Below are 240,699 nucleotides of genomic sequence, written 5' to 3'. Positions count from 1 at the left end.
TTTGGGCCCAGTTAGAAAGTGACAGGACCAATCAGTGACGGGGGGCAGTGCTTTCGGGCGCAGCGGAGTTGTGGCGTAAGCAAGCAGCAACAAGAGGAAGGCGGACTAAGGCGGAAGACATCAGCGTGGATGCTGCTAAAGCGCCAGTTTTATCAGAACTTGACGATATTTCTTCGTTAAAGAAGAACAAAGAACAGCAGTGAGTTGTTTTCTTTTCAAAAACTTCAGAAGTCGTGTACTGACATGTCTACAGTTGCCAAGTCGGAATTTCCGACCCGGATCTTTCCAAGTTCCAAGTACAATCAAAGAAGATTAGAAATTGGATGGATGGATAAGTGAATGGATTTATGGTTGGATGGATAGATAGTTTATTGTCGTTGTAAATGACTCTAATGAAGGTCTGTTGTATTTATCACTTCCTGTAAATTTTCTTTATATTGTCGCAGACTTTACCTTATGCTGCTTTTATTTTGAAGTACTTCCTACTTAGTACTTAGTGCGTACCTGACAGACGACAATTGACAGATGCAGAGAAAGCAGGCATGATGGTGGTTTTTCTTACATTTTCTCCTGTGTTATTCAAGCACCTGGCTGAAGTTGAGAACAAGGTCTTTTGTTTTATAAAGTTTTGTGTGTTTTTGTGTATGTGTTTGCTTAAGTGTTGTTAAGGTGATGTACTTTTAAAATGAACTCCTTTTTAAAAGGGTTTCAGTTAGCTGGTTTGTCCTGATTAGCCGTCACGTGCAGGCTAAATGTTGCATTCAGGATAGCATTTGTTAGCATTTTATGCAGCTGAATGTTTTTTTTGTTTATGTTTTTGTATATTTTTGTCTTTTATTGAAGAGCTGTGTTTTTTATCTGTCTCTCAGCTCTTACGGTGTGTCTGATGAGTCATATGGAAAGAAGTTATGTTCAAATACCATGCTAAGGCTGAACATAATTAAAAGGCTTCAGAAAACATCAGTACGCTTTATTATTGTCTGGCCAGGGTTTAGCTACAGTCATTGCATTATAAAAAACACAACAATATCAGCAGAAAATCAGTTGATAATAGCTTGCAGAGTTGCAAAATATGTTTAAGAGATGAATACAAGGGGAAAAATGTAGGTGACTTTGTCGATACCTGATCAGAAACTATACAAAAGATGTTGGCTTGTTAATTGTGAAGCCAGTCTGCTGCAGAAGCCTTTCTGAAAACACGGTCTTAAACCAACTTTTAGTCAGAATAAAAATAGATGGAAAGGAGGAGCTGAGGTCTTAAACATCTACAGCACGCTGGCTAGTCGTCATATCAGCCATGCCCCCTTATTATGCATAACTTTCATCCTTCTCCAAACCATAACAGAGTTCTGAAAAAACAAAATACCCCCTAATTGTGTAATTTTAACCAGGCTGTAAACATGTTTATTTCTACTTTTTAAGGGCATTTTACCGTGGGGTGTGTAGCTACTTCTGGTGTTCCTGCAGCGAGCCTCTAGCGGTCACCTGGGGAACTATGTTTTGTTGGCCTGCTGCTTTTTAAACACTGGAAGCTGCTGCATGGTCATGCGCTGCATCATTTACAGTCTGACTGCAGAGGGGGCAGCTAATCACCTGACTTTCAAATGTAATCATATGCAATTAAATGCTAAATTATTAACAAGTGACTGCTAGTGAGGCTTACATTAAAGCAGACACCGTTTAGGACATTAGTAGCCCTGCAGTTATGCCCACATGCTTCATGTACAGAGGCTTCTGCAGACATTGTTCCCCTCTCTTGCTCTCTGAATGGACCGCTGAAATACCTAGAGACCAACAAGGACACTTTCAATACCAAACACGTGAAAGTCAACAAATAGACCTGGTCGAATGTTAACAAAAGGCCTATTTTAAGTTTACTTATAGCCACAAAGGAGAGAGCACAGTCTCAACATTACAAAATGATTATTTGTGTCTAAAAAGAGCAGAACTGAGCCAGCTCCTGCAGTAAATCTTTCATTGGTGTTCACAATGATTTGACTGAATGCACATAAACAAACACTTTTAGAAGAATCTGACATTTTAAAATACATTATCATTCAAACATGTACAATATGCATGAAAACAACACGCACACATGATTATTTTGGGTTTTAAATGGCTAACCACCACTGCCACTACCAACGCTATGTTTAAACATCTGCATATGTTTTCCAAAAAGGTTTTACCTCCAGCCCTCCCTTCTTCTCTGCCCCCTATAGGGGGTGAGGTTTTTGAAAACATCCAAACTGGCATTTAAAATCAAACACCCAAAACTACTGAGTTATGTCGCTGTGGTCTGGTGTTAAAATACATCCTGGGTGTAATGTGTATTTGCCTTCAGATTCATTCAGAAACAGTTCAACAGACAAATTCTTCCTCACATGATCGAGTTGAAGTAAAACTACTTTGACGCCACTAAAACCGATTCAAGCCGCATGTTTGTTTATCTGGTTCCACAGGAGGATCGTTTTCCATGTTTAGGCTAGACTGAGTGGCTCAGACCCATCAGAATAAATGTTTTGAGTTGAAAGCTCTCCACATGTAACCAGAAAACCAAAAGGAAGCTCATACCAAATCGAAGCAGACATTTCAGTTCAATAGACCATCAAACACTAATCAGATCACCTCCTACTGTCCCGTCTTTACCATCATTGATCAAAGTTTACTTTTCCAAAATGCACATCTTGTCAGTCAAGTTTCCCCACAAAGCTTGTGCAGCATGATCCATGTGGTTTACTGCACATGCTCAATATTTACCACAGCGTATTTCACTTACAGAGCATAAGGAGGCATTTATTTCCAGCATGACGTTATGCAGAACTTTTAAACTACTGAGTTTGCAACAGTGCTCATTAATGCTTAAAATGCAATGGAATTGTACAACCCCATTTCCATTAAAGCTGGGCACTGTGTAAAATGTAAAATGTAAATAAAAACAGACTACAATGATTGTTAAATCTCCCAAACCCCTATTTTATTAGCAATAGGAACATAAACAACCTATCAGCTGTTGAAATTTTAACATTTCATGAAAAATATTTGCTCATTTTGAATTTTAAGCTGCAACACATGTTAAAAAAGTAGGAAAAGGGCTATGTTTAGCAATGTGTAGCATCCCCTCTTCTTTTAACAACAGCCTGTAAACACATGGGAAGTTAGAAGACCGGCTGCTGGAATTATTTAAGAGAGGAATGTTGTCCCATTCTTGTCTGACGTAGGATTGTGGCTGCTCAACAGTTGTGGTATTCTTTGGCAGTTTTCTTTTTTTTTAATAATGCCCAAAATGTTTTATATTGGTGAAAGTACTGGACTGCATGTAGGCCAGTTCAGGACCTGGACTCCTCCACTGCGAAGCCACGATGTTGTGACAGATGTGGTATGTGGTTTAGCATTGTCTTGCTGAACTAGTCAAAGCCTTTCCTGAAAGAGACGTTGTCTGATGGGAGAATAAGTTCCTCTAAAACCTCTGTTGGAGCTATTCACATGATTTCGTTTAGTCTGATCAGTTTTACTTTAATTTATTATTTGTTTGGGGAGAACTTGAGAATTAATTTTGATGCCGCTACTGTTGTCATATAGAGTATTAAGTAATGATTGGGACAGTGTTGATTTCATCGACTAAAACTATTACTAAAAATGTTCATTCATAGCCTTTTTTTCCATGGCAAAAACTAGACTAAGACTAACAAAAATAGATCTGTGATGACTAAAACTGACAAAAACTAAGTGTAGTTTTCATCAAGATGACTAAAACTGGACTAAAATGTAATGTGGTTTTTGTCGGACATTCAAAATCCGTGATATTTCTCCACTGTGGGTAAATCTGTCAAAAAGTAATGCATCTGTATCTATTTTGCCTCTAAGTTGTAGAAAGCAGGGACCCCAGGTTTGGCAGGGTGCAGAGAACACACTACCGTGATTTGGTACCAGATTTAGGCAAGAGAATAAATGCTTGGACTAAAAGTAAAGAGAAAAATGTGAGGACTTTTTTGTCGTCTAAAATTAGACTAAAACTAAAACGTATAGAAATGAATAAAATGGGACTAAAACTAAAATGCATTTCATTTGAAGACTAAAACTAAGACTACAATTGAAAATAGCTGCCAAAATTAAAACTGGATTGGGACTTTTGTTTTGATATATTTGGCAGATGGCACAAGGTGATGTCTATATTGTGGCCAGGTAGGATTGGATGGGTGGACACCAGGGAAGGTAATTATTATTTTTTTTTTAACAAAAAAAGCATGAGTTAGGAGCACACCAATTGTTTGTGAGAAACCTTTGTGAATAAAAACCTAAGAAGCTATATTTTTTGCATGGACATTGACATTTTTGATACTGCGTAAGATCCACTATCCCGAGGCCACAGTGGTCAGTGTGATTTTGAGTTTGTTTGTTAATTGACAAGAGCAAATCACCAAGCCAACTGGGCTTTCATGAATTATGCACTGAGGTGAGGCTTCCAAATTAGCCACTCTGCCATAAGCCCAGATCACCTCTCTTACTAAAGCCCTGCTCCCTTGATCGCTCAGTTTGGCCTGGCAACCAGCTCTTGGAAGAGTCCTGGTTGTGTCAAACTTCTTCCATATGAGAGTTATGGAGGCCACTGTGCTCTTGGGAACCTTCAGTGCTGCAGAAACTTTTTTGTATCCTTCCCCAGATCTGTGCTTGACAACAATCCTATCTCTGAGCTCTGCAGGCAGTTCCTCTGACCTCATGGCTTGGTTTTTGGCCTGATATGACTGCAGCTGTGAGGCCTTCTATTGAGAGGTGCAAGCCTTTTCAAATCTGTCTGATCAGTTTAATCTACCACAGGTGGACTGCTCTGAATACTTTTGTCAATAGGATATTTCAGTTTGTTTTACTTTTAGTAAATTTGAAAAAAAAAATCTAGAAGAAAACAAATGAAAATAAAAGAATAATTTGAACAACTATAGCTTCAGGCTGCAAAACTGAAAAAAATGAAGGTCTGCACACTGTACCGTGTACACCATGCTGTATAAAAGTGTTGATTCCGCTTTCGGCATCTTAAAATAGCTGCTTCTGCATTTCATCGTACTTGTGCAGTGACATTAAGTGATTTTATTTTCATTGTTGGCTATAGAACATAATAAAAACCTTGATGCAGTATTTAAACTATCAAAAATATTCTCACTGATGCTGTAAGGAGCCTGTAAAGGACAAGACGAAAAATTTCATCCAGTTAACAATGATTTTGTTTCCTACTTTACCACTGCCAGCACCAGAGCAGAGACTGTAGCATGTTGTCATGACCCAGCACTTACACTAACAAAGTCTATTACCAAAGGACATTTATGTTCTAATCCAGCCGTTATTGCCTTTAATAATCAAGATACTTCTGAGGGATGCTCTAGTCTGGTATCAGAGAAGACATCTTTTAATGAGTAGACATCAACCTGCAGGACTAACTGATCTGTTTTTATGGTCAAAGATGAGAGAAAATACCGGCATAGTGAGTGTGCTAGACCAGCAGAAGAGAAGAAAATTCAACGGTGACAACAATCAGCCAAATTTTTGTTTTAAACATCAGTATGGGCTCTAATTTTCTCAGTGCATCTTGAGTATTTATGCCAACACATGGGCTCTGAAGCCATATGTGGCTCTTTTGTGATGATTTGTGGCTCTTTCATGTCTTAATTTGAAATATTATTCCCCCAGAAAAACCATAACAAAGGAACTTTGACCTCAGAAAATAATCACATTGATCAGTTTGTTTCCCAGACTTATACTCAAGGCTTCATTGTCAAACTAAATTGTCTCATTTATCTGATTTTTGCCCCTTTTCACAATTTTTTGCCACTTTTCATCCAATTAAGCTACCTTTGCTATTAAATACCACTTTTTTCCTATATTCTTGCCACTTCTTTTTGCCACATTTATCTTATTTTTGCCCTTTTCACTATTTTTTCCACTTTTACCCCATGTTTTACCCATTTAAGCTACCTTTTGCCATTATATACCACTAGTTTCCTCTTCTTTGCACAGTTTTGCCACCTCTTTTTGCTATTGTCCCCCATTTTTTTCCACTTTTACCTCATGTTTTGCCCATTTAAGCTACCTTTTGCCATTATATATCACTAGTTTCCTCTTCTTTGCACAATTTTGCCACTTCTTTTTGCTATTTTCCCCCATTTTTTTGCCACTTTTATCCCATGCTTTGCCCATTTAAGCTACCTTTTGCCATCAAATACCACCTGTTTCCTATTTTTGTGCACTTTTTGCTACTCTTGACTGCTTTTTGCCCATTTTGGTCACTTTCCTCTGATTTTTCTGCCATGTTTTTGCCACTTTTGGACCATATTTTGCCACCTTTACCTTATTTTTCTTGCTACTTTAAGCGTTTTTTGCTACTTTTCACCTCTTAGATTGTGGCTCTTGCAAAGGTATTTTTCAACAGTTTGGCTCTTTGGTTGAGCTGGGTTGAGTAACACTGATTTATGCATATACACTACTGCTCAAAAGTTTGGGATCACTGGCAAATTTCACCAACTGTCAGTCCTCTGCATCAATCTTCTGCTAATCCAAGTTAATCATGCTGCACTGCTAACAACAGTTTACTAATAAGAGAGCAAAAAGACTGGACTCTGGTAGACCAGAAGAAGGTGTTGTGCACAGATGAGTCCAAGTTTGAGGTCTTTGGATCAAACACAGGAACATTTATGAGATGCAGAATGAATGAAAAGATACAAGAACAATGCTTGAGATCATCTATCAGCGAGGTGGAGGCAGCGTTATGGTCTGGGGGGCTTTGGAGGTGGTAGGATAGGAGATTTGTGATGATTGGAAGGGACCTTGGGGAGGGAAAGCTATCAGAAGATTTTGCACTCCCATGCCAGATCCTGTGGACAGCACTTGTTTGGGGCCAGTTTCATCCTACAACAGGATAATGACCCAAAACACACCTCCAAAATGTCTATGACATATTTAAAGAGCAGTCAGCCAGAATTCTGACTGTAATGGAGGGACCAGCAGTCTTCGGATCTGAACCCTATTGAGCTGTTGTGGGAGGAGTTGAACCTTATGGCAGTGTTACTTTTGGCAGCTATTTTTAATTTTAGTCTTAAGGTGAACTGTCTTTTAGTTTTATTCGCAATTTAGTCATTTCTACCCTTTTTAGTTTTAGTCTAGCAAAAACATTTTGGTCTAGTTTTAGTCCATAGAAAGTCCTCACATTTTTCTCTTTACTTTTAGTCCAAGCATTTATTCTCTTGCCTAAATCTGGAACCAAACCATGGTATTGTGTTCTTGACACTCTGCCAAACCTGGGGTCCCTGCTTTCTACAGCTGAGAGGCAGAATAGATACAGATGCATTGTTTTTTTGACAGATTTACCCACAGTGGAGAAATATCACGGATTTTCAATGTCTGATGAAAACTACATTACATTTTAGTCTAGTTTCAGTCATCCTGATGAAAACTACACTTAGTTTTTGTCAGTTTTAGTCATCACAGATCTATTTTTGTTAGGCTTAGTCTAGTTTTTGTCATAGAAAAAAGTCAACAAACATTTGTAGTCATAGTTTTAGTCGTCGAAATTAACACTGCGGTATGGTACAAAGGGAGACTCCATCAAGCCAGTCCATCTTGTGGGAGATTCTCCAGGAAGCATGGGGATAAATCTCATCAGATTATTTAAGAAAACTGAAAGCTAGAATGCCTAAGATCATGAATTATTATTTTTAATTCTGACAATGTCAGCATGTCCGGTTCATTTGCTGTATTACCTATTCAGACTAATGTCAGCAGTTTTTCCTGAGAAAAATTCCAAGTGATTCCAAATTTTTGAGCGGTAGTTTATAATGATTTTTATATTGCACAGGAAAAATAAAGGGAAAGGAAGTGAAAAGTTCAAACATATTCGTAAAGAAAAAGCATTTAAATCTGCTTTTTCTGTTAGAATAGGACTTGAAAATGCACATTTTCCTTTGCAGCCTTAGAGTCAGATCAAGCCAGAAGATGGTAAACGTGGCTCCGCTACCATAAAGAATAAAAGCAGAGGAAAAGGAGCAAGCAGGATTAGCTGTTGCATAACACCAGAATAAGAATAAATGTATATCAAGTATGTCAAATTTGATATTATGCCTATATCAATTCAAAAAAACAAATAAAGCTGACTTGGTGTAATGTTGAACTGAGCCAGACAAGCTGTTTCCCCTTTACAGTTGATGGGAAATGAAGCAGCTGGTTCTTACTTTTCTGGCATACTCTCTGCAAACACAAAAGGGATGAAATCTAGAGCTGGTTTGAGTTCCAATTCTTTTTGAATTTTGCAGGATTAATGCTCCATAAACACATTTGATTCCAGCTAAGCTTAAATAGAAACCCCAGTGTTGTTTTCCTGAATGTTGTGCATGACTCAAACATGAATTTCAGTGGATTTGTAGTGTTCAAACATAAATCTTTACCATACTTTATTGGAATACATGAAGATTACATTTAGAGCCACGTTCTTCTTCGTTTGTCCTTCTTTCAGCGTCCTGTGGCCCAGAGCAGAGGGGGCACGGTGAAGTCTCACATCCCCCAAGGTTAAAGGCAGGGGGGCATAATCAGGTATTTTTAGCACCTTGACTCAAGGAAGAGCAAACATAGGTGACCACCCACTTCTTCTGGCTGCTGAACAGCTAAAAATAACCCTCAGTGGCTGTCATTAACTAAAATCTTTACTGTTGCAGTGCAGCCTCGCTCCCAGACGTGTTCTTGTTTTAATTATAGAAACCTAATGAGCACAATGCCTTCTGTACTGGCCTACCTACTTCTCAAAAACCCCTCTTTCACTTGAAGTTCTCCACATCCACATTTCTCGGAGACCTCCACTTTTGTTTCCTGGTAATTAAGTCTAGACGTTGCTTTAAAAGGAGCCTGTAACCACAGGATTTAAGTTAACATTCAAATTACTAAGCTTTACATCCACCTCCTCCTAAACCTAAAAAGAACATATGAAGACAGAAAAAAGCAGCTTCTATATGTCGAGGAAAATAGCAGCACCCAGTTTAGACTCCATGCCCACCCAGTATTTCAACATCTTCTGCAACAAGCTGTTTTTCTTTCCGTCTGCCTTGTCCAGTCTTGTTTTTCTGCAGGACTTTGTCCGCCCAGGTCACATCCACCTACACTCGTGCTCCCGTCTTCCTCACGGGACCATCACAGCTGCCGGCTCAGCTTCTGCGCCTGCCTCTCCTTGGCATTGAAGGCGTACTTTGTGTCCTGTAGTTGTTCTATGATTTCCTTTGCCTCCTTCATCTCCACAGCCAGCTGGTTGTACTTCTCCACCAGCTCCTGGTTCTCCCTGCGGAGCTCCACGACCAGCTGGCTCAGCTCCTCGCTCTGCTTCCCGCAGTGCAGTTTGAGCTGCTCCATCTCAGAGAGGGTCTCCTCCATGTGCTTCACCAGGCTCTCCAGCTTGTCCTTAGACATCTTGGGTGTGTTTTGCTTCCTTTCTGTCAGGGATCTTGTCAGACTCGGTCTTCTCTTTCCTGTGTAGTTGAGGGTCTGCGCTTGCTGCCTGTCTGGAGTGATTATTGAAGCCTTACATGTCTCAAATAGAACAGATATCCCTCCCTGAATGGTAATCTCCTTAGCAGAGCTATCCTGGGAAACCTCCAACGCACACAGGTGTGACACGCCGCCACAACGTCTCCAGCTTAAGTCCCCTCGATACAGAGGATGAAATTGATGGATTACCCCTGCAGTTTCATCCACTAGTCAATGAACAAGCTTAATGGCCTGCAAAGAATTGTGTCGCCTAATTCAATTTTGCAAGGGCAGAAACAAAACAAAAACTTTCTTCATCTCCATAAGGGTTTAGTCTTTCTTAGAAAGCCACCCAAACAGCTTTAAGTGGATGGTGTAACCTAATCTGAGCAGAGCAAGTGTCTGGAATAAATGCAAGGGAAGCCTTGTGGAATTAACAGAGTGGTTGCTGAGCAGTACAGCAGCACAGTTCACATGCCTGAATGAGGCCTCACAGAGGGCTCGTTAGGTAAGTCACAGTATGAGGCTAAACATTCTGGGTGAACTGCCATACCGTGCCACTGTCCCAGCCAGCCAGGGCAAGCGGTCCCCATGGTGACGGCTAATGCGTCCAGCGGGCCAGACGACGTGCCAACTGCGCCGTCGGCCAGTTGGCAACGGCTGACGGCGAGCGCAGGATGCCAGCGCATCAGCACGCCGAGGAATTTCCACAATGTTCCCACCGTCTGCAGAAATGCTTTGCGTCAGGGATTTGTTTGAAGATAATCAGACAACAGTTTTCTGTAAAGCAGCTCCAGGGGTGTTTGACCTCTGCGTGGACAGGGGGCAAAACCAAGTTCAGGGAGGTTTTACGTCCAAAAATCTCCCATACAGATTCTTGTCTGATGATTCATGGGGTTCATCAGCCGTGGAATGTCACCCAATTAATTCTTGTACTTTGCAATTTCCTCTGCTCTTATTTTTAGTGTCCTATTTTAAAATAACTTTCACTATGACTGCACTTTGAATGTCAAATTCCCTCTTTTAATTTCACATTTTCCTTCCATTTATTAGCTATGCTGCAAATCATTTCCAATCACTGCATTTTTTAAAATATATCAAATCTGTTCAGAAATATTACCTACAAGCTTGGTGTGCAGCATTATAATGATGATTAGTGCACAATCTTATTATGTCATTTGTCACAATAGACCATCACATCCTGTTACAGAGTCTGGAACGTATCATAGGAACATTACGTGGTTTTAATCCGATTGGTAGATCTCGTTCGTTCATGCCAACAATGAAAGCTTTATGAATGCCAAACTTAGCCACAGGTTACAGGTTCTGATCCCAGAGCTGTTCTTTAAACCATTCATCCTTCCTCTTGGTGACTAAAATAAATAAATTAAAATGTCTATCATTATGCAGATGATACTCTATTGGAATTTTCAATTAAGCTAAATGAAACCAAAGAGTTAAATTTAGGACTATCCTGGATGAGGTGTCATTTTCTGTACTTAAATCAAACTAGAGTTACCAAACATTTGATACTTCATTACCTTTAGTTACTATATGTCTTAAAATTGTGCAGTCTCCTTCTACACTTATTAATGATGATCAATACTATAAACTATTAAGTCTCTCTTTTGTTAATATCATGAAAAGAAATAAAGTAAATGCCTTTATGCAGATGATATTCAACTGTACTGATGAAAGCAAATATTAAATCAAACTTTATGCATAAATGCAGTTCATTATCCTGGATGAAATGCAAGTTTCTGTTATTGAACTCAAAATAAAGTTGGATTTTTTTAATTTAAAATTTTAAAGATTATTTTGTGCCTTTTTTTTAGTGATAGGATAGTGGAGAGCCCTGAAACAGGTACGATGGGAAATGAAAGAGCCAGAGGCTGGACTTTAACTGAGGCCGCTCATGTACACGATATTTTCATATTTCAACTTGATACTACCAAACAGTGCATTCAGAATGTATTCAGACCCCTTTCTGTTTTTCAGTTGTTATGTTTCAGCCTGATGCTACAGTCAGAGAAAAACATTTTTATTCTCATTATTCTACACTCAGTACCCCATCATGACAGAGTGAAAACAGAATTTAAAAAATGCTAATTGATTGCAAAAACACTTCAAGTGTAGCTCAGGTTCTTCTCATTTCCTTTAGTCTTTGCTGAGGTGTTTTTCCACCGTAATTGGAGTCCACCTGTGCTAAATGAAACTGATGGGACATGACTGAGAAAGGCACATGCCTCTGTATAGAAGTCTTTACAGCCGACAATTATATCAGAGCAAAAACCATGCCAAGAGGTCAGAGGAACCAGTGTTAATCTTGTCGACTACTAAAAGTGTGGGTTGGCAGCCTTTTTTACATGAGGAAGAGTGGATAAGACTGACCAATAAAAGTTTTTTGATGACTAAAACTGACTAAAAACAAGTTTAGTTTTTGTTAAAATTACTAAAACTAGACATATGTATAATTCCTTTTTGCTGTACATTCAAAATCCATCAAATTTCGCAACTGTGGGTAAATGTGTCAAAATACAATGTATCTTGGGGTGCAGGTGGCCGAGTGGTTAAGGCGCGTCCAATGTATGCAGTTCAAATCCGGCCTGAGGCCCTTTACCGCATGTCTCTCCCCCGCTCTCATCCCTGTTTCCAACTCTATCCGCTATGTTCCTCTATCAAATAGAGGCACAAAAATGCCCAAAATAAACCTTAAAAAATATATCTGTTTCTCCTCTGCCTCTCAGCTGCAGTGGCAGGGGGCATAGAACACACTCCTATGATTTTGGTGCCAGATTCAGGCAAGAGAATAATGCTTGGACTAAAAGTTGAGACTAAAATATAAGGTCTTCTATCCACTAAAACTAGACCGAAAATGTTTTGGGTAGAAATTATCAAAAGGTATTTAATCTAAAGACTAAGATGGAAACTAAAATTAAAGGTAGCTGCCAAAATTAACACTGAAAAGAACAGAGCTGAGCTCAGAGACAGGATTGATGACAGGCACAGATCTGGTGAAGGCTACAGAAAATGTCTGCAGCACTGTGGCCTCCATAATTTCCTGGACTTGCACAAGATCTGGTCCTTTGGCCAAAGTGAGCGACAGGAGGAGAAAATCCTTAATAAGAGAGGTGACCAAAAACTGCATAGTCACTCTGACTGAGCTCCAGAGATCCTGTGTGGAGATGGGACAAAGTTCCACAAGGACAACTAACACTGCAGACCTCCACTGATCTGGGCAGAGTGGATAGATGAAAACCCACAAGGAGTTTGCAATAAACGCCATGTGAAAGCCAAAACAATTTAGCGATTTTAGGATAATTATTTATTAATTATTAAACTGCAAGAAATTTTGACCAACTATTGCACAGAACAAACTTGAACTGTTAAACAATGTGACAAACTGGTTCATTATCAGGCGTAACAACTTCTATAACCATATCAATCACATGAAGATAAAGCTAAATAAACCACTGAAATCAGTTTTCCATGTTAGCTCATGTGCAGACTCTATTGTTATGGTGGGATGTGTGCATATGCTTACCTTGCAGCAGACACTCCAATGCTAAGTCTGGCTCTAAACCTTTCTTGTAGCCCACCCTGTCTGAAAGGGAATAAAAGAGACTGGAGGATTTGAAAATCAAACTGAATAAAGAAAAGATGAACAGGAACAAATCTTGATTTTCATCATTTATTAAAAAACAAAATCTGAATTGAATAACCTTGCATAAACACACAAATGCATGTGAAGGACAGAAAAAAAGCCAGTCACCCAAAAAATTCCCCAAAGAAATGAAAGTGGGAAGAAAATAAAAGACTCAGAACAATTTTAACCATATTGTTCCCACTTGGTTTCTTCTCCGCAAGCATGAAACTCGAGTGCAACTACAACCACAGAGCAACCAGCGCAGCTCCTCCTCTTCCATCAGTCTTCATCTCTTATGAAGGAGGAGCTGCAGCGATTCTTACATCTCTTATCATTTCACATGAAAACACTTTTTAGTGTTCAAACTATTTTGAAACTTTTTGGTTTATTTTTAACTTGACTAAAATCAGTAAAGCAAACAACACTTGATCTGTTTTCTAAAAATGTTCACAAATTGGAGTATCAAATTGGACTAGAGCTACATTAATCAGGACTTCATTCTCACAGCAACGACAGGATTTCTGTCAGTTGTCTGGATTTCTGATCAGCGTAGAAACTCCCGTCAACTTTTACCACCGTGATTCAAAAAGTACAAAGTTGATCTCCTGCATATCATGAAAAAAGATGTGTTTTGTTGAGATATTTTTTCGGTTTGATGTAGCATAGTTCCAGACAGCACCAGGCGAGCGTCGTGAGGGCGGCTGTAGCCTAAAGGTTCAGATTTTGTGACCAGATGATCACAGGTTACAATCCCTGGAGGAGAAGGTTGTTTAAAAAAAGAAAGAACACAGTGAGGGATAAGAATGAAAAGCACATTTTTGCCACGATAACAACAACGACGGCTGAAATGCCCTTGAGCAAGGCACTGAACCTCCGACTGCTCCAGCAGAACTGCTCAGTGGCTGACAGTACACAACTGACACGGCAGGCAAGTCTCTGGTGTGAGTGAGTCAGTGTTTGTGATCTTTTCTCCCTCTGTGAATTAAGATGTGCCTTTGGGGTTAAATTAAGGGCAGTAAAACACTGTGACAGTCAGTACGTTTTCATACCGATAAACGTTGGACTATTGTGAAAGTCCGACTAAAACCGGGCATTTAAATGCATGTAAACATGTTCGTCTGACTGAAATCGTACTAACAAAGTCAGACAAAACATACCTAGATAATGATACCAAAGATCAATTTAATTTTGCATGTTTTGCATGCACTGCATTGCAGTGGACTTACTGCTTTTAGATATCACTATAAGCAAGAGGGATGGCATGCACTGCATTGGTGCCACATATAAACTGTAGAGCAGTAGTTCTCTACTGATGTAGAGTCACGTTTCTTATTTTTTTCTTAATCATAAACTGATGTTTTGAAATAGAAATGAGGCAGTTTGGACTCAGGGTGGATAAAAAGACAAGGCAGAGCAAAGAGATGAAGACGAATCCCATGGGAGTTTGCAGCGACCAGCAGCTTGTTCTTTGGGATGCCGAAACTCCTGTCCAAACAACAAATGTACCCTTTTGGGTACTAATGAATAACCTTAAATAAAACTTTTTTTTTCCTGGCACAAATTCCTTACCCACTGAAAATGGCTTTGTATATCAACTTTTGGGTTTTGACCCACCAGTGGAGAACCATGGCATGAACAAAGCGCAGCACTGAGCCCCTGGAGAACTAGGAGAGTGTAAATTACAGATATTTTGCCTTCCAGGGGTTAATTTGCTGTCCATTTTGATATGCTTCGATGATTTTTTGCATCCACCATGGGTGAGTAGCTTAGGAAGTAAAAAGGTTTATGTTTTCTACAAAGGTTTCATGGAAAAATCACCTCAAAAGTTAACTTTTCTGGAGCGCAGGTGGCCTAGAGATAAGGCGTGCTCCATGCCTGGGTTCAAATCCAGCCTACTGGCTACTTTCCCATGTCTCTCCCCAACCCTCTCATCCACTGTCACCCTTAATGAGTGGAAGCATAAATAGCCCCCAAATTTTTTTGCATCAACGGCACCGTAGTAGCTCTGGGACCAACTGACCGACCAGCGGCATAAGCTACAGGACGAGATGCAGTTGAGAAAATTATGATTATTATTAAGAGTATGTACATTGCATTGAATTTTTAAAAATCTACCAGATGGTTGCACGTTTTTCCTGCTGTTTGCATCAATCTGATCTACATGGACTTAATTGGTTTGGCTGCAGCTAGCTCCAAAAATAGACCTTGCTGATATCTCAAGCGGTACCGAGCTGAGCAGCATTTCTGGGACACGCAAGAGATGGAAGAATGCATTGTAATTGCAAAGATTGACAAGAAAGGGAGAGATATGCTCTGCAGTGTGCTTTGCAATAAAATTGGTGCAAACAGAGTATGTGGAAATTGGGGGTAAGAATCCAAAGGGACTAAAACTCAAATTCAAACTAATATATATATATTTTTAATGGTTGTAAGAAGATGTAAACGTGTCGCCCATTGCTGCAGCTCCACATAGTGGTCAATGGTAGTTTGTACTGTTATAAGCTCTTTTTTCCCTCTATGCTAGTCATGTGACTAAAAGCTATATATTATAGACAACACAGGAGGTAATCTAGTGTGTACTTCATAAGAACATACAACCCCTGTGGAAATATTGGCTGTATAATTTGCATTTTCTGGTGACTGAAAACAAGAAATTTTCAAATATGTGGTGTCTGTTTAAGCAATAAAATAACAGGCTTCAAGCCTTTACACTGGCTGCAGGTGTGCGTATGTCTGGTTGTTTGTCTCCATCTGTTAACCCTGTGATTGAAGGTGGCCAGTCAAGGGTTTCCTCCACCTCTTACAAATGGCTCCAACCCCCCATGACCCCAAATAGGATAAGCAGTATAGAAATGGAATATCGTTTGGATTAGAGGTATCTGAGTTCTGTGATGACCCCCATAAATAATCGAAAAACACATTTTGAGTCGGAAATCTGATACCTGGAACTGCAGCTCCACATAGTGGTGAACAGTAGCTGCCACTGTCCTACATTCTTTTGTCCCTCTAGGCCTCTGTACAGGTCATGTGACTGAAAGCTATGAATACCGCAATAAGGACAGGGGTCCAGTTAAATTACCTTAACGAGCTAAAACAGCAGCTCTACTTTACCATGCATGTAAACGTACTGAGTGCCATAAATAGTCTCATATTTTAAGTTTTTCCACATTTTTGCTCGTGAGAGCATTTTTTGTGGCTCCGGGTTCAGAGCTTTGGTTTTTGTGTGTCTTAAGTGGGAATAAAATCACATCTTATCTTCTTTTTACAGCAGTGAGAAAAGCACATCTGGTGACTGACAGCTCAAACACAATCAAACTACACAATTACCAATCTATAATCAATATCATCATACAGTGTCCATTAGATCGATGAAGGCTTGGTTTTTGTTTTGGGGTGCGGTGGTTGTAAAAATGAAGATCGAAGTCTTAGAAGGGAGATTTAAAGAATCCATCTCCCTTTGCTCAACAGCTACCGCCAAGGTGTCCCTGAGCAAGGCACCCGCTGTGAAGCCCCTGCTGGAGAAACCTGTGAGAAGCTTCCAGGTATGAACGAGTGGATATGAAGCAGGGCGCTGCTGAAAACAAAAGGAGCTGATGAGCTCTTGTAAAGCTTCCCTGTATAAATAAAAGAGTCCTGCTAACTTCTCGAAGAATGGAACAAGCCTGAGACCGGCCACTGATCGGCAATTTGAAGATGAGCTTCCAAGTCGAGCGGAAATGTCACTACTTGGTTTAAAAACAGAAATAAAATATATAAGAACAGCTGCTGTTGTAGGGGGAAACCCTTCCTTGGCGCCGGGAAAAAAAAGGCTGAACAAAAACAACTCGTGTCCCATCGTCATGAGTTCTTAGGAGGGGATGTGGGGGCAGGAGAGGCCCCTGCATCGCCCTTTGTTCCCCGGCTGTGAAGGGACTGCTGTAGTTGTGTTGTTGGCCGGAGGGCTATGTGGGTGAGAGTTATCAGGGCAGTGTCCTGCTAAATGTAGAATTGGTGTAGCGCCAGCTTGTCCATGAAGGGCTGTACCAAGTTGTCTGTGGCAAAGTAGAAGACCAAGCCAAAAAAGATGGAGATGGGAAGAGCTGGGAGTGCTTTCTTGAAGATGGCGAGGAGGAGTAGGGTCAGACACAGGCCCTGTGGAGGCAGACGCAGACAAAATAAGGCAGAGGAAATGGCACTTTGAATGACTGTGTAGAAAACAAAATCATCTCAGCCAGGGGTACAAAAACACCACAGGTTATATAATCAAGTGGTCGACATAAAGTGGGGTTACATATTGTGCTGAGGGACAGGGATGAGGTTGTGGTGACACAAAAATAAGCAGCTGTGGTCACTCACAATGAGGATGGCTACGAAGCAGGCGAGCGTGGTGTTCCAGTCGCCGCTGGCTGTGGCCGAGGCTTTCCCCACCAGCATGCTGTAGAAGATGAAGTCCCCGAGGCCCAGCTTGACGCCCCCTGAAAACACAGAAGGACACCGCATTCAGGGTGGAGTCAAGAGAAAGAGAACATAAGATCTGTTTCAGCACCGCACCCTCTTGCCCCCATAGAAATCTTTCCTCGACTGTAATTACTGTACAAACAAGAGCTCAGACCCCGTATTTACCCGTGCTTTAGGTTAGAAGGGAGCGCAGGCACCCAAATAGTACGGACATGAAACCTAGCAATTGCCATGAATAATCGCTTCCTAATCTGCTCTGACTAAAACCAGTCTGCAGCTGAACACGGACGGGCATCGCTCACAAAAACTCTCATTTCACAGAAAGTGGAACACATAAAAACATCCCTGAGATGTTTTATGTGTCGGTGAGGAGGAACTGAAAGATGAGGATGATCATTACACGCTGACAGAAGGAAGGCAAGACAAACGGGGAGGCTGAATTATAGAGTCATGCTTTATATCAGGATACGGTGGTGAATCTAAAATCTTTAAAGGGAGACAATGCATGATTACAGTCTGAAGTGGGCATTCAGTTACCAAATGCAGTCATACTAGTGGGATCGCCAACTGTTCCTAATAAGACTTCTATTCTTAAAACCCTCTTATGCAGTTTTTAAGAAGATTCTCACATTCACCAAAGTTTTCTTATCTGTGATTTGTTCTGGACTAAGAACAGAACCTAAGAACACTCCAGAGCACTCTTGCTAACATTTAAGTGCTGATAACACAGGATGAAATGTCCTGTTTTACTGCAAATTAATCAATTTAACACTTTCATATTTGTTATTATTATGCAAAATGCATGACTCAAATATGGTCAAGTATTAATTTTTGATCCTAAACTGCAAAATCAGAAATTCTAAATATACATTGAGCACATGTGCGGAAGTTTTATCATTAGACAAAATAAAACCTACTTCAGTGGGGAAAAAAACCTTATCTGGAACGCATCCCTTTCTCATCACAGCACTGTCTGAACCAGGGAAGTAATCCAATTAATGTGTTTGTGGTGAACATTCAGTATCCACTCATATTGGCTGTGACTTAGTAGGCACAGTTGGTTATCTCATTATTCTTGAAGCTTGTTGGTTCGATTTTTCCCCCCTGTATTGCGATTTGATATGCTATTATTATTAGGTTCCTTATCTTGTGTATTTTTTTCAACAAATTCAAGCAATAAATAATTCAATATTACAACCTACATTTAAGTCAGGAACACTCTCATAAATGTAACTGTTTTATTTCAAAACGGATCTACTACAGTTTTACTTGGTGGGGAAAGCTCTGGTCTAGAGATGCTCCCTGGGTTAGTCAAGCAGCATGCTTTGACTTACTAGGAAGTGTGCTAGAACCCCCCCTAGAGATGGATGCATTTATGACGATGTGCATTAGAAACAATAAAGTTATTCAGAAGCAATTAATCCATAGTAGCATAAATCTGAATAAGAGGGAGCAACAAGCTTTAAGCTATTAAGGAGGAGGCTGGGATGGAAGAGGTGAAGCTGTAGTTGATAAAGGAGGAGGCTGGGGTGGAGGAGGTGAAGCTTTAGTATATAAAGGAGGAGGCTGGGATGGAAGAGGTGAAGCTTCAGTCTATAAAGGAGGAGGCTGGGGTGGAGGAGGTTCAGCTTGGCTATCAGCTGGCTATCAGCCAATCGCGGCTAGAGGAATGGCTTACATGAACTAACACTAAGCTCCATCAATTTTAGATAGAAATGAAATATCTAAAGAGGTGAGTTTTGATTTTTCATGATTTTTGATGAGTTTCTGATTAATTCAGATCATAATTATTCAGAGCCTGATCCAAGAGGGGAACTAAACTTTTATTAAGGCTCCAAAGCATTTGGTAATTTTGACATTGAGGTCCTAAAAACTGTTAAAATAGAGCTTGGGTATAAAAATACTGCAGTGCATTTAAATAATTTATAAGTGGATAAAGACAAGCCCTCAATGAGTTATAACTCATGCTTATAAAGCATTTTAAATTGCTTTCATTTAACAGCTCCTGTTCCTCATGTTCTTTATGTCATTTTCCCTCAATTTTCAATAAAATAGTATCCACAGAGACACTTAAATGGCACAAAACGACAACTAAATGATTCTAAAAACACATCATTCAGAGAGAAGTATATGCCTTGTTCTGCTTCAAGCTATTAAATAAGTCATGTATCGCTTTAATCATTTATTATTCATCTTTATTGCTCTGTCAAATTACTGTTAAGAGAGACATGATGTCTTAAGAGAGCTGCTGTTATCCACAGTTATTTAACTACATTAAAGGACAAATCTATTTCCCATGAATGATTAAGTCGTAAAAGACATCTGATGGCTCTTTATCCATCATAATTCTAAATCAGAGGCATTTCAAGGCTGAAAGATTACAAAAGCCATGGAGTTACAGCCATCATCCTCACAATGCTGCAGCCACACCTTTCATTTTAACACTAAAGTGGCAGGAATGTTAAACTGTCTGAGATCACTCACTCTCCTCATCGTCATCTTCTACAGGAGGACGAGCTGACGGCATCTGCTGGATCTCCCTCCTGGTCTCCTCGGTGGACTGGATGGGCCCCAGCTGGTGCTGCTGCTGGTTGACCCAGGAGGGGGTGAAGCCTCCGTCGTCCTGGGACAGACTGGAGGGGGCCGGGGACGCGGCGGCTGCAGACGTGTGATACCAGTGAGACTAAACAATGGCTAAACACTCTAATTGAAAAGTAAACATCCAGCTACAGATCCAGATCCAATCCATCAGTCATGGAGGCACCACACTCACCTTCTGGAGCTTCTTGCTGAGGTGATGTTGCTTCTGTCGAGTTTCTCTTCGGCCTGTCTGTGTCGGCCATGTTGACAAGCCACACCATTGTAGCTGAGGACGAAATCATTCGAAACATGAGAACATGAAGATTTGCCTTGCAAACAGAATCTGTGATAGTTAGAAAAGAAGCCATTTCCTTACAAACTAAACATTGTATTGCTGAAAATTAAGAACTTTAAAAGTCTTAAAAACATTCACTATTTAAATTGTCCTTTAAGAAGTGATGTTCTAACTAAATGCAATGTAAGCAAGCGTTGACAAACTCCACATGATTACACTGACTCTTACTATAGTGCTCTGACAAGACTGCAGGTGATGCGTAGCACCTGCACAGTTTTAGATTTCATCTTCATCATTTTCTTCAGTTTTCTCACTCAACATGGCTTATACGTTTGTTTTACTAGGTGGAGACATTTGAGCATGATCAATATCTATATACAGACATGTCCATTAGTTTTAGGCATGTAGGGTGCTAAGGATTTACAATGGGGCCCGATGCACCACAACTCAGGTAGGAGGGCGGCTGGAGTCATGTGTACTGCTCAGCAGCCAAGGTCCAGTTCATCTAAACTCTTTTGTCCAGGTCTTTTCACCCCTGGTAACACCAGGAGATCGCCACACTTTTTGGGCCCTTGCAACATCCACAGCATGACCAGGGGCTCATAGCAACCCAATACCTGCCTGGACGGTACCCTGCGCAGTGCTCACCTGCCACAACCCCCCTTAACCTACCCTAAGTGTTTGGGTTTGGTTATTTTTTCCAACACATCATTTTCCCATGTCCCTGGTAATATGCAAGGACATCCAGAGCAGGACTGGGGTTGTGTCAATCCTCCTTCCCACCCGGTGATGTTGTGAGGTGGCTTACTCGCTACATTTACGCCTTACATCAGCCTCAATTTTTGCCCCAAACATGACTGAAAGTTCTGCACGGTTCTGTTTATCCATATTTGAAATGCTATGACTTGTGTCAACTCAGAGACAAAGCTATTCAGCTTACAGCTGTCGGGGCTCGTCAATACAAAGCACCATTTGTTTGCATGCAAAATAAAGCACAAGGTGCCAGACTATTTACAAGGAGGACCAGAAATTTAGAGGGCAGAGAAATACATTTTTTGCAGTTTGGTTCCTAAACACCTGCGTATGTACACATTTCGCTACAGGAGGGTGTACAATAGAGCCCACCCTGCAGGCTGCAATGGATATTTTTGTCATTTTTACAGACCCCAGCAACGACCCTCTTCCTGCTTCCACATCCACCGTGCAGCTCAGAGGATGAAATTAGTCTGTGCTTCCAGAAGAGGGTGGTTTAAGAAGAGACGGATGTTTTGAATTGACTTTACAACTCTGTTTATGACATGCAGCCTTTACTCTGAACAGTGGCATTCACATCTCTGGCATAGTGATAAGAAAAATCTCCCAGAATGCCTTGTAGAGACTTAAAAATCCTGACAACACTTTATAGTCCAAAACTTAAAGTTGTTTCAATATATCACTGCCCTTTTTCTCTTCTTAAATGCCGTCAATGAATATTGATGTCGTATCAAACTTAGAGGGTTGTCCCAGATTCATAGGGAAAGATTTCCCGACTACTATTTGTAACTGTTTCAAGTGGCAAGGTGCAAAACTTAGACATGGGACTGAGTCTTTAGGCTTAGTTTGTTTTATTTTAATTTTGATATGATGACCTTTTTTTCTCTACTCATGCTTTTCACAGAGTTAACACATTTAGACATCTTACAAGAGTAGATGAGGGCTGGAAAAATGGGCTCATTCCTCTCCTGGGCTGTCTCCACCAAGATCCTCAGAGGCCCTTTGGGACAGAGCACCGCTAACAGATCTGAGGGAGAGAGAAGAAAGAGACCTGACATTAGCCACCAAGCAGAATGAAGCATCCTGACATGTCATCTGTGCCACCCAAACACTGTGTTAAACAAAGGAAGTGAAAGCATGTTACTGATTGAATAAGGATGACTTTCGTGCTCCTTTTCTAAGGCTGTGCTGCCACCTGTAGGAGGTCCCAGTACACTACACAGCTAAGTAGACTAAGAAACTGCTAAACCACAATATCTATATTGGCCAATCTCACTCATAGATGACCAGAAGTTGAACTGTTATTAAAAAAGAGGTGATTGTGGTATCCCTGCTTTTATTGACTCTACTTTAAAGCTGGTTGTTTCATCTCAGCTACTAATTAATAATATGCTCTTCTAATTTTCCTTTTACCCCTTAAACTCAGACACATATCTGAACTTTGGTGCACAAAATAACCCCCTCAAAAGGTCAAGATTCCTCCTTAAAAGCAGACTTAAGAGTTAAAGAGAGCAGTGATTTACCGTAGACAGATATGACGGCTAATATGAGCCAGGCGGTCCACTCTGGCAGGTACTTGATGAAAACCAGGGCCATGAGGGCGCTGATCATGATGAGGTAGGCCTGCTGGAGCCGGAGCGGTCCTTTCCAGTGAATACACATCATGCCAACCACTCCGAAGTTCCAGACTATTACCGCCAGGGTGAAGTAGTCCATGGCCACATTATAGGTCTTGAAAACCTCTCTGTGGGATGGAGCAGAAACATCACAGATACACCTGGAAACTCTGTCCTAGATCATAAAAAGTAAGAATACTTGACATTTATGAGTGTGTGGGAACTTCGGAGAGAGCTGAGGCTTACTTGAGGTAGATGTAGGAGAAGAAGAACAGCAGGAGGAGGGAGGAGAGGAAGAGCCAGCCTTGAATGACCTGTGAAGGAGATTTAATGTGATGATTTAATGTTCTTGAACATGTTCAGAGAGGTTTCCTGGGTTCATGAGAAGTTCTTCAGGATCAGAGGTAAAACATCTTCAAGAGTTCCTATCAACTCCAGTCATCTTATGATTAACCTTTGACTGTAACGCAGTGTTATAATATAACTGGACTTACTGTCAGTGTTTGCTTCCACAGATCTTACACATCTTTCACCCCATTTAAACAACACGTTAACAGTGATTTATACCCATTCAAGGCATCCAGATACCAAGTGGTGATCCCTACTGGTTTGTATGGATGCATCTGAAAGTGTACTGGGAACAGTTTGATATGTGATACCTCAGATGGCATACAGAGGTGGTCAGGGATGCATTCATCCAGACTGGACTATTTGGTTATACTATGCATTTTGAAAGACCAGTTTTAGGCTACATTCACACCGCAGGCTGTAAAGCTCAATTCTTATCTTTTCTCAGATCTGATTTTTTTGTTTTCCTGTTCACACTGCAGTCAACTTCCAAAAGATCAGATACGTATCTGATTTAGAACCACATACCAAAGTGGCCTGAATCTGATTCAAAACGGTCAGATTCAATGTGACTTGTGCTGTTCACACTGTCAGAAAAAAATCAGATACGAGTCACATGTGAGCAAAAAAAAATCAGATTCAGGTCACTTTTAACTGCAGTGTGAACGAAGCCTTAGTCTCACAACAAAAATACATTTTTAACTGCATGTAAACATATTGGAACAACTTCTAGATGAGAAATGTATGTATTAGGGCTGGAAAATTTATCGCAAATTAGATTACATCACAATATTGCCTACTGAAATTTACACATTGCAAAGGCTGCAATATTTCTTTCACTTAAAATGTGTCAAAAAATGCTCAATATAGTCATTTTTTTGCAGCAGAAATTTTATGCACATGATGCAAAAATTGAAGTGTCAACACGGGTATCCATTTAAATATGGCATACTTCTCACTAATCCCTGCTTGCATCAATGCTGATGCACCACACTGCTGCTGTCAAAGCTTGACCTCCACCCCAGCCTCCTCCTTTATAGCATAAAGCTTGTTGCACCCTCATATTCAGATTCATGCTACTATCTATTGTTTGCTTCTGAAATCATTTCAGTTTGCAATACACATTGCCAAAAATGTGTCTGTCCTCAAGGGTTTCTAGTTATGGCACTTCCTGGAAAGTCAAAGAATAGTTGACCAGAAGGAGTATCTTTAGAGCAGAGCCTTCTCTGCTAAGTAAAACCGCTTGTCTATTTAGCAATAAAATGGTTAAATGTATGATGTGTTCCTGACTTGATGTGGGTTATAATATAGAATGATATATTGCTTGAATTAAACGAAAAATACATAAGATGAGGATCCTAATAATAATCATGGTTTAAATTACAGTTGCAGTATTGGAGGGAAAAAAACGCAATTACATAATTTTTACAAATCGTTCAGCCCTAGTATGTATTTTTAATTTTGCAGTATTTTGGTGATAGAAGCATCTCAGTACCGTCTTAGCTATGTGAAGGTTTCAGACGGTTGTTCTTCAGGGCAAAAATGGGGCTTTTCCATTACATGGCGCGGCTTGGCTTGACTCAGCAAGGCAGCCCATCGCAGCAGTGGGTTTGCTTTTCCACCACAACCAAGCTACCTGTTTGAGGGCGTGTCTAGGACTGATGACGCAATGTTTTGCGCCCTCATCAATCTCTCTACACTGTCTGATCTGAATGATTTTATATTGTTTTAAAGTAAAAATTAAAGTGTAGTCCAACAGCACTGCAAGCTCCCCTCTTTCTATCCGCAATCAGTAAACAAACAATAATTCATGCTTATATTGAAAAACACTCAGTTTTTCCCAAATGAAGTGTCTCTGCTTGCCTTGCAAATGAATTACTCAGTTACAGATCTATAAATTTTGCAACGTATGACTTTGAAGTCCCTTTACTTTCCATTTTCTCTCCCCACCCCTAAATACAGTTGCTTTATGCTTAGAAAAATCAAGTCTAAAATGCACAAACTTAAAGCATCAACACTTGTTTTGTTGCACCAGTCAAGGCAGAAAAAACTTTTACCACTAAAAGTAGGAGTGGAACTAACAAAATTAGTTATGGTTCTGTTATGAAATTTCCCTGGAAGCCATCAGATCGTGCCAGCTTGCAGACAGAGCAGGCGCTGGCAAATATTAATGGGCTGAGGCTGTTTTAATAGTAGGTACATCTTTTTTGTACGGCATGTTGAAACATCCCTGCAATGAACTATTAGCACACAGAGTCCACTTTAACTCCACCCTAAGAGGCAACACCATCAGACTCACGGTTCTGCAAAGAGGAGTCATTTACTGCTGGAAACTGTTAAAGAGATATATAACCTGGAAAGACTCACCCATACTTCAAGAATTCAGCTTCCACAATTTACAAAGATTTGACATAAATGAAATGTCTTCAGGGTCTTGCAGAGACACCAGTGAAGGACAAAAGCAGGAAGTAAAGGCAGATCTCTTAGTATTTACCTTGTAGCAGCGGTACTTATAGAGCAGCACCAGCACTAAGGTCATGACGATGATCACAGTGATCATGATGGTGGCGTTCAGGATGGAGTTGACGGCTCTTTGTGCAACTGTATCCGTGTCTTCAGGGAACGGTGTGTAGATCCTGAGAGAGAGAACGTTCAGACACACACATCAATCAAAAGGCAGATCTTATGGATGAAATACATATAAATCAGAGCTTTTAATCAACCACATAGGACAAAAACTCCCACTTTTCTACCCTTTTATTCATCTTAAGGTTCTCAAATAGCTTCTTCATCAGAGCTCAAGTTCTACAATTTTATGTTGTTTGAGTCACTGAGGCAGACTTAGATTTAAAGGACTCATGCAATTGCAAAGCTGTGTAGGTATACAAACTATGTAAGTGTCATATATGAAGCACCGACTCCCTCTAGTGGCAGGACGGCTGTGTTGCAATCCATTTAAAGACTGGAAACTGATGAGCTCTGGATCAGACGCAAGTCTTGGGCTGAATAACTACATACTGTATATTCATCGTTTCTTAATTTGTTGACCATAACCTTAACAATCTAATTAGTTATTAGGTACAAAACTGTAAAAAAAAAAGCTAGCAAGTGTTTAAAAAAACCCTAAAAATTTCTTGTTTTCCTCACAACCCAGAGATTTCCAATGTTAATGTAAAGAGAAGACAGAAAAACAATAATTAATAGGGGTGTGATGAGACATTTAGCCTAATCGTATATATGCAAAAATCAAGGTCTACTTGGAAAAGTTCAAACCAGTGATCCTCAATGTGTGGCTATAGAGCCACATGTGGCTCTTTTGTGATGATTTTTGGCTCTTTTATGTCTTAATTTGAAATATCATTCCCAGTAAACCTCAGAAATCATCCATTGCAAGTCACATTAATTAGTTTGTTTTTGACTTTAATTTCAACCATTTTTGTCTGTATATTTTCATTGTCCTTACTTGAAATGTTTTGCCCTTTTTTACCATTTTGTCACCACTTTTAATGAATTTTGACTGCCATTTCTTTTTGCCACTTATGACCCATTTAAGATGCCTTTTCTCATTAAATGCCTATTTCCCCCTCATTTTTGCCACTCTTTAATACTCGTTGCCCATTTTCCCACCTTTTTGCAGCTTTTTGCCTGTTTCAGTCAGTTTTTACCCTTTTTTTTGCCATTTTTTTACTGCTTTTTGACCATTTTTGCAACTGTTTTTTGCCACTTTTCACCACTTAGATTGTGGCTCTTGCAAAGGTATTTTTCAACAATTTGGCTCTTTGGTTGAGCAGGGTTTAGTAACACTAGTTTTATACTACTGATCATCTTTCCCTGAATGTACCTCCTTCCATATAATTTGTCTTGTCTAGTCAAGACTCAAATGTGTATTTAAGAGCACAACATATCAAATATTCATGCATATTAATAGCGTGTCACATCCTTCACTTCCTATAGCTACAATTCCTATGAAAATAAACATAATAGAAGCATTCTGATAAACCTGGGGTATCTTTATATTTTGAAAACATTTTAAAAAAGTGAGTAGGCCTATAATGGTCTGAAATTTAAAAAGCTGCATGGATTCAATGATACTATTTCCCATCCTCTATCAGGAATCATCAACACTAAAAACATTTGAAGAAATCTGCTTGTCAGTCACACATTTGCTGTAGTCTGCAGGATTTTTAGTTTGAGATTGTTTTGTGGTCTGTTTTTTTTCATGTAGGCTTCAAACTATAACACACGTACATCTTTTTTAATGAGTGATGTGTGTCTGACAAGAAATGGCAGCTTTTCAGTAACTATATCTCTGATTTTTGGAGGGAACAAAGTGCTTTATGGCTGAGATTGTTCTAAGTTTACATCAGGCTATGTTACTTGCATGAGGTTTCCGATTCATGTGACATGCAGCTGATAGAGGAGTGGTGAGATAAATGGAGAGCGAAAGATGAGGAAGTATTGCAGCTACAGATTTACTGCACAGTGTTATGGTTTATTTTTCTGAAGTCTGCACAGAACGTACAGCTCAGACGAATGCACACAAGGGGTTGGGGGTTGTAGGCTCTGATTCAAATAGGTCATGGAGGAGTCGCTGGGCTCTGTTTTTCTACTGGCTGCTACACAAATGATTTTGAGGTTTCAGGAGCAATAGCAGCACACTTTCCACTTCAACAGCTGCTTAACTGTGTATGTATGCAGCCTGTTAACCCTCTGAGGAAATCAAATGTCAAAGATTTTCACATATTAAACACAATAAACATTAATGGCTAAAGGTTCTTTTTGCACAAATGTAATCTACCATTTCTGTGGGACTAAAGAATTAAATCATAATTATTCTGTGAAAAAAGTCTTCAAAATATTCACATTTTTATAAAAAAGTCCATGTGCTTTAGGGAATTTGAGTCATTATTTAAAGTGCCGTGACTCTGAGGGACAAATTACAGCCTCTCGGTGTTTTTTTCTCCCCATAATAAATCATTCAGGGTCTGTTCTGCAGTTTCTAACTCTGTGCACATGTGTAGTTCAGCAAAGCATGACATGATGACGGAACAACTTGCCATTGGGTGGCACAGCCCAGTCCCAATGCATTGTGGGATACAAAAAGACAATATGGCTGTATGCTAACCAGCAAACTGCAGGAACGATCTAAAAATGGATTATAAATGGAAAAAATTATGTTTAATATCCAAGTTACTGATGTGGATTTAATCTTTAAAGACCCCGCAAGGTCTATAAATCGAGTAAAGTTGATAATACTCACAGTCTCTGCCCGTCGTTCTGCGTGTAGAAGCTGACAGACTTTATGGTCGCCACGACGACCACCATGCAGAGGGTCACGGGAACAAACAGCATGATGACATGCTTGGCCCCGTATTTAAGAGTTAACTCCTCATCCTCGTCCTCCTCCGTCTCCACCACACGAGGCCGAGCAGTGGCAGGGGGCTGTCCGTTCTGCTCCGGTCCGCTGCCGTTACCTCCTCCACCTCCTCCATCACCTCCCCCTCCTCCTCCAGCTCCGGAGCCTCCTCTGGACCGCGCCCTGACGCCCTCCTGCGGCTGCCGGGTAGGTTCAGGGGACACGCTGGTCTCCTGAGTGCCCTGTAGGTAAGGGAAATAATCACTCTTAAGCTTTTGAGTTGTTATTCATATCATGCATGCAGAGGAACAGATTCATATGTTCATATTCAAAATGTGGTAAAACCAGAATGCAATGACTGTTAAATCTCAAACTCATATTTTATTCACAATAGAACTTAAACAACATATCAGATGTTAAAACAGACATTTTAACATTTCATGAAAAATATCTGTTCATTTTGAATTTGATAACAGCAGCACATCTCTATAAAGTAGGGACGGGGCCATGTGTGTAGCATCCCCTCTTCTTTCAACATGTCTGGGAAGTGAGGAGACCAGCTGCTGGAATTCTGGACACGTGTCTACGTTTATCTTGTTTTGAGATCTTTTATTAAGACTGAGCAATAGGTTGCTTGTAGTCGCATGATCCTGATAACATGCAAATGTCAGATGAGGAGTAGGAAGTGAAAACACTAGTAAAGACTCGAGGAAGATGCTTAGTAGAGCTGGTTATCTGGCTCCTAAACAGCTCTTTATTTGGCAGTGGCTTAGGTTTTTAAAAGTGGATTAAATAATGACAAAGGATGGAGGAAAGGAAACTGGCACCCAAACAGGAGCTAGCTACAGTAGCTCATATTGAAGAGCTGTTTTGTAGCAAAGGCTCGTTGATGAACGGCACATCTCTTCTACGTCAACAAGGTTTATTTGGTTTATAGTAGGGCTGGACAATTAATCAAAAACTAGATTAAATCACAAAATGGCCTGCTGCATTTTCAAATCACAAAAGGTGCAATATTTCTTTGACCTGAAATTTGTGTCAAAATACCAGTTTGAAACTTCTTTTTGCAACAGAGATTTTATGCATGACATATCATCAATCTTTCAGGTGCCATGTTTTTAGAATAGTCTACAAGAAATTCTACTTTCTCCATTTTGTACTTTTTCTTATTGAATATAAGAATGACAAAAACCCTTCAATGCAATAACTTGCTTTACTCTAATTTGCAATACGAGTAAAAATCAACAGAATTAGACACCTTTTTTTCAAGATTTATTTTTGGGCCTGTTCATGCCTTTATTGGATAAAGGAGGGACAGTGGATAGACTTGGAAACAGGGAAGAGAGTGGGGAGAGACATGCGGTAAAGGGCCACAGGCCGGATTTGAACCTGGGCCGCCCGCATACATGGGTAGCGCCTTAAACCACTCGATCATCTGTGTGCCCAGAATTAGACACTTTTAAAGAACTGTTCAACCCTTGTTTATTAATAAAAAAAGTTAAGGAATAATCACACATTTAAGAGCAATTGCAATGTTGGGGAAAAAAAATCACAACTAGATTTTTTTCCAGAATTGTTCAACCCTTGATGATAGCACATCACCGTTTCAACTCAAAGCATGTTTGTGACAAAAAAGGCTCAGCTAGCCTCTTCGCTCAGTACAAGAATCCTCAAGACTCCAGCCTCCTTTCATCTGACTAGACAACGCTAGGAGGTCTGCAGGACTGAGAAATTTGTTATTTTACTCACCTCCACGCTAGGTTAATCAGTTAAACTGTGGGAAAAAAAACACATTTTTTTTTGTAAAGCATAGGGCTCATATTTAATGCATGTAGACATTTTCTGATAACTCCATTTTAGATGTCCATTTAGAGCAGGGGTGTCAAACTCAAGGTGGGGGCCAAATCCGGCCCATGGAACGATTAAATCCGGCCCACAAGATCACATCATATTTGTATTATAAGTAGCCCACTATGGGGTCTGCAGATTTCCTCCTGTATAATAACGTGAACTTCAACTTGACTATTTAAAATATCCTTGTTAAGCCATAAAAATCTGAAAAAGTAAAGAGCAGAGATTTCATACAAAGTCAAGAATGTGGGAAAGAAATTAATTTGTGTTTTTATTTAATATTTTCAATTTTGCATCTCAAGATTACGACTCAAACTTATGATTCTGACTTTTCATTTCATGCTTTGACCTTTCCAACCCATAATATGGACTTTATGTCACATTTTTATATTTTAGATTCCCAATTTTAAGTTTTAAGTCATATTTTAACCTTTTTGGCTTCTTACTTTGGCTTTCTAGTCAAATATTTTTACTTTTAAACTCATGATTTCAAATTTTTTTCCCATATTTTGACATTTTAAATAAATACTTTTTACTTTTTATATCATATTTTGACCTGTCAGATTCCCAATTTTGAATTTTTAAGTCAACATTTTGAATTCTAGCTCATACTTTGATATTTTAAACTCCTAAATTTGGGTTTTTGATTCCATATTTTGACCTATCGGACCTACAAATTCAATTTTTAAGTCATATATTCACTTTCAAACTCATGATTTTAAAATTGATCTCATATTTTGACCTTTCAAACTCATGATTTCAACTTTCTCTTCGCTATTTGCACTTTAAAAACATTATCTTTCTATGTTTAATATTGTATTCTGAGCTTTTGAACTAATAAATTGGAATGTTTATCTCAGATTTGAGCCTTTAAATTGATCATTTTTATGGTTTTTGAATTTCTAAATGATTTATCATCAGTGCTGTTTTTTAAATATATTTTATTACTGGAGAAAAGGAGGTTGATGGTTATGGTTAAATGTGGACCCTGCTAGGCCCTCAGATTAGACCTAAATGCTGTGATTGAGTTTTAAACACCCCTGATTTAGAGCTTTAAAGTACTAACTTCAACTCACCAGAATCACATCACTGCAAAGACTCTATTCTCTGTGTCATAACTTTTTCACACAACCTATGAAGAACAACTTTCTCGTATGAGAGTCATCATATGATTTGTTTGTATTGATTCCCTGTAAATGTAGAGCTTATAATCTGTTTTTCCTCTTCCTCAGAAATGTATGGCTCCCTTTCAGCCATTGTTGTTTAGAGGCCTTGTCCGTCTGCATGTCATACAGTCAGCCTAAAAACAGAGCCCTGTTGTGATTACCATTTTGGCAGAAATCATGAAGCCCTACCCAATATTCTCAAATTTGCAAGCCACAAAAAGGGATTTTCCACAAATCGTTTCAATCTTCAGAACAAAAAAAGACTTTCCTAATACTCAGGCATGAGCATGCAATGAGCTCGCAGAGGCTGTTTAGCAAGCAGTTTGTGTAAAGAGAGGGTGTCACAATGTGCAAACTACACATAAAGGGAACTAGATTTGTGAAACTGACAGCCTCAAAATTTGAGCATTGTTTAAAGTTTGTCCCCTTTTTAATTTTGTCTTTAACTTCTACTTTTAGAGGCCAAAGGAGAAACCAGAGAGGCTGTTATAAATCCACATATGCAGCCCAAATCCTATCTATTAAGTCAACAAGAAAAACTTTTCTATTTCGATTATTTTATTTGCATTAAACGTATAACAGCCAACAATTAGACAAACACTGACCAAACTTGTCAGACCATTTGTGTCTAAAATGACACAGTTCTACCTGTTAGACCGACTTTTTCAGGGATAACAATGTTGTTTTTCTTCCCACTCCACCTCAGGATCTATCACATCAGAACAAAATAAGCCTGGAAATCAACAAGACTGTGAGAAGTAAAACTGTCAGGCGAGTCAAGACAAGTGGCAGCCCTGAGATGAAGCAATCTCACCATCAGGTACGCAGATATGAAAACAGGAGAACTCTCTGGAGAGAGACTGTTCTGAACAGTGAAAGCTGCTCCAGCTTTTCAACAGGCTGCTGTACAGAATGACCTCCCTGTGTGGTACAACACATTGTTACTGAGGCTGGGAATAAGGTCAGGTCGGTCCCACGGCCACCAGAGATACAGAACACTTTACTGAGCTCGTTTTAAGTTGAACAGCTGCTTACGGATGCCCTGATCACATTTTTGGAGCTGATCTATGAAGGCGTATTAGGGCCACTTAAAACATACAAAGACTCAAAGCATCTGTATTTTAAAAAAAGCAAAAAAACTCAAAATATTTTCAGTTTATGAAGTAACGAGTCAAGAAACCAAACTCAGAATTTTGAAATTTGCAAGTTCATATAAATTTATGGGGAAAGACATCTAAAGCTTTTGGTTATAAAGCCGTAAATTTTGACTTTATAAAATAGAAAACTAAAAGCTTTTGCAACATTATAAAGTCCGTAATTCATGAGAAGCACAACTCAAAACACTGGTTGGCCCAGAGCTGTCTTCTGGATGCTGTCTGTGTTGTTTTCTTCTTAATAGCCCCGGTTTACAGCAATGTAAAGGTCAGGAGCTGATGATAATGTGATGATTCTGATTCTTGAAATCACAAGTAGTTCCTTATTGCTCAGTCCAAATAAGAGGTATGATTTGATAATGCTCTAAACTGCAGGACATCTGCATGACAAATGGTTCTATCTGGAATAATTAGCTTTTATCATCTCTGCCAAGGAGGTTATGTGTTTGTTAGTTAGTTGGTTTGTTAGAAACATAACTCAAAAAGTTGTGGACAAATTTTGATGAAATTTTCAGGAAATGTCGGGAATGGCATAACGAAGATCTGATTATATTTTGGGAGTGATCCGGATCACTGTTTGAACCAGGAAATTTTTAAAAGATTCATTACTATTGGGAGATAGGGCTAAGGCGGAGGTGTGCGCTCTCAGATTGTTTTTCTAGTTATAATAGGCTATTTTGAACTTAACAATATCAAAAGGATAATATCAAAGGATCCTGTTTACGCGTTTTGTTTTTTAGAGTGGTCCTTATATATGATAGTACCGTTCCCCTCTGGGTGAGCTCTGCCAATTCCAATCATCTCATCATATTTGTGTTTTGATACCCTCCTGCCTCTTTCTAATCCCAGCGCAGCTTCGGCAGATGGCTGACGACATGAGGTTCCTGCTTGTTAAAGGGAAGGTTTGCCTCGCCACTGTGGCGGTGCTAAATACTGCTAGTACTGAGCTCATGATGATTAATGCTGGTGAGAGACTCTTTGAGGAGTGTCTCCAGATAAAATCAGGTAAGAGTTACAATACAATACAATACAAGAACTAGCACGTTAGCAAGTTAGCATGATACAAAGTTTGATTTTGATAGAGCAGCTAGTTTAGAGGCTGGTTGACAAAATTGTTTAACATTAAAAAGAATAAAAATTCCACCTCCAAACAACGGTATCCAGTTAAGTTTCTCAGCAAACCTAAATTTAATTTTCTTGAAGTTACACTGGAACACATCATGAGGACTTCCACTTTGCCTTTTGATCCTTTAACAGACTGGACTCTAAACACATCACAGTTTACATCATGCCAGCTAAAGAGCTGAGATCTAGGGCTGCAAAATTATTGTAGTCACAATCATGATGTCAGGCAGGTCAAGTCAGTACTCAAAATGTTAACAGAAACGCCCACAGGAAGGCCTTTAAGTCTCCAATAGTACCACTATTACACTTTGTAAAAAAAAAAAAAAAACTTGATTTCTTTGGACTATATTAATTTATTTTGAAAGCATTACTGTAAAAACTATCACTATTCTCTGCATCTTCCTTGATAACCAAGCAAGTAGACTCATGATACCATTACGTATTCAAAATTGCAACCACATATAGAAATATTGTCTGGAACAATCGCAATTGCCGATATTACTAAATCATGCAGCACTTCCAACAGCAAACCTATGTTAGCTAACAGGGTTAATGCTCTATCCCAGATCTCAGTTTCACCCCTACCCCTTGTTATTGAATGCCCCTCTGCCTCTTAATACAAAGTTAGAAGTAGTGAAATCTTCCACTTTGAAATGGGGTGACCCTTCTCATTTTAAATGTTTGTTTAGAATCAAAATGACTATAACGCATTAAAACAACATTATATTACAGTTTGAAACTGTTGCAATGAATTTCAAATCTTGCAGATGATCTCGGATTGGACTGTGACTTTGTAAAATCCCAGTTTGAAGGGCTCTACCACTTCTTCCCATCCCCCCAATCCAACAAGAATCAGGAAACCCTTCCCCTAAATGTGAACATGCACAACATAGAAGCAAAGCTAATTAGGGCTGGGAAATTAATCTAAAATTAGATTAAATAGCAATATGGCCTGCTGCAAATTTAATATCACAGAAGTTGCAACGTTTACATGAAATTTGTGTCAAAATACCAGTTTAGTAAACTTTACAAAAGCTTCACATTGAACAGTAGGAATAAAACAGACTTTATTAGGCAGTGCTGGGAAAAAATAAGCTAAGGTAGTCATTTCAGAAGAAATGTGGCTTCAAATTTGGGAAATTCAGTCCTCCACCGCACACTTGTCATTCTGGCATGATTTCTGCTGGAAAAACCTAATGCGATTCTTTATTACCCCAAAACAGAAATCAAAGTTAAGTGGGTCACAGATCTCTTGCTGGAGGGGATGTGGGATGGTTTCTGCAGACTATTTTCATATTTTTTTGGTCCTGCCCGTGTCTTAGTACCTTTTGGAATGATGTGAAGCAGTTAACTGTAAAAACCTTGGACATAATATTTGATTTTTCCTTCACCTCTCTGTTCCTTGGAAAAATACCTGATTGTCTTCGTAGAAGTGATGCATATCTTTTTAAGATATTCATGGTTGCAAGTAAGGAAGCAATTGCCAAGTGCTGGCTTTAAAAGAATCCACCAACTGTGAAACTTCTTGTAAACATTATAGACTCTATTTGCATAATGGAGAAAATGACTTTTACATTGCGTCTTCAAAAGGAAAAAGGAGAGAAATATTGGGAAAAATGGGACTGCCATAAATGAAAAAATCTCAGTTTTCATTTAAGATTGTCAGACTGCTCTTTTATGCTGTGCCTATATTTTTTATGTCTACTTTTATAATTTTGAGAATTGTACCAACCCTTGTCCTCAACTGTTCTATGTTTACTTATTTTGGAAAAATTTAAAAATTAAAGTATGAAAAAAAGTACCAGTTTGGAACCTTTTTGCTGCTGAGATGTTATGCATTACATGTCACGCAATCATTCAAGTGCCACTTTTTTTTAGAACAGTATACAAAAAAACTATTTTTTGTACATTTTTCTGATTGAATATGAGGATAACATAAAAATGATTACTCCCTTCAATACAATAATTCAGATCCAGTTTGCAATACAAGTCAAAATAATCACAATTAGCAATATTAACAAGTTGAAACATGGTTTTATGTTGATGTGTTCAAGGTAAGCTTGGTAAAATGATTATTAGACAAATGCAAATAAAATGTCAAGATGCGTTCCAATGTCACATTGTACAATATAAGATAGATATAATTGTTCGTTTCAGTGTTTTAACTTAAACTGTTCTCAGTGTGTACCACTTCTGTTAAAACTGCTAATAAAGCTATGTAAAATTAATAATAGTGGTACTGAGAAGGACTCTGACTGATAAGGAGTATTGATAATGGTAATAATAATGGCATTATTATCAATATAAATGAACAATCCCAATCCCTATTTATCTTCCTCCACTAATTAAAATGTTTAAAAATTCTCTGAAAACCTGTACTGGTCTAACTCAGCTGTCTGTCCTCACTGACTTCATGCTGACGTGCCAGGCCACAAAAGGCTTTCAAACACAGACATTAAAGTTTGTGGTTCTGTTATGATGTCAACAAACTCTCCTGGAGGCTTAAGGTTGTTATTAGGACTCTGACAGCAGAGAGGAACTTTGACTCTGAGACACACCCTTATTTACAGTACAACAAACAGCTCACAGACATTTATATCCTAATGTTTCCAGCTAAGTGATTCACAATCATTCCTTCAGCTCAGCACAGTCTATAAATGTCTTTTAGAATAAGAAACCAAAATGACCAAACTGACAAAGACAGATGACTCACTACTACCTTAACACTGAAACACTGGAATGCACACGTCCTAAAACTGCCAGGTAATAATTACCTAATGCATTCACACAGACACAGACCAGTGTTAGAGAAGCTGTGAAATCATACTGACCACGTTGTTTTCGATATCCTCTGCATTATTTGCCATGGTTGGCCCTGATGACGCTTGTCCTCACATGCAAACAAAATTCTTCTGTCCTGTAGAAAAAGAATGAGAAGTCAGACTTATGGCACAATTTTGGTGTGATTTATACAAACGCACGCCAGAAACATGCTTCATAAAAACAAAGATGAAAGTTTAAATTCCCTTGGCAATGTTGCTTCAGATAAAATAGAGTAAAACCCATACAATTAAATTATTCAAAGGTCTGGAGATACAGGGTGTTAATTGTTTTAGCAATGTCAACATGTTTGAGGTAAATTTGTTGTATAAATTGTCTCTACAGTGTCTTCAAAAGCCAAGAAACATTTTTTTGAGATTCAACGACAATTGTCAGTACAACACTTTGATTGTGTCAACCAGGTCTGCACCAGACCTGTACCCCATCTCTCCAGGTAGCTTCCCAGCTGATCCCTCCACCCCTTAAGCAGCCTTGACCCAAGGCCTGGTCCATCCCACTGGGTACTGGACACTCAATATGCCATAAGCTAGATCAGGCCCCGAAAAACATACCAGGTAGGTACCTGTAGAGGCACAACAGCCACTCCTGTATCCAGCAGCTGACCATTCCCATCCCCATTGTCCTACGCACAACAGCATTAGACACAGTCTCATCAACGATACCCAGAAATATGCAGAAGAGAAGTCATCATAAAGGAGTCCAATCTCTGGCCATAAGTCAGCATCCAGGCCTCACAAGAATACAGCAAAGCTGGGAGGACCAAGGACAGACTCTTGACTTTTGACTGCATGCTCAGATACCAGTAGCACCACACTGCCATACCCAGTCAACCCTAACCCTAACCCTAAAGCTCCATGTGTGAGGCCAAGTCTGCGGTTGATCTCAGCCTCATCTGTCATTTAAATCAGGGGCTCTCAACCTTTTCAGCCCACGACCCCTAAAATAAAGGTGTCAGTGACCAGGGTCCCCCAGGGCCCAGCCAAACTGGGGGTCAGCAAAATCATGGTCCATTGTAAAGTTAAGCTGTGGAATTTTATATTTAACCTGAATAATAACCACTCTTATCAAAGAAAAAATTTTAATTCATTTGTGTAGTAAGTAGCCCTCTTAAAAATGTAAATCTTTTTGTTAAAAACAGAATTAAAACACATTAAAAATAGCTAAAATGGGTTAATAATGGCAAAAAATGGTGAGATTGGTGGTGAAATTCGTTTTTAGAAGTAGCAGAAATGGGTTTGAAATGCCAAAAAATAGATTAAAGTGGCAAAAATGAGCATAATAAGTGGTTAAAGGGGATTCAAAAGTGGCTGAAATGGTGTTTAAGTGGCAAAAATAGGTGGAAATTTGGTGAAATGGGATGAAAATTGATATAAACTGGCAAAAAGGGTTAGCTGAGGGAAAAATAGTCAGAAACTGGCAAAATGGGCATAGTAAATTGTGAAATTTGGCTTAAAAAGAAGTAAAAGGGGTTAATAGCTACAATAATGACACACAGAGCCGACAGCAGGCAGAAAGTTGCAAGATTTGGTTTAGAAGTGGCAAAAACAGGCAGAAAAAAAGTGGTGGAAAGGGTTTAATTTTACAAAAAATGATTGGGGAGAAAAGTGATTAAAAATGGGTTAGAATTGGTATAAAATGGCAACAGTGTAATTCAAAAATGTTCTTAATGTTTTTAAGGCATATGGAGACCCCCTCTCAGTGTCTCACGACCCCCAATGGGGTCCCGACCCCAACGCTGAGAACCCCTGCTTTAAATAAAAATTTAGCCAATGGCTGATACCAGTGTTTTAAATTATTGCTTCTTTTGATGTCATACTCCCACAACTCCAAACTTTTCTCTCATGTCTAACCACAAAAACAGATCAGTTTGTCACACCTTCCGCCCAACAATAAACTCTTCTCTGAATCAGCCACTACATGTGTCAGCATGAAATTAATACAAAACAGCAGATTAACATTTGAGCACAAGTTCCTACCCAAAATATTTGCTGATGGCCTACATTTGTCAAAAAGGGCCAATAAGGATGTTAAACCGATGCATCCGCTCATCCCTACATCTTATTTTATAGGTCATCTTCTTAAAAGCTGTGTTGTCATTTCAATAAATCATACAGACAGAACACAAATAAAAAGTGTCATCCATTGGCAGTCAGCAGCCACCTGTAAGGATGAATTAACAGTTATTCCATGAGTGGTCTGAGTTGCTACTAAAAGTATCTATTAAATAAGCCAGTGTGCACTCAAAAACAATACAACCCCCCATCACTGTTGAGGACTACTATCAGCGTTGGCTGGACTATTTTTGGACAAAACAAAGACTGTGGACAACTAAGCTCTCGCATCTCACTGGAATGAGATCACTGCATGCCCAACGTGGGCAGGAGGAACGATTACAGTGGCCTTTAACTATTTCACTGCACATTAGGGCAGTGGTCACTACCTAAAGATCCACTATGTGGTTAAAAACTTTACTTTACAACTGATATTTCATTTTATCTGCAGCACATTTAAGTTGGTGGAAACAGTCTAACAAAGAGAGAACGGGTGAAGAATGAAACAGGGGTTCATGAAATTGGACTTTGCTGATACAAGTGCAGCTCAAAAAAACAGAATATCAAGTAAGTTAATTTTTTATCATGATTTACTTCAGAAAATCAAACTTCCACACAATCAAAGATCCACTTATATATGTTAGGGATGCACGATATTATTGGCCAGATATCGGTATCGGCATGTATCAAAATTTTTGCCGATACTTACATCCGATATTTTGGCCGTGCATATCAGCATATATCAACTGTAAAATTTGGCCGTATTTACTAATAAATTAGTGGAGTTTTAGGCTGAACTAGCAGACCTATGTAAGTTGAGATCTTTTCATTTATCCATTCTCATTCTTTAAACTTTAACCCCTTAAAGCAGGGGTGTCAAACTCATATTGAGTCCGGGGCCAGATTTGCTCTGATGAGAAGTCCTGAGGGCCGGACTATTTAGGCCAGGATTATGAAAGTCAATCGCGGATTCTGCAACATTTAAACATAAACTGTCAACCTCATTTTCACAATTGGTAAAATATGAAAAAATATAAATAACACTGATAATAAATCATTCTGAGATTAAAAAGTAAAAATGCTAAGTTTAAAGGCTCAAAGTCTGAGATAAAAAGTCAAACTTATTAGTTCAAAAAGTCAAAACATGAAATTTTAAGGAAAAATAATGTTTTAAAAAGGCAAATAAACTAGATAGTAAGTCAAAATCACAAGTTTAAAAGGTAAAAATATGACTTAGTCAAAACTGGGAGATGAAAAATTAAATGCAACATTAATTTATTTTCCCTCCTTCCTGACTTTTTATCTAACTTCCTTTACTCTTTACTTTTTCAGATTTTTATCATTTTACAAGGATATTTTAAATCATCAAGGATACGTTTACATGTTTATACTGGAGGAAATCTGCAGCCCTTGTACTGGTGGGCCAGTTATAATAGAAAGATCGTATGATCTTGCGGGCCAGATACAACTCTACAAAGGGCCGGATTCGGCCCCCGGGCCTTGAGTTTGACACCTGGGCCTTAAAGCCTGTTGTATCATATTTGATACATACTTTTTTGACACCTCTAGCTCATCAATATGATCATAAATCACTAAAAAAAAAAAACCTTCTGAATACAATCTGATAAATGATTTAAAAAATGCCCTCAATTGGATTATCAGTTACCAAAAACACCTAATTTATCAAATGAGATACAAAATATATATGTTAAATTTTATGGAAATTTGGATTTCAGTATAAAGTGAAATAAACATTTTAGTTAAAAAAAAAAAAAAGATTTTTCTGGCTGTAATTTGTGTTCTCAGGGTTTAAGGGGTTAAAGTTTGTTTTAAGAACAAAAGTTTGTTTCCTTTTTTCATCCTCAAACCTAAAATTGTGTAAAAAGGACGGAATTTTCAGTTATGTAAAACATTTACATATCGGTATGGTTTTGCTAAAATAAATCTATAAATATCGGCAAAAATCCAATATCGTGCATCCCTAATATAAAAACATGTATCAACATATATTTCCTTGTTCATCATGGGTAGTGTTAAAAGTGTCAGTGCTTAAATATGGGTAAGGATAGCAGGACAGTAACTGAGGGTGTCACTGTTTACTACACTTACAATCTGAAATGTTGCTGAATTATCAGTGTATTTTCATAATTACATGTTGTTTTACGATTTTTATGATAGAAAACGAGAATTACCTCAATACTGCTTACGTGAGGCTTGTTTTTTTTTTCTTGGTGATAACAAAAACCGTTCACACATCGTTTAGTATCACCTGGTATCATATCAAGGTTTAAAATTCAGGTATAAAGGTAACCCTGAATATAACGTTGATGAATCTGGTAATATGATACAGGAAAATAATTATTTAAAATGATGAAGATCAAATAACATCTCCAACCGTTGTCACCCAGTATTTCTCCATATTTCAGAGTTCGTCTTGTTGATAGTCTCCCTGTCCGCATCACTAGTGGAGGTTTTTTTAATCATTAGCGAGGAGCTAAAAATGCTAAATGTTAGCCAATAATGTAATAACGGCAGAGCAGACAGCGGCTCCTCGGAGCGGCTAACGCCAAACAACAGACACAGCTCAGACCAAAAACAGCTCCTAGGTATCAACATTAAAAGAGGAACAGTTTACTTACTGTGAACGACTCGTAGTTTTCTGGGCTTGGCGTTCAGGTGTGTTTAAAACCCGGGCACTTTCCCCTCTTTGTTGTTCCTGTCTGCTCACACAGTTTCCGGTCGCTGGTCTAAACTACTTCCTGCTCGCGCGCGCACTCAGTGTGCGTTCAAGATCAAACCGTTGTTAAACATCTTAGAAAAAACGGTAATAAAGTGAAAGTAGAGCCGATACAAATAGGTTAAATTAGAGAAATAGAGTTATAACCTCACCGATTGAAGGAGTCATATCACGGGAATAATAAAAAATAGTCCTGATATTACGGGTTTATGGTTCATGATTTTTGTTGTAAAATATAGGAATACATTTTTCACATTTGGGGGATATAATAATATTACAAGAATTGAGTCTAACTTGTACAGGAACAATATACTACGATTAAAGTGTTTGAAACAACTGATGTAAAATGATGATGTTAGATAATGGGATAATTCTGATGAATTCCAGGAGGAGCGTCGTAATATACCAAGAAATAAAGCTATAATATAGAAAATAACGTCTCTCTATTTGTGCCTTTAAAAAGAGTCAGAACTCTATATTCAGACATTAGCAAACTCCTGTTACGAAAAACTGCTAAAACTGTAACCCTGTGCTCCAAATTTAAAATATTTGTTTGAATTCATGTAAAGATACTGTTTATTTATTTGTCTCCCTTATGTTGTAATGATTATTTTTATTATTGTATTTTCTTTATTTACTTAGTTTAATTGTCCTCCTGCTTACTTTGCTTTCCTCAAACCCCTGGCGCTCTGTATATCTGTTCCAATAATTGTTTCCTAATTGTTGTAAATGCTGAAATGTTAATAAAGCATTGTTTAAAAAAAACACAAATATTTCAGGAAATTTTCGTAACATATCAATAACATTAAGTGTGACTGTGATCATGATATTACTGTGAAAAACTTTATAATAATGACACTTAATTCTAAAAGGATCATGTTCATTTTTAGAAACAAACAAAAAAAACATTTAACAGAAAATAGCAGTAATATTACAATCATGAAATTGTTACTATGGGAATAAGGTAATGATATTACAATAATAAAGTTATGAACTGAAGAAAATAAAGTCAAAGATCCCAAAAAACATCACAATATCACTGAAATAAACTGACGTAGGAAGAATGAAGCCTCAATACCATCCTCAGAACAAACTTTACAATGAAAGGAATGAGGATGAATACAAAAAAAAAGTCTTCAGCTGATTTAGGTCTGATGGTCCAGCCTAAAACTCCACAAATTTATCAGGATATATAGTCAATATTTACAGCAGATATAGGCTGATGTTTACAGTTGAAATATTGGTTACTGGTATCAGCAGAAATGTTCACATCAGCCGATACTGATAATGAACTTTAAAGCTAATATCTGCCGATATCGATATCATGTCAATATTTTGCATTTTTCCTTTACAAAGTTGAGCTTGAGCTGCAGCAATCAGAGATTATTTGAGCAGGTTTAACTGAGGAACAGAACCTCTGATGGGTTTTTAGTTCTTTTTCAAATCTTAAACTTTCTGTTTATCTTGTTTTTAAATCATCAAAGGAAAAAATGCAGGTATTTAAATATGTAGAAGTTTGATATTTTTGGCAAGAAATTTTTATTGTTTTGTATAACACATGTAAAAACAAAAAAAGCAGTTCAGTCTGCTATTAACTGGTTTTGTAATCCAAACTTTACAGTAAAACATAAAACTAACAAATTCCTACAGCTAAGAAAGTAAACAGTCCTATTTTTAATCAAATATTGCAGTTTGTTTTTGTTTTAACAGAAACAAAATATTTTTTTCCTTAAATATGTGGACTAGTCTCAGTCCTACAGTGAGGGTTTGACAGCACAGGCAGCAGCCTCACTGTGGCATCTGCTGGTGTTGGGTGGGGTGACGGTAGCAGGGGTTACAGTGAGCAGGGCAAAGCGTTGGTCCAGTTGCGGTGTGCTGACCTTCATGCTTTCCTGCTGCTGATGTAAAAGGAGTTTGATCTGTCTGTTTTCTTTTCTAAGGTCCTTTACGTTCTTCCTCATCGCGTCTCGCTGCATTTTGGCCCAGTTTGTGTGGCATTGCAGATTATACAGCACAGGAAGCTCCTGCTGATGCACAGACAGGTCAGAGAGGTGGACAGTTCACAGGATGATTGGGTAATTTATCTGAAAAGTTTGTCTTAAACACTTCTGTCCATCAACCTGAAGTATGACAGTAAACAGTATTAATAAAGCTATTTTCACAGACACCAAGAACTTTACACAGACATGATATAGACAAGAGAATATAAAGTGATGATAATGAAATCACCCCACAACCACAGCAGTCATAATAACAACACAACAGAAACAAATAGAAGCAGATACCATTAAAAGCAGAATTTAAACAGTTTATAGTACATGAAAAAGAATGATTATTAACAGTCTGTCCCAACAGGTGAGTCTAACTGACTTTTAGAGTTAGTGAATTCAGTAGTAGTTCCTCAGTCACATGTCTAAAAAAACAAAACAAACAAACAAACAAACAAAAAAATCCCAAACTTCGCATCAGGTCTTGGAGTTAAAACGTTACATTGAATCTAAATAGGTTAAGTCAAAATGAGCTTATATCATTGCTGAAACAGACAGCCTAGACTAAAAGGACTAAAAGAAGACCTGTGACCTGCTGTACCTCATTGGTTTCAGCTTCCTGTACATCCTCCTCTGGTGTCAAGAACGGCAGAACTTGGCTCTCCAGTTTGTGGGCCATTTCGCCAGCTCGTACGACCTTCTTCCCCTGCAGCAGAGCAGAGAGACCAGAATGAGAAGAAGCGAGGAGACGGCCTGAAGGTGAAACAGAAAGTGAGATGTAACACCTGAGCGATGGCTGCCTTCAATTTCTTGGAGGCCTTGTCTGCTTTGACCACGAGGTTGGTGATTTTATTTTTGTGGGTCTGCTGGGACTGGTTGAACTGGTCCCTAAGCTTTTGGGTACTGCTTTTTAAGTGTTTTTTTGGGAGAACATCCTCCAAAGACATTTGCTGTGCCTTAACTTTCTTCAGCTTCTTTTGCAGATTGGCCACAGAGTCCTGACAGATGGAGAAAGAAAACAAGATCAGGGATATGTTAGGGCTGGGAAATGTACTGCCTTTTATAAAGATAATTCATACTTAAATGAGGTATAGGGAAGGACAACGTTTCTATGGATAAAGTTTATGTTGTTTCAATGAAAACAGATGAATAAACAACATCTGTTTGATTGCATCACTTCATAATAAAGTATCCTGACTTCTGTGAGCGATGCAGCATGATACTGTCTGACATTTTTCCCTTTTTGCCCATTTCTCTCTATGTCGCTCGTGTTGAGATGAAAGGAAAGAGGTAAATGACAGGGAATAGGAGTGTTGGACAGGAAGGTTTTCCTTGATTTTCTTCCATTTTTCTCACTCAGCAGAACTTTGCGGCCTATTTTACAAAGTGAAGATAGTGGTGCATTAAAATTATCTATATCTGTGTTTGAAATATGCCCTCACTTGTGCAAGCATGCAGGTGAACCTATTTGTCTCACAGCTGTCAAAGGCTTGACAACAGAAAGACTTCTGCTTGTCATTATTCAAAATAAAAGGACTACATATAATATTTCTACAAGGGAAAAACTGACATTTACAGGGAAGAACTCAATATTTAATGGATGGATGTGGAGCTTGTGTGCAATGCTGCATGATTCAATACGATGCAACACAATGCAGCTCAATACAACACATCTGACATTTGATGCAATGGTGGGTAGAGCCACTTACAATAACAGTCTACAGAAGTAAGCACACACTGTAAACCCTGATAACTTTTAGGTACGCTGCTCCTGCAGCCTAAAATCTTCTGCAGGAAAATGTATGTCTTGGGGAGCTGGTCTCTTAAATTGTTTTAAAAGTAGATTGAATGTATTGGAGGAAGATGCATCAGGTTGTAGATGTTGTGACTGATGATATTTTGATCTGTGACTCTGGATTGGTTGATATGTGATACCGTCCTCTCTTCCACCCTGACCCTCAGCACGGGCTCCCCTCAGGGCTGCGTGTTGAGCCCTCTCCTGTATGCCTTGTACACCTATGACTGCTCTCCCATCCATCCCTCCAATGCTATCATTAAATTCGCAGATGACACCACAGTCATTGGCCTCATCAGTGGAAGAGATGAGACAGCGTATAGGGAGGAGGTCAATCAGCTGGCAGGATGGTGTACAAAACACAACCTTCTTCTCAACACCAGTAAAACAAAGGAGATGGTGATAGACTTCAGGAAGCACAGGGGGGAAATGAGCTCCTCTCTACATCAACGGAGACTGTGTAGAGCGGGTGTATTCTTTTAAGTTTCTGGGGACACACATAACTGAGGACCTCTCCTGGTCTACCAACACATCTGCAATAGTTAAAAAGGCTCAACAAAGACTCCACTTCTTAAGGGTGCTGAGAGGAAACCACATGGAGGAGAGGCTGCTAGTGGCCTTCTACCGCAGCACCATTGAGAGCATCCTCACCTACTGCATCATGGCCTGGTACGCCAATTGCTCAGAGAAAGACAAAAAAAACCTGCAGAGGGTTGTTAAAACGGGCCAAAAGGTCACCGGCTGTCCCTTGCCCTCCCTTGATGACATTGCTAGCGAACGGTGTCTGAGGAGAGCGAGGCTGATATCTGAAGACCCCACACACCCAGCACAGCACCTGTTCGACCTCCTGCCCTCAGGTAGGAGGTACAGGTGTCCTAAAAGCAGGACTAGCCATCTGAAAAACAGCTTCTTCCCCTGGGCTATCAAAACCATGAACGGATCCTAGGGGCGTTACCTTGTCACATTGCACTTTTTTATGGACTTAGTTGATTGTTTTTAAATGAATCTTTTATCCATAACTATTTAAAGTATTTATTTTTGCTACTTGTTAATTTCTGAATGTCTTTTAACAAATTTTTATCCTTGAATATTTATTGTTCCTACTAGTCACCTGATGCTGCACTGGCCAGAGAACTACTGTAATTTCGTTGTACACCCGTTGTGCAATGACAATAAAGGTTTCTTGATCTTGATCTTAATCTCCACAAGGCTTTCCTGGTTAAATAAATCTGAACAAAACAAATAAATCTAAATAAAAACTACTTATTACTCAGTTTTATCACATAATATAAAATCAACATAAAGGTCACATTTAATGTCTACAATCCCCTCAAGAATCAGAACCGCCCCACCCTCCACCTTTAAGAAAATGTGTGCTAAAACAAGCCGTTCTCAGATTTTCCCCTCATGATGTCATGTGAAGATTTTTCTGCAAATCATTTATGATACCCAGACAGCCTTTATTCTCCCGCTGACTTTTAGCACACTTTTTTGTCTCAAAAGTATCAATTCAGGCACCGTTTAGGTACCAACAAAACATAAAAAGTATTGATTTAGCACTAGTATCAGAAAAACCCAAATGATACCCAACTGTACTCATGGCTTGGCAATGAAGTCTGACATTACTTTGCCAGTGGTTTAGTTCAGTGTGTCCATCCACACTGTAAACGTCAAAAAAGGTAATCCTGTTTAAAAAAAGGGGTTTACATTTTGAAAATGGCTTGATTGTGTTATATACTGCATATATATATATAAACTGATTATTTATTTCTTTGATGAGAGTGGTTAGTATTTAGGTTAAAATAAAACGTGGTTATCAAAGCTTTCCTTTATAATAGACCATGATTTTCCTGACCTCCATGGCCCCCATTTTGGCTGGACCCAGAGAGCTCTCCCATTTAACCGCCTTATAGATGGCCTTGTAGAGCACAAATAAGCCTTTTGAAATGTAATGTTGAAATGTTTCCCTCTAAAAATAAATGACTCTTTAAAGGTCACATATTATGCAAATTACGCATTTTCTGGCTTTTCTAACAAAAATATGTGTCCCTTGCCTGTCCACAATCCGCCCAAGAATCAGAGAATACATTCCCACCTCCCTTCCACCTTTCAGAAAAAGTGTGCTGAAACAAGCCGTTCTCAGATTTACCCCTCATGATGTCACGTGGGGAGTTAGCCCCGCCCCCATGTTTGGTTGGCCCTCCTCTCCTGATCCTCCTCTCAGCTAGCAGCTAAGAGGAGGATCAGGAGTCAGTCAACTCAGTCAGACAACTCAGAAAACATTTAAAGCCACAGACACAGAAACGCCTCGTTCTGAGCATGGCTGAAACAGAAGGGTTTCTCGACATGAAAAAATTCAATACTTGAGTGTGGGTTTTTTTCCAGTGACAAACTTTACAGGCATGTTTTGGGGACCTCTGAGACCAGTATAAAATTGTCTTTAAAGGGTAAAATATGTGACCTTTAAAGTAAACAAGTAACATCTAAGGGCTGGGCTGCCAATATGTTGATTCACACCACTGTCCAGTAGGGGGCAGTAACCAGGTTAAAGCAACTCTCCAACAAGCAGAAAAAGAAGAACTGTAACAATCTGAGCCATCTGAGTATGTGCTTCAGTTTTCCCGCAATGTAAACAGAAGAAGAGAACAAACAGAACATAACCAGATGGCTTGATTCGAGCTGTAACAGTCTGGTTAAGACAGCTCCAACCATTACCAGAGATGTTCTTAAACTGTCACGCCATGTCTGTTGTTAATCTTTGAGCTAAACTGATCTTAACACTGACATTTCAAGCTTTCTACTCTTTCAATGTACAAAATGTGCACTGCAAAGATTATCAGACAACCCAGATAATGTGTGTAGTGTGCATTTTGTACACTTATCTTCCAGTAAGTAGAAAAAAAACACAAACTAATCATATGACCAAGTTTGATCACAACTTCCATTGTCTCGGGGAAAGTAATCTTCACAAAATAAACTTATCTTCCACATACCATCAGCTTTGCCTCCTTCTTAATCTGCGACATGGCACAGTCTTTGTTTCCGAGCGTCAGCTCCTCCATCTTTTCTGCCTTTTTTTTGCTTTGCTTCTCAGACTCCTGTTGCTCCTCCATCTCCTCCCTTGGTACCTCCATGTGCTCCATGCTTTTTAAAATATCATTTCCTTTCTGTGGACAGAGGGAGGACAGAGATATCAGAGACTCAGAATGGGACATCTGCATGTGACACTGACAGAGGACAGTGCAGAGTGGAATACCTCCTCCTTTGTGATTAACTTCTGAAAGGAGTCCTTGCTGTTGCTGCATTGTCTCTGGAGCTCATTCATGACATCTTCGGAGTGCTTCTCTAGAGTGGCTGAGAGCTCCTCCAGCTCAGCTCGCTGCTTTTCATTGTCTTCCAAAATCTGGCCTCTGAAAAAGGACAAACCCATGTAAAATTAGAGACAGGATGAAGGAGAGGATGAGGCTAGAGTTTTTAACACCACCGATGTTAAGATGTAAAAGTGAGCAACTGAAAACACAATGTGGGAACATCCTGCCCTCACTCTTTGACCTTCATTTGGACTGCCTGTGACTAAAGACCTCATCCAACCAACAATCTGCAATACAAGACCAGTTTAGCATCACAAACGTCCAAAACAGGAGCTATTTTAACCATTTCAAGGAGGAGAAAATACAGACTACAACGCCAGATATTTTGAGGTGTGCTAAAAATGTCATATGTCTGGATTTGAATGATGAATTTCAGGGAAATGATTTTAAGGCGAATCTCTCAACATTGTTAAAATCAAGATAATCAAAATTAAAGTAGAAATCTTACCTGTAATTTTTGCTTAGGCATCATAAAACTGTGAATGTTGACACTAGAGTTAAAATTCCTCGGCTATGGAACGACCCGCCTGAGGATCTCAGACAAGCTACATCAGTGTCTTCTTTTAAATCCCTTTCAAAAACATATCTTTATAGGAAAGCCTTCTTGTGAACTGTGTTTTATGTATGATCCCATGTTTATGTCATTGTTTTTCCATGGGTCAAGGTTTTTAATATTACGTCCAATTTTTCTTTTCTTCTTATTCTTCTACCTAGTCTGTCAAACTTGTTGCTACTACTTGGTGTATTCTTTTATTTCTAATCAATGATTATTTTTCTCTTTATTGTGTTTTTCACTGATAAACTTTGATGTTTTTGTAAAGCACTTTGTAACTTGGTTTTGATAAGTGCTATATAAATAAACATTATTATTATTATTATTATTATTATAATTATTATTATGCCAGACATCTGTCCTTAAAATCAAAGAATTGGTTTTCCTTCAGAAAAAGAAACTATTTCATGACAAATCAGTGTATAAATCACACCTGGACAAGATGATAAAGGGATAGATCTTAACATTTTCTATTGGAGGACCCCCCTAGACCCCACTCTCAGAGAGGTAATGGGGGCATGGAGGGATTTGTGATTTGTGTCCCTCATGGTGAAAAGTTGTCAATCTGTGGGCTAAATCATCAATGTGTGTTCAGACACAGCTGTAATGATGACTGTAGCCTCAAGGTGGCACTATATCTCATCACCTGTAAGAATTGACCAAGGACCTGATCCTGTGCATGTCAGTCCTCCACTTCCGCAGTAGGGAAAGCATTTGATTTTTATGCAGGGTCCAAAGACGCTCCATCACCTGGCGGTGAACACGAGCGTTCTGAGCTGACAGGAACTGTGACTCCACATTCTCACGTTCCAGTCTCTGCAAACAGGAGTGACACAGTAAGAGTGAATGTGGGAATAACTTTGTCTGATGAGGCTCCCTCATTGAAATTGGAGGTTTAAATACAGCAGCTGGCTTTAGGACAATTCCCCCTCACTGCAACAGAAACCTGAACCATTGCAGCACATTTTTCATCAATGAAACAATGCTTTGTCCACATAAACATCATAGGGTAGATTCATTAAAATCACTTTATAACATAAGAGAAAAACGACAAACTTGGAGACATTTTTTTTGCATTTGAATCTTATGTTTATAAGGTGACCACATAACAAAACTTTTCTGTGGTCGGAGGAATCAAAATCAAAATTGAAATTCTTTTCAGTTGCTGTGTCCTGCAGACTAAAGAGAGGGACCATCCAGCTTGTTGTCAGTGCACAGTTCTAAAGCCTGCATCTCTGATGGTATGGGGTTGCATTAGTGCTTATGGTGTGGGCAGCTTACACATCTAGAAAGACACCATCAAAGCTGAAAAGCAGATAGAGGTTTTAGAGCAAAATCATGTACCACCCTTACCTTGCTCTATAATAGAAAACTTGGCCCTGTCTGTACATTTTTGAGGTGTGTTGCTGCCATAAAATTCAAAATGAGCTAATATTTTGAATGAAATGGTAAAATGTGTCAGTTTCAACACATTTTTAATGTTCTATTGTGAAAAAAATGGGTTTATAAGATCTGACAATCATTGGATTCATTTTTATTTACATTTTACACAGAGGCCCAACTTTTTGGAATCTATTTTTTATTTGTGTGTATGTTAATATGTCAAAACATGTCAAATCACTTTGTTTTCACTCATGTTCTTAAAATTGCTACACAGATAAAGTTATTATTATATGTAAATCAAAAATTTGCACCATCATTTATTTTAGTCAGGTCAAAAGTTGATGAGAAGTTCAAATAAAATCAGAAATAAAAAGTTCACCTCTATGATTTGGTCGAGCTCCTCCATCTCGCTCTCAAAAGCGTTCTGTACAGCAAGGATGTAATCATGCATCTCAGAGGACTGAGTCTGTCTGAGCATCTGCCTCCAGGTGGCGTTCACCTGATGGATGTGAACCCTCATGTTCTTCTTATACTCCTCCAGGTGGCCCTGAGTCACGGGCAGACACATTAAACATGTTAAGAGCTGCTGGCTCATAAAACACAAAAACACCCCTGATTTAAATTTTTCCTTAACATTCATTAAATAATCTAACCAGTTTTATCCTAAAAGTTACTGACCTTGAGAATTTGAGTTTGTTTCTCCTCTTTCTTCCTGGCCTTCTCCTCCTCAGCCTGAGCTCTTTTCTGCATGAGCATCATGCTGTCCTCCTCCGTCCTCCCCTCACCTTTACCTGCTCCATTTTTATCCTTTTTGTTCATTATGACTCTTTTGATTCTCTCTGCTAGAACATATTACACTGAGATGAATAATACATCAGATTATTCTGTGAGGTTCAGCTATGCCTGATACAAGGTCAACCAACAAGCCACATATGATTGTCACAATATCTGTACTCAGATACAGTTCATGTCAAAATCAAATGGCATAGATATCAGTAATGACAACAACAGGAGACCTTGGAAGGCACCCAGGTTAAATTTTTTTAACGATCATATAATGGAGGTAAACTCCTTCACACTGTTGCTTAACAAAAGTATGCTATTAGTGCAACAAATGCAATCTATCAAGGCTTTATCTGCTAAAAGGTGGACCGAAGAGGGCAATTTCTCATTTTTTGCTGACTTACATGTCATCTTAGAGGGCAACTATTCAAATGTTGTTAATTTAGAGGGCAGCCAGTCAAATTTTGTACACATGAAGGGCAATAAAGTGGGTATTTTGTCAGATTTTGTCCATTGAGAGGGCTTGTTTATCTGCTATAGAAAAATTCACAGGTTTCTTTAAACTTGAGGCACTAGGGGTTATATTGATATTGGTGTATGAAAAATAAATAGTACATATCTATATAAGACTGCTGGGCTGTAAATGTCAGTCTGCGCTATGGTCTGTATTATCATAGTAATAGGTCAATAAGTGGTTTTATTTTTGATACAGTTGGCCCCTTTTTCCTCATATAAATTTACTGCATTTAGCAATACATGCTCTTTTAATTTATTGTGTTGTCATTTATGCTTTCTCATTTAGTCACTAGTCATAATAGTCACTATAATAATGACGATATCACGTTTTGTTGTTAATGTTTATTTGAGGTGTAGGGGAGGTTAAACCTGGGGCCTCCAAATTTGGTTTGTTTTAAACTATAGCTTTAATTTTCATCGGAATTAATTTCCATTCATCAGCTGTTTGCTACTCTCTTAAATTCAATAGCATTTTGGGAGTGCAGGCGGTCGAGTAGTTTGGGGGCGCTGCCCATGTTCGCGGGCGGCCGGGTTCGGGTCCAGCCTGTGGCCCTTTGCCGCATGTCTCTCAACTGTTTCCGGGTCTGTCCACTGTCCTTCCTCTGTCAAGTGGGGGCAAGAAAAGGCCCAAAAACATAGATATCTATAGAACACTCTTCTATAGATATCTATGCCCAAAAATGAATCTATAATAAAATAAAAAAATAAAAAATTCTATAGCATTTAACCTAATTAGCTTAGCCGCTGGCAACCAGTATGGGTTATTTTCGGTCTTTATAGTTACCTGTCTGTCGAAAGAAGAAGTCATATTTTATTTTAACCCCTTTTTAGTGTTTAAAATATTTTTACAATTTCAATTTTGGGCTGGAATACAGGGGAAATATCAGCATTAAGTGAATTAGCAAGCCTAAGGGCTGTAGAGAATTGTCTAACTGAATTCCGTTAGCATCTCTACCATTAGAAACCGTTTAAACGTACTTCAATGTCTATGCAATATTCCCATTATTATTTTAACCCTAACACGAACAGTTTATCAAAATTAAAAGAGGACTCTTTGCTTTGTAGCTCACTCGTGTTGTAGCAGTATTTTCGCAAGCTGAAGAATAGCCTAATCTTTTTAAAAAACGAATTCTAACGTCTAAATCTCCTCTAGCTAACTGAGAAGTTTAAGTTCACATCAGTCAAGCGAACTTTAAATTTCAGGTTGTGAAATAGAAAAATCAATGGTTAAAAAAAGGCATTGGCATAGTTTTTACACTGATAATAAAATATATAATATTGATAAACTTACTTTATCAGGTGTGTACCAATGGATTACACCAAAGCTGCCGGTGACGGTTGGTTTTTATAATGAGGTTCAGCAACAGCCATGAAGGCTTTCCGTTATTTTGAACCAAACGTCAGAATTGATCACATTTGTCATCAGTGATTAAAGATAATATAACTTATTCTGATTAGTGATACTGAACAATATAATGAACATAATCTGCCTGTAATGATGTGTAAAAACACAAAATCTTATAAATAAAAAGCATAAAATCTCATAAATGAAATTTAATTAATTAAAAAGAAAATAATTAAAAAGAACATTGAATTTTAACCATAATTTAAAGTTAAACCAGACTTTTGACACCAATTATTAGGCTATTCTTTTTTTTTCTGATATTATCACCCCTATTGTGTACTCGTTTTGTTTTGGACATTTAACTTGTGTTTTCCATACCAATAAAGCATATTGATTCGAATTGTATAAAATCTCAAATTTCACAAAGTCTGAGATTAACTGGATTAAAAAAAAAATCTTTTAACAGCTCTACTTTTTCTTCATTTCATTTTCAACCCATAAAAATTCAATTATTCTTACATATCGTTATCTTTGATATATCATAAAAGCATGTCTGCATTCAAACAGGAAGTAAATTCCTTCAATAATTACAATTTTTTGACAGTATAATCCAACATGAGGCAACAATAATTAAATGCAAAATAGAATTTTAAAATGTAACAAAGAATTGCACTTAATTATGATAACAAATATTCTAAGGTGAACTAGTTATTTTCTTAATTAGGTTAATTTAAATTACTGGTGACTAAACTGCAATGATAGTTTAATTTGCTTTGCTTTTTGGTACAAGCTGGAATTTCTCAACCAATAATAATGGATTTACTTGAGCCTTCTCTGAGATAAAAGCTGGTGTTCATACAGAGCATAAGAAGTCAAAAATGTATAAAATGAAACACACAAAGAAAGCATGGCACTTGTATTTATTCAAATCAAATTCATGAATCATTTTGATCATTTCTAGTCCGACATCACAGAACATATGAATCATAACCGACTGATAGTCACATAATGATTAATAAAGTGATCATGTTGTATTTTCTGCACTCGGCTGCTGGAGTGTTCGTGTGATAACTTCACAAACACACAATAAAGGTAAATGGACATTTTCAATCCTACTGATGCTTAACAGCCTGCACAGAGAAATACGTTTTTAATTCATTTGATTTTCTTTAGCATCTTTTTAGAGCGGATTCAGAATAAAAGTTAAATGTTGAGCAGTGCATAAATCAACAAAAAGGAGGACTGATCATGTAATATGAACAGTTTTAGCTGGTTGAATTCAGCTAACTGGTCCAATTCACACTAACGCGCTTTGCATCATTAGCCATGGCTTTATGAGGACTTAATCAGGAGGAAATCTCAGCTGAATTGGCAGCTAAATCTTAGTAGTATTCATTCTTAATGTTCTAGGATTACCTTTCAAAACAGGTGCTCAGGAAGACACACATGCTAGCAAAAGTGAGAGCAGCATATTTGTGTAAAATCATCCTTTTAACCTACAATAACAAGTTGAAAATGAATAAGTAGCTCTATAAATATTATATTATACACATACAGGCTCCAACAGGGTCCAGGTGGTTCCTGGTATTGTAAGGTGGGCTTTCCTCGCTTCAACTGAACTCCAACAGCTGAAACAGGTCATTACAATCTATTGGCAGTAGCTAGGTTAACCCATATGAAAGAAAAAAAAAAAATCACAAACATGGCCATAGGTTCCTGCTCACTGCTTGGATATCAACTTACAAAATGAGGGAACCAAAGTTGTGGCACTTCAGTGAGAGAACACAAAAATGTATGGATCACATCCGGCTTTGTGTCGAGGGGTACGCTCTGGTCCGACTCGCTCTGCTACAAGTCAAAGAGAGGAGTCCTATGATGGTGCTAGCACTAGAAACACTATCTGCTTCAAAGTGAACCGTACATTACTGAAATGTTGCATATTTAAACAGACACAGCATGTGCTAAATATCCATGGGACAGCAGGAGTAAACTTAGAATAAACTTACTGCAATGGCAAAAAGCGTCATCGTACCGCTCTAGAAAATCATTTCATGAGAAAGTAGAACAGCAGTGATTCTTACTGTGACCCTCTAAAACTTTACTAATAAATAATGTTCCATTACTGGGAAAATAATACATAGTGACATTGCATAAAACAACCCAAGGCACGCAACTTTTCCCTTTGTTTACGGAGCCTTGCAAAGGCAGAAACTCAGATTTTACAACATTATCTACCAAATGCTTGGTCTGACAGTGTGTTCTCGTAGTGTGGGCCACAGCAGCTTGAAGGAGCTGGATGAGTTTGTGTCCAGACATCAACTGACATGTTGGAGGAAAAACTGTAAAAAAAAAAAAAAAAAAAAAAAAAAAAGCAATCTAGTGCAGGAACCGGATGCTCATTTTCTGTTCCACATCCACCTTCTCTAAGACCTGAGGAAAGAGTCGAAACAGAACAAGTTTAGAAGTAAAGAATAGCTATTCTATTAAAAAGTCCTGTGAAGTTTAGAGCTGAGGTGAGACTACAGCCTAATCTGACAGGTGGAGGCTTTTGGGATCTCCATTTAGCAATGATTAGGCAGAACAAAAGGGCCAGAGGTTAAAAATACAAATCTTTTTCATAAGACAGGTGTTTAGGAGAGGAATGAATCCATCAAAAACTGCAAGCCAACTCCTACACACTGTTTAAATGTTACAGAATAGTGTTCAAAAATTGATCAAGCTACAATTAAAATAACTCTTCTTTTCTCTATTTTACTGGTATTTATCAGGATTAGTCCCACTGAGATCAGAGATCTATTTTTGGCCTGACTGAGAATGGCAGTTTCACACGCTTTCAGGAACAAAACAAACACTAACCCTATTAAATAAACAAAAAATAATAAGATTAAAGATAAATCATCTGCTAAAACAGTTTGAACTTTGATTCAAGGCATTTCACTAATGCCCTATTTGCATGGGATTCATATTACCTGGGGATCTCTGGTCATTTTTAACGTGTGTTTTTCTAATCCCATGCAAATCGACCATGTCTGTGATTTTTGGACAAAATATTTCAGAGCACATTACCAAACATGCTTCAGTCCACAGGTAATAGTATACCAGTGTGATTCGGCTTCTCTGTAATTTAGAGTGGTAGTTGTGAGGGGTTTTTTAGGGTCTGTGAGACTTTTTCTGATTAAATAAATAGAAGCTACATAAGACACTGTTAACAATGTTTTGACACATATAGGTGAGAAATAGCACCTTTCTGTCGTGTTCTAAAATAGGTTTATTTTACTTCACTTATTTATTTAAACTCTCCTGTCCTGATATATGTTTGTGCACTGCTGCTCTCTAAATACACACAGCGCTTCTGCTCTGTCTCCCACAGTTTCTCTCCATGCCTGATCTTACATCAGTATTACTCCACCATACATTTATGCATTACACTGTAAACATTTGTAAATGTGTGACCTAAAATTGATCGAGTGCAGAATAACATCAACAGCATCAACTGCATATTTAAGATGTGCTATGATGTCCCCATTTTTAAATTTCGTGTTTTTAAGTGTATGGACAAACTTTTGCAAACATTGCTGTATATCATTGTTTATGTTTAAAAAGACAATAAAACTTTAAAAAAACAGCATCAACTGGATAAAAACAGTCTAATAAACGACAGGAGGTGCATAATTAACATGAGATGTTTGTCATACATCAGCAGGAGGGTTGTTCTCTTCTTCTCTGTCAGATCAGCTGTTGATAAACACAGCTGACAGACACAAATGTGATGTGTAATGGGAGAGGGTGTTATCTGTTGTAAAGTCTGGTTCCAGTATATGGAGGCTACATCAAGAGGCTATATGAAGGAAATGCTGCCAGCAAAACGCAATGTAAACAGCATTGCTTTTTTGTGTGGAATTTAGAAATAGAAATTCACTGTGCGTTTCATTGCTGCTGTCGTGCGGCATTGTTATCCTTCAGAATTGTCAGGAATTTCAAGTATATTACAAATTATGCTTATCTGGGTGAATGCATCACACCAAACACTGACATCAGGGAGTAATTCATATTATCACAGGTCCAAAGGCAAAACTTAACCCGTGAAATAGTGCTTCAGAGAGTGAAAGCATTCAAGGAAACCAAGATTGCAGTTTTAAAATCAATCTGTCGATGATTATGATTACAATTTTGGCTTCCTACAACCATCAAAATAAGACAGCTGAGCTGAAATGAATACTAAAAACATACCTAGTTAATTTGTTTTATTCATGTATTGATCTGATACTCAGTCCAATCATGCGTGCCATTTATTTTGATCAACTGCTTGTTGTTCAACTATGTTGAAGTGTGAAGAGTGTTTGAGATCAATAAATGCATGTGGTGCAGATGTTGTAAAGTCAATGAGTGATCATGCTCCATTCTGTTTATCTCAATATTCATTAAAATTATTGGGAATATGATTTTTTTTTTCAAGCTTGATCAGCTCTTTTACACATATCTATACATTTGAGACAGTGCATAAGAGTTTCCCAGCAATTTTTGATAATAACCAGAAATTCCCCCAACTCTGGTGTCCAAGACTTCGATTTTCATGGCCATCGTATTAAAACAGGTATCTTTATCATTCAGTTTTTACCAATGTGGCCTGTAAGCAAAAAAAAAAAAAAAAAAAAATAAAAAAATTTGTTCAATACCACCAAAAACATGGAGAAAACTATTTTTGTTGAAGTTTTCCTTTCAAGCTTTAAGATGTTTGAACTTTAAATTAAAGACACTGCATGCTTTTAAAGATTAAAGCAAAGACAGAGAAAAGACTCATAGTAGTCCTCTTTTGGTGCTGGAACTCAAGCTCTATTTAACAGAATTCCTCTTCTGTGTATCCTCAAATATTTATTTTCTACCTCGATGGCCTCTCCTGCAACCTCGTCTGTCTCACATCTCCAAGATAAAAATGTGCAGAACATTCTGACAGAGACTGTAAACTCCTACAGATTACCCTTCACTGGGTTTGTACAGAACTTTATCAAAAGTCTTTTTTCATGTTTATATGCGCATAGAAACATTTATCTACTAAAAAAGGCCAAAAAAATAAACACCAGGAGTAGTTAATGTAAGGTGTAAGACGCCCTGTGAGCAGAAAACTCACCTTGATGAACTCATTAAAGGAGATGGAGTTGTCTCCATTCGTGTCGGCCTCCTGTATGGTCCTGTCAGCGATACTGCCGAGCTGTTCGTCTGAAATGTTTACACCGACCATCATCCGCAACACCTGTGAGGAACGAGCAGAGAATTCCTTCATGAACAGGCACCAACACTTCCAGGAAAACATTTAATAATAGTCATGACGTTTGGCCAGAAAAACAAAGGAAAAACTATGCAGATGATAATGAGCAGTTATCATGGGTCAGTGGTAGCCAATCAGGAGATAGCCTCGACTGTAGGATGATGACAAAGACAGTAAAGAAATGACTAAGACAATGAGGAAATATCTCTGAGCTGCTGATTCACAGAGAGAGAGAGGCTCATGTGTCTCATGAGGCGGTGAAATGTTTTGCGCAAAACAAGAGATCTGTCTTGAGTCATTTAACCCCGAGCTTAGAGCAATTACAGGTCACACAAAGTCACCAAAACTCAGACGGGTTGAACAAATAACACAGAGGGCGACAAAGTACAGGATATTACAGCGTCTTGGGAAACATCACCCTATTCTTAAGGTGAGCTATCGCATCATCATTATCAGCACAAGGACAAAGTCTATGCATTGACATGGAGATCACTCTCTCTCTCTCTCTCTCTGACATAGATATTACATAACAGACTCTGTTGCTTTGTTAAAGGGGGGGATCTTGTATTGTCAAACTCTGTTCTTTGCTTTTGTCTTTCTTTCTTTCACATATTTAAGGTCTAAAGAGCTGATGCAATAACTTAAAAAAAATTCTGGATTGCTTCACTTGATTGCTTTAGCCAAAAGTTGTAAGAAGGGATGTAATGGCTGCAACATAATCTTCCAAGTGACTGTAACAGATCAAAGTACACAGACAAGATACTGAAGAGTGTTTTTACCACAAATTATTCTCAGAGACTTAAAACATATTAAAGATCCAGAGATGGACTTTTTAGTTGAAGGCTGAGCTGCTTTTTCAAACTCCAAAAATAGATATTACAGACTTAACATACACAGAAAAACTTGAGCCTTTCTCAAAGAGCAAGGTAGTCTAGCAATGCCTCTGTGGTTAATTTTGGTCTTCTTGTGTATTCTAGGTATTGTGCTGGATCTCAGCTTTGTCCCACTTGACAACCCTGGGGAAGTGTTAGCTTCTTGCTGCCCATCACGGTTGACTTGTGGGGGCAAATAGCAAGGATTTACCTGGGTTGAGGGATTTCTTTACCGAGTGTTTATTCCTTCTGTAGAGCACAAGTACCTTGTGTTTACTTCAAATTTAACTACTTTAAAATCCAAAATAAAAGCAGCACCAGTCAACAAAATACAATCTTTTCAGTCAAACCAGATACAGTGCAGTGAAAAAGTATGTTTCCCCTTTCTCATTCCTGATTTTTTTGCATATTTATCACAATTCACTTCATCTCAATTGGATTTAGGCTTGGACTTTGACTTGGCCTCTCCAAAACCTTAATTTTGTGTTTCTTGAACCATTCAGAGCTGGATTAGCTGGTATGTTTTGGGTTGTTGTCCTGCTGCATAGCTCAAGAGTGCTTGAGCCTGAGGTCATGAACTGATGGTCGGACCAGGATTTTCTGGTAGACAGCAGAATTCATTGTTCCATCAATCACAGCAAGTGGTCCAGGTCCTGAAGCAGCAAAGCAGCCCCAGACCATCACACTGCCACCACCATGTCTGACTGTTGGCATGATGTTCTTTTTATCAAATGCTGTTATTTTTACTCCAGATGTAACGGGCCACACACCTTCCAGAAAGTTCAACTTTTGTCTCGTCAGTCCACAGAAGATTTCTCCAAAAGTCTTGGGGATCATCAAGATGTTTCTTGACAAATATGAGATGAGCCTTTGTGTTCTTTTTTGTCAGCAGTGGTTTTGGCTTTGGAACTCTCCCATGATGCCATTTTTGCCCAGTGCCTTTCTGATGGTTTAGTCATGAACTCTGACCTTAACTGAGGCCAGTGAGGCCTGCAGGTCTCTGGATGTGGTTCTGGGTTCTTTTGTGACCTCCTGGATGAGTCATCATTGCACTCTTGGAGTCATTTTGGTTGGCCGACCACTCCTGGGAAGGGTCACCACTGTTCCCAGTTTTCTCCATTTGTGAATAATGGCTCTGACAGTGGTCTGCTGGAGTCCCGAAGCCTTGGAAATGGCTTTGTAACCTTTTCCAGACTGGTAGATTTCAATCACTTTGTTTCTCATTTGTTCTTGAATTTCTTTGGATCGTGGCATGATGCGTTTCTTTCTGAGATCTTGTAGCCTACTTCACTTTGACAGCTTCTATTTAAGGGATTTCGTGATTCAACAAATCTGGCAGTAATCCGGTCTGGGTGTGGCCAGTGAAAATGAACTCCCCTTTTCAAAAACTGTGGTTAATCACAGTTAACTCATGATTTTAAAAGGGGGGTAATTACTTTTTCACATAAGGCTAGATAGGTTTGGATTTTTTTCCCACTTGTGAATAAAAATCATCATTTAGAAACTGCATTTTGTATTTACTTGGGTTGTCTTTGTGGTATATTAAAATTTGTTTGATGATCCAAAACATTTTATTGCAAGAAATATGCAAAAAAAAAATCAGTAATCAGAAAGGGGGCAAATATTTTTTAACGGAACTGTAATAGGACCCTAACCTCCAATTTCCACATACAGTGAACGGGCCGTGAACCGGAGTACGTGAATTGTACTGCTGAGTACATCGCTCTCTCTCTAGTCTATCAGAGCATTTCCACAGCCGGCGCTCCACACCGGCAGCAGCACGTGCCTGGACCTACACTTCGCTCTGCTTCGTTCGAGTTTTCGTTCGACTTTTGGGGATATTTAGCCAAAGAATTTTACATAAAACCACAGATACTTTAAGCAAACATTAACCTTTTAACTTCCTAATGTACTCATCCAATGGCGGAAGCAATAATATCATGGACTTAGACTAGAAAGGATGATAAATTAAGCCCCAAAGATAAAACAGTCCGCTGCTGAAATACTTTTCCTGCATGAACTTGCAGTTCTCCTGTGATCTCTTCCTGCTGATCAGGGCTGTGCGCCGCAGCGCTGCGCTCTAGACTCACTTCCTGTGGGCGAGGTCGATCGCCTTCTGGGTAAAAAAATACCAGAATTCCACTTTAAATCCAGTCTCTCTATCAGTTACAGGTGGGTCTTCATAAAAGATTAAAGTTAAAGAGGAAAAATATCTCATTATGACACAAAATAGCCATTTCCTAACACTGCACAGTGACCCCAATATTTCAAGCCAGAAGGAGGAGGTGCTCATGTTACAGCAGCTAATAAAACCTGAGCCCCGCTGACACATATCCATTCCAAATATAGGTTATCAATCTCATGACCTACTAATGATTGGTCTCTACTCAGCCCTGAAAACTCACCATCAGTCAATCCCTACTCTTGCAGATCAAATTCCATAGTAGCCGCTAAAATTCAGTGATGTAAAAGCAGTTTAATGCAAAGAAAAACACCTTTCTCTCACCAAAAAAGGCCTGTGACTGATGACAGTCTTGCTGTGATGTTATTAGACTCTAGATTTACAATCTGAAGCTGCCAGTGCCAAAATCCATCATTTTTATGCCGTACTTGCACAACAATCTACTAGAGCAACTCAAAAATGCTTGAGGCCTACCACACGGATGTTAAATGGGTTATTTCCAACATTACGACACAGACCAAATATGACCAGATAGAGTGACTCAGCATCTTATTCACATCATGAGTAACCTACTCACCTGCAGCAGCTCATCCCGAGAGATTTTGTCATCTCTGTCCAGGTCATACAGACGGAAAGCAACTGCAGAAAATAACAGGGAAGTTGAAGATATGAAGAACACAGTGAATTAATTCTTTAATACCTATTATGATGCAATATCCGCATATCAAGCTGGACACTCACAGAGCAGCTTGTTCGTCCTGCTGTTGAGAGGCTCGCTGGTTGCGGCATTCTTGTTCTTCTCGTTGTCCTCAATTGGTCTGAAGTGAGCCAAGGTCCGCATGAAGCCTCGGAAGTTTACCTGATCCTCTCTGATAAAACAACCACCCAGCACACAAAAGGAGGATTTATTACAACATTCCTGATGGCAGACACAAAGAAAACTACTGCCGAGTCTCTGTGCTGGCTCAGGTTACCTTTAGTCTGAAGAAAACAATGAAAACTCAAACTAGTCGTAACCTAAAACCTTTTTACAAAGGCGAAGGCTCTCTAAAGATGTTTTGAAGCAAGCAAGCGAAACCAAAGCGCCATCAAAAAAAGCATTAAAGCTATGGCGAACATTACAACGCCTACACATCTGACTCTTTTGGATTTTAATGATACAGTTGAAAACATCTGGTTTTGTATTTTTGACCGATAAAACAGCCAAAACAAATTCCAAATATATAGAAACAACATGTGGTGCCCCAGTTGAGTTTTCATATCACAGAATTGGCAGAAGAATCGCAGCCTCTCAAGCCTGCAGTCCAGCAGCCACAACTAAAGCCCTGGTGGCTTCGCTCAGCTCCGCGGTGGATGTGACTCAAACCTATAATGCACACTTCAGCCAAATAAATCTCAGCAGACAGCAGACCAACAACAGGGAAAACTCACCCCTCAGGGAAGAAGGCATTGATTATTCTGTCTCCCAGAGGATTGATGGCCAGCTCCGGGATCCTCTGGAAATCTTCTCGACTGCAGACATGAAGAGATATGGACGAAATTCAACATAATCTTAACAAATTAAATCAGACGTGTGGCTCTGATGAGGAGTAACTAAAGCTCGGACTTTCAGCTGTAAGACAGAGCTGGGAGGAGGGAAGGAGATGACATTCCTACTCCCTCCTACATACTGTCCCCATCAGCCACAGCATCATACAAATTTGTACAACGGTACATAATCAATTAAAAAATACATCAATGAAAGTTACTGTTACAAAAGTTAAAGAAGAAGAGATTTTATTTGGATTTGAATGTGGTGTGCCTTGAGATTTATGCTTACATGTGCTTAGGGCAAAAGAGTTGGTAAAGGTGGTCTGAGGGTTTAGTTACTCTAAAACATTCATAATAGAATTATTCATGTATTTTTAACATAAATCCTGTTTTTGCATTCTTTAGCTCTAAAGAAACAGGTCCAAAAGTGAAAGCTGACTGCTCAGGTTGCTGCTGTGGAACAAGTTGTGAGGAATCTAGGGAGAGAAACTTCTTTACATGGAGAAATGTCCATGATGTTGTCAAACAAAACCACCAGAGTTCAATGAAAGGAAAACTTTACCTCCCAGGATGCAGGGATTACTGGTCTACTACTGCCTGAGTTTTTCAGTTTTAGTGTGCCATATAAACACCAAAGTCACATTGGTGAGGCTTTAATGTAAAATCTATCTGTTGTGACAACGAATGAAAGATAAGAAAGTCACCTTGGGGAGGGAAATGTATGTTCAGGGCCGAGTGCTGTGACTGGAAGCACTGAAGCAGGAAAGAACAAGTGGAACCAAGACCTTGTTATGTGTAAACATGATGCCTTCCCTTCAGAGGTTTCTTTCTTATTCTACCCTTGAGTTAGAGATCTGTAAGTAGACCCTCACCGCCTAATCCAGTATCAAATTAATGTTTTAGCAGCTGTAATGATTACCTAACTGTTTCTTCATCCACAGCTGAGAGTTAACCACAAACCAGAGAAATGTCACAATAAGCTCTGAACTTGAAACTCACATCTCATTATGATTGGATGTTCAAATCTTTGAGATTTTTCCTCTTTAATTTAGAGAAAAATAGGAGTTAAAATCAAGGATTTCTTGTTCATTGCTCATCTTAGCTCTCGTCTTTCACATCTTGATTTATCAGCTTATATATTTTATAATCATGTGGTAACATTGTTCAGGAAAATGCCACATTATTCATACAATAAATCCTTTTTTGTTCTCAGAACAGCTATGTTTATTCTATAGTTGTTGTTGTTGTCAGCAGGGTAGAATGAACTAACCTGACACGCCAGATGGATTTGTTTCACACATCCATCTGGAAAAGCTTCAATAGGAAACATTTGAGAAAAGGCAGAGGCTTAAAAAAAAAACTTGGAGGGTGATTGGGTGAACATTCTGTCTGTCACATCTCTACGGGCCAATCAGAGCAACAAAACACATGACGTAGCCCCTATCGAGCTGCGCGTGCGCAGATACTGAGGATCAACGCGCAACATGGCGACTATAGACATATCAGTACATGACTTTTGTGGTTTTTGAAAAGAAAACAACTCATTGCTGTTCTTTGTTCTTCTTTTAACGAAGAAATGCCGTTAAATTCTGATAAAACTGGTGCTTTAGCAGCATCCACACTAATCTCTTCCTCCATATTTGCAACAGCTCTTGTTGCTGCTTGTTTACGTCAAGACTCCAGCGCACCTGAAAGTACTGCCCCTCGTCGCTGATTGGTCCTGTCTCTTTCTTACCAGATCCAAATGGTTCAGATGGGAGCTTTGCAAGATGGATTCGCCAGTGAGAAACACGGAAACGGGCGCATCCATCTGCTTTGCAAGGTTAAGAATGAACCATTTTAGAATTATAAAAATTGTATTTTAAAACTTAGATTATTGATTTCCACATTTGTCTGTGCTCTTTCAAAGGGATAGCACACTTCTCTACCCGTTAATGTTTGCTAAAGCACAACTCTGCAGGTATCTACTTTAACCAGCATATGTCACGCTTTTAGAGGGACAGGTAATTTTTAACACCTTTGTGTTAGCTCAACACTGCACTTTTAAATCAGTGGTTTTCAACTGGTCGAGACTCAGGACCCACAGATTATTCCCTTAAGAGGAATTGCAACCAAAATTTCTGATTTTTTTCAACCAATCAAATTTAGTGCTCAGACATTACCAACCATGTGATAAAAGTGGCAAAGAAAGACAAGCAGGTATCACAAATGAACCCACCTGTTGAGGACCACTGTTTTCGATAACACAAAGCCATCATTTTCCTAAAACTCTGTGGTCAATGTATTGGCCTTTCTGTCCAAGGATACAATGTCCTCCCACAGTAATTCCCCAGAATTGCTGTGTTTATATCAACAACAGGTATGATGTAAACTCTTACCTTAGGGTTCCATTTTCACCTTTATCCAGGCTGGTGAAGCGACTGTACAGACGGGTGATCTGACTGTGGGAGACTGAAGTAGGAACACAAAAAAAACACACAGGTTTAACTGCCAAGCAAGCTGAAGAAATCAAGCATGAGAGCTGGCACAAGACTAGAATTCTGAACGCTGACATTATACTGGTGAAAATGGTAATATATGCAATTACAAAACAAAACAAATTCAGAGGTGGAAAAGGTACCAGACTATTGTACCCAAGTAAAAGCACAGTTACTCTGGTAACAATTTACACAAGTAAAAGTACCGGTCTATAAATCCACTCAAGTAATAAGTATTTAAGTTTATTAGAGGTACTGAGTAGCTACTGATGAGCTGTACAGTAAAATATAATAGCGTTACTTAAACTTGCATAAAGGAAGATTGAACATTTTATTAAATGTTTAGCTGCAGTAACTCAACTGCATGGCTGATGAACAGTATGCTTCCTTAAGTATCACAGGTAGCAACTTTAACTCAGTGGATAACTTCACTCATGGTGCAAATGTTTGTCATAATAAAATTAACAATAAACAGTTATAAACATGACCAAAAGACCTCAGCATGGATCAATGTACCGCAGACAAGATCCAAACACAACTTAGCACATAAACTCTTCAATGTTTAACCCTGAGGTATCAACAGGTTTTGCTGTTAATGGATTTGGTGTGAACTCATTCTCCCTCTGTGTGCTACTGTGTCTTCAACAGGGCTGGAACAAGTGCAAGAGTACCGTACCCAAGTAAAAGTGATATTACTCTAGCTAAAACTTACTAAGAAGTAAAAATACTTGTTTCAAAGTGTACTCAGAGTAGTACAAGTATCCCAAAAAGACAGCAAAATGGAGAAATCTGTCCACCCCTGCAGCCTAGTAAAATCAAACAGTATCACTGCACCACCAGATATAGAAGTCATAGGCTTCAAATAGTCTAAATATTATTGTTATCAACGATAATAAACGGCAGGAAAACTCCTAGTCACTGTCTAAATACAAAAATACACTGGCAAACTTCAGATAATGACAGGTTGACAGTATATTTTAACAATTAAGACACCATAGAAAAGCTAACTCGCATTTTTAAATGGGTTAATTTCGGACTTAAGTATAATTATGAAACAGATAAAGCTTTTATCTAAACGTAGGTACTTTACTGTAGAGTCTCTTTAGAAATAGGGGAATTGGGTCGTTTTAATACCCGGTATTGAGAATACTCGAAGCATCGAACATTTTGCCAACCGTGTTGTAGATTATTAACAGTTAGTGAAACCAACAAAGCTCAACAACACAGAATATTATAGAAAGAAAGACAGTTAGCACTGGACCCTCTGTACTTTCCTATTAACAACATGAAGGTGTTAATACAAGGAGGAAGCTAATGTCACAGTCTGTACCATCTTCAGCATCGTCAAGAGTTCAACTTACATCCAGTCTCCTTCTTTATTTCCTCGATCTCCTCCTCTCGGAGTAACGTAGACGCTCTGGACCCCATGGCGAAAAAGTTAAATTTGCTATAAACCAGAAAGCTTGTTAGCTGTCTTGCTCAGTCTCAACCAGCTGCTAAAATCTCAACCCAATGTTAAAGTTAGCAAACAAGCTAACGTAGCGAGCTAGCTTGTTGTAGCCGTTTAACGGTCACGGGTTAAATCCAAACGAGTTCTTGAGCCCTTTTTTTTTTATCGACGTGGCTGTCTGTTTGCTAATAAATCCGATCTGTGTTGAGCCCAGTTTTCACGTTAGCATGTCGGGTTTCGGTCAGGATATCTTCCTGTTTTATGGGGAGGGCAGGTACCGAACGAGGCCGCCTCCCTACGAGAAAGGTCCTCACAGAACTGGGTGGCTAATTATTTTGCCTGGCCAAAAATGGAAATGTTAGTCCCGCTGGTTATTCATAATACGACATTCGATGTATTTAGTGAATCAAAACAAACACTAAATAAAAAAAGAAAACAACAAACGCCCCTACTGTTCCTGTGTTTTTTGTGGATATGCTAGAAATTCTGTGAAGTTTGGGGATCGTTCTGTCAGGGGGACCACTTCACTCATGACAGCATCTCAGCGTTGGGCTAATTTTAGGTTAAAATACGAAAATAGAGATGATAAACTTCTTAAGTACAACTATATTAAAACTAAAAAAGGCTAAAATAAATATATAAATTAAATGACAGTTGAATATGTCCTTTAGACGTGTATTTGAATTTTTAAAATGTAATTTGGAGCTCTGCTTTCTTCTCAACAACTGATTGATTCAGAACAAGACTTTTTAATGTAAATATAATCTTTAAGACAATTTTTGATTTATCTAAGCAGAGTTAGTGAAGCTACACCACGTACCTCACCTAGTGAAAGTTACCCCAGCTCTTTTGCTTTTTTTGTTGGAGGATGTAATACACACAATCACCACTAGATGTCACAATTCGCTACATTTTGTGGGTTTTATTGTTCAAATATTGTCAGTTAGGGTTTATAATTGTATTATAGCCAAACAAAAATATTTCCAGTTCTTTAAACTCATTATTAAACGTGAGATTTCTCTGTCTCTCTCTCGGTTCAATTCAAATTATTTCAATGAGCTTTACTGGCATGGAAAATGTGTTTGCGTTGCCAAAGCAGTGAACAAACATACTTATGAATGTTACATTTTATACAATAACAGAAGAATGGATCGTATAATATAATTGATATGTATATAAAAAATAAAGGTCTGACTTTACAAATTACCGATTGAAAATAAAAACTTTCTCTTCAAGTATTTTTTGATTTGCAGGTAAAATTATAAAAATGTGGGAATTGTATGTGTAGACAGTCCAGGTCATGGTGGCGATTTGGTATTTTCAGCTCTTTTTTGGTCACAACAGCTCATGTAGGGCGCTGCTGCATTCACAAACTGTTGCATTTACCCTGGCATTTATTAATGTTTTTGTTTGATGTTCATACTGATGAACTCTTTCTTTGCTGGTGAAAATGGGATAGAACTTGTCCCTGATGTCCTTGTACAATGGGCAGGTGCTTAGAAAGCACATCTCTGTTTAAACTTCTTGTTGGCTGCAGTGGGTGCACAACCTGTCTTATTAAGGGAACCAGCTTTGTCTGGTAATATATGTTGGTTATACTGTCTTGCTCTCTCTATTGTTTTACAGATATTAATGGATGAAAATATTTTTATTAAATGTTTATGTTGCATTTACTTGTTAATTTTTTATGCATTTGTAGATGTGTACTATTCCGAAGCCTAAAAAATAATCTGGGGCCGACTGAAACCCTCCTAAAACCATAACAAGAACTTCAAATTTACCTTTGTTCTTTTATTTCATAGAAACAGAATTTCATAGTGAACATTTGATTTTCAGCTACATTGTTTCTAAACATTTATGGAGACACAGAGCCGCCACTGTCTGTTTTGATCAGGCATGTGCACAGTCAGCTATATTCTATTTACTAATATTCCTTTCTTTATTTTGTGACTGCACAAACTTGTCCATAGCCATGTTCATGTCTTCAAAGGCCCTGCTAACTTCTTTTACCAGGAAAGGAACCGTGTAGTAGAATTATTAAAGGCATGTCACCAGTTGATCCAACACCAGTTAAACTGTTACACCGGTTCTGCACATTAGACAAAGTAAATTGACACAAAGGTTGAATCCTCTGGATGTTTGTTGTCATTTTTGGTTTCCTGTTCTAAAAAAACCCAGCATGTAATCAAGTATTTTATGATTATTCAAAATGGGATTTCTATCAAAAATGTTTCTGCCTTTTATTTACTTTGATTGACCTCTTGTGGCCCCCCTGCAGTACTTTTTGGGCCCACTTGGGAGCCCCGGCCCACATGTTGAGAAGCACGGGGGTAGAGCATAACATCTGCTAAAAAAAAACATATTAAACTGTAATTTGACACATTTGAGTTAAAGAAGTATTGCACCTTCTGTGATTTGAATATTGCAGTAACACATATTGTAATTTAAACTAAATTTAGATGAATTGCCCAGTAAAAAAGGGGCTCACTTTTGAGTCCTGACCCAGCATTTGAGAACCACAAATCTAGATCAGGACTCCTTTAAACTCTTTCTACAGAATTCAACAAGTTGAGATATTTTCAGCCTTTTAACCCTATTACAGAAAATATATTAATGCTGTGTAAAGCCATGTCCTGTGTTTTGTTATTATGCACAGTTGCATGTAGTTAACTTGGCTATCATCATTGCCTCTTACTGCATAAAGATAACAGAGAGGATTTGTTATGTTGGCAGAGAAAGATCCCCAGTATGATCAGACATTAATACTGCCAAAAATCCTTCTAATAGAAAATAATCGTCCTTTCAACAAGCTCACCAGGAGGACAAAAATCCCTCCAAAGCTGACAGTGGTTTATGTTAGAGGGAACACATGAGGGTCTAACTGTCAGGCAGACAAACGTACACTTAAGAAGTTTTCTTCAAACAGCCAAATAGGCTTAGCTAGATGTATAAATCCAAGAATATAACCACGTCAACAATTATGCCACAAAAAGGCGATGGAAATAAGCATGTGTTGAATAAAGCAAAGGCAGTAGGAGTCATTTTTAGGAGTTTTGGTCAGATTTATTTCAAGATCCCTGTTTATGTGTCTTGAGGTTTTAACATTCACTGTTCAGCGGTATGTCCTTTACATGAAGCATTCATGCAGCCACACCACGAGTAAAGCTGAGAGCAAAACAAACGTACAACAACACAGTTCTATCATTGTGTCCTAAAAACAATCAGAAGCAGAAAAATATCCAAAACTCTCACAGCAAAAGTGCATCTCATCATAAAACAAGTTAAAAATTCTCAGTAAAATCACAAAAACATCACTGTTAAAAAAAAAAAAAGTGTTAGTGTGTTGATAAAATAACGTCAACTCCACGTCAGATTGATTCCTAAGCAGTGCAAAGAGGAGCTTCTCGTCTCCTCAACCCTTCCTGCATGGAAGAAGAAGTAGTTTGGTATAAGACTTCGATGAGTTTGCAGAACGTCCTTCACACTCTCTGGCACACAGCGTCCATGACCACCTGGATGCTGCATGGGGAAAACAGAAAGTACACGGTGAGTATCAAACTACAGAACTGACAGGATGAGGTTTAAAGAAAAATAATCTTTATGAGGGGGAGAGCTGAAAAAACAGGATCCATGTTAATGGTAAGGAAAAAAAGCATGTCTACCAGAGACTGATGACAAAGTGAAATCTTCAAACATGATTAAAAAAAAAACACTCGGGTAAAAGGTACCTGAGGGCTGCTGAGTTAGAATCATAAGACAACAGAGAAAAGCGAAAGAGGAGGGTTAAAGGCATAGCTTTGTTTTACTATTAAATTGGTTTACTTTTTATAAGTGCATTTTTATAATTAGTTAATCGTATACATTTTTTTAAATGTATTGTCATGACTATGCATATTGTACGTTTTTTTGTTTTGTGTGTTTTTTTAAAATTTCTTTATCATTATTTCTTTTTCAGTCAATTAATTTGATATATTTAATTCTTAAAATCATTATTACTGCCCATTTCCTTTAACATCTTATATGTTTACCTATCTATTACCTATCTTGTTTTGTTCTGTGTTGGAAACATGCAAAAAACTGTCTTTGCCAGTTGTGGATTCTATTTGTGTATTTTTCAATTGCTAATAAAACAATCTTAAAAAAGAAACAACAAAAGCAGAGCTTTGCTATGTTAGCAGTAGATCTTACCGCTCAGTGGAGTATCCTCTCTCACACAGGTTGACCAGAGCGTACAGATGTCTCAGAGCGTATTCATACTGAAAGACACAAGGACAAAAAACAGTTAAAAATGTTTTAACAGTTAGAAATGTTTTAACAGTCTGATGAACTGAAGTTACCAGTGATAACATGTATTTCTCCTGGGTTGTGTTTGTTTTACTGAAAAAGTCGAATAAAGTCAAAGAAAAGAGAACTTCTGGTTTCATATAAACTCAATCAGCTGCATGAAAGTACCAGGAGATATGGTTACCACCTGAATTAGACATGAACTAACTGGAAGGATGAAAATATATAAAACTATAAATATAACTTCCTTTATCTGTTCCTGATTTCTGTATTAATTCATAATATATTTCTTAACATGTGAAGAATACAAGTATCACCTGTTTTTACTCACATATAAGCTCTTTGATACTATTCATCTGTTAGTCTTAATCTCTGGCATGGTATGGGCCCTACAAACCTGGACTTTCTTTGGGTGAGTTAGCTCCAGATAAAAGTTTGATAAAGCTGCTAATGAACTGTCATTGTTAACTCAGGCTTTCTGCTTTAGGTGTAAATGCTGATACTAGAGGTAGAGCTTTGTCTGGAGCCTGGGTCTGCTGAAGGCGGAAATACTGTTTAGACTGTGTTGGCCATGTGGTAGAATCTGTGCAATAAGTAGCAATATTATCAGAAATATACTGGTATCAATAGAAGTGAAAATTTCTGCTGAGATCTACAGCCAGCTGAATGCACTGTTAGTATAAATTATATATTAGTCTTAAATATTGGTAAAGTATACAACTGCACCATCAGGTATAGATGGTGCTGCATATCAGGTCACATATTTTACCCTTTTAAGACAAGTTTATATTGGTCTAAGGAGTCCCCAAAACATGCCTGTGAAGTCTGTAGCTGAAAAAACCCTCCAGTATTGGATTTTTGCATGTCTAAAAAAATCCTGTTTCAGCCCTGCTCAGAACTAGCTGTTTCTGTGTCCTTGGCTTTAAATGGTACTGAGCTGTCTGACTCCTCCCCTCTCAGGAAATGTATTTGGCTTAATTGATGTGGCTCTACTGATTCAGGAGAGGAAGATGAAACTTTCTTCCAAGTAGGGTATTGCTAACCCCCCACATGACATCATGAGGAGAAAATATGAGATTGGCTTGTTTCAGCGCACATTTTCTGAAAGGTGGGGGAAGAGAGGGGGGAGGTAATGGATTTTCATGATTCTTGGGGGGATTGTGGACAGGCCAGGATCACATATTTTTGTTAGAAAAGCCTGAAAAAGTGTGTTTTCCATAATATATGACCTTTAAGGAGACCCACTGTGAGCCCTGAACATTTTTAATAAAACATCAAACAGCTATCAGGCTTCTTCCCCGTTCCTCTCTCTGGCTGCTTGACTCAGCCTCTATATGCACCGGAAAATTCTTTATTTAACCTTTATCGAACCAGATGAAAACCTGCTAATATCGAATTTCTTTCACAAAGGTGACTTTAGAATAATAAAGGAGTGTGAAAGATAAATATCAATATCAAAATCAGCCAAAATGAGATTGGAAATATCGGCATATTGGATATGAGCGGTTATCGTGCATCCCTGTGGAGAACGTCTGTGTGAGTATGATGAGTGATGAAAGCCAACATGGAGCAGAGTGGCTCTGAGGTGCTAGAGCTCACGGCCCAGAACTGGGTCAGGCAAGGATCCCCAAAAGCACAGCATGATTTGTGATAATACTGGACCAAACCGCAATTTGTGACTGCGATTAAGATGCAGGTCATAAATGGTATCATGAGGAGAATGCAAGTAATAATGACAGTTTTGAAGTGCTTATTTCTCAACTGAAAACATGCAAAAAAAAAAACTAAGTAGCATAAAAAATACTAAATATGACTACAAAGTGCAATAGTGGCACTAATGTAAACTTAAAGGCCGTTCTGCAGGCGTTTTTGTAAACCTTTCAAATACCTCTAAATACAAATAATTGCAGCCTTTATGCAGTTATGCGATTGCACAAACTGACATCAGGATTGTGATTTGATTAATTGTGCAGCAATAATTTACTCCTGCTCCTTCAAGCTCAGGCCAAGCTGAGCTCAAGGGGAGTTGAAGAATTCCTGTCACAGTGGCATTAATAATATTCTGCCTGGATTCTGGAGTTTTTATCTGTTTTTCTTGTAAATAGCTTTGGAACAGCTTTCCTTCCCTTATGCTTTCACACAATGCCTGCAATGCCACTTTTTAACAGCTTTTCTCCTCATTATGTCAAAACCATGCATTTACAAAAACTATGATATAATTTTGAGTAAATGAAGCACTTGAGTGCAGTTTTTAAGACATCTTATTTCAAGGAACATCACCAGTAGACCTGGGCAGTACATCCTTTCATTTGTTCAGTGGTCCTGCACCGAGGAGAAGATATCATTTAATGAAGAAGAAAAATTACAGAACATAAACAAAACTCAAAAATCTAGATAAAACATAGTTAAGCTGCTTTATCTAACAGGAATTCTTTGCCTCGGTTACCGGGCCTTGTTGAGGATTGCCTTAAGCAGAGAATCAAACCTTTAATGCACTTTTATGAGCATTATTTTGTACCTTTATGCCTTTTTGACAAGGCAATGGACAGAGTAGGAAGTCAGGGAAAGAGATATGAAAGACGCACTTGAAGAGAGTCAAGGGTCAGACTTAAACCCAGACCGTCCATTTGGAGGACTTAAGCCACAGGACATGGGGTGCATGAGCCTTCTGTGTTCAGAAATATGACTTCAGAAGGTTTCCCCAGTCAACAGAAATAGTAACAGCTTATTCTGCACACACACTGTCTGGATTACAGTCAGCTTAATAAAAAACCAAACACACATACTCCTACCTCTAATAAAAGCGTGTAAAACGGATCTTCCTCTTTTAATAAGCAGAACCAAAAACTGGCACCGCGTTTATGCACAGATGTTTTCTGTTTTAAAGTGACTAATGTACTGTAACGTGATTATAAACCCCTCTCTTCATGTGGATTTTTTACCTCCGTCTTGTGCCAGTTGAAGCAGGTGTATTTGTAGTGAGTCATTGCAGGGTTGTAGCAGTCATGCTGGGTGAGATCTTTGTGCTCGTTCAGAACCTCCGCGGCCTTCAGCTTGTTGCCGGTGACTGCCTCGACGATTCTGCGCATCGACTCGGCCATCATCTCTCTGACCTGAACACAAACATTAAACTCTTTAACATGAGAGCTGTCATGGTGGATGCTTGATTCGTGTAGGCAAACCTTCACTCTGAGACGGGTTTTTGCACTTTTAAAGTCTGCCTTTACCTTCAGGTGGGCGTTGATCTCAGCCAGAAGTCCCTGTGCTACTCTGATGTCATTGGATGCCATCATCTTCCTCTTGAGGATGGCCAGGGGGACGTCAGGGCTTGGGGTCAGGTCAGGGTCAGTAATGGGCTGCAGGGTCAGAGGAGCGGGCTGGCTGGTTTTCTTGGGGTTACCCTGGAAGGCTATAACCTTCATGTGGGCCATCGTCTGGAGGACAGAAAGCGTATATTCAGTTCTGAGAACTTTCTAACAAGGCTGTTACTAAACAGTGGCTTCAGATAAAACCTCACCACCTCTTGACAACTGGTTAATACTTTCAAACACCAAATTCTGCAACAAAAATGCATGGTATCATAATACTCTGGGGAAAAATGATGTGTTCATTCCGCAAACACGACTATGAGAAAGTATGTGCTGGAACCTCTTCTTATAAAGATATCAATTAGGACATTTTGGACCAACCAATACTTTGATTACCTCTTGGAATTTTACCCACTGCTTTAATAATTCAATAAATAAATGACACATTACATTAGAGTAAAAACAACAGGATCTTTGAGTACCTTGTTTCCATACTGCTGGACATGGCTGGTGTTTGTGTGGCTCTTCACGATCTTGAACTGCCTCATCAAAGTTTCTTTGGTCAGATCCTCCTATAAGCACAAAGTTCGACAAAACCCCATCACAAACAGAACAGATTCACTAAAAAAGCAAAAGAAAACAATAAATGATGAGAATGATTGTGCTTAAAAATCACTCACAACATCAGAGTCCTCCATCCAGTTAACGCTGTACCAGTCTCCCAGGTACGTGTCCCTCTTCTCGTCGTAGTAACAGGCGTAAGAAGACTCGTGGCTGTTGGCTGCTGTGGTGGCGTACACTAAAATACACAGAGATAGTCTAATATTATAGCCTGTAACACTTTGGTAACAGAATATTTATATTAGAGATGTCCTAATGTACTAGCTGAATGTCTTAATAGCAGATATCGGCCCTGTTGACGAACACTCAACCATCAGAAAATACTGCACACTGTGCTGTTGTCAGTAGCCAGGTTAAATCTGTTGTGTCGCATTGATTTAAATCTGGCATGCTATAGTAATAAGGCTAATAAAGCTGAGCAATATGGACCAAAAAAAATCCTGTCTCCACATTTTCAGTTGAAAGGAGATACATGATAAAAGCCTTTTTTTTGGATGGGGGACTTTGTAAACAATAACATCATAGAATTCGGTCTAGACCTACCCTCTTTGTCAAGTATCTCAATAAAACATTTGTTATCAATTCACACCATAGATATTCAGGCTGATTAAAAGATTATTTCAAGATGCCCAAATAACTAGGGATGAATGATATTATCAGTCTGTTATCAGTATCAGCAGATATCAAAATTTCTGCCGACATTTACATTCGATATTTTACCTGTGTATTCCAGCATCCATCCACTGTAAATTTTGTCCTTACATAATAATAAATTAGTGGAGTTTTAGGCTGAAACAACAGATCTATGTCAGTTGAGGTCTTTTTCTTTATTAATCCTCAATCTTTAAACTCTAAAGTGTTTTTAAGGACTAAAGTTTGTTTGCTTGGTTGTCCATAAACCTTAGAGTGTGTCCAAAAGGACTGAAATTTCTAGTCCAAAAAGCATATTTAAACATCGGTACCGTTTGAGTTTAAGGAAAAAGAGATTATTTTGTTTCAGGGCTTTTGGTTTGTGTGTGAGGGGGAAAATCAAAAATATTTTATTTCACTTACCCCTTATTGGAAAATGACTCCCACCTATCCTTATTTTGGGTCAAATTTTTAGTTCTTCTATCATTTTGATAGACTTAGTGGGTGGCAGTGAGGAGCAATAATACCCTGCCACCTTTTCGACACCCAAGACCCATTTTGTTTTGTTCATGCAGTTTTTGTTAGTTTCCCCGTTAGCGACCTTTCTTATAAAACTTGAGTTTTCTTGGGGGGGGGGGGAACGTAACAACTGTGACATCCCACTACCAGTGTGGAGCAAAACATGGCAGCCCCCTGGTGAGTTTATAAACTTCAATTTACTCGAAATGCAGATATCCAATGAGTTTTTTAGTTCAATATACATAGAAGAGATACAAATATTTATCCAACGAGATGAACTTGTCTGATCATGCAGAGTTCCTTTTAAGCCCTTTGTGGCACTTGCTGACGTTGTTTCCGTTTGTCTAGATCTTTGCTTATGTTGTACTTGTCCCTTTAAAAGCATCTTCTAAATGACATTGTAACATGAGATATCATGGCTCAATCAGACCCTCCAGATCTGAGCCTAACAATCTGGTCTCTGAGCTCTGCAGGCAGTTTCTTTGACCTCATGGCTTGGTTTTTGCTCTAATATACATTGTCAGCAGTGAGGCCTTCTACAAAGAGGTGTGATCCTTTACAATCATGTCCAATCAGTTTAATTGAGCACAGGTGGACTCCAATCATAGAAACATCTCAGCAAAGATCAGACACATGGGAGGAACCAGACGCTACATTTAGTGTTTTTGTAGAGTCTGAACACTCAATGTGATATTTCAGTTTTTTATTTTTAATAAATTAGTAAAAAATTCCAAAATTCTGTTTTCACTTTGCTGTGATGGGGTACTGAGTGTAGATTAATGAGATTATTTTTTTTGACTGTAGCATCAGGCTGCATCATAATACACTGTATATTGGTATGTTGTGTTCCTGAGTGAGTGACGAGGTTCCAGAAAATTAAATCTTACTTTGTATTTAGACTCTCAGCCATTCAGACCAAAGATTAAAGTGTAAAAAATCTCTAGAATTTAACTAAATTTAACCAGTCTTAATCTAGGATGCCCTCTGCTGATCATGTGATGTTTATTATGGCGTGACTCTGAGCACATGACACAGCTACTAGGTACACATAAATAGACTGGGCTGGAGGCCGACACCAGGAGGGTGAAAAACCAAAGTCCATCTTACCACAGACTTGACCTCAGACTAGTGTGAACATGAAACGGGATGTAAAAATACAGATAAAATGCAAAGTTTACACAAGTTTAAAGTCAACATCAAAAACAGGAAAGTCCAACAGTCACAAAGAAAAGGTCAAGTTCCTGTGATTTATTACATCATGTATTGATGCCTCTTAATGATCCGTGGAGCTTCTTTATCTCTGAGTTTTACTGGAAAGTGTTTCTGCTGAGGTAGAGTTCAACTCACCGTCGATGTCAGTGGGCAGGTTGGTCATCATTGAACCGGACTCGCATGCCTCAATGTAGAACACCATCTGTGTGACAGAGGACACATCATCAGCTGATCGATCCTGGGAGTTTAATCACTGACCTACATAGACCTGTAGCACTTCCACACTCACCCTCTTGTATTTCTTGTTGTCATGCATGTATTTAATGGCAGCCTGCAGGTCTTCCACATTGAGCTAAAGAGACAGAGAGGACAACAATCCTTTAAGATTAATATTCTTAAGTTTAGTTTAGTTTAATTTATTTAACAGGACAGCGTGCAGTGTCATTAATTATTTACAAAAACAAATAGATGGTTGCACCAGATTTAGTGTAATGCTAATTTCCATCTGTAGTCCTTACATTAAGAGCTGATAAAACGCACATTAAGAGCAGATTAAACGTCGTGTTTGATTTGTAGCTCTATCTAACTGTATATAGAGACAATTACATACTGAGAATACAGGAGTACACTTGGTGTGCTGCCAGATTTTTAAATTTCTTTTAAGATTTATTTTGGGACCTTTTGCCTTTATTGGTGAAATAGCACAGTTGATAGAGTCGGAAAAAGGGGATGAGAGAGTGGGGGATGCAGTAGAAGAGCCACAGGCCAGACTTGAACCTGGGCTGCACACGCGTGGGGCGTAACTACTCACCATGGTACCAGATTTTTAAAGTTTAATGCAATTCTTGCAAAAATCAAAATGATCTAAATACCTGTGTGGATACCATGGCAGAATAGAATATAAGTCTAAGCACTCGATATTAAATAATTTCCTAAAATGCAAGAAAACCCGTACATACTGTCTGAATTAAACATGTATGTTGTCAAAGTTTCAGCCTATATGTGAAATCCGACAGTGTAAAAGTGTTCACCTATCTTATGAAACATGCAGTTTTTTACTGCTTTTGTGCTTTTCAATGCCATTGATTTTTAGGACAACATATCTTAGAATGTTCTTATTTGATCTTGAAGGGAAAATTCAGTTCCCACACTTGCTGGGGCTTTCTTTTTGTTTATCTGCTAGGTTTTATTTTTCCCCCTCGTTTTCTCCTGAATAGTGTTGCCCCCTAAGACATGGGCCTGTCAGCTATTTTGCTGTGTTGTTGTGGACTGTGTGAAAAATGAATACAACATTTAGTCATAAAAAAACAAACAAATAGCTAACTTGGGCGTCATGTAATGTGTCTAAAAGGCAAAATATCATGGCCGAATTACCGAGGCGGAAATTCCAAAATCTGTGTCTACTAAATGAGAAAGCATGGCTTATTTGCATTATAATATAATTGTTTATTTTCCTTATTTATGTCAGCATAATCAGATCTTAATGATGTGTTCATTGCAATGTTTTAATCAATGCAATTTGGCAACAATGTAAGCTTTATGCAATTGCGAAAGCTGCAACATTTATCCGGCAGATGGTGGCTTCTAGTTTCATTTCCTCATTGTAATTAAAACTGTTGTATGCAATAAAGCACATGACTATAATCTTTTTTGCTGAGTCATACAGCTGCAAAAGAGTAGAAGGAGAGTGATTTTATAAAAACAGAGAGATGCAGAGAAAGACAGATGAAAGCAGAAAGGAAAGAAGGACTTTCAGAAACACTTTATCAATGCCACTAAAAGTTTAGCAGTCAGAGTCTCTTGACATATTATAATTAGACTATTAATTTAGATTAGAAAAAGTGTGCAGGCTTGTCCTCCTTTTCTTAATGCAAACAACAAAACAAGCCCACAAAACCTGTTTAGTGCCAAACAGAATGAGCTCTTCGTGCAGGGTAAAAAACCTGTCATGTAGCCAAATCAGTCATTAAATACCTGTTGAAGAGTCGGTCAGGTTTGTGGCCTTGTTTAATCAATCTTTATCAAAATATGTAGTGGTTTTATATTTTAAAAAAGAATGTAAAAACAGGTGTTTTGCTATCAGGAATTTTTACAATTTGTTACCTTGAGCGGCTAATAAGTTTAAAAAATCACCTCCAATGTTTAAGAGATGATTTGAGTCTTGATGTCTGTACATGTTACTGTCCATGCCTTTAGCTAAGTTTGATTTTAAGGTGTAGAATCGGCTGTTCTCTAATGTTGGAAGTCTGCACGTGATGAATGTCTCTTCTTTAAATGTGAAAACAAAGAAACACGCCTGATCCAACAAGCTGAGCAACATTTAAGTTAGTTCCTGGTATTTATGAAGTGATTGTGCAAAATATCAGCAAGAGCAGGAAGTGAAAAGTGCTCACATCATCATTGGGGAAGGCGAGGATACCAGGGGCTCCGTGGTCAGTGAAGTAGACAAACACGTGATCTTTGGGGCCACTGCAGAAACAATCAAGAGGAAAAGTTAGAGGAGGAATCTTGATAAACCAGACGGGTTTCTCCTATTTGATTCTGTCACCTCTTGATAACTTTTCCTGAGCCGCCTTTGACACTAGCAGAGTCACCCTTCAGCACGGCCAGGAAGTTTTCTGGAGTCACATCCTGCAGGAGAAGGACAGTCAGAAAGTCTCCTAAAATGATCAGCATTAAAGAGCTGCGATTTTCCTTATCAAATATGAGCACTCACGTCCCCGGTGTAATCTTTAGGAACGCCTTTGTACACGTCAGAGCCATTGGGTCTATTGATCAGAATGCCAGGGGTGGGGTTGCTGGATAAAATATAACATGATTCAGGTTAAAATGAGGAAGTGCAAAAGCTGACTAAACATTTTCATGCATAACAGGATGGCAGATAGATGATTCACAGATCAGGTGAGAGTCAGAGCTCGTGACTGTACTTTACGTTAGGGTTTTTCCCTTTCACAGCAAAATCACTTTCTAAAACTCAGAATAAAGTTTACAGTCTGGCTGAAAACACTCTTATAGTCAGTCATGTAGTGTGGAAACTTGTCTTTGTTTCATGTGAGTTTTGTTCCTCAATCAGCCTAGAAAGAGGAGGTTTTAAGAGTCCCTTACAAAACAGTCACTCAGGGTTTTCCACAACTGTCAGCCAAACAGCCAACTACTCACGTAGTTACAGCCAACTACTTTAGACCAGGGGTTCTTAACCTTTTGAGCCAGCGACCCCCAAAATAAAGGTGCAAGAGACCGGGGTCCCCCACTGTACCAGAAGGTGGTTGAACACAGCCATGCACATTCAAGGATAGTCATGTGGAGACAAGGTTGCCCATTAGGAGGAGAAATGGGGGAGCTTTCTGGGGCCCAGCCAAACTGGGGGCCAGCAAAATCATGGTCCATTGTAAAATTAAGCTGTGGTATTTTATATTTAACCTGAATCCTAACCACTCTTATCAAAGAAACAAATATTGTTTTAATTCATTTGTTTAGTAAGTATACCCTCTTAAAAACGTGAATCCTTTTGTTAAAAACAGAATAAAAATACGTTAAAAATAGCTAAAATGGGTTAATAATGGCAAAAAAAATGGTGGGAAAGGTGGTAAAATTGGATTTAAAAAGTAGCAGAAATGGGATAGAAGTGCCAAAACTGCAAAAAATAACCAAAAAAGGACTAAACCACTACCAGTACCCCTTAATGCTTCTTCTGTGTGAAAGGCTCTACTTTGACCTGCTTTGTGCATGAAAGGGCTCTTCCCTGCAAACTTCCCTGCAACTAGAGTGTCATGTAAATAAAGCTTTGTCTTTGTATTTAAATCAATAAAAAAGCATTTCTGGAGAAATTCCCAGTGGTCTGTTGGTGTGAATTCTTATAAAGTTGCTCTCTCTAGCCTGCTTTGATTTCATAAAAGTTAATTTTTAACCACTAATCAAACATGCGCGATAATCATGGCCTGGACAGAAGAATCATGCATGGTGCAGATAGGAAGCTGTTGTTGTTATTGTCTCACTTTCTTCATAGCTTGACCTCAATCATGCTGAAATATTTTGCTGCAAAGACACAACAGTGAATGAGAGTCAATAACAGCAGGAGAGAATTCATTCTCATCTCATCATTTATTTAAATTCTTTTATTTTTTCCTGCATTTTTTAAAACTTTTTATTAGGAATCTAACTCATTAATAGATATTTGCTGAGTCACACTGATCAGACAGCTTCCAAAGTGACCCCTCTTTTGAAGATTTTACAACATAACTATTAAATTAACTAAAAAAAACAAAACACGACATGCATAAAAACAAAAACCTGGGTTTCTATTTTTCCTTAAAGCACGGTTTAATGTACTCAAGTGTCCAACATAAATAAACCTGCCTAAACCAAGGATGTGCGTTTAATGAAGATATACGCTTTCAGTTTTTTTCTATACCTCCTGAATCTTCTCTGATTCATCCCACTACATGAATGAATGCCATAAAATAAACCGTACTAGTCTTCTTTAGATGGAGCTACTGGTCCATCCACTACAGAATACTGATCATTAACATGCTCTAGACCGATGGTTCTCAACTGCTGGGTCGGGACCCAAAGGTGGGTCATGGAGCAGTATTCAGTGGGTCGCGACTAGGTGTCTAAAAAAAAAAAAAAAAACATTGGGGCAAAAGTCCTGAAGTCCTTATTGGATATGCATTGATGCCTTTCATTTTACCTTGTTTTACTGTGAAATTGGGTACATTTAAATGTTTGAGCATTATTTTAAATAATTTATCTCCTCTTCTTGCAATAAATGGTTATGATAAGGAAGTAATTTCACAAATTCCCTGGAAAATTGACAAAAATTGACACATAATGACGGGGAAAGAGGGTATATAATGTGTCAGTTTTGTCCCATTTTTTTTCTATTTCAGGTGTTTTGGTCCAATCATGCTCCAAACTGAAACATATTCAATTAACTAAACATGTATTGCTGATAGAGCTGAACGATTTAGAAAAAAGTCTAATTGCAATCATTTTCCCCAATACTGCAATTTGATATGCGGTTATTCCTTCACCTTCTTTTATTCCTAAACAAGAGCTGAACAATTCTTTTAAGTCTCTTTCTGATGATATTGGCTGATTGGATATGAATTACTGCATGTAAGTGTTTTTGTCATTCTTATGTTTAATAGGAAAAAAGTACAAAAATTAAGAGGGTAGGATTTTTTTGTAGACTATTCTAAAAGAACACTCTTGAATAATTGCATACGTCATGCATAACATCTCTGCTGCTGCAAAAAAATGTTAAAACTAACATTTTGACACAAATTTAGGTCAACAAAATATTGCACCTTTTGTGATTTGAAAATTGCATCAGGCCAAACTGCAATTTGATCTATTTTTTGCTTAATTGCCCAGCCCTAGTTGGTGAAAATCTTTTGGAAACCTGGGCTGTGATCCGTCGTAAGACAGACTGGTGGGTCCTGAGGCCGGAGCAGTTGAGAACCACTGCTCTAGAAGAAAAAAGATAACTGAAACCACAGACTAGTTTCACTTTAAAAGTTAGAGACTTTTCAGTGATCTTTAGATCCAAAATAGCAAAGGGAAATATGGTGAAACTGGTGAAACTGAGCAGCTGAGTGGACGATCTTATGGTAAATTCAACAGCGGGGAATTTCAGAAACTCACAGCTCTGATTTCATCGGTTTTCTCTCCATGTCAGAAATAAAACCCCAGAGTCAAAGTCCTGTAGGAAGGAGCGTTTAAACTAACATTAGTTCCTTGTGACTCTTCTCAGTGAGTTTCATTATCTCAGCATGTTCATGCTGCTGCTCGAACAGGAAAACCACAGACGTCTGACATACCACAGCATGGAGAGAAATATTAACATGTGTGTGATTTATTCACCTACATACCTTCATATGCAGAGTTTCTTATATGAAACAGAAATGCTTATCTCATTTCTGTGTAGTGCGAGTTATGAATCCCTGTACCTCCATGTTTTATCTCAAAGATGTGCTGTATTTTACACATTTTTTAAATTGCCTCTAGTCATCTGTGTCTTTTTAACAATTAGACTGTTTTTTGGAGAAAGCTACAGGCTTTATAAAAGCTGATATTTCCCTTGTCAAGTTTCATCTTTGGAATAATGTAATATTTTTTATTATATTCCTCTGTGGTTTGATTGAGCCCAGATAATCTGTTGAGTTTATCTAGATTAAATAATTTGTGAACAGTGTGAAAAAATGACAGTGGCAGTTTGTGACAGATGTTGATTCTGCCACGACACATGGTTTCTGTGGTTTTAACAAATATGGCAGTGTGAGACGTCCTCTCTCTCATATTTGTTATTCAAGCCTGTTGTGTTTATATTTGTTAAGAAGAAACTACAGTGTCTAGGTTCATGAGTAGCTCATGTAAATAAGCTTTGTCTGAAAGCATGTCATCAGGATCGCTACAGTCTGAGGCATTGTTACACTTCTACGTAACAATTTAAAAGACTTCCAGACTATTAGGGATCTACATATTTAATCTAATAATGATCGACAAACATTCAGATGTCAGCATCATAATTTCAAACATAGAAGTAAATTCAAAAGCCAACCAGAGAAGTTGCACAAAATATGGACTTTTCTGCTGAATGACCACTCTTCTTCTAGAACTTAAATCATAGTAGGACTTTTACTTTGGGATATTTTGTTTGAGACGACGTTATTGCAATTCTACTGCAGTAAAGGGTTAGAGAAATCTTTGCAAACAGTAGAAGAACGTGTAATCTACATTAAAGTCAACACAAGAATCAGATTGGACTTAAGGTTCTCGCACAAAAGTGAGAATGTCCTGGATCTACCTGGTGAGCAGCAAATGTGACTGCATACAGCTAACTTTACCCTGGAATTCCCTTATCAGCACCCTAGTATTCCCCCCTCCCCTTGACCTTTATTGACTGACAAGAAAACTTCCTGCTGTGAGACACAAGTGTGAACAAGCAGGTCAGGGAATTTTCTGAGTAGGTTACACTAAAGATTTCCAAGAAATTAACAAGTTGCACACACTAAATTGGCTCTGTTAAGGTTGGGCTTTTGACAGACGTATTTGGAAAAGTAGCTATGTAGGGCAGTCCAAAGGCTTAGATTCTGCTTCACTGAGGCACGACTAAAAGTTCTCTGGTTCAGTAGCAGGTTTGAACAGGAAGGAAGTAAGCTAGACTAGGAAAGCTTTGTTGTTTTGAATGAAAAAACAAAGTTATCTCAACTTACTGATTCAATTTCAGAACTTAGAATTTACAGGCAGCCTGGAACTAACTTTTTACAGAGAAATCAACAAGATATTTTTTACAGTGAAAGCTGGCTGTAACTGAGTGACTAGTTGGCTGTTTTACTGGCAGCTGGCCAATGGCAAAATAGGTCGTCAGGATAACAGAATTATAAACTTCTATATCATGCTAGTAAAAATCAAACAATATTGGTACTTTTTTCAGTACCACCGCAACAAAAATAAGTTCTTGGGACCTTTTATTTGATACTTTCTTGTTTTCATTTATGATAAATTGCAAGTAATCCTATGTACATAGTCCAAATTTAATTCAGACACATGATTTATTACTCTCTTACGCACCCATCTAATCAAACATGCAGAGGTTTTTTTTTTTTTTAAACTTTGGCTCTTTTTAATACCATTTACTGTTAAAATAAGAGAAATAAGCATCCAAAAAGTATCCAAAACTAACTGCAATGATATCCCATAAAGGGTTTCTAATATTACTCCCCTCTGAGAGGTTTGACCTTGACTTCATGGATCAATGATGGCACCTCAAATGCACTATTTATAGTGTTAGGGAACATTTTTACAGATTATATATCAAGTTAAAAACAAGCAATGACATCTCATCATGCCAATTTTAACTGAAACAAGCAAGACATTTTGTAAAACACATTTATAGACAGGTTTTTGTGTGCTTGAAAATTAAAAATCATATTCTTGGAAACATTCTTGCTCTCAGTAACCAAAATTTGCAAGCAACTTCCTGCACACTGTCTAAAATAATACAAATAAATTAGATTAATTTCTCTCCTATGCACCTGTCTAATCAAATCTGCAGTTTTTAAAAGGTTCGGTTCTTTTAAATGCTATCAGCCATTAAGGTTACAAAGATTGCATCATTTTAAAATATGTGACATCCAAAACATCCAAAGTATAGGCAACTTTAACTGCAATGGCTTTGGGAGGCTTGTTATTATTTATTACTGTTAGACTTCTTGCTAAGGCTGAATAATTTTAAAAAATATTAGATTGCAGTCATTTTTTAATCATATTGCAATTATGACGTAATGAAGGGAATGAGCATGTTTCTGTCTTTTTATTCAGATTAGGAAAAGGACATAGACAAGCAAGCAAAGTAGGATTTTTTTTGGCAAGAATTGACACTTGCATGTTTGCATGATGTGTACAGCATAACATTGTTGCTGCACATGCAATTTGAAATTTGCAATAGCTCATTTTACAATTTAATCTACATTTTGATTAACTGCTCAGCCTTACTTCTTGATCCTACAATTGCACCTTAAAAGCACGAGTTATAGTGTTAATATATGCAGTGATATAGCAAGTATCCATAGCAAGTATGATGTCCTTCAATGCCAATCTTAACTAAAACAAGCAAGTCATCTTGGATCACACAGTTATAGACCTGTTTCTGTGTACTTGCACATTTATTTTAGTTATCATTATAATTTAACATAGTGTTGAAAACGGCTGAAGCTGACAATATACATCTCTGATTGCATTTGCATTGTTAGGATAAATTACTGAAATACAGAAAGGTGTTTTTTGGTGCAGTTAAGGGAAGAAAGATGAAGAAAAACTGTCAACTCACTCCTCATTCTCTGCCAAGTCATCGTACATCATGACCACAATCTGCTCATCTGGGATGCCATTCTTGTGGACAATCTGGTAGGCATGGCAAGCATCAGCCTGAGGAATAGAGAGAAAAACAGATAAATCAAATCATATTTACTAGAAACAAACAAATAAAACCTCTGGTGAAGCAGGCACTGGGCGGAGGAAGTGCCTTATCAGAAGCTGATCTTATCAATCAAGAAAACCACTGACTCATGCGGTGTACATCTGATAAATGTGACATTGTGACACTAGTTTTCTTGTTTTCCTCTTCTCACCTGGTGTCTGTAGTTGTACCAGCCGTTGGAGCCAGCCACGATGAGTACCCAGTTCTTCCCACTGTCTGTGTCCACGGTGGGGAAAGCCTTTAACAGCCCGAGACTGAGGCCGAGCAGCAGGAACACCAACTTAAACATGTCGGCTTCTGTGTTAGCCCTGAATGGATATCAGGCATTTACAGTTAAAAACCCTCTCTATTAAAGTCACTCTGGTGATCCAGTTGTGTGTTTGACTATGAGGAGGATTAAACACCCAGCAGGTAAACACAACAAGACACAAACATGCCACCTGACTGCTTGGATGTCACATGATATTCATTTTTCCCCCATGGCGAGTCTAGCTGGTGTTACGGCTTAAAGTGAGACCTTATAAAGTGGGGCCATCCAGCCGATGCGCCAGTGGTTGTCGTATGTACAAAACAAGTTAAATACAGGAGGGACTAGTTATGTGTTCTGCTACTAACTAGAATGTAAAACACGTGGAAAATAGGAAAACTAATCAAACACGCATCCGTAGTTTAATTTCTGTCTTCAACGCCTGCTGTTACTACGACAACCACAGAAGCACTCCGCTCCAAGTCGCCACTTTAACACGGTCACTATTTCATCCGCTACACCGGTAGCATAGCAAGCTTACGCAAACAGGACTTTATGAAAAGCAAATAAAAACACTATGTAGCTCTTTAAATCGCTCCGAATGACTTGAAGCGGCGTTAAAATGCTTTAAGAATTTCATTTACCTTCTTTAAGTTGTAGTATGTGACGCAGACGACAGTGAAGCTCCTACATGTACATCCTCAGTCACGGCCAGTGGGACGTTTATATGTGACGTCGAGAAAAACAGTTAAATGGAATTCTGGCGAAGCAGCCAATCAGAGGGCAGGGGGCGGGACTTCGCTGTAAACAGTCGTGTGCTTACAGGGCAACATGTATGAACATGTTATCTGTTTTTAAATGAGAGAAATCTGGGTTAACGTGATTACCACTGCATTATCACTACTTAGAAAACAATCCTTTGTTCAAACATAAAGATAGGCGATTTATTGATTTATTTAAACATGTATTATTTTGGCTTTACTATTGCTTTTTGCCGGAATTATAAAATTAGAAAGTTATTTACTCAGGTATTGTGTAATTACACCTTCAACATAACTGCAAATATGATTTTTCCCTACCTTTTAAGGATTTGTACTTGGAGTGTTTCCTTTTCATGTTTTCTCCTGCTACATTTCAAAAGAACAGACATATCTGCAGAATAGCTCCTTTTCCCCATTTTGTGTTTATAAACTGTATCTTACATCGCTTTTACGTTTTCTTTAATCTGATCCTTACCATAAATTAAAGAGCCAAGCTGTTTCATTGGCTTTTATTCTAGATCCTTTATTCCAACAGCAATCAGAGCTTTTAACACCATCAGGGGAAATTCCACAAAGGCAAAGGCAACATAAAAGTAATCAAAGTACACTTGTACTCTTCTTTGTAATATAGCCCTATGGTCTGGGGCTGATAGTGTGGGTGGTAAAATTTGCACTCTTTTATCTGATGATGTTGGACTTCTAAAGGCCCATGTTTAAATTAGATACATATGCAAGATGGTATCACACATCAGGATGGTTCTCCTTTGATGGACCATTTAAGAATATGACTACTTCTGCATGCACACCTGCAACACTACGGCTAACCACTTATTATCAGATCACCTGGGATGGATGTTAATGCAACGTGTAAACAGGGCCTCTGACATCTCTGTTAGTAAATATTTACAGGATCTGGTTTAACGTGAGAAAAACCAGCATCCCCTCAGGTATCACTAAAGCAGGCTCTCTTTTTTCAGAGGCACTTTATCTTTAATTTTTCACTCCTCTGCACACATTAACTTTTTAAACCCTCAGCGCCTTTTGCAGACAATTCATTTAGCTTTAACCTGTAGGATTTTTAAGGTGGCCTTCACTTACAATGGAGTATTTCTGTCTGAGTGATTTTGCAAGTAGTATTTTTGAAGAGGAACATATCACTTCTTTAAATGTTGGTCTTACATGCCTAAAATACTGTAGACTCTAAACATAGAGTCTTTCTCTTTTCTCATTTTCTCAAGGCTGCATCAGTCAGCCTATCCACTGGTGTCTTTCAGCACCAGCTGGACGCCGCTTTAGGCAATGTCACGCAGGAATAAACACAGCTTTAGCTTGTCTTTTTTAAAAGAACACATTTGGTCCACTTACTGAGAGTCTTCTGGGTCTTTGAGCAGCATTTTCAAGGCGTCATTAGAGGATGGTGGGAGGCTGAAAGTGGCTGAGGAAATCAGCTCTCAGGATTATCTGCTGTATTTCTGATTCAAGTGACAGAAGGGTGATGCTTGGTCAGAACTGGACTTGTTACACATGCATTACTATTTATTTTATACATTTATTTTAGTCTTTTGATTGTGTTACTAGGCCCACCCTCATGTAAAGAGTCTTTGGGTCCCTTAAAAGGGTTAGGGTTGTGTAAAACCATGCAGGTATAAACAATGACACTTTTTTTAAATTCAGAATTCCTGTTCTTTTGACTAATGGTGGGAATACATGAAAAGAGAAACATCTAGAGGATCCTAAATATCTAACCCAGTGTTACGCAACCTTGCTCAACCAAAAAGCCAAACTGATAAAAAATGCCGTTGCAAGAGCCATAATCTAAATGGTGGCAAAAATGGGTTAAAGTGGCAGTAAAAATTAGAGAAAGGTGGCAAAAATGGTCAAAAAGCAGCAAAAAAGTGGAAAAAACTTGGTGAAAAGGGGCAAAAATGGGTGTAAAGTCACCAAAAATTGAGTAACAGGTGGCCAAAAATTGGTAAAATTGTGGCAAAAATGAGTAAAAGTGAATAAAATGTGCAAAAAAGGTGGAAACATGGGGGAAAGTGGCATTTAATGGTGGAAGGCAGCTTAAATGGGCAAAAAGTGGCAAAAAAAGGGGGAAATTTGAAAAAAAAAAAGCATGATAAAAGTGGCTAAAACTGATGAAACAGGGTAAAAATGGGATAAAAGTGGCAAAAATAGACTAGAAGTGGCTAAAAGATATGGTACAAATGGGCTGAAAGCAGCAGAAATGGATTAAAAGGGGCCAAAAAAAAAGTAAAAAAAAGGGGCAACAAATTGCAAATTAGGTCGGTGAAAATATACAGACAAAAAATTAGGTTGACAATCAAAGCCAACTGTTTAAGTGTAGAGAAAAACTGATTGATGTGACTTGCAATGGATATTTTTTGAGGAATAATATTTAAAATTAAGACATAAAAGAGCCACAAATCATCACAGAAGAGCCACATGTGGCTCCAGAGCCACACGTTGAGTATCACTGATCTAATCATTCATGACTTGTAAGACAATTACAAAGTTACCACTAAAGCACAGTATTTTATTTACTGTGGGTAGCAAATACCCCTTAAAGCTTTTTCAAGGTGCAAAATAATAAAACTTTACAGATGAATGTGTAACATATATGGCTCTGTTTTCCATGAACTTGTCGTCTCACATGGGCGGCATATGGCACTGACTGCAGCCTTTCTCATCACACGCTTTAGCGGCTGAAGTGGGCACAATAAAAAATGTCATATGATTCATAAAGTTCACTCTGCCATAAAAATATAAAAGACAGCAGGTATCCCATAAACGCCACACCTGCTGCTCATCACAAGCTTCCTGTGAAACTTTGTGGAACATTTCACTCATGATGACTTTGTTACTATTTTAGATGTTTCAATATGTTAAAAACTGAAATCAACAAAAACCCCTGCAGATTTTCCATCATACTTGAAACTGCTGCCATGCAAAAGAGATCATAGTATCACCAATGTTTGTGTGCAATTTACCTACAGTTTCTGGTGAAAAAGAAGAAATGACCAAATATTGGCGAAGACTTCTATTTTCATTGCTTTGATACAGAAACGGGAATAGAAATCATTTAATCTTTACTAGAACTAGGGCTGTCAAACAATACCTTTTGAAATCACAATTTCTGCTGAATTTTAATAGTTATTACAATTAATCACATTTTGACTTCACCTTCCAAATTCTATTTTTCACTCTGAAATCCAGATTTATGATTTTTAGATTTATGTTCAGGCTTTTTAGGTCTTTCCCTAAAGAAGAAGAGCGTGGATGCAGTACGGAGTACAGAGAGGGGACTGATATGTGGTAGAGGGGTCCCAAACCTGACTTTAACCTGCTTGTGAACTGTTGGCCATCTGTGCCCTAAATGCAATTTTAAATTCCAAACTGACATTATGAATTGATTCCAGTTTCTTGGCTAATAGTTACCTCATTTTGGAGCTACAAATTGTGTCAAACTATTATTGGGTTCTGATGTGGAAATTATTTTTGCCACTTTATATTTCTATATCACCACCTTTCTGCCCATTATTGCAACTTAAGCACCATTTCGCTACCTTTTAAAACAATTTCCACCACTCTTTCTGCACACTTTTTTCATTTTTGAACCGTTTTTACCACTATGTTTGCATTAGTTTAAGCAGTTTTGACCATATTTTCCCCTTTTCACACAAATTTTTGCCAGTTTAAATCTCAATTCACTATTTGTTAGAACCATTTTGTGCAACTTTTAACCCATTTAATTCTGTCTGAAGAAAAGGAGTTCACATTTTGAAGAAGACTTTATACTATGGCATAAATAAATGACTTATTGATCTGATAATACTTATTGTAATTCATGTAAAAAATAAAAGATGGTGAGCACAGATTAACTTTATAACGTACCATGAGTTTGCTGACCTTCATGGGCTCCTAGTTTGGCTGAAAGCTCTTCCCTTTATCCTCGCCTTGCTACCATATACCACAGGTACATTTTGGACAGGTTTAAACCCATCAGAAAAAGAAAACTGCCTAATCCTAGTTCAGATAAAAATGTGCTTTTATTTTGAAAGAAAATAAGGAGCTTCTAGTAGAATGAAAGCAATGACATGTTTTTCCCGTGCTGAACCATGGGAAAAACAGAAGTGGCTCTGTGGCTAAAAAGTTGTGAAATGAGACACTAAGGAGCAGTGGTTGACTAATTTTACATCACTGTGAGAGCAGGAAGATGCTATGATGAGTAATAAATCCAGCTGCTCTGCTACAGTTCCTTCACTACGGTCTTAAAGGACAAAATAGCAAACAAATGATGGATTTTGAAAAATATATAATGGATTAACTTTGGACCTTAATGCCGATAGCCCTAACTAAAACTGAACTGAAGTTTAAAGTTCTGGTACTGTGACAGCCCTAGTGTGTTTATTCTTTCATTTAGACCCTAAGATAGCTGTAAAAAAAAAGTCAGAGGATGCGTGTTAAAGATGTCAGCAATAAATCAAACTTTTATTTCTCCATATAGAAAAGAATTAAGTTAAATAGTGAAACAGTCCATCAAAAAATCTGCATCTTGTTTTCAACCAATGGTCCTTGATACATTAACCTTTGTCCCAAAATGAAAGAAAAAGAAGATGTAACAAAGTGTAAATACCATGTTCACAGTAATAAATATCCAAAACAAATTCTTTTATACATTGACATTATATATATATATATTTGTGTAAATATATATATATTTTTATATACTATATATAGATATAATCATATACAGTAAAAAGTTATTTTCAAGTTTATCAAACATAAAATTGTAAATAAAAATGGCTGAAAACAAAAGACGATTGCATTTTTTCATTCCCAAGGCATTGGTAACCATGGCCGTTTGAGTCTGTAATAAATAAAACACCATTATTTCAAGAGTGTAGTGCATTGCTGTGAATCAAAAAAAAAATTATAGTGCAAGTTTTTTTTCTTTGCGCAAACTAATCTTGCAGTTGTCAAAGTAATCCAAAGGGAATGACGACAATGAAACAGAGGAGCGTGTTTAGTGCAGCAGCGTCAGTCTCTGACTCAGTTTATTCTGCACCCTTATGTCCTCTGTCGTCTTGGCAACAAAAAACAACAACAAAATAAAAAGCTTTCATGTCGTGTGTGAAACCATGGCAGATACTCAACACCAGGTTTTAATTTGGCAAATTATTGAAAGACAATCAAAAAACACAGAAATTCTCCACGCTCTCTAAAGAAGAGTCGATGAAATGCATAGAAATTAACCACCAGGAGCAAAATGAACTTAAGGGTTGCTTTTTTACTGTCATGCAGCATTTCTGAGACGCAAAGCAAGGCAGATACTGTGGCTGTGTGGATGCAGTAAAGGATCACGGATGAATGGATGCTCTGCCTCTGCTTGCTCTTTTCCCTGGCTTCCTTTTCCCCCTCAGCGATAAGGAACAGTGGAGGGGGGAGAGCTCCGCCTTCCTGTTTGTCTGCAGGCTCCTGCGGCCTGGCTTCGTCTCCACACAAGCTTACGAGTCTGTGTTTGTGTGCGTGTGTGCTTGCTTTTTCTCAGACCTCTGCGCCCAACTCAATGACCCCAGTCTCGATGATGGGCACTAGCTTATCTTCCACCTGGACCAGCAGGATGGTTTTGTCGATATGGGAGCGATTGGCTGGGTCACGGCTACAAGGCACCCACCGGTGAATCACCTGCAAGAGATGGTGTCCAATCAGATTTAATACACAGGAAATAAGTCGCTGTAGGGGTTAAGGTCAGTGCAGTTTCAGGCAGTTCCATTTCCTGGGTGAAACAAGCCTCAGAATCCAGGGTTACTCTCATTCTGTTTTTTTTCATTTTTAACAGAAAATGTGAAAAAAACTGAGCCACTTTCCCATTTTTTGAGAAAACTGAGACGCAAGCTATTATCCTGTTTGTTGTTTTTGTTTCAGTTGTAAAAATGGAAAATAGGAAATGTTATTTTGTTTTCCTGTTTTACTCAAATATGCAAGGAAAAGAAAAACCAATGGGAAATGGTAAGCATTTCAGAATAAAAGCCCTCACATCAAAATTAAAGCCTACACAGCCACTCACTGTGTTTACAGTGTAATAAAAGGCCTATTTGCTCTATATAGGGTATTAAAAATAATGTCAGCAGCAAACTCGGGTCTTGGTCATCAATTTGTCTTCCAACAGTGACTCAAAACATCCGTGGCTCCCGGTGAGGATCTGCCTCCAGAAGACTGAAGTGAACCTTACTGACTGGCCTGCACAAAGCCCTGACTGGAATCCCATTGAAAATCTGTGGGGTGAAGACTAAAACAAAGCCTGCAGGCTGTTATCCGGCAAAAAGGAGACACAACTGACTATTAGCATCAGGGGATCAGCATTTACACCCTGGTAGTTTTTGTGAAATAATTTTCTTTCTGTGTGAAAAGTAAAATAATGTTGTAAAACAAAATAAAACTAGGATGCTTGGAAAAAACATGCTTCAATTTCCTTGCTCTGTTTGACAGCACTGAGGAAATAATTTAAAAAAAAAAGTTTTTATAAGGCGGTGAATAGGTTTGTCCTTAGTTGTAATGTTAGAGCTGATAATTGTTGAGCAGCAGTTGATTCTACTGTAAAGAGAAGAGACATCAGAGGAGATGGGAAGTACGGCTGCTGAATCAGCTGAGGCAGAAGAGGGGGGAAGGTTTTTACTTGTTTGTTCATTGAAACGTGAATGAGGAAATACCTGTCCGATATTTTCAGATGCCAGTAAGTAGACTTGAATAGTTGTATGCAGCCATTCACAGTAAAATCTGGAATCTAAGTCACCCTCCTATATAAGCCACAGACTGTTTTGGAGTTCCCCACAGAGAAAAGTTTAAATTTCTTTCAGCAAAGTCCAAAATGTGCAGTTTTGTGCAGCTATGCTGCTCTTTCAGTACCATCTGTTTTAGCTGTATCGTATTTGCACATCTACTAGCTATAATACGGTAGTTCAGCTCTGAGCCTGTGGGGCAGACTCTAAACTCACATTCTGCCACTCATCCTTCCAGGGGAGTATTTTCAGTCAAACCAGCATTTCACAAGATTTATTTACTTAGTATACTCCACTTTCTTTAAATGTATAGCTATGGCCAAATGAAGGGGAAAAGCGGTTAAAAGGTGGTGCCTGTTCTCTGTTGATGAATTTTTGATTGCATTAGGTGGACAGAGGAAGCACTTTAGTTATTTATGGTGCATTTTTAAGAATTTTGTGGTGATATAATAGTTACATTGATATATAGGATGCAGCCAAATTTTTAGATGAAAAAATCATTAGTAAAAGTGCATCAGCTGTTGTGGTATGTCACTCCAAAGTACACACAGTAAGTCTCAGAGACTTGTTATCCCCTTGTGCTACCCAGCGGACCCATCAAAGGGCTTGATTTGAGCATTATTTTGATGCAAAGTCACAGTTCTGAGGAGGTGCAGGTCGGCTACATAGCAAAGGCCTCTGCACAGGATCAGGGCTGCACAAATATACGGTGCAGATTGGTTGCATAAGCATCTAATAGGCTTAAGAGGCAGAAAAACTAGACACAAGATCATCATAGAAATTCTCATTCATGCAGTTAGAGGTCAGAAAAATGTTGGTGTGTAAGAGCAAACATCTGAACAGGTCAAAACTTAAACATGTTAAAGTTGAATATTTTAAAAGAAAAATTACTGGGCTCTATTTTTAAATACTTTGGCATCTTAATGACTAACAGATGTAAAAAGTTTGGACCTGCTCCAATGGATGGTTTCAGCCAGCTGCTTAAAGATGGGATTTAACTGCTGCAACATAATCCCTGGATGCAAATGTGTTCAATCACATACATCTGCTGAAAGTTCCTGTTACTTACAGACTCATTTTATTAGCTGGATATTTAGCAGGGATCTCTACAAAGGAAGAAGACCTCCACACAAAGAGACTGATCTTTTTTTAAACTGAAATAAATCACTACATACAAATTTATTTTATTAATAGTTAGATGGCTTTGAAAAGTGATAAACACTTGTATCAGGTTAAGAAAGATGTTACTTTTTAACTTAAAGGTCTACAGCTGACGTGAATCTCCCTGCACTACGACCCAGAATCGTAAATATATAACACTTTCGATATTTAGGATTTGGGGTCTAGGAGGTTACGATGTGATTTGGAGCTGTAAAACAATCCTGTTGACACCACACATTCAGACGTTTGCAACAAGGCTCCACTCGGGATATGCCCCACGATCGCCAGGGGTGAGTGGCCAGCCTTATCCAATCAGATAGTGTTGTGGGCGGGACCTTAAGTGAGACAGTATGGAGGAGAGCTGAGCCAGAGGGGAAGACACAGACGCAGCAAAGCCAAAGTAGATGGCTTTTTAATTCATTAATAAATCACATTGGTGATCGGTAGAATAAAACACCGATACCTGTAATCGGGAGAATGGCAAACATCAGCATCGATAATCGACCAAAGTCATTCCTGCTGTTAACATGATGATTTAGGACACTGATTCTCAACTGGTGGGTTGGGACCCAAAAGTGGGTCGTGAAGTCATTTCCAGTGGGTCATGAAAGAGGTCATGGCGAAAAACTGAGACCAAAAAGCTAATATGTGCTTTTATTTTTAAGGATATGTCTCAGCCAATTTGTTTCATGCCTCTTTTGTTACATTTTTAATCCATAGTGCACTATTTTTAATTAAAAACACTTAGTTATGACTCCAAGAAGTAGGAACTTGGGCCTTGATTTGCTGTTGAGGATATGATAGTGGGTCCTGATGCTAGACCAGTTGAGAACCACTGATTTAGGACACTGACAGTTTACAAAGGAAAAATAACTCAAACTGAGGATTCTACTCTTGGCTCTGCTGGAGAGTATATGGAGTCTCAAACATGCCAGAGAGCAGCTGGTCAGGCCGTAGTTCGGTCATGGTTTGCAGTTGTGTCCCTCTGCACACAGGATGAGAAAACATCGCACGATCCAACTGAAAGTTGGTGAATCCTTGGACTCAAAATTCACGTCTGACTCTGTTGAAATTTGCACAGTGTACACACTGTTGGTCTTTCAATTATTTTCTCTAAAGATAATTTCTTTGGCTTTTGCCATAATTGGATAAGACAGCTGAAGACAGACAGGAAATGTGGGGAGAGAGGATGGGTGAAGACATGCACCAAACGGCGCAGAGATCAGGATTCGATCCTGTGACCTGATCGAACATCGAACGTCAATGACTGAGCCTCTGTATACGGACAGCTGCTCTATCAGCTGAGCTATATTGCATCTGTTTTTCATTGTTTTTGTGCTCTTTGAATTGTTTTGTATTGCATGTTTTAAAATATTTTTTCCTAGCACTCACAGATGTAAATTTGCTTTGAAGCTATCTCTGGCTCCAGCAGTTGTGTTGTGCATGGTCTCTGTCACATGAAATCATAAATCCAACTTAGATAAACCCCCAGTGTAAAAAAAAATGGACCCAGATTTGGAACCATAGAAGTTACCCTCAAACATCTGTTGATATGGACTTACATGTCCTTCCATGCCCTCTAAGGGGCTCCAGTCCCTCCAGCAGGTCCGACCTGCTCTCAGTCTCATGGTCTCGTCAGGCCACTGCAGCTCCTTCCTCTTTGACAAGTTGATGTTCTCCAGTACATGACCGACGTCCACGATCTGACAGACATCAGGAACAAAATGTACATTTACCTTTTTGGAAAACATGACTGACATGCAAGCAAACAATATTTTAAAGGTTCAAACTCAGGCTTGTATAAACGTGCACCTTTGAGACTGAACTGTTTCTATTTTGATCCAAACAGAGACTTTGCTTTACAGGGTCACTGCTGGTGATGTCTGTGAGGTCCTTCTGTAAGTATGTAAAATATCTATGACAGACCAAAGGTTTCTTGGCAGTGTTTTTCCTGTTTGTTGATAAATCAAAGTGAGACTATTGCTGCCAATTTTCCCTTGCTAATTGTTCCACTCTTCTCTTTATTTCTTTATTTTTTGCAGGTTTCTCTGCGTTTTTCCACACCTGTACTCTGTAGGAGATGTCGTCTCTGCGCACGGTGGAGACAGTGGGATTGTGCTGCTGCGGGTGGTGGTGATGATGATGATGCTGGCTGAGAGGGTCGGTAACGGTGCTGCACAGGCCGTCGTTGCCCAGGAGGCCCACCAGCGTGTGGCGTTTGCAGGGAGGGATGCTGTGGCTGGAGAGGGAGGCGGAAGGGCCAGCGGGGTCCGAGGTGGAGCCCAGCCGGAGCTGCAGGGAGGTGGGGAGCGTGCGCAGAGACAACTGGCTAGTGGAGGAGCGTCGGCAGGGCTCCAGGCCTGTGGTGGAGGTTCGCAGGGAGGAGTGACGGCTGCTGTAACGGTACGAGGACGACTGGCTGGCCACGGAGGCTCGGGCTGGAGAGTGACGGACCAAACCGGACTGCACGGACTGGGCACTTTGACTGGTGCCTACATACAGAGAAGATATGTTAAATGACCAACACATGGAATAACTGATATTAACAGCATCTACTGGGCTGTCTGTGAGTTTTTAAAGTGAAATGAGACATTTAGGAGCAGTGGCGGACTCATTTTACTCCACTGTGGCTGCAGGGAGACGCTGTCATGGCTTAACCAGAGATAGCTGAAAGGACAATAAATCATGTGAGTTATTGAAATATAAAAAAAAAAAACTTGCACTAGTTTTTTATTTTGGTTAATTGAAAGCAATACAATTAATCTTGACAGTTCTAAATTATATCAGTTTAGTTCAGTGGGGGAAAACATGCAGTTCCCCAAGTCAGATTCAAACCAATAAATTGTAAACTTTGAGAAAAAAAAATCTGCCTGGCAAATATGACAACAGGTACATTTCTCTTATACTTTTTTACTTCTGATATATAGAGATAATCTTTTATTTAGTGTTATGGTTTGATTGAAACAATTTGAATTTCTTTTGATTAAGCAAAATTTTATTCTGTTTATACTTTGTTTTTATTTTTAATATCAATTCATCCTTGATGCTACCTATTTTAATTTATTTGTTTTACAGATAGAAATAAATTAATTTTTTAACTTCATTTTTATTTATTTAATTCTATTTAACAATTATTCTTGTCTTTATCTATTATTTTAATTAATTTTGTTTTTCTGTTTCTTTGATTACGTTTTTTTTAAATTTGATAAAACAATTTGAATTTTTTTTTATAAATGGAAATTCTATTCTGTTTTTATTTTGTATTTATTTTTTATATCAATACATTTTATGCTATCTATTGTTACTTATTTGTTTTAAAAATATAAATAAATTATTTAATTCTGTATTTTATTTATTTTTTCTTTATCAATTGTTTTTTAATTAATTTTGTTTTTCTATTTCTTTGATTTATTTTTTTGAACTTAATTTAAACAAATTGAACCTTCTTTTTAATTTCTTTTGATTTATCAAATTATATTCTGTTTTTAATTTATTTGTGTTTATTTTTATTCTATTTTCAACGTTAAAAAAATAAATACAAGAAAAATATTGAGTATCTCAACTGTATTTAAAAAGCACCTTCAATTGATTAAATTCTAGGTCAGTCTTTAAATCAACTATTTCTGTTTGTACTTGAGTTCAAAAAACATTAATATTGTTACAATAATTGATCATGCAAGCAACATATCCTTCCTTTAACTGAATTATTAGTAATCACAGGGTTTAAACTGAGAATATCCAATAGGCTGTTGCAGTTTGGCTCTTTGGCATTGGAAATAAAATTAACACGGCCCTCTTGGTAACTAAAGTTTCCTATCCTGGTTTAGGTTGTTGGTGCTGATCTGGTGCAGCTGTCCTCACCCAGTGTGTGCGGCCTGTGGGATTGGGAGGGGGCGTGTCCAGAGGTCCCACCCTGAGACACTGAACTCTGCTGTGAGTCTAACCCCGTCCCATTCCCACTCCCACAGGACAGCCCTCCTGCGTCTGAGTCCTCGATGTTCCCTCCACTGTTGCAGCCAGCTCCACAGCCTTTGCGCAACCTACAAAAGAAAACATTAACAGATCACACCGTCGGAGATGAAATTATGACTACTGTATTTTTACGATCAGCTGATCACTGAACTCCAGACGACAACAAACCTGTGCCAGGTGCTGACTACAAAGTTGCGGATGTTCCCGATGCTGATTGGTCCTCCCAGGATGTGTCCGAGCTGCGGGTGGGAGTTGCAGTAGGAGGTGGTGAGCGGGGAGACGTAGATGGGGTAACCGATAGGCTGGTCACAGGAAGAATTGATCATGTTTCTCAGAGCCTGTTTGGCGTTCTGGATGCTGCCACGCTCCGGGTTTCTGTTCCTCAGAAAGACCAGCTCCTGCTGCTGCCCCGCCCACAGGCCTCGCACGCACTCTTTATTTACCTGCAGCACATAAAAGAACATTATTAAGGAAAATTATGAAGCATATCAGAACACAGAGAACACCTTAATACCAGAGATATACATGCTGTTAACTACATATGTACATATGTTTTATGGCTGCAACCTCCTACATCAATTTAACATGACGAATGTGCAAGCCCTCGAAGACTAACAGGATATGAGATTTAGTAAACACATGACAGGTAGAAGAAGGTTTGATGGTCAAAAGACACAACAACAGCTCAAAGTTTAAAGACAAACTGATAAAAAAAGTCCACAATTTTCCATTGTGATGTGTCATTGTCACTGATGGAGACAGAAATATCCTGTTTTTAAAGATGATGTCCAAGAGGCGCAGATGGCCCAAAGGTTAAGGCGGCCCCAGGCATCCTGCACGTCTCTCCTCAAAACTCTAATCCCTCTTTCTGACTCTATCTCCTCCTCATGAATAATGCCTCAAAATATGTTTTTTTTTTTTTTTTTTTTTTTAAAGATGTTCAAACCTGTAAAAATAATGAAAGTAGGACTGCTGTTAAATCAGTGGCTTTGTAAATGGTAAATTTAGGTGTTCATACATTTAACCGATGCATTCTTACTGCAATTTTTTTCCTTGTTTTATGTTGAAATTTGTTTGTGCTTATTTTGCATGTTGGTTCAGAATTGTTCATTTTTTCTTGGAATAGATTTCCTGTATTTTTATCTTAAAGCCCAATGTGCTTAAACTTGCATTTCCACAACTCCCTTTCTCCTGATGCCACACCCTGCCATAAATACTGCATACTGTCACATCAACAAGCAAATCCACTAAAGAGAAAGATAAAAAGTCATAAGGCTAACCTGACGGTGTATATTTGATAAAGTATTTACAGATCTCAGTCACAGGTCAGGCCTCTCACAAGTACAAATAAGAATGTTGAAGACAGTCTTAAAAAAACAAAACAAAACAAAAACTAAATTAAAGTCTTAAAGGATCTGTGAGAGGCTGTGATAATTTATTTGACATTATCATAAAGAATCTACAAACAAAGGAGTCTTTCTGTGTTCATCAGCTGCTGTTATATTTATAGTTGACTGAGAGTCACCAGCTAACACGGTCACTAATTAAACCAAAACACCAGGACTGTTAAGTCCTTGCATGGATAAAAATATGGTAGAAAGTACAGGCGGTGCACTCTGAGCAGTCATCTGAGCTGATCTCATTTACTATTATTCACTGATGATTTTACTAACTTAGTTCTAGGGCTGAACGATTTGGGAAAAAAATCTAATTGTGATTTTTTCACCCAACATTGCGATTACAATTTAACATGTGATTATTCTTCAGGTTCCTCATCTTATAAACCATTCTATATTATAAAACACAAAGTTACTTCCCCCAGAATTTATATTGATTCTCCCAAAATCTACAAATAAATGTTCAAGAATTCTTAGAAATTAAAAACCTGCCCCACCACCTAAAAAAACCCAAATCAAATTCCCCCAAAACTTTCAAATAAATTCATCAAATTTTCATAAAAATAATAATTAAAAAAATAATAATAATAAAAATCAAAGCACCCCTCCCCAAAAAATCAAATCAACTTCTTAAAGATTAACAAGTACATTTCTCAAATTTTCATGAAATTACCTCAAGGTTTTAAAGCTAATTACCCCAGAAATTTGAATCACATTTCCCAAAATTTCCAAATAAATGTTAAAAATTTAATATTAAAATACCTAAAATTTTCTAAACAAACAAAGAAATTCAAATCAAATCCCCCAAAATTTACAAATAAATGTATCAAATTTTCCATAACATATTTTAAATTTTCAAAGAAAATTTCCAAAAATTCCAAAAAATGTTAAAACAAATTTCTCAAATTTCCACAAAAATATATAAAATTTTCTAAAATTCCCCCAAAATTTAAATTAATCTAACAAAAATGTCTTATTGCAATTATTTTTTCCTATACTGCAAATTTGATGTGAATTGTAATGATGATTTTATGGATTTCTTATTTTGAAGCAGAAAAAAATATACAAAAACAAGGAAAGTAGTAACTTTTGTCAATTATTCTAAAAAATATTGGCACTTGAATGTTTGCATAATGTGTAGAGTAAAACACCTCTGCCTCCAAAAAATGTGTTAAACTGGTATTTTAATACACATTTCTGGTCAAAGAAATATTGCACCCTCTGTGATTCGAAAATTGCAGTAGGTCACATTGCGATTTAATCTACATTTCGATTAATTGCCCAGCACTACTTTTAGTTACTTTTAGTAGTTTTTAGTTCTGATCCCTGGATTAACACAGAGCCCTGATCATCAACTGGCGGCCCAAGAGCCATATCAGGCCCCACAAAGCTTCCACCTAGTCCCCAGAATATCATCCAATTCAGAAAAGGAAGAAAAGAAGATGTTGTGGTTTTAAATCTCTGCAGCTTTAAAATCCATCCCAAAAAAAATTTATATTGAAAGTTTCAGAATGGCTTAACATTTTATCTGTTTTAGTAAATATAAAAAAAGGGTTACAACTGGCAGAAAAGTTGTAAAAATTGCCAGATAACGTGGTGAAAAGGGGTTAGAGAGTAGCAAAAATGGCTGATAAGTGTCAAAATGGGTTGTGGAGTTGCACAATGGGACAAAAAATGACAGGAAAAATAGGTATTCTGTTGGGGGTCACGACTGAAGCCCATCCCAGCTGTCACTGAGCAAGAGATGGGGTAAACCCAGTCAATCACAGGGCTGATATATAGAGACAGACAACCAGGCAAGCTCACACCTACGGCCAATTTATAGTCACCCATTAACCTAATGAGCATGTCTTTGGTGGTGGGAGGAAGCCGGAGTATCTGGAGAGAACCCACGCGTGCACGGGGAGAACAGGCAGACTCCACACAGAAAGGCCCTGACCGGGAAGCAAACCTTCTTGCTGTGAGGCAACAGCGCTAACCCCTGCGCCGCTGTGCAGCCCCCAGAAGTTAACATGTGGCAAAAAAAAAAAAATTGGTAAAAGAGGGGCAAAAGTATCAAAAATTGGTCAAAAGTGGATAAAATGGTGCAAAAAAGTAACGAAAAGGTGTAAAAAAGTGGCAAAATAGATGAAAATTTAAAAACATGGATGAAAGTGTGGCACTGAGGGGATAAAGCATGAAGGTAAAGTGGTTCAAATAGGGGGAAAAAATGGCAAAGAAGTGGGTTAGAGAGTCAAAAGGGGCAAAAAGTATGAAAAATGAGTTAAAAGTGGCAAAAATATAGCAAGAATAGCTTGGCAAAGTAGGGAAAATGGGTTGAAGAGTGGCAGAACGGGCGAAAAGGTGCAAAAATGATCAAAATGGATTAAGAGTGGCAAAGAATGTTGCAGAAATCACCAAATACAGTAATGAAAAAGGGTTAAAGAGTGCCAGAAATAAGTTAATACTGGTGCTAAATCACCACTGGGGAGGGTCCATTCTCTGGGATTTTCAGGGACCCAGCCAACTCTGCGGGCGGGACTGTCTCCTTGTGTTATACATAATATTGATAGATCAGACTAGTAATATAATACAAATACAATAATATATTAATCAGACCAAAATATTTATCTAATTTTTGTTCATTTGAAAGTCTAGCCCCCCCAGAGTCAGGAAAAATCTGGTCCCTGTGCAAATGTACTTGATGACCCCTGACAAATAGGAAACCTGCTCTACTGTCTCCATATTTGTAGTTTATACATCAGCTGCCTGAGCTCTCTTGTGCACCCTCTAGAGGTCCACACATGTCGTGTACAGGCAAGTTTATTTACAAGAACACTCATGACACAGCTGGATGCACAGGTGAACACAAGGTGAAACAGCAAGCATCTCTCCAGCCTAAGCATGATTTATACTTCTAGGTGAGATCTGCACCATTACATGTGCTGTAGGTTTACATTTAGGGTGAGATTTATGGCTGCAGACAACAAACAAGATCTGCTCTCTGAAAATATCAGAGGTGCATTTACTCATCCATATTTCTTAGAGGTCAAACAAGATCATTAAATTATTAAATCTAGCAGCCAAATCATCCATCTCTTTCGATGTCTCATTTTGATCAGGGCAACTCTGACATAATATGTTCAGTTTTAGTTGTCATGGGTTACAGAAAACACACTGAATCACACTTCCAGCAAAGATCTGGTCAGCCCTTGTGAGTCTAAAACCAGTATATATGGAGTTATGCAAATATTCACCTGAAAATATCCCAAGCAGTATGGACAGTGAGTGATTAATGAATTTAGTTGCAAAGTTGCACAGAGCAGCTGTGCCACTTCTTTTTTTCTTTTAAAGCTCTGATCAAGAATCGAGCAAAAATGAAGTAAAGTAGTAAGTTTTAATCTCACCTTTATGACCCGGAAGCTGAGGTATCGTCGATTAAGCATGATGATTTTGTACTCGTTGGTTCCTTCGTCGAGGACATGGCGGAGTGCGAGGAGTGATGGAGCGTTGGACAGCACGGCGCTCCTCCAGGCTGGATCTCCCTCGTGAGCAATGACCAGGTTCTGCTGATGTGAGGAGATGGCTTCAAACAGGACCGCTGGCTCATCGTACTCATCAGGAGAGGTGAAGTGGTCCTGAGTGGGACAAGTGGACATTTTTGTTAGATTGAATTAGCCATACTAAAGACACGTGAGCACAACCTGAGACATCTGCCAGCCTCACCTGGTGTAGTTTGAGAGACATTCGGATTCCAGGCACCACGACTTTTCTGAGCAGCTCCATGTCGGCGAAAATCCACTCGTCTCGCACTGAAGAGATGCGGAAATCTCCTTTAAATAACGCATGCAGCCCGTACAGGAAAGACTCCAGGTTACTGTGAAGGAAAGATGAAGATGATGCACTGGTTGATAACCATGAATTAACACTTAAATGCAGTTGTTTTAAGCAAATATGGAAGGGAAACATCCATGCATAGATAAATATTGATAACCATAAAGTATGCTTTTTGATTGGATCGTATAAAAACAAAATAGATATTCAAAATACCAGAATTATTTACAAAATCCTTCTAGTGCATCAAATGCGACAAGTTTTGTCTACACAAGTGAGCATTTAACAGCCCTAAAAGCATGATAAAGGTTCCATAATTCTAAAAATATAAGTAAATAACCTGGACATGTGATGTGCTGCTGTTCCCAGAGCTCTCCTCCCGAGCACAGACAGACCGAAGCAGAGCAGCACCAGAGCAGAGTCCTTCTCGCTTTCCAGAGGCTAAAAACCGATGCAGAGACAAGGAAGATTCTTTAACCTGAAGCTGAATTTTGTGGGAAATCCTAGGTAGCATCATGAACATAACATGCAGGCTTAGAGGCTTCACTTGAGTGATTGTGGAGAAGAAAACCTGAAAATATGAAGTGTTATGATGACACATTTCTGACCTAACCTGCAGGGATCAGGATCCCCATCTTACCTTGGCCCTTCTAGAGTTGCAGTACTGGATCCAGCTCAGGTAGACGCCACAGAAACTGTCCCTGGAGATGCCCGCCAGTCGATGGTCGTAGTCCTCGTCAATGTTGGGGTTGAAGGTGGGATCCAGGTCGACGTAGTTCCTCTCCCCACACCCCCTCAGGCCGTCTTTCATGGTCTCATTAGCCAGCCACTCCTCCAGTTTGGGCGAAGCGATCACATAGTAGATGATACCCTGAACCACAGATGAGATGTTGGCTTTAGATCAGAGATCAATAACTCACCAGCATTTAAAAGCAGCACCAGTTTAATCAAATCTGACAGACCTTGACGTAGTATGTGGTGAGGATGCGTCGCAAGTCGAACACCTGCAGCATGGAGGCGGCGCTGTTGTCAGTGATGCTGTAGCCCTCCAGCACGTATTTGGTGACCAGAACCTCCCAGGCAAGCCAGCGCTGCCCAAAGGCGGCGTTAAAGGACAGGATGTGAGGGAGGTGACCGGGCTCGCAGCAGCAGCAGCCCTCGTCCTCCTCCACCCCCTCTGTGATGGCCTCCACCTCCCTCTGCTGGCAGTAAGTTCCTGTGGAGTTCAAATAGCAGTGGAGTCATAAAAACAGAAAACTATAGACGACAAAAGTTTGATCACAACTCCTGTGACTCATTTCTATAAACTGAAATAAAACTAAGAAAGAAAGTCTAATTTTCCTGCTGACCTGTCCATTTCTTGCTGAATAAACTTTACTCCAATATTGAAACATAAAACTTTAACTAAGATTTCTTCAGTCTGTATGAGTTGTTCTACAGCACCATAGGGTTGTTTATTCTTATGCCTCTTAGAGCAGTGGTTCTCAACGTTGGGGTCGGAAACCCTGTGGGGGTCGCGAGACACTAGGAGGGGGTCGCCAGATGCCTTAAAAAAAATAAGAGAATATTTTTCAAATAATATCAAACTGCATATTTTAGCCATTTTAATGAAAATATGAGCATAAAATTACTTAAATATAAAATAAAAATCAGTAGCTTTGGTGCTAGCATCCTGAATAACTGTACCCTCATCTGGGAGCTGAAAAGCATTTCAAACTGTTATGGGGTTTTTATATTGGAAAATACCCATTTGTGCCAATTTTCCACAACTTTCCCTACAAAGTTTTGCCACTATCATTGACGACTTTTCATCAATTTGTGTACAGTTTGGACCATTTTTTGCCACTTTTTACTCACTTTTGCCATTTTACACAAATTTCTCCTGATTCTAACCAGTTTTCCTCACATTTTGCCCATCAATTTGAACACAATTTACACTTGTCATTTTTTGCCTATTGTTGCTTCTGTTGACCTAATGTTAGCACTTTTATACCCTTTTAATGCTTGTTTTTGCTCATCTTAACCTCATTTCACTATATGTGATGCCCATTTTTTTGCCAAATTTTGCATATTTTTCTGCCTCAGTTAACCCATTTTTCCACTTTTAAATCCCATTTCACCAAAATTGCCTCGTTTTTGCCACTTTAACCCATTTTTGCCATCCTTTTTAAAATATTTCCTATTTTTAAACCCATTTCCACTACTTTTAAAATCCCATTTCACCACTTTTTTCCACTTCCATTTCCCATTTTAGCACTTTTCAACCCACTTTAATTCTGTTTATAAGAAAATGGGTTTACATTCTTAAGAAGAAGATACTAAGGCACAAACAAATAAATAAAAGGTACTTGGAATATTTGTTGCTTTGGTGAGAGTGGTTATTGTTCAGGTTAAATGTATGCATAGCACAGCTTAACTTAAACATGGGCTGCAGACTGAAAAGGTTGAGAACCACTGTCTTAGAGCAGGGGCTCTCAACTTTTTCAGCCTGCAACCCCCAAAATAAAGGTACAAGAGGCCGCGGACCCCCTCTGTATCTGAAGGAATAGTTGAACGCAGCAATGCACAGTCACGGAGAGTCATGTAAAGACTGAAGTTTTAAGGTTTTTTAAAGAAAACTTTGATAAATAAATAAATAAATCTCACCAAATGGCCATGTTAAATATAACATTTAACTAATGTCATGCATGTATTTTTTATTAAAAAACAGGTAAAATACACAATTAAATTTTTTTTTGAAATATTCGTTGTTGTCTGAAGGCATCTGGGGACACTCTTTTAATGTCATGCGACCCCCCAAAATTGAGAACCCCTGTCTTAAAGAACTTTTGCTTTTATGTAGATCTTGTGCACTCTGATCAATGTGCAGTGTAGTGCTTTTTCATGAATGTTTTTATTGGTTTATCAGTTTACATAAGGGTTGATTGTTTAATGTTTTTATTTATTGATTATACCAGTGGTTCTCAAATGGTGAGGTAAGGCACACTGATGTGCCTTGAGGCAAATCTTGGAGTTTGTAGATTATTACTACATCTATAGAACAACTTACGTTGCTGTAATACGTTTTAAAAAGGCTATTATGTATGAATATGGATATGATGTACTTTTAAATGTTTTTTTTTTTTTCTTGGCTTGATCTTTTCTCTCCTTGATCTGTGTAAACAAAGCCTGAATAGCAGTGGCTTATACTAAGAATACAGCTAAATGTGTGCAGTACTCAAGCCCAAGACAAATGAAAAACCAGAGAGGGCAAATAAAAACTGTCTAATCAGAGGTGGAAAAAGTACCAGACTATTGTTCTCCAGTGTTAATTTCGTCGACTAAAACTATGACTAAAATGTTCATCAACAGCCTTTTTTTCATGACTAAGACTAACAAAAATAGATCTGCAATGACTAAAACTGACAAAAACTAAGTTTAGTTTTCCTCAAGACATATATATGGCAGGATTAGAGTGGTAAAAAAGACAACATATCTTATATTTAAAATCTGAATCACGAGACCGAATGACTTAAAGGCACTGGATGATTTCTTAGCACTTTATGTAGTCTGAATGATGACTATTAACACATTTTATACTTAATAATACTTACTTAATAAGGCTGTGTAGTTATACTGTAAAACAGTATCCCAGGGTATTTTACAAACAGTCATGCAATTCCTTTAATTACTGTCATGAAAAAGCTGCTATCCTGTTTGTAATGTTTATAATAAATGTCTTTTAAATGTGTGTCCTTTTCTAGTAGCAGCACCACTTACTGTGTATGAAGATGCTGTAAAAGTGATGACAAAACTCTTATTAATGGTGTGGACCACAGGATTTTGATTTGATTTTTAATTAATACAATATCGTGTCATGTCCAGCCAAAAGAGGCTTATAAGACAACCAAAAGCAGACACTTGACAAAGATAATTCTGAAGAAAAGAACCATCCTGATGTTTCCTCCAGGCTTTGTTACATACAATCTCAGCAGCTCCCTACGAGATCACCCTACGAGAGCTGCAGACCTGGAGCTGCTCTAATGCAGTTGTCTTGTTAGCACAGCTCATCTTTGTCCCTCGTCAGAGTGGCTCACATCCCTCCCCTTTCCCATTTTTCCTGCTTCCAACAGCTAAAGGACAGAATGTCCACTTGCCGCCCGTCATATCTAACCCACTTGCATGTGCTATTGTAATGATATTATAAATTCTATTCCCCTCAACTGCCAGTTGACAAATCTGTCCCCTGTCCCACATAAACACCCTCCTCACCTCTGAACTCCAGTCCTCTCAGCTGAAAAGTGACCAGGCCGTTCCCGATCTCGATGAGATGCACCAGAGCGTTCAGGTAGTCGGAGGCCAGGATGAAGCAGTCCCCGGTGCTGAAGTTCCCCCATCGGCCCAGCAGCAGGTCTCCACACAGGCTGTGCTGCAGGGAGCGGGTCAGGTGCTCGTAGAAGATGGAGTTCAGGTTGTTGTCGTCAGAGCCTGGAGAGGGAAGAGACGTGTTACTTTTAATGTTTGCGAGTAGTATCACCAGAATGTGCTGGAAACGTCTCCAATACTAATCCATTCTATAACAGCAACACACAGAAGTCTCCCTATTAAATCAAACACATTCAACGGTATTAAGTTTTTTTCAGCTCTGTATCGCGGCCGTAATCTCAGAAACCCTCAGCAGTCATAAGTAAAAATAAGTAAAAGATCCTGAATATCTCTGGGAATGGAGGTGAACTTTTCTTTGATTCCACCTCCATAGAGGCTAATGCTAAAGGACTTCCTGGTCCTGGTCCAGATTTCCTTTTTCATGTGGCTTTTATGTCTGCAATGTGTCGGCTGTCATTTCTCTTATCCTTGAAGTTGCACCATTGACAAGTCCACATCAGACTATGTAAAATACTGTGGCTCCATCTCCTGTTAAACAGCTGTGCCACGTGCCTCTCTGAGTTTGTCTCGTTTATTTAATGCTGGGTAATTTAAGGTGAATATTCAGTTTATACAACCTCACTTTTCCTGTTTATATTACTTACAGAGTTGCATCAATTGTACTAGAGTTTTATTTATTTCTTGGATTAGTTTAGTTTGACTCATTTCTATTTTACAGTTTCTGATGGCTTGATAAGTTTTTGTTTTATACAGGTTTTTGTCGCTTAAATGCTGTTTTTTGTTGTTTGGTCATTTAATATCTGAGTTTTTAGGCTTTTTCTCTTATTTAAACTCAGCATAAAAGCACGCCTTGTACTGCTGTTTTACAAGACAAATACAAGTAAAGTTCTAAAGTTAGTCTCACAGAGTCATGTGCATAAGTTTTGTAGGGCACTAAGGATTCATCACAGCACCCGATGTGCCACAACCTGCGGCTGGAGCAGAAGGGAAGGCGGCCAGAGTCAAGCTCAGTACATGTCAACACAAGGTCAAGCTCGTGGGCATCTCTTTTGTCTAAGTCTTATCACCCCTGGTGATTTGCTCTTGGGACACCCACAGCATGACCAGGGCTGGTCTCTTGGAACCTGCTGCCTGCTCGGATGGTACTCTGGGCCAGTAGTTTTCACCCAGGCAGGTAAGGTGAAGCCAAAATCTCAAGGCACCTTATTTCATATCCATGCAAAATAGCCTCTCTAACACAAGGAAAGTGTATTTAGTTGTTGTATAGCAGAGGTGTCAAACTCAAGGCCTGGGGGCCAAACCCGGCCCACAAGATTAAATCATATTTCTGTTACAACTGGCCCATCAGCATGAGGTCTGCGCAAGTACCAAAATGTACACTTATTCTTGAAAATTTATGATATCCTTGTTAAATCACACAATCTGAAAAAGTAGGAGTAAAAATAATTAGAAAAAAGTCAGGAATATGGGAAAAGAAATTAAAATAAAATAAAATTAAATGAAATGTGCTTTAATTTCACATTTTCAATTTTGCATCTCACAATTAGGACCGAAACTTAGAATTCTGACATTTTCTTTCACACTTTGAGCATTTCAACTCATAATTCTGACTTCTTATATAATATTTTGAACTTTTAGATTCATAATTTTAATTTTTAAGTCAGATTTTGACCTTTTTAACTAATTATTTTGTATTTTATCTCATATTTTCAACTCCTAACTTTGACTTTATAATCCCATAGTTTGACATTTTAGAAACTCAATTCAAAATTTTGAATCATATTTTGATTTTAAATGTCATCATTTTGACTTTCTTTTTAATATATTTGCCTTCTAAAAACATTATTTTTTAATTTCAATTTCATGTTTTAAGCCTTTTGAAATAATAAATTTACTCTCTCAGATTTTTGGCCTTCAAACTGATCTTTTTTTATATTTTTTCTATAATTTCAAAATTCTTAATCATCAGTGCTTCAGTGTTTTTTCATGTTTTATTACTGGTGAAATGAGGTTGAGAGTTTACGGTTAAAAAGATGACCCCGTTAGGCCCTCATGTTAGACCTGAATCCAGAATCCGGCCCCTGCTGTGATTGCGTTTGACACCCCTGTTGTACAGTTTCAGTTATAAGAAAAAAAAGTCTACATGCACATCCAAACCTAGGTGGGCAGGTGCTGAGCTGAAAAAGAGACTGATACAGAACAGAAAGACATCTTGCACACTGCAGGGCTCCAAAAATAGAATTATTTATTGCACCAACGTGACATTTCGAAAAGAGTTGCTCTTCATCAGACTGAAGAGCAACTCTTCCTTATTAGTTTCAGTTATAAGGCATGGTTGCACAAATTCCAAAGACACACCAGTGTGCATTGCCACACCATTTGAGAACCACTGCCCTCGACCATGCTTACATGTCAAATCCACTCCTTACTCCACCCTAAAGTCGGTGACTTTTTTTTTCTTTTCATCAGATTATTTTCCCATGCAATATGCAAGGACATGCAGAGTATGACCAGGGTTGTGTCAATCCTCCTAAATGTCCAATTGTGCCCCCAGGCAGCTTACTAGTCATTACACGCCTTACTTCAGCCACAAGTTCTGGCTCAAACATGCCTAAAGTTCTGCACAGTACTGTATTTTCGCTAATTCCTGCAAATTCACATTGATGCTTAATGCCTTGTTGAATAATGTGCAAAGGGAAACTGATTCCCTCACCAGGATTTCTGTCCAGCTGAGAGGCCAGACGAGTGTTGGAGTGGTCCACTCTCTTGGTGCTGCAAATAGAGAAAATTCAAGTTCAGCAATCATCAAAAAAGAAAAAAAGGATTTCAATAAGGAATAGCATTTCAATATTAGAAAAAAGCAATAAAAAAAACAGGGCCGCTTGTCTGGTGTGTAGCACGTAACTAGAGCATGACGAAAAACAAACTTGAACCTCTTTTGGCATCCAGATTTCCAGAAGTTAGCGTGTTGAAGTTTGTTTTTAATCACGCTCAAGTTAAAGATCAGTTCTAGATCTGTTCAAGCTACCAAAGAGCTCTGTCGCTTAGTCAGTTTGAAGAGGCTCCCCAGTCCTGTGTTTTTTTCCATAGTATGTAGATTATTATTTTTCATACTTGTAGTCTCTTTCCCAGAACTTGACGGGTCTGACGTAGGAGGTGATGAAGATGGCGCTGCCCAGGAAAGGGTTAAGGGGAGTGGAGAAGATCGCCGATACTATGGCCTGAACAAACAGCATGGCAGAGTCTGGAGAAGCTTAAGTCAAGGATAATTTAAAGACTCTGATACATAGGGATCCTGTATCCAGCAGAAACACTGACAATAGTTAGGCACAAAGGGTTTGTAAGGGAGTTCTAGAACAGCCTCCTGGAGGCAGCATTTACAGCAGAGCCACTGTAATAAACCGTTGATTCAGTGTGCAGAATATGCAAAGCGCTGAGGCTGATGTGATTATCATGAGCCTGATAAAAGGCAGCAGTGAAAGGATACGAGGCACAGCGAAGGGCTGAGCAAAGGCGTGGAAGGCTGAGCCCCATGTGATCTGCCAGGGGGCAATGTAGGTGTACACAAAGTGCAGTTTGTAGAAGAGCTCCCACATCTGTAAAAAAACAAAAACAACACTCACTTTGATTGCATAATAAACATTCACATCATTTGTCCTGAGGAAGTGGAAAATAAGTGGGTGGTAAGAATGATCTGCATTCAATTAGAACTTTTTTAGATGAGAACAGAAGTTGTAAAAGGCATCACGTTTTCCTCTGACCTTGCTGAAAACGATGGACATGAGGAAGAGGTCGAGCAGCAGTGTCTCGGACAGATGGCGGTAGTCGAAGGTGAAGAAGAGGACGGTGAAGAGGATGGTCACATACTGATAAGTGGGGCTGCTGTACGAGGAACGCAGCAGCTTCAGGCCCGCCACCGTGATCATCAGAGCGCCGACCCTAGGAAATAAAAGCAGCGAGGTTTCAGATGTTAGCGCTAAAATCAAGCTAAAAGCATGTATTTATTCTTAACCACCCCAAAACGTCACATTATAGCTGCCTTCTCAGTCACAGGAGTTGTTTTTGGTGATGCTTTAGTAAATATTCTTGCAGAGTTTGATGAGAACATACCAATCCCATGTCTGTTTGATAAATAAAGAGCTGAAACCTGAAGCTAATTAGCTTAGCATTGAACTGTAAGCATAGGGAATAGCTAGCCTTGGTGTAGATAAACAGGAAATACCCAGAGTTTGTTTGTCATAGTGGGACTTGTTTAATTTAAGTGATTTGTTTGGATCTAATTTGGTATTTTTGTGACAGAAAAACACACAGATTAAAGCAGAAGTTCCACCAGTGAAGCTCTTTTTTTTTGGCAATGGTGTTCAGTTGCTTAAAATGAGCAATTCAATGGCAAGTCTGGCAGGTTTACGCTTATTCATACCTGCTAAAAAAAACCCAAAACTGTCATGGACTTCCCTGGCTGAGCTGTATATGTAAATGAAAACAATAATCCCTTTTTAACCCCTATTTTTCCATTATATTCTTCAGCTTGTCTCCCAGGTATTTTCCCCTCCTTTGCCTCTACATAAGAAGAAAAACTTCATGTGTCATTTGAGTGTACTATATATATTGGTATTGTCTAAAATGAATTTGGAAATATCAGAATATTGAAATTTTGCAGAAATCCAATCTTGTGCATTCCTAAAACCTTCCCAAACTTTTAGCTGTTAAAAAATCTAGTCAGGATCCTCACTCTGTGTCGAGTCTCTTAGGACTGGCCAGCTCTCTTGCGCTGCCGCTCAGCTCGTTCAGGATGACGAGAGGGTAGAGGACGTTCTTCTCCACAAACAGCAGCCAAACGTGGAGCTTTTCAAACCACATCACATGAGCAGCATCTGGAAAAAAAAAACAGGGTATAAGCATCATGAGATACAGAAGAGGAGGAAGGACTAAAATATGAGAAAGGACACAGAAAAGAAAAATACACAGTATTTTTTACCCTCTTGATAGTTTATATTTAAATCTAAGTTTAGTACATCTGTCTCTTTTTGCTTTTCAAACAGCTGTTGTAATTTTCTCCTACACTGAGTAATAGATAAAGGGACAAAGATACCTGATCACCAAGATCTTACTCATAAATGTTACTTGATTAAATGTTATTTTGATGATGGGGAGCACTCACCCCTGACTTCAAACTGGTAATACTCCTTGGTTTTGAGCAGCGGGTGGGAGAAGCAGTACCAGGGCAGCTGCTTTCGGACTTGAGGCAGCAGGTAGTGTGTGAGCAGGCCGACCGTCCCCAACAGTGCATACAGGACATAACTGAGGAAAGGCTGAGGAGCACAGAGAGAATTGGTCATACACCGATGAAACCAAAATCTACAACCACAAGAAATGTGCTTTTATGTCTTGTTTTTTCCCCTAAAGGAGCCGCTATAAAACTTGATCTTTTGTTGTTGTCATTTAAAAGTAAATTATAGAATCTTTAAGCCTTTGGACCAGCATTACAAAAAAGGAATTGAACAGAGACAGAGTTATTTTGTTGGAGCTACAGGTCTTTTCCAAAACCAGAAACAACTTGTATCTGGCTTTAAAGCCACCAGATCGCATTAACAAAAACTTGACTATAACATTGCAGAGTAAAAACTAAGGCCCTGTTTACATGACGTTTTCACCTGATAACATTGTCATGTAAACAGGGCCTAATGGTGTTGCAAGCACACACCTGTTAGTTTTAAATGTGTATTTCAGATTGCATAAAAAGTTTTAAGGCCCCAAATAGAAGAAATGGCATCTTGATCTTTCAAAAGAAGATTTATCTTGACTGCCTTGTCCTGTTCTGCTTCTGACTCATGGAACAGGCTACAGGGGCTGCTCAAAATTACTGAGCATTTACCTTTTGGGCTTTTTAGAAATGTTATTTTAAACCTCCGACCTTATGTCTGTAATTGTTTTCTGTAAGTGTGACCTTTATTGTCAATTCATCATCTCCAGTCTGATGATTTTAATGCCCTTTCTGTCAGTCTCTCCTCTGTTTCTATTGTTTTGGATTCTCTGAATTTCTCCTGTAATTGACTCGACATCACTGTAAATGAGGGTATAAATAAAGCATAAATAAAGGTTGACTGATTGATTGATTGATCTTTGGGGACTCAGTAGCTTTGTGATTATGTATGTGTGGCCCGTTTACAGAGCATGTTGACCTTGAGGTGGGCAGCAAGGGTTCTAATCCAGCCTGTGGCTTCTTTCCCATGTCATTCATTACTCTTCCTTCCCAGGCTTCAACTCTATCCACTGTCCTCTAAAGTTAAAAGCCCCAAAAAAAAAGAAAAGGGGAAAAAGACAGCTTTGCTCTGCCATTCTGTCTTTTTTTTTTTTTTTAAAGTTGCATGACACTTAAATCAGTGTCAAACAGACAAACCAAAAATGTTGAATGGACACATTTTGATTGGGTAAAGGAAAATTTTGCACCACTTCAGTGCTAATGTTGCCGACTAAAACTATGACTAAAACTATTTTTAGAAAGCCTTTTTTTCCAAGACAAAAACTCAACTAAGACCAACCAAAAATAGATCTGTGATTACTAAAACTGACAAAAGTAGGTTTAGTTTTCATCAAGATGACTAAAACTAGACTAAAATGCAATGTAGTTTTTGTTGGACATTCAAAATCTGTGATATTTCTCCACTGTGGTTAAATCCGTCAAAAAACAATGTAGCTGTAGCTACTCTGCCTCTCAGCTGTAGAAAGCAGGAACCCCAGGTTTGGCAGAGTGCAGAGAACACACTACCATGACTTGGTGCCAGATTGAGGCAAGAAAATAAATGCTTGGATTAAAAGCAAAGACTAAAATGTGTTGACTTTTTATGGACTAAAACTAGACTAAAACTTAAAAGGGTAGACATTAGTAAAATGGGACTAAAACTAAAAGACATTTCATGTAAAGACTAGGATTAAAATTAAAAATAGCTGTCAAAATTAACACTGCAGCACTTACATCCCATTTTGTACCTGATGGCTAAGCCGATCTGCTGCAGCACTCTTTGTCATTTAACCCTCTGAGCCCAAAGCAATTTGTGCAACCATTGTGTGTTGCCTGGACTTTTGACTTAAAAAGCTTGTAAAGGGGGCACAGGTGGCAGAATGGATAAGGTGCGCGACCCATATATGCAGGCTCGAACCCGGCCCGAGCCCCCCCCCCCATACCAAACAAAGGCACAAAATGCCCAAAATAAACCTTTAAAAAAAAAAGCTTGTAAAACATTAACCCCGTGGTGCACAGTCAAGTTCTAAGCATCCTTTTGTTCAGGATAACCTTGGCTTTAAGAATAGCTGAGTTGCAGCAATGTCACTTGAATTTTAGAAGAGTTATTGGACTAAAAAGACAAAAGAAATAAAAAACAAAATGGAAATTAAAAATTTCAAACACAGAAAATGTGAATGACTTGGGCTTTTTTTTTTTTTTTTGCAAAAAACTTGTTCTCCAATCTTTTTTAGGACCAAAGAATTAGAAGCAGGCTAACCAGCTAACAGCAGGAACAATCAAAAAATGGATTGTAAATGGATAAAAAGACATCCTTTATCAGAGTTACTGGTGTGGATTTAATCTTCAGAGACCCTGAAAAGTCAGCCAAGTTCCAGGCTTGCTAGAAATTGTTCTCTAAGAGCTATAAAGGCGTGGATTGCGTCATTAGAAAGTAGGGAAAGTAGGGAATGGCGTTAGATTAGGGTATCTGTTAGAAAAATCTGAATTGTACCTGCAGTGCAATGAAGACAGTGCTGACATGAATGGCGAAGTAAAGAACGGCGATGACCACGCAGACGATCAGGTCAGACTGCAGACGCTCATTCTGTGCAAAATAAAAAACATGGCAGGTGTGAAATTACAAACAAAGAAACAAAATCAGCATTTACAGATCCTTAAAAGATCTACATGCATGTCTAAAACAACAACTTTGGCTGACAATGAAGTTGAACTCACCACCGAGGCCCGGAGCTTCTCTGGCAGAGGGTCCTGTACTTCTGCGAGAGGGTCCTCTGGGTTCTTGTCTTTTAAACTGGGTAAAATCTTGGACTGTATTAGGGAGCTACAAGAATAGAAACAACAAAGACAAGGTGGTTAAAATCATATAAATATTCTACGTGTCAGTGCAACCTTTAAAGCTGTTTGGGATTTAATAATAATAATAATACATTTTATTTAAGGGCGCCTTTCATGACACTCAAGGTCACCTTACAAAAAGTACAAAAAACTGCACTTTCTAATCTTTCTGAAGAAAAAATTAAATATCAGAAACATTTACTACTTTGTTGCTCTAAGAAACCATCACATCTCAGGCCCGTCAAACACCACCAGGTTTTGCTCTTAAACTTACATGAGCACTGACGGGTCGCTGCTCTGCCGGCTCAGGTGATAGGACACCGCCACCAAGAGGCCACAAAACACGGAGAACAAGACCGGGATGTGGTGAGGCTCCCAGGTCTCCTGGAATGCAAAAGGACAAGATTTATTATACCAGATGTTTTTTCATGATTATCATTTTCATTTTGAATAATAATGTTGTCATATGTCATAGTTTGCTGGTATATTGCTTCATACTATAGTATGAATGATCCTCATCAACACGTAGCAGGTAGTAGGTCCAACTTGGACATTTCTAAAATATGGCTAAGAATCCAGAACCCAGCTGTTGGGCTCTGTTCTGGACCACATAAGGGGCCATCTTGATCCATGGACCTCCAGCCCATCCTGGGCACAGATGTTCCTGTGTACTATGCCAGCCTCTTGGCCATGGTGATCCATGTATGCCTTGCCTGTTTGCATATTACACCCTGCTGTGATGTGCTGCTCTGTCTCTGGGGCATCTTTTAACATCCTGCACCTGGGGTCCTGTCTGATGTGGTAGACTCCCGCCTCTATCAAACTTTTGCTTAGGGCCTGTTCTTCTGCGACCATGATCAGTGACTCTGTGCTATCCTTCAGTCCAGCCTTTACTAGCTGTTGGGGTGTTTTTCTGATATCAGCCATTTCCCCCTAAATCAAAGGTCTGGTCTGTTTCTCTGCAATTACTTCCATTTATTTTCTGTGACCTCTATGAACTCACAGCTGCTGTAATGTGACCTGTAATCTAATTCGATAATTGGTCTGGTCTTTTGAGGAGTAATTTGGCTAAAACGTGGAGCTGTTGTAATTCTAAAATTTACAACCACAGCTACTGTTTAATGAGACACGATATTGTATCAAGGCCGCCCATGAAAAACAGGGAAAGCTTTCTAGGCCCAGCAGAATGAGGGGCCCATGGAGACTAGTAGAACATGGTCCATCCTAAATTTCAGCAAGGCTGCCCACATTCTACTGAGCTAACTTAAATATTTGCCATGAATTAATAGAGCACGTTTTTTCTCTTTCTACCTCCATTCCTCCTCTTCATTTCCTCCTTCCTTTATTTCTTCCTCATTTATTTATCTTCCTTCACGTGTTTCATTCTCCTTTTATTTCTTTACTTCTTCTATCCTTCCTTCATCTTCTCTTCCTTCTCTTTCTTGATTCTTTGTCTGTCTTCCTTCTTTTTCTTTTGTCTGCCTTCCTTTCTTCCTACCTGTCTTCATTCTTTCTTCATTCCTTCCAGCCTTCCGTCCTTTCTCTCTTGCTTCCTACTCTCCTTATTCCTTCCTGCCTTCCTCTTTCATCTCTTTCTTGCACCTTTCTTATTTCCTTCTTTATTTCCTTCTTTCTTTCTAAAATCCTTCTTTCTCTTTTTCCTTTCTTGTTTCTTTCATCCTTCTTTTCTCTCATTTTTCTCTATCCTTCCTTACCCTCTTTCTTCCTTTCATCTTTGCTTTGTTCCTTCCCTTCTTCCTTTATTCCATTCTTATTTTCTTCTTTCCCTTTTCCTCGTCTTCCATGTATACTTCCTTTCTTGTTTTCGTCATTTTTTTCCACCCTTGCTTCCTTCCTTCCTCCTTCTCTTTCTTCTTTGCATCCTTTCATCCCTCTTCCTTCATTCCTCTCTTGTTTCTTTCCTTCCTTCCTTTTTCCTCCTCTTCCTTGCTTACTTCCTTTCTTGTTGTCTTTCTTTTTCCTTCCTTCCTTTCTTCCTTGCCTTCCTTCTGACCCCCTCATTTTATTCCTTCTTTCCTTACTTACTTTTTTCCTTTTCCTTGCTCCCCTTCTTCTTTCCTTTTATCAATCCTTCCTTCCTCTCTTTCCATCTTCATTCTTTACTTCCTTCCCTTCCCCTCTCGCTAATTTATTCCTTTCTTGATCTTTCCTTTCCTTTCCTTTTTCCTTTCTTCCTTCTTTGTTTGTTCAACAGTTGCATCATGAGTTTACCCATTTATTCCAGTAAGGCCAGATTGTTAACCATGCCAAGTTTCACAAAAGTTGGGATGCCAGAAACAAAAGGAGAAGGTCATTTAACCTCAACAATAACTTGTTTACTACACGCTCCAAAAGCAGTTGAAGAGTCTAATTTTAGTAAGGGGGCTAGCACCAACAGTCTCATTTGACACGCCTACACTAATATTGGTAAGTCATCCAGGGTGGCCCCTATATACTGGACTCTCGGGGGCCCAGCTATTTCTCTGGCCTGTTATTTTTTTGCTACCCATTAGTAGCATATCTCTGTTGATCTCACCTTCAGCGCTCCATAGCAGAAGCCATAAAGCAGAGCGACTGTGACGACGCTGCGCAGCACGCTGTAGAGCGCTGACAGCAGGCTGGTGGAGGCTGCAGACAGAGAGAGAGCAGAGAGAGTGTCAGCAACACGACCGCTCAACCTGACAGGCAACAGGCCAGGCAGAATGCAAATCAGCACTTCTGCAGCCTGCTGGATCATAATGCATCACAGGCAGGAGTGTGCAGAGCGCCTGTTGTCTCATTTTGTGGAGGTCAAAGTCACTCGCAGACAAGTTCATGCTTCTAGAAGTCGCTCACCGTTGCCCCCGAACACATGGATGTCCAGCTGCTCGAAGAGGTACATGACGAACGTGTTGACTTGTGGCAGCAGGCCGACGAAGAAAATGATGGGGAAGCACAGAGTGAAGACTGCAGAGGAGGAAGACAAAATACTTTTAAGGCATGTCAGGATTCAGATCAGGCAGATGACAAGTGTGTGTTTGTGACTCTGCATCTTTGACTGCAGGCTGCAGATATTTGTGATGCACATTAGTGAAAGCTGTGAGTCTCCGGGGCATCTAAAGCACTTTGTGTTGATTACTGTTTAATGAAAGGTGCTGTATTACTCTCTAAACTAATAACATCACTGCTGAAAAGAGATTATGGCTCGTCTACATATTACACCTCAGACCATGTGCTGAATCCTTCTTTAATCTTACAGCTGGAGTTTCATCTGTTTCTGTTGATAGAACAATTATTTCGTAAACTCAGGGATCATTTTAAGGATACAGTTATGGCCTGACATTAGTGGCTTGTTGTAAGAAAATAAATGAAGGAATAAATCAATTAAAATAAAAAAATATTTAAATTTAAGTACAAAGTTAATAACAATGAGTATTGACAGTAATAGCAATGTCACTAAAACAAAACTGAAATAAATAAACTAAAATAGATAAATTTAAAGAGTAGAATATGGGAAAGAGGATGTCTCCCTTGGTTATTTATGAAGAAATTAGTGTTCTACATTTCTGTTAATAAGCTACTAAGAGGGGAGGCTGGTAAGACTGTTAAAATAAAGCAGTAAAGTCCATAAATGGTAGAATTGTTAATTCACCAGCCAGACTGGCATGTAAACAAGAAAGATGATCGTGTCCCTCCACGCAGTCTGTCATGTCTGTCAGTGAAGTCACGGCACAGATTTATGACTCTGTGATCACCTCATCTGACATAGCTATCATTTTAATAGATAAAAACTGTGTAGTCTGTATCTAAATCCTTTATAACATCTTCTAACATCAGTCTGTCTTCTCTTTCCGCCATCTGTGGAAGCACTCTGACTTGCATGTGAACTGATCTGAAAGATGCTGTATTAATCTAGTTTGACTAATTGATTTAAATCTGAACTGGTGGATTTAAAGGGCTTTATGTCTTAGTCAACTTAAAATAGTTGAACTATTTTATTTTGAAAAGGGTTATTCACTATTTATCTTATTTTTCAATAGACAGTGTAGAAAAAACTCTACTTTCACAGGAAGCTGCAGCCAGAACAAATCGGATATCACATAACCATTAGAGCCATTTCACTGAAGCTTCACTTACAAGGCACATCATGAGCTTCTCTTCACTGTACTATAACTGCTATTACAAAGCCATGTAGATAAATGAGTTTATGAATATCAATAAAGTACAGAAATGCCACGTGGGTACACTCACCGATGACGAGGTCGCGAGCAGAGGCGAGGACGAGGGAGCTGGTGAGAGCGACTCCGTAGAGGGTGAAGCGGGATGAAGTGGTCCTCAGACTGCCATAGTGCAGCAGCCAGATGAGTCCACAGCACAGGCAGAAGTAGACAGGCCGGCTGTACGCTATGATGCGATTATGACCCTGTGAAGACACAATAATGATCATAAATGCTTCATTACAGTAGCTGGGCCTGCGCAGCTCGACGATCACATCATGTAGATTTACAGAGGAACATTCAAAGTATGTCCTCTGATAGAAGCTGAGCAGTGCTTCAGATTTTTACTGGAGTTACTGGAAAGGACTCTAATAATCACTGCACCCCACAAGGTGTATTTACTACTGATGATAGTCAGCTTTGGTTTTATGTGAGTACAGTGCATCTAAAAATATTCACCCCTTGGATGTTTGACCCTTTTGTTGATTTTATAAATCAATCATGGACAATATAATTTGTTGTTTTTGACCAAATATTTGATCAGGGGGGCAGAGAGGGACAGGATTATTCTGAAATTTGATAAAAAAAACTGTTCATAATTAGCTTAATTGACTCATAATTATCAGACAAAGGGATAGTATTTACTATACAGTGAACAACTGTTTTGGTTTCATGGATGAATTTCACATAATGAGGGATTAAAGCTGCCTACAATGGCTTTCCTGGTTTGCGAGTGATCCCAGAATGTTTTGCAAGTAGCTTGAATTGTTTATCAAGAACACTTTTAACAGCTTTTCTAGTAAATACATATCATAGAAATCAGTCTTTTCAGTCTTTTGCTGAATAGAATTCAAAATAAGAAGTACTGAAGATGGACAAAAAGTGAGCAGTACATCTGATCTAGACTTGACCTGGAATAAAACTGAGCAAAGTTTGTTGAGGAAGGCCAAGAAGGTCATCTGGGTCTCTCTCATCCATTCAAGAGTTTTAGAAGGACAGATGCAGAAAAACTTTCATGGGCTGTTTGATCTCTTGCTGTCTGGTCGGAGATATCGCTCCATTAAATCAAGGACAGCCAGAATGTGTAACAGCTTCTCTCCACAGGCCATAAGAATGTTAAACAGCTAACATCCTGCTGCTGCAGTCCACTATCCATGTTACCTTTTAAATTATCTCTGAGCAGCATTTAATATCTATTTACGCCTAAGCATAGTTCTTGCACCAATTGCTTTAATTGTTTCACTGTCCTCTTTTGGGGTCAATTTAATAATGTTGTTAGACACCTAGGCCCAAAACCCCTCCTAACCTTGATTTAAAGAACCCTCTTGTCACTCAAAACAGAGTTTCAAGGGTTAGTGGTGAAATCTTCCCCTACGCAATAGGATGTTTTTTCAAGTTCCTGATATATCATTAATAGTTGTGTACAGCATTTTTGTAGACAGGACATTTCTACAATGAGTGATTTTTAAGAGATGCTTGTTTGAAAAACACTACATGGACGAAAGTATTTGGCCACACCTTTAAATGATTTGATTCGGGTATTTCAATCAGACCTGTTGCCATCGGTGTATAAAATCATTACATAGCCATGCAGTCTCCATTTCCAAACATCTGTGATTCTAAATGGGTCATTCTGAAGAGCTCAGTGACTTCAAGTGTGGTACTGTGATGATGTCACCTTTGCAATGAGACCGTTCAGGATATTTAATCTCTACTGGATATTCCACAGTCAACTGTAAGTGTTATTATTACAAAGTGGAAGCAATTAGGAACAACAGCAACTCAGCCATGGAGCAGAAGATCACGTGATATCACAGAGCAGGGGTTAACGACTACTTAGGTGCAATGTTCATAAAAGTCACCAACACTCTGCTGATTCTAGGGCTGAAAGATTTGGGAAAATCATTTAATTGCATTTTTTTCCCTCAATATTGCAATTATGATTTGATACACGATTACTCCTTAACTTTCTTTTATTCCTAAACAAGGGCTGAACAACTCTTTAAAAATATCTAATTCTGATGATTTTGACCCGTATTGCAAATTGGGTATGAATTGTTGCACTGACTGTTTTTTGTCTTTCTCATATTTAATAAGAAAAATAAACAAAATTAAGAAGGCAGGATTTTTTTGTAGACTATTCTAAAAAAATTGTACTTCCATGATTGCATGAAATGTCATGCATAACATTGCTGCTGCAAAAAAAAAAGTTTAAAACTGGTATTTTAACACAAATTTCAGGTCAAATAAATATTGCTCCTTCTGTAATTTGAAAACTGCATCAGACCAAATTGCGATTTAATCAAATTTTGATTAATTTCCCAGCCCTAGCTGATTCCAAGAGTTCTGGACTTCCACTGGCATTAATGTAAACATAAAAACTGTGCAGCAGGAGCTCCATAAATGGGTTTCAATGTCCGAGCAGCTGCATGCAAGCCTCACTTCAGCAAGACTGATGCCAAGCGTTGGATGGAGTGGTGTAAAGCATTGGTTCCCAACCTTTATTCCTCAGGGCCCTCCCTACTCCCATCGAGGAAGGTTAGCTCCCCTCGGACCCACTCAGAAAAAAGTACACATCATTAGAAATAGTTTTCATTGACAAAATCCCAACATAACAGACCTATATAGACATGTTCATGACTAAAGATCTATGTCCAAACTATCCTTTATTATTATGTGCATTAGGACCACTCTTGGAAAAAAAGTAATACTAATTTCAAGGGAAAAAAAATCAGATTTAACAAAAATTAATTCATTTAAAAAAATACATTTTTATGACTTTAAAAGCAGTAAATATCCCTGAACCTGGATAAGAATTTTTAAGATTATGGAGCCCAAAAGTCAAAATCTGACCACTGTTTTCAGTTTGGTTTCTTGTAAATTTTTGACTTTACACTGTTGTAAAATTAGGATTTAAAATACTTTTAAACCGAAATTTTTTTGAGTTTCTATGTTCAATTTAAGATGTTTTAAATTCTGAAATTTGGATTTTTCTTGTAAATTCCTGACTTTTGAAACTCTGAAATGTTGTAAATATAAGACTTTAAAACCTAAAAAATGTGGATTTTTTTCCCAAACAAATTTTTGACCAATTGACATTATGACATGACATTACAGCCCCTGTTAGTGTTATGGTCTGACGGCCTAATGCTTAAGTCCGTTTAGTGTAAGGGAACATAATGCATTGAAACACAATTAAATTATGATATTAGACTGATGTAAATTTCCAAACACAGAAACTACTGACATTGATCAGCCATCTTGCCATCGTTGATAAGGTATTTTGGAAGATTTCCCAGGAGTTTGCCTTTTGAAATTCTCCATCTGAAAGGCTCTGCAGCCCTTCACCTCTCCCTTTATTGTAACAAGAGTCAGGATGCCCTACCCCTAGACTATATCGTGCATAAGTGTAAGGTAGGACAGGGCTACATGTTAGGGGCAACAGATGCACTGAGATTAAGCCTTAGAAAAAGAGTGCAAGCTGAAGGATCTCACAGGAGTAACTATTTATTAGGGGCTTTAAGCTATTGAGATCCCATGGTAAATGGAAAATACAAGACAAAAAGGGTGAAGGCTTAAAAATAGCTGAATTTTTATGTGTTTTTGCAAATCTAAACTGTTCAATAACATTTCCTCCAGCATTTTCCCCCATTTCGATTATAAGTGTTGTTTTTCACATTTTGCAGCAAACACTGCCTAAATTAGGGAGTCAATTCCCAGAATGCCCTGCAGTACTCAAAATGTGTGTCCTCATGATGCACTGTGGATAAAAGCGTACAACAAATAAAATCATCTGCAGGCTCAATAATGTATTCACTCCAGCAGGAATCATCCCTAAAGAAAGAATTCATTCAGAGGCATCAGTGTCACAGGAGCCTCTGGGACAGTGACACAGGTATAAACAGAAATAGCATTGGGCGCAGGGTTTCACAGGAGAAAGAGAGAGAGGGAGAGAGAGAGAGGACGCATGTCTGCAGTGAGCAGGTTTCAACCCAGGAGGCCCCGAGCTGCCCTGCTTTTACACCGACAGTTTACACATCAACAATCACATTAAATACACTAAAATACGTCTGCGTGTCATGAACGGGGGGGAGCGGAGAAGTCTGCAAGGTGAGACGAGGTGAAGAGACGACAAGTTTGAAGAAGAGGGAGAGAAGAAAGAGAGATACAGACAAAGGGAAAGAGGGAGCGATGTGGTCTAAACTCTGGACAGCTATTTAAAGCTTGTGCCTGCAGCTGAGTGGGAGCGGCATTAATAAAAGACGCCGTTTCAGAGCAGCTACTGACGCAGGGGAGGAGGGGAGATGAAACTCGGGGGGGGGGGATGCAAAAACATCACTTCAAGAGCCAAAAAGCAGAAACAGGAAAAAACAGAATAACAACTAAAAGTCAGATTAGACATGATGGAAACAGATTCTCCTATCATATACTCTTGCTCTTAAATTCAAGTGTAAAGGACATTTGTCTGTGAAATCTCTTTCTTGAATATCAGTTTTGACAGAGGGGGTTTACCATGTGAGCATCAAACTGAAGCAACTTTTTAAAAAGTAGATAACTTCTGAGGTCATGGTTATATCACACTCCATGTTTAGAGCCTGCTCTCCTCAAAGCAGGTGACAAGGGTTAGACCGTTACCACTAATAATTCTCCTTTCCGTCTATTCTCTCTACTGTCTTCCACCATAATGGCTCGAAACAAATCATGAGACAAAAATTAGACTATTTCATGAGCTCATAAGTGTCAGAGAAAACATGATTTATGAGGAATAAATACTTACATGCCGAGGGGAGGAGGAGTCTGGTTGAACACTCTGTGGATAAAGAAAAGACAATTAGTTCTGCTAGACTGCTGCTGTTGATGCTGTTCATCATCTGACTCTGTCATCATGTTTACACACTTCTGATGGGATTAAAGGGACTGCATTTAGGTGGCTTCAGTCCTGCTTAACAGACAGGACCTTCTCTGTTCACCTTGGAGATCACTCCTCTTCTGGAGCACTTTACAAGTGGTGTCCCACAGGGGTCTCTGTTGGGCCCTGTCCCATTTGTTTTGTGTATGTTTGCCTCTGGGGTCTATTCTCCCATGTATAATGTCTCTGACTGTTTTGCAGATGATGTTCAAATCTACATCTAAATAAGGGGTACACTGCAGGCCTTGTTTGATTGTCTTAGGGATGCTAAAACATAAATGACCTTCAGCCTGCTAAATCTGACCTCTGGTGTTTGCGTTTGGTCAGCCTTGTCCCTCTTGCTTGTAGTGTGTGTTCTCTAGTGAGGAGTCTTGGTGTTTATTTTGACAATGCTTTGAAGTTTGATCAGCAGATCTGTTCTATTGTAAAGTTGAGCTTCTTTCAAATGAGAGGGAGATGCATGCATTTAAGTCATCTAGACTTGGCGACTGTAACTCTCTGTATGTGGGCCTGGACCATTCTTCTGTCCCAGGCCTACGGCTAGTCCAAATGTGGCAGCCAGCCTCCAAACAGGCACAAACAACAAGGACCACACTATCCTATGTTGTTCTCTCTCCACCAGCTTCCTGCTCACTACAGGATTGAATTTCAGATTTTATTGTTAGCTTTTAAAGTTTTTCATTGTTTGGGCACCACCTTATTTATGTGAACTAATTCACCTTCACACTCCAGCGAGAGCCCAGAGGTCTGCCAACCAGCTGCTCCTGGATCTGCAAAAACAAGGCCCAAAACCAGTGGGATCCAGCTGGTGCAGTAGCTGCTCTAAGTCTGTGGATCGGCTTACCCCTTCATATAAGATCTGCTCTCACTCATGAACAATTCAAATTATTGTTGAAACTCATCTCTTCTCTTTGGCTTTTGTTTCAAAATAAAAATGTTTTATGCCAACAAATTTCATGGATTCTACCCTAAACTTTTACCAGGGATTTTACTATTTTAATATCATTCCTTAGTATATAATAATATACATCTTAATTATGGGAATGTGCACATCTACTTTAAATGTTACAGAAATTGAGAGTCACTGAGTAAATATTTTGGCATGTCACTGATGAGGAATTCACATTTAAGTTCCATGTGAACTACCTAATCTCCAAGCTGCTGCAGAAAATTGGCTTCCTGTACAGAAATAAACCAAGTTTTCTATCGTTTTGTAGACAGAGAGTAGTTGAAGCTGTGCTCCTATCAGTTATAGATTTCGGGGATATAATTTATAGGTACACAGCAGCTTAAACTCTCAGGTCCTTGGACACTCTCTATCACTCCAACCTTAGATTTATAACATGTGACAGACAGCACTCATCGTTGTGTCCTGAATGAGAAAACTGGTTGGTCTTCCCTTCCCTTGGTTTTGACATATTTTTAAGGCCCTCATTGGGAAACTGCCATGTCATCTCAAACTTGTTGCTGTCAACAGTGTCATACTCAAGATCGCACTGTCCGAGACCAAGACTTGTCCAAGACCAGAGTTCACAGAGACCAAGACAAGACCAAGACTTTTGGGGGCCGAGACTGAGTCAAGACCGAGACAAGCCAAGACCATAAAAATCAATAAAAAAAACATGACAAGGCTGAACAGTTAAAGAGCATTCTCTCTTTAATTTAAGATTTCTTTTTAATAAATCTGACAGATAAAAACAAGGGGTCCGCAACTCTTTCAAAGCACAACATACAAAAATCTGAAATCTTAGCAAATTTGTTCAACTAACTTCTTGTAAAAAATAAATCCTTGTGTATATTTTAAAGCCACTGACAAGTCCTGAATTCTTTTAAATATCTGAAAATGAGATGTTTACCTAGTTTTGTCAGGTGAATGAGGCCTAAAGTAAGTGTTCAGAGGTATTTCTCACCAGAATTAACATGGACTGATGTCTGAGTTTTTGCAGGTGTAGCTGTTTGTTGTTTTAGTAAGTGCTTCTCCTTATTATCACATTAATGAAGTCAAAGAATAGCAGATCAGCGCTGGTTTTGACTGGTCTTGGAAAATCTCAAGTCCGGCCAGTCCGAGACCGAAACAAGGCCGAGTAAAAATGTTTTCGAGACAGCGACAAGACCAAGTCATTCAAAATGAGATCTTGAGATCGGTCTCAAGACCAAGACCGTTCTCAAGTACTACAACACTAGAGTTCAAGCACTCACATGGCCTGCTCTGATTGGTTAGTGCCTCAAGTTCCTTGAACTTGTACTGAACTAAGTAAAATGGCATTTTCCTTCAATGCCCCAAGCTCATGGAACGCCCTCCAACAACCTCTAAGGACTGAAAATTTTAGGACCTTGGTTTCTAGTCGCTTTGTTTCCAGTTGCAATTGTTTTGAATGATTTCTACTGTTCTATAACTGGCTGTATTTGTTTGTTGTTTTGTCTTGCTTGTCCTAATGTGCTTGCAATCTCAACGGCACTGAAAAAGTCCTGGATGTCCTTTTGAGAATAAATTTAGGTTTGAAATAAAATAATGAGGTATTCTTGCTTCATGTTTGACTTTTTGCTCTGCAAAGATCTCTGGTTGACCCTGGTTGTTTTAAAAGTGCTATATAAATAAAGCTAAATTGAATGGCATATGTTGATGTGTTTATGTATATTGTTTTTGCTGGCCAGTAGAACCAGTAGAGTACCACTAATTGTATATGATGTGATGTATTTATTATGTAAAATCACTTCAGAGTATATAAAACCCTCTCAACAAAACTCAAGTAAAAATCTATCATGTGCATGAGCTTGTTATTAAATACAATACAGTATTTTCACAGTTTTAGACCAAGTATAGCAATGCTTTTCTGTCAAGTACTTACTTTTAATAAGGAGTACTGGCAACTCGCAATGACAAGGCAGAACTGAAAGACCCAGATGTCAGTGAAGAAGCCATGAACCAGCAGCACTGAACCCAGGAAGGCCACCAGGACGGCCAGCACCACGGCCAGCACATTCTCTAAAACCTCACGGTTCCTGAAACACAACAGGAACAGGTCAGCTCACAAGGAAGATGTTCAAAAATGTTCAGACTTTCAACTTTAAATCCTTGGTCATATTTGACCCAAAAGCAACAGAGCACTGTCTAAGCATCACAATGGCAACATTCAGGACAAAACGTTGCAGTTGTATAGGTGATACGATGCTGTGTGGGAGCTTGCCTACATTTTTGGCCATAAAAAACAACTGTCTCCTCAAAGTTTTTATAAATGCCTATAGGGGAGACTTAGGACTTAAAATAATTTCAAGGATATATAGAGGGCTTTACAATGTCAAATCAGAAAACACGTTTCACATTAAACAAAAATGGGAAAAGGAAAATACTACACAAATCTCTGAAGAAATCTGGGAAAAATACTGAGAGTTTCAATGGAAAATTACAAATTCAACTTCTTGGAGAGCATTTAGATATTTTATTACACCTGTACAGAAACATCACCATTCAGGCTTTTCCAGCTGTTGGAGGAACTGTGGTTCCCAGGAAGCTAATCATTTTCATCTGCTCTTGACCTGTCCCAAAGTCAATAGGTTCTGGCGTGATATCCATAAAGAATTGGCAAATATATTTGGGACAAACTTTACGTTTAACTGGCACCTCTTACTGTCCTCTACAAATAAGAAAACTAAGTATTTGTTTGCAGTATTGAGTATTGCTGCCCAGAAGGCAATAACAAAAAATGGCTTAAGCCAGAAGCTCCAACTGTAGAAGACTGGTACAAAAAAATTTATGAAATATACATAATGGAATGAATCAACTTTTCATTGCGGCTTCAGAAGAACACATTTCAAGAACTGTGGGAAAAATGGAAAATCTATATCCTCCCTAAACACCCTTATTTTGTGTAAACTCATATTTTTTTATGGACACCTGAATGAAAAGATTTTTTCCTGTTTTTTTCCTGTAAAGAAAAACTAAAAAGAGAGATCATGCTGGAAGTCTTTTTGCTAGTCATTGTATTATTGTCTATTATGTGTGATTCCAAATAAAATAAATAAATAAATACTGACCTAATCTTGTGTGTCTACAAGTCTCAATTTTTTTATTGTGACGGTATTTAAGTCTTTACTCATTCAAATCAAAGTTAGAAATGTGGAATCATAACCTCATATCAGTGTATTCAACTATTCTGCACAGAGGAATCAATTTCCCATGTTTATACAAATTATCTGGTTATTTTAGGTCTTGTAAGTACTCAGAAGTAGTGCTAGTAAAGGGTGTTAAAGCAGCATTTCAAATGGAGTATGTTATAGAGAAGAAAACTGTTAAAAACAACATGGAATAACTCATCGATTATGCTCAAGACTTGCTGTTTATGTTGCCTGCAAACTTGTTCAATAAAATTATCAATAATGAATATTCTTGTAAATTATGACAACAGTTCTTTAGTCATAAATAAAAAAAATTAAGAAGATATCAAACATAATCGGTGCACTTCTAAATGGTGTACAAGTTTGCCTCAAATTAACAAAGTCTGAAAGGGTCTTCATCTCTTTTGTCACTCTGGTTACCTGAGTGTAGAGGTTTGTAAAACATTAGCTCTAATAATAATGATGCTAATGGAAGTCCTGGCCACCTTACCTGTCAAAAAGTGCCAGCAGCGTGAGCCGGTCAAAGTGCAGGCCGACCCACAGGAAAGGCAGAAGCCACAGGCGGTAGTACTGCCGGGCTTTGCCAGCAGCGTTGGCAGCTGCGGGGTCGTCCTGTCCCAGCGGAGCATCCTGGAGCTCCGGGCTCAGATCTCCATCCTGCTGCTCCAGCAGCTCTGGGTCCATCGTGAGCAGACGGTTCAGACGGATCTGAGGGAGGGAGATCTGTCTCATGGTCAGGCTAACTTATTCACACAACATTTCCACTCATGATGCATGTAATAAAACAGTAAAGAGTGGACATTTCAAATACAAGATCAGCCCAGTTAAAGGCTGAGTCCCATTTGCTCCATAATGTGGCCAGAAGTTCTGCCATATAAATGCAGGGCATGATAAGACATTGGTATTTATAACACAAGTTTTCTCTAAATTTTACAGTATGATTCCAGCTGATATACAGGAAAAGGGCGCATTGATCCCACCCACTCGACGCCACTGGGATTCTTGTTAAAAACGGTTAAAAAAACATCACATCAAGTACATCTCTCTTACTCATGCAGAACATGCATCAGATAATGCATGCATTTAAAGGGTATTCTGGACCAAATGACGGCCGGTGCAGTGATTTTAAACTGCATGGAAAATTATATTTTTTTGTCCGAAGCAACAAGAAAAAAAAAGATAGAAAAAGGACATAGAGCCAAAGCAAGGCAACAAGAGAACCGTTGGAACATGACTGCCAAAAATAATATGCAGAAATATGCTAAACAGATAGGCAGAGGGGAATAGACATTGTTTGTTTTTGTCTCTGTACGTCCAGGATTTCAGCTTGCCTTTCTGTGATTCTCAGCAGGCTCAACACTCTCATGCTCTCTCCCTCGCTCTCATTTTGATAACACACAGACAGAGCTCACTGGTTGGGTACTCACCAGGTCATGAGGGTAGAAGCGAACTGAGGTAGAACTGGAGAGGTGGGAGTCAGTGTCCCTGCAGGGCATTAGACAAAAAAAGCACGCTGATGAGACAAAAGCATCCGCTGCACTTACTGTATTAAATCATGATTCATGTCATGGTGACCTCAAACTAAACAGCCAATAACCTATTTACTCTGCTTTAGATTGTACAGTTAGGCTTTGCATTTAAAAGCCAGAGTCCTGCAGCACATGTGACAGTAATGGGGCCAGAGGAATACAGATAATTTAAAGTATGCAGCAACAAACTCACAACCAGATTACCAGACATAATGGGACAAAGAAGAAAAAAACACCCCTATAACTCCCTCTGTTGATTCTTTGGCATGGATGCATTTCAAAAAAATCTGAATATCATGAAAAAGTTCATTTTCTTCCTGTGATTTAATTCATAGAGTTAAACTTCCATATTTTCTAGACTCATCTTACAAAGTAATATTTTCAAGACCCTTTTTGTTTAAATGTGCATCTCAGTATATTAGAAAATCACAAAGCATCAGTCCTAAAAAGGATTTATAATACAGAAATGTTGATCTTCTGGAAAATTCTGCTCATTTATGCGCTCAGTAATTTGTTGGAGCTTCTGTTGCACAAATTCCTGCTACAATGCAACGTAACATGGAGCCAATCAGTCCGTGGTCCTGCTGGGGTGTTATGAAGCCCAGGCTGGTCTGATAGCAGCCTTCAGCTCATCTGGTGTCTCTCATCTTCCTTTTAGCATTTCCTCTGAGATTCTCTACAGGGTTCAGGTCAGACCAGTTGGCTGGCCTATGGGCTCTATGCACGCATCACCTCCACATTTGACGCTAAACCGCTCCCAAACTTCCGGTCGGGAGATTAACTGCAGAAGAGAATGGTGTATGATGGCAGATTCACTGTGGTTTACCCACTGTTTGCAGGAGTTACCCAAGCCGACCGTCAATGACGAGCTAAATTTAGCTGAAGACGCACGCTGCAGCACACAGCAATGATGTCCAGAATTGCTACTAACCCATCTTTGAAACATCATTTTAACATGTTTGGATGCCATTATGAAAAAGAGTAAAAAAAAACAACAATCGAAGAAAAACAGACAAACCAAAGATCGTCGTATAGGATGGTTTACTTTTGGAGAACGATAACAGTAGGTTCCATTTCCCTGTCACACCCTGCCGTGCATAGAGCCAATTAAACACAGCATCACCATGGCCAGCAAACCAGTTTCTGGTAGTTTTGGCTTCACTGTGGGCAGATGGAAGCATGAAGTGCTCTAAACTCTCCTGGCAGACCACTGAGACTGTGGATTTGATAAAGCACAGTGGACCAACAGCAGCAGATGACATGGACCCCAAACCATCACTGACTGTGGAGACTGGAAACACTGGGCTTCAAGACCTGAGGGATTCTGTGCCTCTCAGATCTTCCTCCAGACACTGGGACCTGGATTTACGAATAAAATCTAAAACTTTCTTTCATCTCAAAACACGACATTGGACCACTGAGTAATGATCCAGTTCTTTTTCTCCTTAGCCCAGGTGAGATGTTGATGATGTTGGTTCAGGATTGGGTCTACACAAGGAACAAGACACTTGTGGTCCTTTTCCTGGACCCGTCTGTTTGGTGGCTCTTGATCCATTGACTCCAGTCTCAGTCTGCTCTTGTGAAGCTCCCCTGAGTTCTTCAATCTGCTTTGTTTGACAATCCTCTGAAGGCTGAGTTCCACACTTTTCCCTTCAGTCAGCTTTTCATGAATCTGCTTTGATACAGCCTCTAGGAACAGCTTGTCCTTTCATGAGTGACCTTCTGTGGCCTAGCCTCCTTGTAGAGGGAGTCAGTGATTGTGTTCTGGACAATAGTCATATCAGCAGTCCTCCCCATAATTGTGGTTGTGTGTACTGAACTAGAGTATGAGAATGAAGGCTCAGGAAACCTTTGAAACTAGACTTTTCCACAATATTCTAAAATTTAGAGAAAGTGGATTTTAGAATTTCATGAGCTGGAAGCCATAGTCATCAAGATTCACTTTGTATGAGATAAATCTGGAATATATGGAATTTTAACTTTCTGAAGTAAATAACAGGACAAAAAACGTTTACATGATTATTGATTTTTTAACATGTACCTGTATATTAGATGTTGTTTATCTTATAGATTGTTATATGTATAACATGAAGTTTAAGGAAAGTTTTAATGTCAAAAAAACATACTGATACTGCTTTCTCTTTGACAAGCCAAGAAGAAGTCTCTATCAACCAATCAATGTACAGCTTGGGCTTTAAAAGTATTCTTAAACATCTAAAACAAAATGGCGAGTGTAAGTAAAAAACATTGTTGTTCCCAGGCAAGAAAAATCTAGGAATATAAAACCTTGTTTTTCAGTTTTGGTAAGATAGAGAGGTGAAGTTAAAAAAGGACTTCCTGGTTTGACACTCACCATACGTTATTGGAGGCTCGTCTGGTTGCAGGTTCAAAGTTGACCAGGGACATGTCACACCCACCAGCCTCATACAAGGACGGTGTGAGCTTTCCTGAAAAAATAAAACCAAAGAAAGTCAGTTCAGCGAACATGAAAACAGACACGTCTCTGTCTGTGAGGATTAATTCATTAGGTTACATTACATAGAGCAGCGTTACTCAACCCAGCTCAACCAAAGACCCAAATTGTTGAAAAATACCTTTGTAAGAGCTACAATCTAAGTGGTGAAAAGTGGCAAAATGAGTTAAAGTGGCAATAAAAATAAGTTACAGATGGCAAAAATGGTCAAAAAGCAGCAAAAATGGATGAAAAGGGGAGAAAAAGTGAGAAAAAGTCGGAGAGTAGCAAAAAAAGGGAGAGAAGTTAGAAAGATGAGTTACAGGCGGCAAAAAATGGTCCAAAAGTGGCAAAAAGTGGGCAAGAAAATGAGTTAAAAGCGACTAAAATGGGCAAAAACAGTCAAGAGTGGCAAAATGGGCAAAAAAAAATGGGAAACAAGTGGTATTTAATGGCAAAGGGATGCCTAAATGGGCGAAAAATGGTGAAAAGGGCAAAAATTGGATAAAGGTGGCTAAAAGAAGTAGCAAAAATGGGCAAAAAATAGGAGACTAGAAGTATTTAATGGCAAAAGGCAACTAAAATGGGTGACAAGTCGCAAAAAATGGTGAAAAAGGGCAAAAATAGCTAAAAGAAAAGGAAAAAATGGGGGAAATATGAAATAAATGATAATCAATGGCAAACAGTAGCTTAAAAGGGGGAGAATTGGCAATAAATGGTGAAAAAGAACAAAAATTGGAAATAAAGTGGCAAAAATGGGCAAAAAAGTAGGAAAAAAGTGGTATTTAATGACAAAAGGTAGCTTAAATGGGTGAAAAGAGGTAAAAAATAGTAAAAAGGAGCAAAAAAGTTTCCCTTTTCCAAGGATTTCTGGGGGAATAACATTCAAAATTAAGACATAAAAGAGCCACAAATAAAAGAGTCACATGTGGCTCTAGAGCCACACGTTGAGTATCACTGACATAGAGGGAAACTGATGGCAATATTACAATGTCTGTCTGAGCTAGTGGGACAGAAACTCTGGTCATTTCCTCCTCCTCCCCCAACACATAGATTGTTCTCTTTGTCTCTCTTTGCCACAGCGGAACTAAATTAAAATAAATCCCGTGATGAAGTCGAGAGCAGGACATAAACGCAGTAACCACGAAGCTCAGCAACAACAGAAAGCAGAACAAACGCTGTAAATCCGGACAAACTCACACAGAGGAACAGATGGGAGCTTCTCTTCTTGACTTTTCTAACAATGTTATTCTTCCACTGCCAAACTAATGTGTTTATGGGTACTGTGAGACTTTAAAGTGATTCCTGAAATATTGCAGGATTCCTAACAGGAGCGATGTTAAACAGTTTCCATGGTAACAGTGTCCCTGCACAGGTTGATGAAACCTCACATTAAATCCAAACCTCTGTGACAGTGCTCTATTTAATATTTATGTTATCAGAAATTCAGCTGGGAAAACTGAGCCAAAGGTAAAGTTAGAAAGAGAAACAAGATGAACGCATGTTCACTTTTAATATGACCAAAAGTTTGGGCTAATGTTAATTATCATATACATATAATATCAACGGATCATCTGTTTATCATCAATAAAACAGGATCACATCTCCTCACTTCCACGCCGAGGGCTGACTGTGCAACAGAAAACTTCCAGGAATGCCTCACAGCACAGAAATGTACTTGGGGATAAAAATATTTATTTAAGGAGATCTCATAAGGACACAACCCCACTTAGAGTTGAGCAATGCATTTTTTTTAGAACAAATCATGAAGAAGGCGCAAAGGAAAATATTTTCTTAAGATGACCTTTGAGGTTTAATTCTAGTCTTATTAATCAGGAGCTCTCTCCTTACATATTTTAGGTCTAAATGACCGATGGCACTAAGGCTGAGCTCATACTGAAGGTAGAAGTGACCCTAAACTGAAATGTTTGCTGTTATGTGACTCAGATCTGATGGTTTTTTATGACAGATTGAACAGAACAATTCCCAAGAGGTCTGATCCTTTAAATCAAATGTTAGACACTTTTCAGATGTAGATTCAGATCAGATACAGCTTAAAGAGTCTCTGTAAAGTCTGAACAGCTAGGTCAGAAAAAAATCAGACTTTGAATGCTTTTAGAAAAAATGATAACATACAATAAGGTTTGATTAGATTCAGTAGGATGTGGTGTGATTCGGTTCAAATTGATTCAATACAATATGATTCCATCCATTCATTCATTCATTCCATCGATTTGATACAAAACTGATTTGATTCAGTTTGAACTAGTGTTAGTTTTGTCATTTTAAACTTGGACTAAAAGTGTTCGTCGACTATCGACTAAGATTAGCTAAAAACAGAACATCAATGACTGAAACCCTGATGAAAAGTATGGTTAGTTTTTGTCAATAAGACTAAAACAAGACCAAAATGAAATGTAGTTTGGTCAGGCATTCAAAATCGATAATATTTTTCTACTGTGGGTAAAACTGTAAAAGCACAACATATCTGTAATTATTCTGCCTCTCAGCTGTAAAAAGCAGGGAACCCAGGCTTACAGGGTGAATAGAACATACTACCATGATTCTGTACCAGAAATGGAAAGGGAATAAATGTTTGGACTTAAAGTAAAGACTAAAATGTAAGGACCCAAAACAGATTAAAATGCATTTTTAGTTTTCACCACTTATTTGGGATCAGTAGGACCTGTAATGTTTTAAAGCTCAGCCTCATTTTTGAATAGGAATGAGCTTTTACCAAAAACAATGTTTGACAATCTCCTAAAGATCCCTGTTTCTGCAGAAAATCCAGCTCTGGATCTGTTTTAAAGCCCATTATTTGGCTGTGTGTCGGCTAGGTGGTCCGTTGTTGGGGGTCGGCAGTCAGTCAGAGATGGTGTCAGTCATTGAGAGGGGTGGGGGAGTCATTTTGATGATGGACCATCAGGACCTGTTCAAGAATGAATAACAGAACTAAATTTTTGAATTTCTTGAAGATTTTAGGTGGTTTTCACACCTGATAGTCCGGGGGACTCGGTTCTGTCTGGGGCTCAAATTGCAGCATTGTTGCATTTCCTGTGGTTTGGTTGCTTTCACACTGCACTCGGTCAAACGAACCAAACCGCCATCATAAAGCGTTCATACGTTTGTGGCTGTCGTCTCAAACAAAGAGCGGTGAAGAAAAGGAGACATAGAAGAAGACAAAACCAGAAATCCAATTAGGGGACCAGCAAGGCAGCAAGCTGTCCAAAACGTCGTTCTTTAGATGGGACAAATGAGTCAGTACTAAAGAAAAAGGCTTGCCAACATGTGAGCGAGAGACTACGACGTGTTGCTATGGCTACACAGACGCCAAGCGGGGTACTAACATGTGTTTTAGTGTTTTAAATCACATATATAAATCCGTAAATCATTATGCCTTATGCCACTTCCTGCCGTTGGTCTGCTTCGCTGTCACACCTCAAATGAACCACACCAGGATTTGTGAAGTGAACCAGAGTCCGCTTGTTTAGTTCGGATGAGCTTTCACACCGGTCTAAACAAACTGGACTGTCCAGGAAAACTGACAAGGGTTTGTTTAAAGCTCTGGGGTGAATGTGCCCTTACGCTCCAAAATACACACAAATTCCCAAGATTTCTGTGAATTTTTAAACAAATTTCTAAAGTATCAAAAAAAAAGAATCCTTAAATTTCTTAAAATTTTTCCAAAATTCATCACTGAAAAGTTATGATTAAGCCTAAACATCCTAATAAACAAATACATGAATAAATCCTTGAAAATTCCTGAAAATTTTCACCCAAATTCACAGGAGTTTCAAAGCAAATTTCCAAAATATACAAACAAGTTTCACAAAATACAATGAAAATACAAGACATGTCATGTCATTCTACCTCCCCACTAAATTTCCAATCGAATTCCCAAAAATGTACAATTAGCTTCCCCAAATTTCCAATCACAAATCACCCCCCCCCCAAAAAAAAATGTAACTAAAAATACATTTCCCAAATTTCAATTTAAATGTCATGAAATTTCCTATCAGACCTCCCGAAACATCTAAACAAATTTCCCAAATTGCCATGAAAATTCCACAAATATTCAAAGCAAATTCCTACCAAAACTTTCAATGAAACTCTCCTAAATTAAAAAAATTCCCTGAAAGTACTTGAACATTTCTAAGCAAATCCCCCAAAATATCCAAACAAATCTCCATGAAAATTTTGGAAACTTCTTAGCAAACTCTCTCGACATTTCCAGTAAATTACTTGAGCTTCAGTGGACACTTCGGACAACATATGTAGATGCAGGGTCTTAGGATGTTAATACTGCATAGCTTAGACTTCTTGTTTTAGTTGCAATTAGGTATCAGTATTGTCTGATTTGACCAGTATCACAGCCTATTTTAAAATCCTGGTAATGTGACAACCCTTGTACTCATCAGGTAAATTCCTGCTTGCATACGTCATGACACTGCAGCCATTACAGCCCAGCTAAAGTGATGCATCAAAGTAATTTCCATATTTGATAAAACTATTAGTCAAATCTAGCTAAAAAAAGAAATAATCCCAGGTTTAATGATGCCAGAGCTCCCCTTTGAGTGGTAATATGAGGTCAGCTGTTCATCCATGCCTCATATATAAATTCAGACAGTGTCATATAGTGGAATAATATGCAGATAGGCAGGCATTACTAACACAGAGAGATAATGAGCACAGAGACACACATTAGACCATGGAGTGTCTCATAACTGCATTCTGCTCTGGGTCACATTATGAGTGGGAGCAGTAATTCATTTACCACTGCTTCAGAGGAAGAACACAAGACTCTTCCTTAGCCTCCATTCCTCTTTACGATCATTAACGTCTATCAGTGAAACATGCTTATGTATGCCGACATCAGCAGTGGCGGCCTACAGCGCTGCAGCGACAGAAGCATCCAAGTGAGGTCAAGTATTGGCTACAGACAAAATATCACAGACAGAGATAAATGGAGCATGAATAATCGCGCTCGGCTTGACTGATTGCGTCAGTCCAGCGACCGTGGATAATACTGCTGCGCTAAAGTCAGATCTTTGACTCGCTCTCTTCAAGCAACCAAACCATCAACACCGCTGTAGCAACTGTCCAAACAAATCAGAGGAAACCAACAACAGTACAGCCCAAAACATGACAAATCCTCCTCCTCCTCACAAACGACACAATCCATTCTCTTCTTTTGTTTACGGATGTCCCCTCATGCGCTCCCTACCAAAGTCATCCTGCAGGCTGGTAGCGCCAACAGTGGAGGCCTTGTCCTGAGAACCCTCCAGGTGTGTGCTTCCATTCCTGGCCAGCAGGGAGGCGCTTGTGCTCAGCACGGTCACCTGGGACGGGGTTCTGGAGGGCTGACTTTTCACCTGGGAAGTAGAAGGCTGGGAGGCCTGGCTGAGAGCCTCCTGAAGACTGTGGGAGGAGAAGGGGAGAAGGTGGGAGGAGGTGAGAAGAGATGGAGGCCAGAGGGATTCTGCTGATTTATAATATCAATACAGGAGGAGGAGGGGCACAGGTGATGTCACAACAGAAGGGTGTCAGGGGAAGTGATGCACATGCTGGTTGTCAAAGTGGAGCTCATCCAACAGGTGTCAAATTTGAAACTAAAATTTTTATATGCAATTTCTAACTGATATCGCTTTACCTGCCATTTTAGGCCTTTAATTAAGAGTATTTTTTTATTTTTTAGAAGTGTGTTGCATTGTCTTCATAGTAGAGAAAACTTTTTTATTTGTACTTGAAAAACAAATAAATAAAAATGCATCATATTTTAGATAAAAACTTGAGTTAAAATAATCAATTTACAAAAAAATGGCATTTTTGAGTTTCAATAATAATTAATTGTGACTTCAAAAATTCCAAATCTAAAGGGATTAATTTTCTGACTTTTTTTTTTTTTATCCAAAAAGTCTAGTCAAGTATAAAAATGAAGTAAAGATATTTTAAACTTCAGAACATGTTTTTCCCCCATAGATTTAGGACTTCTTTCGTTACACATAGGTCACTTTTTAACTCATTTTTTCCTAAAGAATTAAATACTTTTTAAAATAATAAAAGAAAATTTTCAGAAATATTATTTTAAGTCTTTTAATATTTCAAAATTTCTGCTCATAAATTAAGATTTTTTGCAATGAAAGAATACTTTTTTAAAATCTTAAATACCTTTTTAAGGTAAAAAAAAATGTTGATTTTCTTTCTCTAAAGTTAAACTCTTTTTACAGTTGAAATTTTTGAAAACTTTTGCATAAATAAAGGACTTTGAGACTCAACAAATGTGAGTTTTTCATGGTTTTAAGACATGAATTTTAGACTTTCAAACTTAAAAATTCCAATACTGGTTCCTATTAAACTAATAACTTTTTGAACTTTGAAAATTTTAAGTTATACCTCGTTAGTGTATGATAATAATAAAAAAAGAGTGGTTCCTTGAAAATTTATAATCTTATGAACTGGAAAATTTAAACTTTCATACTCAACTTTTTAAAAATATTTTTTTCCCATAAATTCCCAAACTTTATATTCAAAAAAGGCTTGAGTTTATTTCATTGTAAATTTCATAAACTTTTTAAATAAAAAACTATAATTTTTTCCCCTGTAAATTTACAACTTTTTTAACCCAACAGTATGACTTTGGCGCCTCATAAATTCATGTATTTTTTTTTTAATAAATGCAAAAATTCTGAGTTTGGCTTCTTGCAAATTTCCATCTTTAAAATCTTAAAATTTAGAATTTGGAAAAATCCTTTCAAGTTTCCTTATTTTTTGAAAATAGCCATATTATGTTGTCATACTGCTCAGTTTAAAGTTAGTTTCAACATTTTTTTAACAAGGCTGATAAACAGCATCAATAAAAGTTTAGTTACTGTACAAAAACTTCAGTTGAAATGTATATATGCAATCACACAGTAAGGGAAAGATTTATCTAAAGCATGCAACACCAAAAAGACAAAAACAGAGTCTGGAGTGAGGGACAGAGGAAGGTAGGGGGAACAGTTTGACTTTATGTACATTTATTGACCCCTGGCAGGCTGCAACCTTGTTTTTCCTGCTTTACATTTTTCTGCACTCAGCATTTAGAGATGTGACCTTGTTAGAAAGAAGCATGAAGAATCTTGGCCAGAGGTGAGTGTCTGTTGGCAGATGTACAACAAAGTTGGAGGAGTTTCAGAGCGCTCAGGTAATGAGGAGCCTGGTGTGTATCCAGAGCATCCGATCAGTGGAACAGACAGGTACAGAAATTTAAACTATTCTAAGATACAGCTAAGAGGATTCTTATGATTCGCTAATTTGTCAGAATCGGACGCACGAGCTGAGAATCTCTGTAACCTCTGAGTCACGGCACGGTCAAGAGACAACCTCAGGACTGATGCTTCATTTCATTAAAGGTCTGCAGAGAAGGGATCTTTATCTGCAGAGGGCTCAAGGTTAGAATCCACATCAGGTTATAAAGGGGACTGATAAGACCCATAGAGACACCACAGATCTGATCCTGCACTGGAACACTGAGGCTAGACGAGACACGTAGAAAGAAAAAAGGAAATCTAATGGACTAAAAAGGCAAAAAGTTATTGGGTTTGAAAAACAGGATCAGGCTCAATTTAGTCTCAATACATTTTGACAAAATCTGTCAAATGACTACATTTAATAATCACATTTTATCGCCAAATTATAGTAGTCATTTAAAAGTAATTGCATGCTTAATCATGAGTAAAAAGTTGAATTATTTTGCACTTCACTTATTGATATTCAAAGCTAAATAGCAGACAATGTTATTCTCCTCCCATGGCTACAGGTAGCTTCTATCAGGTTTCCAAATATCGACTAAAAAGTTCACTTCCTCGTTTTGGACACCAGGAAGCATCATCCAGATATTTACAGATTTGCTGAATCAGTCAACAATAAGTGGGAATGAGGGGGACACTGTTAAATATAGAACAATATAAAGGAGTGCATGTACAAAATGACTCACTTACATCTGATGATCCCTTCTAATGTAACGGCATCTACACTTTCAGGAGTTCAACCTTAAGTGGCTTTCTCTGTGTAAGTAAATCCGAATAATGTCATCAATTGAAATAAGCTATTTTGTCAATAAACTGTTTTTGTTATGCTGTTACTCTGTAATGTATGCTTTCATAAGCTAAGCGTACTGGTGGCTGTATGCATGATGACACATTTTTGAATCAGTATCTTTAATTGGATGTTTGAATTTTTTGTTTTTTTGCATACTACATACTTTATCTTCATTCTATTTTTTTCACTGTTATGAAGCTTTTTTTTTAACCAGTGCTATGATTTGTGATTAATGCAAATTTAAAGAGTTGTTTTTATGATGCTTACTGTAAGATTGATAATTTTTTTTGTCTATTTTCAATCATCTCTGCCACTAGCTTAGCATTAGCCACCAAGTTTTCTCAAAATGAATGCCACATGAGCTGTGACAAGCAATGGCAGGCTACATCGTGCTTTGCCTAACAGCGCATGTGTAGACTGGGGGAGACGGCCTGATTCAGGCATGAACAGCTCAAAATGGAGAGAAAAAGAGACAGAGAGCCCTGTGTCACTGCAGACAGGAACTACTTTGAATAATGGCTTGAAATCAGCCAATAAAGAAAGCGTAGGGAGTTTTTTTTTGTAAATATGTGAATATTTTGAAGCCTTTTTGTCACATAATAATGTTTTTTACTTTTTGGTGCCCTAGAGATGGAAAAGAAGTTTGTTCACAAAAAGACTTAGTCATTATTGTTTACTGCTGTGGCTCCTAAACCTCTTTTTGTCAGCCCCCCTTTGGAAGATGAAAATATTTTCGGGACCCCCACCTCCTACCCCTCACTGTACATATCAACATTTAAAAACATGTAAATGTACGACAAACACACCGGCATTCACAACTTTTGAAAACAACTTCCTTTCTTATTTTTTTCAGAATTGACCACAACATAAAACCAAAAAATTTTAAAATTCAGACTCTATGAAGATGAACAGTTTGCTGAAAAACGACATAATACAAACATCTCTAATACTTTCAGAAACTACTGTGGGTTTTTTGTGGAGTCTTGGATGCAGATGTGAGACTGACAGTCTCAGGGCATTTTTAATGTCCAGCTTTGGTTTGTTTTTGTCTTAGTTGCAGAAACAGCAGAAAAAACATCGGAGGTTGTAAAAGAAAAGAGTATGGCCAAAGCTTTCAATGACACTGTTAAATCTAAGCTGACATCAATGAACTGCTCTTGTTTTTGCTATGTTGAAGTCATCAGCTTGTGTTGCTTAGCCTTGCCTTGCAGTGCCCCCCCTAACATGACCTCGTGCCCCCCTGGGGGGCCCACAGCCCACTTTGGGAACCATTGGTTTACTGTATGTCACACATAAACATCTTTGAGTGCTAATTTCCATTAAACTTTTTCTTTTGTCTTTATAGTCCTTTAACTTTTTTAAAATTCCAGTGACTTTACTGCAGCACACATATTCTTAAAGCCCAGACTGTCCTGAAAAACAAAGACATTTAGAGCTCGACTGTTCACCACAGGGTTGATGTGTCACAAGCTTTTCAAGACAACAAGTCCAGGTGAGACTACATGGCTTAAGGCTCAGAGGGTTAATGGAGCTGTGTGGGAATTTTTCAAGTGAAATTAGATATTAAAAGAAGCAGTGGTGTCTTTATTTTACACTATGATGCTGACCTTCTCAGCTAAAATGACAAAACAGCATGTGCTAAATGTGTATTGGAAAGTTAATGTGTTTATAGTGGACCTCAGTCTCATCACCATAAATCTGCTCTTGCTGGAAGCCCTAGTTCTGAGATTATCACATTTTTTAGATATTTAAATGCTTTCTTAACACCACATCATTGAAAGGAAATAATCTGTTATTTTGGTCATTGATGGCAATGTAAAAGCTTTAAAAAACAGTACACCTGTTTGATAAGAAAGGTGCAAAGGAAAAGGAAAGAATCCTGCAAAACTGCAGGCAAACTCCTGCATAATGTCTAAATCAGAAGTTCCAAAAGTGGGGGTCAGGACACTGGGAGGGGATTGCAAGATACCTTCCAAAAACAAATCATTTTTGTAAAGACATATGCATAAAATCAGTTTAAAATAAAATAAAATAAAACATGGCATGTTAGTGAGATCAATGCTAAAATCAAAGTAATTCTTAAGTACAAGTCCTTACATGACTGTTCTTGAATGAGCACAGCTTTATTTAACTATTTCTCCTTCATCCTTATGTACAGTGGGGGTCCCCAGCCTGTGACACCTTTATTTTGGGGGTCATGGGCTGAAATGTTTGGGAGTCCCTGGTCTAGACTGCATGCATGTGTTGACAAGGTGAAGGTACTGAAATGTTGCCATCATATTTTTTCAAATTAGACAGGGTTCAGGTGTTTGCCAGCCATTTTTAGATGATGGATAAAAGAAACTACCTAACATTTGGAGCGTGTAATACTACTTTTTGGTGGCCATGTGATTGAATAAATATTGATTTGTTTGATTTTGCTAGCATCAAATTACAGTTAAAAATCATGGTTTCATGGAATCCTTTATAAACTTTAGTTCTCATTCAATTAAAAGTAAAAACAGAAACCTATGAGCGTCTCTGGTGGATTAAAACTTCCAAGTGTATGAAGCTGGGCTCTTAATGAGCAGCTGGGCCCTCTAACAATAAAAAATAAATAAAACAGGATATTCCGGTGATGACGCACTTTGATTTTTTTAAAGATCAATATCATCTCCATCTCTTCCTCTTCTTAGAAAGGTTGCTCAAAAGGGCAAAGCAATGTGATACAGCAGGATGTCTGTGTTATTGAGCGAATCATGCGCACTTCTGAGAGGAGCGGTGTGTCAGCCTGGCAGATTAGGCAGACCTTGTGCCTTTGAGTTTGAGAGGACTCCTTTCTTTGATCGCAGCTCAAAATGTGGAACTTAAAAGATTAGATCTAGTGATAGCAGGATGAAAAGAGGGAAGTCTTGAGAAAAAGGAGGACGAGAGACATCACATGCAGAGCGGAGACACCCATCCAGAGACAGATAAAGCTTTGTTTGACGTCATGCACTGCAGAGAGACGAAAAGTGGTGCTGATGTGGGAAAAGAGAGAAGGCCGCCTGGCAGCATGCTCATACCAGGAAGCAAAGACACGGGTCTCTGCTCCGTGCACAGCGTACCTGAGAGGAGATCCAATCAGAGAGGTGGGCGGGGTTGGGTTACTGCCAGCGTTGTGTCGCCGCCGCACCGCCTGCCGACGAAACGTGCTACGCTCACGCCGAAATATGACTGTCTCCTCGCTCCCCGGGGCTGTCATGGGGAGAAACATCATTGGCCAGTCAGAGAGGAAGTAGTCTCTTTTCTTAAAGGGGACATATGTAAAATACACTTTTTCAGGCTTTGCTAACACAAATATGTGCCCCTGACCTGACCAGAAAAATCCATTCCCTTCCTCGCTCTCTTTCACCACCTTTCAGAAAATGCGTGCAAAGCAAGCTGTTCTCAGATTTCCCCCTCATGACCTCATGTGGGGAGTTAGCCTCACCCCCAGGTTCGGTTAGCCCTCCCCACTTGGAAGAAAGTTCTGCCCTCCCCTCCTGATCCTCCTCTATGCTGCCAACTGAGAGTAGAATCAGGAGAGTCTCATCCATTTCCTGAGGGGGGCGGAGTCAGAAACAGACACAGAAACAGCTCGTTCTGAGCAGAGCTGAAACAGAGGGGGTTTTAGACATGCAAAAATCCAATACTGGAGTATTTTTTCAGAAACAGACTTCACAGGCATGTTTGGGGACCTCTGAGACCACTATAAACTTGTCTTAAAATGGTTAAAAATGTGACCTTTAAAAGAAGTTTCTGCACACAGCTGTTTGAGATTTAATTTCCATGTGTGAAACTCAACTTCTGCTACATTTAAGAAAACAAAACAGCAACAAAACCTCCATGATGACATTTTCACACCAAACTGAGAGCAAGCATTCAGGACTGGAATAACACTGATGTTGGTATATATGTCACTGAAACATGAGCCAAGACATCCTATGACAAAGATGAGGAACTCTGATCCATGCACCGCATCATCATCACAAAACCGTCACTGACTACATCTCTGACACACTCCTTGAACAATTCTGAAACACGTTTTGAAGAAAATTGTTTATCCTTTAGACATAGGGTGTATTTTGTGGATAGCAGGCTTTTGCAATATTATCAAGGTTTCATATTTTGGTATCAACATAGTTTGGTTTTTACTTCAATCATGTCAAAGTTAAAAATCAGGTCTTGTGACAGCCCTGCTCTGGAGTCAGTTGACTTTCAGAAGAAAGATGTAACTTTTGAAAGACGAGGACATGAAGTCATCAAAAGTTAAATTTAGCATCAAAACTCCCGGCCTTGCACAGTTCACTCACTCTGGAGTTTTGCTGCTTCCCTTGGTCTGATTTAACCAGCAGCTCATGACGGCTGACGGCCTCTGTTAGCAAACTTTAAATAGGCATGACTGTATGACTGCAATCAGCGAGGAGTCTGCTGACTTTCAGCTCCTTGTGCTTCACTGATGAAGCTGCTACAGCACCATAAATGGGCCAAGTCATGTCCTGATATTATCTGATTATTAAGATAGATCATTAAAGGGTTTAACTGTGACAGGTTAACAGTGATCCAGAGAGAGGAAATGACCAAGATCAGCAGGATGACTCAGCAAACTGTCGGGCTAGATTAAGATATGATGGAGAGGAAGTAAACAAAAAAGGCTGAAGAGGTAAAACTCCTGATTTGTGTTTGCTCTAGATAAAACCATTCAAGAGCAGATTTCCACTGAAAGCTTAATCAGTGCTGCTTTGATAAAATCAAGGATGAAGACAAAGACTGAGGCAACCACAGGTAGAACCAAGAAGCAAAGCAAATGTCAGCTAGTTCTACCAAAAGTCAGCCAATTAAATCTAATTTAACAAGCAATAGAGGCAGTGTATTTGAGGAAGGTTGAAAAAAATTTGATAGCACAGTACTTTCCAATTAAACATGTTTGAAAGGATTTTTATTCTAATTGTTGATATGAAAACCTGCCACAGCTTTAAAAATACTTAGGCTCTTCAGTCAGATTTCAAAAAGTGATGCACTATATTATCAGCATTGGTAGACACTAGTTTTAAAAGGTATTCAACCAGTAGTGGTAACAGCTTAGCGTAGCTTCTCTTCTCAGGCCTCTTCCTCTCCTGTTCTCTCCTTCTCCGTGTGCCAAATATTTGGTTTTTCCCCCGTACTGATAATCAGACAAGTATTAAATGTAATTTCTTGCTTTGGAGATGAACGTTTCTGGACGTGTTGCTCTGCACCACTGCTCACAGCCTTCATTTGTAGATGTAAAAGTTTAGTTAGTCAGCCCCTTGTAGCTAGTGCAGGTCAGCCTTGTGTAGCTTCTGACCCTACTCACCCAAGACCTGCTGTGAAGCAGTGGTTGTGTATCTTATTGCATTCAGACAGAAAAATACAATCAGTCTAAATGTAGGGAGTCATTAGATTATCAGCATGATTATTGGTATCACAAATATTAAATACAGATGAGGATGAAATTAGTAATCTCCCTGTGATTTTTTTTAAGTATTTCCCAAATGCTGTCAAACAGAGTAAGGATTATTTTTTGATACAGCTATTCCAAACATGCTAATTAGACTGAAGCAGACTGAAGTCTGCTAAGGACAACCTGCAGAAAGATTCTGATCCTGGAAGCATGTCCTTCAGTCAGATGTGACCAAACTAGAGCTCTTCGTTATAGAGACGCTGCTGATGTTTGGAGAAAGAAGGGAGAGGCTTAGAATACAAAGAACACAGTGTCCCCACAGTGAAAAACAGTGATTGGAGTATTATGCTGTGGAGATGCTTCAGAACATGTTGAATCATGAAGAAAGAAGGATATGTGGAGATTTAGAAAAAAAAAAAAAAAAACTAGAGTAGTCAGCAGCAAAACTGGGTCTGGGTTGTTGCTCTGTCTTCCAACATGACAAGGACCAAAAACATCCATGGCTCCTGGTGAAGAGCTACTTCTTGAAGACCAGAGTGAGAGTTTCTGACTGGCCTGGCCAAAGCCCTGACTTGAATCCCAGTGAAAATCTGTGGGTTGAACTGAAGACAAAGGTCCAAGCTAGAAAACCATCAAATTTTGAGGAGCTGGAGAGATTTTCCAAAGAAGAATGGTCCAGGATTCCTCAGAAGACGTGTCTAAATCATGTCTAAAAACTACAACAAAGCCTGCAGGCTGTTATCCAGCAATAAGGAGACACGACTGACTATTAGCCTGATGTATGCTTCTGCGTAGCGTCGACGGCGATGCCGTCATTGACCATTTGAAAATCTGCATCGAGGGAATGCGTTGCTCCGCAATTCACAGCCATGCTGCTAGGGGGGTGTGGCTGTGTGCGCGTGTGGTTTCAGAGGGGTCACATCCGAATCCTTGTTCATCTTCTGGTCACAGTAAACAATGGCGAGGTGGAGCGGGTGTGTTTGGAGTTTTTGCTCCAAATTGCAACAAATTCTTTTGTTGCAAATGTTGAAGCGAAGGCGACAGGGAAGACGTTTGTGGAGGTGGTCTGTACGACCACTAGACGAGTCAACTGCCGGAAATGACGTTTTGAGTGAACCAATCACAGCCCTTGCGGTCTGGGTTGCCACGATGTGTAGTTGGGATTTTTTGGAGGTGTGAGTCAGGCTACAGTGTAGGGGTCTGCGTTGACGCAGAGGGCTATGCGTAGCTATGCCATTGACGCAACGCAGAAGCATAAATCAGGCTTTAGCATCAGGGGGACTAATAATTTAGACCCTGGTAGTTTTTGTGAAATAATTTTGTTTCTGTGTGCAAAGTAAAAAATTTGTAAGAATCCAAAACAAAACTAGGATGCTTGGCAAAGCTGAGTTAAAAATTACCTGCTATGTTTAACAGCACTTAGAAAATACTTTAAAGAAACGTGAATTATCATAGGGGGCTGGTAATTTTGTCCTTATCTTTATATAAAAAAGCTAAAAATCAGTTTATTTCTTTTATTTTTATTTAACCTTTATTTAACCAGGAGAACAACCTCACTGAGATTAAAAATCTCTTTTTCAAGAGTGTCCTGGCCAAGACAGCAGCAGCACAGTCAAAGTTACAGACAAACGAGTAAACATCCAAGTAAAATCAGTATCAGTTAATATGAGAATTTTTGCTGATATTTGCAGCCAACATATTGGTTGTGTACCTGGCATTATAAACTACATATTGGCCTAAGATATCAGCAAAATATTAGGCCTTTAAACATTAACATTATTTGTAAACTGCAACCATGACCTGGCCCCGAATAAACAGAAAAAAATGGATGGATGGATGAGTAAGGTGTTGTGCTGTGCTGTTTCCTTGATCTGAAATATGTGTCAAAAACATGTTTTTTTTTTGTTTTGTTTTTTTTAGCAGCAGTGGAGATGTTATGCTTTGCACATCATGCAAACATTCAAGTGACAATTTTTCACATAGTAAAATTAGGGCCGTTAATATTAACGCGTTAATGCTTGTGATTAATCTCGAAACCCTTACGTTAAAAAAAATAATGACGCAATTTAATCATATGACTAAGTTTGACCACAACTTGCTCCCTCAGACCTCCAGCGCAGATTTTTAGTGCCTGGGGGTGAAGAGGTGAGAGGGTCAGACACAGCCAGCAGTGATGAGTGAGGAGACAGACCCAGGTCTGCCTAACGGCAATTTTCTCTTTAAAAATCTGGAGAATGTTAGTTAAGATAAAACCAAAATTGTAGGTACATGCTGCAGTGATGAACTGTCTTTACACTGAAGCACAACCAGTCTTAAGTTCCACCTTCAGGCAAAGCATATCTTCGCTAATGTTAGCAAAGATGCTAACAACAACACGGGATCAAGCCATGACAGCCAATGTTGCTAATGTTAGCAAAGACGCTAACAACAACACGGGATCAAGCCATGGTCATACCACTCTCTCACTGCTTCAGGACAGTTTTCTTCTTCAGCTGCTCAGAAAAATGCTGAAAAGTGCTCCAAAACTTTGAGCCAGTCCTGTTTGTTAACAATATTAGTCCAGTGTAGAAATCCACGGTGGGATCGGCAAAATTGAAGTTAATTAGCAAACTTTATGAGCTGAAGAAGGAAAATACGATGCGTTCAGGTAACCTCTGTAAATTAGATGACTGTATTCTAAATGTTATGATGTGTTCCAATGTCACATAAAAATGGGAAAATGTAATCTGATGAGAAACTTCCAATAAATACAGTGTGAATATGCGTTTATATTTGAGAGATATACAACAGATGTGACTGACTGAATCATAGCTTTTTGACTCGAGCACTACTCAGATAAGACCTCTACAAAAAAATGCTGTAATTAATCATGATTAATCACAACGTAGTCATGTGATTAACTTGATTAATTTTTTTATTGAGTAACAGCACTTCAAAACATACAACTGAACCATCAAGTAGGTGGTTGATCAGAGTAGCATATACTCAGAAAAGCCCACTTAGACTGTCTACATTCCTGCTCTTCTCTCAGCTCTGCTTGACTCAGTCTCTTTTTCACAGCAGACCCTTGTTTCTTTCTTTTTAATAGTGATAAAAAGTGTGTACATATCAATATCAGTATTGATACCCTGATATCAGCTAAAATGAGTTTAGAGACCTTTATTTTTGACAGTTCAAATAGAGCAGGGTTGAATTATTTGTTAAAAACACGACTTTCATAGATAAAGAAGCGTTGCTTTGTCCATTGGTGGGCACCAAAACCAGCACAGACCTATTTTCCTACAGGAGCTTTAAACTTGGTGCAACAAATAAAAAAATTCAGCTTAAGTGGACCCAAGGGTTTCAGGAGAGGCAGAGATATGTTCAAAATCCATTATTCAAAGGAAAACATAATGCATGGTGTGACTGTGATGTTTGCTCAGAGGCTGGTAAAACAAAATCAACAGGAATAAAACAATTCTGAAACATTTCCGTCCATTTGTTGACATGAACCTTCATATCCCGTCTGTGACTCTGTTTATTCCGACCTGTGCTCTCCAGGAAGCTCTGAAACTATCGAGTATCATGAAAACAGTCCAAAACACACAAAGGCCGAATAACAAGCAGACGGACGAGAGCAGGGTAAAATATACAGCATTAATTAGCCTGTGAGTCTGAAGAATGTGAGTCGGTGAATGCCCGTCAGCCTCGGCGTGTCTGACACTAATAAGAGAGCTGCTGTTTGTCTAACCTCAGCACAAAGCACACACTGTGCTGTCATGCTAATACCGATCCACACAAGGAACACGATGCTGGGGTCAGGATTGTCACTCCATGGAAACTCACCATGGTGACAATGAAGGAGAGTGGCAGAGAGCATCTCTTTAGCCACCACACACACAAAAACACACACTCAGAATGAAGTTGAGCCTTACATCTGGACCACGTCACCTGAAACTGTTGCACCGCTGTCACTTTTTTATGCTCTGGCTTACAGGCCATGAAGCTGTTTTCCAGTAAAGCGATCATGATATATGATACGGTTTCCAGTTTTAGTATTCTCATCAAACCTCTGAGCATCATTCAGTCTCTGCTTTAATACTCAAAACCTGCAGAGCATGCAAAAACCACCCAAACAGTCCTCAGTGTTTCCCACACATAGGCCGTACTCTGGGATATTCACGCCTGCCAAAGTATAATTACTGAACATTTCTGTGATGATGGCATCGTCAGCAACGTGAGCACTGGTGAAAGAGAGGAGAGAGAGACAAAGAGAGGGACGAGTCCCTCCCATCATTTTAGAGAATGAGCTGGGGATGTTTCATGTTCAAACTGAAGCTTCTCATGACTTCATTTTAATGTTTTTCTGTAGCTGCTAGCTGCCCCACGAATTTAAGGATGACTGTTATGATGCACGTTAGGGCTGAACAACTTACTGTCTTAAAAATCCGGGAGAACCAATGGCAGTTATTTACAAACTGTAAACATGTTATACAACACTATTCTGACCACGTTAACCATTCCAGGATAAAACACCACAGCAGCCATGATTAATTTTCAAGGCTACAAATAAACAAACAATAATATAAGTGACACAGATCACCATTAGAGGCTCTCCTGTACTCTCCTGATTTAAATATTCCATCTCAAACAGTCCTGCGGCATGACAAAAAGTCCCACAATCTAAATCCAGAAGAATATTTAGTCCAAAAACAGGACTGCACCCATAAGGATCCATGGACTGGTTTTGTACAATTTCAAATTTGTCTTTGTTGTTCTAAATAGTCCACTTTTCTTTTCATTTTCTTTTCTATTGCTATCATCTTTGAACCTGAACTGGCTGAGGCTTCCTGCTTTGGTCCAGCTGAATTTTCCAGCCAATACCTCCCAGCCACACTCACCTATAGCAGTGGTTCTCTGTGTTGCAAGACACAGTGATGGGCTTGTCAGATTCCTTCGTAAATTGTGTATTTCACAATTTTTTTTTAATAAAAGTATATGCACTGTTTCTTAAAAAATCTTAGCATTTTAACATCATTCTAAAATCATTCTAACACCATTTCATGCACATGTCTAAATATGTGTTTACATCTGCACACATTTATTTGCAAGCCCTTGGGTACATGCATTGGAACATCTGCATAATTACACATATGTAAGTGTATGGTAGTGTTTATGAACTGCTGATCTGTTGATCACATGACCTTGTTTGCAATGTTCTCTTTTAAATTGTTTTGTCCAGTTACTGTGCCCTTGTGAAGCACTCTGACTTGCCTTGTGTCTGAAAGGCGCTCTAGAAATAACCTTGCCTTGCCTAATGTTTGAAAAAACTTAAATTGTAAGTCTGCACATGACTGTTCTTGATTGTGCATTTTTGCGTTCAACTGTGTCTCGCTCACTGTCAGGTACAGAGGGGGTCCATAGTCTCTTGTACCTTATTTTTTGGGGTTCTGGGCTGAAAAGGTTGAGACCCCCTGATCAACAGGCCTCTGCTAAACTGTAAAAATTCAGACAGGGTTTTTTTGTATAACTCAGCAGCAGCAACAGTAAATTTTTCAGAGAAGAAATGTCAGAGTACAAGCAACCCCAAATGTAAACCGGTTCTTTCCTATGGTCTAACAAGGACTTGGTTCCACCCTGGAACCGTTTCTTCAGCTCCAGAGCCAGCTCTGTGGCTGTGGAAGAAAGAACTGGTGCATGGCTAAGCACTGCCTCTGAACCAGCTCGGAAAAAGGGTGCTCTTGTCTCCTGCAGGTACAAAACACTTCCCCTTTTAATAAAATATGTCATATATATATTGCTAAAAGAAAAAATATTAAAATGCAAAGTCCATTTTTCCAGTATCCTTCAGCCCTAATATGCATCTTCATAATGTGATATCAGATTATTGAGTGAACTATGTCGAAACACAGGAAATGTATTTGAGCCTCCTTAACATTCATACTGCTCATAAATACTAGCAAAAGCCACACAAAAAAAACTTAAGGAATGAAGTGGGCTGTGATGCTGTGAGAGAAGAGATGCAGGAGTGTGCTAGTCTGTGTGCACATGTGTAGATAGAAGGATTATGATAACTAAAGGGGGAATAAGGTGATTGCTTTACAGTCTGAAATAACTGAAAGATGGCGGCCCCTCTAAACCTAAGGAACAGCATTAATCTGTGGGAAACACTGAGCCTGTAGCTGTCTAAGTACCATCAGACTGCAGATAATTCACAAATAACAGTGCATGTTTGAACAAATAATGTTCTTAGTGCTGCTAAAAGTGGATAGCACAGTTCTTCAGAAGCATTGCACACTCTACTACTCACTGAAAATGCAGTCGTGTCATCAAAGAGTGGTAGTACGGCAGCCTGAGTGTTTTGTGTTGAGTATGTCAGAGCGGTGTGTGGTACGTACCCCGCAGTGAAGCAGCAGAGGCCTCCTGAGGCTCAGAGAAAGCTGCCTGGCTGGGCAGGCTGTTTCTGGAGCGAGTCACTGATTCCAGCTGGGAGGCCCGACCCAGCAGGGATGCAGCGTCCAGGACTTCCCCTTCTTTGGCTTCCAAGTCCGACTTGGAGGTGGTGAGGGGCCGAGGCCCAGCAGGAGCTCCGAGGCGGCTGGGATCGTTAAGGCAGGCGGCTGTCCCACTGTCCAAACTCAACACTCTGGCATGCGTTTTGGCACTGCCTGTGCTGGGGGTTCGGCGAGAGGTTCGCCGCTTCCCTCTGGTTTGTACTCCTGTCTCGTGTCCTGCAGCAGCTTTGACTGTGGAAGAGGACGAGGAGGCTGTAGTGTGCTTGGCTTTGAGGGCCCTGTAGTAGCCCTCTGGTGAGTGGCAGGAGCGGGAGGTGTTGCTAGATGAGCTGTCTGTGCTTAAGTGGTGGGCAGAGTGGAGACTGGAGGCACAGCTGAGTTCGCTCTGGTCGCTGGAGTCCTCCTCTCCACCCCCAGTAAACACAGCGCTACAAGGCTTAGCCATACCACGCAAAGAAAGGTAGTCCCGGTGCCGGCTGGCATCAAAGCTGCTCGCTCTTTTCTTGCCTGTCCGCCGGCGTCCGCTCCGTCCCGTGGATAGAGAAGAAGTCCTCTGAACAATGCTGGCTGACTTTGGTTTGGAGTCATCTTTCACCTGCTCCGCCTCTGTGATCGTTATACCTGTGGAGCCATCAGCGCTCGTCCTGATGCCGGGCTCCTCAGGGACCCTGCTGGGTTCTACCTGCTCCTGGGCTGCAGGTGACGCTGTGTCAGCAGGCAGTTTAGCAGTCAGCTCGTTGGCGTGAGGGTTTTTATTGGCCTCCCTGGAAGGAAGGTTAAGACCTCGAGAGCTGATGCTACTGAGGCTCAAAGTCCTGCCGTCTGCAGGAGCAGAGGCAGCGTCTCCTCTGTCCCGCGCACGTTCGTCCCCTGAAAGAGAGAGCAGGCTCTCCACGTGTGTGGAGCTCGTCTGTTCGCTGTGAAAGCTGCTGACCGTGCTGTTGGTGTCCCTGTCCGTGCCGCTGCAGTAGCTCTCAGTGGAGCCGCTGCTGCGAGTGCTTAGGCTCCTCAGGCTGTCGGCACTGCGCTCCCCTCCCTGGGACTTTCCTCCTGCACTAGAGCCCTTCCCCCCCCCACCACCACCACCACCACCACCACCACTCACCTCCACCTGGTACAGTCCTGAGCTACCTTCCCCAGCCTCCCTGGAGGCTGAGCGGGCTACCCTGCGTGCTTCTTTGTGCCGGTAACACTCTATTCCCGAGGTAGAGGGCACAGCTGGATCCTGCTGGTACAACCGCTCAGCCCCCGTCCTGTGAGGTCTGGAGGTTTCCAGCTCACAAACAGGGTCCAGGCCACCTCTCCTGGGTGGAGGATACAGAGCAAAGTCAGGCAGACAAGGATCGGGGAAGGCAGAACCTGCAGAGCTGGAGGTCCGAGGGAGGCCCCGAGAACGGAGCTCTTTTCTAAAGGTCTGAGATTGTATGGATCCATGAGAGGTGAGCTCTGTGTCACAGGAGGAGTGAGACAGGCTGAAGTGATAAGCAGCAGAGTTACAGAGATCAGCTGGCTCTCTGGACAGCTCCGAAGGACACAAGGAGGTGGAGGGTTGCAAAGAGGCGAAGGAGTCGTTGGGAACAAGGCAGTACATCTTTGTGTCTGACAGCAAATCTGAAGGAAAACAAAGAAAGTCACATGATAATGGTGAAATAAAACAGACAGTAGCAGGACAAAGATCTGTTTTATGCTAGAGCTTAGTTCCTGTTTTTTTTCCATAAAGCTTACTTTATTTAGCTTCAGTTAACTAAAATGGTTTTTACATTTTAGTTTTAGCTAGTTAGTAAGTTTTAGTATACTACAGAAACCTTACCTTGGTTTGGACAGCTCTAAATAAATCTAAGGTCTATCTATGATTAAAATTAGGGATGCACAGATACCACTACCAGTATTGGGTAATGATGCTGATACCGAGCCAGAGCACTCGTACACATGAAACACAGAAGATACTGTACTGGGTATGTGAGTATATGGTCAGAGCTGGAGCCATGTCTGCAGTTTGCAGATATTTCAACATAAATGAGGATGAAAAAAGTAGAGCAGACTACAAACCATGCACTGAGAAACTGTCAAGAGGAGAGATAAGGAACTAGAGTTGTTTCGATTCTGTTACCAATATTGGAAATACGTCAGATACTGCTTAACCCTTTACCTACGGAGCCAGCGCCGGTGATGTGTTTTATATGTCTGGAGTATTATTACCACACCTCTGTTTGTCCGATTTGAAAAATTCCAACTGTGTTGAAAAGCTGACAATTGTGGGCATGCGCACATATATGGTTCATTACGGTACTCGCAACCATAAGACGTGGGCATTCATAATAATACACCAGAAGTCTGGAGAGACAGCTACATGGATTCTCAACACCGTAACTCCTTGAAGGTTTGCCCAATTTAAAAAATTTCAACGCTGACAGAGAGCTGAGAATCTGTGCTTTCCAACAATATATGATGTGTAGTATATATATTACAGTAATGTCGAACAGCACCGCGAAAAATGGCAGCTTTGGCAGAAGACGAGTGAGAAAGGAGAATAAAGGGAGAGAGTAAAAAGAGAGCGAGCGAGAGTGGTGTTTTGTTTTTAAAAAAATAGCGTTAGATAGTGACATTTGTGTGTGTCTGTGTTTTATTACACACATTTATAATATCGGGAAGGCCATCAAGAACAGTTAAACAGCCGCTACAGTTCATAGAGGAGGACAGGGATTTGGAGGATGCATCTTCTGAACCGAGGTGTGTGGAGAGCAAGTATAATTCTCTTTTGCATACCCAGAGTCCTAGACTCAAAAAATGACTGGTGATTGTTGTAAACATGTATAGGTTCACATTTCAAATATCCAATCAAAACTTCATGAGCAATAACAAAATTTCTTCTCATAAAAGCTATGACAAACAAATCTGTTCTTGTGTTTTTCTTCTTTTAAACTGCTGACAATTCCATATAATGTGCAATAATCATTAACCAGATGTTGAAAAGCCAAGTTCAGGTACTCCTGGGAAAAGGGACCAAAGCTCTCAGACTTGGTGCATTTCCTTACTATTTTACAGTCATAATAACAAAATATGTCCAAATCGCCAGTTTTAGCCTCAGTAGGTAAAGGGTTAAAATACAGGTACTGGTATCGACAAATACACAAGTTTATGCACTGATCTGATACCATTTGGTTAAGCTTTATATTTCTCTTCGTTTAGCCATGCTAAATGTTAGCGCTAGAAACAGGAAATGAATTCTTCTTCTCTGCTGGAAAACACTAACCTGACAAGCCAGATGGATTTGTTTCACATATCTATCTGGGAAACCCTCCATAGTTGGCGTTTGGGAAAGGGCAGAGCCTTTGAAAAATAACTTGGAGTGTGACTGGATGAACATTCTGTCTGTCACATCTTTACAGGCCAATCAGAGTAACAACACATGTTACATAGCCGCTACTGACGAATAAACTCCTTAGATAGCTGCACAATGCGAACCATGTCAGTACATGACTTTTGTCGTTTTTGAAAAGAAAACAACTCACTGCTGTCCTTTGTTCTTCTTTTAACGAAGTAATGTTGTCAAGTTCTGATAAAACGTACACTTCAGCAACATCCACACTGTCTATTGCCATAATTAGCGGATATGCCCATTTTTGCTAGTTTGACCTATTTCTGCCAATATCTGCCTATTTTTTCTTTCTCAGCTAGCACTATTTTGGGAGTTTATATCGACTTTTCTTCCCATTTCACCAGATTTCCACCAATTTTTGCCAATTTAAAGACTTTCAGTCACTTTTTAATTCCCTTTTACCAATATTTCTGCCCATTTTTGCCAATGTAACCCATTTTTGCCTTTTTTCGGTTATTTTTTGCCATTCTTATATTATTTTTGCCACTTCTAACCTATTTCTGCCTTAAGATCCAATTTCACCACCTTTTCCACCATTTTTTGCCATTATAAACTCATTTTTCTCCATTTTAACCCATTTAAATTATTTTTTTCTTTTTAAACAAAATAGATTTACATTTTTAAGAAGGCTACATACTACACAAATGATTTTAAAAAGAGATTTGTTTCAATGATAAGAGTAGTTATTTTTCAGGTTAAATAAAAAAATATGGGTATCACAGCTTAACTTTACAAAAGACCATGATTTTGTTGACCTCCATGGGCCCCTAGTTTGGCTGGGCTCCAAAAGCTTTCCCCTTTTATACCGCCTTATGGATGGCCTTGTCTCCACATGACTATTCATGACTATCCTGTGTGACATATCTCTCCTGTTATAGCCAGGCAGCATCCTCACGTGCACATCTATGATCCTAATGTGAGTCCTGTTTACCATGATCATGGCTGCAGCTCTCCACCAGAGTCAAACTGATGTCGTCTGATGTCTTCCCCACGTCTCCTGCAAAGATGGGAAGCAATTGAGAGAAGTCATTACAAATCAATTATTAATGCATTTACAAGCAGACAAAACTGACCTCCACAGACCATAAATGCAGTTATTCCTGTCTTTTTCTCAGAATCACAACTTCTGTCAGGTGCTCACCAACCAAACAGAATGGATTCCTGTATTTCCCTGATGGCTGGCACAAGATAACTTCCAAACAAAGGTGCAACTGTTCAGCCCTTTAATGCACTGATTCTTAAACCCTGCAGCATCTGGGGGTTTGTGATGGACAGTCTAAGAGGAGAGAATCCGTGAAGGGAAGCAGATTATCACACTAAACCCCAGCAGAGCTCTTGTCCCACTTCAGAGCGTTTCCTGTCATCACAAACTGTCGGCTAATTAGAATGGCACGAAACAGGCTCGCTGAATTATTCAGAAGATGCAGCCGCCTCGCTCTGACACTCACTACAACAGACCTAAAATTACAACTTCATTTACAGTCTCCTCTCAGTGCTCCAGCCAAGACTTCCTGGAGAATGACTGAGCTCAACAGTGCATCTGTTTTGTTTTCTTTTTTTATCAACCTCAGCAGCGCCTGTCTGAAGCTGCCTCTGCTTGGTGTGACTGTTGAGGTCACAGGGATGCTGAGTCAGAAAACATCGCCTGGCAGCTTGGGTGATTATGGTCAGAGATGTGGTGAAGCCACAGAGAGAGAATGCATCACACATGTCACTCAAAAAATCACAACACGTCAGTTCTTTGTCCAGAGTGAAAGGGGAAATCTGGTGTTCTCCACTTTCTATCTGCATTTCTAAATGTGTCTGGGTTTTTTGCTTAAGTTACTTTGCTATATCTGCAATCTTTGTTGTTGTTTTGAAAACTCTGGCACTGGATTAACTACTATAGCTTAGAGTAACAAGACAGAGAGTAGGGCTGTGCATCTCCACTGGTTTCACCATAAGATCCTACTAGGTACTAACATGTTAATAGTCTCAACAAAGAAAGGGAATAAATACTCTGGGCCTGGTTAAAACAGTCAGGACATCATCATCTGTCCTCAGTGGTAAGACCATGAATGTCCTTCCACCCCAATTCCATAAAAGTTGTGTCATTGCGAAAAATGTAAATAAAAACAGAATGCAATGATTGTCAAATCTGATAAACCCATGTGTTGTCAATAGAACATAAACAACATATCAGATATTGAAACTGAGACATTTTACCATTCATGAAAAATATTAGGTTATTTTGAAATTTGATGGCAGCAGCACATCTCAAAGAGACAGGGCAACAGAAGGTTAGAAAAGTAAGTGGTACTAATGAAAAAGCAGGAGGAGCATTTTGCAACTAATAAGGTTAACTGGCAACAGATCGGTGACATGACTGGGTATAAATGGAGCATTTTAGAGAAGTAGAGTCTTTCAGAAGTAAAGACATGCAGAGGTTCACCAATCAGCAAAAAACTGTGTCCAAAAATTGTGGAACAATTTCAGAAAAAAATTACTCAACACAAATTGTGAAGTTTAAATATCCCACCATCTAGTCTATAACAGTGATCATCAACTGGAGGCCTGGGGGCCACATCAGAACCCCCGGGCCTCCCATTTGGCCCACTACTATTTAGCACACTCATACTTCTGTAATTTGGGATGGTAAACATATACTTATTACTGTTATCTTGAGTAAAGTTGCAGTTTTTTGTATCAATTGTCCAACTGAGAGTGCAGTTTTCCCCCTCTGAGAATGTTCACAGAAGATCTGTTTCCTGCGTGTGTTTTTGGCAAGTAACGATAAAGAATATTAGCATCAGACTCAGTGATAGTCATCAAGAGGGCTCCAGAAGTATGTAGCTCAAATATCTCAATCGCCCCCTTGTGGCTGGCTGCAGTATAGGTGATCTGTTAAAGGCTTAAAGCTCCATCCATTTTGGAAGGAATTTTTTTTTTAAGATTTGTTTTTGGGCCTTTTTGTGCCTTTATTGGATAGAGGAGGACAGTGGATAGACTCCAAAACAGGGACGAGAGTGGGGGAGAGACATGCAGCAAAGGGCCTCAGACTGGATCCGAACCCGGGCTGCCAGTGTACATGGTGTGCGCCTTAACCACTCGACTACCGGCCCTGGAATTATTTTTTTAAATAGTGTGTTAATTAGAAAAAATATTATTTCTGTTTATTTCAATGTCCACTCCCACAGCTTCAGTCAAGAGAAGCTGGCCCTTGTGAAAACGGAGTTGATGACCCCTAGTCTGTAATATCAGCTATAGATTCAGAGAATCTGGAGAATGCGAGCGAAGGACAAGGCCAAAGGTCAATATTGGATGCTTATAAACTTGGGGCCCTCAGGGGTCACTGCATTTAAAAAAGCATTATTCTGCACTGGAAATCACTGCATGTGCTCAGGAACACGTCCAGAAATCATCGTCTGTCAGCATAGTTCACCATGTCATCCACAAATGATAGTTTAAGCTGAATCATGCAAACAAGGAGTCATACATGAACAGGATCCAGAAATGCCACCGTCTTCTCTGGACCAAAGCTCATTTAAAATGGACTGAGGCAAAATGAAAATCTGAGCATCCAGCTTGTTCTCCTGACTCAGTTCTAAAGCCTGCATCTCTGATGGTATGGGGTTGCATTAGTGCCTATGGCGTGGGCAGCTCTAACATCTGAAAAGGAACTATCAATGCTGAAAAGTAGAGAGAGGTTTTAGAGCAACATATGCTCCCATCCGGACAACGTCTCTGTCAGGGAAGGCCTTGACTATTTCAGCAAGACGATGCTAAACCACATACCACATCCATCACAACAGCATGGCTTTACAGTAGAAAAGTCCAGGTCCTGAACTAGTCTGCCTGCAGTCCAGACCTTTTGCTAGTAGAAAACATTTGGAGCATCATAAATAAAAAATCCAGCAAAGAAGATACAGGACTGTTGAGCAGCTTGATTCCTACATTAGACAAGAATGGGACAACATTCCTCTCCCAAAACTCCAGTAGCTGGTCTCCTCAGACCGTTTCAGGCTGTTTTTAAAAGGTAAACCAAGCTCTGTTCCTATGGAGGACCAAACCTGCCAAAAACAAAAATAAATAAATAACTAAATAGATAAATAAAAGTAAAAAATAAAAACAAAAATAAAGAATGAAAAAAATAAAATTCAAAAATTAAATACAAAAAACCCCCAAATATAAATTAAATAAATAAAAATATATACATAAATATACATATATATATATATATTTATATATATATATATATATATATATATATATATATATATATAAATAAATAAATAAATAAATAAATATATATATATATATATATATATATATATATATATATATATATATATATATACATAAAGTAAAAATAAATACAAAAAAAAAATAAGACTCAAAAAATAAATATAAATAAAAGTGGAAATAAACACGAAATAAATATATAAATAGAATTAAATATCAATATATAAATAACAGTGCTCTGCTCTCAGATTTATTTATTTTTATGCTGCAGACACTGTCAGCATGAAATGCATTAGGAAATGTTATTTAAATGAGGGGGTAGTCCGAAGTGTGCCTTGGAACTTCTGCAGCATGAAATAAATAAATGTGAGAGGAGAGCACTTTTATTTATTTATTGATATTTATTTCTATTTTTATATATTTTTTAAATTTATTTCCACCTTTATTTATTAATTTATATTTAATTTTTGAGTCTTATTTTTTTACTTTTGTATTTATTTTTACTTTTATATATTTATTCATGTATGTATTTTTATTTTTTATTTATTTCCATTTATACTTATTTTTTGTATTTAATTTTTGAATTTTATTTTTTCATTCTTTACTTTTGTTTTTATTTATTTATTTTTAATTTTGTCAGGTTTGGTCCTTCATATGTTCCTACTTTTTTAAGATGTGCTGCTGCCATCAAATTCCAAAAAGTGAAGTAAAGTAAATAGTAAAATGTCTCAGTTTTAACATCTGATATGTTGTTTATTTTCTATTGTGGATAAAATATTGGTTTAGGAGATTTAACAATCACTGAGTTCTTTTTTTAGTTACATTTTAAACAGCGCCCAAACTTTTTTGGAATTGGGGTTGTATCCAGTCTGTCTGTTTCTTGATAAAAGAATATATTTGTATCTCCAGAACACTGAGGTCTGTCTGCTAGGACCCTTCCATTAAAGTTGTCTCTACTAAGAATAAAAACCTGTCAGCACCAGTATTAGGACGTTTTTGGGAGGTAGTTTGATAAGGCGCATTTGCCACCAAAGATTATGTTGCAGCCACTACATCACTTTTTTCTCGGCTGTCGGCAGTCTTCTTAAGCAAGCTAAACAGTATCTTTGAGTCATCTAGATCCAGCAGAAAAACACGCTGCCTGCTCAAAAACACAGGGATTCTGAAGGACAAGCACAGGAGATGTCATGTTTTAGATGAAATAAGAATACATTAAAGGTAGTCATAGTTACCTTTGGCTACTGCTGCTCTCCCATGGGTGGATGTTATCTGGAATTAAAAAAAAAAAACAAAAACAAAATGAAAGTCAAGCAATTTGTCTTTTCTTGGGAAATGCATTCAGGATAAAAAGCAAACACTCAAAAAAGGCAAACTGGCGAGGCTTGTGATCATCAGAGAAAACAAGATCCAAAGTGAGACCCGGTTTGTGTGCTACAAACAGCTGGCATTCACTCGCTGTCATCACTGAGGAAAGTTTTGGCTTCCCTTCCTCCTTGGTACTCGGCAGCTGAGCAGAACATGCTGGCTGATTAAAGACTCAAGGACACACAGTACAAAGATGCACAGCACAGACCCCCCGTGGGCATCCAGAGCTTAAATATATCTCGCAGTAAAACGGCTAAATAACTTTGAATACTGAAGGAGGTATCAGCTGACAGCCAGCTTTGTGGGGATCATAACTAATGAGTGAAACCCTTTTTATAGACAAACACACACACAGCTGACTTTTAGTTACTATATTTTCACCTCAGATGGGTGCTAGAAGCTGTCAGGACTCAACAGATGATGCTTGTTTTTGGGAAGTCTAAACAACGGCTCCCAGAAGTGGGTAACACTGATTTAATGAGCCTTTATTTATCACTTGCTATCAAAAGCAGCAACTTGAACAACAGCTGCTTGTTAATTTAACATGTGAATGTTTTGAACGACTCAGATGTACTTCAGTGTGCACAATAATGAATCCAAACAACATCCATAACTGAATAACAACCTCAGGATCCATGTCACTACAACACTATAGTACAGTCTCATATATGTTAAGTGTAAATCAAGATTGATCTCCTTGGTTGGAGCTGGTACAGTATGTGAGAAGGGTCAAGAATGGGTGGAAAAAACAACTTAGCTACCCCCTTAATGAGAGCAATTTGATATTTTGCATTGAAGTGAATGTTAATTATGTTTTCAGACACTTTTCAAACTAAATCATTGCTTGTGTTGTTACTGACAGAACATGCACTCATCAATATGACAGTTCAAATCATTTCACTGCAGTAGAAGGTTTTACAAAAACAGATACATTTTGTACCTGCTGACTTTGTCTACTGCATTTTATGGACCATTTAATGTTAAAAAAAAAATCTGAATACGGAGAATACATCCTGTCACAAATCTTCATGTTGCATGAAATTTTTGCATCTTCTTCTTCTCATCTGCATCCCCCCTCTTTTCTTTTTCTGAAGCATCCTCTTCTATTTATCTGCATCAGTCTCTTATTTTATCTGCATCTCCCTCCTCTGCTCCTGCATCTTTCTCTTCTCTCGTATTGCACCTTCCTCCTCTTCTTTTTGCATCTCCACCATCTCTTTATCTGCATCGCTCTCTTATTTTATCTGCATCTTCCTTTTGTCTCATTCAGCATCCCCCTCCTCTATTCCTTACCTTTATTTTTTGACTCTCTTGCATCTTCCTCCTTTTCTTTATGCATCTCCCTCTTCTCTTTATCTGCATCGCCCCCTTTTCCTTACCTTTATCTACATGGCTCTCTTATTTTATCTGCATCTTCCTCTTGTCTCATTCTGCATCTCCCTCCTCTATTCCTGTATATTTCTTTTCTCTCATATTGCTTCTTTCTCTCTCCTCTTCTTTATAAATCTCCCTCTCCTCTTTAAAGATAGATAGATAGTAGATTACTGTCACTGTGTCGTAAAACACACAACGAAATTACGTCTGGCAGTCCCCACTTTAGCAGCAAACAGTCGTCCACCCGGGAGAAAGACGCTCAGTAGGGCAGGTTTATGTTGGGCCACTCTTAGCCTAGCCTGCAGCCTGGCTTGTTTGCCCCACTTCTGCCTTCTCACACAAAGCTGTCTCTGCCTCCTTCCCACTGGCTGTAGGTGTTGTGCTGTTCCGCGTCTTCCTCCCGTCAGTCTCCGAGTGCCCCATTCTCCAGATAATCTCCGTCGGGAGAGATATAAACTCCGTGGGCCCGCTGTAAGTTCTGGTGTAAGTGTAGGACTTTGTTTTGCTGCTGGCGATGGAGCGCCAGGCTGCTGCGTTCACACGCACCGTCCAATGCTACCTTAATAAGCAACATTCAGTAGTCTCCTGTTGATCAGTGTCCCGTTGCAGTTACTGGCAGTTGTTGTTAGCTTAGCCAGGGGTTGTAGTTGAGACCGAGGTCTTTTTTTAACCTTTTCGGGCTTTTCTTTTTCTTTCTTTTTTTTTAAATATATTTTATTTGTAATTTTTCAATTTTAACAAGAAAAATAAAAAAAGAGACAAACAACAGGGCTCAGACATTCAGTTACCAATAAAACAATGTGCAAAGCTACGAATTATATAATGCAATTCCAAATGCTGTGCATCAAATTTTTTGAGGCAGAGAGTAATAGGTACATGTAAAAATGATAACATAATGTGGAGATAAAATATCTTTACATGAAGACCATTTTCATCCCAAACTGACCTTGTCCAAGTGGACAAGAAATGGATCCCAGATAGCAGAAAAAGTTTTCATCAAGTCAGTCCTTAAAAATCTGAGTCTCTCCGTCTGTATGACTGACAACATACCAGAAACCCACCTCTGAAAAGAAGGTGGAGAGGGGGATTTCCAGTCACCAAGAATGAGTCTCTTGGCCACAGTCATTCCCAGAATTAGTGCCAGTTTCAAGGAATTTGGAAGTCCTTTAGTTGAGCTTGAGTGGCCAAAGATGGCAAGTCCACATTCTGGTTTGAGAAGTCTGTTGTAAGCTTTTGAATACCAGTCAAATATTTTAGACCAGAATGCTGTTAATGATGAGCAAAACCAAAATGTATGAGACAGTGTTCCCTGTGACACTTTACACCTGTCACACAGTGGTGAAATTGACGGATAAAATTTATGCAGTCTAACTTTGGAATAATGCAGACGATGAACAACCTTAAACTGGATTAGCTGATGCCTACTGTTTATAGAGCATGAATGTATCATAGACAGACACCTTTTCGGGCTTTTCTTGATGGAAATTTCCCGTTCTTTCTCTCAAAGGTGTCCTGGACCATACATTTTCTTTGTTTTCATAAGTTTCAACATATGTTGTCAATTTAATTGGGAAAAACACTACAAGATATAACTCAAGAGTGCATCTCTCTTGCTGCCAGCTGCTCTGGTTGCCCAGCAACAGCAACCCCTTGGATTCACAGTGACCATAATGAACCGGACTTTGGGCTGAAGTGCACTTGGATCAGGGACGAGCCCCCAGTGTGAAAGCCACCTGATACTGCACTGAAATGTTTTTGAGTTTTAATCGACTAAAACTATAAAGGCTAAAAATGTGCTGCTTTGTTTGACTACTCATTTGTGTCTTACCGAGGATTTCACTCCTTCAGAGCAGAACTGTGTTGGTTAGTTAATTCACTAATCAACATGCAAATACTGGTGCCTTTTGGGGTGTCAAATTCATTTAGATAAGCAAATTCTGCTGCATAGCAGCTGTCATTCATTAAAAATTTGCAGATAAAAAGTAAGATTAGCTGTAATATTTCCCCATTTTTGCCTTCTCTTTTCAAAATTAGAAGTGGAAAAAGAGTTTGGTCTTGTAATCAGGCTCAAGCTGCATTCACCAAAGAACAGTAGAATATACAGTGCTTAAAGACCCTGTAAAGTAAAAATAAATCTGTTTTTAGGTTTGTCGTATGATAGATCACTGTGCAATGAACCCCCAGGTCAAATTTCAGTCACATAAAGCATCTCCAAGTTTATAAAATTAAGCATCAAATCATGAAAAATGAGGCAGTAAAATCTGCTCCAGGATGGTGGGCGTGTCTGTTGAATGAGCTGAAGCCACACACACTCAGGACACGGGTAGTCTGCAGCATTAACCCCCACACTCATGGTGTCATATTTGGAAAAATATTTTCCCCTAAAAACATGAACCAATAAACAAAACATGCATAACTATAACTTTGCAATGAAACATGAACTTTATAGAAGGGTACAAGAGTACAAAACTGAATTCCTTGGCACAAAATGAACCCAGAAGTCCCTGCTCCAGGTGACTGTTTCCTTCCACAATATTGTAGGGTTAGAGGGGTGTGGTCATTTTCGACTGTGGGCTCATGACATCGTGAGCCCACATATTGGCCCCGCCCACATGAAACCATGCCAGGAAAGAGATGAAATGGCCTAAATCCAGAATTCAGTCTCATGTAGATCTCAGAGTTTTCACATGTTTACAGCAACCAGATTCCAACATTTCTAGAGTGTTAAGACAAACACTTTGGATTTCACTTTACAGGGTCCAACTGTCATATTTGTCTCAAAGACCATCCAGCATCATGCAGTGCTTTAATGCGGACTCTTTCATTTTCAGTGAGCTTTCCCCGTTTTACCATTTTTCAACAGGAATGAGGAATTTCAAAGTGAATTCATCCAAATTTGAGCCGGCTCACTAGGCTTCTCTGAGAAGTCGGAAATTAATCATACCATAACATTCAACCACTAAAACTAAAACTAATTTTTCTGTTCAGGAATGCAAGTAAATAACTATAATTTGACATATTAATCAAGAAATAATAATGTGCTTTACTATTTTTCAGTTTTTTGTAAATCAGTAAATTCATGGATAACAATAATAATTTTATTTTAGCATTAAAAATATCATTTGGGTTAAAGAGCTTCTACATATTGGTGCATTAACCATTGCAGCAACAAAAAAAATGATTTTGGTAATTACCAATGCTGTTAATTTAGGGCAGCTGTGGCATAAACCTTACTTTGGTTAGGGTTAGGGTGGTTTAATACATTTGTTAAGCACTGTATATTCAACATGAGCAGTGCTCTGTCTACCTGTTGGTTGGACTCCATCCCGATGTAAGAGTTCCTGGAGCTGCAGTCTACAGGAGGAGTCTCTTGTCTTATGAAGTCTGCCATCTCTATACCCCCTCCAGGATCCCTAGAAAGACACACCAACACACTTTAACCATCATCACATGTGTGCAATAAAGTCGTTTCTCTAAATCTAAATGAATTATATAGAGTAAAAAGTGCAGCCTTGTAAGGTGCAACAAACACTGCAATAATATATAAAATGCCCAAACTCATGACTTGCATGGGTTTTTAAGAATCAGCTAAGGACAGACGAAAGCATCCATGCAGATTTCCTCCAGGCCTATATTTAGCCTGGACTCGCTCCTTCAACCAGTTGGTATGTCGAAACAAGCAATTGCCAGGGATTGTCTATAAATCATTTCCATATGCCAAAAACTGTTTCATAACGGGTCAAACCACAACACAAACACAGCACGTAACAAACTCAAACATGGAGAGTGGCTGTACGGAGGCTGGGAAAAAGAGCAGAGAGGGGAAAATGGGTGGGTGGGGGCTTCTGCTGCTGCTGGGAAAAAAAAAAACACATTAATGAAGTGGAGCTCGTCTGCTCTGCTGTAAACTTAAACAACCTGGAATGTGACTCCAGATGTGGGCAGAGCTGTGACGGTGTCTGTCTGCTCCTGTGGTTCAGAGCTCTCATTCTTCTCGATGCCTTTCCCCTCTCTCAGCGACCCGCTAAGCACTCCCTCTGCCATGTGAATATGAGTCACTTCAGCGAGTCATGGGCAGTAAAAGGCCAAAAACCTCACTGGACGGTGTTCCTACTCAATGAGGACTAGACCTCTTTTATGAGGACTGGCATTTGGGGCTTTGTAACACATTATTTCATACCTTTAAATGTCGCAAGACCAGAGGAAATGACCTCTTCAGACTGTTATTCATTATTGGTTAATTAGGGGGAATTTTGTGTTCTCAACTTTGGGCACTTTTATTTTTTACACGTCTGGATCTACATACACAGTCTGGAATTCTAGCGTTGTCGAGAAACAGACTCTGATGGCTGCAGTTAATCTGTGTGGAATCTGAACCTTAACTAAAGTCAGCTATCAAGTATAGCCTTTTTCTCATACAGTACATGCTCCAGAAAGGTTCAGGAACATTTCTGGAGGACTCCCCCCTATCTGGGCAAAGTCAACAACACCCTGATGATTGGAGGATTCTACAGATTATCTTGCCATATTTTCTTGTGGTGGTGTGTAACGAGTTATCTTTCCCTGGAACAGAACGATAGCTGATGAGGAAGCAGGCTGACTAAAGGAGGCAGCAAATCAAACACAGCCAATTCTAAGATAGTTAAACCATGAAGCATTAAGTTAGAAGAATGTCAGAAACAGAGGAGCAGTTTGTTGATTTTTCACAAACACAAGTATTTATACACCATGTTCTTTAAAACAGTGGCTTCTCTTCATATCTAACTTGATAAAATGACCACTCTTATCAAAGAAATAAATCTATTTTTCATCATTTGTGTAGTAAATAGCCTTCTTAAAAATGTGAATCCCTTTTGTTGCAAAAAAAAAATTAAAATGGGTTAAAATGGCAAAAATGGGTTTAAGTGGAAAAAAATTACATAAATAGTGGTAAAAGAGAGTTTAACTGAAATTGCTTTAAATTGGCAAAAATGTGTGGACATTTGGTGAAAAAATTGAATTAAATTGAAAAATTGATATAAACTGGCAAAAAAGTGTTAACTAAGAAAGAGAAAATAGGCATTGGCATGTCAGTGAAATGTGGGTAAATGGGAAAAAATTGGTGCAAAAACATGGTAAAAAGGGGTTAATGGTGGCAATAATGGGTCAGAGGCAACATTAATCTTAAGTGACAAGAATTGGTTTAAAAGTGGCAAAAACAGGCAGAAAAAAAAAAGGTTGGAAAGATTTTAAAACGGACAAAAATAGGTGTTAAATGGCAAAAATGTGTTAAAGTTGATGGAGAAAATGGATGAAAATGTGTTAAAATTGGTGTAAAGTGGTAACAGTGTAATGAATAAATATTCTTAGTTTGGTTTTCAGAATCTGGGGACCTCCTCTCAGTGTCTCGAGACCCCCAACAGAGTCCTGACCCCAAGGTTGAGAACCACTGCTTTAAAATACAACCACAATATTTTGTGCATAAACCGCTCAGAGTAAGGGACATCTTAATTTCAGACATAAGCAGCAGACCTGGACAGCACTTCTCTTCTTGAGTTGAATTTGTGCACTTTCTGACACCTTCTGAAGTTGTTCTGAATGTACCAAAAGAAAAACAGACTAAAACTTAAATGTAGACTAAAATCTACTTATGCTGCTATGTCTACGACATAATCAGGCATCTTTGATTTCTTTGATGTGTTAAAACCTTTATAAAAGCTCCTTGTACATGCAAAGAGCTGCTGTGAGCTGAATTACTCTGCAGATTCTCTTATAAACATGATACAGACTACTATAAACAGCCTTCTCCCCTCTGAATGTAGCAAAAATAATCACTGGTGTCCTGTTGTCCCTTTAACTGATTCTGTTATTTCAGGGCTGGACTTTCCTTATCTGGAGGCTTTTAAAAGCGATATATTGATTGTACGTGCTGCAGCAGCCCGTGTCTTATCAGTACTGCAGGACCAGACCTTTGACCATAATGGGAGACTGGTCATTACATCACCTTTAACTGACACTACTCACTCCATGTGACTGCACAACAATGATCGGGGAAGCATGACGTCTCATTCCTGATCAAAAACACTCCTGCTAGTATTTACAGTGTTTGTCAGCCTTGTCATCAGAACAGCTGAGTCACACTCATGTAGCGTCTTTGTCCCACATCTCCACGTCATCAGACCGACCACTGGACCGTGTAGGACATGAGCTTACCCCGGGCCGTTGCTGTCCTCCCGACGCGTGACGCCGCCATCGTTAGCCCCCTCGGTGCCACCTCTGCTGCCCTGACTCTCCTTGGCCTTCTCCACCACCTCCCCCTCGTCCAGGGCATGGTGGAGGCGGTAATTCACCGTCTTCAGCAGCAGGAACATGGCAGCGATTACTCCACAGTAGATTCCCACAATCACCATGGTTGGCTGCAGGGCCTACGATTAGGGAAACAAACAGAAGTCAGATTCAGAATAGAGTATCCTGTAATGTAGAAGAAATAGGACAGAGCAGACTTCACCTCTAAGAGTCACTGATACTGGATTTATCCAGAAAGAAGCTTGATTTTTTTGTTGTTCTTCAATTATGAAGATATAAAGGTGCCACTGGGTGATTACTGATGTTTTATTTTGGTCTAAATGTTTTGGCTATGATGACTAATAAGTGACAATTACTTAAAATTCTGAGGCAGATCACTTTAAAACTTATCTGTCATAAGAAAGACTGTACAGGACGTAATGTAATCTCAAGTATTGTTTTCTGCTTCTGTCAAGTTTAGGATTGCGTAAAGGTTTGTTTGATTTATTTTTTATTCGTCTGCTTTTCTTTGTTGATTAGTTATCTTTTGTATTCTGCTGAAATGTTTGAAATAAAAGATATCAATCAATCAATTAAAAAACTTCTGTTTCTGTTGCTGTGGCATCAAAACAGGTATTAATATTATATGAAATTTACTAGAATCATAAGGAAGTTTCAAATTGTCAACACTAATTCAAACATGAGGAATAATAATAATGGCAGCATCTTCTTCCCAAAGATGACAGAATAAAGAAAGTCATTAATACACTACAGTTCATTTCTTAGATGCAAACTTAGCAGCATTAAATAACCTGCATTTTAAGTTTAATGTCTCTTTTAGGACAAGGCTCTCACCATTGAGCTGTGTTTACTACTAGGTGTGTGTGTGAGTGAGTGAGCTCCATCTTCTGCCCCCTGTGTTGTCCTTGACATACCCGGCTGCATCTGTTTGCAGTTATTACACCCAGCAGCAGCAGTACTCAAACCTGTGGCTCAATATAAACCACAGAGCTGACAAGAGTATTTCCACTCTAGGAATAGAACGGAAACCACAAACCTATTTCAAACATCGGCTTCTCGATATAGAAGTCAGAATGCTGAGCAAATGCTGACAGCAGTTTTATATAGAGATGTATGAGTGGGGCCTATTTGATTCTACACTCTAATACAGCGTGAGCATTTCCCAGGCAAACCATAAACATGATTCACAAGAAGGCTAAAGTGAAATCCTCCTCAATAGTTTAGAGGGCAAGCTGTGAGCCTGCAAAAGTAAACACAAAGCCTTTAAAACAGCCGCAGAGGCAAACAAAAACCTCCAGCGACAAATGAACTGGGCAAACAGCAGACAGTCCATTGAGTCTTGAACATTTAAATTGCCAGATTAGTGTCACCTCGCTGTCAGCTGTGCTCTCCTGCAGTCACAGCTGGTAGCTTCAGGAAACGGTGAAACCACAAATCACAGCAGACAGGAGGACAACAGCGAGATACAGAGGAGGAGGGGGCTGGGGCGGGGGGATTAAATTCACTGATTAAAGCCTGGACAGTTTAACTGCTATTATCCTGACGCATGCTAGCAGCAGGACTGAGATGAACACAGAGGACAGACAAAAGAGCATCCATGCTAACAGCCAGTATGTTTATGTGGGCTGGGTTATGGTGTTAGTCTGACTAAGGCTGGACTTTGAAAATGCATATTAGTCAAACTAAAATCACACAAAAACTACTCAGAGATGGATGAACTTTAATGCACTTTAACCAGACCAGACTGTGTCAGACTGCACATGCTCCACAGTCTCCTGGCTCGTCTTTGATCCAGAAGTTTAACAGGATAAATGCTGAGCATAGCTGGAGTTGTGTTGATGTCTGCCTTTGGTTATTACAATAGACCGGGGGGGGCTGTTAAGTTTGTCCATGTTGAAACATTCATTTAACCCTAACCATTTAGCTGCTTGGAACAGGATGAATTCGTCAGTAAGGAGCTGAAAGAAGGCATATTAGCATCGACTGTAACACAGATGTAGGGGTAGCTAAACATTGCTGATGTTTCTGTGCAATCTAGACGCAGTGCCGGAGTATACCCACAAAATTACCCAATGTTGTCTGCCTGGGACTGATTGATATTTTTGTTATTACCTCCTCCAAGGAGGTTATGTGATCGGGTGGGTTTGTTAGTTAGCTAGTTTGTTTGTTAGAAACATAACTCAAAAAGTTGTGGACGGATTTTCATGAAATTTTCAGGAAATGTCAGAAATGGCATAAGGAAGAACTGATTAGATTTTGGAACTGATCGAGATCACCGTCTGGATCCAAGAATTTTTTAAAGGATTCTTTACTATTGGGAGATGGGGCTAATGGCGGAGGGCTGCACTGTTACCACTTTACACCAGGAGATGGCGGACATGAGTAACTTCAATCCCAGTAGCATTTTTGGGTGTGTTTCTATTCAAAGTTTTGGAGTGCTTTGCCTCACCTTGTCTCAACCCCACCGGGGAGGGAGTAATAGGTGAATTAGATTTTGGGAGTAACCTGGCTCACCGTCTGGATCTGGGAATGTTTTTAAAAGGATTCTTCACTAGTGGGAGATAGGGTTAATGGCGGAGGTCTGCGCTCTCCGAGTGCTTTTCTAGTTATTACTGTTTTTATTTTATTTTTATACATATATGGTTTCAGGACATGTATTAACATTGTTTGAGTTAACCTGTATTGTATCTAACTAAAGCTGTGGTACAATGATGTCCTGGTCAGAAATTAAAGTATAATATATGCATTTTCTAAGTTAAGAACCATAACATCAGTGGTTTTCTTTTTTTATGCTCAAGGCAAACTTATGATCAAACCAAAATCTCAAGGCACGCTATTTTATATCCATGCTAGACAGCCTGGAAATAGTATCACTAGTTGTTGTATAGTTGTAATACTAATCTATAGTTGTATAAATTTTCATGGCACACCTAAATTTGCCACACCTGTGCGCCTTGGCGTACCATTTTAGCCAGAGCGTTACATATTCCAAAGAATCGACTCTTACTGATGAGCTGAGCCACTAAACAGAGCTGATGGTGCATTCCTGTTGATTTTGGAAATCTAAAATTCCGAGATGCCAGTCAGATTTGTCATCCTGAATGCCTCTTCCACGAGTTACCAACTCATAACTGAGACACAATCAGCTCAGGTGTGACGTCATTCCCAGCTCTGATATCCCACTTCTGAGTTAAAAGGAAAGCAGCTGTAGGAGCCAATGAGTGCTAGTCTTTAAATGGGAACCAATCTGTGTCCGTGCAGTGTCCCACCTAGAAGGTTAACAGTTTTTGACCTGAGGAAGCCAGTGTGGTAAAATGTTAGGATTACAGCTGTTTTCTATGGGCACATTGAAGATTGGGAGCAGTAAACAAACACGGTGTTAAAAGAAACACTTTATTTTGGACTCTGGTCCTCAGACATGGTATAATATGCTAGCGCCTCAATTAGTGAAGCCCAGGTGTAGCACCTCAGGGGCCTTAAGCTTTGGCTTAGCCTCTATAGCAGCATTATTACAACAGATGTTCAACTAAAAGCACCCTCACCATTATTCTTGGTTTATTTCTTAATTAAAATGTCAAACTATACTCATCAGATATGTCATGTAAGCTACAGAGAAGGGTAGAGCTGGGCATTACTGACTGTAACTCTAGTGCTGGAACAGTAAACTATAATCAGACTCTTTTAAGAGTCAAACCACAGCAATAAAGTTCTATATTTTTGTATGCTAAGGATGTCAACATTTTCTATACCCTTATAAACCATGTGTTCCAAATAGGGCTGTCAAGATTGAGTTAATCACGATTAATGAAGGTCCATATTTAATGCATTTTTTTCCAGATTAATCTCATGCTTTATTTGCACTCAGATCAGGTATGGGCCTCCTCAATGTACCTAAAGTTAGATGTAAATCTGGGGAAGGAGCATTTCGTTATTACGGTGCGGTCCTATGGAACAAGTTGCCGGCTGACCTGACAGCTGTAGACACTTTGAGCTCTTTTAAGAGTGCTCTGAAAAAACTGCTTTTCTCTCGAGCCTTTAACTGTCAGACCTGCAGTATTTTTGCATTTTTGGATATGCTGTCCTGAAAGAAAGAACAACATAAGCTGTATTGTATATGTGTGTTCTGTGGTTATGTGTGTGTGTGGGCGTGGGGGTGGGGGGTGGGCTGTGGGGGGTTGTTCAAGTTTTTATTGCTTGTACTGTTTGTTTTTATCTTGTGTAAAGCACATTGAGTCTACATTTGTATGAAATGAGCTATATAAATAAAGTTGAATTGAATTGAAAAATTGAATTGTTCCTTTCAACACACTGCTTAATCCACATCAGCGTCTCCCTGCAGCCACAGTGATGTAGAATAAGTCCACCACTGCTCCTTAATGTCTCATTTCACTTTTCAACTCACAAACAGCCCAGTGGATGAGTCAGAAGACATCTGAATGTTCTCTTATTTCATTTTCACTCCATAACAAGCTCCTTTTTGTGATTAAGTTCATGTTATCATCTTCAATCTACCTCTTCAAGCAGGTCTGTATTCAAAAGGAAGCCAAGTACCCTTAGTTTAAGAACAAGTCTAAGACTAAGTTTAAAGGGGACATATTTTACCCTGTAAGACAAGTTTATAGTGTTCTCAGAGGTCCAAACGAGAGCAGACTAAATGAGGGTTATAGTCCATGTTTTCAAAAGTTCAATGTGCATTTGAGCAATTCGGACATAATGCAGGAGTTTGCCATCCTTTTTTTTTTACCGTCAAAACAATAATTTAACAAATTTGGGTGGAAAAGTCAGAAGTCATCAAACGTTGCATAATTAAACATTTACCTTTAACTGTCCCCTTCTTTCCTTTTCGATCCATAGCAAGTTCCTTTTTCTGTTGTTATGCTAATGCTATGATCTTTGGTCTACCTATAAAAGCAGGTCTGTATCCAAAGAAGAAGTCAATTTCCCTTATTTTAAGACAGTATAAACATCCTACATAACACAGAATGGTTTTAAATGTAAAATACTGTAATTTAAAAATGTGACATGGAAGGTGTGATTAATCATGATTAACTACAGAAATCCCAAGATTAAATGTAATCAAAAAAGCATATTTTTGACAGCCCTATAAATAAATTATTTTGAGCTCAATAAGCATTAGAGATGCATGTCCTTATCAACATAATACTATTATTGGCAGATTTTTACGACCAATATATTGGTGGTTAATACTGAACTGTATCTGCAGTATGTTAGGGGCGGGAGAAAAAAAAATCGATACAGCATAGTATCGTGATATTTCGTGATATTACTGCCATTTTGGCTCATGTAGCAATTTTGAAATCAATTGCTTTATTGAAGGGATGACAATTTCTCATATTCTCATTTTGATGAAGAAAAATAAATGCATGAGCAAGAAAAGTAAGATTTTAGTAAAAAATAAAATAAAAAAGATACTTGAAGGTTTGAATAACATATAAAGTTATGATACTCAACGCGTGCCTCTAGAGCCACATGTGGCTCTTTTTTGTCTTAATTTTAAATATAATTCCCCAGAAAACCTTAAATAAGGGAAACTTTTTGGCCCTTTTTCATTATTTTTCCCACTTTTCACCCATTAAAGCAAACTTTTGCATTTCAAAACCATCTTTTTCCTACTTTTTTGCCCATTTTGACACTTTTTTCCTACTTTTTTGACCATTTTTGCCTACCAGGGCTATCTTTTGCCATTTAACACTACATTTTCCCTACTTTTTTGCCAATTTTGACACTTTTTTCCTACTTTTTACCCATTTTTGCCACTTTTATCCCATTTTTGCCCTTTTCCACCCTGTTTTCCTCTGTATTTTTACCCATTTAACCTACCGTTTGTCATGAAATACCACTTTTTCCAAGTTTTGGCCCATTTTAGCCAATCTTGACTGCTTTTTGTCCATTTTAGTCACTTTTCACTCTTTTTTTCAGTTTTGCCAATTTTGGACCATTTTATGCCAAATGTAACTCATTTTTTGTCACTTCTCACCCATTTTTGCAACTTTATGACCCTTTTTCCACTACGTCTCCCCATTTTTGCCCATTTTGGTTGCTTTTTGACCATTTTTGCCACCTTTAACTTATATCTATTGATACTTCAAGCTGTTTTTGCCACTTTCCACCACTTAGATTGTGGCTCTTGCACAGGTATTTTTCAACTATTTGTCTCTTCGGTCGAGCAGGGTTGAGTAACATTGGTATAAAGGATAAAAAAAAAGAAAAAAGATTGTATCAAACTGGTATTTTGACACTTTTCAGATTAAAGAAATATTGCACTTTCTGTGATTTGAATATTGCAGCATGCCATATTGCAATTTAATCTAATTTGCAATTCACTGCCCAGCCCTAGTGGGAACTGCAGTAAACACTGGCTCTTGCATACCCATAATCCTATGCACTCCACTTGCTGGTTTGATCTAACTGAGCAAAAATGGGTGGTGAGGGAGAATAAAGTGGCAGGGTTTTAGAGATTGTGGAGGCTCCAGTGACTTTTAAATCTGACGCATCAAAGCAATTTGGCTTTCTGGTTTCAAAAAATGAGAAAGAAGAAAAGGTGACAAACAAAAACAATAATCAGACACTGGCAGATGTGGGGACACACTTGATGGAGAATATGAGTAACACTCTGTGTGTCATCACCAAATGATTCATGAAGATGCAAGAAGCAGAATCCAGCCAGGCCAAACTATTGATTTGTTAATGAGCTGTTATCTAGATTTAGATACAGTCACATCCCTAATATTGACTAGAATCATTCTCTAAATACCAGAACATCATATAATGGGAAAAAAAAATCAATATAGTGCATCCATAACAAGCATATTACTGGTGATTCTAACTGTAAAATCTCCTGACTCATCTGATTTCATCTTATCTTTTTAAAAATCAACATTTACATAAACTATATCGGTATAAACAATACTCTAACCTCTGGCTTTGGATATATATCAGTAGCCTGTATCTCTTAAATATTGAATACATCGCTCAGCCTTAGGTTGTAGCAGTTGTAACAGATGTTGACGACAAAAAAAGCGCCTTTACAATGCCTTTGAGCCATTTGTCTTGTCATTATAAAGTCGAAGTACACGCAACAGATATGTCTTTAATGAACTAAACAAAGAAGCATTAACACACACGGTCACTTTCCAAACCGTTACACCAGCACCCCTACATTAAAAAGAGCCGGTTCGAGGAGCCGACTCGTTACCGACTGACACATCACTACAAGCTAGTTTGTGGAGTGTACACTTAAAGGGGGGCAGCCATTTAAAGGTTTTATGTGTTTTTTTTAAACATCTAAATTAGGTCATATATATTGATACTCCAATAACCTTGTGGTGCTCTAAAAAATACATGTTTTGTTGAAATATTCAATGTCGTTTCGTCAGTTAAACACACGTTACATTGTCTCCGCTCCAGATAATAGACAGAGACCGACCGTTAGTATCCAGAGGCAGCTAACCTAACGGACACTCGTGACACAAAAAACGTAAATAAAGCGACAATAAAAGGGTTAAAAAACTACCGACACACCACTCACCATGTACAGTGTGAAGGGGAAACATAGCAGAAAGAGCCAGATGTAGAGGTGTAAAGCGTTGACGAATGTATTCTGATCGGGGTCGTAGTACCATCCGCCAGTGACTGAAGCCCAGACCCCCTGCCTGAGGATCTGAAGAGTCTGAGACCCCATGTTGTTTGATCCACCTCCCACCGAACCGAGCTGAACCCACGGAGAGTCCGAACAACCGGGCTGACACGCTGGCTAGTGGTCGCTGAACATGACAATCGGTGCTATGTTTTCAGACAGTGGCCTGAGAATCCCCTCTGCAGCCATCTTCTCCGCTGCTGCTAGCCAGCCAGCTGGGGCACTGTTTCCAGTCCTCCACTGAGGAGACTGCTATCCCACCACGCCCTGCGAGGAACTTCTTCTTCGTGGAATCAGAACGAGGTAGCTGTGGAAGCAGATGTAAATGCCTGCGAATAGCCATCATCACAGCTGCTATTTCAGCTATTTTTATATCAATTGCCTCACCTTTGTCAAACACATTTATCTACAGTGGCTGTACAGTTTTCGCCGAATCTTAACACATCGCAGAAACAGCAGAAGGCTGTAATTTATTTAATAACAACGGAATTTTAGTGAAGTAGGAGCGTAAGGCAAATCTGATCAAACGGCGACACCTGCTGGTTAGAATCAGAATCAAAACAAAAGAAGGCACGCGAATATTCTGCCACTTGAAAACATGTAAATAATTATAATAAATTCAGGTGATTATATTAAAAAATATCTTAAGTTGTTATTATGAAGAAGTAAGTCATAATTATACGATACAAGGTCGAAATTATGAACGTGTCAGAATTTAGATCTTACATTATTTACTTTTATCATAATTACAAACTTGGTCAGTGGTGTAGGTCAGGGTATACACAGGTAGATGGAATATAACCACATATGTTTTACCCTTTAATTTATTGTATAAATTGATAATGGGCAATTTAATTTGGCTTTTTTGACAAACAAAAACCTTGATAATTTCAAAGGGAAAAATCATTTTCTACAAAGTAATGTCAATTAAATAAAAATCTTTAAAATAAAATCGTGGGTAAAAAATGTCATGATAACGATATTATCATGATATCAATAGAAATGTAAATAATAATGGGACAATTAATCAAATTTATCTTTAACTTTATGTTGTGTTCTCTTTTGGCAGATGAATTACACTCAAAATACCTGTCTAAGGAGGTACTGCAGCTGCTGTGTCATTGCAGAGGGTCAGTGTTTGTGCTTGAGGAGGAAGGGGGAGGGGTTGTTGGGGTGCTACAGGAGGGAAATGAAGCAGGGCGGAAGAAAACAGGGGTGGATGCAGAAAACAAACTGTGTTTAAGTGGCACAGGATCATTTACACGATATTACCATATGCACATTTTTAACATGATATTGAAATTTCATTTTTTAATACCACGATTATCATCAATACCGGTATACCGCGACAGCCATAATCTGGACACTGCAATTGTACTCCATTCTTCCTTGCAAAACTGCTCAAGCTCTGTCAGGTTGCTCAAGGATTGGGTGTGAACAGCTCTTTTTAAGTCCAGCCACAGATTCTCTATTGGATTGACCTCTGGACTTTGACTCGGCCACTCCAGAACATTCCCCCTGTTGTCTTTAAACCATTTCTGTGTAACTTTCTCTGTATGCTTCAGCTCATTGGCATGTTGGAAAATAAATCTACCAAGTCATAGACTTATACTTTTCAATAACTTTTTTTTCTGATCTACTTGGAGTGTTCTTTTGTCTTCATTGTGTAATGGTTGCCAGGAATACTGATCAACCAGTGACTTTTGTCAAAAAGCCAAAATATAAGAGTAGTGTTAATATAAAGGGCAGAGCAGCAGGAGTGATGGTAGCCCTGATGTAAAAGATCTGAGATAACAGATGCTGATCATGAGTCAGCTAAAAATATACTTAAGAGGTTTTTTCTGCTGAGATCATGAGAAAAAGCTGACCAAACAAGACTCAAGACAATATCTTTAAAACAGTCAAACACATTAGAACAAAGTAGGCGAGACATTTTAATACAAAATCACACAAAAATCAAAGTATTCTTATAAAATAACCAGAAGAGTTGTTCAATAGTGAGAGGTGCTTAAGTCAGGAAGCTTTTTGTTTTCCAGATGAAATAACACATCATGACACATCTCTGTGTGAAGCACATGAGGAATTAGACCGTCCTTTACAGTCACTACAACACAAATATTAGGCTGATGTCAACAGTAAACCGACACTGGTGCTGAGGTCAGCTTACCATCAGACACCTCCATCCTCAGCAAACGCTGCTAAATGCCTGCTGACATCAAGCATTGACCCTTTGACTGGCACTGCTTTCCTGAAAATAACACAATGTAAAAACCTATCGACTGTACAAGCATGAGACTGGAGTATAAAAGAAGTCCTGGTGCTAGTAACTGAAGATGAAATGAGCAGACCCACGGATGATATTGCAATCTTCTGAAAGGGAACGAAAATACTCCTGAGCCGTTCTTTCAGTAGAGCTGTGAGACTTCATTATACCGTCTCCGTCCTCCCACAGTGTGAGTAGTTTCACTGTAGTCGTGCTCTCTTCTCAGGAGGCGGTTTACTTGGTGGAGCTGGTGCAGCAGACTTAGTGGCAGGTTCTCTGTCCTCTTGTTTTACAGCTTCTGCCGGAGGCTCAGGCTCTTTCTTCACCTCAACTGCAACAAGAGAGTTTAATTGGCAGAAATCTTATGGGTTATATGGATAAAGTGGTACTTTTTATGAATTACAAAAAACAATGCAAAAACTGTCAGAAAGATAAAATATACAACAGTTTATATCAATAGTACTAAATGCACTGGTTACTATATCAGCGTGCACCTCCTTGAGTCTATGACCAAATCATTTCCAACCAAAAGCCTTTTTAAACACACACTACCACTGAATAAAAAGAAAGAAAACATATAAAAATAAGAACCCCCCCCCCCTTGATGGTGAATTGATCATTCTTGGCCTACTGTCATCAAAAATATGTGACTGGAGGTTCTGAATTTATGAGTTTAGTCACCAATCTGATCACCTGTGGTTAATGCTCTGCTGCTGAGATCAGCTTGGTGTGTTTGGTTTCGTGTATTTCTCACAGGCTAACTGAATTTCCAGCCAAGACATAGTAAACACATCAGCACTGTGAATCAAATTAAACTGAAAACAGCCACCCTCAAACCCTCAGCTTGGGAAAAACTCAGTCAACAAGTCAGTCATCTTCCCCTGAAAGCATGGTAAGATCCCACAGACTTTATAAGAAGTACAGTTAGTTAGACACCTATGTTGACACCAGTAGAATGAAAGCTAGTCACATAACTTTATATTGTGATCTGTTTTTAGCAGGTAAAGGTAAGGTAATTCTGTAAACCTGTCTGCTGCTGAGTCAGTCATCCTCCTCCACTAAAGCAGCCATGCTGAATTATCATCCTTTCAGTAAAGCACTGATGTTCACAGAAAATCTTTACCAGAGACTTTTAGAAATAAAGCAAAGTAATACCTGGAATCGGCTTCTCCCCAGGCTTTGGCTGAAATAACAGGAGAAAAAAAACAATCAAACTTTATTTATAGAGCAATTTTCACACAGAGCAATGTAGCACAAAGTGCTTTATGAGCAAATAAATAAAAGAAACATGACCTGACCCCACCCCACCCGCCCCGCAATCCATACACAATATTGTCAACATATTATAAATTAAAGACTGTAAGAACAGAAACTTTCATGCTGAAAAAGAGTCTAAATAAATTCTATTACAAACAGGTAGTGAATTCAGGGGCCTTAAAATCTGTCTCATGTGTGCCCTCTTTCAGCTCTTTGTCAGGATTTTTGTAGTCGAGTTTTGAAGCAGCTGTGAAATATTCTTTTTAGACAGAGCCAAAAAAAGAGCACTGCAATAAAACAATTCTGACAGTTATAAAAGCATAAATTACTGTCTCTGCATTGGCTTTAGAGAGAAACGGTCACACTTGGGCAATGTTCTATAAATGATGAATTGCCTTTTTTTGTGATATCCCAAAGATGTGGCTGAAAACTCAGCTCTGAATCAAATATATAACACCTAGATTTTTAGCCTGCTGACAGGGATTAAAAGAAAATGGTTGGTTTCTCTCTCTTGGCTCCTGTGCCAGTGACTAAAATCTGAGTTTCTTCCTGTTACATAAAAAAAAAATATCTGTAATCCATGATTTAATATCTAAAATACAGTTAAAAAGGCATCAAGTGGCCCTGTGTCATCAGGAGATGTAGAGTTTGTGTCATCGGCACAGCTGTGGAAATTAAAGCAGTGCCTCCTGGTGACATTCTCTAGGAATAAAATGTAAGATTAAAAAGTGTCAGGCCTAAAATCAAACACTGAGGAACACCACTTCACTTCATAAAGTTTAGATAAGCATTCCTCCATACTCATGGAAAACTTTATGTCTGTAAGATATAAAGCAGTTTAATTAAATGCCAATAAAATTACAGAGACTGAAAAAAAAAAAGAAAAAAAAAAGTGTGGTCCACCGTGTAAAGATTTACACTAAAACAAAGGGTAATTCATCATTACTATTATATCATCATTATTATTATTGGAATTATATTTATTATTATTATTATTATCATTATCCATGTTACACCTGAGGTCATTCAAATGTGACTTGTGCAGTCTCTGTACTGTGATTTTTGCTAACGAGACTAATAGATTACATAAATAATGCTGACATTAATAAAATCATTTAACTGGTTAAAAACAAACTTTTCTAAAATTTTACTAAAAAAATGGTTAAACCACCCAGTAATTTCAAAACATGTAAAAGAGATTATAAAATGAAAACACCGAGACAATTAAACACAACTGGTTGTTTTGAACTGATGTTTAACAAACCTGATAAAATGTTGGTGGAAACTTTGACCGCAGATCCAGAAGGAGCGTGTCGACACGGTGCCTCTGAAACAGGGAACTTGGTTCCTCTTTCTTCTTCGACTTTGGCTTGGCTTTCTCTGCAAAATATAAGAGAGATCTGTTTATCTGTTTGCTGAAATTCAAAAGTTCCTGTGATTGATCTGCAGCTAAATTATCTAAACTGTAATCATAAAGATAGTGCTAAAACCTAACCTCTTTCCTCCTGGTCCTTGAAGTGCCACCAGTATCCTTTGGATGGATGATATCGGCAGTAAGACATGGCCTCGTCGAAGGCAGACTGGATTCCATGGACAGCAGAGAGCTAAAACATGATTTATGTTGAAACCTTCATCATCAACAGCTTTCATTATAAACAGAACCAAGTGATTTATGTAGAAGACGCTGGATTTCTCACCACTCTGGAGCTGATAACTGTCCCCAGGTCTGGGGCCTGATAGACCACTCCTGCTATGATGTAGTAGTCCGCCAAGGGAATCTCTGTAGGATGAAAACATACAGCAGATAAAGTATAAACATCCTCAGAGATATTTAAATGTAGCATTTTAGCTGGACATTAACAGGGTGATCCCTGGATATCACTGATACTCCTGCTTAGAGGGCAACTAAGCCTTTATTGAGTAGAGTAATACATGCACTTTAGGCACAAGCTGCCCCACATTTCAAAAATTGAATTATCAAGAAAAAAGTGCTCACCTTGTGTTGGTGACTGCCTCTGTTGTTTACGGATTATATAAAGAATTGGCTCCTGAGCATGAAGAAGAATGTACTCCACTCCCACCATCTGACTGACAATAAGATGGAGACAATGCTCGCTTTTACTCATTCAAATGTCAGCCAACTTCACTGTTTCTGTTCTGTGCTTTTACTTTCTAAGCTTTGAAACAGGCTGGTCTTTATAAGCCTTAACCTCTTTGTTATTTTGATATGTGTGAGCGTCACATGGATGTTTATTTGCATTTATCTTGAATTCAATTTATATATATTTACTTTTGTATTTGAAAACTTACTTCAGGTGTTCCAGACTGAGCCGCTGCATCTTCACCACCTCATTATTACAGGTTCGGTCATAAAACGGGTTGCTCCTCTCAGAGAAATAGTCCAGCACATTTCCAGGATTCAGGATCGGCACCCAGCCGCTGTCCACCCAGGAAATCCCCAGAAGGTTGTCTGCAGAAAGATGGAGAAATTTAGCAGAGGGTTGAAGCTGAGAGCTCATACACATTTAGACTGGATACATTTTAGGTTCAACATGATTTCAGAACAATTGATGGAGCAGAAGTATCTTTAGTCAGAACTTAAACGGCATTCAGAACAGGAAAAAACAGATTTAGAGCACATTTCTTTGGAATTGGTATGATTGGGTCTTACATTTATAAGCGTTCTGTATGTAACAATACCTCAAGTATAATAAAAGTCAATAAGAATATGGGCTATTTAATTTGATTTGACTAAAAAAACTGTGGCACTATTTTTTTAAAAATATGATTGATAAGAAATATTACTTAGCAAAAAGATGAGAAAATTCTGCCTCTTTTGTCATTAAAAAATCTTAGACATGTATGTGAGGCTGCTTGTTGACGGCAAAAATCCTTGCAATTACAATTACTATAAAATGAAGAACATGATTATTAGATATACTGCTTTTTTCTTCAATTACAAAAAGATTAAATGATTTTGTTTTGCTGTCTTAAAGGACAACCATAATTGTATAACAAATTCTCCAAGTTGTTTTGCATTGTTCCAGGTTTAAACCCTCAATACCAGAGTGGTTCAACAACAGAGTGACTGCCTCTTCTTGAGTGCTCTCACTATTCAAACTAACACAGAGCAAATACTCTGAAATAAGAACGCTGATGAAATCTCGTCACTGCTGGATATTCCTCAGTCAACTGTAAATGATGTGATGAGAAAATGGAAGAGTTTAGGAATGACAGCAACTCAGCCATGAAGTGGAAGATCACGTACATCAATGGAGCATGGTCAATGACTGCTAAGGTGCATTGTGCTTTAAAGTCACCAGTGCTGTTACGAGTTCTGAACCTTCACTGGCATTCATCTAAGCTCTAAAACTGTGCAGAGGAAGCGTCATAAATGTGTTTTCATGGCTGAGCAGCTGCATGCAAGCCTCACTTCACCAAGTCCAATGCCAAGTGTCAGATGGAGTGGTGTAAAGTGTCTGTAATATCACAAGTGCTGCATCCATTTCCTGAGAGGAGTGTGGTCAGGGGTGGAGTCAGACAGCTAGTTACCATTTAAAGCCACAGAAACATCTCGTTCTGAGCAGGGCTGAAACAGAGGGGTTTTTAGACATGCAAACATCCAATACTGGAGTGTTTTTTCAGCAACGAACTTCACAGGCATGTTGTGGGGACCTCTGAGAACTTGTCTTAAAAGGGTAAAATATGTCCCCTTTAAAGCATCAGTTTGAGAGTCTTCCATTGCTCCAGCTGGGGATGCTACAGGGATAACGGTATGGGGTTGTTTTTCTGGGTTTGGGCTCGGCCCCTTACCCCCAGTAAAGGCCAATCTTAATGCTCCAGCATACCAAGACATCCTGGACAATGCTATGCTTACAACTTTGTAGTAACAGTTTGTGGACCAGGCCAGGCCTTGTTATTTTATTTAACCTTTTTTTAACCAGGAAGTCCCATTGAGATTAGAAATCTCTTTTACAAGAGAGACCTGGAGGCCTCCTCCTCCAGCATCAGTGCCTGGCCTCATAAATGCTCTGAATGGGCACAATTTCCCACAGAAACACTCCAAAATCTTGTGGAAATCCTTCCAAGAAGAGTGGAGGCTGTGAAAGCTGCAAAAGGGGGGGCCAACTCCAGGTTTCAGTATATGTATTTGACACAAAGTCATGACAGTCCCTGTTGGTATAATGCTGAGGAGGCTGAATATTTGTGTCCACAGGTAGCATCTTCTCTGAAGCAACTACGGGGCCAAAGGCCACATTGAAGAATTTTTCTAGCGAGGAAAATATTACAATATCATATTTCATGGAAACAGGTGTTTCATTTTAACAACTGGTCGTGCTAACTGCCGACTTTCAGTCAAATCTTTGTTTTACAACAGGTGTTGAAGCTGAAAGAGATCATGCAAATGCCTCTTTATTTACCTTTTTCTTTCTGTCAGAATTATAGACTGTAGAAAAGAATATATATACGTATCTTATATGAATACACAAACCAATCAGCCTTAGCCAGAACTCAGAATGTTTTAACATCTATGACTGGCAAGTCCTTATTTAACACGGTCACTCGTTACACCGAAACACCCAGGTAAGGTTCTCAGACGACATAACGTTAACTCATATTCTTTCCGACTTAAATTAGTCTTATTACCGTGTTAGCAAAATTTAAACAGAAATATCTGCTTCCTTAGCTTTCAATTTTTATTTCCACTACATAAAATTAAACAATCAGCTTAAGCTACAACTAGCATACGTGCTAATCAAAGCTAGCGTTAGCCACTACATACAAATACATGGATCGACACGGCCTTGATGGACTTTTTTTTGCGGCTATAAAAGCGGGTGACTAGATTTTTGATCAAAATTTAACCAAATAAAAACACGGACGGTAAGTTTTGAAGATTAAAATGTAGATTTATGTACCTCTGAAATCCACCGACGCCATGATGTAAACAAACCGTCCCACAATGACTGCGTCATGATATCCGCTCCCATACGTCCTAGGTCGATGACGTCACCCTCTGTTTCGATTAGTTAAATCAGCGTTAAAAAATAAGAACCGTATGCCAAAAGGTTATTTTCAATTAACAAACGCAAATAGATACTGCCTTTACTGCCGTATCTTTATATTTTATTTATTTGACATGTTTTTTTCCCCACAAACTAAGCATGCTAAAATAAAAGAGCGTTCTTATTCACCATTTTCCAGTTAAACCTAATTATACACGCTATTACAGCACAAATTAAGTAGCCTAATATGATTTCAACATTTTTATCCGATTATAGTCTACACCAGTGGTTCTCAACCGTGGGGTCGGGACCCCATTGGGGTTCATTCATTACACTGTTGCCACTTTACACCAATTTTAACCCATTTTCATCACTTTTCCCATCAATTTTAACACATTTTTGCCATTTAACACCTATTCTGTCCGTTTTAAACTCTTTCCACCACTTTTTCTGCCTGTTTTTGCCACTTTTAAACTAATTCTTGCCACTTAAGATTAATGTTGCCTCTGTTGACCCATTATTGCCACTATTAACCCTTTTTTTTTGCACCATTTTTTCCCATTTTACCCACATTTCACTATCTGATATGCCAATTTTTGCTAGTTCAACTAATTTCTGCAAATATCTGCCTATTTTCTCTTTCTTGGTTAACACTTTTTTTGCCAGTTTATATAAATTTTTCAATTTTTCACCAAATGTCCACACATTTTTGTCAATTTAAAGCAATTTCAGTTAAACTCCCTTTTACCACTACATATGCCTTTTTTCCACTTAAACCCATTTTTGTAATTGATTTCTTTTTTTTTTTTTTTGCAATTTTTATGTAATTGTTGCCACTTCTAATCCATTTCTGCTTCTTTTAAAATCCATTTTCACCACTTTTCCACATCTTTTTTTGCCTTTTTTAAGCCATTTTAGCCATTTTTAACCCATTTTAATTATTTTTTTGCAACAAAAGGGATTCACATTTTAAAGAAGGCTATTTACTACATACATGATGAAAAATATATTTATTTCTTTGATAAGAGTGGTTATTTTATCAGGTTAGATATGAATTATAGTTTTCACAACTTAACCTTATAATCGATCGTGATTTTGCTGACCTCCATGGGCCCCCAGTTTGGCTGGGCACCAGAAAGCTCTCCCATTTACCCCCCCTTATCGGTGACCTTGTCTTCAGATGACTATCTTGAAAGTGCATGGCTTGTTGATCCACCTTCAAGTACAGTGGGGGTCCCTGGTCTGTGGCACCTTTATTTTGGGGGTTGCAGGCTGAAAAGGTTGAGAACCCCTGGTCTACACCACTGCTCCGGTGAAAGATGGGGCCTGTTCCAACCATCTAAAAACAATCTAAATCCCTAGTTATGCAGTCTGTCATTTTTGATAGCTTTCATGCCTCATGGTCTTTATTACAGCATTTGCTCCAGAGAGTTTGAATTCCAGAGACACACCCGGACAGCTGAGTTCACAGCGCTGTGAGTGTGACAGGACAGATGGATTAAAGCCTGGTGACTGCATGCTTACACACATTCTTAGTGCTGCTGCTGATGACAGTCAAAATAAGAGGCTCTTCTGTCATAACAAAAAGGGGAAGACCATGTTCCTCATCAATCTGTCTGCAGCCCACCTTTCATAATAAGAGGCTGATAACATTATTACCGTGCACAAACCTCAGTCTGAATGACATCAGAGCCTGTCATTAGGGACTGCAGCCTGTGATGAGAGTGGCTGCACAGAAGGAGAGCAGTGAGGGAGAACAGCAGGCTGCAGGCGGCTCGGGCGAGAGACGACAGGCTGGATGATCTTTATCTGATTCATCTGAGTGGAGATGACTGCATTCCTCTAAATTCAGATAAGAGCGACAGACTGAGAGGGATGTTAAGGTGGAAAGAGGGGGCTGAGTCTCACTGCTGCCAAAAGCTCCTCTCACTGTGAGAGAGGAGGCTGAATTAATGCTGTTTCCATATAACCATGCATGGGTGGGCAGGAGAGATCAGATGAAATAAGTCATGTTTAATAATTAACTGGGCTATCTAATCCAAAACACAATGAAAATACAGAATTAAATAGCTTAAATCTTTTATTTTGCTGTAATTTATAACATAATACACTGAAAACAGGATGACCTACTTGAGGCCAATGCCAAAAAACATATTTCATAGTATAAAAAACCCATGTGATCATAGTTAAATCAGACTAAATATTGATAAATAGATGATCTCACTTCCTCAACTTAAATAGAACATATTTCAATCATGCAAAATGCAGCACAGCAACTACACTCATTACCCCACACACAATGATTCAAAAGAATTTGTACATTTGTAATCATAGTATTGCATATCATTGATAATATTGAACAACTGTACATGAACATGAGGAAATGAAGTCATTAATCTCATCAGGGCACAGTCTAGAAATAATTTAAAAATCTTCCACAAACTTGAGAAAAAAACAAAACAAAACAGAAAGGCAAATAAATAAACTACATGAGCAGTAGGGGAGAGTGGGGTAAGATGACCCTTTTTTTTACTTGTGCCATCCTGAAGATCAGGAAAAACGAGACAGAAGTAAATTTAAGACTTAGACTTTCATTTTAAGATCAAATCAAATAAAACTATCTGCATGAATAAAAGCTGTCTAATGATATGAGCTCCATTGGATGACTCAGAGGTGGACAGGAAGGGCGATCACCCCCCTTGGTGCTCTACACCGCTTTCCACATTATAAAAAAAAAAAATACTTTTTTTTTTCTTATTTTCCAAATTATTTTTGCAAATGACAGTCAGAGCATTTTTCAAGTCATCAGCCATTAGAGAATAATTCAAACTTCATAATGATAACCATTATTTAAAAAAAAATAAAAACCTCAAAATGCACTGTTCCACATTATTAAGCACAACAGAGTTTTAAATCATTTTATAGGTTGTAAAGAACTGAAAATGGTCATTTGTTGAATTTGCAGCATTAGGAGGCCATATTTACTGAAATCAAAGCTATTTCAATCAAAAACATCTTCTCTCCTTTTATGCCCATAGCAGCCAATGACACAGAGGGTTTCTCTGCAGCATGAGATGGTGCATTGTCATGCATGAAGAAAATTGTGCTACAGAAGGCACGGTTCTTCTTTTTTACCATGGAAGAAAGTGGTCAGTCAGAAACTCTATATATTTTGCCGAGGTCATTTTCACACCTCCAGGGACCCTAAAGAGGCCTACCTGTTCTCTCGTCATGAATCCGGCCCAAAACATGACTCCGCCCCCTCCTTGCTGACATCATAGCCTTATTGGGACATGGTGGCCATCCACCAACCATCCACCACTCCTCCATCTGGACCATCCAGGGTTGCACAGCACTCATCAGTAAACAAGACTGTTTGAAAATGAGTCTTCATGTATTTCTGGGCCCACTGCAGCCATTTCTGCTTGTGAGCATTAGGGGTCGCTGAATAGTAGGTTTATGCACGACTGCAAGCCTCTGGAGGATCCTACACCTTGAGGTTGGTGGGACTCCAGATGCACCAGCAGCTTCAAATACCTGTTTGCTGCTTTGTAATTACATTTTAGCAGCTGCTCTCTTAATCTGATGAATATGTCTGTCAGAAACCTTCCTCATTATGTCTTTATCTGCATGAACCCATCTGTGCTCTGAATCAGCCACAAGTTTCCTCACAGTACGTTGATCACGATTTCTCATGAAATCATGAGTTTTTAAGTCAAATATGGGATTAAAAAGCCACAGTTAGGGGTTGAAAGTGTTAAAATATGAGCAAAAATTCAAAATAATGACTTAAAAAGTTAAAAATATGACTTAAATTTAAAATTATGAATCTCAAAAGTTAAAAGATGATATTAAAAAGTCAAAATTACAAATTTAAAATGTCAAAATATGAAAAAAAAGAAATCATGAGTTTCAAAGTCAAAATATGGGATTAAAAAGCCAAAATAATGAGTTGAAAAGGTCAAAATATGACTTAAAATTTAAAATTGTGAATCCAAAAGATGAAAACATGACATGTAAAGTGAGTTCAACAGGTCAAAGTTTGAACTAATCAGACAAAATCATAAGTTTGAGTCATATTCTTGAAATGCAATATTCAGACTTGTTATCTAATTTTGCTTACTCTTTTCTTTTCAGGTTTTTATGGCTTAACAAAGTTTTTTTAAATAATCAAGGTTAAGTTTACATTTTCATACAGGAGTAAATCTGCAGACCTCACACTGGTGGGCCACAGAGAACAGAAATATGAGATGATCTAAAAACCATTCCACGGCCTGGATTTGGCCCTCGGGCCTTGGCTTTGACACCCCTGGTTTAAGGAATGAATGGGCAGAAATTCCCACAAAAACACACCAAAATCTTGTGTAAAGCCTTCCAAGAAGAGTAAGAGTAAGCTATCAGTTAAGAGAAAGACAGCAAAGGAAGCAATGTCATTCTAACCTTGCAAAGCAGATGGATACGCCCAAACGTTTCCTTGTTTTTCACTGGCAAATCCATCTTGTTAAGCTCCCATCTGAACTGTCTGGGCCCGGTTAGAAAGTGGCAGGACCAATCAGCAGTGAGGGGCAGTACTTTCAACAAGCAGCAGCAAGAGGCCGATGCAATAATGGCGGAAGAGCTTAGCGTGGATGCTGCTAAAGCGCCAGTTTTATCAGAACTTGACATTACTTGGTTAAAAGAAGAACAAGGAACAGCAGTGAGTTGTTTTCTTTTCAAAAACAACAAAAGCAGAGTACTGACATTTCCATAGAGTGGTGCAGTTGTGATGTAGTTTTGTAGGCAAACCCAGAAGTTAGCGTGGCATGGGTTCCCTCAGCGCCGAGCCTCTGAGATTTATCAATGGGTTTTTGGATTAAAATAAGCTCTGTGTTCAATAAAAGTTCATGAAACTTACATGTTTTGTTCATAAAGATAATCTTCACAAAATGATACTATAAGCATCATTACTGGTTTGTTAATCTGGCGAGAGTGAAAAGCTAACGCCATGCTATATTGAACTACAACACAATTGGACTGAATTTACGTCATCACACGCGGATACAACTGAACGGCTCAGTTGCCGCACTTCGGATGATGACGTATGTGGTCCTTGTTGTCTTTCCTTTAGCAACCGCCTTTATTAAGACGTGAAGAGATACACAATTCAAAGGTGGGGCACGTTACAGATGTATTTTATGTCGTAGGATAAAACGTTAAACTCTCTTGAACTTGTGTTCACCACAGACCTTATTTTAGGCATTTAACCAAAAACGCATTCAAAATTCCCAAAGACTTTCAGACGAAGGAACCGGAAGTGCTAAAATGCTAACTTACTTCGCGTTTTAGGACTCATTCCTGCACCACTCTATAGTCGCCATGTTTCGCGTTATTCCTCGGTAGCTGTGCAGCTTGATCTTGTTGCTCTGATTGGCTCATAGAGATGTGACAGACAGAACGTTCATCCAATCACACTCCGAGTTTTTTCAAAGCCTCTGCCTTTTCTCAAAGTTTCATATAGAAGCTTTCCCATCCATGTGTCAGGATAATATCGTTCAGCTTTCAATGTATTCCTATGTTGTTAGAAAAAAAGCGTGGTACAGTTATTGGTCCTGAAACATTGGAACATGAATTTAAAATGTGAGTATTTATTTTTAAGTATTTCTTTTAGCGTTTGTATGATGTGCATCAGCTAGATCGTCATCAACGAAAGCACTGCCAGTGCACTCTGGCTTTAAAATGATCAGCTAATGAAATTATCCCCAGATAAACTGGTGATGAAATCAAACCTCTCCTCTTCCTGCTGGTGGACCCCCATGGGACCGCTGGCCTTGCATTTATCCACCAATCGGCTCGTCGGAGAGGAAAAATAGGAGGACAGGCAGCAGTGAGGAGCGCACAGAGAGAGAGAGAGAGAGAGAGAGAGACGTAGCTGCGACACTGAGGCGAGGACGCCGCTGAATACGGCTAGAAGGATGCAGTGAAGGAGGCTTCGCTAATTTACGGCCGGGCGAAAGGGTAGGTTTTATCAAATAACGGCGAACATGAGCGTGGTCCAGGCCGGGCACGACGGCAGGGTGGACGGAGGCAGAGGGAGCCTCGGTGACAGCGGCGGCGGCTCCCCCAGGCTCCTCCAGCCGTGCGCTCAGCCTCCACACAGCAGCAGCGGCAGCAGCCGGACCAAAGATGCCAGATACCAGCAGCAGAGGCATCATGGAGGGTCCATGCTCAAACAACCATCGCACAACGAGCCGGCCGACGTCGTGAGGCGGGCTCTGGACTTCAAGAGCCAGGGTACCCAGTGCTACAAGGATAAGAAGTACCGAGAGGCGATCGGCAAGTACCACCGCGCTCTGCTGGAGATTAAGGGGCTGTGCAGGGTGCTGGGGGATCCGGACACCGGCTCTAAGCCGTCCTCGTCCCCCCTCCTACCGACCATCAGCAAGTCCAGCACGCTGACAGACGAGCAGAAAGGAGCCATGGAGAACGCAGAGCTGGAGTGTTACAACAGCCTGGCTGGTAATTTCCCCTCATTTCTACACACAGACCCACACCCACACAGATACACACTACACTTATCTGCTCTCCTGTCAGCACAGAAAGATTCTGGGACTACTCCAGAGCTCATGAATGATTCATAACGAGAATGAGTCATTCCCAGGCTTACCCCACTATCTGCTTCACTTTCTCTTCAGATTCGCTCCATAATCGCGCTACAGATGTATTTACTCCATAGAAAACCTCTTACATATGGGTGCACCTCAGCAAACCTGCATATGTGGAAAAGTCCACGTTTATAACCGTACATTTACTAAAAAGTGAAACTTTCAGATACTCTGTACTCACTAGAGTTATTTTTTAATCTTTCAGTGGCTTTATCTAGAGACAGGACAGTAGACACAAGGATGAGAGAGTGGGAAAAGGAACCGGAGGTCAGAGTTGAACCTGGCCACCTGCTAATGGGGCGTGACCTCACCACTGGGCCATCTGCAGCCCATAAAGATGAATATTTCAAGCCTTCTCTGTTTAAATCTTAATGATTTCAGCTGACAGATCATGAAAATAAAAAATCTCATGTTTCATAATATCAGACTATTACATAAGAATGAAAAAAAAGATGTATGATTCAGAAATGTCCACCTTATGAAAAGTACAGTGATTTAGGTTTAGGCTCCTTTTGCATGAATAACTGCATCAATGCTGCATCTCAGGAAGGCGATCAGCCTGTGGCACTGGCACTGAGTTATGGTTTTCTTTAGCTGACATTACTCCATAGCAGTGATAACACCTGGCTCTTTTGTGATGGTTTGTGGCTCTTTTATGTCTTAATCTGAAATATTATTCCTTCATAAAACCTTGAAAAAGAGAAACTTTGACCTCAGAAATTATCCATTGCAGGTCACTTAAATCAATTTGTTTCCCACATTAATACAGCAGGCTTAAGCCTAATTGTCAATCTTGATTTTTGCCTCTCTTTTCCTTTTTTTTTTAACCAGTTTTCCTCAGTTTTTACAGCCTTGATCCCATTTTTGACACTTTTAACCTGATTTTTGCATTTTTTGCCTCTTTTTTGCAATTTTTTTGGCCACTTTTCGCCCATTTAAGCTGCCTTTGCCATTAAATGCCACTTTTTTTTTCATTTTGCTACTCTTTGCTGGTTTTTCTCCATTCCCCCCACCTTTCTGTTGATTTAGGCCAATTTCAGTCATTTTTCACTCATTTTGCCATGTTTTCCTGCTTCTTGACCATTTTTCCCAGGTGAAACTCATTTTTTATTTACTTCTGACCAATTTTTTGCAACTTATTCTCCCCGTTTTTGCCACTTTTCACCCAGTTTGTGCAATTTAATGCATATTTTGCTCCTTTTCACCCCTTTTTGCCACTTTTAACCTGATTTTTGCCAATTTCTTTGTCTCTTTTTTGAAATCTTTTTGCCACTTTTCAAGCATTTAGGCTGCCTTTTGCCATTAAATGCCACCTTTTTTACATTTTGCTATTCTTTGCTGTTTTTTCCCCATTTTTCCCCACCTTACTGTTGATTTTTGCCAATTTCAGTCACTTTTCACTCATTTTGCCATGTTTCGTTGCTTCTTGACCATTTTTGCCACCTGTAACTAATTTTTTATTCACTTCTCACCCATTTTTTTGCCACTTATTCTTCCAATTTTTGCTACTTTTCATCCAGTTTGTGCAATTTTATGCCCACTCTGCTCCTTTCACCCATTTTTTGCCACTTTTTTGAGCATTTTTGACACTTTAAACCTGATTTTTGTGATTTTTTGCCACTTTTTTTTTTTTTTACAAATTTTTGCCACTTTTCGCCCATTTAAGCTGCCTTTTGCCATTAAATACCACTTTTTTTTTTACACTTTGCTACTCTTTGCTGGTTTTTCCCCACCTTTCTGTTGATTTTGGCCAATTTCAGTCACTTTTCACTCATTTTGCCACATTTTGCTGCTTCTTACCATTTTTGCCACCTGTAGCTCATTTTTGTTTTACTTCTCACCCATTTTTTGCCACTTTTTTTTCCCAATTTTTGCCACTTTTCACCCAGTTAGTGCAGTTTTTATGCCCATTTTCCTCCTTTTCACCCTTTTTTTGCCCATTTTTGCAAATTTTTGACGCTTTAACCTGATTTTTGCTCATTTTTTGCCTGTTTCTTTGCAATTTTTGCCACTTCTCAACCATTTAAGCTACCCTTTGACATAAAATGCCACTTTTTTTTTTTTTTTTACATTTTGCTACTCTTTGCTGGTTTTTCCTCATTTTCCCCACCTTTCCCCACCCATTTTTGCCACTTTTCACCCAGTCTGTTCAATTTTCTGCCTTTTTTTTGCTCCTTTCCCCCCCATTTTTGCCACCTTTCACCACTTAAATCAGGGATGTCAAACTCAATCACAGAAAGGGCTGGATTCTGGATTCAGGACTTACCTGGGGGCCCAACAGGGTCACCTTTGTAACCATATACCGTCAACCTTGTTTCACCAGTAATAAAATAGATAAGATAAGTTTAAACACTCACAATCTGAGAAAAGTAAAATTGTTAGTTCAAAAAGTTCAAAACAGCTAACAGAGCTACATAAGTGATGTTTGTTATGTCAGAGAACTTTTATAGAGTGTTTACTCTTACCTTAACCCTAACCTGAAATTTAATCTATTTTTATTTCTAATTTTTTAGTGTGTATTTCCGTTCTGACAGAGACATTGTCTTGTATGAATGGTCCGCAAGATGGGCCGTCTGAAATGTAGGGTCTGAAGCCAGACCCCTCTCAAAGAATCTGCCCTATTTTAACAGGATACAGACATTGTTGAGGTTGTCATTTTTTTCATGAATTGTCTTTTATTGTTGAAAACAACGGCACATTGTCGCATGTTGTCACCAGCCAGCAGGCCACCCAAATCCACACAGACACAGTACTTTTAGGGTTAACCCTCACCCTAACCTTATTATGGATTATCTATGTTAGATATTAAATATGTCTATCTTAGAATGTGCTCTGTTATGGATCATTTATTCTCCATCCAAAACTCTAAAGCCAGTGAGTACTAGAAACATCAGGGATGTCCAAACTGTGGCCCGTGGGTTGTTTTTAATCTGCCCACTGCAAAGTCTAAAGATAAAATGAAACATAGCCCACATTATCACATGAAACTTGTGCTTGACCACTTTGTGAAAGATTGTGTGGGCAAACCGTCCAACACTCTATAAGCAATGTTTCTCAGTGTGCAACTGCAAGGAAGATTTCACCATCTACAATCCAGGACATCATCAAAAGATTCAGAGAATTCAGAGACCCTTAGAGCTTACAGATATTTTTCCACCATCACGTCTGGACTTTTTGACTTAAAAAATTTGTAAAACATCAACCATGGGTGCACAGTCAAGCTCTATACACCCTTTTTTCAGGACAACCTGGGCTTTAAAGGGATACTTCAACATTTTGGAAAATTCGTCCATTGCCATAATCCCTATAGTCTTAGAAATTGTTGTCGGTGCAAGCTATTTTTAGATCGCCGTCTGAGTTCGGACCTGCTGTGCCAACTCAATGTAAGCAGACAGTATTCCAGCTTTCCCTCATCAAACTCATCAAATATACAATCCAACAACTCCAAAACACTCTCATGGACAAGTTGTGACCTGCACATTCACCACGCTATGAAATAATAACGCATAATTATGTAACATTACGACGCATGAAGCAAATACTCTGAACTATTTATTGAGTAAACCACTGGGCGGAGTGACACAGTGCAGCATGTCTGGAGTGTAGTCCCGGCTTTGCATTTAGCTTTAAAACATCTCCGTCTCATAATGTTCCATGATTAGGTCACAGCTTGTCCACGTGAGCGTTTTGGAGTTGTTGGATTGTATATTTGATGAGTTTGATGAGGGAAAGCCAGAATACCGTCTGCTTACATTGAGTTGGCACAGCAGGTTCGAACTCGGCAGCGGCGATCTAAAAATAGCTTGCACCGACAACAAAAGGTAATGAACCTATTACTAAGACTATAGGAATTATGGCAATGGACGAATTTGCCAAAATGTTGAAGTATCCCTTTAAAGCCTAGGTTGTCCTGAAAAAAGGGTGTATAGAGCTTGACTGAGCACCCATGGTTGATGTTTTACAAATTTTTTAAGTCAAAAAGTCCAGACATGATGGTGGAAAAATATCTGTAAGCTCTAAGGGTTAAAGGGACAAGGCAGAAACTGACGGTGAATGTATGTGACCTTCGACCCCTTCAGGCAGCACTGCATTAAAAACTGGCATCACTCTGTAACAGCATGGGCTCAGGAAGACAACCATTGCCAGCTCACACATTTTACTGCACTTGCCATTGAAGTTAAGACAAAATGGGACAACAGGGCTTTATGAAGCACAACCTGCAATGTCAGAAACTGTACATTGTTGAGAGACTTAAGGTAGAACAGGAAAGACTGGGGTTATGGTCCTCAGTGCACTGCTGGTGCATGTTTGGTACATGTCTTTCCCCTTTCTCTCTCCCAACATTTCTTGTCCTATCAAATAAACGCAAAAAGCCCCTGAAATAATCTTGAATAAAAAAGATGTACATCCTGCAAGAATGGGAAAGAATTCCACTTTCAAAACTTCAACAATCAGAGTCTTCAAGGAGTTTAAACCCACTGGGGCTGTCCGGCATGCGTCCAAACGCCTGCCCCCATTATTTTCTATGTACAGACCCACACCTGCAGCAGCTATACACACCATGCCACAGCAGTCTATGACGCTGTTCTATTTTCAGCACAGCCGGCCAGGACTGGCAAAGTTTTTTTTCCTGCAAGAACAGATGTTTTGTCCATTGCAGGTGAAATTGGTAACTCTGGCACAACTTCTCCAACTTCCACAGTGCATGGAGGATGAAGACAGTCTTAAAGAGAACAGAAATCTCCAGCAACACTTGGTAGTTTAGAGAACAACTTTATTAGACCGACGCGTTTTGACATGTAGCCTTCATCAGATGCTATTTTGACACATTTCAAGTTGATGAAATATTTCAACTTCTGCGATTTGTAAGTTACAGTAGGCCATAATTCAATTTTAGCTAATTTGGGATTAATTGCCCAGCCCTAAAAGGTACTACACAAATAAAGCTGAGCTGAGACTCATCATTGTGATGTACAGAAACTGTTCACTCAGTAATGAAACAGTCAAAGTAACCTTTCTCTACAATAGAATTTTAGATTCTGTGTCACTTTTTGATATTTACTATTTAAAAACAGTTTCAAAGATTAAGTTTCAGTACCAAAATGTACTGAATCTAATTGCACATTGCCTAAATTGTGCAGAAGCATGTCTGCTAACATGTTTAAGCAAATAGAAATTGTGCAGGAGTGTGCTTCCATTTTTTGGTAATTATAAAAAAGAAAATATCCACTATTGAGTGACCAGGATTTCTGTTTTTGTTACAGTAATTTCAATACAAGTGTTAATATTGTTTGATTTTTACTGGTATGATATTAAGGTCTAAGATACCGCTACCATGACAGCGTATCCGTCTTAGAACCACATCTAAGCAGTGTTTCCTGCTGTGTACGTTCACTCTCTTTTCTCCCTCTTCTCTCCAGCCTGCTTGTTACAAATGGAGCTGGTCAACTACGAGCGGGTGAAGGAGTACTGCCTGAAAGTGCTTCACAAGGAGGGAAAGAACTTCAAGGCTCTGTACCGCTCCGGCGTGGCGTATTACCACCTTGGAGACTTCCAGAAGGCGCTGTACTACCTGAAGGAGTCACACAAACAGGAACCATCAGGTCAAGACTCTCACTGTGGTTTGTCTGTTGTCCTCCACGCTCAGGTTCATTTACAGTGCTGATGGTTCATTAGACCGCAGAGCCAATCTGATTTGATTGGTTGAAGTTAATCTTGTTTGTGGTCTGCGTAGGAATCTAAAAACAGTGATCAAACAATTAACTGATGAAGTGATTAGTGGACTGTCAGAAAATTGGCTTTAATGTCATGCCTTTGAGAAAACACACAGAGAAAACTAGAGACAGCTGTTTTTGTTTGCAATAGAAAATTGCTTAAGTTGCTAATCTGACCACACAAAAGAAAGAAAGTTAGTGTGCAGGCCAGCTGCTAACCTTGCTAACACTGTTAGCTGGCACCCTGTGCCCAAACATAAAGCATAAAGCACACTGGTACTTTAGAGCACTTACACTTTCCCTGTCAGTAGATTTGCCATGAACAGCTGGTCCTGACCCGTCTTTTCAGAGGAGTTTGGCAGCCAGTCCGGCTTGTACTGCCCGAGGTTGATGAAGCAGTCAGGCTTAAAAAGTTTGGCACTCATGGACCAGTTTTTTTTTCCAACTGTGGATGTTTCTGTTAAAAATGAAGTCCAGCCTCTTCACTCTGCTGCTCTTTGCAGACAAAGAAAGTAGAGTTTCCTTACTGAGCTCTCCTAATCTACAGGACTCCAGCTCTAGCAGCTCAGACATTTTTAAGAAAAACTAGCATGCTAATGTTAGCATGTGGACGGGGGAGGAGACACCAGGTGAGGGGCAGGTATGCTGCTGTCACAAGGCCATCAGATTCTGAAAGGAATGTCACATTTCCTGTATTAAGAAAGAAGCTGCACTATTGGTCTTTGTGGGGGTTTGTGGGCAGTCTGGCTGCCCTCAAATGGAAAACATTTGATAAAAGCCCTTCTAGGGGCATTTGATAAAGTGTCAACTTTTGTGCCCCCAGTACAGACAAAATTTGATAAAATTATTTTTAAGTGGGCAAAATGTGACAAAAGGCATAATTGGTGCCCTCAGTATGGAAAAAGTTTGATAATTTACCCCTTCAGAAGGCAAAATTTGAACAAAGAGCCCTCTTTGTTGTCCTCATGATGACAGATTTTTGTAAAAGGCCTTTTTTGAAGTCAAAATTTGTCGAAGAGGCCTTTTTGGTGCCCTCAAAAGCAACACAATTTGATAATATGCCTTATTAGTGGAGAAAATTAAACAAAGGGCCTTCTTTTGTGCCGTCATACAGTCAGAATTTAATAAAATGATTTTTAAGTGGCCAAATTAAACAAATTGCCCTATTGGTGCCCTAAGTATGGAGAAAATTTAATAAATTGCCCTTTCAGAGAGCAAAATTTGACAAAGGGCCCTCTTTGGTGCCCTCAGTGTTGACAACGTTTAATAATATGCCTTTTTGTTGAGAAATTTTGACAAAGAGCCCTCTTTCAAGCCCCCAATATTGACAAATTTTGGTCAATTGCCTTTTGAGTGGGCCAAATTTGTACAAAGGGCCCTCTACAGTGCCCTCAATATGAACAAGTTTTGAGAAAGTGCCCTCTATGGTGCCCAAAATATGGGCAAAATTTGACAAAGTGCCCTAATTCCTGCCCCCAATATTGAAAAAAATGATAATGAGCCATTGAAGTGGGCAAAAAGTGTACAAACAGCCATCTTTGGTGTTCCCCAAATGGGCAAAATTTGACAAATGACCTTCTTTAGTGTCCCTAATATGGGCCAATTTTGATAAAATGCCTGCTTAGTGGGGAAATTTGTCAAATTTTCCCTTTTGGTGCCGTCTTTATTTAACCTGACACGCCGAATGGATATGTTTCACACATCCATCTGGGAAAGCTTCAATAGGAAACATTTGGGAAAAGGCAGAGGATTTGAAAAAAACAACTCTACGTGCCATTCAGAGCAACAAAACATGTATCAAGCTGCGCATGCGCAGCTACCGAGGAATGGTACCAAGCAAATGGCGACTATAGACATGTAAGTACTCGACTTTTGTCGTTTATGGAAAGAAAACAACTCACTGCTGTTCTTTGTTCTTCTTTTAACAAAGAAATGTCATCAAGTTCTGATAAAACTGGTGCTTTAGCAGCATTCACACTGAGCTCCTCTGCCATAATTGCACCGGCCTCTTGCTGCTGCTTGTTTATGTCACGACTCTGCCGCGCCTGAAAGTACTGCCCCACGCCGTTGATTAGTCGTGTCACTTTCTAACCAGGCCCAAACAGTTCAGACGGGAGCTTTGCAAGATGGATTCACCAGTTAAAAAACAAGGAAACAGGCATATCCATCTGCTTTGCAAGGTTAGTCTTTATTGACAGTATTTGAAAATACCATCTTTGGTGCCCTCCATGTAGACAAGATTCAAAAAAGTGCCTTTTTCATTGCCTTCCAAGCGGGCCAAACTTGTCTAGATCTCTGGGCTGGTACCCCACAGCATGCAGCAGGGTCCCTTTTATTATTTTAGCCTCTATAAACTCATCCTGGGTTTGCTACTAAGAAGCTGACAACAAATGAAGGGCTCAGTCGACTTATTTTGCATTTTGCAGGTTGGTGGATACTCTAAATACCCAAATATCTGAGCAAATATACTGATAAAGTGGGTTTTCAAGAATATATAAGTTTTGAAAGAGACAACCATGCACTGTATTATTTTGGATGTTAAGAAGAAATCTCAGTATGTTTCTGAGAAGTGTTTTTTTTGTATGAAACAAGTGTGTCTTCTGAAAGAACACAGGATAAGCTTAAAAATGCCCGCTCATATGTAACAAAAACATGCAGCATAAAATAAGCCCTGGCCCTCTCTTAACTATGTCACACGTCTCTGTGCTCAGTTATGGGAGATTTACGAGCATATTGATGCACCATTTCCTGCCTGAACAGGAAATAAATCAGCCGTTTCCTGTCTTTGTTTTCCAGACACCAACGTGATCCGCTACATCCAGCTGACAGAGATGAAGATTCGCCGGAACGCCCAAAGGGAAAAGAAGGAAGCGACATAAGCACTCGCCGTCTGATGACTCTGAAGACGTCGTAATTTCTTGCCCTAATGTGTGCAACCCAGACCTTACACACCACGAGTCCCAGGTCTCGGTGTGAACGTTAGTTTTGTTGCTTTTGCCTTGCACAGCAGCCAGTTATGTGATTGAACTTGATCATTGTGTGCTTGATGCATTTTTATGAGAAAGTGTACTGTTATTTTGTCTTCAAACTGCCAAATTCATGGATGAATCCCCCCTGAGTATTTTTGAACCCTACCAAACTGATGCACTGCCAGTCCAAACACTGCACATACAGGCTAACACTTGTGATAGAGACAGGAACAACAAGGTCCTCAGTGAGAATCCAGCATGTCTGCAAGTCCAGCGTTACTGCAATCTAGCATGTGCCCTCGCACAAGATGTCCTTTGAATGGCTTTGAGTAAATGCAGCCACCTACACGTCTGTCACCACTTTTATCCTCAAAGTACAAAGATCAACATTTTTATACTCTCAGTGAGATCTGAGGTGCTGAGTGAGACTTTACAAAACGTGGAGGTGAAGACATCAAGAGCACGTGTTTAGAAGCTGCAGTATGAACTTAAGAGACATATCACAAAATGTAAATATGCTAATTTATATAAATACAAAAAATATAATGGAGGCAAGCTGTTTGTGTGGATTGATGCCAAAACGAAGCACTTCATTCACAACATTTCTGTATCGACAAATAGTGTGTGTTTACTGTAAAGGTATGAGTGTAATAAATGTGTCTATTGATTGAAGTACTTTTTTTGTTGTGCTGCTGTAAAGACAAAAAAATAAAGGTAGTCATCTAGGAATGTAAGGATGGGTTAGGGTTAGGGGTCAAGGGATGATGGGTAAAGGTAGAGGTTGAGGGATGTAGGGATGAGGGCAGGGTTGGGGATAATGAGATTAAGGGAAGGGATCTAGGGATTAAAGGGTGCAGAGATGGTGATGGGGTCAAGGGAAAAAGGAAATAAAAGATGAGGGTAGGGGTCTAGATGTAAAGTAATACAAGGATAGGGAAAGAGGATTAGTGTCAAGGGATGAATGGATATATGGATTAAGGATGAGGTTATGGGTCAATGGATGAGGGAATGGAGGGACAAGAGTAAGGTTACAAGGATGAATGGGATGCAAGGATGAGGGAAAGGGGTACGGGTCAAGGAATGAAGGGATATAGGGATAAGGGTGGAGGATGAGGGATGTAGAGTTGTGAGGATAGTGGTGGGGGTCAAGGGATGTAGGGTTAAAAGATGAGGGGTGTTGGGATGAGGGTGGGGTAAGTGATAAAGAGATGAGAAATCGTAGAGACAAAGGTTATGGGCTAGGGATTAAAAGGGTGTAGGGATGATGGCAGGGGTCAAGAAGGAGGAGGAAGAAGGAAATGAAAGATGAGGGTAAGGTTCTAGATGTGAAGGGATACAAGGATAGGGAAAGAGGGTTTGTGTTGAGGGCGAATGGATAAAGAATGAGGTTATGGGTCAAGGGATGAGGGAATGGAGGGATGAGAATAAGGTTACAAGGATGTATGGCATGCAAGGATGAGGGAGTGGGGCGAGGTCAATGGATATAAGGAAAATGGTGGGGGTTGAGGGATGTAGAGTGGTGAGGATAATGGTAGCGGTCAAGGGATGTAGGATTAAAGGATGAGGGTGGAGTTGGGGATAAAGAGATGAGGAAATATAGAGACAAAGGTAAGAGGGCTAGGGATTAAAAGGGTGTAGATGATGGCAGGGTCAAAAAAAGAAATTGAAAATGAGGTTAAGAGTCTAGTTATGAAGCGATACAAGGATAAGGTCAGAGGGTTAGAGTCAATGGATGAAAGGATCTATGGATAAAGGATAAAGTTTGGGGTCATGGGATGAAGGGGCATAAGGACAAGGGTAAGGTATTCAGGGATTAGGGTCAGGGTTGAAGTATAAAGGTATGCAAGGATAAGGAAAGAGGGATGGTGTTGAGGGATAAAGGGATAAAGGATAAAGGATAAAGGTTGGTGTCAAGAGATGAAGACATTGAGGAATGATGTTAAAGTTTTAGGTCAAGGGAAGAGGAAATGTAGGGATTAGGGTAAGGGTGCAAGAATGAATGGGATGCAAGCACTGTATAGTGGAAGAGGGTATGGTTCAAAAGAGCAAGGGATGAGGGATGAAGAGTTGTAAGGATGAAGGTAGGTGATTAGGGATGAGTGCACGGATCAGGATAGGGAATTGGAGTGTAGGGATGTTTGTATGAGTCAAGAGATGCAGGAACATAGGGATGAAGGTAAGAGTTGAATGATGGAGGTATGTAAGGATAAGAAAAGGGGGTGGGCATTTAGGGATTAAGGGATGTAGGAATGGGGGATAAAGGTTGGGGCCAAGACATGAAAGGGCATAAGGATGAGGGTAAGGGTAAAGGGTGAAGAGATGCAAGGATAAGGGAAGAAGGTAGGTAGCAAGAAATTAAGGGATAAGATTTAGGGATGCAAGGAAGAGGAATAAGGGTTGTAAGGATGAGGGTTAGGGATTTGATGTACTGATCAGGGTCGGGGAAGCAGGTTGGTTGAAGGCCAAGGTGATGTAAGGATATGTGCAAAGGGTTGGGGTCAAGGGACAAAGGGTTGTAGAGATTTAGGGATAAGGGTAGGGGTGGGGGGATATAAGGGTCAAGAGATTAGGGGATGCAAGGATGAGAGTAGGAGTAGTGATTGAGGAATGAAAGGATAGGGATAGTGATCAAGGGATAAGGAGTCATGGAATAAGAGATACAGTGGTGTTGGGATGAGGTTAAGGGTTAAGAGATGGAGAGAGTAAGGGATACTTTGAATCTTTTTTAAAAATAGAATTCAAAAGTAGGAATACATTGTGGCAGTTGTATACCTCTGATATACAATGGCCAGAAAGGACAGTGTTGACCATGAGGCCTGAGAACCTGGGAGTTTGACGCCCAACATTTTAAAAAGTGGATATTTCATAAATGAAGAATGACCCAGCTATTTTGTTTGCTATGATTTTACTCAAATCCGTGTGTTCCAGTGCAAATACAAGTCAGTAACAGTATTATTCCCAACCTGAACAAAGACCATCTTTAAGATCAGCTTATTCGTGGTAACATTACAGACAGATAATGACACCTCAGAAGGAGAAATTTGTTCAACCAGCCTCGTCAGCTGATTTTCTACACTTAGCATGATCACATTCTGCACTGTCCTTGTAGAGAAAGCATTCACGTTTAGACGAACATTGGGCGACACTTCAGATGAGGACAGATCCAGTCTAGGAGGATGTAGTCTTCCAGGCTGAGAGGTCACTTAACATTCAGAAATAAAACGAGATAAACAGGCATTACAGTGTCAGATAGTGCTTTTCAGATCATTGATAGCGGTTTTTCTTTCTTGGACTAACTGGTTACCCAGCAGTCCCCTAAACCCCCCAATCTTTAAGGTTCCCATATAAAGGAGTTTAACAAAAGGTTGTAAGTCAACATTTTACCCTTTTCAATCCATAGATACACATAGAAGATGTAAGTTTTTCGGTGAAATAATGATCCATTTCTTATGAGATTTTTTTCTGAAGCTCAGCTTGTCATCAATAACTCCTTTTCCAAGTGCAAAACCTGTCTAATTATACCCTCACCTTCAGATAAGACAGAGAAAAACAGCTGATTCACTTCTATAAATTTGACACTAGTGGTTGAAGTTAGAAAAACTTGCAGGAAAAAACTTAACTTTAAAATGCAAAATAAACATGAATCAAGTAAAATGAGGCTGCATTTGTTGTCAACATTCATAGAGAACAGAGTCAAAAATCAAGGCAAATACATTAAGTTATAAAAATCAACCATCAGTTAAATTAATCAAATAAATTATAACACATAAATAACATGAATGAACTCAGTCACATGCCGCCAGGGCCTGCTTCGTCTACATCTCATTGAAATACGTGGAACTTGTCCTTTCAGACTTTTTGTCCCATCGGTCGTGATCAACAGCTCTGAGGTGAGTGATCAACTGAGGTACGAATCTAAAGTTCCCTTAAAAGTCTGGACAAATGTTTCTCCACTGGATGGTTGGGATTTGGACAAGCTCCTCATGTCCAAAAAACAAACTTTAGGAGTATTGAACCACAGGCACAGTTTACATACTCTGGGGTCTAACTAACATAAAGGAACTACTTTCGACACTTCAGCCATAAAAGCCTGCTGAAGCAATCTACTGGAGCAATTTCAAAATTCTATAAACAGTTTATCAGTTAGACTCTTAAGTATGTAAAAATAAAACCTTGGTTTGCAGGAATTCTCCGGTATTAGGACTTTGATTTTTTTGGTTGGGACTTCTTGACAGTGTTCCGGCTTAAATTCAAACTAGCAGCAGTGACATCCTCCTCCTTAGTCCAGTTCATCACACACAGCTCGAGATGACGTCAGACGTTATTGTACTGACACCGCTTCTAATGCAAAGAAGTGCTCATATTATACAAGACCATCCCCCATCACAGGGATATTACTCTGTACAAGTGATCAGTGACGACGAGTGCTCCATACAAAACTGAAAATCCATCGGCCACTAGCATGGGAGGGTGGATTATACAAGGAAATATGTTTTAACCAACAAAAGAGAAATAATAAGCAGTAAAGAAGCTTTACATTCATGATGCTTTCCAAAAGTGCACTTCTTTAAATGCACCGTCTTGAGCTCGAGCTTTGAAATAAAAATGTAAAGCTTTGTGAAACTGTTAATGCCATTATGTTATGAAGCCATTATCCCTAAAGTCAGCTCCACTTCTCAAAGGACGAGAAAGAAAATTAAATCTAAAGGTGATTCTGTTGCTTTTCTTTCTTCCAGACTGGGGTCTAACAACATTCCTGAATGCTTCTGATGGTTTGTTTTAGTAATTTTGGATGCAAAGTTGGAGGAATCTCATCTTAAATAGCAATACAGCAAATATCACAAGGTTTAATAGTCACAGGAAATGACTTCCTGTATTTAAGTGGCACTATTAAAGGTGATCTGACTACATCAAGAACTTAGGCTGCATTTCCACAAGTTGTCTGGTTCATATCAGTTCAGTTTGATCTGCAGTTATTTATGTCAAAAGTTGGAAAAGGTACCCAAATATCTGATTACTATCCTAGGTTTTGGCACTGTTCTGTCCTATCCAACCCTCAGGAGAAGAACTAGGCTCAATAGAGTCCACTGATTGGTCAAAAGAATCTTCATTTCATGCACCAGTGATTATAATGGGCAAACAGTGATACTAGGGGTACTGGTTAGACCGAAGTGACCAGTGATGGTGTTGTGAATCTGAGAGCTGGCTCCCATTTAAGAACTGGTTTCCTTTTTTCTCCATTTTCTTGTTGTTTTAAAGATAAAAAAAGCCAAAATGGTACTAAATGAAGAGCCGTCTGAAGAGCTGAAAAACCAGATTTTATTACTGATTTTAGCCAAATAATCTGGATCACTAAAAGAGTTGGAGTTACCTTCAATATGACACTACCAGTGGAAGCACAATCAAGATCAGGGTTTAAAGGGATATTTTGGTGTTTTTAAAGTTGGGTTGTATCAAATCATAGTGCCATTAGCCTCCAGAGATTTCAGTGAGTGTTGCCCATTCAAATGACCTGGGGAAGCTAGGCTATATAGCACCACAGATGGGTAGCAGGTAGCTGCTCTGCCTAATTCAGAGAAAATGTTAGCTCAATTGTACACTATATAGAGTATTTTTGAAGCATTTTATTGTTCACCCGGAAAGGCTCTGTGTTTGGCTCTATTTTGCAATGCATGCTTCGGCAACTTGCTGCATGCTCTTCCGCCTCACAGCTGTTTGGGTCTGCAGGCTTCAGCAGAGGAAGCAACAGGAGCTCAAACAACACTAAAACAAGCGATTTTGGCAAGTGGCAACGACGTGCCGTTTACTGTGGATACTTTTATGAGCTGGAGCACACAAATGTAGACTCAGCGGAAAGAACGAGAGGGAGAGAAACTTGTGGAGGCCAGTAAGCTTGCCTGCTGGAACAGGTGTGAAAACTGTGAGCCCATGCCCATGAGAGCCACTGTTGTCATGAGTGGGACTTCAGCACCTGCAGCCTGCATCACTCCCCATCCTGAGTTCCCCATCTTACAGAACAACAGTGTTTTACCGATATTCTTCAACTTTCTCAGGATGAATTGGAAAAGCAGTTGAAGCTCACATTGGAAAATAGCCAGCTATACGCATCTATGGCACAATATAGCCTTCAAGTGCATCCTATTTAAAGGGGCAACGTTTACTGAAATCACTGGAGGATAATGCCACCACTATCGCCAAATACCTCGTGCAAACAACCTTCAAAAATACAGAAATATCCCTTTAATACAGCAAACTTTACTGAACCAAACCAGACTGCTTAGTGGAAACACACCCTTACTGGAATAGACTTCTTTACTGGGTACTAACTGGCCAACAATCCAAAGGCTTTAATCCAAACTCAACAGCAGGGGTAGTCCGTTTCTTGAGGCTGAGTTAGGACCAGAATCCAGGTCTGTATCGGTACGGCGAGTCTTTGGGAAAGCTGATCTCCGGTCTGCAAAGCGGCACTGTTCCATCCCGATACTGCCCCTCATCCTGCTGATCCAGCAGGTTCTCCCTCCTGCGGGGGGAGTACGGCGTCGGGGCCTCCAAGGGTGTGGGAAGCACTGCTGGGTCTCCGCCAAATTCTACAGTCGGAGGCGTCTCTGTACTGGACGTGTGAGCCGGGGAATCACCATTACCGTGGTTTTGTCCATTTCCCCGTATTCTGGACTCTGCCCAGAAAACGTCACAACGTGCCAGAGGGGAAGGTCGAGGGCGGGCTACGAAATCCAGGGTTTTGGGGCGTTCAGGGGCACAGCGACGGCGAGGAGTTGGAGGGAAGATGATGTTTGGATCAGGGAGGCGGGGGACCTCCTGACAGTCCTCCTTTAGACCTCTGAAGACACCTGGTGTAGGAAAAAGGGGAAACATGAGATAATTGCACATGTAGTTTGGATTTACTCAGTCTGGGAAAATGTTTGCTTTGCTTTGACAACATTAGATGCCTCTGGAAATGAGGCATGGCTCATATTTACATGGAACTAAAGATGAGGACTAACTGTACCTGTGTTTTCTAACGCAGATTTTTCTGGTAATGGCTCCAGGTTGTTAGGGAGGCAGCTCTTCTTGATGGCCCCGTCTGATGGCGTTCGTCTTAGGCTGCGTGAAGAGCTCGGGGCTGAGGGGACGTGTGTTGGCGTCAGAGACTGGCGGGGGTTCCTCTTGAAGCTCTCCAGGTGGGTGTTGACCAGCGGGTTGACCGGTGTTTGTGTCACAGGAGGCAAAGCGGGCGGCGAGGCGGGGCGGTAGACCAACAACTCCTCGCTGTCGGAGCGCAGCAGCGAGCGCGTGGAGTTACAGTCCGACATGGAGGATAAGGACAGCAGCGTGTAGGAGGATGGCAGGCCTCGCTCAGGCAGCGAGGGTGCCACCGGTTTGAGCGGACTCTCCCGCCGGAACAGTCTGCGAGTCTGTGGGCTGGTGCTCCTCCTCTGACCCCCTGCCCTGTGGAAGAAACCGTCCCAGCGAGATTTGATGCTCTCCTCTGGCTGAGCGAGAGTGAGCAGGTTACAGCCCAGACCGACAGCTGCTAGCAGAGCTCCACAGCCCAGCAGGACCAGATCAGAGCGGCGTCCTCCACCTGGGCTCTTCCTGCAGGGTGGTGTGCCTGGGACCTGTCCGCTCGGGCAGTACTCGTCCCCGTCGCCGTCAGCAGCAGCAGACGTGTTCGAGTCTTTGTGGAAGGGGAGGCAGAGGTAGGACTGACCAGGAGCTGCTCCCGGCTCTGTGGTGAAGCAGCAGTCTTCATTTTCTAAAAACAGGAGCACTCATGTTTGCATTGATTCTATTTCTTTTAAAGAATAGACACAGCAGCTATTTCATGATCAAAATCAGCATCAAACAAGTAAAGCTGCAGTTTTAAATCCATCAGTGTTTCCTACAGAGTGATTGTGGCTGCTATCGTGGCTGTGTTTTACTGCTAGCAGCTCTTTCTTACCCATTTCCACCAGGCTCGGCACTCCCGGCACAGCTGGGCTGTGTCTAGGGGATCTGCGGAGGTTTGGGGCGCTGCAGGAGCGCTGCCTGCTGCCTTCATGGGGAGGCTTCATGCTGTCAGGAATGAAGGATGGAGACAAGTTAAAAAACAGACTGTTTCTGAGCAATTAAATGCAACTTAATACAAATGTACCTCACATGTTTAAGAGCCTGAAAAAGGGAATTCAGTTTCATGCAAACCTTAGCCTTTCTTTAACACGTTTTTCTACAAAAATTCAAACTAGGCTGGAGCTGATGCAATGAAACCCCTCAGGATGGATGGTCTAGTTTCACCTCTGATCAGCTAACCAGATCACTGCTATGTTTCACCTTTGCATTATAGAGGCATAAAGGGGGGATGCTAAGAACCCTCAGTATGTTGTCTCTGGAGGTCGTAATAGAGGTGTGAGAGAGGAGAAATCAGGATCAGCTGAGCCAGCAGGGAGAACAGTACTGTGTCTGCGTGGGTGCATGTGGACCTCCTGCTGTGCCATGTTCTCTTGCTGTCTAGGAATGCCAAAACATACTGGGAACTGACAGACAGACACGTTCTAGCACATTCTGGCTGTATCAGTATGACTGTCTCAGTAAGTAAAGACAGCAGAGCTTCATTATGGCATGGTCTTGGAAATGCAAAGTAAAAACACCAACAGATCTTTGAAAAGAGTAACTTTTGTTTTAACCAGAAACTGTAAAGGTGCTTCCTTTCCAAAAACACTGGACAAAAAAACAGCTCGTTGGTCTGCTGCCTTTAAGTTTCTTTTTTTATTTATTGCTTTAAGATTTGTCCCATCAATACTGAATTTATGATACGATGCACTTTATTGTACCCTTATGGAAAACTGTCTTGGACTGCAAGTGCTGCACACATTAAGCTGCCAGATAAGAGATGAATAGAACATAGCAACAATAATTGTCATGTACACTCGTACATGTACGAGTTGCACAAAAAAAAAAAAGATCCAACTATACATTCCACACATATTGCACAGATTGCACATATTCATATTGCACAAATTCTCATAGAAATAGGAAAGAATAATGATGATTATAAATTGCAATGAGGAAAAGATAAAACATAAAATATAATGAGATAAAAAGAAACATTAAAAAATCCAAACTGAGGGGGGCATGGTTCAGTGTACTTTTGAGACTCTGTATTGCCTATCTGACAGTAAAAGTCCAAACTCAGGGTAGAGGATGTGATAAATCAGACAAAACTTGTCGTGTTTTCCTGAGAACAGACTCCTCAAACACAGACTGAAGAGAGGTTTTGGTCGTCCCTACAACCCTCATGGCCGTCTGCACCAGAGCAAATTTAGATTTTAACTGAACAGAGAGATTACAGTACCGAGGTGACATCCCGTATTGGATTATGCTCTCTAAAACAGCAAGATAGAACAAAGACCTGATGTTCTGATCAACACCAAACACCCGACTCGACACAAAAAATACAGTCTTTGCTGTAAATGGAATCGGATCTGAACTTAGCATTTTAAACCCCAAATCACACAGTGATACAATCAGACTAATGTGCCTGGGCAGCAAGGGACTATTTTAGTTATTTGAGGGCTCCAGGCAAAAACTAATGTGAGTCCCTTCCCCATAGCAAGTGAGCTAAATATATAAAAACATGTCTTTGCAGGTAACAAAGCCACAGAATTACAGGGAATACCCAAATGTGAAATCTGATTTCCCAAATAGCCAACACTTCATCAGCTCTTAGAAGAGCATCACAACTCAAACTCAGCACTTCCTAGTGTAACCTATCTCTAGGGCAGATGGAGCTTAGTTCAGTCTCGACATACATTTAACCCCTTTCAGTGCAAAATGGATCTACAGTTTTACTTGGCACTGAAGGCTCTGCTCAAAAGATGCTCCTTGGTTTAGTCCCTTTCCAGGATGCTAGAAATCCCCATATGGGTATATACATTTATGATAATGTGTATCACATACAACAAAATAATTTCATCAGCAATTAATCTGTAGTAGCATGAATCTGAATATGAGGGTGCAAAATGCTTTATGCTATAAAGGAGGAGGCTGAGGTGGAGGAGGTGAAGCTTTGCCAGCAGCGGCAGCAGCAGCAGCGTGATCTGATGCTAAGCTTCATAAATAGACATATATGACTCTATTGGTGCAATATCCATTCTTTTGACACAAATCACACATTTACCACACAGTTATCCATCAATGCAGTGATTTAAGATGCCTATAAGGATCTACCTAACTATCACTAGATTGGTATGAAGACATTTTGGGGAGTTTTGATTGAAACGGGTCCCCCACATAACCACTTTTTTCCAATAAATAAAACATTTTGATGTTATTCTATTCAATTTTGGCGAGTAATTCACATTAAAAATTCACATTGGGAGCTGGTTTAGCTCACTTGGTAGAGCAGATGCCTACAATGGGGTGAGAGTCCTAAATACACTGGTTACAGGATCTATTCCTGATCCTGGCCCTCTTTGGAGCATGTCTTCCCCCGTCCAAATCTTCATTAAGAGGGTAACTGGACTTGACTGAGGTTCTTGAAGACGTTTCGCCTCTCCTCCAAAAGGCTTCTTCAGTTCTTTTGGTGAAGAGGCAAAAGGTTGAAGGATGAAGTTTTGGATAACCATGAGAACCTACACGGAAATGTCTTCCTCCACTTTCTCTCCATGTATTTCCTTTCTCTCTTCAGTTGTGCTTGCACAGTGAAGGCAAAAGCCCCCAAAATAATCTAAAAAAAAAACTTCTTTACCAGTCTAAGTAATTTTAGATTTATACCTCACATTTAAAGTGCACTTAAAATGACTTTTTGAAGCCCCTTGGAACACTGGCCCCTGGCTACCTTCGCATAAAGGCCAAGCCACCTATGAAGGCAGCAGAAACAGATAACCTCATTACGCTGGTAAAATTATGAACCAAGAAAACATCTTTGCACTGACTAATTAACAGACATTTTAAATGACAATACGAGCTTTTAAGTAGAAAGAAAACCGGACAATTTTAGTCAATAATGACATGTGCACCAAATATTAAGTAGCAGCCATTACGGCCAATTCTGAAGCTGCAGGCGATGCAACCTACTGGAGCAATTCTTCCAAAATCTGAACCTTTAAGAGTAAAAGCCTTCCTGCTGAGGGGAGGTTTGAGAGTTTCTGTTCCTGTCCCCTTACCTTGCATCCGCGCTGTGCTCCCTGTATGGACCACCCCCACGACATCTGCCCTTCTTCCTGGAGCCCTTCCTCTCACACTCTTCTTCATCCTGCTGAAAACCTGCACAGCGACCCCAGGCTGTACATCCCTCAGCTGGAGTGACTGTAAAATAGAAAGTATACAATATAAGGTCTGGCATCGAGGGCAGACACTAATAAAACTCTGTAATAAGAGTTTTTTCAGACTCCCTGGATAAAACAGAAGTTCAGCGCTCCATGTTCATAATGTTCAAGGGTAATATCATTTCTCAGACTTTGGTGGTTCTTACGTTGGATGGCTCGGAGGCGGGGCAGCATCGGTGGGCTCGACGGAGGACTGGAGCTGCTGCTGAGTAAACTCCTCCGACGATCATGGGAAGGAGACGCCTGCACCGTGATTTTGTGCTGAAAATCTAAACCGGGATATCAAACAAACCCAGCAGTTATTAGAGCTTAATTCATGATAGTGTAGTCTTAAATGTTGGGATTATTTGTGAAGCTAAAGCCCTGTGACTCTTAAATGAAACTGCCTTTCTTCCTCACAGTATTGCAGATGAAATCTAGTGTCACATGCCTGCATACTGACTCTAACTCTGAGTCTGAACACACGTGCTCTCTGTTTACACACGCTGCAGCGTCCCGTCTGTTTGCAGTACCTGAGGGCAGGCTGATCCTGTTCCCGTCCTTCAGTTTAAGGCGGTTGCGGCGGAACTTGCCCTGCCGTTTCTCCACGTGAGGCTTCTCCTGGTACAGCTGGTGAATGATGATGTTCAGCTCCCTCTCCAGGATGTGGATCTCCCGTTCGGCCAGCTCCTGCTCGCGCCTCCTCAACGCTTCCTCCTGGCACTTCTGCTGCAGCGCCGCTCGGGTCAGCTCCTCCTCCCATGAACGCAGCTCCTGAGAAAGGAGACGACGAGGACAGAAAACATGAGAACTGGGAAACATTGGCTTAAAACCCCCGATCTTAAAGTCTCCAACTTCAAATGTGTTTTTACAGGAGAGGATGATAATTACCTGAAGTTTTTACCCTCTCTGGTAGGAAGCAGAAAGATAATCCGTTTGACACCACACACTTGTGGATTATTTGGATAATCAATCATTTGCAGTTTACTTGGGACACTAACACCTGATGGTCAGAGGGTGCCTAATGTTTGTCAAAGGTCAAAACTGCAACGTCTTTCATCAAAGTCATTTAATTGGTGTCATCGGCAGCCTTTGTTTGACTTATTTTACATTTTGAGTGCCACAGACACTCTGGATACCCAAATAATGACCAAAAACACAAAAAATTGAAAAGAAAGGCTTTTTAGAGCTGGTTTGAACAGGGTCAAACCTCCTCTGGTGATGATCCATGTTATATTTTGACTGAAGCATGGCACAGATGTTTCATTTAGACCACAGAGGGCTGTGTTCATATCTGGAGCAGGGCTATGATGTGTCACCTTAAAGTACCTGTGAGTCATTAGAGCCTATATTATGTAAGTCAGAGCCCAGGTTTTAAAATTTACCACATATTTTCCATAAACTCAGCCTTATCCCTCTCATCTCTACCTTTTCCTTGGTCCTCAGCTGATCAAACATCTCCTGGATCTCCAGCTTCCAGTCATCCTGCAGCGATTGAAACGACTCTGCTGGCATCTCAAAAAAGCCTGACTCCTCGATGGCCGTCAGCTGGTCCAGGATGGCTGTGAACTGGGGTCTAGAGTGAGGGTCCGAGCTCCAGCATTCTGTGGCAGAGGATTAAAAAACTCTTTGAAACTGGGTCCAAATTTTCCTCTGATTATATATTCAGTTTGTTTATCCAAAGCTTCCTATATTTAAAGGCTTTTTAGCTGCAGTGGATAAACACTGTTTGGCTGCTTCTCAATAATTAATGTTCTGTGGCATCTTTCTGGCTCACAAACTGACACTTGTGTTATTTTTCTGCCTGAGGCTCTTGGTTACATAAAACTTGGACACAGCTCTGCAATAAATATATGATCATTTTAAACCATCTGTCGCTGTGTGCATAAATAATCGGGTTCTTCTTACCCTCCATCAGACGTGCAAAAGGCTCAGGACAGGTGGAGGGAATGGGCAGAGCCAGCTTGTTCATGGCGACGCCGTAGGCCACGGCGAGACCGTCAATGCCCCGAAATGGGACTTCTCCTGTTAATAGCTCCCACAGCAACACGCCATAACTATGACGTTCAAAAAAAGGAGAGAAAACAGAGAAAAAAGGTACTGGATTAAACTCAAACAACAAAAAATATAATTTCATTTTCCTTATGTGCAATGACACCTTCACAGGTAAGGGGCTTGAGAGTAGTATAGTAGTGAAGTTTAAAGTCTAAAACCACTGGGTCAATGGAATGAACAGAGCAGAATTATTTAAAACTATTTGTGCAGAATTAAAATGATGAATCCATGCAGAATTATTGGGATAAGTATGTGCAGAATTATTTGGATTTATTGGTGCAGAAATATTTTAATAAACTTTGCAGAAGTGATAAGATAAATTTATGCAGAATTATTTAGATTTATGCAGAATTATTTTGAAAGATATGTGCAGAATAAAAAGGATAAATGGGTGCATTAAAATTAGGATTCATTTGTGCAGAATTATTTTGGTTAATTGAGCAGAATTAAAAATTGAATTTTTTGGTATCATAACGATAAATCTGTTCAAAATTATTCAGATTGATGCAGAATTATTTTGATAGATTTGTGCAGAATCATAAGGATAAATTTATGCAGAATTATTGAGATTTATGCAGAATTACTTTGAAAGATATGTGCAGAATAAATAGGATAAATTGGTGCATTAAAATTAGGATTCATTTGTGCAGAATTATTTTTGGTTAATTGAGCAGAATTAAAAAATGAATTTGTCTGGTATCATAGGAATAAATCTGTTCAGAATTATTCAGATTAATGCAGAATTATTTTGATAGATTTGTGCAGAATCATAAGAATAAACTTATGCAGAATTCTTTGAAATAATGTGTTCACATTAATAAGGACACATTTTTGCAGAATCATTAGCTTTTGTTGCAGAGGTACTATGACAAATATGTGCAGAAATATCAGGATAAATTTATAAATACTTTTTAAAATAAATTTGTACAGAAATATTTGGATAAACTTCAACGTAAGTATAACGATAAATTTGTTTAGAATTATGGGGATACAATTTCATTGAATTATTTGGAAATGTTTCTTAAAGAATTATCTGAATAAAATGGTGCAAAATTGTTAAGATAAATTTGTGCAGAACTATTCAGATTTATGCAGAATTATTTTGATAGATTTGTTCAGAATCAGAAGGGTAAATTTATGTAGAATTATTTTAAATAATGTGTTCGGAATTATTATGATGAATTTGTGCAGATTAGGATAAATTTGTGCAGATTAGGATAAATTTGTGCAGAACTACTCAGGTTTATGCAAAATTATTTTGATGGATTTATACAGAATCAAAAGGATGAATTTGTGCTGAAGTATAAGGATTAATTTGTGCAGAATTATTTTGATAAACTAAGCATAATTAAAGAATATATCTGTGTGATATCATTAAGATAAGTTTTGCAGAATTATTCAGATTTATGCAGAATTATTTTGATAGATTTGTTCAGAATCAAAAGGGTAAATGTATGCAGAATTATTTTAAATAATGTGTTCGGAATTATTAGGATGAATTTGTGCAGAATTATTAGAATAATTTTGTGCAGATTAGGATACATTTGTGCAGAATTATTAGAATAAATTTCTGCAAAACTGTAAAGATAAATTTGTGCAGAATTATTCAGATTTATGCAGAATTATTTTGATGGATTAATACAGAGTAATAAGGATACCGTTTTGCAGAACTATCAGCATAATTTTTTTGGCAGAATTATTAGGACAAATGTGTAAAGACTTATTTGGATACATCTGTGCAGAATTATTTGGATTTTTTCTAAAGAAATGTTTGGATAAACATTTACAGAATCATTATGATGAATCTGTTCAGAGGTATTAGTATACATTTGTTCAGAATAACAGAATAACTTTTGCAGAATTATTTGGATTAACTGTTGCAGAATTTAATCGATGGCAATGTTTGCTGATTGTGAAAGTCTGCAGCTGAGTTGTCTCATTTAAATAAATGTCCTATAAGACATAGAATGACATTATCTGCTCTTATGTTGATACCAGAGGTGAGACAGAAAACGACAGGATGATGTAGCTTAACTTGACTGATCATATTCACCCAAAGTTGAGTAAAAGACGCACAGCAGGAAGAAGGTAAAGCCAACAGACATTGTAAACAGAGTCTTCATAATGCAGGTGTAGACTGTTCTCTAATGCTTCAACAAACCACTAAAATAAATTTATTCTTACTTCTTCTTCATCTCAGATGGTTTTCAGAGTTGATGGGACCTCCCTGACATCATGTATTATAAGGTTTAGCATCTTGTAACCTTTGGTTTGACATCAGGCCTTATTGTTTGTTTCAGAGCTTTATTTTGTAAAGCTGCAGAAGAGAAAGGAGTTTGCATTGCTGGAACATCAAATCACAGCTTTATCACTTAGAGAAAGTTGATTACTTGTTCTGTAGGTATTTATTCAGACTAAGAGATGCAGTATGCAGACTCAGTGCTGCAGAGGTAAACGAACCTAGAGCTGAATGTGTACTTATAGTTACATCAAGTCTTTACCCTCATGATACAAAACGTTCTGTTCTTTTCCCTGCTGTACCAGCCAGTGATTTGTTACTTTGGCAACCGCTGCAACAGCTACACTTTCTGTTCTGCATGGTGGGAAAAACTGATTTGATTGTCTGCTGCATAAACCCCCTCTTCCTCCATCTCCACCTCTGCCCACCTCCAAATGTCGCTACCCTTGGAGAATGTGGATGAGCGGATGACCTCAGGTGCCATCCAGGCGTAGGTGCCGGCTGCGCTCATCTTGGTGGTGCGGTGCCACTCTCGGGCCAGTCCAAAGTCTGTGATCTTCAGCGTCTTGTTGCTCAGGTCTTCCATCTCCACCCGCTCCAGGATCAGGACTGGGGGTGGGAGTTTGTTGGAGGTGGAACGGGAGGTGATGACGGGGGGGGGTTTTGATTGGAGGATGGGGAGGGATGCGTGCAGATTTGCAGGTGGGTCGGTGGTAAAATAAAAGGTTTCATCAGCAGGATTGTAATGTTTGGAGGGGCAGTGGAGGGAGGAGGTTTTAAATTAACGCAAAAATCACACACACAGACACAAAGGATGAACAAAACAGGGAGCGGTGGTTTGGAGGAGATGATGAAAGGAGAGAAAAGAGAAAAGAGAGAACAAAGAAACTGAGAAACAGAGAAAGAGGAAAAACTTTGATCAATGAGAACAATCTCCCTGCATATTTCTACAACACTAAAACCACAGTTTAACTACAGAAATAGCCTCTTTGAGAGTCTGATAGACTCATTCCCAACAAGTACCAGTGTAGAAGCGCTCCTCCTAACCACATGCTCTCTCTCTCACACTCATTCAGCTCCAGGATGCCAGGCCATCTGCTGCGGCTGTGCCCAGCGGAGAGGGTGTGTCTGCAGGCTGCGGTGCACACTGAGAACCCCTACATCTGCTGCATGTTTGTGTGTGGCTCTAATGCTTCAGACAGAAACTGTGTCAGGAGAAAGTTAAGAATTAAAGGGCCATCACACCTCTGTGCACATCTGGGTATCATTTTAATGTGTTCTTATACTTATTTTAGACATTTGAGTCACTTTCTCTGTCCACTTTGTCCGTGTTTAATTCTGACTGTTTAAGAAGTGGAAAAAGTTGGTTATGCTATAAAAAACACAGTTTAAGTTCAATTAATCAATGATTTTTGTAATCTATTCTAAAGTGTTTGCATGATGTGTAGCATAGCATGGCTGCTGCTGCAGTATTGCCTCCCTAGGAACAGTGCGGTCAGACAGTATTCAGACCCCCTCCCATTTTTAAATTTTCCCAGCCTGACCATTCAACCCAATAAGAATGTCTTTGGCAGTGGGGGGAAGCCGGAGTACCTGCAGAAAACTCACGTATGCACAGGGAGAACATGCAAACTCTGCAAAGACAGGCCCTGTAAATCTAGCTCAGGTTCCTCCCATTTCTCTGATCTTTGCTGAGAAGTTTCTACTCCTTAATTGGAGTCCACCTGTGCTAAATTAAAGTGATTGGACATGATTTGGAAAGGCACACATCTCTCTATAGAAGGCCTCACAGCTGACAAGGAGCAAAAACCAAGCTATGAGGTCAAAGGAACTGCCTGCAGAGCTCAGAGACAGGCACAGAGCAAGCACATTATGGCAGAGTGGATAGAATAGAGACTCTAATCAGTGCAAAACACAGGAAAAGCCTGCTTGGAGTTGGCAAAAAAAAAAAAAGTATGAGGAGAGGCTTCCTTTTTGCCACTCTATCATCAGGCATTTCCATATCATGTCCAATCTGTTTAATCTACCACAGGTGGACTCCAATCAGGGTGTAGAAACTTACCAGTAAAAATCAGGAGATATAAGAACCTGAATACTTATGTCAATGTGATATTTCTGTTTTTTATTTTTAATGCATTTCCAAAAGTTTCTAAAATTATGTTGTCACATTGCCATGATGGGTTTGTGGGTGTAGATTAATGAGAATAAAAATGATTTTTTTTTTTTACTGCAGCATCAGGCTGCAACAGAAGAAAACTGACAAAGTGAAGGGGGTCTGAATACTTCTGAATGCACTGTATGAATAATTTCAAAGAAGAGGAAAAAAAAACAGAGTCTGCTTCGAAAGGAATTCACTGCTTTCAAATTAAAAGCCTAACTGGTCAACAACATGACTGTGATATCCTGATATCCATTTATGATCATTACTTATTTAAAGAAAGCTGTACTCATCCATGTTTTTGTTGACTTCTTATTAAAGACTTCTATTACAAGTGCTGATGAATAAAACGCTACACAATTAAATAAATATCACTGATGATGCACATTTAGTTGTAATTTTCCATCCTCACCATCAACTACAAAATGTGTCTCATGCTACTGCCTGATTAAAACATGAAGACATGCTGATGTGTACTCTGTTCAATATTACGGATTGGTAGGACCCCTGGACTCCATTAAATAGTCCCACCCACTTTCTGTAAGCTCCTGACCATCCCTGCTAATAAATGCAAACATAGAGGAACACTACATAAACTTTCACTATCTGTAAAGAGTCTGCAAACATTATTGAATCACTTTAAGAGAAAAAGGAAGAAAGAAAGCTCCTTCTCTCGCTTCTATAAAATGAAACTGTGAGTCCGTGTTACTCTTAGGTAGCTCTAACATATGAAACCAGCATCTGTTTCCCCCTGAGGCTCCTCGTGCTCCACATGTACACTCACCATAATGCACAGAGCTTTAGAAAAGAAAATCTATAAGACGGCGTGATGTGGGAAAAAGAGGCTGCAGAGATAGTTCAGAGATCCTCAGAGAACAGCTGTAGGCAAACTGATCTGCAGAAATAACTCATTAGTGAGAGTCTGAGAAATAAAACAGGATTGGTCAAATGTTTATGATTTGGATTCTCGATTAGAAACAGAGGAGTTTGGCTGAGGTTGGTAAAGATTAAGGACGGTAGATTAATAAAACAACAGATGCCAGAATTACGAAATGAATTAAGGAAGAAAACTCTGTTGCACAAAAGTCATGTCATCTGTAGTGACACAGCTGAAATGATGGCAGAATAAAAAGTGAAAATGACTGATTTGGATGCCAGTGTCCTTAATGATACCAGAGATAAATATGAAATGTTGAGACCTAAACAAAGTCTATTGGTTTCACAACTTGAGCCACCCTCTCAGGTCCTGAAAAGATTGTATTATAGATTAAAATATTAAATATCTGCTGATATTTTATCTCCTCTGTTGTGGTTTACTGACAGCCAATCACAGCAGGGTTGTCGCTGCCGGAACACAACTAAGAAAAATAAATAACCTTACTTAGAATTATAATGATAGCACGCTGATTAAGTACAAGACATTTTTATTCAATTTGACTTTTTCCTTGATTGTCTTATTAGCATGCTTAAACTTCCTAGCATTTGCTTTGCAAAAGGAATATTTCTCTCAAAACCATGAACATCTCTAACAGCGTATAAGGGCCAGTCTAGGTAAAAAGAAAATAAAGAGGATCTGTTCATTTTTGAAGAAAAAATAAAAACATTTCTAGTTGTAGTTGAAAATCTTGATTTAATGACTTTTCCTGTTAAAACATGATAAATTTATCAGTAAAACTCCCAAAAACATGGGTAAAAAATAAATTGTATTTAAAAAGTCATACATTTATTGATAAAAAACATTTTTTTTAGTTTTAAGTCATAAATTAAATAGAAAAAAATCACTAATGATTGAGTGTAAAAAGTCAAGAATTTTGGGAATATTTTCAATGTTTAAAATGTCATAAATCTATGAGAAAAAAAGTCTAAATTTAGGGATTTTTAAAAGTCTTACATTTATCAAAAAATATATATTTTTTCAAATTTAAATGTAATCATATTCTGAGAAAAAAAAACTCAAATTCTTTTGTTTTTGTTTAGGCAGGCCACAGAATCAAGCACTTCCCTATAACAGAGATCAGCTGATTGATTCCATGCACATGATTGGCTGCCTTTTTAAGCTGCTCTAGGAGGGGCCACACTGTTTTAATGCTGCATTCAATTGTACTCGGAACTCGGATAAATCCCACCTCCGAATTGGAAAAGTACAATAGAATGGCCCTTGAGCTTGAGACTCCGACTTGGGAATTCGGTTAGGATCCAAGCAGCCCAAGTCGGTCTGAATGACTTAGAAAAATGGCGTCGCACACCGTGAGAGTCACTTTGTCCTCAACTTTTACTTTTATGTGTCGTCTAATTTAGCGTTTGTGTTACTACAGTACAGGCCTCTGCACAGCTCGCTTTGATGCCCGTATAAGTTCAATGATGCATGCAGGATTCCCCTCGCTGGTGTGTTCACGTTATTCTTACAGCATATGACGTTTCTCCCTCAAGTAGCTAATATATTTTCCCAACAGTAATTTTTGATCCTCGAAAAACATCAAAACAAACATCAGCTTACTGCATCCAGCCATGTTTTCCGAGCTTATGCAATGAAACGCATTTACCTCGCAAGTCGGAATTTCTGACCCGGATCTTTCCAAGTTCCGAATCGAACGCAGCATAACTCTCCTCCACCCGAGCTCCTCCTTTATTCTGCTTCGACTTAATCAGTGTCATTCTGTTGTCATTGACGCCTGCTCTGCTCTGGGCTTTTTTTCCGCTTCTCTCCCTGCCTCAGGCTTTCCTTGTGTGCACAGGAAAGGCAGGAACGTGTGCGGTTCCTGCTTGATGCTTGCCCCGTAGCCTCGTGGAAGGCCAGGGGGATCCCAGAACAACCACACCGCCAAATATGAATTACAGCAGTAAGTGTTAATGAGTTACTAATATGGAAAAATATTTGTTACTGTGCAAGTTTCCTAACAAAGAGGTGCTGGCTAAACCAGCAGTTTTTGAGATTATTAAATCAAAAACAGCCAAATGTGTGGAAGAAAAACAAATAAGATGAGACCATTTCCCTCACACAAGTACCACAGCTGAAGGCCTAATCATGTTAGACTTTTCAGTGGGAATTATCACTAAAGAAATGCTGTGATTTTAGCCCACAATCATTAGCATCTGGACTTTGTAGAAAAATTCCCATAGACTGGGAGTCTTCAGTAGAAAACAACACAATGACAACATCCAGAAGACTTTGATCTAAGTGTGTTTTCAGTCTGGTTTCTCTTAAACTCATGACTTTATCATCTTTAAATATCAAGTTTAAAAAGTCTAATTTACAACTTTTCAACCTGAACATTTTTGGGTTTTTTTCTTGTAAATTTGACTCCTTATAGTCAAAAAATTGTTGTAGATTTAAACCTTAATCAACTCAAAAGTTTGGGGTTTGTCCTTTAAAATGAAAGGTGCTTCTCATTCTCAAATGTTTAGACTAATCAGCTGTTTTAAATATCTGTGAAAAATTTCATTGTGAAGCTGGATGCAGTTTGCTAATCTTTCTGGACCAAAGGGGTGGATTCAAAGACAGACTGAACAACCAAAGTTGCAGTTGTCATGTTTAAAAATAAGACTTTTAAGTGTTCACGCTGCCTTTAGGAGTCTTTGATGGGAATAAAATCTAAATGCAAGACAGAAATCTTGATTTTTTTAGCAACTGAGTGTCCCAGTGTCACCACAGTGCTGCGTCACAGGGTGGAGTCTCCGTTCACCACATCTTTAAAACATCCTGAGTGACTATGAAACCGATGATTACACAGAAGTCGCTCAGTGAGGCGGTTTGGACTCCACAAGGTCTCACAGAACATGAAAACGTACGTCATGGCAGATTTATGAAAGGGGATTCCTGTTTGAACCTGGCTGTGGTTTTTACCTAGTTTGGAGTTTACATGAGTGATAGAGGCAACAATTACAGGGATTTTCTCCTGTGAGGCAATGAAACAGGAAGAGGATGCATTCAGACTGCCACCTGCCGATGTCTGGATGAGTATATGACATGTTTTTGGTCATGTTGCTTACATTGCCTTGGGGCTAATCTCTGCAGAATACACTCCTACACTGCCTTAAAAGTATTAGTTTATCTGGTATAATGCACAAAGAACTCTCAAAGATAAAGACCAACATGCTGGATAAAAATGGAATAAAAAATAAAAGTCCAGGCTCTTAAGATAAAGTCAGTTTTTGACTTTTGCATGGTTTTATCAAACAGTGGCCCGTCCCTCTGCCCTGTCCCGTCCTGTGAAGAGGACGTGGGGTTTCCCCTCAGAGACTGTGGGGTGGAAACGACTCTGGCAGACTAAACACTTTTAAAGCAGCCTATAGGAAGTGAAGCTCCTGAGCTGATCACCACTCAGCGGGCCAATGACTGGAGCAGGCTGCCTGTGTGTGCAGAGGGAGCCTCCAATAGGACGTCTGGGGCAGAGCAGAGGGTAAATCCTCAGTAATAGGCTTGGGATTTAGGGGATCCAGCGGGGTAAAATGCAAGATTACAACTGCTCCACAAACATACAGGCACACTCCTTTTGCTTTCTGCTCTCGTTTGTAAAGGGAGATTAACATCAGCGATGATCACAGCGGGTTACAGGGCCTCGGCATACACTGCTGGTATGTTTGACAGCAGATATGAAGGTGTTATCTACAGAATAGTATGGATTTTAGCTCACAGAGAAGGAAAACCCTCCCAGTATCCTTCATCTCCTACCCAGTTGGATACACTGGAGGCTTAAAAAAGCACCACTGCCCATGCAAACAAGCTTTTTCATTGCCAAATCTTAGCTGATTTGTTGCAATATTGTTTTTATTCCAAACTGTAGACCACTAATCACCAACTGGCGGCCCGAGGGCCATATCAGGCCCCCCAAAGCTTCCTGTCCAGCCTCCGGAAGATGGTTAGATTCAGAGAAGGAGGAAAAGAAGATGTATCCCTTGGTGTTAAATGTCTGCAGCTATTAAATCAATCCCACAAACAACTAATATTGACATAACTTTAGAATGACTTAACATTTATCTGTTTTTGCTGAAATTTACTGTCATAATTATTAGATTTTTTTTAAAAAAGGGTTATGGTTGGCAGAAGTGCTGCTAAAACGGCCAGATAAAGTGGTGAAAAGGGGTGAGAGATAAGCAAAAATGGGTGATAAGTGGTAAAATGGGTTTTGGAGTGGAAAAAAGGGACAAGAATTGGCAGGAAAACGTAGTGAAAAGAAGTTAAAATGTGGCAAAAATTGGTAAAAGAAAAAAAGGGGGGAAAAGTATCAAAAATTGGTTAAAAAAGACAAAAATGTGCAAAAAAAGTAATGAAAAGGGGTTAAAAATGGAAAAAAAAACAGAAGAAAAGTGGAAAAATGGATAAAAGAGTGGCACAAAGGGGACATAACATGCAGGAAAAGTGGTTTAAATGGGTTAAAGAATGGCAAAAAATGTGGTATAGAGGCAAAAAGTAGCTAAAATGTGTTGAAAGTGGCAAAAATTGGTTTTAAAAAAGCAAAAAATGTTGAAAAAATGTAATGAACAGGGGCTCGAAAGTGGAAAAATAGAAGAAAAGTGGCAAAAATTGATAAAATTGGCACAAAGGGATTAAAAAGGCAAGAAAATTGGTTTCAAAAGGGGTTAAAACCTTGCAAAAAAATTTGATTGAAGAGGCAAAAAGGGGTTAAAAGTGTCAAAAATGAGTTAATACTAGTACTAAATCATAATATGAGAGGGCCCATTCTCTGGGATTTTTAGGGGTCCAGCCAGTTCTGTTGTCAGGCTCCTTGTGTCCTGCTGCATTATAGATAATAGGGATAGATCTCACTGGCATTTCCTAAAAATGTCCTGGCCCTTGTGCGAATGCTCTTGGTGACCCCTGCTGTAGAGTAAATATCTTGGTGATGTAGACTTTTGCATGACCAGCGCAAGAAAACTGTTGATATAGAGGGCATCTTTTGTCATTTGCATGCTTTCTTTTAAACAAAATCCTCAAATAAATCACTAAATATTCAATGTCCTTCCCCTGCGTGCAGCTTTTGTTGATGGACTATCAAAGTTAAACTGATAAATGGTCTGTTTATTATAAAATAAATGTGCTTATGATGTTAGAAACATGCACAAGGAAGCTCTTACTGTTGCTGGACTTGAGGTCCCGGTGGATGATGGGGACGATGGCCTGGCTGTGGAGGTAGAGCATACCGCGGGCGACCTGCACGGCCCAGTCCACCAGCGTGCACGGAGGGATGCGTTTCCCAGCGAGCGCCCGGTTAAGGGGGCCGCCCCGGGCGTACTCCATCACCAGGCACAGGTTGGGCTCCAGCAGGCAAACCCCCAGCAGGGCGATGATGTTGGGATGGTTGAGCATGGCGAACAGTTTGGCCTCCTGACGGACGCTCTCCAGGGTCTGCTCCGGGTCCTCGTCGGGGTCCCGTCGTGCTGCCTTCACTGCCACCTCGGAGCCCTGCCACACGGCGCGATAGACTTTACCAAAACCGCCAACCCCGATGATTTCCTCCAGGGTGAGTTCAGAGAAATCAATCTCCAGGACTGAGGAGAGAGGAAGACGAAGAGGAGAGTTAGGGAGGAAAAAAATCCCATTTTTATCACCCCGAAATAAGTTTTTATCTCATTTTCTGTCTTATTATGTTTTTAGGTTGTTCATCCGTCTGTTCCAACCTTTCTTGGTCATGCTTTACCTTAAGAATGCTTCGATGAATTTTCAGCAAACTTTTCACAAACGTCCACCCTGACCTAAGTATAACGTCATAGGATTTTTAAGGTCAAAGGTCAAAGGCCAATGTCATTGAATCTTATGCTCTTCCCTTGCTTTCCAGGTCATTCTTGTGAACAAGGTATCTTTAAAGTGATTCATCAAACTGTGTGTAAATGTCCTCTAATGGGCACCAGTAAAGCTCAGTGGGTAGAGCAGGCACCAACAAGCAGGGGCTGCAGTCCTCAATGCACTGGTTGTGGGTTTGATTCCCCTGGTGCATGCCTTCCCCTGTCTCTCTCTGTCCTATCAGATTACAGGAAAATGCCCCAAAAAAATCTTTAAAAAATGTCTAGGCTGACTCAAGGATTCATAAAATAGGTTTTGAAGGTCAAAGGTCACAGGTCAAGCTATTCATGTGCATTGCTTACTTCTGAATGTAATATCATAATAATGCTTTTAGAGATTGTCTTTAAACTTTGCATGAATGTCACTGACTCGACAATGAACTGATTGGATTTTGGAGTTCAAAGGTTAAAGGTAAAATTCACTAGACCACATGGTCAGCCCTTGCTTAAACATCTGTATCACAGAAACCCCCTGCCCATTGCCTTGTCCTGCCTCTGTACTTTTACTTTTATTATCTAGCAAGTGGAAACTCTGCAGAGGCAAATGGAAGCTCCAACTTAAGCTTGACTCTTCATCAGAAATTCAAAAGACACCTAAAATTGCAATTATTGAACATCATATTCCCAGTGAAATAAGGATAAATTTGTGATTTGCCGCTTTTTGAATATAAAACATAACTATGCAAATTATTTGGCAAGTTTCAATTTCTGTCATCAGGCAGACCCATCATGAAAAGCTTCAAACTGATAAACTTGTTCCTGTTAAGAGAACGAAGAGTAGCTACTGGCGTGGTTTAGCTGATGCAAATGCAAGTCTGTAAACAGTGGCAGCCGGTAAAGAGAGCCTGGATAACTGGATGAGATTTCTTAATCAAAAGAAGAGTGAAGAACCACACTGAAAGGTGGCGGTGCACACCTACTGTGTCATGTGTTTTTTCTTTGACTGATCTGTAATCAGTGTGACAGATGGAAGGTTCATCTAATCATTGTCTAAAGACTCTATGTTTTTTCTATTTTGTTTTTGCATGCTGATATGGATCTCTGGGTCTGAAATACAGAATGAGGTAATTTTGCTTTAAGTTCTGCCAATCCCCAACACCTTCCATGGGGTGTTGTCCAGATGAATGTGAAATATATCCCATGCAATGGAGATGTAAAACAGTCTATTTTGCATGTAAGGTTACATTAAAATGCTTTCACCTGCAAATTTAAACATTTTGTATTTCAAGGCTGTAGCCTAAAAGTTCAGAGACATAGCACATAGCAGAAATACTGCTTTTGAGATTAATCCATCCATCCATTCATTTTCTACTTCACTTATCTCATTCAGGGTCACAGAGCCCTGGAGTCTATCCCAGCTGTGATTGGGTGAGAGGCGGGGTGCACCCCGCTGGAACTTGTAGTGTTTCTGCTTGATGGTTTCCTTGTAGGTTTATGGACACGCAGAGGGATCCCAAAACAGTCATATGCATGAAAGCAGTGAGTGCAAATTTATAACTGCTAATACAGATATCTATTTAAAACCACACATCAAGTGTGTTTCTTGACAAAGCGGTCCTGACTGGACTTAGGTTATTGTATAGTTGTAGTAATTGCTTCTGGTACATTTTCTCAAGGCACACCAAGACTAGAAACGGTATTGGGAAAACCTGAAGTGATAAACTGTGGCACTGTGACATCCAGCCAATCAGATAGTATTGTAGGACATGAGGTGAAACTGTGAGGAGTGAAAATAGAGCCAAAGGGAGGACACTCATTGCGATACAGCCAAAGTAGCGCACCTTTTAATCAGTTAATTTTATCAGCAATCAGATAAATATATATATGATAAGATAATCTGCCAAAGCCTCTATTTGCAGCAAAACCTCTCCTCTTTGATTGCACAAAAAAAGACAAGAAAACGAACCTCATACGGCCACAAAAACAGCCTTCATAGAGAGGCTACATTACTGCACACCCTTTGAAAGACATCCGAGGTCGGGGTCAGCCTGTCTGGAGCCAGTCTGGCTTCAAGGTTTGAGGAAAAAAACTCCAACAAGGATCTAAAAACCAGGTCATTGAGTTTAAGGATGCTCCACTAAGCCACCCTGCTGCCCCAAATACAGGATCTGCTGGAGCTCCCCCTTCTTATATCACACCAGGAGGAGCATCTGTCCTAAAATCTGGCTGGGATGTTAAAAAAGATTGAGTAAGAAGACCCTCTGAGAGTGAAAAATGAAAAGCGCACATGATCTTTGTGTCTGTAAACTGTCATGTTGTGGATTCCTAGCCTACCAGGCAGACTGACCTTGATGAATATTTCAGGTGTGAAAGTAGGCCAGCTGCTGCTGAGAGTGAGGAGATGAATGCCAACAAAGACAGAAGAGACGGCATGCAGCACCCAAACATTCTCCCTTTGTTAGCCTGGTTATGCTAACAAAGTGATTTGAAATGATCTGTTACTAGTTAGGAGCGTTATTTTGCTCTAGAGCTCAATAGGGCGAATAAGAAGACTGCATTCTCTGTGCACTGTAGCTGCTCTTGATTCTGCTTACTTCATCTGTCTGAGGCTGCATTTAGCTACAGAAGCTTTTACTCTCTCTATTGCAGAGCACTTTTGGTGCACACACCATCCTGAATTAAACTGCGTGCATCAAAAGTGGGTGGATTTCCTTAAAGAGAGCATGATGAAGCTGAATTCAACATAAAACAGTGATTTGCATGTGCATGAGGGAGCTGCAGGCCCAGATCTCTCTGCTGAGGATGCAGCACATTGTGTATTGTAATCTGAGCTCAGAGGCGGGGTGCATCTCTGACCGCAGCTGGCTGAGTGCTCGACACGCAGTGAGATGAGAAATGGTCCTGAAGCTGAGAGGATGCTGGGAGCAGGAGAGACCACAGTGAGCCTGCCATGACACAGCAGCACTCGAGTAGCTTTCTGTGGCTGCATGAATGAACACAGGGCAGGACCTGTGCTGTGTCTGACTGATAGCACCAGAGGCAGAGGCAGGCATTTACCTAAGACCTTGTGCTCCAAAGGGCCTCACAATAAAGCCATCAGATACGACGTATACATCTTGAAAAGCTTTGAATAATTAAGATATGCATTTGGAAAGTAATGAGCATCCAAGGTTGAATAAAATAGAATAGCATCAAATTAGAATTCTGATTGTTCAATAAAGTCATTTAGGAGGTTCTCTGGCCTCAGCAGCAAAATCCAAGCTCTCTAAAAGCCCCAAATTGTCTTCATATGAAGCAATTTATATGAACAGACATGTTAAAACAACTAATTGATTGATTTCTGTGCTGCACAAGTGCATACAATAAATATAAGTTCCTCATCTGTGGCAGAGGAGTGGATATTGCACCAATAATGAGCATTTTTCTATTTAGAAGTTCCACCTGGCTGAGATCATGTTGAAATCTTATGATAAGCCGAGTTTGACTTATGATGCTCCTCTACAGCCGGGTATTTATATTTCAGATTTAGGTATGTCCTATATAGAGGTTTTAACAAATTTGAAACAAATATCTAATTGTGTTTATTTTGACTCGGACTGCAAATTCAATAAGAGTTGTATTTTCATGCCATTCTTATTTTGATTTGCTGCTGAACTATTAATCTGTGGATTTACATAGTTGCATTCAAGGCTGCAATTAATCTATTGCTTGAAAGGTGGAACAATACCTGCAGAAAGGGCTTTAAGTTTGCAAAAGTGCCACTATTGCACTTTGTAGAAGAACTTGGTTGCCAGTCATTTGCTGACACATATGTAGAGATGCTCACACTCACATCTACGGGCAATTTAGAGTCACCACTTCACCTAACAAGCATGTTTTTGGTCAGTGGGAAGAGGCTGGAGTACCTGAAGAGAACAGGGAGAACAAGCAACTGCACAGAGAAAGGCCCTGAGCTATGGTGCAGCCTGCAGAACTGTTTCGATTTTAAAAGAAATAATAAGAAAACAAAGACAGTAGGAGTTTTTGGAAACCATTTGCAAAAAATGACACTTGAATGTTTGCATGATGTACAGAGCATTACATCTCTGCTGCAAAAAATGTACGAAACTGGTCATTTGACACACCTTTTGGGTTGAACAAATATTGCACCGTCTGTGATTTGAAAATTGAAGTAGGACATATTGCATGTTTAAAGACATGTTTTTGGGCATTTTATGGCTTTATTGAAAGGAAGACAGTGGATAGAGTTTGAAATGGGGATGAGGCATGCAGGAAAGGAGCAGAAGGCCAGACTTAAAGCCTAGCCGCCCACATATCCGCTAGGCAATATGTGCCCAAAGAAATATTACAATTTGATCTAAATTTCAATTAACTGCTCAGTCTTAGTCCTACAGATGTTTGGCTTTATGACCTGAAAAGAGATGCTTTGAAATATTTTGTCCACTGGCTGTGATTGCTTATAGCTAAAGCTAGCTGCACACCAGGCAAATGTAGGTTTTGGCTGGATTTGTCAGGTGAATGTAGCCCAATTTGAGTTTTGTTGCAATTGATTATTTGTTCAAATAATCCTCCAGTTTGTCAACCTTGCAAAGCAGATGGATACGCCAGTTTCCTTGTTTCTCACTGGTGAATCCATCTTGCAAAGCTCCCATCTGAACAGTTTAGGCCCGGTTACAAAGTGACAGGACCAATCAGCAACAAGGAGCAGTACTTTCAGGTGCAACAGAGTCGTGACGTAAACAAGCAGCAGCAATTATGGCAGAAGAGCTTAGCGTGGATGCTGCTGAAGCGCCAGTTTTATCAGTACTTGATGATATTTCTTCTTTAAAGGAAGAACAAAGAACAGCAGTGAGTTGTTTTCTTTTCGAAAACGACAAAAGTCAAGAACTTACATGTCTATAGTCGCCATGTTTCATGTTATTCCTCGGTAGCTGCGCACGTGCAGCTTGATAGCGGCTACGTCACGTGTTTTGTTGCTCTGATTGGCCCGTAGAGATGTGACAGACAGAATGTTCATCCAGTCACACTCCAAGTGTTTTTCAAAGCCTCTGCCTTTTCTCAGACATTTCCTATAGAAGCTTTCCCAGATGGATGTGTGAAATAAATCCATCTGGCGTGTCAGGTTACAAGTTTGTGGCATAAATACATAAATATTGCTCTTGAAGCTAGTGCTGCATAACTTATCTTATCGCAAATTGCAATTGCAAGCTGTGCAATTACATAATTGCATAAAAGACTGCAATTACTCTGTAAATTTAGCTTGCAACAGTATCACTACTGGACTTAGTAGAAGTACCTCTAATTTCAACAACTTTTAAAAAATAAGTTATTTTGAAAGCAGGAGTGTCAAAACTTCAGGTTGCATGATTGCAATAGCATGATTTGTGCTATTGTGTGAATGCAATAACACATTATTACCAAATCGTGCAGCACTATTTAGAGTTTTTCTGATTTTGGGTATACAACAGCGGTCATCAACTACATTTGCACAAGGGCCAATTTTAGTCTCGACAGAAACTCTGGGGGCCGGACTTTCACATAAACAACAACAACAACAAAAAAAAGTTTAAATATTTTGGTCTGGTTAACATACTATTGTATTAGTATTTGTATTATCTTTTAGAACATGGAATATTTTTAGGCATTTACCAGTGAGATCTATCCCCTATTATCTGTCATGCAGCAGGCTTGACAACAGAGTTGGTTGGGGCCCTGAAAATCCCAGAAAATGGGCCCTCAACAATTGTAATTTAACACCAGTATTTACTCATTTTAACCCTTTTTTACCTCGTTAACTCAATTTTTGCCATTTTTTTTAACCCCTTTAAACCACTTTTCCCCTTTGTGCCACTTTTAAACCTCTTTTCACTACATTTTTTCAACAACAGTTGCAACTTTTCCCCAATTTTTGTTCACTCTTTAACTCCCTTTTACAACTTTCCTGCCAATTATTTCCTTTGTGTGCCACTCTTGAACACCTTTTCACTAATTTATCAGGCTATTTTTGCTGTATTTTTGCCACTTTTAACCAATTTTTGATACTTTTTGCCCCTTTGCTTCCTTAACCCAATTTTTGCCATTCTTTTACCCCTTTAAATCACTTTTCTCGCATGTTTTATCCCTTTAGGCACTCGTTTATCCATTCTTGCCACCTTGCTTCTATTTTTGCCCACTTTTAACCCATTTAAATTACTTTTTTAAAAACTATTTTTGTCATTTGTAAACAATTTATGACACTTTTTGCCCCGTTTTCCTTTTTAACCAATTTTTGCCACATTTTAACCTCTTTTCACCACTTTATCTGGTCATTTTTGCAGCCAACCTTAACCCTATTTTCTAATATCTAATAATTATGACTGCAAATTTCTGTAAAACAGATCAGATGTTCAGTCATTTTAAAGCTATTTCAATATTAATTGTTTGTGGGATTGATTTAACAGCTGCAGACATTAAAAGCCAAAGGATACTCTTAAAACCACAACATCTTCTATTCCTTCTTTTCTGAATTTAATGATCTTTCGGGGGCTGGACAGAGAACTTTGGGGGGCCTGACATGGCCCCCGGGCCGCCAGTTGATGATCAGTGGTATACATGTTTGATCTTTAAGATTCCAGGTTGTGCTTTCTGATAGGAAATCTGCAACAGCCAATGAGATTAAGAAGACCAGGAAGTGGACGTTGGGTACCTTACAACTCACAAACATGGCAAAGAACATAAACACCACTTTAATGTCTTCTTAACCAGGATTTTACCCTTATTTTCTTAGTGTCTGGCTGCAAAAGGACATACAGCAAGACAGCCAGTTAAATATGACCTTTGTCTTTGTTTAGTCACGTTGGATCACGCGTTTCTGTGAGATTTCATCTCTGTGGACTCTCGGCTGTGAAACTGTCACTATAAATGCCGGGTATGTGGTCTCCTGGTCTGACTAACTTGCCTTAATTGTGTGACTCATTACTGGTCAGTAATGATGTTAAAAAGCAGCTTTTTACAATGAAGATATGTTAGTCATCCATAGCCAGCCTAAATGGGAAGGGCCTCCTGATGGTCCTTGCCTGGGGCCTTCAAATGACTAAAGGAGGCCCTGGAAAGCCCAGAGATTTGATTAGCTGAGGAATGAAGCACAATGGGATACTCACGGTGCAGAGGAGGCACTGAGAACTGCTGCTCCGGAGTGTCTCCGTTCCCTTTGCTCACATAATTAGATGGAAAGATGCCCACCCGGTCTGCTATCATACCGGTCCACCATCCCTCGTCCCCGGACACCAGGGAGTCTTTGGACAGGACCTCCACCAGGTCCCCCCTCCGCAGGCTGAGCTCGTCCTCTGCGGTGGCCTCATAGTCGAACACAGCCGTCCAGAAGCCCGCTGCTCCGGCGGGGAGAGGCTCCGGCGCGGCGCCGCTCCCCTCCTCCGGTGTGGGCCAGCGGAAAACATCTGCCTCTGCTTCTTCAGACGAGGAAACGCACGCCTTGGGACTCAAACTACTGTCCAAAGCGGCTTTGAAGACATCCATGGACGCGATCCATAGGGGCGACCTGGATCACTGCAGGCGCATCCACCTGACGCTGCGCCCTGCGTCTGCACCACAGCAGCACACAGACGGAGCTAAGTAGCGGCTAATCCCGCACACAAACACCGCAGGACAGCGTTAGCACCATTCTGCAGCATCGTATGCCTTCAGAGCCGCAGACTGCCATCAAACACGCAGCTCCAGCTTGATGTTTTTTCACAATCCTTCACCAATCATCGCTGCAACTCAGCAGACGCAGAGCTCTTTATTTTAAGCCAATTGTGCCAACGTGCGAATCATCCCCGGCTCTCTATTGGTCCACAGACACGTCAGTCACAGCCTCCCTCCCACCCTCCATGTGAGCTCAAACACTGACACCATGAACCTGCCACGAGCCAATCACACACAAACAAACAGGCGGTTCTGCTCTTTGAAGTTCTCCTTTATTCAGTATCTGACCTCTAAAAACAACAAAATACTCCACCTAAGCTTCAGTCCAACTAAAGTACCCTCCATACTTGACCAGAGGAGAATGAAGGTCAGACTGTGTCTTCATCAACTTTCAGTGTCTGTTTTGGCTGCTATTTCAGACATAGTCTGATTTTTAGTGCTTCGACAAAATTACTTTTAGTTGCAGCCACAGTCACCTCATGTTTTCCTTTCTTTTTATGCCCAATCATTACACTCTTCTAAAATGTTTGTGATAAATTTCAAAATGAGCTAAATCTAAACACTGTTAATGTAGCTCAGGTTCCCCCATTTCGCTGGATCAGTGATACTCAACACGTGGCTTTTGAACCACATGTGGCTCTTTTATGTCTAAATTTGAAATATTTTGAAATATTATTCCCCCATAAAACCTTAAAAAAGAGACCTCATAAATTATCCATGACAAGTCACATTAATCAGTTTGAATCTCCATATGCTTTAATTTTCAACCTTTACCTTTTCTCTGTATATTTCCATTGCCCTTACTGGCATTTTTTTGGTCCACTTTTAATCAATTTTCACTGCTTCTATCCAGTTTTTGCCAACAGGTTTTTGCCTCTCTGCTTTTCGCTACCTGCAATTTTTCCCCTTTTTACCTCAGTTGGGTTTGTTCGTTTGCTTGTTAGCAACATAATTCAAAAAGTCATGGACGGATTTTCATGAAATTTTCAGGAAATGTCTGAAATGTACGACGGAGTATTAGGGCCACACGAAGTGGCACATCAGCAACAAATTATTATCAGAATGAGGACAATACTCCGCCGTAGATCCGCAGTGCCGTGGCAGAATGTCTTTCTTGTAATATTTTATTCTCGTAATATTACGATTTTATTCTAGTAAAATTACGATTTTTTTTCTCATAATATTACGAGTTTATTCTAGCAATATTATGACTTTATTCTCATAATGTACTTTTTTTCAATTCTTTTTTTTTTTCTCTTCATGTGGCCCTAATACTCCGTCGTGGAAATGGCTAGATTTTGGGACTGATCCGGATCACCATCTTGTTTCAGGAAATTTTTAAAGGATTCTTTGCTATTGAGAGATAGGGCTAATGGCAGAGGTCAGCTTTCTTTAAGTGATTTTCTAGTTTACCACTTTACACTAGGAGATGGTGGACATGAGTAATTTCAATCCCAGCAGCATATTTTGGTGTGTTTCTTTTGGAAGTTTTGGAGTTTATAGAGTTTGAAAGACAGACGCCCGGTCGAGAAGACGAGTTGGAACGTAACAGAGAGAAAGACAGCGAATTGTAGCGAGAATACTCACAATGCTCGGAGGAATAGAGGAATATTCACCCTCTGCCATGACTTTCAGTCGTCCAGTGAGACCATGGGTGAGACTGTCAGTGCATCTGTTTCAGATAGGGCTGATGGTAAAGGTCTTCATTATCCGTGTGATTTTCTAGTTTGCCATTTTTTTGGGCCACTCTTTGCCCATTTAAGCCATCTTTTGCCATGAAATACCACTATTTTCAGCATTCTTGCCACTTTTGCTGTTTTAGACAATTTTCCCCACAATTTTGCCCATTTTAGTCAGCTTTGCACTAATTTCGTTTTTTGCCATGTTGTTGCTGTATTTTGGCCATTTGTTGCCACCTGTAACTCATTTTTTGTAACTTCAACTTTGTTTTTTCACTTTTCACCCACTTTTTGACATTTTAAGCCTTTTTTACCCCCTTTTGCCCCTTTTTGCTGCTGTTTGACCATTATTTGCCACATTTAACTTATTAGGGCCCGAGCACCGAGTGGTGCGAGGACCTAATTGTATTAGCCAGGATTATTTTACTTACGCATTTGCCGTCATTGCTTGGATTTTGAGACCCATAACATTTTAGAATTTGCAGGAAACCTTGCATGTACATCCAGTCTCGTGAAAATTTTGATATTTTTTGGGTCTCCAACATGAAAATTCAGAATTGCAAAAATAGCGCCCCCTAACAGTTTTCAAAGTTAAAGCCCCATCCTTTGACTTTGTCATAGGTTTATGAAATTTTGTGTGCAGGTGAGACTTGGGGAGATCTACAAAAAAGCCTCTTGGGCCTACACTCTATCTCCAACAGGAAATCTGCCATTTTGAATAAATATGCAAAAAAGCAGCTGTTTTTGGCCTTTTCCAGGGGTCATATCTGGATTACCTCCTCTGAGGGATTTCATCCGATTGACTTGTACTTTGGCACAGAGCTACATGAGACATGGATGATGAAAAGTTCTTCGGGGTTTTCTCATTAGTTGGAAGGTGTGGCCATGGCGAGCCCTCAAATTTGCATATGTCTCTGGTAAACAGGAAGTAGTTTATAACTCAGCCGTGCATTGTCCGGTTGGACTCATATTGCTCGGGTATATTGACAGTCATGGCATGCACCCATTCATATGGTTATATTTTTTACAGATCAAAGCACCACCTAGTGGTGACAGGAAATGTCAAGGTTTATGGTGCAAGCTACAGTTTAAAAACTATCCAAGATATCCATTTCAAATTTGTGTCAAGAAGGACTAAAGAAGTGGATTTAGCTTTGTGAAAAATAACAAAAGACTTTTCGTCAGAGGGCGTGGCCTCGGCGGGGCGACAAAGTCAAGAGTCGCCATTTTGTCTTGCCAAAAATGTTTAAACAGTCATAACTCTAGTTTACATTGTCATATCTGAGACAAATTTCATGTGCTTGATAGCAGTCCAGGCCAGAACACATCCATACTTGAAACTTTGAAAAATTGTACAACGCCACCTTCTGGCAACAGAAAGTCACTACTGCTGAATTTCACATCGCAGTACCTAAATGGTTGGACAAATCATTCTGAAAATCACTCAGGCTGTTCCCAAGGAGTTGGCCTTACACATATACAATGATCAAATGTCTACATTAAAGGGCATGGCCATGGCAATTTTTTGTTTGCCATGAAACAGGAAGTAGTTTTTTCAAATGGTTATAAGACATCAAGAGCAATGAAAATTCACAAAAAAAATCTCATTGGCATTCTGAGATGACTGATATTCATGTTGTAGGTGGGCGTGGCCTATTGGCTCAATGGCGCCCCCTACAACATTTCAAAAATTCAGCCACCCCAGCAGGTTTAACCCAGGATTTTGAACATGTGTGGGCAGATGCGTCATGTCAGGATGCAAAAAAAATCCTCTTGGAACCATATTGTAAGTCAAACAGGTAGTCAGCCATTTTGAAATTTTTGGTAAAATGAGGCATATTTTAGGGGTTGTATTTGAACGAACTTGTCCTAGGGTGTTCATCCAAACTACTTGATCTTTGGTGTAGAGCAAGAAGAGATGTCTTAGGTCCAAAGTTATTTGGGATTTTCTCATTAGTCATAAGGCGTGGCCATGGCGGCCCCTTAAATTGAAATGCTTCATCGTGTGATAAAAGTGGCTGATGCTTGCTAAAAAATTTCCATTTATTACAAGATTGGCCAAATCCTGCTGAAATTAGCCCAGGCACATCTCTCAAGGTTGATATAACTCAGATTTGAAGGTCAAGAGTCCTTACCTAAAATGGTGTGGCGGTTACAATTTTTCATTCGCCATGTAACATGAAGTAGAATTATCTAGTGCTTACAAAACTTGTAAAGCCATGAAACTTGGCAGAAAAACACCCAGTAGCAAAACGAGATGACTGATAGGATGATTGTTGGTGGGCGTTGCTTTTTGGCTCAGTAACGCTCCCTACAGTGATTTGAAAATTCAGCCCCTGCAGCAGGATTATCCGAGGATTTTGAAAATTCTTGAGCTTATACATCATTTTAAGTTTTACAAAAAAGCCTCCGGACCCATGCCGTAAAACAAACAGGAAGTCTGCCATTTTTATGCCATTGTGTTTTTAGATACAATGACAATAAAATGATTCTAATTATGATTTATCTTTTTGGTCAAAAAGCAGCACATTTAGCATAATTATCACTACAGCCATTTTTATACAAAAACTGTCCTCTGAGAACAGAATCCCTTTTGTTGTCTTCTTCTCTTTTTTTTTTTTTTTTTTTTTTTTTTTAAGGTTTGGTTTTTAAATGTCAGTCAGATCCACTAATGTGCCTGAAACTGCTGTAGTATGCATGCCAGGCCAGTAGTTGGCAGTGTGACTGACAATGAAACACATGCATGCACACCTTTTCTTCCTCCTGGTGGTGTCAACAGACAAACATGGCTGACACACAAATGTTTGTGTGGACAGATGAAGTCGGGTTGCTTCCTAGTGACAGTCAACCACAAAATAAATAGATATTTAAAAATGGGATTATATAAACATTGGCAGGAAGTGAGCAGCACAAACAAACAGCACATTTTTGTGTGCTCTGTGCAGCACCAGGCCAAGATCAAGTCTCTGACAGACTACATGCAGAACATGGAGCAGAAGAAGAGACAGCTGGAGGAGAGCCAGGACGCTCTGACCGAGGAGCTCGCTAAGCTGCAGGCTCATGGTTCGTACATTTATATTAACCATTAAAACATCTTAGCCCAAATAAAAACAGGTTAACTTGATGGAATTTTCCTCTTTGTTTTTCATCAGAGAAAAGACACGAGATGTGAGGAGAAGGAGAAGGAGGACATCAGCAGACACCATGGGGACGGGGACATAAAGGTGAGAAGGAAACACTTCACTGAGAATCTCTGGTACAGAAATGTGAAATAGCTGAATGTTTTTGTGTCTGTGTGGCACAGAAAACTCTGGAGGAGCAGCTGGAGAACCACAGAGAGGCTCACCACAAACAGCTGAGCCCACTGAGACACGAGATCGAAGACGAGCAGAGGATGCTAGACGAGCTCACAGAGTAAGTCTGACTGTTTTAAATCAAACTACATTTTTAAAGACGTTAGAGACCACAGACATAAGAAGAAACACATGGCATGAGATAATTGAATCAAAGTCTGCAGTAAAATAAGTATACTAATTATTTAGACCAGTGTTACTGAAACTGCTCAACAAAAGAGCCAAACTGTTGAAAAATAGCTTTAAATGTGGCAACAGCCACATCTAAAGTGATGAAAAGTGGCAAAAAATGGATTAAAAGAGGCATAAATGGTCAAAAAGCAGAAAGAAAATGGTATTCAGGTTCAAAATTGGAATAGAATGGCAAAAACTGTGTGAAAAGTGTCAGAAAAGGTGTTAAAGATAACAAAAATGGTCAGAAAGCAGCAGAAAAAGGGCTAAAAATAGTGAAAAAAGACTAAAATGGCAAAAAAGTGGAAACAGAATTGGTAAAAAGGCAAAAAATAGGCATTAAAAGGCAAAAACTAGGGTACAAGTAGCAAAAATGGGGGGAAAGTGATATAAAAATAGAGTTATAGATGATAAAAAATAGTCAGAAGCTGCAAAAATGTGGTAAAAATAGTAACAAGCGACTAAAATTGCCAAAAAGCGGCAAAAATGTGGTAAAGATTAATGAAAAGTGACTAAATTGGTCAAAAAACTGCTAAAATATGGTATAAAATAGTGAAAAGTGACTTAACTGGAAAAAAAGCTTAAATAAAAAATCTGGTTAAAAAATAGTGGATGGTAACTAAAATGGGCAAAAAGATGCAGAAATATGGTAAAAATGAATGAATAGTGATTAAAACGACCAAAAGCAGCAAAAAAAATGGTGAAAAGGTGCAAAATTGGAATAAAATGGCAAAAAAGAGTGAAAAGTGGCAAAAATGGGTGAGAAGTGACATTAAAAAAGGAGTTACAGCTGACAAAAATGGTCAAAAAGTGGCAAAAATATGGTAAGAAATAGTGAGAAGTGACTAAAAAGGTCAAAAAGCAGCAAAAAAATGGTGAGAAGGTGCAAAATTGGAATTAAATGGCAAAAAATGGGTGAGAAGTGACAAAAAAGGAG

General features: G+C 39.2%; 8 protein-coding genes across 9 annotated transcripts; 1 reads left to right on the top strand and 7 right to left on the bottom strand.

Annotated features, from left to right (window-relative positions):
- Positions 1-13,219: 13,219 nt before the first annotated feature.
- Positions 13,220-41,450, bottom strand: psen1 (presenilin 1). The gene is made up of 11 exons (XM_041812852.1): positions 41,351-41,450; positions 36,651-36,736; positions 28,428-28,765; positions 25,662-25,803; positions 23,066-23,133; positions 22,727-22,947; positions 22,132-22,230; positions 20,349-20,441; positions 20,060-20,233; positions 17,474-17,592; positions 13,220-17,269 (listed from the first exon to the last, which is right to left on the bottom strand). The coding sequence occupies exons 2-11, from the start codon at positions 36,684-36,686 to the stop codon at positions 17,114-17,116; spliced, it is 1,446 nt and encodes a 481-aa protein (XP_041668786.1). The 5' UTR covers positions 36,687-36,736; positions 41,351-41,450; the 3' UTR covers positions 13,220-17,113.
- A 1,626-nt stretch (positions 41,451-43,076) lies between these two features.
- Positions 43,077-53,212, bottom strand: LOC121526668 (dynein regulatory complex subunit 2-like). Of its 2 annotated transcripts, none has more exons than XM_041813345.1 (9): positions 53,129-53,212; positions 51,217-51,380; positions 50,918-51,085; positions 49,802-49,971; positions 48,488-48,641; positions 48,225-48,398; positions 44,222-44,434; positions 44,038-44,142; positions 43,077-43,475 (listed from the first exon to the last, which is right to left on the bottom strand). In XM_041813345.1, the coding sequence occupies exons 2-9, from the start codon at positions 51,355-51,357 to the stop codon at positions 43,203-43,205; spliced, it is 1,398 nt and encodes a 465-aa protein (XP_041669279.1). In that variant the 5' UTR covers positions 51,358-51,380; positions 53,129-53,212; the 3' UTR covers positions 43,077-43,202. The 2 variants fall into 2 exon arrangements, with proteins under 2 accessions (XP_041669279.1, XP_041669280.1); XM_041813346.1 differs by having other exon boundaries at positions 43,077-43,472.
- Positions 53,213-54,088: 876 nt separating this feature from the next.
- Positions 54,089-67,259, bottom strand: chp1 (calcineurin-like EF-hand protein 1). Its single transcript, XM_041813462.1, has 7 exons — positions 66,871-67,259; positions 65,411-65,483; positions 62,934-63,014; positions 62,244-62,371; positions 62,080-62,141; positions 58,311-58,433; positions 54,089-55,612 (listed from the first exon to the last, which is right to left on the bottom strand). Exons 1-7 carry the CDS (start codon positions 66,935-66,937, stop codon positions 55,559-55,561), a joined length of 588 nt encoding a protein of 195 aa, XP_041669396.1. The 5' UTR covers positions 66,938-67,259; the 3' UTR covers positions 54,089-55,558.
- A 2,741-nt stretch (positions 67,260-70,000) lies between these two features.
- Positions 70,001-87,497, bottom strand: lgmn (legumain). Its single transcript, XM_041813441.1, has 14 exons — positions 87,408-87,497; positions 86,668-86,824; positions 86,367-86,464; positions 80,250-80,331; positions 80,082-80,164; positions 79,927-80,002; positions 77,823-77,885; positions 77,669-77,735; positions 75,232-75,350; positions 75,034-75,123; positions 74,471-74,677; positions 74,186-74,356; positions 71,148-71,215; positions 70,001-70,478 (listed from the first exon to the last, which is right to left on the bottom strand). The coding sequence occupies exons 2-14, from the start codon at positions 86,803-86,805 to the stop codon at positions 70,439-70,441; spliced, it is 1,302 nt and encodes a 433-aa protein (XP_041669375.1). The 5' UTR covers positions 86,806-86,824; positions 87,408-87,497; the 3' UTR covers positions 70,001-70,438.
- A 4,490-nt stretch (positions 87,498-91,987) lies between these two features.
- Positions 91,988-178,798, bottom strand: pcnx1 (pecanex 1). The gene is made up of 36 exons (XM_041812270.1): positions 178,465-178,798; positions 170,823-171,034; positions 167,938-168,043; positions 163,124-163,160; positions 158,602-158,667; positions 154,175-155,902; positions 145,462-145,591; positions 139,521-139,714; positions 134,198-134,291; positions 131,743-131,800; positions 130,806-131,038; positions 129,049-129,202; positions 126,068-126,100; positions 121,325-121,496; positions 119,930-120,040; positions 119,631-119,722; positions 117,369-117,478; positions 116,975-117,080; positions 116,751-116,843; positions 114,176-114,326; positions 113,747-113,888; positions 112,776-112,953; positions 112,502-112,610; positions 112,129-112,258; positions 111,728-111,786; positions 108,901-109,116; positions 105,612-105,865; positions 105,290-105,520; positions 104,990-105,090; positions 104,542-104,692; positions 104,223-104,453; positions 99,608-99,882; positions 99,329-99,507; positions 97,532-97,959; positions 97,030-97,170; positions 91,988-93,212 (listed from the first exon to the last, which is right to left on the bottom strand). The coding sequence occupies exons 1-36, from the start codon at positions 178,615-178,617 to the stop codon at positions 93,072-93,074; spliced, it is 6,999 nt and encodes a 2,332-aa protein (XP_041668204.1). The 5' UTR covers positions 178,618-178,798; the 3' UTR covers positions 91,988-93,071.
- A 1,695-nt stretch (positions 178,799-180,493) lies between these two features.
- med6 (mediator complex subunit 6) lies at positions 180,494-187,072 on the bottom strand. Its single transcript, XM_041812101.1, has 8 exons — positions 187,012-187,072; positions 184,403-184,562; positions 184,089-184,180; positions 183,790-183,872; positions 183,588-183,696; positions 183,357-183,472; positions 181,991-182,018; positions 180,494-181,166 (listed from the first exon to the last, which is right to left on the bottom strand). Exons 1-8 carry the CDS (start codon positions 187,031-187,033, stop codon positions 181,036-181,038), a joined length of 741 nt encoding a protein of 246 aa, XP_041668035.1. The 5' UTR covers positions 187,034-187,072; the 3' UTR covers positions 180,494-181,035.
- Positions 187,073-193,001: 5,929 nt separating this feature from the next.
- LOC121526344 (tetratricopeptide repeat protein 9A) lies at positions 193,002-203,072 on the top strand. Its single transcript, XM_041812899.1, has 3 exons — positions 193,002-193,593; positions 199,160-199,342; positions 202,250-203,072. The coding sequence occupies exons 1-3, from the start codon at positions 193,119-193,121 to the stop codon at positions 202,330-202,332; spliced, it is 741 nt and encodes a 246-aa protein (XP_041668833.1). The 5' UTR covers positions 193,002-193,118; the 3' UTR covers positions 202,333-203,072.
- A 2,258-nt stretch (positions 203,073-205,330) lies between these two features.
- On the bottom strand, positions 205,331-234,552 carry map3k9 (mitogen-activated protein kinase kinase kinase 9). The gene is made up of 11 exons (XM_041811838.1): positions 234,016-234,552; positions 226,232-226,645; positions 218,427-218,607; positions 215,613-215,761; positions 215,133-215,308; positions 214,238-214,478; positions 213,872-213,994; positions 213,564-213,705; positions 210,362-210,474; positions 209,429-210,175; positions 205,331-209,270 (listed from the first exon to the last, which is right to left on the bottom strand). The coding sequence occupies exons 1-11, from the start codon at positions 234,389-234,391 to the stop codon at positions 208,816-208,818; spliced, it is 3,117 nt and encodes a 1,038-aa protein (XP_041667772.1). The 5' UTR covers positions 234,392-234,552; the 3' UTR covers positions 205,331-208,815.
- Positions 234,553-240,699: the final 6,147 nt, after the last annotated feature.

This window comes from Cheilinus undulatus, linkage group 18, assembly GCF_018320785.1.
Source record: "Cheilinus undulatus linkage group 18, ASM1832078v1, whole genome shotgun sequence".
In the NCBI taxonomy this organism is placed as follows: domain Eukaryota; kingdom Metazoa; phylum Chordata; class Actinopteri; order Labriformes; family Labridae; genus Cheilinus; species Cheilinus undulatus.
This window is presented reverse-complemented; position numbering and strand designations above follow the sequence as displayed.

What these genes read in the sequence shown, in the direction of transcription:
- med6 (XM_041812101.1), bottom strand. Translation starts at nt 187,033, where the DNA reads ATGGCGTCGGTGGATTTCAGAG. An exon ending in CAGTTATCAGCTCCAGAGTG is followed by an intron (nt 183,697 to 183,789) that starts GTGAGAAATCCA and finishes ATCATGTTTTAG; the next exon opens with CTCTCTGCTGTCCATGGAAT. An exon ending in TTCCACCAACATTTTATCAG is followed by an intron (nt 182,019 to 183,356) that starts GTTTGTTAAACA and finishes CTGTTATTTCAG; the next exon opens with CCAAAGCCTGGGGAGAAGCC.
- LOC121526668 (XM_041813345.1), bottom strand. Translation starts at nt 51,357, where the DNA reads ATGAACAAAAAGGATAAAAATGGAGCAGGTAAAGGTGAGGGGAGGACG. An exon ending in AACAAACTCAAATTCTCAAG is followed by an intron (nt 51,086 to 51,216) that starts GTCAGTAACTTT and finishes CCCGTGACTCAG; the next exon opens with GGCCACCTGGAGGAGTATAA. An exon ending in TCCTTGGTCAATTCTTACAG is followed by an intron (nt 48,642 to 49,801) that starts GTGATGAGATAT and finishes GTCCTTTTTCAG; the next exon opens with AGGCCAGATTTTGGAAGACA.
- map3k9 (XM_041811838.1), bottom strand. Translation starts at nt 234,391, where the DNA reads ATGGATGTCTTCAAAGCCGCTTTGGACAGTAGTTTGAGTCCCAAGGCG. An exon ending in GGACCTCAAGTCCAGCAACA is followed by an intron (nt 218,608 to 226,231) that starts GTAAGAGCTTCC and finishes TCCCACCCCCAG; the next exon opens with TCCTGATCCTGGAGCGGGTG. An exon ending in GAGCACAGCGCGGATGCAAG is followed by an intron (nt 210,475 to 213,563) that starts GTAAGGGGACAG and finishes CATTCCTGACAG; the next exon opens with CATGAAGCCTCCCCATGAAG.
- pcnx1 (XM_041812270.1), bottom strand. Translation starts at nt 178,617, where the DNA reads ATGGGGTCTCAGACTCTTCAGATCCTCAGGCAGGGGGTCTGGGCTTCA. An exon ending in GAGGACAGCAACGGCCCGGG is followed by an intron (nt 168,044 to 170,822) that starts GTAAGCTCATGT and finishes GTGTCTTTCTAG; the next exon opens with GGATCCTGGAGGGGGTATAG. An exon ending in TCACCACATACTACGTCAAG is followed by an intron (nt 105,521 to 105,611) that starts GTCTGTCAGATT and finishes TCTGTGGTTCAG; the next exon opens with GGTATCATCTACTATGTGAT.
- LOC121526344 (XM_041812899.1), top strand. Translation starts at nt 193,119, where the DNA reads ATGAGCGTGGTCCAGGCCGGGCACGACGGCAGGGTGGACGGAGGCAGA. An exon ending in GTGTTACAACAGCCTGGCTG is followed by an intron (nt 193,594 to 199,159) that starts GTAATTTCCCCT and finishes TCTTCTCTCCAG; the next exon opens with CCTGCTTGTTACAAATGGAG. An exon ending in ACACAAACAGGAACCATCAG is followed by an intron (nt 199,343 to 202,249) that starts GTCAAGACTCTC and finishes TTTGTTTTCCAG; the next exon opens with ACACCAACGTGATCCGCTAC.
- chp1 (XM_041813462.1), bottom strand. Translation starts at nt 66,937, where the DNA reads ATGGGGTCCAGAGCGTCTACGTTACTCCGAGAGGAGGAGATCGAGGAA. An exon ending in AATGCCTTCTTCCCTGAGGG is followed by an intron (nt 62,372 to 62,933) that starts GTGAGTTTTCCC and finishes TTGTTTTATCAG; the next exon opens with AGAGGATCAGGTAAACTTCC. An exon ending in CCTTTAATGAGTTCATCAAG is followed by an intron (nt 55,613 to 58,310) that starts GTGAGTTTTCTG and finishes CTCTTTCCTCAG; the next exon opens with GTCTTAGAGAAGGTGGATGT.
- psen1 (XM_041812852.1), bottom strand. Translation starts at nt 36,686, where the DNA reads ATGGCAAATAATGCAGAGGATATCGAAAACAACGTG. An exon ending in TTCTCCTACATCTACCTCAA is followed by an intron (nt 22,948 to 23,065) that starts GTAAGCCTCAGC and finishes TCCATCCCACAG; the next exon opens with AGAGGTTTTCAAGACCTATA. An exon ending in TCAGCAAGAAGCTCCAGAAG is followed by an intron (nt 20,234 to 20,348) that starts GTGAGTGTGGTG and finishes ACACGTCTGCAG; the next exon opens with CCGCCGCGTCCCCGGCCCCC.
- lgmn (XM_041813441.1), bottom strand. Translation starts at nt 86,805, where the DNA reads ATGTTTAAGTTGGTGTTCCTGCTGCTCGGCCTCAGTCTCGGGCTGTTA. An exon ending in GGTACAACTACAGACACCAG is followed by an intron (nt 86,465 to 86,667) that starts GTGAGAAGAGGA and finishes TCTATTCCTCAG; the next exon opens with GCTGATGCTTGCCATGCCTA. An exon ending in GGATGGAGGACTCTGATGTT is followed by an intron (nt 75,124 to 75,231) that starts GTGAGTGATTTT and finishes TTGTGCTTATAG; the next exon opens with GAGGATCTGACCAAAGAAAC.